Source organism: Myotis daubentonii, chromosome 5 (genome assembly GCF_963259705.1).
Source record: "Myotis daubentonii chromosome 5, mMyoDau2.1, whole genome shotgun sequence".
Taxonomy (NCBI): Eukaryota; Metazoa; Chordata; class Mammalia; order Chiroptera; family Vespertilionidae; genus Myotis; species Myotis daubentonii.
The window spans coordinates 24169757-24458114 of record NC_081844.1 but is presented as its reverse complement, the minus strand read 5'-3'; the positions used below and the strand labels follow the sequence as shown (position 1 = coordinate 24458114).

General features: G+C 42.2%; 4 protein-coding genes and 2 pseudogenes across 12 annotated transcripts in view; 3 read left to right on the top strand and 3 right to left on the bottom strand.

The window, feature by feature from the left end:
• LOC132234517 (adhesion G protein-coupled receptor E2-like) overlaps positions 1–127674 on the bottom strand; it is a 674172-nt pseudogene extending 546498 nt beyond the window's left edge.
• Positions 77955–78096, top strand: LOC132236381 (U2 spliceosomal RNA; annotated as a pseudogene).
• A 25435-nt stretch (positions 127675–153109) lies between the features above and the next one.
• On the top strand, positions 153110–192913 carry LOC132234516 (adhesion G protein-coupled receptor E2-like). The gene is made up of 19 exons (XM_059695469.1): positions 153110–153194; positions 158519–158572; positions 158883–159005; positions 161527–161676; positions 163663–163722; positions 164088–164360; positions 165339–165682; positions 165814–165888; positions 166281–166461; positions 177758–177865; positions 178864–179084; positions 179268–179447; positions 182198–182395; positions 182668–182903; positions 185274–185340; positions 185706–185797; positions 187498–187666; positions 187750–187860; positions 191690–192913. The coding sequence occupies exons 1-19, from the start codon at positions 153164–153166 to the stop codon at positions 191708–191710; spliced, it is 2694 nt and encodes an 897-aa protein (XP_059551452.1). The 5' UTR covers positions 153110–153163; the 3' UTR covers positions 191711–192913.
• A 6118-nt stretch (positions 192914–199031) lies between these two features.
• Positions 199032–216938, bottom strand: ZNF333 (zinc finger protein 333). 6 transcript variants are annotated; one of them, XM_059696636.1, is made up of 9 exons: positions 216806–216938; positions 211420–211502; positions 209013–209129; positions 207882–207966; positions 204271–204359; positions 203513–203639; positions 202790–202885; positions 202171–202247; positions 199032–201604 (listed from the first exon to the last, which is right to left on the bottom strand). In XM_059696636.1, the coding sequence occupies exons 2-9, from the start codon at positions 211462–211464 to the stop codon at positions 200603–200605; spliced, it is 1638 nt and encodes a 545-aa protein (XP_059552619.1). In that variant the 5' UTR covers positions 211465–211502; positions 216806–216938; the 3' UTR covers positions 199032–200602. The 6 variants fall into 6 exon arrangements, with proteins under 6 accessions (XP_059552619.1, XP_059552624.1, XP_059552618.1 ...); XM_059696641.1 differs by having other exon boundaries at positions 199032–199441; XM_059696635.1 differs by lacking the exons at positions 211420–211502; positions 216806–216938 and adding an exon at positions 210672–211346 and having other exon boundaries at positions 199032–201679.
• A 4164-nt stretch (positions 216939–221102) lies between these two features.
• Positions 221103–272932, top strand: ADGRE3 (adhesion G protein-coupled receptor E3). 3 transcript variants are annotated; one of them, XM_059696633.1, is made up of 17 exons: positions 221103–221422; positions 224499–224549; positions 224789–224936; positions 229507–229629; positions 236032–236187; positions 239233–239270; positions 247065–247248; positions 250171–250290; positions 256491–256675; positions 261423–261590; positions 263828–264025; positions 264287–264522; positions 265002–265068; positions 265287–265378; positions 267029–267197; positions 270494–270589; positions 271229–272932. In XM_059696633.1, exons 3-17 carry the CDS (start codon positions 224918–224920, stop codon positions 271235–271237), a joined length of 1860 nt encoding a protein of 619 aa, XP_059552616.1. In that variant the 5' UTR covers positions 221103–221422; positions 224499–224549; positions 224789–224917; the 3' UTR covers positions 271238–272932. The 3 variants fall into 3 exon arrangements, with proteins under 3 accessions (XP_059552616.1, XP_059552615.1, XP_059552617.1); XM_059696632.1 differs by lacking the exon at positions 224789–224936; XM_059696634.1 differs by lacking the exons at positions 224789–224936; positions 236032–236187.
• Positions 272933–278993: 6061 nt separating this feature from the next.
• Positions 278994–288358, bottom strand: part of CLEC17A (C-type lectin domain containing 17A) — a 14338-nt gene continuing 4973 nt past the window's right edge. Inside the window, exons 3-12 of one of the 2 annotated variants that reach the window (XM_059696658.1) lie at positions 288179–288211; positions 288046–288096; positions 287925–287963; positions 287715–287756; positions 286942–287082; positions 286794–286856; positions 284977–285072; positions 284720–284871; positions 281595–281704; positions 278994–279237 (exon numbers count right to left, since the gene is read on the bottom strand). In XM_059696658.1, coding sequence (XP_059552641.1) covers positions 279105–279237; positions 281595–281704; positions 284720–284871; positions 284977–285072; positions 286794–286856; positions 286942–287082; positions 287715–287756; positions 287925–287963; positions 288046–288096; positions 288179–288211 — 860 coding nt within the window. In that variant the 3' untranslated portion in view covers positions 278994–279104. Of the gene's footprint in view, positions 279238–281439; positions 281705–284719; positions 284872–284976; positions 285073–286793; positions 286857–286941; positions 287152–287714; positions 287757–287924; positions 287964–288045; positions 288097–288178; positions 288212–288358 lie in introns of those variants that run through there. The other variant, XM_059696657.1, reaches the window with a different exon arrangement.

Here is a 288358-nt window from a genome sequence, read left to right as displayed (position 1 = left end):
TTTACCAAACATTCAAAGAACTACCACCTATCCTTAAACTATTCCAAAAAATCCAAGAGGAGGAAAGACTTCCAAGCTCTTTTTTCGAGGCCAACATTATCCTAATACCAAAACCAGATAAAGACCCAACAAAGAAAAAAATTATAGGCCAATATCCCTGATGAACATAGATGCTAAAACTTTCAACAAAAATATTAACAAATCAGATCCAGCAATACATTAAAAAAAATAATATACCATGATAAACTGGGACTTATTCCAGGGATGTAAGATTAGTATAATATCCACAAATCAATAAATGTGATACATCCCATAAACAAAATGAAAGATAATAATCATATGACCATATCAATAGATGCAGAAAAATCATTCAATAAAATACAGCACCCATTTATGATGAATAGAGGGAACATACCTCAATGTAATAAATGCCATATATGACAGACCCACAGCTAGCATCATACTTCATTGGCAAAATTAAAAATATTTCCCTTCAGATTAGGAACAAGACAGGGATGTCTGCTATCACCACTCTTATTCAACACTAGAGGCCCGATGCATGAAATTCATGCAAGAGTAGGCCTACCTTCCCCCAGCTGCTGGCAGCAGCTTCCCTCTGGCAACTGGGACCTGGGCCTTGCTCCGGCCACTGGCAAGCACCCAGAACCTGGGCCTCCCTCTGGCCCCGGCTTCATCCAGAAGGACATCCAGAATGACATCTGCTCTAATTAACATATTATCCTTTTATTATTATAGATAGTACTGGAAGTCCTAACAATAGCAATCAGAGAAGAATAAAAAATAAAAGACATCCAAATTGGAAAGCAAGAAGTAAAATTGTCATTATTTGCACATGACATTATACTGTATATAGAGAACCCTAATGATTCCACCAAAAACTACTAGAACTGATAAATGAATTCAGTAAAGTAGCAGGATACAAAATAAATATTCAGAAACCAGTTGCATTTTTATATACCAATAATAAGGTATCAGAAAGTGAAACTAAGAAAACAATTCCATTTACAATTGCATAAACAATACCTATGAATAAAATTAACCAAGGATACAAAACACCTATACTAGGAAAATTTAAGACACTGAAGAAAGAAACTGAAGAAGATACAAATAAGTGGAAGCACATATTGTGTTCATGAACAGGAAGAATTAACATCATTACAATCTCCATATTACTCAAAGCAACCTATAGATTTAGCACAATTTCTACCAAGATACAAATGGCATATTTCATATAACTAAAACAAACGTTCCAAAAATTTATATGGAACCACAAAAGACCCTGAATAACCACAGCAATCTTGGAGGAATCATGCTACCTGATATCAAACTATACTACAAGGCCATAGTAATCAAAACAGCATGTAACTGGCATAAAAACAGATATAGAGAGTCCAGAAATAAACGCATGCCTTTATGGTCAATTAGTATTTGATGAAGGAGGTAAGAACATACAATGAGGTAAAGACAGTCAATTGCCAGTGTATACCATGAATTATCAGTGCCCTCTTTACTACTGCCAATAGAGTCATTTGCATCCTTATATCTAATCATGTTTGAGAAACTCCAGAACAAATTTATAAAACTTACACTGCTTGGGGTGGAATAGTTCAGTGGTTGAGTGTCAACCCATGTAACAAAAGTCACTGGTTTGATTCCTGGTCAGGCACATGCCCAGGTTACAGACTCTACCTTCAGTGGGGGCTGTGCAGTAGGCAACTGATTGATGTTTCTCTCTCATAGATGTTTCTATCTCTCTCCCTCTCTCTTCCTCTTGCTCTAAAAATCATTTTTAAGTATTAAAAATAAAAAAGAAATCTCACACTAGTGAAATAAATTATTGAATAATTAGATAGGTAGATAGATGATAGATAACTGAGAAGAGACAAATCTTCCTTGCCAAAGAATTCCAATCATGTATACAGATAGTCTGTGCTCAAGGAAGTGGAGAATAATTAACTACTAATGAAGTGTTGGCAACACTTAGTAGCTTTCTTACAAAATGTAAAGTATGAAAAGGAAAGAAAAAGAGTAACTTTAAAGTGGAGAAATCTGACAAACAATACCTCAGTCATATGGTCAAAGTCAACATGAAGATTGGTAAATCAAGATGATAGTATGCATCCTCGATATGAAGTGATGAAAAATGGCAACCTCTGTGATCTTCTCCCCCACCAAAAATGTATAGCCCCAGTCTAATTGTGAGATAATCATCAGGCAAATTTCAATTGAAGGAAATTTTTCAAAATACCTGAGCAGTGATCCTCAAAACTACCAAGTTACACAAAACAATGAAAGTCTGAGAAACTTTTATAACCAAGTGGAGCCTGAAGAGAAATGATGGCTAAATGCAATGCATTCTGAAGGACAGCTGTTAATAATAAAGGAAAGTAATACTTTTGCAATTTACTTCTAAATATAAAACTGTTCAAAAATAGTTTATTAAAAAATAAAATTATTACTGGCTTGCAGAAGTCTTGGAAATAGTGATCTCTGAGCCTGACTCCAGACTCCATTGCATGCTTCTTCTAAACCTCACATTCTTCATTGAAAAAGTCAGAATGATACCATTTACATAGAATTTCCGAAAGAATTAAACAAAATAAGCAATATAAAATGGCCACCTATGTCTATAATTAACAGTGCATTTTGGATAATTATTTAAATGCTCATAGATTTATCTTCCACCTCCCAGCTCCACTTCCATTTTCTGTTCCCACCCCTCTCTTTATGACCTTCACAGCAGCAATAATGTGTTCCTCCCATTGACCCAGGTGACCATCTCACAGGAAAAGCCTGATCATGGACATCACCTGATATAAACCCTTCTCTGATTCTGAAATTAATTTCAGAATTATATGTCAATTCTGTCACCAGAATGTAAGGCTCTCTGCTAATGGGCAGCTCTTTCCTCACCAGGCCCAAATTTCAGTTTTCACTAGCCTCACATCACCGGTCAGATAGTAAATACTATTTTTCATTTCCTAAACACAATACCCAGTTTATTTAATCACCCCATTTGCTGAAATTCTTCTGGAGTACTCTCACATTTTCCCCACCTGAAAAAACTCCACATCTACATCAAAGATCCGGACATTTATAAACTTGACTGTGATGCCTTCACTATTCTTTCCAGGAAAAGTCTACTATTTTAGGACTCACTTCCTCAGAATCAAAGTGCCATATTAGGATACTGCATTATTTATATTTATCTGTCTCTTCCTCAATTTAGACCACAAGCACTGTGGGAGAATGTACAACATTTTATTAACTTCCTTATTCCCAGAATATGTTAGTGCCTATCATGCAGTAATTTCTCAGTAAATATTTGTGAAATACTAAAAGAACAACTGAGTGAGTGACCTTAAAAAGAGATATCTAGCCCTGACCGGTTTGGCTCAGTGGATAGAGCATCAGCCTGTGGACTCAAGGGTCCCAGGTTCGATTCCTGTCAAGGGCATGTACCTTGGTTGCGGGCACATCCCCAGTGGGGAGTGTGTAGGAGGCAGCTGATCAATGTTTCTCTCTCATCGATGTTTCTAACTCTCTATCCCTCTCCCTTCCTCTCTGTAAAAAATCAATAAAACATATTTTTTTTAAAAAAATAAAATAGCCGAAACCGGTTTGGCTCAGTGGATAGAGCGTCAGCATGTGGACTGAAAGGTCCCAGGTTCGATTCCGGTCAAGGGCATGTACCTGGGTTGCGGGCATATCCCCAGTAGGAGATGTGCAGGAGGCAGCTGATCGATGTTTCTCTCTCATCGATGTTTCTAACTCTCTGTCTCTCTCCCTTCCTCTCTGTAAAAAATCAATAAAATATATTTTAAAAAATAAATTAATTAATTAAAAATTTAATAAAATAAAATAAATAATAAATTTTAAAAAAGAGAGAGAGATCTATAACAATAGGAAGAAAAGGGAAACAGTGAAACAACAGAACATGTAGTTAAGAGAGGAAGCCCATGCAATTGACAACTAAGATCAGAGAATACAAGTGGGAGCAAGCAGGTATTCTAGCACATTCAAATCAACCTCCAGAATTTGGGACTTAAATTTGCCAGGATTTTGTATCCTCAAACTTTACTTTTTTATCTTTATATATCACAGGAAGTTACTACCAATAAAGAGTCCTATGCACCATTATCACAACTTAACAAAATGAAGAAAATCCAATTAAAAATGGGCAAAGGATCTAAATAGACATTTCTCATAAGTGGATAGACAGAAGGCCAAGAGGCATATGAAAAAAATGCTCAAAGTCACTAATCATCTGAGAGATGCAAATCAAAACCACAATGAGGTACCACCTCACACCTGTCAGAATGGCTATCAACAAACAAGTGTTGACGAGGATGTGGGGAAAAAAGGAACCCTCGTGCACTGCTGATGGGAATGCAGACTGGTGCAGCCACTGTGGAAAACAGTATGGAGTTTCCTCAAAAAGTTAAAAATGGAACTCCTATTTGACCCAGTGATCCCATTTCTAGGAATATATCCTAAGAAAGAAGAAACACCAATCAGAAAGAATGTTCATAGCCAAACAATTTACAATAGCTAAGATTTGAAACACATGAGTGGATTATAAAACTGTGGTACATCTACACAATGAAATGCTACTCAGCTGTGAAAAAGAAGGACCTCTTACCATTTACGACAGCATGGACGGACCTGGAAAACATTATGCTAAGTGAAACAAGCCAGTCGGAGAAAGATAAATATCATAGGATCTCACTCAGATGTGGACTCTAATGAACAATAGAAACTGATGGACAAAAATGATCCAAAATCATAGAAGCTCTGAACGGACTGTCAAACCTCAGAGGGAAGGCAGGGGAGAGTGGATGGGTGGGAAGAGATCAACCAATGAACTTGTATGCATCATATGCATAACCCAGGAACACAGACAATAGGGGGGGTGAAGGCCTGAGGTGGGGGGCGGGGTGGCTGGGAGAGGTCAATGGGGGAATAAGGGGACATATGTAATACTTTCAACAATAAAGATTAAATAATAATAAGATAAAATGTTATTTAAGTGGGTTATCAATACCAGCTTTATTAACTTGGGATTATGATATGAAGACAATTAAACAATTTTGTGAAACTTAAGAAAATTAAAAGCAAAAAATTAATATAATGTTGGAGGAATAATAGAAATAACTAAATTTGCATGATTCGTTGCTATTCACAAAGGAGGATATGAAGGATATTGTTTTTTAGGTATTTCTAGTAGACTATATAATGTGTCTGTTCCTTTACCTGTTTTATCTCATTGAATTATCCCAACAACGTCATGAAAATAACTATTCCCATATTACAAAAACCTTTAGGGATGTGTGTGCCTGATATGATAAAACCACTAACTGCAACTTTTCTCACCTTCCTATCTCAACAAATTCTTGCTTGACTGGAATCCCTAGAGTGAAAGCAATAGGGAAAAGCAAGAATGAAAAGGAGTAGCTCATAGGACTCAAGACCCAGGATAAAAAGCTCTCAGTAAATATGAGCTAGGCCAGTGGTTGGCAAACTGCGGCTTGTGAGCCACATGCTGCTCTTTGGCCCCTTGAGTGTGGCCACGAAGTTTCAATCACACTGTACATGCACACCTGTACTGGTATTTTGTGGAAGAGCCACACTCAAGGGGCCGCAGTTTGCCGACCACTGAGCTAGACGGGAGTCTTACTCTTGCTCAAACAGCACTGGACTGTCTCATTGGCCAGGGACCAGCATACATATACCATTTAGAAAGACCCTCTACATAGAGTCAGCATCAGTCTTTAATCATCAGGAATTAAGAAACATCAGCAAGGAGGCTGGCAATCCAAAAAGCAGTAGTTAAGCAAAGAATAAAAGCAGAATAGAGAGATCTGGTAAGTTTAAATTGGGTGGGGGAAGGGGAAGAAGGTATCCCAGTCGGCCCTTTCCCAAGTCAATTCTACGGTACATGTCATTGGCTTCAACAGGAAATAGTATTGGTTCACAGCTCAAGATAAAGCTCCCCCACTGCTCAGGCTTCATGTTTCTACACAATGTGGAGATTTTTTGCATTTTATCCAGGTTAGTAAAATTGGGAGGATCTTTCAATAAAACCATTTGAGTGTTCTTTATCCCTTGGAGAAACATCTGTGTCTTCTGTTTGATTCCTAGCTTGTTCTTACATTAGTCCTAGGATAACGGCCCCAAAAAAAGGCAATGTTTTTTTCTATTAACCTCTCAAAGAAGGAAGTGGTTTGAACTTGCAGCCAAGGGAAAATGTGGGTTTATTGTGGGATTTCTTATCTATAATTTCTGTTGTTATTCCCTATAAAATAGGGAATATATCCTGAGAAGTAATAGGGTGCCTATAATTTACCTCAAATAATCCAGTGAGTGTATGGGAGTGAGTAGAAATATAGATGAAATAAAAGTGGCCATAAATTAATGATTGTTGCAGCAGGGTGATTGATACACAGGGGTTCTGTTGCCTGTTTTTCTACTTTTTAGTATGTTTGGAATTTTCTAATAAACAGTAAAAAAAAATTTAAAGATCCTGAACTGTAAAGAACTAAGATTAGTATCTGAGTAAAGACAGCCAGAACCAAGGATTTTCTTCATAAGTTGTATCTTGTAAAATGGGTGGGAATAGTTGACCTAATATGTGTGCCTATTATTTTCCATCTGTGTTGATTTTGATCTTCATACTAAAAGCCTATTGCTAGCGATACCTTGCGGGGGGGCTTCCGGAAGATAAAATGGAAAATCTTTGTCCCCCAGGGTCCTGTGGGGAAACCTGGGAGCCTGTCTACAGGGAAAGCTGGATGCTGCTAGAAGCCATGGAGCTGTAGGGAGAGGCCACTTAACCAGATGGGAGAAGCTATTTCTGTGGGTGCTCTGGATCTCACTTCTCAGCCATATTCACCTCCTCTCTCTCTCTCTGTCCTAGGGTTCTGGGTCCTGCTAATATCATTAGGAGCTATTGCCCAGAAGTCTGGAGGTATGTTCAAACAAACCTCACCCACCCATACAACACTCACAAGGACTTGTCTTTTGGGAATGATTTTAGGCTTTGAAAAATTGACCCTTCTTCTTTCCCAAACTTCCAGTCTATTTTCAAGGGCTCCTCCTTGTGTGAAGACAGGCATCTCTTCCCTCTTCTTTCTCCATCTCCTTGTTCCCAACTGGCAGCTGGTATCTTCTGAGGGATGTCCATTTCCCACAGCTCCCTGTGCTCAGCGCCCACGGCATGCCCACTGTACCAATGCCACTTTCTGTCACTGTGATGCTGGATTCACTTCTCAGTCTGGACAGGCTGTCTTTAGCAACCCCTTGGAGGTCTGTACAAGTAAGAGGCCGAAGGATAATAGAGTCATCAGAAATCTGGGGGAATCAAGAGACCTCAGCCCTTGAAGCAGCATTAACGTTTGTTGCCAAGAGTAGAAGAAAGGAACCAAGAATCAGGGCAATCGGTTCTCATGGTCAAGGGGTATATATTAACAGCTCCAGCTTTGGAGTTGGACTATCTGAATTCCAGCAGACCAGGTGTGAGTCCGAGCAAATTGTCAAACTTCCCAGTGTCTCCTTATCTATAAATCAGGGATAATAATGTAAACTCATCTAGTTCTTGTGAGCTTTAAATTGAGTAATATGTATAAATGGAATCCATCGAGACAGAAAGCAAATGGTAGGCGCCAGATGCTGGGGGAGGGGGACATGAGGAATGACTACTTAATGGTGTTCCTTTTGGAGAAATAAATATGTTTTGAAACTAAATAGAAGTGGTGGTTGCCCAACACTATGAATGTGTTAAATACAACTGAGTTGTTCAGTTGAAAATGGCTGATCTTATTATGTGAATTTTCACCTCAAAAAAAAAAAGATAAATTAATACCTGTAAAAACACTTAGGACGCTGCCTTGCACTTGATGGGAAGTGGATACGTTTGGTTGTTGATGGTGTTGTTGTTGTTCATTAGTCAAAGACAGGGGCAGCGTGGTGAAGGAGGAAGCTATGGAGAATACCACCCAAAAATCAGAGATTTGGAACGTTCTGCCAACTCTAGCACTAGTTTGCAGGGAACTCCCTTTATCTCAGAATCTCAGTTCCTCCATCCAAAAATAACCACTGCAATCTCTTGCCAGTATGGTCATTTTCCATTTGTAAAATGCAATTTCTGAAATTAAAATGAACTTCAACCACATAATATCTAGATAAGTGGTTACTATTATCATCCCCCACTTAGAGGTAAGGAAACAGACTTTGGGAGGTAGCATGCTCAGGCTCCCACAGCTGATCATACAGCTGGAATTCAGGTAGGGTTAATTTGAAGTTCAGAAAGCTCTCAAACACTGTCCCTTACGAGGCTCAAAGCATCCCCATGAGACCGTCAGTGCCGATGCCATATTAAAAATGAAAAAACGTGGGCCCTGAGAGGTGAAGTATCTTCTCCAAAGCCATACACCTAGAAAGTAGAACATCTCAAACTACAGCATTCGGAGTTGGTCATGAGTTGGGTGAAATATGAAATATTCTTACTATGGAATATTCCATAGGTATAAAAATTATTTATTATTTTGATATGGAAAAGTAGTCACAAAATATTTTTTTTAGTTACAAAATATTTTACAATCCTGGAAGAATTTACATAAATCAAGGCTGTGGTCTGATTCCATGGGAGGTGGGGAAAAGATAAAAAGATTTCATTTGTCTTTATAATTGGTGAAGCTGAGCAATAGGTACACATTCTTCCTGAAAAAAATTTTTTTCCATCTCAGTGGTTGCATATTTACCTATTTTCTGTTTAAAATGAAAACAGAAAGGGTAAAATCATCTCAATCTGGTTGCTGCCAGTCTTAACCAGAATTTCGGCCATTCCTAGCAATTCCCAGTTGTGTTCCAGGGATCAACAAATGTGGTCCACTGTAACACATGTCTTGTGGAAGCTCCGCAGTTTGTCACAATGTGGAGGGAAGTCATTATAGTGAGTGCACCACTTGGTGCAAGCTCCTTTCAGGAGACACCAAATTCAAAAGTGAGAATGCGAACACTTGTCAAGGTAAGTAACATGGTCCCTCCACCTGTCTCCCCATGACACTCTCACACTCAACCTCATGCCATCAACTTTAAGACTGTCTGTCTGAGAGCCTAGGAGAGAGCACCCGTGGGTCTTAGGGCCCCATTCCTCCCATTTCCTGTTCTTGTTATGGTACATTTAGGAAGTTCTTTCTTGCAACTAATATGCAATAATTAAAGATTGGAAACAAATGACATAACATTCATTAATGGAGACTAGTTTAACATATGACAACCATACAACATAAACTTTAGAACCTTTTCATGACTTCCTTTTTCCTCTTTCTGAACAGTTCTTTGAATTTTAACACAATTCAAATTTTAACACAATTGCTCTTACATTAGTCCTAGGATAATGACATACACACAAAAAAAAACAATGTTTTGTTCTATTAACCTCTCAAAGAAGGAAGTGGTTTGAACTTGCAGCCAGGGGAAAATGGGGGTTTATTGTGGGATTTCTTAATTTATTATCTATAATTTTTGTTGTTATTACCTATAAATACTTTTGCTGATAGAATATATCCTGAGAAGTAATAAGATGCCCATAATTTGCCTCAAATAATCCAGTGGGTGTATGGAAGTGAGTAGAAGTATAGATGAAATAAAAGTGGCCATAAATAAAAGGTCCAGACTTGAGATACCACCACTATCAGGGTCCAGAACAATTAGTTCCATTATCTCAAAATACTCCTTCATCTTGCTCCTTTATAGTCACCCCTACCTCTACCCCCTGACAACCCTTAACCTGTTTTCTTTTGCCTATAGTATTGTCTTTTGAAAAATCATATAACAACAGAATAATACAATATGTTTGAGTCAGGTTGCTCCCATTCAGTGTAATGGTTTTTAGGTTCATCCATGTTGTTTTATGTACCAATAGTTCATTTCTTCTTACTGCTAAGTAGTATTTCATTTATGGCCATATCACACTTTGTTTAGCCATTCACCCATGGAAGGGCATTTGGGTTGCTTCCAGTCTTGGGTGATTATGAATAGACCTAAATGAGAAAGCTCTTGATAAACTAAATTGGGATGCTTTCCAAGTTCTGTTTTAAACTTTTTAAAATGCTGCAGGATGGTTCCTACAGTAGGCCAATAGCCTTTCTTCTCGCTGATCTTCCTTTTTAGTCATCTCAAGAATTTCTTTGTAAATACAGTTTAATCTTAAAACTCTTCAAATCCCTTTTAGTAGTATTAAGACAATAATTTCATCAGAGGTATAATTTGATTTTCTACCATTGCTCTGAGCTGTATCCCAGGGACTGTAAAAAGAACTGTGATGGGGTAGCTCCTGTCTCCGGGGGCCTTTTCGCCAGGGGCAAGACAGACCTGTAGACAAGTGCCACATAAATCAAAGAATGAAAAGGAACAGTCACTGTGCATAAACCATCCACTTCATGCGTAGACAGTATCTTTCTCACCACTGTACTCCAGTGCTAGGTACTTGGAAGGCATTTTAGAAATATGCATACGTGGATAACTTGGAAGAGCTCTGTTGTTATAGTAATCAGAGCTGTGGTCATACCTTGGCCCTGACACTTGGCCTTGATTTTGGCCAAGTTTTTTTTAAATCTCTGGTCTTGGTTTCCTCATATGCAAGTCAGGAATGATTATATGTACTCTTAAAGAGATTGTTTTTTAAAACTTTTGGATATTAAGTTGTTTATCTTTTAGAATAGAATACATATACTTTTTATTAAAACATAATTGACATAGAATATTACATTAGTTTCAGGTGTACAACATAGTGATTCTACATTTATATACCTTACAATGTGATTACCACCAAAGTCTACTAACCATCTGTCACCATGCAAAGTTATTATGATACTAGAGGCCCAGTGCATGAAAATTGTGCACTCGGGGGGTTCCTCAGCTTGGCCTGTGCCCTCTTGCAGTCTGGACCCCTTGGGAGATGTCCACCTGTCGGCATAGGCCCACTCCCCAGGGGATCAGGCCTAAACTGGCAGTCAGACATCCCTCTGGCAGCCCAGGAGCCCTCAGAGGATGTCCTTAGCATTGCAGAAGAGGCAGGAGAGGCTCCCGCCACTGCCACTGTGCTCGCAGCTGTCAGCCCAGCTTGTGGCTGAGCAGAGTTCCCCCTGTGGGAGCACACTGACCACCACGGGCAGCTCCTGCATTGAGTGTCTGCCCCTTGGTGGTCAGTGTGCATCATGGCAACTGGTCATTCCTGGTCATTCCACTGTTAGGGTCAATTTGCATATTACCCTTTTATTATATAGGATTATTGACTATATTCCCTGTGCTGTATACTATATCCCCATGACTTATTTATTTTATAGCTGGAACTTTGTACCACCTATTCCTCCTGCTACCCTCCACCTGGGCAACCATCAGATTGTTCTCTATATCTATGAGTATGATTCTGTTATATTTTGTTTATTTGTTTTGTCTTTTTAAATTCCACACATAAGTGAGATCATACAGTATTTGTCTTTCTCTGTCTGACATTTCACTTAACATAATACGTTCCAGGCCCATCCACGTCATTGCAAATAGGAAGATTTCATTTGTGTATTGATGAATAAACACCATACATTTTTAAGAAAAGATTAATTGATTTAGATTATTTAATGACCTTTCAATGCATTAATCATTTCATACTATCCATTTTTATCATTTATATAGTTGTTTGAATAATGTTTTAAAGTATTTGAAATAACTTAGAGACTGGGTATTTAGTATTTACAAAGAGAAAAGTAAAATATTAAATATTTCAACACTAGGAAGTGTTAACAATATATTTGCTTTGAAATGCAGGACTCACTTCTTTAAGATTTATCTATTTATTTAAATTTATTGGGAAGACATTGGTTAATAAGATATAGGTTTTAAGTGTACAATTCTGTGCTGCTTCCTCTGTATATAAACATCAGTCTTATTGATAGCATTATGCTGTTGATAAGCTATTCACCATCCCTAGAGGAGAGAAACCTCTGATCTTCAGTTAAGAGGGACTCCTCTCACTTCACTGTCTAAGTTACAGACAGAAAAAGCTACAGTAAATATTGTCCAAGCTCCACTCTACTGGTCTCTAAGTTAGCAAAAGAGGATCACATTTCTCTCTTAATTGGAAAAGAGAGGAAGTTAAGTTTGTAGCCAAATAAATTTGAATACACCCACACTTACTCAACACTGTGACCACAATCACATAATTTCCTCATTTCTCTGAGAAGAATGAACTTCCCCTGAGTGGAGAGAGAGAAGAAATGCCCAAGATATCCTGAAGCCAAAATAAGTTCCCTATGGGTATAGCATTTAGAGCAGGCCTACAACCTACCCACTGCATTGTGGGCAATACTGGGGCTGCCCTGCAGGGTAGAGCTGTGGCTAGATCCATAGCAGGCTGAGGGAAACCATGATCCAGTGGAGTTGGGGGCTTTGTGAGCCAGATAATCATGTGCCAAGTTACCCATCAGACTCTTGCACAACACTAAGAGCTGATACCAACACCACTTGGTTGGAAGTCATTTCCAAATTCCTGGATGAGCCATTGTATTGGTTGTCTATTGCTGATGGAACAAATCACCACAAACTTAGTGGCTGAAAATAAAATAAATATGTTCTTTTACAGTTTGGGAGGTCGGAAGTTTTAAATGGCTTCTTCTAGAGGCCCAAGGGGAAAACCTATTTCCTTGTCTTTCTAGTTTCGAGGTTACCTGCATTCCATGGCTCTAGGCTTCTTTCTTCCTCTTCAAAGCCAACAGCGTATCTTTCTTGTCTCGTCTCATCTCTGACCTCTTCCCTCCCTCCCTCTTATAAGGACCCTTGTGATTATACCAGGTGCACCCAGGTCATCCAGCATAATCTCCCATTTCAATATCCTTAATCACAAAGTTCAAAAATTCTTTTGAATTAAAGGGGACATATTCATATGTTCCAGAAATTAGAACTTGGACACGAGAACACCTTTGAAGAGGTCATTATTTTGTCTACCATATTTACCATCCACCAAGCAGTTCTGGCCTAAGATGTAACACACACATGTGCACACACACATGTGTGCACACACAAATAGTTCTTGTGTTGCCCACCTTGCTGAATATAGAGGTCAGAAAACTCTTTCTGTGAAGGGTCAGACAGTAAATACCTTAGGCTTTGGGGACCAGAAGGTCCCTGTCACAACTACTCAACTCTACCATTTGAAAGCAGCCATAGACAACATATAAATGAATAGGCCCCCGACTGCATTCCAATAAAACTTTATCTATTGATACTAAAAGCTGAATTTTATATAATTTCATGTGTCACAAAAGATGGCTCTTTCTTTGACATTTTTGAGCATTTAAAAATATAAAAAATATTCTTAGCTCATGGACTGTACAGAAACAGGCAGCAGGTAGTTTGGCCTGGGGGCCATAGTTTGCCAACCCCTGCCCTGAGGTGGTTGGAGAATAGAAAGTGCCACCACAAGATGGTATCCATTTCAGCTGTGATGGACCCCTTGACGCCTGAGCTTGAGGAAGGTGGTGAAGGTAGTAAGGCTGGGGTTGGCGAGTAGAGGGAGGCATTAGCAGTACTAGGATAGAGGTCTGACCCTCTTTCTTATGTCGGCAGATGTGGAGGAGTGCAGCTTGGGACAACACCAATGCCACAATTCCACCTGCTGTACCAATGTGAGGGGCAGCTACAGATGCTACTGTCGCCATGACTGGGTGGCCAGGTCCAGCCCTCTGAATGGTCTAAACACCACTGTCTGTGAATGTATATGGTCCTGACACACACACATGCATGCATGCATATGCACACATGTATGCACACACGTATGTATTCAAACCGCATTGGCACAAGTGTATACACATGTGTAGATTCACAAAAGGCAAATACACACATGCATGCACACACACACACACACACACTCACAAGATGGCACAAACACATGCCAATGTTGCTCCTGCTTCTTTTCCTTGCAGAAGTCCCCTTCTCCTCATGGACACCACCTTCTGGAATCAAAAGTCAGGTGAGTGAAGACTCAGCAGAAGACCAGGAAGCAGAGAGGTCCTTGCCAACACCATCTTGTGTCTCCATCCTCTTCTCAAGCTTCCCCTTCAGTATCTCTGACCCATGCCCATGTCCCCTCTCCCTAGAGCCTCTCCCGGTCCTGTGACAAAGTCCAGCAGTTATCTCAAGACTTCAAACCAGCCTTGGCTGAGAACTCCATCCAGGTCAACTCAGAATGAAGAAAGTGGAAAGAAGCCAAAACCGGTTTGGCTCAGTGGATAGAGCGTCGGCTTGCGGACTGAAAGGTGCCAGGTTTGATTCCGGTCAAGGGCATGTACCTGGGTTGCGGGCACATCCCCAGTAGGAGATGTGCAGGAGGCAGCTGATCGATGTCTCTCTCACCGATGTTTCTAGCTATCTCTCTCCCTTCCTCTGTGTAAAAAATCAATAAAATATATTTAAAAAAAAAAAAAAGATAGTGGAAAGAAATGGAAATCCCATTGAGGCTGGGCCATTTGGTGGGAATGCAGCCAAACTCTCATGTAGTAGATATTGCAACTGGCCTCTCACTCATGGTGAAGAGAAGGTTGGGCACTCAGGTATCTCGAAGAATTTTCATTTTTTAATATATATATTTTATTGATTTTTTACAGAGAGGAAGGGAGAGAAATAGAGACTTAGAAACATCGATGAGAGAGAAACATCGATCAGCTGCCTCCTGCACATCTCCTACTGGGGATGTGCCCTCAACCCAGGTACATGCCCTTGACTGGAATCAAACCTGGGACCTTTCAGTCCACAGGCCGACACTCTATCCACTGAGCCAAACCGGTTTCGGCTCGAAGCATTTTCAAAAACACCCAGGTGCCCTGGCCAGGGTGGCTCAGTTGGTTGAAGCATCATCCAGTGCACCACCAGGTCCCAGGTTTCATTCCTGGTTAGGGTACATCACTAGGTTACTAGGTTACAGGTTCGATCTCTGGGTCAGGTGTATATCTCTCACACATCAATATTTCTCTCTCTCTCCTCTCTCTCTCTCTCTCTCTCTCTCTCTCTCTCTCTCTCTCTCTCTCTCTCTCTCCTCCCTCCCTTTTTCCTTCCCCTCTCTAAGATCAATTTTTTTAAAAACCACCAGGTGCACTAACTTATGATTCTTTCCCTGTTGCTGATTTCAGAATTTGGGTTTATGTCATCTTTAGAATTCCTAACCCAGGCTCACCTCTGTGTGGCTGAGATCTAAACATCTGAGGAATCTAATTCAGTGCCATTGTTATTCTTCAAATAGACAATTTCTATGGTCTGTTCTCTGGGGCTAAATAATCAGAGTCTTCAGACAGGCCCTTTGGTCTATTGCCCACTGGCTTTGTGTCGCCGTTCCCCCAGGATCTCATGAAGGAGGTGGAAGAGCTGCTTCACACCCCGGAGACCTGGAGACCCTGCCCGCTCAGAGCTGCACTTTGTAGTCTCCAACCTGCTCATTGGTCTGGAGGGTGTTCTGAGAGGGCTGAGCAGGGTCTTGCCCAATGGACCATTGACTCATCAAGCTCCTGCAGGCACAAGTAAATTCCTGGGTCTGCCCCAGGCTCCTGCTCCACATGTTCACCCTCTAATTCCTCCCTCTTCCTAGAGACTGCCACATTGAAGCCACGTGACCACACTCACAACTCAGGGTTTTATTTAAAATATTACTTATATAATAAAAGAAAGCTTAAATTTAAAAAAAAAGAAAATAAGAAACAAGCCCTGGCCAGTTTGGCTCAGTGATAGAGCGTCAGCCCATGGACTGAAGGGTCCCAGGTTCAATTCTGGTCAAGGGCATGTACCTTGTGAAGCAGGGACTCTGGGGGAACATAGGCAGGCTTAGGGATTTTTTAGAATTGGGATCCATGGAAAAACACAGGGCTGCAGACTGGGAGAAGGCACATTTCCATAACACAAGGAAGCCAGGTGCAGTTACATTTCCATAAGACAAGGAAGTAGCAACAGATATATTTCCATGAGACAAGGGAACTGGAAATAGCCAAGAAAGGTCTATATTTACAAAATAAAGAGAAGGAAGCCCTTCATTCAGATGGAAAAGAAGAAAGCCCAAAGGGAGGAGGGGGGAGAACCTCACAAGTCCTACGTGAGGTTCGACCTTTGAGCCCAGGAGTTACTATAGTAACCAATTCTAAGGGGAATTTGACCAATCAGAGGGGATATCAAGGCACCAGGATCTGCAGCCTTTATATACCATTGGAAAAGGAACTCAGCGGGACCCTTTTTCCCCTCCCTATTTGGGAGTCCATTTTGTGGGACTCTTCCCTCTCCCCACGTGGGAGTCTGTACTTGTTCTTCAATGAAGCTCCACCTTTGCTATTCCACTTTCTGCCCGTTGATTCATTCTTCAATTCCAGTGGACAAAGAATCCGGGTTCCAGTCCAAAAATTCGGTATCACTTGGTTGTGTGCTCTATCCCCAGTGGAGTGCATGCAAGGGTCAGCTAATCCATGTTTCTCTCTCATCGATGTTTCTAACTATCCCTCTCCCTTCCTCTCTGTAAAATCAATAAAATATTTTTTTAAATGAGAAACAAAACAAATATCAATAAGTACACTATAGTATTTATACAATTATAACATAAAATACCAGCAATTACATTCATAAAAAATAAGTATTTAAAAATAAACACTGCTTGCAAATGAAGAAAATGCAATTACTCTTGAAATATTGAAAATTACATAATATTTTATCTATTTTAAGTGCAATCTTAAATAACATTATATCAATGGTTTCATTGATGAAACGTGTTATTTTTGTGCAACTCTTTCACTCTTTCAACACCTATACTGGCCAGGGAGATGGTGAGATGAGATTAAGCACTGGTCGAAAATATTTCCCTCTGACTCCATCCTCAAGTAATCTGGTCATTACAATCATTCTATTAATGTGTTACAGAAGAGCAAAGAAATACTAAGCACGCGTTCTAGAGAAAGGGAGGGGCCCCGTTTATTAACACCAGTGGACTCCGGGAATAATTTCCAGATCAGAGTGAAGGAACATGCAGAGAGCCTGTCTATATATATCCCGCTGGGGTCTTTGTCTTGCAGATATTGCCCCCTGCCCCCTTCGTGGCCCTGCAGGAAGGCCCCAGGTGTCAGGCCACATCCTGATGGTCCTCCTGGTGGCCGCATAACAACCCTCCCCTTCCTCACCTCTCCCCCCCCCCCCCCCCCTCGCCAGGGCAGTGCATTGTTCACAGTTTCTATAGCCTGACACCCTTACAAGACCAGTTTCCTCCTCAAATGGTTCTATTTTTATTTCAAATAAAGCATTTCCTGACTTTTTTTTTAACTTCACCATATGTAAATGACAATTACCAGGCAGACTTTTTGATCAAGTGTTTTTTGACAGTGTTAATAGGATATAATTTACATACCATAAATACACCCTTTAAAGTGTATATAACTCAATGGTTGTTAGCATATTCACAAAGTTGTAAAACTATCACTGCTAAAAAGCTATGGAGCATTTTCATCACCTCAGAAAGAAACCCATACCCATCAGCAGTTACCCTCATTCCTGGAGCCCCTACTCCATGGCAACCACTAATCAGTTTCCTATCTCTACAGGTTTGCTTACTTTATATTTCATATGAATGGACTTATATAACACTAGAGGCCCAGTGCATGGTGGGGTCCCTCGGGCTGGCCTGCATCCTCTTGCAATTTGGGACTCCTCAGGGGATATTGGACTGCTGGTTTTGGCCTTATCCCCAGCAGGCCAGGCCGAGATACCTGACAGGTGCACAAATCCATGCACCGGGCCTCTAGTATGTATATAAGATCTTTAGTTAATCTCTTCCCGCCCTCCCCCCTCTCCCCTTCCCTTTGAGATTCATCAGTCTACTCCATGTTTCCATGCCTGTGCATTGAGCATCTGCCCCCTGGTGGTCAGTGTGCATCATAGTTAATGGTTAAACGATCACTTAGACTTTTATATATATATAGATGTGGTCTTATGTAATCAGCTTCTTTCACTCTGCATGATGTTTTTCAAGTTCATTCATGATGTAGCATGTATGAGTACTTCACTTCTTTTTATTGCTAAGTAGTGTGTCATTACAAGGTTATACACATTTTGTCTGTCTAGTCATTAGTTGATGAGTATTTGGGTTATTCTGTTTTTGAGATCTTATGAATTAACATTCATGAGCAAGTATGTGTGTGGATATCTTTTCTTTTGGTTAGATAATTAGGAATGGAATTGCTAGGACATATCATAACTCCATATTTAACATTTTAAGAATTGGCAAACTGTTTTCCAAAATGCCTTCACCATTTACATTCCCATCAGCAGTATATGAGAGTTCCCATTTCATCACATTGTTGCCAAAATTTGTTATTGTTTTTAGTTTTTTATTGTAGCCAACCTAGTAGGTGTGAGGTGATATCTCATTGTGGTTTTAATGTCCATTTATGTAATAACTACTGATGTTAAATATATTTTCATGTGCTTATTGGAACTTTCTATATCTTCTTTGGAGAAATGTTTATTCAAATGTTTTACCTAGTTTTAAACTGGGTTATTTCTCTTATTATTGAGTTTTAAGAACTCTATACAAGGGTGGGAAAGCTAGGTTTACAGTTGTGAGTATGTGAAATAAAGTATATTCTTGTTTTATTTATTTATTTATTTATTTATTTATTATTGTAATTATTATTATTATCCTACTTTCGCCCACCTCTGAATATTCTGCATACTAGACTCTTGTCAGACTTCGAATTGCAAATATCTACAATCAGATTTAAAAGTAGTGTTGTATTACTATGTTGTATACATTTAAATTTTTAAAATCTTTGAACTAGAATTAGAATTGTCATTGTGACAGAATCCTCACCTTGTTCATGAGCATTTTTTCCTTTTCTTGAGAATATGCAGTTTTAGTAGAATGTTTTCTAAGTAAGTGCAATTTTTAGAGACACTTTTAAGCTTTTAAAAATGCTAAAATTACACTCTTAAACCAGCTACATTCCTCTTCTTTTAGTACTTAAAATTCATGTCATTTACCAACATACTGAAAAATTTAATCCCAGTTGCAAGATTTAACCTGGCTTCTCCCATCCCTCATGCCATCACCACTACAGAACTGTATCTGAAGGTGCAGGAGCAAGGAGTGGGAGAGGTCACCTTGGGACAGAACCAGGCAATTGAAGTGGACGTGGTGCAGAAATCCAGTGACTTGGGTAATGTCTCAGATAGGGAGGGGAAAGCCCCTGTGATCTCACCATGGGGCAAGACAGAGAATTAAAGATTAAAAAATAAAGTGTAGGGGGGGTAGGGCCACAAGGGAGAATTCATATGAGGAGGAAGTAGCCCTGTTGGGGACCCTGAGATGTCAATCTTGACCTTGTTCTGTAGGCCTTTCTGTGGTGGGCCTGGCCTCCTCTTCACAGATGGGTAAGTTGCTGTCTGAGGCCCCCCTGGCCCTGGACCCTCAGAATCAGGCAGTTCTGCATGAGACACACAATGGCATCCTGCTCTCCGATGTCAACTCTGCGTTTCTGCACAACACAGACACCCAGAAGCTCAGCTCCCCAGTCACTTTCATCTTCTCCCACCATGTGAGTGCTGGTGGGATTGGGCTGTAGGTGTGGCAGGAGCTTGAGTCTGGAAACAGCTTTGCTGCTCAGCTCAGCCTTAGATTCAAGGGGCCTCCCCCATAGGAGCATCAGCTCCCCAGGAAAGTCAGCCTTTTCAGAGTCAGCTTTGATTCAGCATCTCTGAGCACCAGAATCATTAACCAGCTCACACCTGTGCCCTGTTCCTACAGCCGCTGTTCCCTTGGCCAAGGAAGGAGGTGCTCTGTGTCTTCTGGGAACGTGGTCAGGATGGATGTGGTCACTGGGCCACCAAAGGCTGAAGGAGGGTGAGCACCAGAAGCACCAGCACCATCTGCCAATGCACCCACCTCAGCAGCTTTGCTGTCCTTGTGGTCCAGTATGATGTGCAGGTGAGAGCCGTAAGAGGAACCATGAGATAGGGATGCTTGGAACTGCAGAGGCCAGAAAGAGATGTGATCAGAGGGCAGCTGGTGAGACCAGCTGTATCTAGGGCCAAACTAGTGTCTTCTGCCCAGGTGATTAGGTTACTTTCTGTGGTGGGCCTGGCCTCCTCTTCACGGATGGGTAAGTTGCTATCTGAGCCCCCCCTGGCCCTGGACCCTCAGAATCAGGCATTTCTGCATGAGAACTGGTCACCAGGAATTGAGATTCACCCACATGATATCAGGTAATGGGGATCCAAATGGAGATAAGGATGAGAACTCTTTTAGCTAAATGGCCAGGCTTCATGGGAATCCAGAAAAATTAAAACACTAATGTGTTTCTTTCTACCACTTTGCTATAGAATAGAATGCACTGTGCAAATTTTCTTATTTAAATTTTTGAAGAGATAAAGCAATTTAAAACTCAAAAGTAGCCCGGCTGGTGTTGCTCAGTGGTTAAGTGTTGAGTCTTTTCATTATTTTGTTTCTATGTTCTTACAATAATATGAACCAGGAGGTCAAGGTTTGATTCCCCATCAGAGCACATGCCCAGGTTACGGGCTCAATCCCCAGTAGGAGGTGTGTAAGAAGCAGCCGATCAATAATTCTCTCTCATCATTGATGTTTCTCTCTCTCTCTCTCTCTCCCCTCTCTCCTCCTCTCTGAAATCAATAAAAAAAAAATTTTTTTAATAAAATAAAATAAAACTCAAAAGTAACAGAAGGGATAACATTGAAGTCTTCTTTCCACCCATGTTTCTCAGTGATCAGGGTGCTTCTTAGAAGAAATCTCAGTTTCTTCTGAGTCCATTTAGAGATATTTTATGTATAAACAAGCACATACTATACAGTTTTGTTTTCATTCACGCTATTGCATACCATAGTGTTGAGTAAGACTCCCTCCACGTTCTGCATGGAGTAGGGTTCGGTATCTGAAAAAGGAGCCGCACAGCAAATGAGAGAAAAAGACACGAGATAATTTTGCAATATTGGGGGACCAGGCGGCAAGTCCCAAAGGACTTTTCTCCGTGCTCAGGCCTCACCAAGCTTTTATTGATCTGGGATGTACCCATAGCATAGCCCTTAGGCAGGTGACCCCCCAGTAACAAGCAGACTAGCCCATCAGCAAGGATTTACATAATAATAAATGGGGGAGTAGTTTCAGCTACCACTGTCTGGACAAACAGAGGTGGCGCCTAGCTCTGACCTTTGCTAGGGCTTCAAAGGTACCCAGCCTTCGGGGGGGTTTCGGGGAGTTCTCTGTCTATGCTTATCAGATAGTGAAGGCAATAAACAGTTTCCCACACCATAGTCACTCTCATGCTTTTTTTTGTATTTAAAATATTGAGAGATTCTAAACCAGTACATAAAGAACTTTCTCAACCATTTTTCATCTATGTAGCTTTCCATTCTATGGATATTTTAAACTTTAACAAGCCTCTAAAGATAAACATTTTCTTTTCATTATTTTGTTTCTATGTTCTTACAATAACATTGCTGAGTCAAATTTGTAGTTGTAATTTTGATAGATATTGCCACATTTAAACTTTGATGTAGCCCTAACTGGTTTGGCTCAGCGGATAGAGCGTCGGCCTGCGGACTGAAGGATCCCAGGTTAGATTCCAGTCAAGGGCATGTACCTGGGTTGTGGGCACATCCCCAGTAGGGGGCATGCAAGAGGCAGCTGATTGATGTTTCTGTCTCATCGATGTTTCTAACTCTGTATCCCTCTCCCTCTCCCTTCCTCTCTGTAAAAAATCAATAAAATATATTTAATTAAAAAAAAACATTTATGTAGCTGTTTTTAAATTCCTTTAAATTTTTAAGTTTGACAACTGTACTGTCAATCTTGGCTATCCTCCCTCCCACCCATGCAAGGTGTTTCTTTTAAGTGTATAAACTCAACCTTTCTTCAATTTTTTAAAATATGTCTTTAAATCTACATTAAAGAATTTTCTCTCTTCATTAAATTGGTTTTCTTCACTGAAGACTCCAATTATGCATATGGTGGCTCCCCTTTGTCTAATTCCCATATTTTTTTCTCTGATTCTTATTTTTATCTCTTTTTAATGTTAATTTTACTAATTTTTTCCATTCTCATCCTCTATGTTCCTTAAACTGTGTTTTCATCAGGGTCCATTCTTTTTTTTTAATACATTTTATTGATTTCAGAGAGGAAAGGAGAGGGAGAAAGAGATAGAAACATCAATGATGAGAGAGAATTATTGATTGGCTGCCTCCTACACATCTGCCACTGCAGATCAAGCTCGCAACCCAGGCATATGCCCTTGACCAAAATCAAACCCAGGATCCTTCAGTCCGCAGGCCAATGCTCTATCCACTGAGCCAAACTGGCTATGGCATCAGGGTCTATTCTTAATACATCCTTAAACTTTACCTTCATTACTTGTAGGGTTTTCCCCCTTCATTTATTTACTGAGCTTTTCTTATGCACAACTTCATAACACTTCTCTTCACGAGACCTTACATCTCTGCTTTTATTTCTTGCCTATAAAGGCAGTGCTTCTCTACATATTCTGATTCGCGGTAAATAAGGCAAACTTTCATTTGCTTCAGGTAACAGTTATTTGGTGAGCCTTCCTTATAATTTTTTCATTTTTCTTATGATATTTTGTATAGATATTGTGTTTGTTCTTTTGATTACTTATCTTAAAAGCAGATGGATTTTCCTGGAGGAGTTATTTCCAATATATTTCTGTAATACCCTGGTCAGGGCTATATTATAGGGTGTCAGCGGGATTTTATGTGAATTTTTAAGATTTATCCAAGCAAAGTGAAATGTCAGTGGTGAGGCTTTCGTGTCCAAAATACATGTTGACCTCCACAGCCCGAGTCAAATTTCTTCCTGCAAATATGGTCTATTTGTGAAATTACACACTTAGCTTCAACTTCTCTGAATCTTTAAGCCAACTAGTATATTAAAATAAAAACTTGCTTACATCATTCCCACTATTATAGCCATGAAACAAACTATTCAGGTTTCCTCCCATATGTACCTCTAGTCAGTCTTCTCTGATTTTAGCATCCCTTCCAATTATTCTCAAGTTTCACAGAAAACTGAAATGGTGGTATTGTTTTTCATTGTGCTTGTGGAATTTTGATTACTTCTAAGAAAGGGGGTGTGTGTGCATATGCACGCACTTGTGCATACATGTACGCATGCAAACTTTAGTCCGCCATCTTCAATACTAAAATAATTTATTTTTTCTTTCAGTAAATGGCGTTCTTTAGAACTTGAAAAATACTAGGATTTGGAATGGGGAGAGAAAGCAGGGGAGCAGGAGAGAGATACAGATAAATGCATGGGCTTTGTGGTCCATTTTATATTTCACAGCCTAGAAATATTATTCCTTTTTTAGCTGACCTGGTACAAATACTCATGAAGGTGACCTCAGGTAATTTGGGTGGATAAAAAATGGTGCTAAAATTGAATATCACTACCAGGAAAGCAACATGCAAATATATAAGCTTAGGGATGCACAAATTTCTGGATCAACTATTCTGGATTCAACTGCTTGGTATCTTGAAGGAGGACTACCCTAATACACCAGACCACTGAGTGGAATAAGCTGTTTATAGAAGCTCTATCTCCCCTTTAGATCTCAGAACCTCAAGGAGTTTATTTTTTTTTCCTTTTCATTGAATTTATTGGGGGTGACAGTGGTTAATATAATTATACAGGTTTTAGGTGCACAATTCCACAACACATATGTACACTGCATTGTGTGTTCACCACCCACAGCCATGTCTCCATCAGTTACCATTTATCCCCTCTGTACCCTCTTCCACCTACCCTCACTACCCCCACCCCCATCAATCACCACACTGTTGTCTGTGTCCATGAGTTCTTTCTCCTTTTTTTCTTTTTTGCTCATACTTCCAACTCTTCCCAACCCTCTAATTCTCCCCCTGGACAATTGTCAGCCTGCTCTCTATCTATGTATCCATCTCTGTTTTGCTTGTTAGTTCATTAGATTCCAATATGAGTATTTGTCTTTCTCTGACTGGCTTATTTTGCTAACATAATACTCTCCAGGTCCATTCATGCTGTCACAAAGGGTAAGATTTCCTTCTTTTTATGGCTGAGTAGTATTCCATTGTGTAAATATACCACAGCTTCGTTTATCCAGGCATCTACTAATGGGCACTTGGGCTGTTTCCAGATCTTGGCTATTGTAAATAATGCTGCAACGAACATAGGGTTGCATATGTCATTTTGAGTTAGTGTTTCAGGTTTCTTTGGATAAATTCCCAGAAGTGGAATTGCTGGGTCAAAAGGCAGTTCCACTTTTAATTTTTGACGTAACTCCACAGCTGCTTTCCACAGCCACTGCTCCAACCTGCAATCCTGTAACAATGCACAGGGGTTCTCTTTTCTCTGCATGCTTGCTAGCACTTGTTGTTTGTCGGTTTTTATTTGCATTTCTCTGATGATTAGTGACATTGAGCATTTTATTATATATCCATTGGCTTTCTGTATGTCTTCTTTGGAGAAATGTCTATTCAGGTCCTTTGCCCATTTTTTAATTAGATTGTTTGGGCTTTTAGGGTGTTGGGTTTTATAAGTTCTCTATAAATTTTGGATATTAACCCCTTATCATATGTATCAGAGAATATGTTCTCCCATTCAATGGATTGTCTTTTCATTTTGTTGATGGTTTCCTTTGCTGTGCAAAAACCTTTTAGTTTGATGTAATCACATTTATTTTTTTCTTTTGTTTCCTTTCCCTGCGGAGATATATCAGAAAAAAATATTGCTATGAGAAATGTTTGAGATTTTATTGCCTAGATTTTCTTCTAGTATTTTTATGGTTTTGAGTCTAACATTTAAGTCTTTAATCCATTTGAGTTTATTCTGGTGTATGGACTAGTTTCATTTTTTTGCATGCATCTGTCCAGTTTTCCCAACACCATTTATTGAATAAGACTATCTTTAGCCCATTGTATGTTTTTCCTCCTTTGTCAAGTATTAATTAACTTTAAAGGCATGGGTTTATTTCTGGCTCCCCATTCTCTTCCATTGATCTAAGTCTGTTTTTATGCCAGTACCATGCTGTTTGATTACTATGGCCTGGTAGTATAATTTGATATAAGATAGCATACCTCCAACTTTGTTCTTCTTTCTCAAGATGGCTGTGGCTTTTCGTGGTCTTTTGTGGTTCCATATTTATTCTAGTTCTCTGTAATACATCATTGGTATCTTGGCAGGAACTGTCTTGAATCTACTGATTGCTTTGGGTAGTATGGACACTTTAATGATGTTAATTCTTCCTATCCATGAACACAGTATATGCTTCCATTTATTTGTATCTTCTTCAATATCTTTCTACTGTGTCTTATAATATTCCCAATACAGGTCTTTTACATCCTTGGTTAAATTTATTTCTAGGTTTATTAATCTTTTTGAAGCAATTATGAGTGGGATTGTTTTCTTAGTTTCCCTTCTGATACTTCATTATTGGTGTATAAAAATACAACTGATTTCTGGATATTTATTTTGTATTCTCCTACTTTACTGAACTTATTTATCACTTCTAATAGTTTTTTGGTAGAATTCTTAGGGTTTTCTATGTACAATGTCATGTCATCTGCAAATAATGACAGTTTTACTTCCTCTTTTCCAATTTAGATGCCTTTCATTTCTTCTTATCTGATTTCTCTGGTTAGGATTTCCAGTACTTTGTTGACTAAGAGTGGTGACAGTAAACTTTCCTATTTTGTTCCCAATCTTAAGAAAAATGCTTGTCATTTTTCCCATTGAGTATGATGTTGGCTGTGGGTTTGTCATATATATTCCCACTTTGCTGAGAGTTTTTATTATAAACTAGGGTCCTGGTGCACGAAATTCATGCACTGGGTGTGTGTGGGGGCGGAGTGTCCCTCAGCCCAGCCTTCCCCCTCTCACATACTGGGAGCCCTCAGGCATTGACCCCCATCACCCTCCAATCGCAGGATCGGCCCCTTGCCCAGGCCTGACGCCTCTGGCCTAGGCGTCCGGCCCGGGCAGCGGGGACCTGCAGTGGCAGCAGGGGGAGCCGCGATCGCGCGGGCTCCACCCCTGCCCCTGCAGGACGCCTCTGGCTGAGGTGTCCGGCCTGGGCAGCGGGGACCCACAGCTGCAGCAGTCCCACGATCGTGGGCTTCGCTTTAGGCCCAGGCAAGGGACCCCTAGCTCCCGGGACTGCCAGCTTCAACCGTGCCTAGCTCCCATCGCTGACTCCACCCCTACTTCCTGCTATCACTGGCCAGGGTGGAAAAGGCACCTGATTCTCCGATTATGGCTGCCCCCCAGCTCTTAGCTCCCCCCTGGGTTTCTGATCACTGTCAGTGGCAGGGGGCTTCTTCCTGCTTTCCCTTTCGCCTCCCTGCATTGTGCCTACATATGCAAATTAGCCGCCATCTTGTTGGCAGTTAATTTGCATATAGCCCTGATTAGCCAATGAAAAGGGTATCATCGTACACCAATTACCATTTTTCTCTTTTATTAGTGTTGATAAGTACTAGATTTTATCAAAAGCTTTCTCTGCATCTGTTGATATGATCATGTGGTATTATCTTGATTTTATTTATGTAATGCTTCATACTTATTGATTTGTGTATATTGTAACAATCTTGCATCCCAGGAATAAATCCCACTTGGTCATGGTGTATGATCTTTTTTAATGTGTTTCCGGCTCTGGTTTGCTAATCTTTGTCAAGAAGTTTAGCATCCATGTTTATCAGGGATGTTGGTCTATAATTTTCTTTCTTTGTAGTGTCTTTATCTGGTTTTGGAATTAGGATAATACTGGCCTCATAAAATGAACTTGGGAGTCTTCCCTACTCTTAAATTTTTTTTGAATAGTTTGAGGAGGATAGGTGTTATTTCTTCTTTGAATGTTTGGTAAAATTTACCTGTGAAGCTATCCAGTCCTGGCCCACGCATAAAAGGGTCACGGGTTCAATTCTTGGTCAAGGTCACATACTTAGGTTGCAGGTACTAACCCCAACCCCAGTCAGAGCAAGTACAGGAGGTAGCCAATTGATGTGTCTCTCTCACATTGATATTTCTCTTTCTCTCACTGTCTCTCCCCCACCTTTCCCTTCCACTCTCTCTAAAAAATCAAAGAAAAAAATATCCTCAGGTGAAGAGTAACTGAAAACAAAACTTTCTTGTTTCTTGAGATAGACCTATAATACTATGAATTTCTCTCTTAGGACTGCTTTCGCTGAATCTCATAGATTTGGGGTTCTTGTGTTCTCATTTTTATTTGATTACAGGTAATTTTTTTATTTCTTCCTTGATCTCATTGCTAAACCATTCATTGTTTAGTAACATGTTATTTAGTCTCCATGCCTTTATGTGTTTTTCAGTTTTTTTATTGTGATTGATTTCTAATTTCATACCATGATGGTCAAGCAAGATGCTTGATACAATTTCAGGTTTCTTAAATTCATTGTGATTTGCTTTGTGTCCTAACATGTGATCAATCCTATAAAATTTGCTATGCGTACTTGAAAAAAAATGTATATTCTTCTGCTTTGGGATGAAATGTTTTGAAGATATCAATTAAATCTATCTGATCTAGTGTGTCATTTAAGGTCACCATTTTCTTGTTGATTTTCTGCCTGGAGGATCTATTCTTTGATGTCAATAGAGTGTTAAAATTCCCTACTGTGACTGTCAATTTCTCCATTCATGTCCAACAAGATTTGCTTTACATATGTAGGTGTTCCTATGTTGAGTGCATAAATGTTTACAAGGGTTATATCCTCTTGATTGCTCCCTTTATCATTATGTAGTACTAGAGGACCAATGCATGAAATTCATGCAGGGGTCCGGTCCCTAGGCCTGGCTGGCAATCGAAACGCAAGCATCTGGCATGGAAGGCAGGTCCTAGTTGACCTCTGGGCCCTGGGCAACACCTGGGCCCCAGGGCCCCCACGCGCTCCCCTCCACCTGAGTCATCTGGCCACCACCCAGCTCCCTCAGCACCTGAGAACCTGGCAGCAGCCCCGCCTCATGCCACTGCCTCTGGTCACCTCTGGATGATCAGCAGGGTGCTCAGGCCCTGCTCACACCTGCCTTGGCATGGCACTGCCCTCTCACCTGCTCCACCACCCTGCAGCAGTCCCACTCTCATTGGGGCCCATCAGGGCTGGCAGCACCTCCACTGCCACCTGCTGCCAGCACTGTGTCACTGACACCCTCCATGTTTCACGCCACCCCCTGGTGGTCAGAATACATCATAGCAAGAGGTTGAATTCCCAGTCGAACTCCCAGTCAAGGAGACAATTTACCTATTAGGCTTTTATTATATAGGATTCTTCTTTGTCTCTTATTCTAAAGTCTATTTTGTCAGATATAAGTATTACTACCCAGCTTTTTATTATTTTCCATTTGCACGAAATGTCTTTTTCTGTCCCTTTACTTTTATTCTGTGTGTATCTTTCATTCTGAGGTGGATCTCTTACAGAAAGTATATATATACGGGTCTTGTTTTCTTATCCATTCTGCTACCCTGTCTTTTGATTGGAGCATTTAAGTCACTTACATTTAAAGTGATTATTGATAGGTTTGTATTTATTGCCATTTTATTCTTTTAAATATGTATTCCTCCTTTTTCTCCTCCTCTCCTTCCTACTACTCCTTGTCCTCCTACTCCTTCATCTTCGTTCTTCTTCTTCTTCTGGCAGGCCCTTTAACATTTCTGGCAATACTTGTTTAGTGGTAACAAACTCCTTTAATTTTTCCTTGTCTGGGAAGCTCTTTATTTCACCTTCAATTTTAAATGATACCTTGTTTGGTAAAGAAGTCTTGGTTGTAGCCGAAACCGGTTTGGCTCAGTGGATAGAGCATCGGCCTGCGGACTGAGGGGTCCCAGGTTCGATTCCGGTCAAGGGCATGTACCTGGGTTGTGGGCACCTCTCCAGTAGGGGGTGTGCAGGAGGCAGCTGATCGATCTCACTCATCAATGTTTCTAACTCTCTATCCCTCTCCCTTCCTCTCTGTAAAAAAATCAATAAAATATATTTTTTTAAAAAAGAAGTCTTGGTTGTAAGTAAGGAATTCATTTTTTATTTACTTTATTGAAGTACAATATATTTGTAATAATAATATAGTACATGAGTTTGACAATAGCAAACACCCTGTGACCACAATCATAATTGAGGCTTAGTCCCTTTTCATAAGCTCAGAGAGCGTCATTACAATCTCAGTCAGTGCTCTCACACCCACCCCCAGTATCTCATTTTTTGTCATCATAGTTTACTTTTGACCATTCCAGAATCACTCATAGAGTAGAATTATTCCCTTTCGTGTCTGGCTTCTTTAATTTAACATAATGTCTATGAGATTCTTCCTCATTATTGTCTGTAACCATAGTTTATTCGTTTTTAATGCTGTAGAGCATGACAATCTATGACTACCCCAAAATTTGTTTATCTGTTCTCTAGTTAATGGGCCTCTAGTGTTGTTTGTATTGTTTCCAGTCTGGGCCCTTATGAATAAAACTGTTATGAACATTCATAAACATTCTTTTTGTGAACATTGTTTTCATTTCTCTTGGGTAAATACTCAGAAATAGGGTTTCTAAGTCATATAATAGTAGTATGTTTAACTTTATAAGAAACTATCAAACTCCATTCCAGATGTTACCATTTACATTCTCACGCAGCAGTGTATGAGCATTCCAATTGTTCTATTTTGCCCATACTTGGCACTATTTTTGTTTGTTTGCTTGTTTGTTTGTTTGTTTGTTTTTCCATTCTAATCTGTGTACTTTGAAAAGCATAATTATACCCCAGAGCAGGAAAGTGTGAGTGATATTTCCTCTTTTCTGGGTCCTAGATGAAGTATTCTGCCCTGGTTGTGATCACCTATGTGGGGCTTTGCCTCCTCCTGGCAGCCCTCACCTTCCTGCTGTGCGAAGCCATCAGAACACCAGCACCTCACTCCACCTGCAGCTCTCCCTCTGCCTCTTCCTGGTCCACCTGCTCTTCCTCACAGCCTTCAACAGAACTGAGAACAAGGTACTTACACTGTCCCAAAGGACATCTGTCCTCCCTGTGGGATGTGGAGTTCATGGCACCATGCTGCATTGGACACCTTAATAAAATGACCTTGGGTTCTTGGGAGGTTAGAGGAGTGAGTAGCCAATTTCACAATGACTGATATAACAGAAAAACATATGCTCTCTTGCCAATTCCTTCATAAATAAATAGAGTCCTCTCCAATGTATAGGAGAGGTCCTAGGATCATATTCCATCTGACAATTCCACCTGGTGACTCTCACTCCTCCCCCAGGAGCTGTGCGCCATCATCGCAGGTGCCTTACACTATCTCTACCTGGCCTCCTTCACCTGGATGCTGCTGGAGGGCCTAAATCTCTACCTCACAGCACACAACCTGATGGTGGTCAAATGTTGGAGTCAACATGAGCAGGTTCATGAAGAAGTTCATGCTCCTGTGGGCTATGGAGTCCCAGCTGTGATTGTGGCCATTTCTGCAGCTTCCAGGGCTCACTTTTATGGAACAGATTTATGGTAAATTAAAGTTTCCATTGTCCTTATCTTTTCCACATAACCATGGCCAGCAGAGAACCAACATAGCACTTTGATTTCATGAGAATATGGTAAACAGAGAAAAATTCAGTAATCATCCCAATATATCTTCCTGGTGGAAGATTGTGTTCATTAAAGTAGCCATTTTTATGTCCTAGATATTTAATTATTTTAAATGTTAATTATATAGTATGTAATAATTATATATTCATATAGTATTGATTGTGTATAATATTAACAATACACTAATATACTAGTAACTAGAGGCCTGTTGCATGAGGAGATTCGTGCAATAGGCCTTTCCTTCCCTTGGCTGCTGGCACTGGTTTGCCTCTGGCAACTGGGACCCAGGCCTTCGCTCTTGGCCAGGCCCTGGCCAGAGCCGGCCCTGGAGCCGTCAGGCTTCACTCCTCTGGTCCTGGGGCCTTCCAGCTTCACTCTGCCAGCCCCGGGGCCATCCAGCTTTGCTCCTATGTATGCAAATTAACAGCCATTTTTGTTGAGTTAATTTGCATACTCTCCTGATTGACTGGTTGGCGTAACGAAGGTACGGTCAATTTACATGTTTGTCTATTCTTAGGTAAGGTGACTATTAATGATTATAGATTAATATATAATTTAAATAGTTAAAGTGACTTTTTTGGTCTTTTAGATTTAAGTATTTTAAATATTAATTATATATTATATTAATGACTACTTATTGGCATATATTAATTGCATCTTACAATTAGTAAATGTATATGAATATCACACTCATTGCATTAATTGATGAGACTGTTTTTTTTTGTTGTTATTTATTTAAGTACTAGAGGCCCAATGCATAGTCATGTACATTGAAAGGAAATTAATTAGAAGGTGGCCGGTGGGGCACGACTGGGTGAGATGGGCCAGACACACCATGGAGCCAACCTCCCATGGTCCCTCCCCAGCTGGCAGCACCTGGGGTGGTGCTGGGGCTCTAAAGGCATCTGCGGAGTGATCAGGGTCCCTCTGGCAGGTGGGATCCCTCTGCCTGGCCTGTGAGGACCAGGCCGAAACCAGCAGTCCAACAAACCCCGAGGGGTCCCAGAGTGGGGGAGGGCACTCTGCAAAGTTGCTGTTGCTCGGAAGCTCCTGCGATAAGCGTCTGGGCCCTGGTGGTCACTGTGCATCATAGCTACCCGTAGGACAGTTGAATGGTTGGACGGTCACTCAGGCTATATATACTATATAGATAGTTGATATAAAATATTATAGTAGTTACAATAGTTTCAGGTATACAATATAGTGATTTGACATTTTTATACCTTACAATGTGATCACTCCACTAATTCTAGTCATCATCTGTCACCATGCAAACATTATAATACTATTGATTATATTTCTCTTCACCTTTTTTACTCATGGCCCTACTTTAAATCTTCTGGAAAATAAAATTGTAATGAAGGGCTGCATTGATTTGTGTAAACCTCTTCTGTTCTAAAATAAATGGGAGATTATTTCAATGATGAAATAATTACCACTCAAACGAATATGTATAAATAAAACTAATATTTATAAACTGATATTTATAAACTTTTGAAATGCAATTATTGTTTTAAGTATTTTTCATGTATGAACTCAAATCATCCCCCCAACAAATCTCTGAGGTAGAAACTATGAGATGTGAGTCTTGCAGATGAGGAAACTGAGGCACAGAGATGACTGGCCATAATCACACAGCTCAGCTAGTTGGTAGCAGAGCTGGGATCAAACCGAAGCAGTCTGTTACTCACAACATACTCTTACAGTGACAAAATGAATGTTCACCTCCATTGAACAAGGTCTGGCCAACTGGCCTTCCTACATAGTTTAGCCTAAAAGTCAGCAACTTTTTCTATAAAGGGCAAAACACTAAATCTTTTTAGCTTTGTGGCCATTTAATCTCTGTTGCAACCTCTCAACTCTACCCTGGTAACACAAAAGCAGCCATAGACAATATACAAAGAAATAAGTGTAACCATGTTCTAGTAAAACACATTTACAAAATCAGGCGGTGGCCCAACTTGGCCCACAGGCTGCAGTTTACCAACATTGCCTTAGTAGTGTTCATTTTTAGTCTTCTAGTAGATCCACCTAACTCCATGGTCCTCACACCTCCCAACTCATTAACAAGCATCTCACTTGGGATCAAATTCCATTCTTTCACATCTATCAAAGTGACTTTTAGTTACTGACTGTTTCCTTAAGCATCAGATACCTGACCTGTGATTATTTGAGTCCATATAATTTCATGAGGAGTAAATTATGTAATGCACATGAACCCTACCTTAGTACTGTTTTCAGGTTACTGTCATCATCTTTTTTTACTATCATCTTGCATGTCCCCAATTTTTTCACCTTCTATACACCTACCCATCCCTTTATATCTCAAAATAAACACAATCAGTTATCTCAGGAAACCCTTCCCAACTTCCTGAATCTCCTATACCACCAACTAGGCTGTGGATCCAGCTACATGTTCTCATAGCTCTTCACACTTGATCATAAAACTCATCATCTTGATTATTTCTGTTATCTAATTAGTGACCTCGCCACCCAGCTGGGACCTCCCTCAGGACTGAAAACCATACTATCCTAATTGCAATTGGATCTTCAGGCCAAGCAGAGGTCCTGATACAGAGGGGAAACAATATTTGCTCAATATATCATAAAATTTTAATTGAATTTATTGGGGTGACATCTGTTAATAAAACTATACATCATCTGCATACTGCATTGACACTTACAGCACAAAGTAAAGTCTCTTTCCATCACTATTTATCCCCCTTTGCCCACTTCCACCAGCATCCTTTCCCTCTGGCTCTCACCATACTGTTGTCCATGTCTATGTGTCATATCTTTTTTGCTTAATCCCTTTACCTTTTTTCATCCAGCCCCCTGACACCCTTTCTCTCTGGCAGCTATCACTCTGTTTTATGTATCTATGCTTCTGTTTCTATTAACCATAATTAATTTATTTGTCAATTCTTTTAAGAGCTTATATTTATTTCTGCAAGAATTTCTGAGGCCCAAGACTCAACAGAGGTTTTAAAAAGAAATTTAAATTTTTAAAACCACTTTAATAAGATGTGATTGGTGTGTAAAAATTTGTACATATTTAATGTGTGCAATTTGATGAGTTTGTGGATAAGTATACACCCATGAAACCATCACCACTAAGGAAATAAAGAAAGTTTCAGCCCAGCCAGTATGGCTCAGTGGTTGATGCTGGGCATCAACCTATGAACCAGGAGGTCACAGTTCAATTCCCGGTCAGGGCACATGCCTGGGTTGCTGGTTTGATTCCCAGAAAAGGGGGTTCAGGAGGCAACCGATCAATGATTCTCTCTCATCATTGACTAGTGGCCCGGTGCACAAAATTCATGCACATTAAAAAGGAATTAATTAGGGGAAATATTTTAATATTGCTATTTGCCCTTTCTCTATAATAGAAGTATCAGATATGAAAGAAAATTAGTAAATGTATATGAAAATCTCCCTCCTGTCAGAGTCTGAGGCATGCCATGGGACCTAGAGTCAAGTCCCCACCCACCTCCCGCATGCACTTCGAAAATGCAGGAGACGCAGACACAGCCGGCCCCACCCCCATTGGGTGAGACCCAGACCTGGCCAGCCCACCCCTGTCAAGCCCCTCCAGGTGGGGGGTGCAGCCTCAGATCCCCCAGCCTGGCGCCAGGTGGAGAGCACAGTCTCAGGTTCCCCGTCAATCCCTGCTAGGTGGGGGGCACAGTCTCAGGTCACCTGGCCTGGTGCCGGGGCAGGGGAATTCCCTGAGGTCTCCTATCAAGCCCCACTGGGCAAGGGGCATGGCCTGAGGTCCCCATCAAGCCCCGGGAAGAAGCCATGCAGCCTCAGGTCCCTGCTGTTCAGTCATGATGTTATGGCATCCTGACTAGTTTGCATATTCCTCTATTATTAGATAGAGATGTTTCTATCTCTATCTATCTCTCCCTCTCTCTTCCTCTCTGAAATCAATTTTAAAATTTTTTAAAGAAATTTTCAATTATAATAGATAAATAAGTTTGGGAGAACTATAGAACATATGTAAATTTATAATATATATAGTTTATAATATTGTATTGAATATTTATAATTTAGTAAGAGGATATTACAGGTTCTTACCAAAAGAGAAAGTAACAATATTAGCAATAAGGAGACAGAAGAAACTATGAGTGGTGAAGGATCTGTCTATCAAGTCTTTATCCACAAAGGCAAATAGATTCTTCAGTCTCTTTCCATCTCTCTTTTAGATGCTGGCTCAGCACACAAAAGGGATTTATATGGACCTTCCTTGGCCCCGTCTGCACCATCTTCTCAGTGAGTAAAGGATGACATGAGAGCATCCTTCCTGCCAAGCTGAGAGTCTATTAGAGAGCAGGTGTATAAGGAGGGTTACAGGAGGCAAAATTTCTGTTTTAAAACCAGGATATAGGGATTTCCTGAAACCTCTCACTTTCAGTGCTAAAATGTGGAGATTGCCATGAAAACTCGGACAAGTTGATCACCCCAGTTACAGGACAAGCATAAGCCTGAGTCACTGGATTGTTGGTCCCTTTTTCTATGACTGCCATGAAAGTTTTCTACCTGCTGAGTTAGGTGTTGGATGAACCAGGAGGAAAGTATACAGATGTGAAATATATTCAATATGCCTTATGGGGTTTCTACAGAGTAACTTGGCTTTCTTTCTGATGACCTTCTGAATTCTGAAAACCAAGCTCTCCTCACTCAACAGGGATGTACCCACCCTCCAGAACACGAGGTGAGAGGGATCAGAGGGGCACACCAGCCCATACAAAGCGTGGTCCAAAAAAAAAATGGCGGAGGTATAGACGGACATGTCCCGTGCCTTGTTCCAGAGCTGTTAGGGTGAACAGCTGAAGCGGGTAACATACAGCCCAAATAAGCAGAGGATATTCAGCTGAGAGACAGTTTGCAGCCGGGAAAGGCAGAGGAATCCTGGAGAAAGCGGATTGAAAGTCGGAGACTGCAGCTGAAATCTCTCCCGGAGCACTGGCTCAGCTGCAGAGACCATGCCATTTTGAGTGGCTGTTTTCTGGAAACATATACTGTACACCCAAAGACCCGGCATCCAGAGATCGGCTGCTAACCCAGAGACACTGGATCTGGGAAAGTGCGACTACGTGGAGTCCTGCTTCTCACAGAAAGGTCAGGTCTCACCTAAAGGTGCGGTTGGCAATACAGGTTGGGGAGAAGAGTGTGCGTGGGAAAGTCTGCGCCCCACAAAGACCACGAGTGTGGAAGAGCTCCCACAGGGCTGCTGGCAGAAGGGAACGCTTAAAATTAGCCCATAGCTTGACTGGATGCAAAAAGGAAACCTCAGATTTTGCCAGTGTGCAGGCTACTCAATGTAAGGAGAGAAAGGGCGCACAGAAGAGACTGCGTGGGCTGGAAGGTGCAGCGTTGCGAATTCGCGCAACTCCACAGGCTTATTTTTTTGTTTTATTCTTTCTCTTCTCCTTAAATCTTTGCGTTTGATTATTAAACCCAGTGCATGGGATTTCCCAGTTGAGGACACTCTCAGAGACTGCAGGGGAAAGTTGTTTTTGTGGAATCTGGGAAACAGAGCGGGGTAACGATTAAAGAACCAGCTCTGGGCAGTGGACTTCCTCAAACCAGATTTAAGTGCAATAAAGAAAATAAACCCCAACTATTGGATAGAGAGGCCGTATAGCCTCGGAGGTCAATCCAGAAACACTGCCACCCAGAGGCTGAGCCACAAACTGACTCTTATGTAAACACAAATTTAAGGCAGTCTGGGAAACAAATATGGCCTGCTTTAAAATCAGGACTGTGGTTTACAATGCAGAGGAATAGTGTATCACAGGGAAATTCAACACTCTCCTGAATACCTGGCAGGACTAAGGCGTGCCAGACTGAAGAGTGGAAGAACCGAAGGACCCTCACTACTGCAAATTTTTATTTATTTTTTTATTCTTTTTCACCTTTTAACTAAGAAACCAATTTTTTTCTTTTTCCATCACCTGATTTTACCCTTTTAATTACTACATTTTTATTTTTAACCAGTATTATTACTCCTACCATTTTACAATTTTTTAAAGTGTCATTTTATTTTCTCTTTATTTTATTTTGGGATTCGTGTTCTACATTCTATTTTCATTGTTCCTTTAACATCATTTTTCTCTACCTCAATTTTAATTCTTTGCTAAAACCCTATTCCTCACTTATCCCCTTTTGTTGTCCTGTTTCTCTTACCCTATTCCTGCTTTAGACTTTCCCTATTACTTCTTTTTACCCCCTGTCAAAATTTCACCCTACTTATATATCCTATTTCCAATCCTCTGCTCTAAATCCTTATACACCTCTCCCTTATCTTTCTTCACTATCCAAATTTTTTTTTCTTTTCTCTCTCTATTGTTTTGTTGTTGTTTGCTTGATTGTTGAATATATTGGGGGTTTTTTAAGATTGTTTGTGAGGTTGTTTTGCTTTTTCTTTTTATTTTTCTGTTGGTTCCCCCCTAGCCCCAGTTATTTTTGTGCTTCTGTTTTCCCTTGCTTCACTTGATATTATTGGCTGTTTGTAGTTTGCATCCATCTCCAGGGATCTGTTGCTGGAATTTGTTTGGATTAGCGGCGGTTCTATTGGAGTTTTCTCCTCCTATAAATAGTCTCTTCCCCTCTTCTACTTCATTCTCTCTTTTCGCTCTTACTTTTTTTTCCTTCCCTTTTCCCAATTTCATTTTTGCACTCCTTTTTTTTCTTTTTTCTCTTTTATCATTTTCTCTTCTTTCTTCCTTATCGCCTAATTCTATTAGCTCAAGTGTTCACCTTTATTTGGGGTTATTAATATCATGAATACATTTGTGTTCAGTGCCTGGTATGTTGTGCCTTGTTGTGTTGTATTTTGTGCCTTTAAGTCAATGCAGCAGATCCATGCAACAGCAGCCTCCTGATCACCACACCCCCTGTCTGAGGATCAGCAGCTGTGTGTGAAGCCTCCACTCACCACCCAGAAGAGCCACCACAGCTATGAACAGCACCCACCAGAGGAGCTGCTGACAACTGAGGAGTAGCTAATACCACGACAGCCCGAGGAGCAACCACAGCTTGAGGAACCACTGCCACCCAGGGAGCAGCCACTGAATGACGCAACATCTAGATATGTCGGTGAGATCAAACATGGGTAGACAAAGAAACCCCCAAAGGAAACAAAAGCAGGACTCGCCAGAAAAGCAGGTAAGTGATACAGACGCATGCAACATGACAGAAAAAGAATTCAGATTAAGGGTTCTAGAGTGCATAAACTGGTTGGAGGAAAAAATCAACAACTTATGCAAGAAGCAAGAAGAAACAGATGAAAAAATCAATAACTTATGTAAGAATCAAAAAGAAATGGATGAAAAAATCAATAACTTAGGTAAGAAGCAAGAAGAAATGAAGAGCAATATAGCTGCAATAAAAAACACCATTGAAAGTTTCAACAGTAGACTACAGGAAGCGGAGGACCGAATTAGTGAATTAGAAGACAAGGAAGCAAAACACCACACAAACTGAACTGCAATTGGAGAAAAAAATTAAAAGACAAAAGGAGAGCCTAAGAAAACAATGGTACAACATGAAACAACAACATACGGATAATAGGGGTGCCAGAACAACAGAAAGAGGAACAAGGATTAGAAAACCTATTTGAAGAAATAATATCAGAAAACTTCCCTGAGGTGGGGAAGAAAAATATCACACAAGCACAGAGAGTCCCAAACAAGGTGAACCTGAAAAGACCCACACCAAGACACATCATAATTACCATGGCAAATGTTCAGGACAAAGAGAGAATCTTACAGGCTGCAAGAGAGAGACAGAAAGTTACATACAAGGGATCTCCCATTAGATTATCAAATGATTTCTCAACAGAAACACATCAGGCCAGAAAAGAATGGACGGAAATTTACAAAGTGATGCAAAGCAAAGGACTGAATCCAAGAATACTCTATCCAGCAAAGCTATCATTCAAAATTGAAGGGGATATAAGAAGCTTCACAGACAAAAAAGAGCTAAGGAAGTTTATCACCACCAAGCCAGCATTGCAAAAAACCGCTAAAGGGACTGGTGTAAAAAGAAGAAATAAAAAGCTCAGAAAGAAAACAGCCACACAAAAAAAGAAATGGCTACAAACCAGTACCTTTCAATAATAACTTTAAAAAATGGACTAAATGCTCCAACCAAAAGACATCGAGTGGCTGAATGGATAAAAAAACATGACCCATACTTTTGCTGTCTACAAGAGACCCACCTCAGAATAAGGGACTCACACAGACTGAAAGTGGAGGGATGGAAAAATATCTTTCAGACAAATGGAAAGGAAAAGAAAGCTGGGGTAGCAATACTTATATTGGACAAAATAGACCTCAAAGTGAAGGCCATAACAAGAGATAAGGGAGGCCACTTCATAATACTAAAGGGATCAATACAACAAGAAGATATAACCCTGGTAAACATATATGCACCCAATGCAGGAGCCCCCAAATACATAAAAAAAAAACTCCTGGAAGATATCAAAGGAAAGATCAACAACAGTACAATCATAGTAGGGGACTTTAATACACCACTGACATCACTAGATAAATACTCTAGACAAACAATCAGCAAAGAACGACAATCCTAAATAAGTCACTAGATCAGATGGACTTAATTGACATCTTCAGAACACTTCACCCCAAAGCCACGGAATATACATTCTACTCAAGTGCTCATTGGACATATTCAAAAACAGACTACATATTGGGTCACAAACAAAGTCTCCCCAAATTCAAGAACATTGAAATCAGACCAAGCATCTTCTCAGACCATGTTGGCATAATATTAGAAATAAACTACAATAAAAACAACCGAAAATACTCAAACACTTGGAAGCTGAATAGCATGTTATTAAATATTGATTGGGTTACCGATGAGGTCAAAGAAGAAATTAAAAACATCCTGGAAACTAATGACAATGAAAACACAACAATCCAAAACCTATGGGGCACAAGGAAAGCAATCCTGAGAGGGAAGTTTATAGCTCTACAGGCCTATCTCAAAAAACAAGAAAAAATGGTAGTAAATCATCTAACTCTACATCTTAAAGAATTAGAAAGAGAGCAACAAGAAAAGCCCAGAGTGAGCAGAAGGAAGGAGATAATAAAGATCAGAGCAGAAATAAATGACATAGAGACCAAAAAAAAAATTACAGAAAATCAATGAAACCAAGAGCTGGTTCTTTGAAAGGATAAACAAGATTGATGAACCTCTAGCCAGGTTCACCAAGAAGCAAAGAGAGAGGACCAAATAAACAAAATCAGAAATGATAGAGGCAAAATAACAACAGACCCCACAGAAATAAAAGTGATTGTTAAAAAATACTATGACCCTAGCTGGTTTGGCTCACTGGATAGAGCATCGGCCTGGGGACTGAAGGGTCCTAGGTTCGATTCCAGTCAAGGGCATGTACCTTGGTTGCAGGCACATCTCCAGCAGGGGTTGTGCAGGAGGCAGCTGATCGATGCTTCTCTCTCATAGATGTTTCCAACTCTCTATCCCTCTCCCTTCCTCTCTGTAAAAAAATCAATAAAATTATTTTTTTAAAAATACTATGGACAACTCGACTTCAACAAACTAGACAAACTGGAGGAAATGGACAAATTCCTAGAAAAATACAACATTCCAAAACTCAATCAGGAAGAATCTAAAAATCTCAACAGGCCAATAACCATGGAAGAAATTGAAGCAGTCATCAAAAAGCTTCCATCAAACAAAAGCCCAGGACCAGACGGCTTCACAGGGGAGTTTTACCAAACATTCAAGGAAGAACTAAAACCTATCCTCCTCAGACTACTACAAACAATTCAAGAGGAAGGAACACTTCCAAGCTCATTCTATGAAGCCAGCATCACCCTAATACCAAAACCAGGTAAAGACAACACAATGAAAGAGAATTACAGGCCAATATCCCTCATGAACATAGATGCCAAAATCCTCAACAAAATCTTAGCAAATCAGATCCAGCAGTACATCAGAAAGATCATACACCATGACCAAGTAGGATTTATCCCAGGGATGCAAGGATGGTACAATATCCGCAAATCAATAAACGTGATACATCACATAAACAAATTGAAAGAAAAAAACCACATGGTCTTATCAATTGATGCAGGAAAAGCATTTGACAAAATTCAACACCCATTTTTGATAAAAACTCTCAGCAAGGAGGGAGTAGAAGGATCATACCTCAACATAATAAAAGCCATATATGACAGGCCCACAGCCAACATCATACTCAACGGACAAAAACTAACACCATTTCCCCTAAGGACAGGAACAAGACAGGGATGCCCACTCTCACCACTCCTGTTCAACATAGTACTGGAAATATTAGCCATTGCAATTAGAAAAGAAGGAGAAATAAAAGGCATCCAAATTGGAAAAGAGGAAGTAAAACTGTCCTTATTTGCAGACGACATGATATTATACATACAAAACCCTAGAGATTCCATCAAAAAGCTACTAGACTTAATACATGAATTTGGCAATGTAGCAGGATACAAAATTAACCCCAAGAAATCTGAGGCATTTCTATACACCAATAATGAACTTTCAGAAAGAGAGATTATAAAAACAATCCCAGTTACCATTGCACCAAAAAAATTAAGCTACCTAGGAATAAACTTAACTAAATAGGTAAAAGACCTCTACTCAGAAAACTACAGGACGTTGAAAAAAGATATAGAGGAAGACATAAACAGATGGAAGAACATACCGTGTTCATGGATTGGTAGAATCAACATCATTAAAATGTCCATACTACCCAAAGCAATCTATAAATTCAACGCAATTCCCATTAAAATACCAACAGCATACTTCAGAGATCTAGAACGAACTTTCCAAAAATTCATCTGGAATAAAAAAAGACCCCGAATAGCTGCAGCAATCCTGAAAAAGAACAAAGTAGGTGGGATCTCAATACCAGATATCAAGTTGTATTACAAAGCCACTGTTATCAAAACTGCCTGGTACTGGCACAAGAACAGACATATAGATCAATGGAATAGAATAGAGACCCCAGAAATCGGCCCGAACCAATATGCTCAATTAATATTTGACAAAGGAGGCAAGAACATACAATGGAGCCAAGATAGTCTCTTCAACAAATGGTGTTGGGAAAATTGGACAGATATATGCAAGAAAATGAAACTAGACTACCAACTTACACCATACACAAAAATAAACTCAAAATGGATAAAGTTCTTAAATGTACGACCGGAAACCATAAAAATTCTAGAAGAATCCAAAGGCAACAAAATCTCAGACATATCCCGAAGCAATTTCTTCACTGATACAGCTCCTAGGGCACTTGAAACTAAAGAAAAAATGAACAAATGGGACTACATCAAAATAAAAAGCTTCTGCACAGCAAAAGAAACCATCAACAAAACAACGAGAAAACCCACTGTGTGGGAAAACATATTTGCCAATGTCATATCTGATAAGGGCCTAATCTCCAAAATTTATAGGGAACTCATACAACTTAACAAAAGGAAGATAAACAATCCAATCCAAAAATGGGCAAAGGACCTAAATAGACACCTTTCAAAAGAGGACATTCAGAAAGCCAAGAGACATATGAAAACATGCTCAAAGTCACTAATCATCCGAGAGATGCAAATCAAAACAACAATGAGGTACCATCTCACACCTGTCAGACTGCCTATCATCAACAAATCCACAAACGACAAGTGCTGGAGAGGATGTGGAGAAAAAGGAACACTTGTGCACTGCTGGTGGGAATGCAGACTGATGCAGCCACTATGGAAAACAGTATGGAGTTTCCTCAAAAAACTAAAAATGGAACTCCCATTTGACCCTGTGATCCCACTTCTAGGAATATATCCCAAGAAACCGGAAACACCAATCAGTAAGGATATATGCACCCCTATGTTCATAGCAGCACAATTCACCATAGCTAAGATCTGGAAACAGCCTAAGTGCCCATCAGTAGATGAATGGATTAGAAAACAGTGGTACATCTACACAATGGAATACTATGCTGCTGTAAAAAGGAAGGAACTCTTACCATTTGCAACGTCATGGATGGAACTAGACAGCATTATGCTAAGTGAAATAAGCCAGTCAATAAAGGAAAAATACCACATGATCTCACTCATTCATGGACAATAGAGACCATTATAAACTTTTGAACATTAATAGATACAGAGGCAGAGCTGCCTCAAACAGATTGTCAAACTGTAGCGGGAAGGCCGGGGAGGGTTGGGGGGCAGGAGGTAGGGCGGTAAGAGATCAACTAAAGGACTTGTATGCATGCATATAAGCATAACCAATGGACATAAGACACTGGGGAGTAGGGGAGGCTAGGGGACTGTCTAGGGCGGGGGGATAAAATGGACACATATGTAATACCCTTTGTAATACTTTAAGAAATAAAAAATAAATAAATAAATAAATAAAGTAGGATGTTCAAGTTGAAGACTGACCTCAGTATGTTCACTGCAACATTGAAACAGGGATAAACACAAACCAATCAAATTAACGATAGTAGACATTGCAAAATAAATAGTTATTTCAAATTTAAGGAATGCTGGCTCACAGACACAAAGATTGAATGAATTCTATCTATGTTGACACAGAAAAATCGCCAGGTATAATATAAAGTGAGGTAAACTTTGGTGCTTTTAGTGCAATACTACTTAATTCTAAAAGAATAATTTTTTAACATTTAAATGTTTCCTAGGATATATTTTCATTTAACTTTATAATGAAAACATAGATTCTATGTCTATCAGAGCAAATGATAATGGTAGGAAATGATAATGGTAGGAAATGCCTATTTAAGGGAGGTTGTATTCACGTAAAGAACATTAAGGTATCTCTTTTGTTTGCAGTATTTTTTACAAGAATGTTTCCATGTTTTACATCTATATAAAAGAAATTTTTAAAAATTCTTTTAATAATGTGCCCTATTCAAATGAAAGCAAGAAGATAGTTGCTGAAAGAAACGTCTAAGTCAGAGTGTATTTCACCAGTAATTCTTAACTTGTGCTGTCATGCCCACAATGCTTCTTGAAATTTCTTCTGCATACAAAACATCTGGTGTTTTAGTTAAGTTTCAGATTCTCATTCCGTAACCATTGGGCCTTTACCTTTGGTTATGAAGCAGGACTTACTTTGGGGCAATCTTATGGTCCACATGTTCAATATTCATTTCAGCCCAGATGGTGTGGCTCAGGGGTTGAGTATCGACCAAGGAACCAAGAGGTCACAGTTTGATTCCCAGTAAGGGGACATGTCCCGGTTGCAGGCTCAGTCCCCAGTAGGGGGCATGTAGGAGGCAGCTGATCAATGATTCTCTCTCATCATTGATGTTTCTATCTCTTTCTCCCTCTCCTTTTGTCTCTGAAATCAAATTGTATTTTTTAAATATATATTTATTTCAAAAAAACTCTCAAATTGATACCTAAATTGGCTCACAATTCATTAATCCACCTCCCATATCAACCCAATGCAATGAAAAAGAAAGAAAAAGAGATACAAGTACTTGAAAGAAAGATACAAAGCAGTTATTATTTGTAAAAGGCACCATTGTCTACCAAGAAAACTTAAGAGTTCTCCAGAAATATTGAGAGGTCTGTAACATGCCTATATGAAGATCAACATCCAAAATGCAATAGTTTTCAAACAAAAACAAACTCATAGATACAGAAAACAGATTGGTGGTTACCAGAGATGAAGGGAGCGGGGAGGACAAAATGTGTAAGGGGAGTCAATTGCATGGTGATGAATGAAAAGTAGAACTTTGGTGGTAAGCATGCTATAATGTGTACAGATGTTAAATTTTAATGTTGTACACCAAAAATTATATAATGTATTAATCAGTGTAGTACTCAATAAAAAAAATCTTATATAAAAAAATATAAAACAATGCAATGGTTTTTTGTCAAAGGAAATCGTGTTAAAATACAAGGGGATAGCCAGAACCGGTTTGGCTCAGTGGATAGAGCGTCGGCCTGCGGACTCAGGGGTCCCGGGTTCGATTGCAGTCAAGGGCATGTACCTTGGTTGCGGGCACATCCCCGGGGGGCGAGTGCAGGAGACAGCTGATCGATGTTTCTCTCTCATCGATGTTTCTGGCTCTCTATCCCTCTTCCTTCCTCTCTGTAAAAAATCAATTAAAAAAAAAATACAAGGGGACAAACTGTAACTTATCTTCAGTTTGTCGCATATGGCTTTCCAATAATCCCAGCACCATTTTTTGAAGAAGAGTTCTTTTCTCCATTGTGTGTTTTTGACTCCTTTGTCAAAAATTATTTGCCCATATACCTGTGGTTTTATTTCTGGGCTCTCAATTCTGTTCCATTGGTCTGTGTGTCTGTTCTTGTGCCAATACTCATGCTGTTTTGATTATAGTAGCTCTGTAATATATTTTGAAGTCAGGTAGTGTGAAACCTCCTGATTCATTCTTTTTTCTCAGTGTTGCTTTAGCTGTTCGGGGTCTTCGTTGTTATATAAAAATCTGATGATTTTTTTTGTTCTATTTTATTATTATTATTATTACTAGAGGCCTGGTGCACAAAAATTTGTGCACTCGGGGGGGAGAGGAGGTCCCTCAGCCCAGCCTGTGCCCTCTCACAGTCTGAGACCCCTCAGGAGACAATGACCTGCTGGTTTAGGCCTGCTCCCGGGTGCCAGAGGGCAGGCCCAATCCCTAGGTGCAGCCCCTGGTTGGGCTCAGAGCAGGGCCGATTGGGGAGTTGGGGCGCCACCCCCTGTCATGCACAGAGTAGGGCAGATCTGGAGGTTGTGATGCCACCCCTAGTCACGCTCAGGGTAGGACCAATTGGGGGGTTGGGGCACTTCCCCCTGTCACACTCAAGGCAGGGTCGATAGAGAGATTGAAGTGCCACACCCTGTCATGCACAGAGCAGGGCCAATCAGGGGTTGAGGAGATCCCCTCTGTCACACACAGAGCAGGGTCCATCAGGGGGTTGAGGAGCTCCCCCCTGTCACTCACAGAGTAGGGCCGATAGGGGAGTTGGGGCACCGTCCCCTGTCATACACAGAGCAGGGCGGATCAGGGGGTTGGGGCACCGCCCTCTATCACCCACAGAGCAGGGCCGATCAGGGGGTTGGGGTGCCGCCACTGTCACACTCACGGCAGGGCCGATGGGGAGGTTATGGCTCTACCCCGTCACACACAGAGCAGGGCCCGTGGGGGGTGGAGGGGATTGAGGCACCACACCCTGTCACACACAGAGCTGCAGGGCGATCAGGGGGTTTGGTCTCTGCCCCCTTTCAAGCAGATCCCAGAGCCGGGAGGCCTTGCAGCTCCGCTGATCCCAGTGCTGGGAGGCATATTACCCTTTTACTATATAGGATAGAGGCCTGGTGCATGGGTGGGGGCCTGCTGGTTTGCCCTGAAGGGTTTCCTGGATCAGGGTGGGGGTGCCCACTGGGGTGCCTGGCCAGCCTGGATGAGGGGATGATGGCTGTTTGCAGCTGATCACACCCCGTTCAGGGTGGGGGTCCCCACTGGGGTGCCTGGCCAGTCTGGGTGAAGGCATGATGGCTGTTTTCAGGCTGGAAGGTGACTGAAGCTCCCCACCTGTCCTTTTTTTCTTTTTGTTTTTTCTGGGCAAGCTTTAGCTCTGAGGCTTGGCTCCAGCTCTGAGGCCTCAGCTGCTGAAAGCAGGTATCTGGTTTGTTTGGGTTCTATAATTGTAACACTGTTGCGGTCGTGCTCACTCCAGCTCTGAGAACCCAGCTGGCTGAAAGCAGGGATCTGCATTTGTTCTATAATTGAAACAATGTTGCGGTCCTGCTAGCTGAAGCCTGGCTGGCTGAAAGCAGGTCTCTGGGGTTTTGTTTAGCTTCTATATTTGTAACAATGTTTCTTAAACTGCAAGTTCAGAGGACGGCAAGGCAGGCGGGGAACGTTGGTTTCCTCCATCACTGAAGCAAGTAAGCCTGCTGTTCACTTCAAGCTACCTAGCTGCCGGCCGCCATCTTGGTTGGCAGTTATTTTGCATATCGCCCTGATTAGCCAATGGGAAGGGTAGCGGAGGTACAACTAATTACCATGTTTCTCTATTATTAGATAGGATTATTATTACATTGTGATTGTGATGGAGATTGCATTAACAATCCTCTTCCAGATGTCCACCTGCAAAACTCAAAAATGTTTATTCACAAAGATATCTGCACCCCTATGTCCATTGCAGCTTTATTCACAGTGGTCAAGACATGGAGACAACAAAGTGTCCTTCAATAGAGAATTAGATAAAGAGTATATGGTACATATATACTGTGGAATACTACTCAGCCATAAGAAAATATGAAATACTGCCTTTGTGATAACATGAGAACATTATAATAAGTGACATAATTCAGTCAGGAAGCTAAGAACCATATACTTTTACTCATATGTGGGATATGAAACCATGATTCATAGACACAGACACACAACAGTATGGTGGTTACCAGAGGGAAGGGTGTCAAGGGATAGTAAAAGTTATAAAGGGAACCAAATATATGGTGACGGAAGATGATTTAACTTTGGGTGATGGGCACACAATGCAATATACAGATCATGTATCATAGAAATAAACAATAGAAATTTGTTAACCAATGTCACCCCAATAAATTTAATTTTAAAAATACAATAAGAAACCCATTTAAATATTTAAAACAAAACTTCAACAATAACTGAAAACATATGAGAAATGCAAAAAAGTTCTCAGGGACAGTACTATAAAGTATAACTAAAAAATCATGACCTACATAAAGATAGAATTACTAGTATACTGACGAGGCGGGAAAACATTAATGTTATAAGAAAGCTATTTGAATTCTGGGCGAGTCTCTGGGGACCTTGACTCATACGGGAGAAGCGGGACTCTCTGGCATCAGTCGGAACTAGAGGGAAGCTTTCTCTCAGAGGTACTTGCAGCAATTGCTGGGACACTGAGAAGCGGGGCCTCTGAAGGCAGGACTGAGAGCAGCCATAACTGCTCGCTCTGCCCGCCCTGTTGATTCCTTGGGACCCATCCCGCCCAAGCCTTGCACGGAGGCATTTGCTGGATAGCTTCAGGCAGAGGCTAGATTAGCACCTCCCTAGAGCTCCAGGACAGAAGTTCTCCCACTGCAGACACAGCTGATTCTCACAGCCAATTGGCCTGGAAGCCAATCCCGCCCAGTGTTACTTACAACAATCAAGGCTTAACTACAACAAGACTGTGCACAAAGACCACAAGGGGGAGCACCAAGAGTGTCCTCCTCAGGTAATTGGGGAGGCTGAACCACTGGGCCCCAGAGGACACCTAGCACAGAAAACCACTTTATCAACACAGGGAAGCATAAAAAATGCGGAGACAAAGAAACAGGACACAAATGACATAAATGGAGGAAAGCAAACTGCTGGATATAGAGATCAAAACCACAGTTTTAAGGTTTTTCAAGAGTTTTCTAGAAACTGCCGATAAATGTAGTGAGATACTCAAGAAATCTAGTGAGACCCTCGATGTTGTGATAAAGGACCAACTAGAAATTAAGCATACACTGACTGAAATAAAGAATATTATACACACTCCCAACAGCAGACCAGAGGAGCGCAAGAATCAAGTCAAAGATTTGAAATGCGAAGAAGCAAAAAACACCCAACTGGAAAAGCAAAATGAAAAAAGAATCCGAAAATACGAAGATAGTGTAAGGAGCCTCTGGGACAGCTTCAAGCATACCAACATCCGAATTATAGGGGTGCCAGAAGATGAGAGAGAGCAATATATTGAAAACCTATTTGAAGAAATAATGACAGAAAACTTCCCCCACCTGGTGAAAGAAATAGACTTACAGGTCCAGGAAGCGCAGAGAACCCCAAACAAAAGGAATCCAAAGAGGACCACACCAAGACACATCATAATTAAAATGCCAAGAGCAAAAGACAAAGAGAGAATCTTAAAAGCAGCAAGAGAAACCCAGTTACCTACAAGGGAATACCCATACGACTGTCAGCTGATTTCTCAACAGGAACTTTGTAGGCCAGAAGGGAGTGGCAAGAAATATTCAAAGTGATGAATACCAAGAACCTACAACCTAGATTACTTTACCCAGCAAAGCTATGAATCAGAACTGAAGGTCAGATAAAGAGCTTCACAGATGAGGAAAAGCTAAAGGAGTTTATCACCACCAAACCATATTATATGAAATGCTGAAAGGTATCCTTTAAGAAGAGGAAGAAGAAGAAAAAGGTAAAGATACAAATTATGAACAACAAATACACATCTATCAACAAGTGAATCTAAAAATCAAGTGAATAAATAATCTGATGAACAGAATGAACTGGTGATTATAATAGAATCAGGGGCATAGAAAAGGAATGGACTGACTATTCTTGTGGGGGGGGAGGGATGTGGGGGATTCGGGAAAAGACTGGACAAAAATCGTTCACCTATGAAAGAGGATAGTGGGTTGGGAGTGAGGGCAGAGGGTGGGTGGGAACTGGGTGGAGGGGAATTATGGGGGGGAAAAAGAGGAACAAATGTAATAATCTGAACAATAAAGATTTAATAAAAATAAAAAAAAGAAAGAAAGAAAGCTATTTAATCCAAATTAATCTTCACAGTAAACGCAATCACAATGAAAGTCCCAAGTCATTTTTTACAGAACTTCATAAAACTATAAGTTTACACAGAAAAAAAATGTGAAAAAAGACACAGAACAGTTGTAAACAATAATAAGAAATCAAGTGTTCACATTGGCCATTTTTCACCCTCTGCTTTGTCTTGACCATACTTAAATCAGGTTTCACTTTTCATACAGGCCAGGTCCCTGAATTCTGCTTGCCCACCAGCGTGAATAACCACACGCAAACAAGTACAATATGCTACTCTCACCAGTTTCTGTTGGGAACTAGATGACCACAGAAAACCCATTTTCTGTCCAAATCTCTGATGATTTCCCCTTATTGTTCAAGCTTCCCCTCCAAAGGTTCTGCTAAATTTTTGCCTACTTTCTTCTTTACCATGTAAAAGACAAATCTTCTTCTACATAACTTTGAAACACAGATTTCTGAGGATCAGAGAATTCTCCCTTCTAGAATAGGCTTTCAAATTGAAGTCTCCCCTTCTCCAAGTTCACATTTGGATTTATTTTATATAAAACAAAGATTTAGCCCCAAGTGGTTTGGCTCAGTGGATAGAGCGTTGGCCTGCAAACTGAAAGGTCTCAGGTTCGATTCCGGTCAAGGGCATGTACATTGGTTGCAGGCACATCCCCGGTAGGGGGTATGCAGGAGGCAGCTGATCGATGCTTCTCTCTCATCGATGTTTCTAACTCTCTTTCCCTCTCCCTACCTCTCTGCAAAAAATCAATAAAACATATTTTAAAAAAACAAAAAAAACAAAGATTTGCCTCAAAATGCCAAAAAAAAAAAAAACCCACAAAACTATGGCATTTTTAAAAGTGTGGTATTATTCCAGGAATATAGAAATGAACCAATGAAACAAAATAAAGAATACATCCTATGTAGCAATATAATAATAGAAATAGCACTTCAAATCAATGTGTGAAAATGACATGTAAAGTCAGGGAAATAACAATGTTCTCTCCAATAAATGGGATCAGGACAACAGGCTCCTCTTTTAGGAAATATTATTTACTGAACAATTTCCTGCTATATGAAAATCTACCAAAATTATTTTTTTCCTTTTTGTAATTTATTATTGTTGCCAATGGGAATAGGATCCTTTCGCAAAGTCATGAGAAAAGGATGTTGTGGGACTCAAGCACTGGAGAGTGAGGTTTAGTGGTAAGATTCATTGGGGTTGAAATAAATGGGTGTGGCCAGGTTCCCAATGTCTCATTTCTGTCTGTCCCACTGTAGAAAAAGTCCTGCCTTGTCTTCATCAAGCCCAGAGAAAAGCCAGGGACCAAAACTTCTGCATGATTGGTTCATTCCAGTTCAGTCCCTGTCCCCACCTGGCGAGCTTAGTTTCTGTTCTCAGTTGCATTTTGGCTGACACTGTGTTGTTGTACCCGCACTTGGAGCCCATACAGACTCCACATGTTCCAGGCAGCTGCTAGGGCTTGGTGGCTGCTAGGGGAAGACAATGCCCACATTAACAGGGAGAGCTCGTGCTACCAAGGGAGAGGGAGAGCTTTGTTAAGTTTGGGTTATTATCTCAGGCTTGGGAAGGACTGGGCACCCTTTCAAAATAACTAATCAACTTCCCAATCTTTTGTGGGCTGGCTTTGGGTTCTCCCCCTAGTCAATCCATTTCCTAGATCCTCCAGGATTCTGTGTCCCTTATCCAATCCCATCCTTTTCCCAGGCTCTGCTCCTAATGCTTGCCATCTTAGTGCCTACTGTGCATGCCTCAAAGAGGAAGGACCTCCCCTTGTGCCATCTTCACTTTTACACGAGTACTTACCTACCCCTGTTGCATTTTGACTTCTATTGGGCGTGCACCCAGCAGAGAAATACTATGAACAACTCTACTCTAAAAAACTAGACAACCTGGAGGAAATGGACATATTCCTAGAAAAATGCAATCTTCCAAAACTCAATCCAGAGGATTCTAAAAATCTCAACAGGCCAATAACGAAGAAATTGAAGCAGTCATCAAAAAGCTCCCAGCAAACAAAAGCCCAGGACCAGATGGCTTCACAGGGGTGTTTTACCAAACATTCAAGGAAGAACTAAAACATATACTCCGCCGACTATTCCAAAAAATTCAAGAAGAAGGAACACTTCCTAGCTCATTCTATGATGCCAGCATCACCCTAATACCAAAACGAGATAGAGACAACACAATGAAAGAGAATTATACGCCAATATCCCTCATGAACATAGATGCCAAAATACTCAACAAAATTCTAGCAAATCGGATCCAGCAATACATCAGAAAGGTCATACACCATGACCAAGTAGGATTCATACCAGGGATGCAAGGATGGTACAATATCTTCAAATCAATACACATGATTCATCACATAAACAAATTGAGAGATAAAAAGCACATAGTCATATCAATTGATGCAGAAAAAGCTTTTGACAAAATTCCACACCCTTTCTTTTTTTCTTTTTTTTTATTGCTTAAAGTATCAACACCCTTTCTTGATAAAAACTCTCAGCAAGGTAAAAATAGAAGGATCATACATCAACATAATAAAAGCCACATATGACAAACCCACAGCCAATATCATAATCAATGGGCAAAAACTAAAACCATTTCCCCTGAGAAGAGGAACAAGACAGGGATGCCCACTCTCACCACTCCTGTTCAACATAGTACTGGAAGTACTAGCCATTGTGATCAGACAAGAAGAAGAAATAAAAGACATCTAAATTGGAAAAGAAGAAGTAAAACTGTCCTTATTTGCAGATGACATGATACTGTACATAGAAAACCCTAAAGACTCCATCAAAAAATTATTAGACTTAATAAATGAATTCGGCAATGTAGCAGGATACAAAATTAATGCCAAGAAATCTAAGGCATTTCTTTACACCAATAGTGAACTTACAGAAAGTGAGACTAAAAAAGCAATCCCATCTACCATCGCACCAAAAGAATTAAGCTACCTAGGAATAAACTTAACTAAGGAGGTAAAAGACTTATATGCAAAAAACTACAGGACACTGAAAAAAGAGATAGAGGAGGACATAAACAGTTGGAAGATCATACCATGTTCATGGATTGATATAATCAACATCATCAAAATGTCCATAGTACCCAAAGCTATCTATAGTTTCAATGCAATCCCCATTACATTACCAACGGCATATTTCACAGATCTAGAATGAACGTTCCAAAAATTCATCTGGAATAAAAAAAGACATTGAATAGCTGCAGCAATCCTGAGAAAGAAGAACAAAGTAGGTTGGATCTCAATACCAGATACCGAACTGTATTACAAAGGCACTGTTCTTAAAACAGCTTGGTATTGGCACAAGAACAGACATATAGATCAATGGAATAGAATAGAGAACCCAGAAACCTACCCAAACCACTATGCCCAATTAATATTCGACAAAGGAGGCAAGAGCATACAATGGAGTCAAGACAGTCTCTTCAATAAATGGTGTTGGGAAAATTGGACAGATGCATGCAAAAAGATGAAACTAGACCACCAACTTACACCATTCACAAAAATAAACTCAAAATGGATAAAAGACTTAAACGTAAGACGGGAAATCATAAAAATACTAGAGGAATCCATAGGCAACGAAATTGCAAACATATGTCAAAGGAATTACTTCTCTGATAATGCTCCTAGGAAATTGGAAACTAAAGAGAAAATAAACAAATGGGACTACAGTAAAATAAAAAGCTTTTGCACAGCAAAGGAAAGGAAACCAACAACAAAACAACAAGAAGACCCACTGCATGGGAGAACATATTTGCCAATGATATCACCAATAAGGGTTTAATCTCCAACATTTACAAGGAACTAGACCACCAACTCACACCATACCCAAAAATAAACTCAAAATGGATAAAAGACTTAAATGTAAGACGGGAAACCATAAAAATACTAGAGGATTCCACAGGCAGCGAAATCTCAAACATATGTTGAAGGAATTTCTTCTCTGATACTGCTCCTAGGGAATTGGAAACTAAAGAGAAAATAAACAAATGGGACTACATTAAAATAAAAAGCTTTTTTTTTTTCTTCAAATATACTCCATTGATTTTCCACAGAGAGGATGGGAGAGAGACAGAGAGTCAGAAACATCAATGAGAGAGAAACATCGATCAGCCGCCTCCTGCACATCCCCCACTGGTGATGTGCCCGCAACCCAGGCACATGCCCTTGACCAGAATCGAACCCGGGACCCCTCAGCCCGCAGGCCGACGCTCCATCCACCAAGCCAAACCGCCCTCGGCTAAAATAAAAAGCTTTTGCACAGCAAAGGAAACCATTAACAAAACAACAAGAAGGCCCACTGCATGGGAGAACATATTTACCAATGATATCACTGATAAGGGTTTAATCTCCAACATTTACAGGGATCTCTTGCAACTTAACAATAGGAAGATAAACAATCCAATCAACAAATGGGCAATGGACCTAGATAGACACTTTTCAAAAGAGGACAAACAGAGGGCCAAAAGACATATGAAAACACGCTCAAAGTCACTAATTCTACGAGAGATGCAAATCAAAACAACAATGCGATGTCAACTCACACCTGTCAGATGGCTATCATCAACAAATCAACAAACAACAAGTGTTGGAGAGGATGTGGAGAAAAGGGAACCCTTCTGCACTGCTGGTGGGAATGCAGACTGGTGCAGCCACTATGGAAGACAGTATGGAGTTTCCTCAAAAAACTAAAAATGGAACTCCCATTTGACCCTGTGATCCCGCTTCTAGGCATATATACCAAGAATCCAGAAACACCAATCAGAAAGGATATATGCATCCATATGTTCATAGCAGCACAATTAACCATGGCTAAGATTTGGATACAGCCTAAGTGCCCATCAGCCCATGAATGGATTAGAAAACAGTGGTACATCTACACAATGGAATACTACGCTGCGGTAAAAAAGAAGGAACTCTTGCCTTTTGCAACAGCTTGCATGAAACTGTAGAGCATTATGCTAAGTGAAATAAGCCAGTCAGTGAGAGAAAAATTCCACATGATCTCACTCATTCATGGATAATAAAGACCATTATAAACTGATGAACAAAAATAAATACAGAGGCAGAGCAGCATTAAACAACCTGTCAAACTACAGCAGAAAGGCCGGGAAGGGTTGGGGGGGTAGAAGATCAACCAAAGGACTTGTATGCATGCATATAAGCATAACCAATGGACATAAGACCCTGGAGGTAGGGGAGGCCAGGGGATTGTCAAGGGCGGGGAAAAAAAGGAGACATATGTAATACTCTTTGTAATACTTTAAGCAATAAATAATTTTAAAAATATATAAAATAATAATAATAATTGTTATAATAATAATAAGGTCTGATTCTCTTTGCTCCTTTCCTTTATTAATATCTAGCTTCCTATAATAACACTATTACTTTTTATTTTTTTTCTCTTTTTTCTTTTTTTATTTGTCAATTGAAGTATACATTCAATGATAGTTATATTTTTTAAAACTAGAAAAATGAAGGATAATATCCTAGGCAAGACTAAAGCAAAACTCATACAGTAAATAATTGAAAAACTGGACCAAAATAAAAGTTTATGGTGACAGCACTCTCAATTTTATTTTTATTACAGTTGTAATGGGAAGGATATTTGCTCAGTTTACTATTAATGTTAGCACAGACATGAGATATCATCAAGCGAGACCAGTGTTCAAAGATACTCCTGTCCGTGGTGATCTAAAACTGTGCCATGAATAGGGTGTACCAGTTATCCTGGACCTAGTGCACAGCGTTCAACTCTTTGACTGCTGGCATCTTCAGTGTCTGTCCTCCCTGGCAACATAGTTATGGGTTCTTTTCCATGGGACAGCTCTGAGCTAGGCCAGTCCATTAGTAATCAGATTTCAGTCTGAAAGGGGCAGCTAGATTGTATCTTCTTTCCCTCGCCAAAGAAGAAAGGGGAAGTTTAGCAAAATATAAAATAGTATTTCAATAGTAACTGCCCTGCCGAAACCGGTTTGGCTCAGTGGATAGAGCATCGGTCTGCGGACTGAAGGGTCCCAGGTTCGATTCTGGTCAAGGGCATGTACCTGGGTTGCGGGCACATCCCCACTGGGAGATGTGCAGGAGTCGGCTGATCGATGTTTCTCTCTCATCGATGTTTCTGACTCTCTATCTCGCTCCCTTCCTCTCTGTGAAAAATCAATAAAATATATTTTTAAAAAAATAGTAACTGCCCTACTCCAACCAAACACCACAGAGAAAAACTGGCCAAACCCTTATCTTCATCAGCAAAGGTCAAGTGGGAAGTCCAGAGGTCTACCCTAACCCACCCGTAATGAAACACTCCCCGCTCCCCAATGGGTTTGTAGCAGAGAAGCAGCTGGGACTTTCATCACACCCAATAGTAAGGAGCTCCTCTCAGTCATTTCAGTAGAGGCCACGTGGGGAGCATTTTTCAAGGCCTCCTTATAACCCCAAGAAAGGGTGGTGTCAGCAAGATTGTGAGGGAGAGCTTCTAACTCCACCCAGCACTAACAAGGTATCCCTCCCCCACTGGAGTGTCAGTGGACCCAGACGGGGAATCTGGATTTCACCCTCAGTTCCAGCAACAAGAAGACAGCCCTTTTCCCCCTTGCCATGATGTCAGAGTAGCCTTCCAAAACAAGATTTTATTAAAATCCATGGATTTAAAACATAATACCTTAAATATCCAGTATACAACTTTTAAAAAATCATTATACCAAGAACCAGGGACATATCAACTTTAGATAACACAAATTAGAATTATTTGACAAGTATTTTAAAGCTGCCATCATAAAAAAATGTTTCAATGAGAAATAGCAAACAAACTTTTTAAACAAATGAAAAAATAGACAATCACAGCAAAAAAAAATAAAAAATTATATATATATATTTTTTAACAGGTGATATAATGAAGACAAAAATGGAAATTTTTAGACCTGAAAAACACAATAACTTAAGTGAAAGCTCTACTGGGCTTCCAGTCAAAATGGCAGTGTAAGTAAATGTGGTACTTGAATCACTCTCACAACCACATCAAAAGTACAACTAAACTACAGAACAATCATGATTCAGAACTGCCTGATATCAGGCTGAATGGAAGTCCAGCATCTAGGGATTTAAAGAAGAAACCACATTGAGACTGGTAGGAGTGGCAGAGACATGGAATGGGCTGGTCCCACACCCACCAGTGATGGTTTAAAAATGGGAGGTATATCTTGACTGCAGAGGCCCCAGCTGAGGACCCTCCCAGACCAGGGTTCCAGAGCCATGAATAGAAGTCCTCATAACTTCTACCTATAAAACTAATAGGAATTTTGGCTGCGTGAGGCAGAAGTTCCAGAAGTTTCAGGCATTCCTTCTAAAGAGCCCATACACAGCCTTACTTGGATTCACTCCCTCTGAGCTACAGTTCTGGGGCAGCAGCTTGAAAGAAACCAGAGAGATACAGGGAGGAACTGAATTTCCTGGCATCAGGGCAAGAGCTGCAGGGACAGCTTTCTCCCAAACAGAAGTGCTGGCATTAGCCATTGTTCCATTTCTGAGACACCCACACACCCACACAGAGCAGGCAGACCAGCACCATATCTGAGTCTCAATCAACATGGTACACACTCTTCACCTGCCCTGGTGATTCCCTGAGACCCTGCCCCACCCAATTTGCCAACCAATCCAAGCCATTTCCAGTAGCTTTTCCATACAACTGGCCTTTCTTGCCTCATGCTTCAACTTTCCTAAAATCTCTCAAACCAAAATGAAAATTTACTCAAAGCTATAATTTAGAACTGGAGAGATAAAGAGCTTCCCAGACAAGAAAAAACTAAAGGAGTTTATCACCACCAAACCAGGTATTACATGAAATGTTAAAGGGTTTACTTTGAGAAGAAGGGGAGGATCTAAAATATGAAAAATAAAATGGTAATAAATAGATATCTATCAATAACTGAATCTAAAAATTAAAATAGGAGAGAAACCAAGATGGTGGCATAGGTAAACACTGGAAATTGCTGCCTCGCACAACCACTTCAAAAATACAACTAACAGACAAAACGGACATCATCCAGAACCACAGGAAGGCTGGCTGAGTGGAAATTCTACAACTAGAAGGAAAGAGAAAAGCACACTGAGACTCAGAGGAGGTGTGGTGTGGAAGTAAAGTGCAGAAGTACGGAAGCGCACGCGGAAAGGGCTGGCAACTGAGGACATGGTTGTCTTTTTCAATCGTGAGGGAGTCACAAGCTCCCGGCTGCTCTGAACTCCAGTTCCGGGCAAGACTCTGGGGACCCAGACTCATACAGGAGAAACTGGACTGTCTGGCATCGGTCGGAACTCTAGGGCGGCCTTCTCTCAGAGGTACTTGCAGCGATTACCGGGACACTGAGAAGCGGGGCTTCTTAGGGTAGGACTGAGGAGCAGCCATAGCTGTTTGCTCCACCCTGTTGGTCCCCTGAGACCCCGCCCCACCCAAGCTGTGCACAGAGCTTTTGCATATGAAAAGTCTGGCCCTTTGCAATCTGAAAATTACCTAACAAACTGCAGCTGGGTCAGAGAGACCCAGAACTTCAAAAAGAAGGCCCAAGGCCCCACAGAAGCTTGCATTGCTTCACAACTAGGCTTCATCTGGGCACCTCCAAACCCCAAACAAAGAAGAGGAATCTGCAGATCTCTCCATAGCTCCTGCTGAGTAGCCTCAGGCAGAGGCTAAATTAGCACCTCCTTAGAGATCCAAGAGCCAGTGTACCCAGTGGTCAGAGTGGGACCATCCAGATTACAACTCCTCAGATCCATAAGGGACACACTCAGGGAGCAGACTCAGTGAGCACCAAAGCCCCACTGAAGCAAGTCTTTTTTTTTTAATTTTTTTTCCATGGGCTGTCAGGGAACTGAAGTCTGCTACTCAAGGATGAGCAGGAACTGCACTGGTCACCTAGATAAGGAAGGTGATCTGTGGAAGGTGTGTTGGGAGGGGATTGTTTTTTAAAAAATATTTTTATTGATTTCAGAGAGGGAGAGGGAGAGAGAGATAGAAACATCAAAGGTAAGAGAGAATCATTGATCCACTGCCCCCTGAATGCCCCCTACTGAGGATTGAGCCCTTGACTGTAATCAAACCCGGGACCCTTCAGTCCACAGGCCAACACTCTATCCACTGAGCCAAACCAGCTGGGCGGGAGAGGATTTTTAGTTGGGACATGGGAGACTCCCCAGTTTTACCAGATGTCAAGTCATCACATAGTATTTGACCTTACCTTTAGGCCATATGTAGAGGACAGTTCTTTTTTCCTTTTGGATATTGACATGTTTGGACATGATGGTTATAGTTAGAAGTGTAACATTAATTTTGCAACCATGAAGGGAAGCATTGTAGATATTTCAGCAATGTGGAGAAAAAAGAGAACAAGGCTGGGTTCCTGATGGCTTCTTTGAAGCTGCTGAAGTTTCCCTGAAACCTCCTACTTAAGGGAACTTAAGGGAAGTTTTCTGACGAAATTCAGGGAAAGATTCAGACTTCTTTTATATGACAATGAACCCTTATTGTAGAACCACTTTTAGTCTGTTATTCTGCCCCTTGTTGCTGAAGCATCCTTATGGGGAAGGCTGGATGCTTACTATCTGCCAGGGGCAAGTCCTTGTGATTTTATATGTGTAATGTCTTTCCTGTGACTGTTATGGTTATTGTCTTGCATTAGTTATGGTTATACTACATATAAGCATGGTGCAGAGTTCAACTTGGGCCAGAATGAATGACTAGAAAAATCAGAGAGGAAATTCCAATGGGAAGCTATTTAGTTCCTTCATCCTCCGCCTACCTCAAAAGGGCATCTGACTTTTACTCTTAAATAGAATTGAGACTGAAGCTCCCAACTGCTCCATTCTTTCTTTTTTTTAATTCTGGGCCAGCTTTAGCTCTGGCTCCACCTCTTAGGCCTCCGCTGCTGAAAGCAGGTTTCTGGCCTTTGTTTACCTTCTGTATTTGAAACAGTGTTGCGATCCTGCTGGCTGAAGCCCAGCGACTAAAGCAGGTTTCTGGGGTTTTGTTTAGCTTCTATATTTGTAACATAGTTGCTTAGAGTTGCAGCTCAGAGGCAGGCAGCGGCAGGTGGGGAACGTTGGAGTCCTCCGTCACTGAAGCAAGCAAGCCTCATTTTCGCTTTAAGCTGCCTGGCTGCCGGCCGCCATCTTGGCTGGCAGTTAATTTGCATATTGCCCTGATTAGCCAATGGGAAGGGTAGCAGTCGTACACTAATCACCATGTTTCTCTTTTATTAGATAGGATAAATCCAAATGTGAACTTGGATAAGGGGAGACTTTAATTAGAAAGACTATTCCAGAAGGGAAAATTCTCTGATCCTCAGAAATCTGTGTTTCAAAGTAATGTAGAAGAAGATTTGTCTTTTACATGGTAAAGAAGAAAATAGGCAAAAAATTTAGCAGAATCTTCAGATGGGAAGCTTGAAGAATAAGGGGAAATCATCAGAGATTTGGATAGAAAATGGGTTTTCTGTGGTCATCTAGTTCCCAAGAGAAACTGGTGAGAGTAGCATATTGTACTTGTTTTGCGTGTGGTTGTTCAGGCTGGTGGGAAAGCAGAATTCAGGGGTCTGGCCTGTATGAAAAGTGAAACCTGATTTAAGTATGGTCAAGACAAAGCAGAGGGTGAAAAATGGGCAATGTGAACACTTGATTACTTATTATTGTTTACAACTGTTCTGTGTCTTCTTTCACATTTTTTTTCTGTGTAAACTTATAGTTTTATGAAGTTCCGTAAAAAATGTCTTGCGACTTTCATTATGATTGCATTTACTGTGAAGATTAATTTGGATTAAATAGCTTTCTTTCTTTCTTTCTTTTTTATTAAATCTTTATTATTCCGATTATTACATTTGTTCCTCTTTTTCCCCCCCATAATTCCCCTCCACCCAGTTCCCACCACACCCTCCGCCCTCACTCACTACTCACTGTCCTCTTTCATAGGTGAGCCATTTTTGTCCAGTCTTTTCCCGCATCCCCCACATCCCTTCCGCCCCCCCCCCCAAGAATAGTCAGTCCATTCCCTTTCTATGCCCCTGATTCTATTATAATCACCAGTTCATTCTGTTCATCAGATTATTTATTCACTTGATTTTTAGATTCACTTGTTGATAGATGTGTATTTGTTGTTCATATTTGTATCTTTATCTTTTTCTTATTCTTCCTCTTCTTAAAGGATACCTTTCAGCATTTCATATAATACTGGTTTGGTGGTGATGAACTCCTTTAGCTTTTCCTTATCTGTGAAGCTCTTTATCTGACCTTCAATTCTGAATGATAGCTTTGCTGGGTAAAGTAATCTTGGTTGTAGGTTCTTGGCATTCATCACTTTGAATATTTCTTGCCACTCCCTTCTGGCATGCAAAGTTTCTGTTGAGAAATCAGCTGACAGTCATATGGATACTCCCTTGTAGGTGACTGACTTTCTTTCTCTTGCTGCTTTTAAGAGTCTCTCTTTGTCTTTTGCTCTTGGTATTTTAATTATGATGTGTATTAGTGTGGTCCTCTTTGGATTCCTTTTGTTTGGGGTTCTCTGCGCTTCCTGGACCTGTAAGTCTATTTCTTTCACCAGGTGGGGGAAGTTTTCTGTCATTATTTCTTCAAATAGGTTTTCAATATATTGCTCTCTCTCATCTTCTGGCACCCCTATAATTCGGATGTTGGTATGCTTGAAGCTGTCCCAGAGGCTCCTTACACTATCTTCGTACTTTTGGATTCTTTTTTCATTTTGCTTTTCCGGTTGGGTGTTTTTTGCTTCTTCGCATTTCAAATCTTTGAGTTGATTCTTGCGCTCCTCTGGTCTGCTGTTGAGAGTCTGTATAATATCCTTTATTTCAGTCAGTGTATGCTTAATTTCTAGTTAGTCCTTTATCACAACATCGAGGGTCTCACTAGATTTCTTGAGTATCTCACTACATTTATTGGCAGTTTCTAGAAAACTCTTGAAAAACCTTAAAACTGTGCTTTTGATCTCTATATCCAGCAGTTTGCTTTCCTCCATTTATGTCATTTGTGTCCTGTTTCTTTGTCTCCACATTTTTTATGCTTCCCTGTGTTGATAAAAAGGTTTTCTATGCTAAGTGTCCTCTGGGGCCCAGTGGTTCAGCCTCCCCAATTACCTGAGGAGGACACTCTTGGTGCTCCCCTTTGTGGTCTTTGTGCACAGTCTTGTTGTAGTTAAGCCTTGATTGTTGTAAGTAACACTGGGAGGGATTGGCCTCCAGGCCAATTGGCTGTGAGAATCAGCTGTTTCTGCAGTGGGAGAATTTCTGTCCTGGAACTCTAGGGAGGTGCTAATCTAGCCTCTGCCTGAGGCTATCCAGCAAATGCCTCTGTGCAAGGCTTGGGCGGGGCAGGTCCCAAGGAATCAACAGGGCGGGCAGAGTGAGCAGTTATGGCTGCTCTCAGTCCTGCCTTCAGAGGCCCCGCTTCTCAGTGTCCCAGCAATTGCTGCAAGTACCTGTGAGAAAAAGCTGCCCTCCAGTTCCGACCGATGCCAGACAGTCCCGCTTCTCCCATATGAGTCAAGGTCCCCAAAGACTCGCCTGGAACTCAAAAAGCTTTCTTATAACATTAACATTTTCCCACCTCTTCAGTATACTAGTAATTCCGTCTTTATGTAGGTCATGATTTTTTAGTTACACTTTATAGTACTGTCCCTGAGAACTTTTTTACATTTCTCATATGTTTCCAGTTATTGTTGAAGTTTTGTTTTAAAAATTTAAATGGGTTTCTTATTGAATTTTTTAAATATATTTTATTGATTTTTTACAGAAAAGAAGGGAGAGGGATAGAAAGTCAGAAACATCGATGAGAGAGATCAATCAGCTGCCTCCTGCATGCCCCCCAGTGGGGACGTGCCTGCAACCAAGGTACATGCCCTTGACCGGAATCGAACCCAGGACCCTTGAGTCCGCAGGACGATGCTCTATCCACTGAGCCAAACCGGTTTGGCCTTATTGTATTTTTAATTTAAATTTATTAGGGTGACATTGGTTAATAAATTTCAAGTGTTTATTTCTATGACACATGATCTGTATATTATATTGTGTGCCCACCACCCAAAGTTAAATCATCTTCTGTCACCATATATTTGCTTCCCTTTATAACTTTTACTATCCCTTGACACCCTTCCCTTGGTAACCACCATACTGTTCTCTGTCTGTATCTATGAATCATGGTTTCATATCCCACATATGAGTAAAAGCATATGGTCCTAAGCTTCCTGACTGAATTATGTCACTTATTATAATGTTCTCATGTTGTCACAATGGCAGTATTTCATATTTTCTTATGGCTGAGTAGTATTCCATAGTATATATGTACCATATATTCTTTATCTAATCCTCTATTGAAGGACACTTTGTTGTCTCCATGTCTTGACCACTGTGAATAAAGTTGCAATGGACATAGGGTACGGATATCTTTGTGAATAAACATTTTTGAGTTTTGCAGGTGGACATCTGGAAGAGGATTGTTAATGCAATCTCCTTCAAAATCACAATGTAATAATAATAATAATAATAATAATAATAATAATAATAATATAGAACAAAAAATCATCAGATTTGTATATAGCAATAAAGACCCCGAACAGCCAAAGCAATCCTGAGAAAAAAGAATGAAGGAGGAGGTTTCACACTACCTGACTTCAAAATATATTACAGAGCTACTATAATCAAAACAGCATGGGTATTGGCACACGAACAGACACACAGACCAATGGAACAGAATTGAGAACCCAGAAATAAAACCACAGGTATATGGGCAAATAATTTTTGATAAAGGAGTCAAAACCACACAATATAGAAAAGAAAGCTCCTTCAATAAATGGTGCTGGGAGAATTGGAAAGCCATATGCGACAAACTGAAGATAAGTTACAGTTTGTCCCCTTGTATTTTAACACGATTTCCTTTGATAAAAAACCATTGCATTGTTTTATATTTTTTATATAAGATTTTTTTTATTGAGTACTACACTGATTAATAACATTATATAATTTTTGGTGTACAATATTAAAATTTAACATCTGTACACATTATAGCATGCTTACCACCAAAGTTCTACTTTTCATTCATCACCATACAATTGACTCCCCTTACACATTTTGTCCTCCCCCCTCCCTTCATCTCTGGTAACCACTAATCTGTTCTCTTTATCTATGAGCCTGTTTTTGTTTGAAAACTATTGCATTTTGGACGTTGATCTTCATATAGGCATGTTACAGACCTCTCTATATTTTCTGGAGAACTCTTAAGTTTTCTTGGTAGACAATGATGCCTTTTACAAAAAATAACTGCTTTGTATCTTTCTTTCAAGTACTTGTATCTCTTTTTATTTCTTTTTCATTGCATTGGGTTGATTTGGGAGGTTGAATAATGAGTTGTGAGCCAATTCATGTATCAATTTGAGTTTTTTGAAATAAATATATATTTAAAAAATACAGTTTGATTTCAGAGAGGAATGAAAGAGATAGAGACATCAATGATGAGAGAGAATCATTGATCAGCTGCCTCCTACATGCCCCCTACTGGGGACTGAGCCTGCAACCTGGGCATGTCCCCTTACTGGGAATCAAACTGTGACCTCTTGGTTCCTTGGTCGATACTCAACCCCTGAGCCACACCATCTGGGCTGAAATGAATATTGAACATGTGGACCATAAGATTGCCCCAAAGTAAGTCCTGCTTCATAACCAAAGGTAAATGCCCAATGGTTATGGAATGAGAATCTGAAACTTAACTAAAACACCAGATGTTTTGTATGCAGAAGAAATTTCAAGAAGCATTGTGGGCATGACAGCACAAGTTAAGAATTAGCGGTGGAATACACTATGCCTTAGACTTTTCTTTTCAGCAACTATCTTCTTGCTTTCATTTGAATAGGGCACATTATTAAAAGAATTTTTAAAAATTTGTTTTATATAGATGTAAAACATGAATAAATTCTTGTAAAAAATACTTCAAACACAAGAGATACCTGAATGTTCTTTACGTGAATACAACCTCCCTTAAATAGGCATTTCCTACCATTATCATTTGCTCTGATAGACATAGAACCTATGTTTTCATTATAGAAGTTAAATTAGAATATATCCTAGGAAACACTTAAATGTTAAAAAATTATTCTTTTAGAATTAAGTAGTATTGCACTAAAAGCACCAAAGTTTACCTCACTTTATATTATACCTGGTGATTTTTCTGTGTCAACATAGATAGAATTCATTCAATCTTTGTGTCTGTGAGCCAGCAGTCCTTAAATTTGAAATAACTATTTATTTTGCCATGTCTTACTATCGTTCATTTGATTGGTTTGTGTTTATCCCTGTTTCAATGTTGCAGTGAACATACTGAGCTCAGTCTTCAACTTGAGCATCCTACTTTAGAGGCCTTTAAGAGTAGAGGCAACTTTTTGTGGCCTGGTAGATAAAAAAGACCTGATATGGCATTCACTCCCTTGCTGCTGATTCTTGGATGTTGGTGCCCTCTGAATCTGGAACCAGAAGCTTATGACTGAGAAGCGTGGGAACCAGTCATAGGCTTCCTGTATCTTGAAATCCCAGATAGTGGATCTGTACTCAGAGAAATTGAAACTGTGGTATCTGGTGTCCAGGAATCAGGGAACAGGATTAGTAAGTTCAAGGCTTAGTCGTTTGGGATACTGAGAAATCGGAAAATGGAAGTTCCATGAGTGGTAGATGCACTAGTAAGAAGTTGGAAGAATGTAGAGCTTGGGAAGGAATTGGAGAGTTGGAGAATGGGGAAGACTATTCTAATTATTCTAATATTTTGTTAGCCTTATCATTGAATTTTAGGATTTCTTTGTGTGATGCAGATATGAATCTCTTATTAACAAGCAATGTTTTATCTTGTTTTCAGACAAAATTTTAAAAAATTAAATTTGTTCAGGTGACATTGGTGAATAAGATTATATAGGTTTTGAGCATACACTTTGATGATACTTGATCTCAATTTTGCATTGTGTGCCTACTACCCAAGGTCAAACAATCTTCCATCACTTCAGACTTTTAAAATGGTGTCTTATCATCTAGATACTTTTATTTAAGTAGTGAATCTTATAAGTTTTTTCCCCTGTGCCTTTGGATTTTGATGAACAGGATGTTGTTAATGAAATTTTAAATTGTGGCTTCTACTTTCTTTGAAATTTACCATATGTTCGTAGTATTGTCCACTTTTCCCAGTAAAACATGGTTTTCTTAACTTTGAGGGTAACAGAAGAGAACATGAATTTCCAGTTAAAATTTATTTTTTCTTTATGTCTTATATGTTGCTATAGAAACTTTCCTGTTTCGAATAGTAAAAAGGAAGATACCTATTTTTAGCACATGCATAATGTAAGGGAGTTTAGAACAGAGTTTCTCAAGCTCAGCATTATTAACAGTTGCAGGCTTTATAAATTCTTTGGGGGCTGTTCTCTGCACTGTGCAATATTGAGCAGAATTCCTTGCCTTCATTCACTACATGCCAGTTGGAACCCATCATCTGTATAACCAAAGATGTCTCCACAAATTGCCAAATTTTCCTAGGGACAAAATTGTCCCCTAGATGAGAACTGCTCTAGAACTTTTTACATATTAATTATAGTTATTTAAGATTCAGTGTCTGTTAGTTTATTTCTAAGTCTGGTTCTGTTGATTTCTTCAGATATTGCTTTTTCTTTATAATTTTTGGTTGAATGCTGGACAATGTGTGTAGCACAGTAGACACTGAGGTATATGATATCTAATAAAAGACAAAAAGGGTAATTAACCGTACCTCCGCTATGCTTCCCATTGGCTAATCAGGGCGATATGCAAATTAACAGCTAACAAAGATGGTGGTTAACCACCAACAAAGATGGCCGTTAATTTCCATACGTAGGCACAATGATGGGAGGCAAAAGGGGAAGGATGGTGATTGGAAACCCAGGCGGCAGGCAAGAGGCTGCTTCCTGGCCCTGGATCGGAGAACTGGGGCCGCCTTTGCCCGCCCTCGAGCTGATGATCGTAGAAGCCAGAGGGGGGCAGGCAAGAGGCAGGCGCTGGCGCCCACCTCTTCCCTGGCCCCCCCTGCCTGGGGAATGGCGGTGACTGCAGATGCCCCCTCGTGCGCCTGCTGCTGGGTCATGGTGATCCCAGAGCAGGAAAGGGCGGCCTGCAGCCAGAACCCGTGTGCGGCTGCCCCTGGGTTGCCGAGGCGATTCCAGAGCAGGAAAGAGCGGCCCCACTCTGACCACAGCTCAAGGGAGAGTACAACATGCAGTGGAGGCCAGGAGCCTGAGAGATCAACAGAGAGGAGCGCCTGCTCCAAGCCTCCACGGTGTGGCTGGGGGCAGGCCCCAAGCAGACACACACACACACACACACACACACACACACACACACACACACACTGGATGTCTGCTCCAAGCCTACATGGCGCAGCTGGGGGCAGGCCTCAACAGACACATACACACACACACACACACGCGCGCGCGCGCGCACACACACACACACACACACACACACACACTGGATGTCTGCTCCAAGCCTACATGGCACGGCAGAGGGTAGGCCTCAACAGACACACACACACACACACACACACACACACACACACACACACGGGACGCCTGCTCCGAGCCTCTGCTGCCAGACTGTGGCCACCAGGAGGACATCCACTGAGGACTCCCGGACTGAGGGGCAGGCTGGGCTGAGGGAACCCCCCTCCCCCAGTGCATGAATTTTGTGCACTGGGCCTCTAGTATTATTTATAACTGGCAGTAGGTACACCTGTTCTTCTGCTAGGCTGTTTTGGAGTGAGCTGGAACCTATCTAGTGGGAGTTATTTCACCTGGTTTTCATTTTATTGTAGTGTTACCTTGTTATCTTGTGCTTATGGTGGGGCTATTTTGACAGGTTTTTTTTTTCTTTTCTTGTTGCTCTACCTTCAGCTGTAGACCTGCCCTGTGTGGCTACATCTCAGAGCGGGCCTCTCCACATTTCTGATACTCCCTCAAAGATTTTATACTCTCATGATTTCTCACTTGGTCCTTAGCAATTCATTAAAAATCTAGGTGAATTCCTGAACTAGTCTGGCATCCAGATTACTTCCTTTATGCTCTGCTCTATATGTGAGTTAGTGCTCCTAATGGTCTTTCCTTAGATTTTTTCTTTAGATCTGATGGTCTTTCCTTAGCCTATCTCCCTAGATTTTTTTGCTACTCTTACCTCAAGTCTCTTATGGGTTCAAGAAAATTAATGACTGTTGTTAATATGGATTTTTCTTGTTGTTAGATTGAGAGAGATACTCGTTTCCATTTTTTATTTCCTGGGCAGAAGTAGAGATTTCCCTTTATTTTCTTCTAATAGTTTAATAATTTTATTTTTAATTGAAATCTATCCCCATATAGTCATGTAAATTCATAGTTTCAGAAAATATGCATTTATAAATTTTGTGGTGATTAAAAACATTTGCTATAGACATCTAGGAATTTATGAAGGTATAATCTTAATAAATTAATAACTACTTTATTTAATTTTTGTCACATCTATTTTTTTTTTTACAGAGAGGAAGGAAGACGGATAGAGAGTTAGAAACATTGATGAGAGAGAAACATCAATTAGCTGCCTCCTGCACACCCCCTACTGGGTATGTGCCCACAACCAACTTACATGCCCTTGACCGGAATTGAACCTGGGACGCTTGTCCGCAGGCTGACGCTCTACCCACTGAGCCAAACCAGTTAGGGCTACATCTATTTTTTAAACCATTTGTAAATATAGAGAGAATTTGGAACAATCTTATCTAATAAAGAGGGAATCTGCAAATTGACCCTTACTCTGTCACAAGATGGCTGCGCCCATAGCCACAAGATGGCGGTGCCTAGTTCTCTCAGCCCCCTGGAGTCCCCCCCCAGTCCCAGGGAGGCGGTCACTGAGAGCGGGCAGCATGAGTGGCCTGGCTGTGGAGGACCAAGGCAAGCGTTCCGGCCCGGATGCGGGGGGCCTCTGGGCAGGCTGGGCCCGAAGCGGCCAGGCGGAATGCCTGCTTCATCATCACCGCTGTGGAGACTCTGACACCAGGGAGAAGGAAGGCCCACCCCCAACAGAATCAGCCAGAATCAGCCATTGGTCAGACAGTCCTCAGTGGCCTGACAGCCAGGACTCTCATTCACCTGCATCTCAGACCATGACAGCAGGGAGGTGGGACTATGTCTAAAGAGTAACTGTTGATACAACGTAGCTCTTCAGCTGAAAGAAGCCAGAGTTATCAACAGAAATTGTCTGAAGACCAACGTGTATCAGGTGTTGAAAAAGGTGGCGCCTGCGACAGAATGTATTTGAAAAGCTACTATTGGCAAAGCATAGTTCTGAAGCTGAAAAAAGCCCGTGTCATTGACAGGAAATGTCTAAAGACCAACGTGCCTTTGAAGTTGAAAGAAGGCGGTGGCAACAACAGAATATGTCTAAAGAATAGTCATCAGCAACTACTAACAATACTGGTAGGAACTGCCTTTTCAGGGAAAATGGAGTACATGAGGATGCAATTATCAAACATAGTTGTGGTGGAATGACTGCTAGATGTCAATTTTGCCTATCACTAAATTTCTCTGATGAAAAACCATCCGATGTGAAATTTACTCAATATTGTAGCACAGGTAAAGTCTGTCCAAATGATATACATTTTCCAGAATACCCAGCATATTTAAAAAGATTAATGACAAACAAAGATTCTGACAGTAAAAATTTCATGGAAAATATTCATTACATAAATAGTTCTTTTGGTTTTTGCTTCCATGGGTTCAAATATTGCATCATCATCAGGATATCGCCATACTGTTTTAGAACACACGGACAAGTTTGTCACCATACTGGAACTTTACATCCTTCGAATGGTGCTTCTAGGAAGCAGGGTAGGGCAGTTGGGGGTGACCAGGCCTGCAGGGGAGGGCAGTTGGGGGCAATCTGGCCCACAAGGGAGAAGTTAGGCTGGCAGGGGTGTGGTTAGGGGGTGATCAGGCTGGCAGGCAGAAGCAATTAGGGGCCATCAGGCAGGCAGGCAAGTGAGTGGTTGGGAGTCAGCAGTCCCAGATTGTGAGAGGGATGTCCAACTGCCCTTTTAGGCCCACAGGGATCAGGCCTAAATAGGCAGTCGGACATCCCTTGAGGGGTCCCAGATTGGAGAGGGTGCAGGCTGGGCTGAGGGACACCCCCCCTCCCCAGTGCACGAATTTCGTGCAAGGGGCCTCTAGTGATACAATAAACACTCATATTTTCTCCATCTAGACCAGTGGGTCTCAACCCCTTCAGGGGTCGAATGATCCTTTCACAGGGGTCACTGAAGACCATCGGAAAACACATATATAATTACATATTGTCTTTGTGATTAATCACTATACTTTAATTATGTTCAATTTGTAACAATTAAATTGGGGGTCACCACAACATGAGGAACTGTATTAAAAGGTCGCAGCATTAAGAAGGTTGCGAACCACTGATCTAGATTAAACGATTATCAAAATATTGCCATATTAAAACTTTTCTCAATTTATATACATGTGTATTTTTTCTTGCCCACATTGGGTGACATCATGACACTTTTGATAATTCTTCAACAAATATTGGAACATCTACACTAATAAAAGAGAAACATGGTAATTGGCGTACGACCGCTACCCTTTTCATTGGCTAATCAGCGAGATATGCAAATTAACTGTCAGCCAAGATGGCGGCCGGCAGCCAGGCAGCTTGAAGCTAACATGAGGCTTGCTTTCTTCAGTGACGGAGGAAACCAACGTTCCCCGCCTGCGGCTACAGGCCTCTGAGCCTGCAGTTTAAGAAACATTGTAACAAATACTGCCGGACTTCAGCCAGCAGAATCGCAACATTGTAAGCAAAGGCCAGAAACCTACTTTCAGCTGCGGAGGCCTAAGAGCTGGAGCCAAGCCTCAAAGCTAAAGCTGGCCCAGAATAAAAAAATAAAAAAATAAAAAGGAGCGGTTGGGAGCTTCAGTCACCCCCAGCTTGAAAACAGCCCTCAGCCCCTCACCCAGACTGGCCAGGCACCCCAGTGGGCACCCCCACCCTGATCCAGGACACCCTTCAGGGCAAACCAGCTGGCCCCACCTATGCACCAGGCCTCTAAACTATATAGTAAAAGGGTAATATGCCTCCCAGCACCGGGATCAGTGGAGCCATGAGGCCTCCCGGCACCGGGATCAGCGTGACAGGGGGCAGCGCCCAAACCCCCTGATCGCCCTGTGGCTCTATGTGTGACAGGGGGTGGGGCCACAACCTCCCTATCCACCCTGTTCTGTTCATGACAGGGGAAGGCTCCCCAACCCCCTGATCAGCCCTGCTCTGTGCCTGATAGGGGGGAGCTCCCCAAACCCCTCCACGGGCCCTGCTCTGTGTGTGATGGGGTAGAGCCATAACCTCCCCATCGTTCCTGCCCTGAGTGTGAGTGGCGGTGCCCCAACCCCCTGATGGGCCCTGCTCTGTGGGTGATAGAGGGTGGTGCCCCAACCCCCTGATGGGCCCTGCTCTGTGCGTGACAGGGTACAGAGCCCCAACCCCCTGATTGGCCCTGCTCTGTGCATGACAGGGGGTGGCACCACAACCTCCCCATCAACCCTGCCTTGAGTGTGACAGGGGACGGTGCCCCAACCCCCCAATCGGCCCTACCCTGAGCGTGGCTGAGGGTGGCATCGCAACCTCCCAATCCGCCCTGCTCTGTGCATGACAGGGGGCGGCGCCCCAACTCCCCAGTCGGCCCTGCTCTGAGCCCGACCAGGGGCTGCACCTAGGGATTGGGCCTGCCCTCTGCCACCCGGGAGCAGGCCTAAGCCAGCAGGTCGTTATCTCCCGAGGGGTCCCAGACTGAGAGAGGGCACAGGCCGGGCTGAGGGACCCCCCCTCCCCCCCGAGTGCACAAATTTTTGTGCACTGGGCCTCTAGTTTAAATAATATTCTCATATAACCACAATACTATTATTATACGCAAGAAAATTAACAACAACTTAATAATGTCTAATGTCTAATACATATTAAAATTATTTCAATGGCCTCCAAAATATCATGTATAACTATACTAGAAGCCTGGTGTACAAAAATTTGTGCACTGGTGGCGGGAGGGGGCGGGTGTCTCTCAGCCCAACCTATGCCCTCTCACAGTCTGGGACCCTTTGGGAGATAACCACCTGCTGGCTTAGGCCCACTCCCCTGGTGGCAGATGGCATGCCCGATCCCGTGGTTCCTGCCCCGTCTCCCCCGGTCGCACACGGCATGCCCGGATCCCGCTGGGACGGGCAGCAGTAAGGATCACGCAGCCGCCCTCCCTGCCCCACACACGGCAGGCCTGGATCCCGTGCTGGGGTGGGCAGTGGTTTGGGATCTCGCTGCTGCCAGCCTCCACCCACCAACCCCGGGCTGCACACGGCAGGCCCATATCCAATGCTGGGGCAGGCGGTGGCTGGGGATCATGCTTCCGCTGTGCAGGGCGGTGCAGTGGGATCTGGCTGCAGTATGCAAATTTAATGGCCATCTTTGTTGTGTTAATTTGCATACTCTTCTGATTGGCTGATGATCATTGTAAAGGTACAGTCAATTAGCATCTTTGTCTTTTATTAGTGTAGATATCTGAACCAGAGTCTCACTGAAATTGACATTGAATTTGATTTTATATTGCTTTCATCTCTTTTAATCTAGATCAGCCTCTGGCTACTTTTAAAAATTAAATTTGTTGGGGTGACATTAATTAATACAATTATATAGGTTTCAAGTGTACATTTGTATGATACCTCATCTGTATATTGCATGTTTAAAATGATAATAACTTCAAAGAGTCTAGGCCAATTGGTTGGTTAAATGCTCTATGCTTTTAGTGGCCATATGGGATATTGAAAAAAAAATCATGATTTATTTATTTATCAGTTGATATTTTAGGTATCACTATAAACTCATGGATTTTTATTTAATATGTTGTAATCATTTACAGTCATTTCCTTGCTGTTCAATTGATACAGAGTTGGGCAGGAGTGTCCCACAAGGAATTTCTTTTAGGTGTAACTGCTCTAGATTTAGATCTTGCCTAGATCACATTCTGAGGATGAAATGATATGGTTTGCATAAATACACGTTAAGAAATGTGCTGTAGCAATATACACCATTTACCACTGACTACATTATAAAATGCAAAGGCGTAGATATTCTATTCATAGAGTTCTGATTTTAATCTGAGGAAACTTTTTTTTCATTTAAGCTCTGTGTAATTAGGAATCAGATCTGTTGTGATCTGAATGCAGCACATGGTGACTAATAAAAATATAATTTTTGAGTGAATAAATTGGTAAGTCTTTAGAAATGAAGAGTGAAGGAATTGAGACATGTAGGTAGGGAGACTAATTGCTCTAGTTGCCTGTAGCTGAAGTGCTTCTTGGGATGCAGGACTTTTAGCATTAAAAACAGGAAAGCCTTGGGAAACTGGAATTCATTGTTTACCCTATTTTCAGGTATTTGAACATTACTTTCCTCTCGTATGCTATTTTAAGAAAGCCATTTGAGTTTTCCTTACTAAATATCTTCAACTTGAGGAAAATCTTTGCAGAAAAGTGGTTGAAACAGAGGGCTTAATCCAAGGCAACTGAGGCATTGGGTCAGTTTTGTGAATATTCTGGGAGTGAGCTGAGCATGCTGTGGGACCAGAAAACCCCAAATCTCCAGCAGCTGAATGTCAAACATTTTCTGTATACTCTCTCCCACAATGGTCCATGAATAATTACTTGAAACAACACAAAAAAGTATTTTCTAGACATTTTTCCCAAAGAAGACAGTTCATAATTTTTCTCATTTTCCAGGAGTCAAGATCTTCTACTTTAGCTGTTCATTATAATTCTTCCTAAAAGGGAAAGTATACAAATGGTACTGTGTTAAAAAATGTAACACTTGTACACTGAAAATTATAAAACATTGTCAAAAGAAGTTTAAAAAAAACAACCTGAAAAAATGGAAAAACAACTCATGTTCATGAATCAGAAGGCTCAATATAGTTCGGATGGCAATCTGCCCCCTACCCCCCCCCCCCCCCGCCAATTGATCTATAAATTCAACATCATATTTAATATCTCAGTTAAATATTTTCCAGAAATTGACAAGCACATTTTAAAATTCATGTGTGACTTCAAGGGTCACAGACTAGCTGAAACAATCTTAAAAAAAAACAAGAACAAATTTGTAGAGTCAATTTGCCAATTTCAAACTTGCTCCAAAACTACGGTAATCAAGATAGATGATGGAAGAGAATCAAGGGTCCAGAAGCAAACCCTTATATTTTGGTGAATTAATTTTGAAAAGATGTTGTCTACAGCCATACCACCCTGAACGCGCCCAATCTCGTCTGAAAAGATGTCAAGGCAATTCATTGTAGGAAAAAATAATCTTTTCAATAAATGGTGATGGGAAAACTGAATGTCCACATGTAAAAGAATGTGCACCTAACATCATATTAAAAACCTCACACAATTTAAAAAATTCAAAATAAATCGTATGCCTAAATGTAATAACTAAACCTATAAAAGTCTTGAAAGAAAACATATGTGTAAATCTTTTTGACCTTGTGTTAAGCAATTTTCTTTTAGATATGACACTCAAAGTATAAGTGATTTAAAAAAATCGATAAATTTGACTTCATCAAAATGTACAATTTTTGTTTGTCCATGGACACTATCAAGAGACTAAAAGTCAAATGGGAGATAATAATTGAAAATCTTGTATTTGGCAAGGGGCTTGTATTCAGACATATATAGCATTCTTACAACTTACCAATGAAAGACAAATGACTCAATAAAATATTGACAAAGGATTTGACTAGATATTTCCACAAAGAAGATAAGCAAATAAATAATAACCGCACGTGTGGGGTATTAGAAGGCAGTTAAGTGCAAGGGTCCAGATGAGCATAGAAACACAGTGAGTAAAAGTAGCATTTCCTGCTATATACCTGAGTTGTCTAGTGATAGGCCTGAAAGCTCAATAGGATCATTTGGTGAAGTGCTCTGGGAGCAATACATGATCTTACCATGTGTTTAGGGACATCTGACATGGCTCTGCTGGAGAGTGTGTACTTCTCAGAGTCATCTTTGGTTTTCCTGACCCCTTTCCACCATTTCCTGTATTGCTCCCGGACCTGCAGAGGCAAAGCATGCTCTGAGTCAGCTCACTGAGTGGAGTGAGAGTGGAAAGAGTCCTGGGTGGGAGGTGGACAGTGGTACCTGCTGGTTGAGGAGACAGTACACCAGGAAGATGAAGACGCCCTGCAGGCTGTTGATGGTGGTGAAGAGATAGGACATGGTGAGAGCAGCTGGACCCACCTGCACGATTCCCAGAAACCATGTGCAGCCCAAGATGATGAAGTGAGCCATCACTTTAAATGTCAGCATCCTTGGTAGGAGGAGAAGAGAGGCCCATGGGGCACCCAGAACAACAGAGTTAAGGTCATTCTGATTCCCGCTCCATGGATGCATATGATTGAGTTGTGATCAACTTTGATCTTCACTCTTAATGATTCCCTAAAAAATGCTATTTGGGGTTCAGGAAGGCAATTTTACTTGGACTGAGGGTGGTAGTGACACTCCAAAATGTGGATTTTAAAAAGATCATGACGTATCATGAATGTCCCTAATTCAATCAACTGAGATTATTGAGGACTCTGTGCTGAATCCTGGGCAACAGAAATAACAAAGACAAAATTTCTGTTTTCACAGACTTGACAGCCTCATGGAAAGACTAAAACTAATGCTTACTTTTGTTACCTGTGCGGTACCTCTGCCCAGGTCCCATCCAGTAGTGTTCCTATCTTCTCACTTTCCATGAATTGACCCCAAGCATGGTTTGGCCAGAATAGAGACCATATATTCTGTGCAAAGTTTAGGAAAGCAAAGGGCATCCCTAGCCTTTTGTAAGGTACCATATGTGGATAAAGTACCTGATTTTATCAGGTGTAGGAGAGGAGAGGGCAGAGGGCAGAGCATTCACAAAGGTGTGGGCATGAATGTGCATGCTGGGTTGTGGGAACAGTTATGTGATTTCCTAAGTGTTCTATAAAGATGTAAACATTCTTTGGACAATGGAAGTAATTCATGTTAAAAGAACAAAGTCAATTTTCTCTGTAGCTGAGATAATTTCATGCTGGAGTTATGGAGAAACAAAATATTTTTGACTTGGGTTTCTGCAGCAAACCACATTACCTGAGCTGGTTTCCAGAGAGGGTGGCTGCACCTCTCTCCTGACCGCTCAGAATCCCCGTGAAAGGACACCAGGAGCTTGGAACCATAGGGTATTGCTCCTGGACCATACTCTGTATGAGGCGGTATGCACCGCTGATCCCTCTCACCTTCTGTTCTGCAGGGTAGACAGATCCCTGTTGAGTGAGGAGAGCTTGGTTTTCAGAATCCAGAAGGTCATCAGAACGAAAGCCAAGTTAATCTGCAGAAACCCCACAAGGCATATTCAATATATTCCACATCTGTACCCCTTCCTCCTGGCTCACCCAACACCTAACTCAGCAGGTAAGACACGTTTATATTTCATAGCAGTCATAGAAAAAGGGACCATCTAGTAACACAGGCTTATGCTTGTCATGTAACTGGGGTAATCAACTTGTCCCAGTTTTCACGGCAATCTCCACATTTTAGCACTGAAAGTGAGAGGAAATCCCTTTATCCTGGTTTTAAAAGAGAAATTTTGCCTCTTGAAAGCCTCCTCAGTCCTGGGCAAACTTTAAGGATTTCTCATCCTGCCTGTAACCCTCCTTATACACCTGCTCTTCGATAGACCCTCAGCTGGGCAGGAAGCATGCGCTCATGTCATCCTTTACTCACAGACAAAATTGTGTAGACAGGGCCAAGGAAGGCCCATCTAAATCCTGCTTGTGTGCTGAGCCAGCATCTAAAAGAGAGATGGAAAGAGACTGAAAAATCTATTTGCCTTTGTGGATAAAGACTTGGTAGACATATCCTTCACCACCCATAGTTTCTTCTTCCTCCTATTGCTAATATTGTTTCTTTTTGATAAGAACCTTTAAGCTTAGATCTATCCTCTTACTAAATTTTAAGTATACAATACAATATTGTTAATTATTCCCTATACTCTAATAGATCTTATCTTATTACTCTTTCATAACTGAAACTTTGTGTATGCCCTTGATGGTGGTGCTGGACCTGGTTCTATACTTAAGTTCAAACTCATCAGGTTACATACCTTAACTATGTAGAGCATTGTATAAATCAATCATGCCATAATAATGTGGTTTTTAAAAAGATAAATTAGTTTAAAAATGTCTGTCAGGTATGCTGGCAGAAGAACAATATACATTTTTAAATGAAAAGATAAATATCAATAAGTAAATTAAGTTAGGGTTTATTGGACAAATATTGTGTCTCCTCTGTGTCAGGACCTCTGCTTGACCTGAAGACCCAACTGTGATGGAGGTAGTCTGGTCTCAGTCCTCAGGGAAGGTCACTAATTAGACAATAGAAACAATCAAGATGATGAGTTTTATGGTCAAGTGTGAGGAGCTATGAGAACACATAGTAGACAGCTTGCCTAGTCGGTGGTGTAGGAGATTCAGGTAGTTGGGAAGGGTTCCCTGAGGGACCTGATTGTGTTTATTCCGAGATATGAATGGATGAGCAGGTGTATAGAAGGTGAAAAAATTGGGGACATGCAAGATGATAGTAAAAAAAGATGATGACAGTAACCTGATAACAGTACTAAGGTAGGGCTCATGTGCATTACATAATTTATTCCTCATGACAACACTGAGACTCCAGTGACCACAGGTTGGCATCTAATGCCTAAGGAAACATAGCACATCAAGGCCACACTGATAGAAATGATAGAACTGGAAATGACCCCATGTGAGATACTTGTGAATGAGTTGGGAGGTGTGAGTACCATGACATTAGCTGGACCCACCAGAAGGCTCAAAGCCAACACTACTAAGACAATGCTGGTAAACTGCACCCTGTGGGTCAAATGGGGTCGCCACTTGATTTTGTGAATGTGCTTTACGGGAACAAAATTGCACTCATTCTCTTGCATATTGTCTATGGCAGCTCTTGTGCTATAAGGACAGAGGTGAGTCGTTGCAACAGAGAGGGCATGGTCGGCAAAGTTGCAGCCCTTTACAGTTTGCTGACTTTTATGCAAGCTATATAGGAAGGCCATCTGACCAGGGCTACTCCGATGTTGGTGAACATTACTTATTTCAACATAGGAGTATGTTGTAAATGCCAGGTGGTCTCTATTTGATCCCAGTTCTGCCACCAACCATCTGTGTGATTTGGACCATGCCAGAAATCTCTGTACCTCAATTTCCTCACCTGCAAAACTCATATAATACCATTCTACCTCAGCGGGTTGTTGGGAGGATGACTTGAGCTGATACATGAAAAATATTGGGAATATAGATCTCATGTCCAAAGTGATTTCTAAATCTTAGCTCTGGTCATCACAATTTCATCATCTAAATAATTGTTCCTCCCCGTTTTTTCTCTCCCTCAATTTTTTTTTAAATTAAGAAGAGAAGTAGGTTACACCAACCAATGCCATCCCTTCATTTCCACTTTGCTGCCTTGAATATTTAAAATAGTCCCCTCAATCGCTTCTCGGCCTTTTGGCTAAGATCAAGTGTAGTATCTGTTCTTATCAGTTTAAAATAGTCCCCTCAATTAATGCAATGAGTATTATATTAATATACATTTACTGATATATAATATAGGATTAAAATTATGTACAATAGTTTTAAATGTAACATAGTCTTTAATATAATTATAATTAATATTTAAAATAATTAAATCTAAAAGATAAAAACCAGCTTATTTATTTTAACCATGTATTAATTTATGATTGTTAATGTTTCATTATTATAAAAGTATAGGTAATGAATATAATGCACAATTATTATTTTATAAACATATAATTATTAACATACTATATAATAAACTTTTGAAACAATGAATTTTAAGTTCTTAAAGTCACTTCAAGGAATACAATCATGGAACCAGGAAGATGTCTTTTACTACTGGTTTTCAATACCCATCATATTCTAGTGAAATTAAAGTGCTACATTGGTTTTCTGCTGACCATGTGGAGAAGATGAGGACAGTGGGAACTTTAATTTACCGGGTAGGTGTTCCATAAAGGTGAGGACTGAAAGCTGCGGAAATGACCACAATCACAGCTGGGACGCCGTAGCCCACACGGAGCATGAACTTCTTAATGAACCTGCTCACACTGGAGTAGTTGACCACCGTCAGGTTGCGTGCAGTGAGGAAGAGGTGCAGGCCCTCCAGCAGCATCCAGGTGAAGGAGGCCAGGTAGAGATAGTGTAAGGCACCCGCGATGATGGCACACAGCACCTGGGGAGGAGTGAGAGTCACCAGGTGGAATTGTCAAGGTGAAGTGTGGACCCAAGACCTCTCCTGTACTTTTTTGGGGGAACTCTGATATATATGAAGGAAATGTCAAAAAGGGGGTGTCTTCTAGTTGGGTCAGTCATTGTTAAATTGGTTACTCACCCCTCTAACATTCCTAAAACACAAGGACAGAGGTGAGTCATATTAAGATGTTCAATGCAGCATGGTGCCATGAACTCCACATCCCACAGGGAGGACAGATGTCCTTTGAGACAGTGTCAGTACCTTGTTCTCAGTTCTGTCGATGGCTGTGAGGAAGAGCAGGTGGGCCAGGAAGAGGCAGAGCGAGAGATGCAGGTGGAGTGAGGTGCTGGTGTTCTGGATGGCTTTGCACAGCCGGAAGGTGAGGGCCGCCAGGAGGAGGCACAGCAGAGAGGCTCAGCCCCAGGTAGGTGATCACAGCCAGGGCGGGATCATCATCCTGGAACCCAGCAAAGAGGAGATATCAGTTATACTTTCCTGGGCTGGGTTAATGACTCTTCCATCATATTTAGTTTATTTTTTGGTGTAACAAAATCAGGAATGGAGGAGCCACCTAAATTTGTGATGTTTGTGGGTAATCTTAGAGTTTTTGGGGGTTCTAAATAGATTAATTCAGACCCTGGGAGAATTGGGGGATAGAAGAGACCTTACTCAAGATCAAGTTCTGGAACTCAAGGGGTTTATTTATTTTAAAATATTTTTGCCATAGTCCATTTGGCTCAGTGGAAAGAGTGTTGGCCTGTGGACTGAAGGGTCCCAGATTCTATTTTGGTCAAGGGCACATACCTTGTTGCAGGCTTGATCCCTACCCTTGGTTGGTGTGCAAAGGCAGCCAGTCAAAGTGTCTCTCTCACATCGATGTTTCTTATTCTCTCTCTGTCTCACTCTCTCCCTTCCACTCTCTCTTAAAATGGAAAAATAGCTTCAGGTGAGGATTAAAAAAGAATGTCACTGAAGAAAAAATTTTCCCAGCTGGTGTGGCTCAGTGGTTGAGTGTTGACCCATGAACCAGGAGATATGGGTTCGATTCCTGGTCAGGGCACATGTCCAGGTTGTGGGCTCAATCCCCAGTAGGGAGGTGTGCAGGAGGCAGGTGATTGATGATTCCCCTCATCACTGAGGTTTCTATTTCCCTCTCCTTTCCTCTCTGAAATCAATATAAAAATAGAATATATTTATTGATTTTTAGAGAGAGAGGAAGGGAGTGGGTAATAAGGAGAGAAACATTGATATGAGAGGAAACATCAGTTGCCTCCTGCACAACCCCCATGGGAATAGAGCCTGCATCCCAGGTATGTTCCCTGATCAGGAATCGAATCCAGCAACCTTTTGGTGCACTGGACAACGCCCAAACAACTGACCCACACAGGCCAGGCATAGGGTTTATTTTTCTTTAGACTTTTGGGCATGACTAAGCTTATAGGCTATCATGTGAGAAGAAGGAAGTGTGTGTAACAATTGCAACATTATTTATTAGCAAATGATCAAAATAAAAACCCCAAGAGGGGGTCTTGATGTGTAATTTACAAAGCATTCACAAAATGAAATGCTTTGTGGCAATAAAAATAATGAAGTGTCTCTTTGTAGGATGGAATAGAAAATTCTCTTAGATGCAATAAATAAAACACAATTTTCACAACAGTGAAACACACACACACACTCCACCAAGTCTTTGAGAAGAGAAAAACCAAAGAATCAATACATGCATTATTTTTATACAGGGCGAGGCAAAATTAGGTTTACAGCTGTATGTGAAAAACAGTTTATTCTTGTACTATTATTTGTTAATTATTGTATTATTTTCCATACAAACAACTATAGACCTACTTTTGCCCGACCCTATATGTATAAAATATCCAAAGAAAAATGCAGGAGAAACTAACAACTTTGGTTGAGGGAAGAGGAACTAAGTGTCTGGTTTCTCATTCTGTTTGAATTTGAAATGTAAATATTTTAAGTCTTCAATAAATGTAGAACAGTATGTAAATAAAACTATGAATATCATGAGACCTAGCGACGTGGCCGGAGGAAACATGGTCTTGGAGTGTTGTTCACACTTCTGGAGGCTTCTATGAGATCTGGCCACTTGGCTATTATCCTTTTCATGTGGGTGCCACATTTATTTCAGTCAATGCCCCATTACCTGAAGTTACCTGAGCAAGTTTCTGGTTTTGGTGAACCAGAGAAGTAACCAGGTCAACTGGACAGGAGAGGAGGCACACATGGCTACTGACTCACCTGTACTCACTGGATCCCCCATTACCTCTGAACTTTGTCATCACCAAATCTTCCTTTCTGAAGCCCCTGATAGCCCTTGTCCTGAAAACCCCCCATGGTGGCAGAATTCTAGTTTGGCAATCATAACCCCACCAGCATGTGTACATATAAATGCCTCCAGGTTTTCAGTCAAATGCCATCTAGGTGCTCCTGTGAAGGCATTTTGCAGGCCCACAATCAAATAACTTGAAGAGAGGAATTTATCATGTGTGGGCCAGGCCTAATCAAATGAGCCCTTACCTGATTAAAGTTTGAGGGTGCTTTAATGTGAGGGCAATTCTCCTGCTGGCTTCCAGTGAGCAATACTGATACCCTGTGAGCAGACTTAGGAGGGGTACATGAGAAAGAATGCAGGGAGCCCCTAGAAGCTGAGTGTGTTCCTCTATTGCCAGTTGGTAAGAAAATGAGAAATCAGTCCTACAACTGCAAGGAACTGAATTCTGCCAGCAATCAGGGAGCTTGGAGAACTGCACAACTCAGATAAGATGATAGGCTTGGCTTACATGATCATTTTAGTCTTGTGAGACTCTGAGTAGACAACCCGGGTATGCTGTGCCAGATTGTTGACCTGAGGATTCTGCAGGATAATGAATCCATGTGTGTCTTTTTAAAGACACTACATTTGTGGGAATTTATTACATAGCAATAGACATTAAATTCATCCCCTCTTAGGGCTCTCACCTGCACATTATAGTGGGCCATGAGGATGGCAAAGCTGCTGAGGTGGCTGCATTGGCAGGTGGTGCTGGTGTCTATAGTACCCACCCTCCAGCAGCCTTTGGTGGACCAATGACCAATTCCATTCTGGCCAGGCTCCCAGAAGACACAGAACACCTCCTGCCTTGTCCTCGGGGTCACTGCCTGTAGGAACAGGGCAAGGTGTGAGCTGGTGTTTCTGGTGCTCAGAAATGCTGACCCAAATCCTTCTTGTGATGGGCTCTCCTGGGGAGATGATGCACCCATGGGAGAGCCTCCAGAACCTGAAGTCTATTCCCAGCAATCAGGCTCATTTTATACCTATAGCCCCACCCCACCAGGACTCACATGCTTGAAGATGAAGGTGACTGGGGAGCTTAGGTTCTGGGTGTTATTATTGCTCACAAAGACGGAGATGACATCTGAGAGCAGGACAGGGGAGACTTCCTGCAACGTGCCCTGGTGTGTCTCATTCAGAACTGACTGCTCCTCAGTTTCTAGAACTAGGGGGGCTTTAGCCATAAACTTGCCCATTCCTGGTGTGGAGAAAAGGCCCACCGTAGACGGACCTGTAGGAAAAGACCATGGTTGACATCTTGGGGTGCCCACAGGACCCCTTCTTCAGGTAGACCCTTTTCTTGTGGCTCCCACCATAGCCCACACTTTCCTTTAAACTTTAATTCTCCATTTGCCCCACCCTTGGGTATCTTGTCCCGCTGTGAAACCTCAGTGAACTTCTCCCCATTTCAGCCTTACCTGAGTCACCAGATTCCTGTACTGTATCCCAGTCCAGCACCATCTTCGCCTGATTAACACTCAAGGTGGCCTTCCTGTCTCCTTGCTTCTTTATCTTCAGAGACAGTTCTATGAATTGTGGGAGTTACATTGTGGGGTTGTTAGATTAGTAATTGATTCTGAAATGGTTGCTATAATACCCTGTTATATATAATTAATATGTTATATAAATGTATTATATATTTATATATTACATAATATATATTATCTCTCTATATATAAAAGCCTAAGTTACCAGACAACCAGATGACTGAATGACTGGTTGACTGGTCACTATGACTGCACTGACAACGAGGGGGCATATGCCCAATGCAGGTCAGTGTGCTCCCACAACGGGAGTGGCAGCTCAGCTGACTGACGGGCAACAGGCACAGGGCTCACCACTGTGGTGGCACAAGCCTCTGCTGATTGGGACTGCCTGATTGGAACTGACTGGGCGTGAGCCCTCGGCCAGTGAAGTAGGGCTGGGATAAGCAGGAGCCACAGGCAGGTGCAGCAGGAAGTATTGGACTGCTGGTTTTAGCCCAATCCCTGCAGACCTCCCTGAGGGACCCCACAGGTGCACAAATCTGTGCACCAGACCTCTAGTTTATATATAATGGTATTATTTAGTAAACATGATAATACTATAATACATAATATTTGGTGTACATAATAATGGCATATATATCATGTGGATTTACAAAGGATTATAAGAGAATATCATGAACAATTATTCAACAAGTTAGATAACCTGCATGAAATGAAGAAATTCCTAGAGACATACAGACTACACAAATGGAATTAATAAGATATAGAAAATTGGAACATACATATAACAGGTAAATATATTGAACCATTAATTAAAAACTTCCCCAAATAAAAAGCCCATAACTGATGGCTTCATTGGTAAAGTCTACCAGCCATTTATGGAAAAATTAACACTAATTCTTTGTAAAATTCTCCATAAAATAGAAGAAGGAAAATTATGTAAATAATTCTATAAGGCCACCATCATCCTGAAAACAAAATCAGATAAAGACATCACAAGAAAATAAAACTGCAGACCAATATCTAATATACATAAATGCAAAATTATTCATCAAACTATTAGAAATAATCCTATATAATAAAAGGCTAATATGCAAATCGACTGAACAGCAGAACAACTGGTCGCTATGATGTGCACTGACCACCAAGGGGCAGACACTCGATGCAGAATCTGGGCTCATGCTGGCGAGCACACTGGTGGTGGTGGGAGAGGCCACTGCAGCAGCGTTGAGGATGGACATCCCCCGAGGGCTCCTGGACTGCGGAGAAGGCATAGGCTGGACTGAGGGACCCACCTACCAAGTGCACAAATTTTGTGCACTGAGCCTCTAGTTTTATATAAGGAAGCTCAAAATATGTACACAGAAAAGTACAAATATTGTTGAAAAAAATTAAAAACCATAAACAAATGGAAAGACATCCCATATTAATGGATTGGAAGACTTAGTATTGTTAAGATGGCAATGGTCCCCAAAATGATCTACAGATTCAATGCAATCCATATCAATAGTGTAATATCATTTTACTTACTTATTTTTACAGAAATTCAAAAGCTCATTTAAAAATTCATAGGGCATTGCAAGGGCCCCAAATACCCAAAACTATCTTAAAATAAAAAACAAATCTGGAGAACTCACACTTCCTGCTTTCAAACTTACTGCTAATTTACAGTAATCAAAACAGTATGCCCTAGCCGGTTTGGCTTAGTAGATAGAGCATTGGCCTGCAGACAGAAGGGTCCCAGGCGCTGAAACCGATTTGGCTCAGTGGATAGAGCATCGGCCTGTGGACTGAGGGGTCCCAGGTTCGATTCCGGTCAAGGGCATGTACCTGGGTTGCGGGCACATCCCCACTGGGGGATGTGCAGGAGGCGGCTGATCGATGTTTCTCTCTCATCGATGTTTCTGACTCTCTATCTCTCTCCCTTCCTCTCTGTAAAAAATCAATGGAATATATTAAAAAAAAAAAAGAAGAAGAAGAAGGGTCCCAGGCTTGATTCTTGTCAAGAGCACATGCCCGGTTTGCAGGCTTGATCTCTAGTGGAGGGTGTGCAGGACGCAGCCGATCAATGATTCTCTCTCATCATTGATGTTTCTATCTCTCTTATCCCTCTCCCTTCCTCTATGAAATCAATACAAATATATTTTAACAACAAAAAAGCAACACCCCACAAAGAAACAAAACAACACACAACAGTATGGTACTGAGTTCTGGTCAAAATGACAAGGTCGGTAACACTGTGCTCATCTACTCCCATAACCACATCAAAATAATTTCTAACTTATAGAACAATCAACTTGGAGAACCATTGGAAGACTAGCTGTAGAGAGGTCCTATAACAGTGATGGTGAACCTTTTGAGCTCGGGGTGTCAGCGTTTTGAAAAACCCTAATTTAACTCTGGTGCCGTGTCACATATAGAAATTTTTTGATATTTGCAACCATAGTAAACAAAGATTTATATTTTTGATATTTATTTTATATATTTAAATGCCATTTAACAAAAAAAATCAACCAAAAAAATGAGTTCGCATGTCACCTCTGACATGTGTGTCATAGGTTCGCCATCACTGTATAACTAAGGATATAAAGAAGAAGCTACATAGAGACTGGTAGGGGGGCAGAGACGAGCTGGCTCAGTCGTCAAGTGCAGCAGTTGAGCATTGAGAGGGATATCTTAGCTGCAGAGGTCCCTTCTTGAAAGTGAGGAGTCCCAGCTCCACACTGAGCTCCCAAGCCCAGAGTACCAGTGCTGGGAAAGGAGCCCTCACAACTCGTAGATGTGAAAATCAGTAGGGATTCTGTCCATCCAGGTGAGATGAAAGGCTGTTGGAAACCCAGGTGTCCTCTTTAAAGGGTCTGCACACATGTTTGCAGGCACTCACGCTGGGCTCTGGGCAGAGGGAGAGCGGTGCAGGGGGCACACATCTAGGGAGAAACTGTGTTGTGTGGCTTCAGGGTGAGGGGTGGAGGGACAGCTGCCATTGTCCTTGTGTTGAATCCTTCCATGCAGCTGGCAAGCAGACACAACCTGTTCTGTGTTGAGCCCTTCCCCCACGTGGCTAAATCTGAATCTGCATTGGCCTGGTGAATATCCCCGGCCCCACCTGGATTAGTTCGACCCACCTGGATGAGTCCGACCCACCTGGATGAGTCCTGGAGACTCCACCCCACCCTGCTGGAGGCTCCTCTGAGTCAGGCAGCCAGCCTTGACCCATGCTGCAGTCCTTAAAAACTCTCTTATAATTTTTCTTGAAATGTTAATTGCATGTAAATGGATAATTACCTTGTATCTACAATCTGGTAATAGATTTATTTTGTATATTGTAAAATAAAAAAATAAATAATTAAATGCATTTAAAAGAATTTAAAAAAGGTATAGAGGCACACTATGCTCATGGATTGTAATAATATCATAAAGATGTCAATTCTCTCCTCTCCCTACCCCCCAAAAAAGACCCAAAACCAAAACCAAAGACAACAACAACAACTTAGGCCTCAGAAGGTGGGGTCATGGTGTTGGGATAGGGTGGCTGCAGTGTCCAAATAGTAACAACAACAATTAGAGCAATAAAGGTACAAAAAGGTTCATGAGGGACTTTAAATGATAAAACACCAGATAATAATAATAACAAAGGAATTTAGGAATGATCAAGGCTGTGATATTCAGAAGAAAGAGAATGAATGAGAGAAAATTCCCTCTGGTTTACTGTTTTACTGGATCTGGTTTACTGGTAACTCCCTGGTGCTGATATTATGTGTCTTGAGGTCCAATCAGCAATCACTTACCTTTCTATGTGTTCACTCCTATTTTCTCTCCCACGTTCACCTTTATCCATTATTAACTTACCTCCCTATTCACACACATACACACCCACACAATCAAAACCCAAAAAGCTCTCAAAGTTCCACAGGCCCCGTACAGCCAGTGGTTGGCCTCAGTGCACCCTGGGCCTTTTGCTGAGTGGCCTTAGGCTCGGCACTGATGCCAGATCTGAATCTGCACTAACTTGGTGAACACCACCGCCCCACCCTGGTACTCCCTGAAATCCTGCCTCACCGCACTTTCATATTGCCCAAGATTCACTCAGCAGCTGAGCCTTACAGGCAGCTGGAAAGTGGTGGCAGGCCTAGGGGTGCCCAGTGCCTTTGACTGAGAGGCCCCAGGCCTGGTATGATGGCAACCAGCCTCAGTTTGCATGATGGCCTTACCTACAGGACTTCAGGCCCAGTAAAAGCAGCTACCAGCCATGGATTAATTTGTAGCCCCTACTAGGTGGTCCTCAGCCAATTACTGGCAGCGCCTGAACTTGGCCTGTGCCAGAGCCCCTCCCAAGATGCCCCAGAACCAACACACCTGGTGGGTGGCTTCAGACCATAACAGAGCAGCACCTGATGGGCTCCACAAGTGATAAACCCAAAGGGTGATCTCTACAGACAACAGAGCCCCACTGGTGCAAATCCCTCACCTTGGAGTCAGTCTCTGCACAACAGCTCATACACTGTGGTCATGGCCAGTCCTTAGAGCCAGTTAGCCTGAGGGTCAACACCTACTCACTGACCTGACAACAGTAATCAAAGCTCAACTACAACAGAAAGGCACACAACTCACACAAAGGACACTCCTGGAGCGCTGGGCTCAAGAAATCACGGAGACTATGCCATGGGGCCTCCAGGTCACCTACTACATAAGACCACCTTGCCAAGAATGGGAGACATAGCAGATCTACCTACTTAGAAGCAAACTCAGAAAAATAGCTAAAATGAAAAGACAAAGAAACATGTCCCAAATGAAAGAGCAGGAGAAAACTCCAGAAAAGAACAAAATAAAATGGAGGCAAGCAATCAACCAGACAGAGTTAAAAACTGGTTATAAGGATGCTTATGGAACTTAGGTGAAAAATAGATGAATGCAGCTAAAACTGCAACAAAGAGATAGTAAGCATAAAAAGGGTATAGAGGAGCTAAAATGGCGGCGGTATTGATGGACGTGTCCCGTGCCTTGTCTTGGAGCAGATAGGGTGAGCAGCTGAAATGAGTAACATCCAGCCTGAATAAGCAGAGTAGATTCAGCTGGGAGACAAGTTGCAGCTGGGAAAGGCAGACGGCTCCCAGAGAAAGGGGACTATTGGAGACTGCCGGATCGGGAGAAGGGAACTCTAAAAATAAGCCTATAGCTGGATGGGTGCAAAAAGGCAGCCTTGGATTTGCCTTTGTGCCAGCTGCTTAGTGCCAGGGGAGAGAGGACATGTGGAAGAGACTGCGCACAGAGCTGGCTGGTGGAGGGTAGTGAATTCGCGCACCTTCTCAGGCTCTTTTTTTTTCTCTCCCCCTTAAATCTTTGCATTTGATTATTAAACCCAATAAATAGGATCGCCAAGTTGGGGTCACTCACAGAGACTGCAGGGGAAAGATGTTTTTGTGGAACCTGGGAAACAGAGCGGGAGTAACAATCAAAGAACCAGCTCTGGGCAGCTGACCTCCTACCAGTATTAAGTGCGATAGGGAAAACAAAAACCTAATTACTGGCTAGAGAGGACTTATAGCCTCGGAGGTCAATCCAGAAACACTGCCACCCAGGGATGAACCACAAACTGTTTCTTCTGTAAACACAAATAAAGGCAGTCTGGGAAACAAATATGGCCTGCTTTAAAATCAGGACTGTGGTTTACAACACGGAGGAACAGTGTATCACAGGGAACTTCAACATTCTCCTGAATACCTGACAGGAGTAAGGTGTGCCAGACAGTAGAGTAGAAGAAGAGAAGGACCTTCACTACTGAACATTTCAATTTTTTTTCACCTGTTAATTAAGAAACTATTTTTTTCTTTTTTCATCACCTGATTTTACCTTTTTAATTACTACATTTTTATTTTAACCATTATTATTACTACTACCATTTTACCTTTTCTTAAAGTGTCATTTTATTTTTCTCTTTATTTTATTTTGGGATTAGTGTTCTGAATTCTATGCTCATCTTTCCTTTAGCATCATTTTTCTCTACCTCAACTTTACCTTTATGCCAAAACTCTCTCCCTCACTTTTCCCCTTTTGTTGTCCTGTTTCTCTTACCCTATTACTGCTTTAGATTTTCCCTATTCCTTCTTTTTATCCCCTGTTAAAATTTCACCCTACTTATATATCTAATTTCCAATCCCCTGCTCTAAATCCATATACACCTCTCTCTTATCTTTCTTCACTATCCAAATTTTTTTCTCTCTGACGTTTTGTTGTTGTTTGCTTGATTGTTGAGTATATTGGGTTTTTTTTAATGCTTGTTTGTGAGATTGTTTTTCTTTTTCTTTTTCTTTTTCAGTTGTTTTTTTTCCTGGTTATTTTTTTGCTTCTGTTTTTCCTCGCCTCGCTTGATATTAGTTGTTGTTTGTAGATTGTATTCATCTCCAGGGATCTGTTGCTAGAATTTGTTGGTATTAGTGGCTGTGCTATTGGAGTTTTTCCCCATATAAATAGTTTCTTCCCCTCTTCTATTTCCTTCCCTTTCTTTTCTCTCTTAATTTTCCTTTTCCTTTCCCAATTTCATTTTTGCACACAGTTTTTTTCTTTTCTCTTTTTTCTTTTTCTCTTCTTTCTTCATTATCCCCTAATTCTCTTTGCTCTGGTGGTCACCTTTATTTGGGGTTATTAGTATTGTGAATATATTTGTGTTCAGTGCCTTGTGCGTTGTGCCTTGTTGTGTTGTATTTTGCGCCTTTAAATCAATGCAGCAGAGAGCAAACTACATAACCAAACACCTGGAGAAGAGAGATCGTGGGGAGACAAAGAAACAGCCCACATATGAAAGAAAAACAGGCATCACCAGAAAAGGAAGTAAACGAAATGGAGGCAATGGAGGCAAGCAACCTGTCAAAGAATTCAGAGAAATGGTCATAAGGTAGATGAAAAGAATGGAAGACAAATTCAACAGTATGTGTAAGAACCAAGAGGAAATGAAGAAGAACCAAGAAGAAATGAAAAATGACATCACTGCTATAAAGAACTCAGTAGAAAGTATCAACAGTAGACTAGAAGAAGCAGAGGACCACATCAGTGAGCTAGAAGACAAGGTAGGAAAAAATACACAAGCAGAGCAGCTTCTAGAAAAAAAAATTAAATAGCAGTAGGAGAGCCTAAGAGAACTCTAGGACAACACGAAATGAAACAACATCTGCATAATAGGGGTGCCAGAAGGAGAGGAAACTGAGCAAGGAATAGAAAATCTGTTTGAAAAAATAATGACAGAAAACTTCCCTGATATAGGGAAGAAAAAACTCACACAAATCCAAGAAGCTCACAGAGTCCCAAACAAAATGAACCCCAAAAGACCGACACCAAGGCACATTATAATTAAACTAGCAAACACCAACGACAAAGCAAGAATCTTAAAAGCAGCCAGAGAGAGACAGAAAGTTACCTACAAAGGATCCCCCATCAGACTAGAGACTGATTTCTCAACAGAAACACATCAGGCAAGAAGGAATGGAATGAAATGTACAAAGTCATCCAAAGGAAGGGTCTGAATCCAAGAATACTGTACCTAGCAAGGCTATCAATCAAAATTGAGGGTGAAATCAGGAGCTTCACAGACAAAAAAGGACTACGGGAGTTTATTGCCACCAAACCAGCAATGCAATAAATGCTAAAGGGTCTGCTATAAAAAGAAAAAATAGGAAACAAAGAAGGAACACAGGTGTAAAGAATAAAAATGGCGACAAACAAGTATCTATCAATAATAACTTTAAATGTAAATGGATTAAATGCCCCAATCAAAAGACATAGGGCAACTGAGTGGATAAGAAAACATGACCCATATATCTGCTGTCTACAGGAAACCCACCTCAAAAAAAAAAAAGACGCACACAGACTGATGGTGAAGGGAGGGACAAAGGTTATACAGGCTAATGGAAATGAAAAAAAAGCTGGGGTAGCAATACTTATATCTGACAAATTCAATCTCAAAGTGAAGGACATAAAAAGAGATAAGGAAGGCCACTTCATAATACTAAAGGGAGCAATCCAACAAGAAGAAATAACTCTGGTAAACATATACGCACCCGCCAAAACCGGTTTGGCTCAGTGGCTAGAGCGTCGGCCTGCGGACTGAAAGGTCCCAGGTTCGATTCCGGTCAAGGGCATGTACCTGGGTTGCGGGCATATCCCCAGTAGGAGATGTGCAGGAGGCAGCTGATTGATGTTTCTCTCTCATCGATGTTTCTAACTCTCTATCTCTCTCCCTTCCTCTCTGTAAAAAATCAATAAAATATATTTTAAAAAAAAAACATATACGCACCCAATATAGGACCACCCAAATACATAAGAAAACTTCTGGAGGAGATCAAGGGAGAGATTGACAGCAATACAATCATAGTAGGGGACTTTAACACCCCACTATCACCATTGGACAAATCCTCTAAACAAAAAATCAGCAAAGGAACATCAATCCGAAATGACTCACTAGATCAGATGGAATTAATTGACATCTTCAGAACATTTCACCACAAAGCCACAGAATATACATCCTTCTCAAGTGCACATGGGTTATTTTCAAAGATAGACCATATATTGGGTCACAGGCAAAGTCTTTTTAAATTCAAGAAGATAGAAATCATATCAAGCATCTTCTCAGATCACAATGGCATAAAACTGGAAATCAACTACAATAAAAACAATTAAAAAAATCAAAAACATGGAGACTAAATAGCATGCTATTAAACAATGACTGGGTTACCAGAGAGATCAAAGAAGAAATAAAAAACATCATGGCAACAAACGACAATGAAAACACAACAATCCTATGAGACACAGCATAAGCAGTCTTGAGAGGTAAGTTCATAGCTTTACAAGCGTACTGCAAAAAACAAGAAACAACAATAATAAATTACCTAACCCTACAACTCACAGAGCTAGAAAGAGAGCAACAAGTAAAGCCCAGTGTAAGCAGAAGGAAGGAAATAATAAAGATCAGAGCGGAGATAACTGACATAGAGACCAAAAAAAAACAATACAAAAGATCAACAAAACCAAGAGCTGGTTCTTTGAAAGGATAAACAAGATTGATGAACCTTTAGCCAGGCTCACCAAGAAACAAAGAGAGAGGACCCAAATAAACAAAATCAGAAATGAAAGAGGAGAAATAACAACAGACACCACAGAAATACAAAGGATTGTTAAAAAATACTATGAACAACTTTACTCCAACAAACTAGACAACCTGGAGGAAATGGACATATTCCTAGAAAAATACAACCTTCCAAAACCTAAACAGGAAGAACCTAAAAATCTCAATAGGCCTATAACTATTTTTTAAAAAATATATATTTTATTGCTTTTCTACAGAGAGGAAGGGAGAGAGATAGAGAGTCAGAAACATCGATCAGCTGCCTCCTGCACATTTCCTACTGGGGATGTGCCCACAACCCAGGTACATGCCCTTGACCGGAATCAAACCAGGGACCTTTCAGTCCGCAGGCCGATGCTCTATCCACTGAGCCAAACCGGTTTTGGCGGCTGATAACTATAGAAGAAATTGAAGCAGTAATCAAAAAAGCTTCCAGCACACAAAAGCCCCGGGCCAGATGGCTTCACAGGAGAGTTTTACCAAACATTCAAGGAAGAACTAAAACCTATCCTCCTCAGACTACTACAAACAATTCAAGAGGAAGGAACACAACCAAGCTTATTCTATGAAGCCAGCATCACCCTAATACCAAAACCATGTAAAGACAACACAATGAAAGAGAATTACAGGCCAATATCCCTCATGAACATAGATGCCAAAATCCTCAACAAAATCCTAGCAAATCAGATCCAGCAGTACATCAGAAAGATCATACACCATGACCAAGTAGGTTTTATCCCAGGGATGCAAGGATGGTACAATATCCGCAAATCAATAAACATGACACATCACATAAACAAATTGAGAGATAAAAACCACATGGTCATATCAATTGATGCAGAAAAAGCTTTTGACAAAATCCAACACCCTTTCTTGATAAAAACTCTCAGCAAGGTAGGAATAGAAGGATCATAAATCAACATAATAAAAGCCATATATGACAAACCCACAGCCAACATCATAATCAATGGGCAAAAACTAAAACCGTTTCCCCTGAGAAGAGGAACAAGACAGGGATGCCCCCTCTCACCACTCCTGTTCAACATAGTACTGGAAGTACTAGCCATTGCGATCAGACAAGAAGAAGAAATAAAAGGCATCCAAATTGGAAAAGAAGTAAAACTGCCCTTATTTGCAGATGACATGATACTGTACATAGAGAACCCTAAAGACTCCATCAAAAAATTATTAAACTCAATAAATGAATTTGGCAATGTAGCAGGATACAAGAAATGCCAAGAAATCTATGCCATTTCTTTACACCAATAGGGAACTTACAGAAAGTGAGACTAAAAAAGCAATCCCACTTACCATCGCACCAAAAAAATTAAGATACCTAGGAATAAACTTAACTAAGGAGGTACAAGACTTATATGCAAAAAACTACAAGACACTGAAAAAAGAGATAGAGGAAGACATAAACAGATGGAAGAACATACCGTGCTCTTGGATTGATAGTATCAACATCATCAAAATGTCCATACTACCTAAAGCCATTTATAGATTCAACACAATCCCCATCAAATTATCAATGGCATATTTCACAGATCTAGAACGAACGTTCCAAAAATTCATCTGAGAAAGAAGAACAAACTAGGTGGGATCTCAATACCAGATATTAAGCTGTATTACAAAGCCACTGTTCTTAAAACAGCTTGGTACTAGCACAAGAACAGACATATAGATCAATGGAATATAATAGAGAACCCAGAAATCGACCCAAACCACTATGCCCAATTAATATTTGACAAAGGAGGCAAGAGCATACAATGGAGTCAAGACAGTTTCTTCAATAAATGGTGTTGGGTAAATTGGACAGATAGATGCAAAAAGATGAAACTAGACCACCAACTCACACCATACCCAAAAATAAACTCAAAATGGATAAAAGACTTAAATGTAAGACGGGAAACCATAAAAATACTAGAGGATTCCACAGGCAGCGAAATCTCAAACATATGTTGAAGGAATTTCTTCTCTGATACTGCTCCTAGGGAATTGGAAACTAAAGAGAAAATAAACAAATGGGACTACATTAAAATAAAAAGCTTTTTTTTTTTCTTCAAATATACTCCATTGATTTTCCACAGAGAGGATGGGAGAGAGACAGAGAGTCAGAAACATCGATGAGAGAGAAACATCGATCAGCCGCCTCCTGCACATCCCCCACTGGTGATGTGCCCGCAACCCAGGCACATGCCCTTGACCAGAATCGAACCCGGGACCCCTCAGCCCGCAGGCCGACGCTCCATCCACCAAGCCAAACCGCCCTCGGCTAAAATAAAAAGCTTTTGCACAGCAAAGGAAACCATTAACAAAACAACAAGAAGGCCCACTGCATGGGAGAACATATTTACCAATGATATCACTGATAAGGGTTTAATCTCCAACATTTACAGGGATCTCTTGCAACTTAACAATAGGAAGATAAACAATCCAATCAACAAATGGGCAATGGACCTAGATAGACACTTTTCGAAAGAGGACATACAGAAGGCTGAAAGACATATGAAAACATGCTCAAAGTCACTAATTATACAAGAGATGCAAATTAAAACGACAATGAGGTATCACCTCACACCTGTCAGAATGGCTACCATCAACAAATCAATAAACAACAAGTGTTGGAGAGGATGTGGAGAAAAAGGAACCCTTCTGCACTGCTGGTGGGAATGCAGACTGGTGCAGCCACTATGGAAGACAGTATGGAGTTTCCTCAAAAAACTAAAAATGGAACTCCCATTTGACACAGTGATCCCTCTTCTAGGAATATATCCCAAGAAACCAGAAACACCAATCAGAAAGGATATATGCACCCCAGTGTTCATAGCAGCACAATTAACCATAGCTAAGATTTGGATACAGCCTAAGTGCCCATCAGCAGATGAGTGGATTAAAAAACTGTGGTACATCTACACAATGGAATACTACACTGCAGGTAAAAAAGAAGGAACTCTTGCCATTTGCAACAGCTTGGATGGAATTGGAGAGCATTATGCTAAGTGAAATAAGCCAGTCAGAGAAAGATAAATACCACATGATCTCACTCATTTGTGGAATATAGAGAACAACATAGACTGATGAACAGGGACAGATCCAAAGACAGAGAAACAGCGATCAGACTATCAATCCCCAGAGGGAAATTAGGGGAGGATGGGGGTAAGGGGAAGAGATCAACCAAAGACTTGTATGCGTGCATATAAGCCAAACCAATGGACATGGACAACAGGGGCATGAGAGCATGAGTGTGTGTGTGGGGGGGAGGTTGGGGGTTAATGGGGGGGGATGAGGACACACTTGTAATACCTTAATCAATAAAGAAATTAAAGATTAAAAAAAGAATAAAAAAAGGGCATAGAAACCATAAAAATGAGTCAGTCAGAAATGAAGAATACAATCACTGAAATAAAAAAGACATAAAATGGAATAAATGTGGACCAGATTAAGTGTGCATCAAATCAGCAATTTGGAAGAAAAGTAGCAGAAAACACCCAATCAGAGCATCAAAAAGAAAAGAAATTATAAAAATAAGGATCGTTTAACATCAAACATAACAACTTTTGTATCGTAGGGTTACCAGAAGGAGAAGGGAGAGAGCAAGGGATTGAAAACATAGTTGAAAAAATAATGACTGAAAACTTTCCTAACTTGGTGAAGGACAAAGAGTCAAAGTCCAGAAAGTGTCGAGAGTTCCAAACAAGATGAACACAATGACGCCTGTACCAAGACACATCATCATTAAAATGTCAAAGATTTAAGACAAAGAATATTAATAGCAGCAAGAGAAAATCAGTTACCAATGAGGGAGCTCCTATAAGACTGTTAGCTGATTTCTCAACAGAAGCTTTGCAGGCCCAGAAGGATTGGAGCAAAATGATGAAAAACAAGGACCTACACCCAAGACTACTCTACCAAGCAAGGCTATTACTTAAAATTGAAGAAGAGATAAAGAGCCTCCCCAACAAGAAAACCCTAAAGGAGTTCATCACTACCAAGCCAGTATTTCAAGAAATAATATAGGAACTTCTGTGTAAAGAAGATAGAGAAAAAACAAACACACACATTTGAATAATAAAAGGGCAATAACTGTGTCCCTATCAATGATGACTTTAAATGTAAGTAGATTAAATGCTCCAAGCTGAATGAAAAAAAAAATCAAGACACATAAATATGCTGCCTACAAGAAACCCAACTCAGACACATACATACACACACTGAAAGTAAAGGGATGAAAAAAGGTATTTCATGTAAATGCAAATTAGTAAAAGCTGGGGTAGTAATTCTTATATCAGACAAAATAGACTTCAATACAAAGGGTATAATAAGAAACAAAGAAGGACATTTTGTAATGATAAGGAGATCAGTTCAACAAGAGGATATAACTCCTGTAAACATTCATGCACCCAATATGGGAGCACCTAAATATATAAAGCAAACGTTGATGGGCATAAAAAGAGATATTGGCAGCAATACAGTGATAGTCGAGGACTTTAACACTCCGTTGACATCAATGAATAAATTTTCCAGAGAAAAATTCAATTAGAAAACAGCTGCTTTAAATGGCATATTAGACCAGATGAATTTAATTGATATTTTTAGAGCATTTCACCCCAAATCAGCAAAATATACATTTTTCAAGCATAAATGGAACATTTTCCAGGATAGACCACATGTTAAGCTTCAAAAAATGTTTCAATAAATTTAAGAAGATTGAAATAATATCAAGCATCTTTTTCAACCACAATGGTATAAAACTAGAAAGCAATTAAAAAGAAAAAAAAAAAACACTGAAAACCACACAAGCACATGGAAGCTAAATAATATGCTACTGAACAATAAATGGCTTAACAATGAGATCAAGGAATAAGTCAAAAGATACCTTGAGACATTAAAATTTTTTAAGCCCTAGCTGGTTTGGCTCAATGGATAGAGCATCAGCCTGTGGACTGAAGGGTCCAGGTTCGATTTTGGCCAAGGGCACATGCCTTGGTTGCAAGATTGATCCCCCATAGGGGGCATGCAGAAGGCAGCCAATCAATGATTCTCTCTCATCATTGATGTTTCTATCTCTCTCTCCCTCTGCCTTCCTCTATAAAGTGAATAAAATATATAAAAAAATCTTAGCATTCTTAAAAAAATTTTTTTAATAAAGTTCACACACAAAACACAATGATGCCCTGGTCGATTGCTCAGTGGTTAGTGTTGGCTTGAGCACTGAAGGGTGCGTGGGTTTGATTACTGGTTAAGGGCATGTACCTGGGTTGAAGGTTCAACCCCGCTCTGGTCAGAGCATGTTTGGGAGGCAACTAATTGATGTGTCTCTCTCACACCCATGTTTCTCTCTCTCTTTCCTTTCCTCCCTCCCCCCTTTCTCTCTCTCTAAAAAGCAATGGAAAAAAATGTCCTTGGGTGAGGATTAACACAAACAACAATAACAACCTCCCTACTCCCCACAAAAACACAATGACACAAAATCTATAAGAAAAATCTCAAATATACAATTTAACCTTATACCTAAAGGAAATAGTAAAAAAAAATTTAAACAAACCACAAAGTAAATAGAAGGAAGAAAATAATAAAAGTTAGAGTAGAAATAAGTGAAATAGAATCTAAAAAAATTACAAAGGGCAATGAAGCCAAGAGCTGTTGTCTTTTTTCCCAAAGAGAAACAAAATTGAAAAACTTTAACCAGACTCATCAAGAAAAAAGAGAAAGAACCCAAATAAATAAAATCAGAAATAAAAGAGGAAAAGTAACAACTAACACCACAGAAATATAAGACATTATAAGAAAACTAGGGGCCTGGTGCACGAAATTCATGCACTGGGGTTGTGGTCTATCAGCCCAGCCTGCCCCATCTCACATACTGGGAGTCCTCAGGGGATGTCCTACTGATGGCTTAGTCCCGCTCCCTGTTCGCCTTGGGGAGCAGGCCTAAGCCGCAGTCTGGCCTCCCTTTGTGGGAGGCCACCTGGCTGATCAGGGGAAGGCGCCAGCCCCATCACCCTGCTGCTGCAGCCACTGCCAGTCACCGCAGCCACCAAGGTGTTTTCATCAACATGGACTCCAGTCTCTTCACCATAAAAAAAAATGACAACTTTCTTTAGGCATTTTCAAGATGTGTCTTTCATAGGATATTACATTTCTTTATTATTTTTTTATCCTCACCTGAGGATATGTTTCCATTGATTTTTATAGAATGTGGAAGAGAAAGGGAAAGAGAGAAACATCAAAGTGAGAGGAACACTTTGATTGGTTGCCTCCTGCATGAGCCCTGACCTGGGCCCCAGCCAGCGAGGAGCCTGCAACCTAGGTATGCCCTTGGTCAGAATTGAACCCAGACCCTGCGGTGGGCAGGCCAAGGCATTATCTACTGAGCCAAACCGGCTAGGGCAGGATATGACATTTCTTAGCCTTCCAGCAGTGGATCTTCATTTTTTTCTCCAGGAGTGAGGTGGAAAAACCCTACATCACCTTCTTGGATTCTTATTACCCAAGTTACTAAGAATATTACCAGTGGCATACAGAGAGCTTAGCCAATGAGCGGTCAGAAAAGGTGTTTCCTCTGTAGTTCATACCGATCCCCAGCTTGGCCCCTGCCCAGGCCCAAGACCTCTGGCCAGGCAACAGGGGAACCCCAGCCCTGTGCGATCATTGGCTCCGCCCCTGCCCAGGCCTCAGGCCTCTGGCCAGGGTGTTAGGCCTGAGCAGGGGACTCTCAGCCCTGTGTGATCACCAGCTCCACCCCTTTCCGGGGCCTCTGGCTGCGTCTTAGGCCTGGGAAGGGACCCCCTCGGCTCTGATTGCAGGCTCAGGCCCTGCCCAGGAGCCCCCTGGCTCAGGCGCTTCCTAGGCTGCTCAGGGCCCACAAAGGACCTACCTCCAAGTGACCTGGGTGCCCTATGATGTTTCCCAAACCCAGGCCACTGGTGCCTCGTATGCAAATTAACCGCCATCTTAGTTGGGTTAATTTGTATAGTCACTCCTGATTGGCTGGTAGGCGTGACTGGTGGGTGTAGCAGAGGTACAGTCAATTTGCATGTTTCTCTTTTATTAGATTAGACTAGAGGCCCAGTGCACAAAAATTTGTGCGCTCAGGGGGGAAGAGGGGGTCCCTCAGCCTGGCCTGTGCCCTCTCGCAGTCTGGGACCCCTCGGGAGATAACGACCTGCTGGCTTAGGCCTGCTCCTGGGTGGCAGAGGGCACGTCTAATCCCTAGGTGCAGCCCCTGGTCGGGCTCAGAGCAGGGCCAATTGGGGAGTTGGGGCGCCACCCCCTGTCATGCACAGAGCAGGGCGGATTGGGAGGTTGCGATGCCACCCCTAGTCACGCTCAGGCTAGGGCCAATTGGGGGGTTAGGGCACCGTCCCCTGTCACACTCAAGGCAGGGTCGATGGGGAGGTTGCAGCGCCACCCCCTGTCATGCACAGAGCAGGGCCAATCAGGGGGTTGGGGCACTGCCCCCTGTCACTCACAGAGCAGGGCCAATCAGGGGGTTGGGGCACTGCCCCCTGTCACGCACAGAGCAGGGTCCATCAGGCAGGTTGGGGCTTTGTACCCTGTCACGCACAGAGCAGGGTCAATCAGGGGGTTGGGAAGCTCCCCCCTGTCACACACAGAGCAGGGCCCATTGGGGGGTTGGGGAGCTCCCCCCTGTCATGCACAGATCAGGGCCGATCAGGGGGTTGAGGAGCTCCACCCTGTCACTCACAGAGTAGGGCCAATAGGGGAGTTGGGACACCGCCCCCTGTCACACACAGAGCAGGGCGGATCAGGGGGTTGGGGCGCTGCCCTCTATCACCCACAGAGCAGGGCTGATCAGGGGGTTGGGGCACTGCCACTGTCACACTCAGGGCAGGGCCGATGGGGAGGTTATGGCTCTACCCCATCACACACAGAGCAGGGCCGGGGGGGGGGAGGGGTTGGGGTGCCACCCTCTATCACCCACAGAGCAGGGCCGATCAGGGGGTTGGGGCGCCACCACTGTCACACACAGAGCAGGGCTGATCAGGGGGTTGGGGCGCTGCACCATGTCACACACAGAGCCACAGGGTGATCAGGGGGTTGGGGAGCTCCCCCATATCAGGCACAGAGCAGGGCTGATCAGGGGGTTGGGGCGCCTTTTCCTGTCATGAACAGAGCAGGGCGGATAGGGAGGTAGTGGACCTGCCCCCTGTCACACAGAGCCACAGGGCGATCAGGGTGTTTGGGCGCTGCCTCCTGTCACGCTGATCCTGGTGCCGGGAGGCATATTACCCTTTTACTATATAGGATAGAGGCCTGGTGCATGGGTGGGGGCTGGCTGGTTTGCCCTGAAGGGTGTCCTGGATCAGGGTGGGGGTCCCCACTGGGGTGCCTGGCCAGCCTGGGTGAGGGGATGATGGCTGTTTGCAGCTGGTCACACACCCTTCAGGGTGGGGGTCCCCACTGGGTGCCTGGCCAGTCTGGGTGAGGGGCTGAGGGCTGTTTTCAGGCTGGCGGGTGACTGAAGCTCCCAACTGCTCCTTTTTTCTTTTTTTAATTCTGGGCTAGCTTTAGCTCTGGCTCCAGCTCTGAGGCCTCTGCTGCTGAAAGCAGGTATCTGGTTTGTTTTGGTTCTATAATCGAAACACTGTATCAACTCCAGTTCTGAGATACCGGCTGGATGAAAGCAGGTTTCTGGGGTTTTGTTTAGCTTCTATATTTGTAACAATGTTTCAAACTGCAAGCTCAGAGGCTGGCAAGGCAGGCGGGGAACATTGGTTTCCTCCATCACTGAAGCAAGGAAGCCTCATGTTCACTTCAAGCTGCCTGGCTGCTGGCCGCCATCTCGGCTGGCAGTTAATTTGCATATCGCCCTGATTAGCCAATGGGAAGGGTAGCGGATGTACACTAATTACCACGTTTTTCTTTCATTAGATAGGATAGTGACCATAACCAGTTTGGGTCAGTGGATAAAGCATCAGCCTGTGGTCTCATGGGTCCAAGGTTTGATTCCGGGCAAGGGCATGTACCTTGGTTGTGAGCACATCCCCAGTAGGGAGTGTGCAGGAGGCAGCTGATCAATGTTTCTCTCTCATCGATGTTTCTAACTCTCTATCCCTCTCCCTTCCTCTCTGTAAAAAAATCAATAAAATATATTTTAAAAAAAGAAAATAGTACAAAGAATTACATGCCAACAGATTGGACAATCTACAAGAATGGATAAATTCCTAGAAACATATAATTTTCCAAGACTAAATCAAGAATAAACAGAAAATCTGAACAAAATGATGACTACTAATGAAATTGAAGCAGTAATAAAAAAACTTCCAACAAACAAAAGTCCTAGACTGGATGACTTTACAGGTTAATTTTGCCACACTCAAATAAGAATTAACACCAATCATTGTCAAACTATTCTAGAAAATACAATAGAAGGGAAGTCTCTCAGGCTCATTTTATGAGGCCACCATTACCCTAATTAAAAAGATACTCTAAAAATAATTATAGGCTAATATTTCTCATGAACATAGATGCAAACAGCCTCAAAAAAACATGAACAAACTGAATTCAGCAATGCATTAAAAAGATTATACACCATGCTTAACTGGGGTTTATTCCTGGTATGCAAGGTTGGTTCAATATCTGCAAATCAATTAATGTGATACACCACAAACAAAATGAAGGCTAAAAATCATATGATCATACCCACAGATTAAAAAACAAGCATTTGACAAAATCCAGCATCCATATATGATTAAAATTCTCAGCAAAGTGAGAATAGAGGGAACGTACCTCTACTTAATAAAGGCCACATATGACAAGCTCACAGTTGTCATTATACTCAGTGGATAAAGGCTAAAAGTACTTTCCTGTGGAACAGAAACCAGACAAGGATGCACACTTTCACCACATTTTACCCAACATAGTATTGGAAGTCTTCGCCACAGCAATCAGGGAATAAAAAGAAATAATAAGCACCCAAACTGCAAAATAGCAGGATACAAAATTAATATTGAGAATTCAGTTGCATTTTTACACATCAATAATCAACTTCCAGAAAGGGAAACCAAGGAAATAATTCCATTTAAATTGCATAAAAATATGCCTAGGAATAAATTTAACTAAGGAGGTAAAACACCTGTACTCAGAAAATTAAAAAGGCTTCCCAGTTCAACGCGCAAACCTGTTTGAGAGATCTGCACATTGAAACATCTGAAGGTGGGCGAATGGGAGGAAACTGGGAAGATGGAAAGGAGAAGAGCTGAGATGGGCCAGAGAAGAAGCCCGGGACTTGCTGCCTGGAGCTCTCTGCCAGGCTCAGCTCAGGGAAGGGAGGAATCAGGTGGCTGCGGGCACTCCCTTCAGCTGGGAGGAGCAGGCAGTTTCAGTGAGAATCCTGCAGGAGTGGGCAGGATGTGCTGCCGCTGGTCTCAGTGACCTGGGCAAGGACGAAGCACAGAGGCACGGCCATGGTTGTCTTGCAAATGCATTCTAGACAGAGAAACAAGCCACAGGGCCTGCCTGCCTCCACTCACCCTTCCAGAGCTCTCCTTTCATTCTCCCAGAGCTAGCAGCAGGCCCCAGAAAAAGCTGTAGCAGTGAGTGCTGGGTTGCAAAGCACATTATTTGCAAACCCAAGAATCAGTACTATGGAAACACTTTCTACCCGAGTCACAGGCACCCTCTTCAACTAATCCCAGGTCGAGTGGAGACACAGAGTGGATGCCGCAGAGGTCTGCCAGTCACCATGACTGGGAGGGCAAAGCCACAGAGGAAGCGACCAACTTCCCCCAGCTCATCCCACCCCCACACATCACAGTGTACTGCTGGTAGTGTTTGGGTACAGGGGGCAGCACTGGGATTTCATCACATTGTTTACCACCTTCCCCCCTATACCTCCCCCCTCCGTGAGGTTGTTCTCCTAAGACCTAGGCATGTAAACTAGGAAGGCTACTCCCACCTTCCCAGGGAGCACAGGCCATTTCCTGCCACCCCTCAGAGATCTGAAAAACCAGAGCAATTCAGGAGAACGAAAAAACTTGTGATTCAGCACCACCTATTGGAAAACGATTGAGAGAATTAAGCAAACAGAACACCTAATTATCTCAATTCAAAAAGGCCTTTTCCAAAGCACATTGTATTAAAACTGTCAAAAATTAGTGACAGGAGATTAGATGCATTTAAAAAAAGAGAAAAGACTGCTGTATATATGAACATTTCTTTTATGTAAACTTAATGGCAACTACATATGAAAACCCAAAACCAAGACACATAACTTAGAAGAAAGAGGAAACAGAGGGAAAAATTATGAAATACCACCAAACAAAAACAACAGACAGAAACACAAGGAAAAAACAAACAGTGGAGGCACAGAGCTACCAGAAACCAAAAGATAAAATGGCTATAGGAAGTCCTCATACACCAAGAATCACCCTAAATGTACATGAAGTGAATTCACCAATAAAAAGGCACAGAGTGGCAGATTGGATCAAAACCAAAATCCGAGTTACCTCAAAAAATTAAAAGTGGAACTGCTTTATGACCCAGCAATTCCACTTCTGGAAATTTATCTGAAGAAACTGAAATGCTAATTTGAAAGAATATATGCACCCCCATATTCATTGCAGCATTATTTACAATAGCCAAGATTTGTAAGCAGTTCCATCAGTAGATGACTGAGGCAAAAGGTTGTGGTACATTTACAGAATGAAGTACTTACTCTGTCATAAAAAGGAAGACAATTTTACCCTTTGCAACAGCATGGATGGACCTGGAGGACATTATGCTAAGTGAAACAAACCAGTCAGAGAAAAAAAGAACCATATGATTTCACTCAGATGTAGAATTTAATAATCAGACTGAACTATTAAGCAAAACAGAGACTAATAGAGGGCAGGCAGATAGCTGTGGTGGAAGTGTTAGGAGGGTTGGAGGGATTGAGCAAAAAAGAAAAAAAAAAGAGAACTCATGAGCATGGCTGACAGTGTGAGGACTGTGGGGGGTGGGGTGGGTAGAAGTGGAAGAGGGCATAGGAGGAATAAATGATGACGGAAAAAATAAAATAATATTTAAAAAAACCAACCATAGCCCCAGCTGGTTTGGCTCAGTGGATAGAGTGCCAGCCTGAGGACTGAAAGGTCTCAGGTTCGATTTTGGTCAAGGGCACATGCCTGTGTTGCCATCTGGATCCCCAGTAGGGGGTGTGCAGGAGGCAGCCAATCAATGATTATCATCATTGATGTTTCTATCTCTCTCTCCCCCTCCCTTTTTCTCTGAAAGCAATAAAAATATATTAAAAAATCCAATCATATGCTGCCTTCAGGAGACACATCTAATTTGCAAAGACAAAAATAAACTCAAAGTGAAAGGATGGAAAATGATTCTCTAAGCAAATGGCATCCACAGAAAAGCAGAAGTAGCCAATGCTTATATCAGACAAAATAGATTCCAGGATAAAAAAGTAATAAGGGTCCAGCTGCAGTGGCTCAGTGGTTGAATGTTGACCTATGAACCAGGAGTTCACAGTTCGATTCCCAGTCAGGGCATATACCCGGGTTGGGGCAGTGTGGGGTGTGCAGGAGGCAGCTGAGCAATGATTCTCTCTCACCATTGATGTTTCTCTCTCTCTTCCTCTCCTTTCCTTCTGAAATCAATCAATATACTATATATATATATATATATATACATATATATGTATATATATATATATATATAATAGTAAAGTGATAGATACAAAATAATCATGGGAATGTAAAGTACAGCATAGAGAATATAGTCAATAATATTTTATAATTATATATATGGTTCCCGGTGTGTACTAGACTTCTTAGGGGATCACTTCATAAATTATATGTATCTAACCGCTATGCTGTACACCTAAACTAATAAAAATATTAAATGTCCACTGTAATTGAGAAGTTAAAAAAGTAATAAATAAATGAATAAAATTTATGTTTACACTAAAAAGAAAGAACCAGTATGGTTCTTATTATGACCGGCCAGATTATTATGACCACCCCATCAGTACTTCATTGACACTTCCAAAAATACTGAATATTGAAAACTTCCTAAGCAAATACTCTCAAGGTCTTATTATTATTATTTGCATAACTAATTCACTACTTTGTACTAATGGGATGGTCATAATTATCTGGCCGGTCATAATTATCTGGCCACTCAGTGTATGTCCCCATGACTTATCAACATTAATAAAAGAGAAAAATGGTAATTGGCGTACGAGCTACCCTTTTCATTGGCTAATCAGGGCTATATGCAAATTAACTACCAACTAAGATTGGCAGTTAACTGCCAACAAGATGGCGGTTAATTTGCATATGTAGGCACAATGCAGGGAGGTGAAAGGGAAAGCAGGAAGAAGCCCCCTGCCACTGACAGTGATCGGAAACCCAGGGGGGAGCTAAGAGCTGGGGGGCAGGGCAAAGGCGGCCCTGGGGCTGCCTTTGCCCTGCCCCCCAGCCATGATCGGAGAATCAGGTGCCTTTTCCGCCCTGGCCAGTGATAGCAGGAAGTAGGGGTGGAGCCAACGATGGGAGCTGGGCACGGTCGAAGCTGGCAGTCCCGGGAGCTAGGGGTCCCTTGCCTGGGCCTAAAGCGAAGCCCATGATCGTGGGGCCGCTGCAGCTGCGGGTCCCCGCAGCCCGGTCCGGACGCCTCAGCCAGAGGCATCCGGCCTGGGCAAGGGGCCAATCCTGCGATTGGAGGGTGATGGGGGTCAACGCCTGAGGGCTCCCAGTATGTGAGAGGGGGCAGGCTGGGCTAAGGGACACTCCCCCACACACACACCCAGTGCACGAATTTCGTGTACCAGGCCCCTAGTTTATATTATAAGTACAAGTTTGTACCTTTTGACTCCCTTCACCCATTTCAACCACCCTTCACCCCCTGCCTTTGGCAACTACCAATCTCTTCTCTGTATCTATGAGTTTGTTTTTTAGATTCTACATATAAGTGATAGCATTCAGTATTTGTTTGTCTGTCTGACTTATTAAAATTTATTCATTTCTTTTTAAGCTTTTACATTAATTTTTTATTTTTAAATTTCTTTATTGATTAAGATATTACATATGTGTCCTTATCCCCCCATTTAATTTGTTTGTGAGTGGTCACTCAGCTCTAGTGAGGTTGGGAGAGGAATGAGATGCAGAATGGACAGAGCTGAGCCTGGGGGCAGACCCAGGTACTTACCTGTGCCTCCACGTGCATTAAAGGTCAGTGACCCATTGGGTGGGGCCTTGCTCAGCTTTTTGAAGACGACATGTTCCATTTTGTGGAGCAGGGTAGTGGCCACATAGTTCTGCTCTGAGTGGGACAAGGTCTCCAGGTCCCCAGGGTTCTCCAACAGGTCATCCACCCCCTGTATGAGGCCCTGGGGGTGTGGACACAGAGCCATTGGCCCATGCACTAGAGGGGCTACAGGAAGACTTTGCCCACTCAGCTCCAGTAAACGGATTCTAGATGCTGTGTATTTGGGGATAAAGGTGGTACCGGATTGCCCCTGCAATCCAGCCATTTAGAAGTCAGTCCTTTTCCTGAATGCCAAGGGTGACGTAAACTGAATGGGCAGGAGCAGCAAGAAAGGTGTTAGTCGGTGTGTGAGGATCTAACAGTGAGTACAAGTACCTGCATGTCTGCTTTCCCCACCCGCCCTAGGAGAAGTGGGGGCTCAGAGCAGGGCAGCTCTGTGTCTCTTCCCAAACCAAGGCTTCCCCAGTCCTCTATGGGATGCCTCCACGTGCCTCCCCCAGGTCCTGTCCTTACCTGGATCTTGTCCGAATCTGAGGCTGACTTGAAGTCTCTGTCGAAATCATCAAATTTTTGTAACAAACTGGAGACCTTTGAGGAGAAGGGAGATGTGATGGTCAGAGAGCCTCACAGGTAGATGGGGAAACTTGGGGAAAATAGGTGGGTGCTGCAGGTGGCACGGAGGTATTTCCTGCCTCTTTGTACCTGTAGGAGTCACTCACCTTGCTGTTGTTGATTCCAGCGTGTTTAGTCCTGGTGCCGGTGCTGGAGGGGATCCCTGCTGCAGACAGAGGGCAGTTCATTAGGTGTGTGTGTATGTGTGTGTGTGTGTGTGTGTGTATGTGTGTGTCTGTATGTGTTGGGATTGGGGCTTGGGGCCCAGGCCAGGTACCTTCCCAGACTGTCATTTGGTAATTTATGGACCCTGTTTTGGGAATAGAAGCACTGGGAGGTTCCACTGTCGCCCCTTCCCTTAGTGGCCACTTTTTCCTCGTCACATGGAAGCCTCATCGCATAATAACGTGGTGGTTTAGATGCTCTTTTGTCCAGATGTGGATGGAATCAGCCTGAGTCCTGCCTGTCTGCTACCGCCAGTTCCCTAAATTTCCCAGGAAGTTCCCAACTACCGTGGGGGACATCACAGCTGCCTGTGTCCCAGCCTGAACATTTGGACAGAGGACAGAGGATGCCTTCTTGGGAATCCAGGGCATGGGAAATACTGCATTTCCTGGTCAGGACCTGACTTGCCTCCCAGTGATAGCCTTAGTTCTAATTTCCTCAGAGCAGCTCCTCACTAACTGAGTTCTCCTTGGAATCCCATTGAGGCTGTCAAAGCAGTGCTCTCCCTCCACACTAACACTAAGACATCTTGATAGAGATGGACCAAGAACCGCCCTTGTGATAGAAACCCCTCCCCAACCCTCCCTCCCCATCTACTCCCCACACCGGCTCCCAAGGATGAGGCTATAGGGCAGGGGACAGGGAGAATGAAGAAGGTGCTGGACAGGATGGGGCCATCCAGACAGTGACACCAAGTCCAGGTTGGACACTGGGAGCTGACCTCCAGTCACTCATACCTGGGTACTTTCCTTGACTCCCAGAAGGCATTCCCTGGACTGGCAGGAATTGTTGAGAATCCTTATCTGAGGAAGACCAGGGAAGGTGAGGGCTGGCTGGCTGGAGAGGGAGCAGGGTCTGATGGGCGAGGGGCAGCAGATGTTTCTATCCTCCTGCCCCTTAGTATCCCACCTGGGACACAGACCTGTGTTCTTCCCTGGGTGAATCTGCGGTTTCTGATGATGCTTTCCTTTGGAGCCTGGTTCAGATGGGAGCCTCTCCCTTTTAGTTGAATTTTCAAGAGTGTGTTTGTGTGGTGGAGTCCATGTTGTGCTGGTCAGACCTGACACAACATTCTTCTGGGTCCTGATATTCTGAGTTGTCCTGAGGTCATGAACTGAAATTTTTGGGGAGGATTAGGGAGGTCCCTTGTGTAGGAAAATTGATGGAGGCTGAGTAGCTGAGAATTGTGGTCAGGGTGCCAGGGTTGTTGGTCAGGGACAGGGCTGGCTACGGAAGGTGGACCCACCCTTGAACCTTCCCACCCTCATGTTTCTGGGCAGGATCCCTGAATCCATCATTGCCTGGGAGGTCCGAGTGTCTACCTGGAATGTTTGTGATCACAGGGGCTCTGGTGGGAGAAGTACTCGTTCTGGAAGTTACTGATGATGACAAAGAAGACAGATATTGCATTGGAACACAAAACACCGTGAGTTCCTGAAATAACTTAAATGTCATCATTTTCTCAAAAATAAGATATCAGGTTGGTGGGGGTGAGGGTTCCAAACATGCAGAAGTGACACTCTGAGGAGGGTTCTCAGCCTTGAGGTTTGGAGAAGGTGGGTGTCGAGGACAGCTTTTTAATGTTTTTGTTGTTGTTTTTTATGCCTGAGAAAGTGGGCCAAATGACCTCAAATCTCATGGACAAGAAGAGACATATATATATCTGTAGGCTATTACATTTTGAAAATGAAATGAAATGTATTTTAAGAAACACTGTCTTTATAATGATAAAACAATTAAAAGGCAACCTACCATTTGGGAGAAAATGTTTGCAAATCATATATCTTACAAATAGTTAACATCCAAAATACTATATAAAGAACTCTTTTAACTCAACTGACAAAATATACAAAACTAAACCATCGAATTTAAAAATGGGTAGTGGATCTGATAGACTAATCACGAGAACCTGATTGCCCTCCTCCCTCAAAGCACCCTTCCCTAGCTTCTCTCTCTAATCACTGAGAAAATGCTTCTGTGCTGCTCTCAGTGGTGAGGGCTCTGGATGCCCTATAACCTCCCCCAACAATCTCTGTATGCCCACTCCAAGCCCCAGTACCATCACATCTCTCAAAGTGGCTAGTGAGCCTTACTTGCAGAATAAGCGTCCTTCCCTCCCAACTGGTGAGAGGACCCAGACCGTAGCCTGCACCTCCAGCTTAATATCACTAATGGGCATCTGTGTGGGCAGACTTACCCCTATCCTTCTGGGCTGCAGAAACCAATGGCAACAACAGCACCACTGACAGTTCTGGGACAGAAAAACATGAAGAGAAGACAAAGAAAAGAGAGTCCATCTCCAATTTCAAAACCTGGCTGCATGGCCATTGCTTCCTTTGGAGGTGGTTCTTGCCCTGCAGCCCATGGCCTTCCAGCAGGTTCTTCGTGTATTTTACTGGGAATTGAGGACTCAATCTTTCCCCTCCCCCTCCGAGAACGACCTGAGAAATCAGTCACCAACAGATACAGTCCTCATGGATCCTCAGGTGCCACAGGTAAGGGCAGAACATACATGATGGATGCTGATAGGGACACAGCTTAGAAACCCCAACCTGTCCCAATGGAGGGGGTAGATCTTAAAGATCCCTTTGCCCAGATCCAGTTTCTTGTTCTCTGGCAATGGCAGAAATCTGAGGATTTCTCTTCCAGGATCATTTCCCCTGTTAAATGTACATTTTCTGGGTATACAAAAGGACCTGGGTATTAGAATTAGACTCCCAAAGTGTGAGCCCTAGCTCACAGTGTCAGCAGGGGTAAGAACCGTGGAATGGAGAGATGGGGGCTAATGAGAGGTGAGGAGTGAGGACGAAGGCAGCTGCAGGTAGAGTCACTATCTCCTGGTTAAGTGGCCTCTCCAGGTATAGCACCCATGGCTTCTTTGGCTCCTTCCACATGAGCTCCTGGCCCTCAGACAGAGCACTGAGGGCACAGCCTTTGCCCTTTTTCTTCCAGTTCGGCCCTATGGAATAAGTCACTAAACAGGCTTTGTGGTCTGAAAACCACTATAGGTGCACAGGGATGAAACCTACCCTCCAGGCGATAACTGGATCACATATGTAGAGTCCATCCTTTCATGCATATGAGCCAGTGAACCCTATGCAAATTCAGCTCTGTGTGCCTTTACAAGAAGTTTCTAAAATGTGTCCATTCTTAAAAAACATCATGTACCACAAATCAGATAATGATAAAATGTGGCTATGTTTCATAAAAACCAGGAAGCAAATTACAGCCAATGGGGAACAGTTGCTATCCTAAGCACTGAAGGTAATAATGACTAACCAGACTTTGGCTGACCTCGTTTTATTGATTTCTACTAATTCACTATCCTTTAAATCATGCCATGATACACACACAAAGATAATGTATTTCTTAGCATAATAGAGTTTTCAGATAGTTTGATTATTTAACCTTCTGGAAAAAAAATGATATGTGCTAGTTAATCTTATGTATCAATTTGGTTAGACTACAGTACCCAGACATCTAGTCAACATTAGTTTACTAGAGGCCCGGTGCACGGAATTTGTGCACAGGTGGGGTCCATAAGCCTAGCCAGCAAACAGGGCCAATTGGGGCCAGGCCAGAGAGGAGGCAATGGTTGCCAGGCTGGGCACGGAAGGAACGGACACCAGATGCTGATTTGGCCATCATCGGCGTCCCGCCACTGTGTGGTTCCCTGCCTTCCCCCTCCTCCTTCCTCACTGCTGCTACCTTGGCACTTGGGTGGCAGGTCAATTGGGGCCTGCCAGCTTGGGGGGGAGGGACAGGGCATGGGAGGTTGGCCACTGGCCCCGAGGAGGGAGCCAGCCCTCAACCCCCCTGGGGAAGGGGCAGTGTCTGCTGCCACCCACCCCTGGTTCCCAGTCCCAGCCTGGAGGCTGGCCCCAATCAGGTGATCAGGGCCTACCGGCCAGGAGGAGGGATTGGTGGAAGTTGGCCAGCCTTGGGAGGTTGGCTGTGGGAGCACACTGACCACCAGGGGGCAGCTCCTGCATTGAGTGTCTGCCCCCTGGTGGCCAGTGCGTGTCATAGTGACAAGTCATTCTGGTCGTTCTAGTAGCTTAAGCTTTTATATACAGTATATAAAGACTAGAGGCTCAGTGCACAAAATTTTTGCTGGGAAGGGGGGGAGTCCCCTCAGCTCAGCCTGCATCCTCTCCAATCCCGGACCCCTTGGGGGATGTCCGACTACTGGGAATCAGGCCTAAACCAGCAGTCGGACATCCCTCTCACAATCTAGGGCTGCTGGCTCCTAATCGCTCACCTGCCAGCCTCCTTGGTTGCCCCTAACTGCCGGCCTCCTTGGTCACCCCTCACGGCCCCACCACTGGCCTGGTCATCCCACGCAGACTGCTTGTTCAGTCGTTTGGTAGTCCCTCACTAACCACCCTGCCGACCTGGTTGTAGGCAGCCATCCTGTGAGGGTGTGAAGGTTAATTTGCATATTCCCTCTTTTTTACATAGGGTGTTACTGTGAATATGGGTTTTTAAAAAATCTTTATTGTTGAAAGTATTACATATGTCCCTCTTTTACCCCATTGACCTCTCCCAGCCTACCCCTACTCCCCACCCCAAGCCTTTACCACCCTATTGTCTGTGTTCCTGAGTCATGCATAGATGCATACAAGATCATAAGTTGATCTTTTCCCACTCACCCACACTCCCTTGCTTGCCCTCTTAGGGTTGACAGTCTGTTCTGTGCTTCTATGACTTTGAATCTATTTTAGATGAGATTAACATTTAAGTCAGTAGACTGTGAGTAAATCAGATTGCCCTCCATAGTCTGGGTGGGCCACATCCATTCAGTTAAAGACCTTAAGAGAAAAAAGACTGACTTCTTCTGTGGAAGAGGGAATTCTGCTTCCAAACTGCCTTTTTAAATTTTATTTTATTTTTAGCGAGAGCAGAAGAGAGAGGGAAAGACAGAGAGAAACACATTGATTGGTTGCCTCCTGTATGCTCCCTGACCAGGGCCCAGGACGGGGAGGAGCCTGCAACCAAGATATGTGCCCTTGACCGAAATCAAACCTGGACCCTTTGGTCCGAAGGCTGATGCTCTATCCACTGAGCCAAACTGGCTAGTGCCTAAACTGCCTTTAGACTTGGACTTCAGATGCACCATCAATTCTTCCCTGGGTTTTCAGCCCACTGGCCTGCTTGGTGGATTTCGAACTTTCCAGCCTCCACTAATCTCATGAGCTCATGCCTTATAATAATGTGTTTCTCTCCCCCCTTTATGCCTTTCTCTCTCTCTCCCTCCTGCCCTCTCTCCTCTCCTCCCTTCTCTCCTTCCCTCTCTCCCTCCTTTTCTCCCTCTCTGCTTTCCTCCCTCCCTCCTATTGATTCTGCTTCTCTGAAGAAACTGGACTAAAACTAGTGGTTAATGGGTAATGTCTGTTAAGGCCTTGAGTATGCCCTAGGAATAAGTTTCACTAACTTTCTCCTTTGAGATTTAATATAAATCAGTTAATGTCCTTAAATTTTCTTCCATTTGTACCTTATAGAGATACTGGGAAAACAAGTCAGGTATCAAGCAAAAACAGATAATATTTTCAAACTGGGTAGAGAGTTCCCAGATAGCTTTGATTGTCTATGGTCATTGTTATAATTTTACCTACCTGGCAGCACTCTCAGACATCTGTTTCTCATGGTGCAGATGCAAGTCCAGCCACTAAGGATTTCTGACCTCGGTCTGTGTGTGTTAAAAAAACCCTTTCTATTTGAAGTATATATTGTGTCCTAGAGGAAGTGACTTAAGAAATTGTTGATTTGCATTTTTTCTTTCCCATAATCTGCCCAATAATTAACTTCTCAGGAACTCCAGTTCTTCTTTTTAAAAATTTACACAGTACTTTAAGTCTGTACAGGAGGTCTCTTTGAGGGTGATTTTCAAGTGTTTTTACGGAGGAAAATGTGATACTGTGCATTCAAAGACCTCCCCAAATGAAGAATCACTCTACTGGTCTTTTTGCCCTTATAGGACCTTAGGTCAGAGTGAACAGAATTATCTCTTTATTATCTATTAATAGATATTTTATTGAGGTATAATTGACCTACATCATATACTTCCAGATGTAGAACATCACAATTCAATAACTGTATACACTGGGAAATGATCACCAGAATGTCTAGTTAGCATTCATCACCATGTATAATTATAATTTTTTTGTGATAAGAACTTTTAAGTTCTACTTTTTTAGCAACTTTTAAGTATGCAATACTTTATTATTGACTATAGTCACAATGCTGTACATTACATGCCCTGGCTTATTTATTTTGTTACTGGAAGTTTATATCTTTTTACTCCATTTAACCATTCCCCCCATTCCCCCCTCCCCCAACTCTGGCAGTAACTAGTCTGTGCTCTGTATCTATGAACTATTTTTTTTATTTTTATTTCACATATAAGTGAGATCACATGATATTTGACTTTCTCTGTCTGATTTATTTTTCTAGGCATAGTGACACCCCCCCCCCCCATCTCCATACATGTTGTCATTATTGCAACACTTCATTCTTTTTTTAAAAGGCGAAATCAGACAGTTAAACCTCTGACGGAAGGTAGGGGAGGGTGGAGGTAAGGGGGAGAGATCAACCAAAGGACTTATATGCAAGCATATAGGCCTAACCAATGGACACAGACAACAGGGGGGTGAGGGCATGAGTGGGGTGGATGGGGAGTAACATGGGGATAAGGACACATATGTAATTACTTAATCAATAAAAAAATTAAAAAAATATTCTCATTCATGAATAGGCAATTAGACTGTTTCCATATCTTGGCTGTTGAAAATAATGTTGCAATTAACATTATGATACATATTTCCTTTTGAGTTTGTATTTTCTTCAGAAAAATACCCAGAGATTAAATTGCTAGATCATATGGTAATTTTATTGTAATTTTTTAAGGGACCTTCAAAAGTTACTGTCTTGTTGCTATTTTAAAATGCATATAGGTTCACAGGAAGTTGGAGAAACAATGCTGAGGTTCTGTGTACCCTTCACCCAGGTTCTTGGAAAGATGACACTTTTATGTAATGATAGTCATATACTTAAGCCAAGAAATTGGGATTGGTACAATGTGTGTGTATAGTTCTGTGACTTTTTTTAATGTTTATTTTATTTTATTTTTATTCCTTAAAGTATTACAAAGGGTATTACATATGTGTCCTTTTTTTCCCCCCTGCCCTTGACAATCCCCTTGCCTCCCCTACTCCCCCCAGTGTCTTATGTCCATTGGTTATGCTTATATGCATGCATACAAGTCCTTCGGTTGATCTCTTACCCCCCTCCCTCCTGCCCCCCAACCCTCCATGGCCTTCCCGCTGCAGTTTGACAATCTGTTTGAGGCAGCTCAGCCTCTGTATCTATTATTGTTCAAAAGTTTATAACGGTCTTTATTATCCATGAATGAGTGAGATCATGTGGTATTTTTCCTTCATTGACTGGCTTATTTCACTTAGCATAATGCTCTCCAGTTCCATCCATGATGTTGAAAATGGTAAGAGTTCCTTCTTTTATACAGCAGCATAGTATTCCATCGTGTAGATGTACCACAGTTTTCTAATCCCTTCATCTATTGATGGGCACTTAGGCTGTTTCCAGATCTTAGCTATGGTGAATTGTGCTGCTATGAACATATGGGTGCATATATCCTTTCTGATTGGTGTTTCTGGTTTCTTGGGATATATTCCTAGAAGAGGGATCACAGGGTCAAATGGGAGTTCCATTTTTAGTTTTTTGAGGAAACTCCATACTGTTTTCCATAGTGGCTGCACCAGTCTGCATTCCCACCAGCAGTGCAGAAGGGTTCCTTTTTCTCCACATCCTCTCCAGCCCTTGTTGTATGTTGATTTGATGATGATACCCATTCTGACAGGTGTGTGATGGTACCTCATTGTTGTTTTGATTTGCAACTCTCAGATGATTAGTGACTCTGAGCATGTTTTCATATGTCTCTTGGCTTTCTGAATGTCCTCTTTTGAAAGGTGTCTATTTAAGTCCTTTGCCCATTTTTTGATTGGATTGTTTATCTTCCTCTTGTTGAGTTGTACAAGTTCCCTATAAATGTTGGAGATTAAACGCTTATCAGTGATAACATTGGCAAATATGTTCTCCCATGTAGTGGGCTTTCTAGTTGTTTTTTTTTTTTTTTTTTAATTAAATCTTTATTGTTCAGATTATTACATTTGTTCCTTTTTTTCCCCCCCATAACTCCCCTCCTCCCAGTTCCCGCCCCACCCTCCGCCCTCACTCCTCACCCACTGTCCTCATCCATAGGTGCACGATTTTTGTCCAGTCTCTTCCCACATCTCCCACACCCCTTTCCCCCCCAGGAATAGTCAGTCCATTCCCTTTCTATGTCCCTGATTCTATTATAATCAACAGTTCATTCTGATCATCAGATTATTTATTCACTTGATTCTTAGATTCACTTGTTGATAGATGCATATTTGTTGTTCATAATTTGTATCTTTACCTTTTTCTTCCTCTTCCTCTTCTTAAAGGATACCTTTCAGCATTTCATATAATCCTGGTTTGGTGGTGATGAACTCCTTTAGCTTTTCCTTATCTGTGAAGCTCTTTATCTGACCTTCCGTTCTGAATGATAGCTTTGCTGGATAAAGTAATCTTGGTTGTAGGTTCTTGGTATTCATCACTTTGAATATTTCTTGCCACTCCCTTCTGGCCTGCAAAGTTTCTGTTGAGAAATCAGCTGACAGTCGTATGGGTATTCCCTTGTAGGTAACTGAGTTTCTTTCTCTTGCTGTTTTTAAGATTCTCTCTTTATCTTTTGCTCTTGGCATTTTAATGATGATGTGTCTTGGTGTGGTCCTCTTTGGATTCCTTTTCTTTGGGGTTCTCCGCGCTTCTTGGACCTGTAAGTCCATTTCTTTCACCAGGTGGGGGAAGTTTTCTGTCATTATTTCTTCAAATAGGTTTTCAATATCTTGGTCTCTCTCATCTTCTGGCACCCCTATAATTCTGATGTTGGTACGCTTGAAGCTGTCCCAGAGGCTCCTTACACTATCCTCGCATTTTTGGATTCTTTTTTCATTTTGCTTTTCCCGTTGGATGTTTTTTGCTTCCTTGCATTTCAAATCATTGACTTGATTCTTGCGCTCCTCTGGTCTGCTGTCGGGCGTCTGTATAATATTCGTTATTTCAGTCCCTGTTTGCTTAATTTCTAGTTGGTTCCCCAATATAAGATCGAGGGTCTTATTAATTTTCGTGTAGATCTCATTAAGTTTATCGGCAGCTTCTAAACAGTTCTTGAGAGACCTTAAAAGTGTGGTTCTGAACTCTATTTCTTCCATTGACAATTTTGTCCTGTTTCTTTGTCTCCGCATTTTGTTATGCTTCCTTGGTGCACCCCCTAGTGGTCTTTGTTCGCAGTCTTATAGATAAATCTTGATTGTTGTAGCTAATTCCAGGGAGGGTTTGACCTCTAGGCCAAGTGGCTATGAGAATCAGCTGTGTCAGCAGTGAGAGAACTTCTGTCCTCTAGGGAGGTGCTAATCTAGCCTTTGCCTGAGGCTATCCGGCAAATGCCTCTGTGCAGGGCTTGGGCGGGGCGGGTCGCACAGGATCAACAGGGTGGGCCGGAGAGAGCAGTTATGGCGGCTCTCAGTCCTGTCCCCAGGGGCTCTGCCTCTCTGAGTCCCAGCACCCGCTGCAAAGCTCGGAGAGAAAGCTGCACTCGCTCTGACCGAAGCCAGACAGTCCCGCTTCTCCCGTTTGAGTCTGGGTCCCTAAAGACTCGCCCGGATCTGGTGCTCAGAGTCTGCGACTCCCTCCCGATTGAAAACAACAACCGCGCCCTCCGCTGCCAGCCCGCTCTGCGCACTCCGCACCTCAGAATTTGACTTCAGCACTGCGCCTCCTCTGAGTGTCCGTATGCGTTTCTCTTTCCTCCTAGTTGTAGGACTTCCACTCAGCCAGCTTTCCTGTGGTTCTGGGTGATGTCCCTTCCGTTTTTTGGTTTCACTTTTGAAGTAGTTGTTCAAAGCAGCAAACTCTGGCGTTAACCTATGCCGCCATCTTGGTTCTCAACCAAAACTCCCCCTTTCTAGTTGTTTTGTTGATGGTTTCTTTTGCTGTGCAGAAGCTTTTTATTTTGTTGTAGTCCCATTTGTTTATTTTCTCTTTAGTTTCCAATGCCCTAGGAGCTGTATCAGTGAAGAAATTGCTTCGGCATATGTCTGAGATTTTGTTGCCTTTGGATTCTTCTAGAATTTTTATGGTTTCCTGTCGTACATTTAAGAACTTTATCCATTTTGAGTTTATTTTTGTGTATGGTGTAAGTTGGTGGTCTAGTTTCATTTTTTTGCATGTATCTGTCCAATTTTCCGAACACCATTTATTGAAGAGACTATCTTGACTCCATTGTATGTTCTTGAATCCCAGTTACTCCCTCCCATACCTTGTGTTGTTGCTTTACAATTTATTTTTGCATAAGCTGTGACAACATAACACATAGCCACTATTTTTGCTTTACATAATCAGTTATCTTTTAGAGCAATTAAAAATTTAAAAAATACATTTCATATCTAAATGTATTTATTACATTTTTAGCACTCTTGATTCCTTTGTGTAAAATTGCTTCTGTCTGATATACAGGGTGGGGCAAAAGTAGGTTTACAGTTATAAGTATGTGAAACAGAGTTTATTCTTTTTTAAAAAATTAAATCATTATTTTTCAGATTATTACAGTTGTTCCTCTTTTTTCCCCCCATAGCTCCCCTCCACCCGGTTCCCCTCTCACTCTCCGCCTTCACCCCCCAACACTGTCCTCATCCATAGGTGTACGATTTTTGTCCAGTCTCTTCCCGCACCCCCCACGCCCCCTTCCCCCCCCCCCACAAGAATAGTCAGTCCATTCCCTTTCTATGCCCCAGATTCTATTATAATCACCAGTTTATTCTGTTCATCAGATTATTTATTCACTTGATTTTTAGGTTCACTTTTTGATAGATGTGTATTTGTTGTTCATAATTTGTACCTTTACCTTTTTCTTCTTCTTCCTCTTCTTAAAGGATACCTTTCAGCATTTCATATAATACTGGTTTGGTGGTGATGAACTCCTTTAGCATTTTCTTATCTGTGAAGCTCTTTATCTGACCTTCAATTCTGAATGATAGCTTTGCTGGATAAAGTAATCTTGGTTGTAGGTTCTTGGTATTCATCACTTTGAATATTTCTTGCCACTCCCTTCTGGCCTGCAAAGTTTCTGTTGAGAAATCAGCTGAGAGTCGTATGGGAATTCCCTTGTAGGTAACTGACTATCTTTCTCTTGCTGTTTTTAAGGTTCTCTCTTTGTCTTTTGCTCTTGGCATTATAATTATGATGTGTCTTAGTGTGGTCCTCTTTGGATTCCTTTTGTTTGGGGTTCTCTGCACTTCCTGAACTTATCAGTCTATTTCTTTTACCAGGTAGGGGAAGTTTTCTGTCATTATTTCTTCAAATAGGTTTTCAATATATTGCTCTCTCTCTTCTTCTGGTATCCCTATAATTCGGATGTTGGTACGCCTGAAGCTATCCCAGAGGCTCCTTACACTATCTTCGTACTTTTGGATTCTTCTTTCATTTTGCTTTTCCGGTTGGGTGTTTTTTGCTTCTTCGTATTTCAAATCTTTGAGTTGATTCTTGCGCTCCTCTGGTCTGCTGTTGGGAGTCTGTATAATATTCTTTATTTCAGTCAGTGTATGCTTAATTTCTAGTTGGTCCTTTATCATAACATCGAGGGTCTCACTAGATTTCTTGAGGGTCTCATTAAGTTTATCTGTGGCTTCTAGAAAATTCTTTAAAAATCTTAAAAGTGCGGTTTTGAACTCTATATCCAGTAGTTTGCTTTCCTCCATTTCTGTCATTTGTGTCCTGTTTCTTTGTCTCCACATTTTTTTATGCTTCACTTTGTCAATAGAGTGGCTTTCTGTGCTAAGTGTCCTTTAGGGCCCAGTGGCTCAGCCTCCCCAATTACCAAAGGTAGACATTCTTGGTGCACCCACTTGTGGGTTTTGTGCACAGTCTTGTTGTAGTTAAGCCTTGATTGTTGTAGCTATCACTGGGAGGAATTGACCTCCAGGCCAATTGGCAGTGAGAATCAGTTGTGTCTACGGTGGGAGAACTTCTGTGCTGAAGACACCCTTATGGGGCAAGACTTGCTTCAGTGGGGCTTTGATGCTCACTGAGTCTGCCCCCTGAGTATGTCCCTAATGGATCTGAGGAGTTGTAATTTGATGGTCCCACTCTGACCACTGGGTACACTGTCTCTTGGATCTAAGGAGGTGCTAATCTAGCCTCTGCCTGAGGCTGCCCAGCAGAAGCCAGCTGTAAAGCAATGCAAGTTGTCCTGGGGCTTTGGGGCAGCTGCAGTTTTTTAAGTAATTTTCAGATTACAAAGGGCCGGGCCTTTCATATGCAAAAGCCTCTGTGCAGGGCTTGGGCGAGGCGGGGTCCCAGGGGATCAACAGGGCGGGCAGAGCGAGCAGTATGGTTGCTCTCAGTCCTGCCCTCAGAGGCTCCGGCAATCACTGCAAGCGCCTCCCAGAGAAAGCTGCCCTCGAGTTCCGACTGATGCCAGACAATCCAGTTTCTACCGTATGAGTCTGGGTCCCCAGAGACTCGCCCGGAACTGGAGCTCAGAGCTTGAGACTCCCTCCTGATTGAAAAAGACAACCGTGTCCTCAGCCACCAGCCCGCTCTGCATTCACCTCCGCACCTTTGTATTTTACTTCTGCACAGCACCTCCTCTGAGTCTCTGTATGCTTTTCTCTTTCCTTCTAGTTGTAGAATTTCCACTCAGCCAGCCTTCCTGTGGTTCTGGATGATGTCCATTCCGTCTTTTAGTTGTGTTTTTGAAGTAGTTGTGGGAGGCAGCAATCTCCGGTGTTTACCTATGCCGCCATATTGGTTTCCTCCCTGTATTCAATGTTTAATGCTGAAGTAAAATTACCACCTGAGTGGTTTAAAACAGACACACTTATGCTCTTACAATTCCTGAGGTTCAGAAAGAGGAAATGGGTCTCAGTGGGACTGAAGCTCTCTGCCCAGACAAGACAGCAGGAAGAAGGAAAGCACAGTCACTGGGGGCTGGAGCCATCCAGGTTCAGCCACCTGGTGGGGGGATGGTCAAATAAATTCGTAATCCCTCACCACTCTGGCCTCATGTGTTCTTCCTTCAGCGACCTAACATCAACAACACATGGGTAATTGTTCTGGGGTTGTTGTTGTTGTGAGATGGTACCTCATTGTTTTGATTTGTATCTCTCGGATGATTAGTGACTTTGAGCATGTTTTCATATGTCTCTTGGCTTTCTGAATGTCCTCTTTTGAAAGGTGTCTATTTAGATCCTTTGCCCATTTTTTGATTGGATTGCTTATCTTCCTTTTGTTAAGTTGTATGAGTTCCCTATAAATGTTGGAGATTAGGCCCTTATCAGATATGACATTGGCAAATATGTTCTCCCACGCAGTGGGTTTTCTTGTTGTTTTGTTGATGGTTTCTTTTGCTGTGCAGAAGCTTTTTATTTTGATGTAGTCCCATTTGTTCATTTTCTCTTTAGTTTCAAGTGCCCTAGGAGCTGTATCAGTGAAGAAATTGCTTTGGCATATGTCTGAGATTTTGTTGCCTTTGGATTATTCTAGAATTTTTATGGTTTCCAGTCATACATTTAAGTCCTTTATCCATTTTGAGTTTATTTTTGTGTATGGTGTATGTTGGTGGTCTAGTTTCATTTTCTTGCATATATCTGTCCAATTTTCCCAACACCATTTATTGAGGAGACTATCTTGACTCCATTGTATGTTCTTGCCTCCTTGGTCAAATATTAATTGAGCATATTGGTTCGGGCCGATTTCTGGGCTCTCTATTCTATTCCATTGATCTATATGCCTGTTCTTGTGCCAGTACCAGGCAGTTTTGAGAACAGTGGCTTTGTAATACAGCTTGATATCTGGTATTGAGATCCCACCTACTTTGTTCTTTCTCAAGATCACTGCAGCTATTCGGGGTCTTTTTTTATTCCAGATGAATTTTTGGAGAGTTCGTTCTAGATCTGTGAAGTATGCCGTTGGTATTTTAATGGGAAGTGTGTTGAATTTATAGATTGCTTTGGGTAGTATGGAAATTTTAATGATGATTCTACCAATCTATGAACACGGTATGTTCTTCCATTTGTTTATGTCTTCCTCTATCTCTTTTTTCAACGTCCTGTAGTTTTCTGAGTAGAAGTCTTTTACCTCTGTAGTTAAGTTTATTCCTAGGTAGCTTAATTTTTTTGGTGCGATGGTAACTGGGAATGTTTTTTAAGTCTCTCTTTCTGAAAGTTCACTATTGGTGTATAGAAATGCCTTAGATTTCTTGGGGTTAATTTTGTAGCCTGCTACATTGCCAAATTTGTTTATTAATCTAGTAGTTTTTTGATGGAGTCTCTAGGGTTTTGTATGTATAATATCATGTCGTCTGCAAATAAGGACAGTTTTACTTCCTCTTTTCCAATTTGGATGCCTTTTATTTCTTTTTCTTTTCTAATTGCAATGGCTAATATTTCCAGTACTATGTTGAACAGGAGTGGTGAGAGGGGGCATCCCTGTCTTGTTCCTGTCCTTAGGGGAAATGCTGTTAGTTTTTGTCCATTGAGTATGATGTTGGCTATGGGCCTGTCATATATGGCTTTTATTATGTTGAGGTATGATCCTTCTACTCCCACCTTGCTGAGAGTTTTTATCAAAAATGGGTGTTGGATTTTGTCAAATGCTTTTTCTGCATCAATTGATAGGACCATGTAGTTTTTTTCTTTCTATTTGTTTATGTGATGTATCACATTTATTGATTTGCGGATATTGTACCATCCTTGCATCCATGGGAGAAATCCGACTTGGTCGTGGTGTATGATCTTTCTGATGTACTGCTGGATCCGATTTGCTAAGATTTTGTTGAGGATTTTGGCATCTATGTTCATGAGGGATATTGGCCTATAGTTCTCTTTCATTGTGTTGTCTTTACCTAGTTTTGTTATTAGGGTGATGGTGGCTTCATAGAATGAGCTTGGAAGTATTCCTTTCTCTTGAATTTTTTGTAGTAGTCTGAGGAGGATAGGTTTTAGTTCTTCCTTGAATGTTTGGTAAAACTCCCCTGTGAAGCCGTCTGGTCCTGGGCTTTTGTTTGATGGAAGCTTTTTGATGACTGCTTTAATTTCTTCTATAGTTATTGGCCTGTTGAGATTTTTAGATTCTTCCTGATTGAGTGTTGGAATGTTGTATTGTTCTAGGAATGTGTCCATTTCCTCCAGGTTGTCTGGTTCGTTGGAGAAGAGTTGTCCATCGTATTTTTTAACAATCATTTGTAGTTCTATGGGGTCTGTTGTTATTTCGCCTCTATCATTTCTGATTTTGTTTATTTGGGTCCTCTCTCTTTGCTTCTTGGTGAGCCTGGCTAGAGGTTTGTCAATCTTGTTTATCCTTTCAAAGAACTAGCTCTTGGTTTCATTGATTTTCTGTATTGTTTTTTGGTCTCTATGTCATTTATTTCTGCTCTAATCTTTATTATCTCCTTCCTTATGCTCACTCTGGGGTTTTCTTGTTGCTCTCTTTCTAATTCTTTGAAATGTAGATTTAGATGATTTACTACCGTTTTTTCTTTTTTTTTTTTTTCTTTTCTTTTTTTTTTTTTTTAGATAGTCCTGTAGAGCTATAAACTTCCCTCTCCAGACTGCTTTCATTGCGTCCCACTGGTTTTGGATTGTTGTGTTTTCATTGTCATTAGTTTCCAGGGTGTTTTTAATTTCTTCTTTGATCTCATTGGTACCCAATCAATATTTAATAACATGCTATTCAGCTTCCAAGTGTTTGAGTATTTTGGGTTGTTTTTATTGTAGTTTATTTCTAATGTTATGCTATCGTGGTCTGAGATGATGCTTGGTATGATTTCAATCTTCTTGAATTTGGGGAGACTTTGTTTGTGACCCAATATGTGGTCTATTTATGAATATGTCCTATGAGCACTTCAGTAGAATGTATAATCCATGGCTTTGGGGTGAAGTGTTCTGAAAATGTCAACTAAGTCAATCTGATCTAGTGAGTCATTTATAATTGCTGTTTCTTTGCTGATTGTTTGTCTAGAGGATTTATCCAGTGATGCCAGTGGTGTATTAAAGTCCCCTACTATGATTGTATTGTTGTTGATCTCTCCTTTGATATCTTCAGGAGTTTTTTTATGTATTTGGGTGCTCCTGCATTGGGTGCATGTATATTTACTAGGGTTATATCTTCTTGTTGTATTAATCCCTTTGGTATTATGAAGTGGCCTTCCTGATCTCTTGTGATGGCCTTCACTTTGAGGTCTATTTTGTCCGATATAAGTATTGCTACCCCAGCTTTCTTTTCATTTCCATTTGCCTGAAAGATATTTTTCCATCCCTTCACTTTCAGTCTGTGTGAGTCCCTTCTAATGTGGTGGGTCTCTTGTACATAGCAAATGTATGGGTCATGTTTTTTTATCCATTCAGTCACTCGATGTCTTTTGATTGGAGCATTTAGTCTGTTTACGTTTAAAGTTATTATTGAAAGGTACTTGTTTGTAGCCATTTCTATTTTTTGTGTGTGGCTGTTTTCTTTCTGAGCTTTTTATTTTTTCTTTTTACACCAGTCCCTTTAGCATTTCTTGCATTGCTGGCTTGGTGGTGATAAACTCCCTTAGCCTGTTTTTGTCTGTGAAGCTTCTTAATTCCCCGTCATTTTGAATGATAGCCTTGCTGGATAGAGTATTCTTGCATTCAGTCCTTTGCTTTGCATCACTTTAAAAATTTCCGTCCATTCTTTTTGGCTTGATGTGTTTCTGTTGAGAAATCATTTGATAATCTAATGGGAGATCCCTTGTATGTAACTTTCCGTCTCTCTCTTGCAGCCTGTAAGATTCTCTCTTTGTCCTGAATATTTGCCATGGTAATTATGATGTGTCTTGGTGTGGGTCTTTTCAGGTTCACCTTGTTTGGGACTCTCTGGGCTTGTGTGACTTTTTTCTTCCCCACCTCAGGGAAGTTTTTTGATATTATTTCTTCAAATAGGTTTTCTAATCCTTGTTCCTCTTTCTGTTGTTCTGGCACCCCTATTATTCGTATGTTGTTTCGTTTCATGTTGTCCCATAGCTCCCTTAGGCTCTCCTCCTGTCTTTTAATTTTTTTCTCCAATTGCAGTACAGTTTGGGTGTATTTTGCTTCCTGGCCTTCTAATTCACTAATTCGGTCCTCCGCTTCCTGTAGTCTACTTTTGAAACTTTCAACGGTGTTTTTTATTGAAGCTATATCGCTCTTCATTTCTTCTTGGGTCTTACTTAAGTTGTTGATTTTTTCATCTGTTTCTTCTTGCTTCTTGGATAAGTAGTTGATTTTTTCATCTGTTTCTTCTTGCTTCTTGCATATGTTGTTGATTTTTTTCCTCAATCCAGTTTATGCACTCTAGGACCCTTATTCTGAATTCTTTTTCTGTCATGTTGCATGCCTCTGTATCACTTAGCTGCTTTTCTGGCGAGTCCTCCTTTTCTTTCCTTTGGGGGTTTCTTTGTCTACCCATGTTTGATCTCACTGACATATCTAGTCGTTGAGTCATTCAGTGGCTGCTCCCTGGGTGGCAGTGGCTCCTTGTGCTGTGGTTGCTCCTCGGGCGGTTGCGGTAGCAGCTGTTCCTCAGTTGGCAGCAGCTCCTCTGGTGGGTGCTGTTCACAGCTTTGGTGGCTCTTCTGGCTGGTGAGTGAGGCTTCACGTACAGCTGCTGTTCCTCAGAGGGTGTGGTGATCAGGAGGCTGCTGTTTTTTGGATCTGCTGTGTTGATTTAAGGGCACATAATACAACATAACAAGGCACAACGTACCAGGCACTGAACACAAATATATTCACGATATTAATAACCCCAAATAAATGTGACCACCCGAATTAAGAGGATTAGGGGATAAGGGAGAAAGAAGAGAAAAAGATAAAAGAGTAAAAGGAAAAGAAAAGAAAAGTAAGAAAAAAAGGAGTGCAAAAATGAAATTGGGAAAAAGGAGGGGGAAAAAAGAAAGAAAAGAAAAGAGCGAAAAGAGAGAATGAAGTACAAGAGGGGAAGAGACTATTTATATGAGGAGAAAACTCCGATAAAACCGCCACTAATCCCAACAAATTCCAGCAACAGATCCCCGGAGATGAATGCAAACTACAAATAACCAATAATATCAAGAGAGGCAAGGGAAAACAGAAGCACAAAAATAACCAGGGGAGGGCGAGAGGGGAAAAGCCAGCAGAAAAAAATAAAAGCAAAACAACCTCACCACCAGTCCTAAACACACACACACACACACACACACACACACACACACACACACAACACTATAGTCAACAATCAAGCAAACAGCAACAAAACAATAGAAAGATAAAAGAAGAGAAAAAAACTTTTGGATAGTGAAGAAATATAAGGGATAGGTGTTTAAGGATTTAGAGATGTGGAGTGGAAATAGGACATATAATTAGGGTGAAATTTTGACAGGGGGAAAAAGGAAGGAATCGGCAAAATCTAAAGCAGGAATAGTGTAAGAGAAACAGGACAACAAAAGGGGTAAAGTGAGGAAGAGGGCTTTAGCATAGAGGTAAAATTGAGGTAGGGAAAATTGATGCTAAAGGAACGATGAAAATATAATGGAGAACACTAATCCCAAAATAAAATAAAGAGAAAATAAAATGGCACTTTACAAAATGGTAAAATGGTAGCAGTAATATTACTGGTTAAAAATAAAAATGTAGTAATTAAAAGGGTAAAATCAGGTGATGGAAAAAGAAGAAAAAAATTGGTTTCTTAGTTAAAAGGTGAAAAACGAAAAAATAATTTGCAGTAGTGAAGGTCCTTCGGTTCTTCTACTCTTCAGTCTGGCTCGCCTTGGTCTTGCCAGGTATTCAGGAAAGTGTTGAATTTCCCTGCGATACACTTGTTCCTCTGTGTTGTAAACCACAGTCCTGATTTTAAAGCAGGCTGTATTTGTGTCCCAGACTGCCTTAATTTGTGTTTAGCTAAGAGTCAGTTTGTGGCTCAGCCTCTGGGTGGCAGTGTTTTTGGGTTGGCCTCTGAGGCTATACGGCTTCTCTATCCAGTAGCAAGGGTTTATTTTCTCTATTGCACTTAAAACTGGTTTCGGGAGGTCACCTGCCCAGAGCTGGTTCTTTAATCGTTACCCTGCTCTGTGTTATTGCTGGGACTCAGTTCTGTGACATTTTATCACATGTGTAGATTCCTATAACTGCCACTGCAATCAAGATATATAAAGACTCGAAAGGAAACCAAGATGGCGGCATCGGTAAACACCGGAGATTGCTGCCTCACACAACCACTTCAAAAATACAACTAAAAGATGGAACAGACATCACCCAGAACCACAGGAAGGCTGGCTGAGGGGAAATTCCACAACTAGAAGGAAAGAGAAAAGCATAACGAGACTCAGAGGAGTTGCAGTGCGGAGAATACAAAGGTGCGGAGGTGCATGCGGAGCGGGCTGGCGGCTGAGGGCGCGGTTGTCTGTTTCAATTGGGAGGGAGTCTCAGGCTCTGAGCTCCAGTTCTGGGCGAGTCTCTGGGGACCCAGATTCAGATGGGAGAAGCAGGACTGTCTGGCATCAGTCAGAACTCGAGGGCAGCTTTCTCTCCGAGGTTTGCAGTGGTTGCTGAAACTCTGAGAGGCAGAGCCTCTGGGGACGGGACTGAGAGCAGCCATAACTGCTTGCTCCGCCAGCCCTGTTGATCCCCTGGGACCCGCCCTGCCCAAGCCTTGCACAGAGGCATTTGCGGGATAGCCTTAGGCAAAGGCTAGATTAGCACCTGTTTTGTTTTGAGTTTATGCTGTGTGAAGTTTCCTCAGCTTTTTTGAATGTATATGTTTTGTAAAGTTCCAGTACAGTGACAAACTTGTCTGTGTGTTCTAAAACAGTAATGGCCCATATCCTGATGACGATGCAATATTTGAACCCATGGAAGCAAAAACCAAAAGAACTATTTATGTAACAAATATTTTCCATGAAATTTTTACTGTCAGAATCTTCGTTTGTCATTAATCTTTCTAAATATGCTGGGTATTCTGGAAAATGTATATCATTTGGACAGACTTTACCTGTGCTACAACATTGAGTAAATTTCACATTGGATGGTTTTTCATCAGAGAAATTTAGTGATAGGCAAAATTGACATCTAGCAGTCATTCCACCACAACTATGTTTGATAATTGCATCCTCATGTACTCCATTTTCCCTGGAAAGGCAGTTCCTACCAGTATTGTTAGTAGTTGCTGATGACTGTTCTTTTGACATATTCTGTTGTTGTCACCGCCTTCTTTCAACTTCAAAGGCACGTTGGTCTTTAGACATTTTCTGTCAATGACACTGGCTTTTTTGAGCTTAAGAACTACGCTTTGCCAATAGTAGCTTTTCAAATACATTCTGTCGCAGGCGCCACCATTTTCAACATCGGATGCACGTTGGTCTTCAGACATTTTCTTTGATAACTCTGGCCTCTTTCGGCTGAAGAACTACATTGTATCAACAGTTACTCTTTTGACATAGTCCCACCTCCCTGCTGTCATGGTCTGAGATGCAGGTGAATGAGAGTCCTGGCTGTCAGGCCACTTAGGACTATCTGACCAATGGCTGATTCTGGCTGATTCTGTTGGGGGTGGGACTTCCTCCTCCCTGCTGTCAGACTCCACAGAGGTGAGGATGAAGCAGGCATTCCGCCCGGCTGCTCTGGGCCCAGCCTGCCCAGAGGCCCCCCACATCCGGGCAGGAACATTTGCCTTGGCCCTCTGCATCCAGGCCGGAATGCTTGCCTTGGCCCTCTGCAGCCAGATTAGAAGGCTCTGTGCCCGCTACCCAGAGGCCCTTCACAGCTGGGGTGGAATGCTTGCCTTGTTGCCGCAGCGACAAAGCAAGCATTCCGCCAGGCCACTAATGCTGCCCGCTCTCAGTGGCCGCCTCCCTGGGACTGGGGGACTCCAGGGGGCTGAGATAACTAGGCACCGCCATCTTGTGGCTATGGGCGCAGCCATCTTGTGCCAGAGTAAGGGTCAATTTGCAGATTCCCTCTTTATTAGATAAGATTGTTCCAAATTCTCTCCATGTTTACAAATGGTTTAAAAAATAGATGTAGCCCTAACTGGTTTGGCTCAGTGGGTAGAGCGTCGGCATGCAGACTCAAGCGTCCCAGGTTCAATTCCGGTCAAGGGCATGTAAGTTGGTTGTGGGCACATACCCAGTAGGGAGTGTGCAGGAGGCAGCTAATTGATGTTTCTCTCTCATCAATGTTTCTAACTCTCTATCCCTCTCCCTTCCTCTCTGTAAAAAAATAAATATAGATGTGACAAAAATTAAATAAACAAAGTAGTTATTAACTTATTAAGATAATACCTTCATAAATTCCTAGATGTCTGTAGCAAATGTTTTTAATCACCACAAAATTTATAAATACATATTTTTTAAAAATATATTTTATTGATTTTTTACAGAGAGGAAGGGAGAGAGACAGAGAGTTAGAAACTTCGATGAGAGAGAAACATCGATCAGCTGCCTCCTGCACACTCCCCACTGGGGATGTGCCCGCAACCCAGGTACATGCCCTTGACCGGAATCGAACCTGGGACCTTTCAGTCTGCAAGCCGACACTCTATCCACTGAGCCAAACCGGTTTCGGCTATAAATACATATATTATGAAACTATGAATTTACATGACTATATGGGAATAGATTTCAATTAAAAATAAAATTATTAAACTATTAGAAGAAAATAGAGGGGAATCTCTACTTCTGCCCAGGAAATAAAAAATGGAAACAAGTATCTCTCTCAATCTAACAACAAGAAAAATCCATATTAACAACAAAGTCATTAATTTTCTTGAACCCATAAGAGACTTGAGGTAATAGTAGCAAAAGAATCTAGGGAGATAGGCTAAGGAAAGACCATCAGATCTAAAGAAAAAATCTAAGGAAAGACCATTAGGAGCACTGACTCACGTATGGAGGAGAGCATAAAGGAAGTAATCTGGATGCCAGACTAGTTCAGGAATTCACCTAGATTTTTAATGAATTGCTAAGGACCAAGTGAGAAATCATGAGAGTATAGAATTTTTGAGGGAGTATCAGAAATGTGGAGAGGCCCTCTCTGAGATGTAGCCACACAGGGCAGGTCTACAGCTGAAGGTAGAGCAACAAGAAAAGAAAAAAAAACTGTCAAAATAGCCCCACCATAAGCACAAGATAACAAGGTAACACTACAATAAAATGAAAGCCAGGTGAAATAACTCCCACTAGATAGGTTCAAGCTCACTCCAAAACAGCCTAGCAGAAGAACAGGTGTACCTACTGCCAGTTATAAATAATACTAGAGGCCCAGTGCACAAAATTCATGCACTGGGGGAGGGGGGTTTCCTCAGCCCAGCCTGCCCCTCAGTCCGGGAGTCCTCAGTGGATACCCTCCTGATGGCCACAGTCTGGCAGCAGAGGCTCAGAGCAGGTGTCCCGTGTGTGTGTGTGTGTGTGTGTGTGTGTGTGTGTGTGTGTGTGTGTCTGCTGGGGCTCTGCCCCCAGCCACACCGTGGAGGCTTGGAGCAGGCGCTCCTCTCAGTTGATCTTTCAGGCTCCTAGCCTCCACTGCATGTTATACTCTCCCTTGAGCTGTGGCCAGGGTGGGGCTGCCCTTTCCTGCTCTGGGATCGCCTCGGCAACCCAGGGGCAGACACATACGGGGGCTGGCTGCATGCCGCCCTTTCCTGCTCTGAGATCGCCTCGACCCAGCAGCAGGCACACTCGGGAGCTTCTCTGGTCGCTGCTGATCCCCAGGCAGGGGGGGCCAGGGAAGAGGTGATCACTGGCGCCCGCCTCTTTCCTGCCCCCCTCTGGCTTCTCCGATCATCAGCTGGGAGGCGCGCAAAGGCAGCCCTGGTTCTCCTATCCGGGGCCGGGGAGCAGGCTCTTGCCTGCCGACTGGGTTTCCGATCACGGCCTTCCCCTTCGCCTCTCATCATTGTGCCAACATATGCAAATTAACGGTCATCTTTGTTGGTGGTTAACCGCCATCTTTGTTGGCAGTTAATTTGCATATCGCCCTGATTAGCCAATGGGAAGCATAGCGGAGGTAGGGTTAATTACCCTTTTTGTCTTTTATTAGATAGGATATACCTCAGTGTCTACTGTGCTACACACATTGTCCAGCATTCAACCAAAAATTATAAAAACAAAAGCAAGAAAAAGCAATACATGAAGAAATCAACAGAACCAGACTTAGAAATAAATTAACAGAAACTGAATCTTAAATAATTATAATTAATATGTAAAAAGTTCTAGAGCAGTTCTCATCTAGGGGACAATTTTGTCCCTAGGAAAATTTGGCAATTTGTGGAGACATCTTTGGGTATACAGATGATGGGTTCGAACTGGCATGTAGTGAATGAAGGCAAGGAATTCTGCTCAATATTGCACAGTGCAGAACAGCCCCCAAAGAATTTATAAAGCCTGCAACTGTTAATAATGCTGAGCTTGAGAAACTCTGTTCTAAACTCCCTTACATTACACATGTGCTAAAAATAGGTATCTTCCTTTTTACTATTCGAAACAGGAAAGTTTCTATAGCAACATATAAGACATAAAGAAAAAGTAAATTTTAACTGGAAATTCATGTTCTCTTCTGTTACCCTCAAAGGTAAGAAAACCCTGTTTTGCTGGGAAAAGTGGACAATACTATGAACATATGGTAAATTTCAAAAAAAATAGAAGCCACAATTTAAAATTTCATTAACAACATACTGTTAATCAAAATCCAAAGCCTCAGGGCAAAAAACTTATAAGATTCACTACTTAAAAAAAGGATCTAGATGATAAGACACCATTTTTAAAAGTCTGAAGTGATGGAAGATGATTTGACTTTGGGTAGTAGGCACACAATGTGAAATTCAGATCAAGTATCATCAAAGTATATGCTCAAAACCTATATAATCTTATACACCAATGTCACCTCAACAAATTTAATTTTTTAAAATCTTGTCTGAAAACAAGATAAAACATGTGCTTGTTAATAAGAGATTCATATCTGCATCACACAAAGAAATCCTGAAATTCAATAAGAATAACAAAATACTAGAATAATTAGAATAGTCTTCCCCATTCTCCGACTCTCCAATTCCTTCCCAAGCTCTACATTCTTCCAACTTCTTACTAGTGCATCTACCACTCATGGAACTTCCATTTTCTGATTTCTCAGTATCCCAAACGACTAAGCCTTGAACTTACTAATCCTGTTCCCTGATTCCTGGACAGCAGATACGACAATTTCAATTTCTCTGAGTGCAGATCCACTATCTGGGATTTCAAGATACAGGAAGCCTATGACTGGTTCCCACGCTTCTCAGTCATAAGCTTCTGGTTCCAGATTCAGAGGGCACCAACATACAAGAATCAGCAGCAAGGGGGTGAAAGCCATATCGGGTCTTTTTTATCTACCAGGCCACAAAAAGTTGCCCCTACTCTTAAAGGCCTCTAAAGTAGGATGCTCAAGTTTAAGACTGAGCTCAGTATGTTCACTGCAACATTGAAACAGGGATAAACACAAACCACTCAAATGAACTATAGTAAGACATGGCAAAATAAATAGTTATTTCAAATTTAAGTACTGCTGGCTCACAGGCACAAAGATTGAATGAATTCCATCTATGTTGACACAGAAAAATCGCCAGGTATAATATAAAGTGAGGTAAACTTTGGTGCTTTTAGTGCAATACTACTTAATTCTAAAAGAATAATTTTTTAACATTTAAATGTTTCCTAGGATATATTCTTATTTAACTTCTATAATGAAAACATAGGTTCTATGTCTATCAGAGCAAATGATAATGGTAGGAAATGCCTATTTAAGGGAGGTTGTATTCACGTAAAGAACATTCAGGTATCTCTTGTGTTTGAAGTATTTTTTACAAGAATTTATTCATGTTTTACATCTATATAAAACAAATTTTTAAAAATTCTTTTAATAATGTGCCCTATTCAAATGAAAGCAAGAAGATAGTTGCTGAAAAGAAAAGTCTAAGGCATAGTGTATTCCACCGCTAATTCTTAACTTGTGCTGTCATGCCCACAATGCTTCTTGAAATTTCTTCTGCATACAAAACATCTGGTGTTTTAGTTAAGTTTCAGATTCTCATTCCATAACCATTGGGCCTTTACCTTTGATTATGAGGCAGGACTTACTTTGGGGCAATCTTATGGTCCACATGTTCAATATTCATTTCAGCCCAGACGGTGTGGCTCAGGGGTTGAGTATCGACCAAGGAACCAAGAGGTCACAGTTTGATTCCCTGTAAGGGGACATGCCCAGGTTGCAGGCTCAGTCCCCAGTAGGGGGCATAGTAGGAGGCAGCTGATCAATGATTCTCTCTCATCATTGATGTCTCTATCTCTTTCTCCCTCTCCTTTCCTCTCTGAAATCAAACTGTATTTTTTAAATATATATTTATTTCAAAAAACTCAAATTGATACCTGAATTGGCTCACAATTCATTATTCCACCTCCCATATCAACGCAATGCAATAAAAAAGAAATAAAAAGAGATACAAGTACTTGAAAGAAAGATACAAAGCAGTTATTATTTGTAAAAGGCATCATTGTCTACCAAGAAAACTTAAGAGTTCTCCAGAAAATATTGAGAGGTCTGTAACATGCCTATATGAAGATCAACGTCCAAAATGCAATAGTTTTCAAACAAAAACAAGCTCATAGATACAGAAAACAGATTGGTGGTTACCAGAGATGAAGGGAGGGGGGAGGACAAAATGTGTAAGGGGAGTCAATTGCATGGTGATGAATGAAAAGTAGAACTTTGGTGGTAAGCATGCTATAATGTGTACAGATGTTAAATTTTAATATTGTACACCAAAAATTATATAATGTTATTAATCAGTGTTGTACTCAATAAAAAAAATTCTTATTTAAAAAAATATAAAACAATGCAATGGTTTTTTATCAAAGGAAATCATGTTAAAATACAAGGGGACAAACTGTAACTTATTTTCATTTTGGTGCATATGGCTTTCCAATACTCCCAGCACCATTTATTGAAGAAGCTTTCTTTTCTCCATTGTGTGTTTTTGACTCCTTTGTCAAAAATTATTTTCCCATATACCTGTGGTTTTATTTCTGGGCTCTCAATTCTGTTCCATTCGTCTGTGTGTCTGTTCTGGTGCCAATACCCATGCTGTTTTGATTATAGTAGCTCTGTAATATATTTTGAAGTCAGGTAGTGTGAAACCTCCTCCTTCATTCTTTTTTCTCAGGATTGCTTTGGCTGTTTGGGGTCTTTGTTGCTATATACAAATCTGATGATTTTTTATTCTATTTTATTATTATTATTATTATTATTATTATTATTATTACTACTACATTGTGATTTTGATGGAGATTGCATTAACAATCCTCTTCCAGATGTCCACCTGCAAAACTCAAAAATGTTTATTCACAAAGATATCTGCACCCTATGTCCATTGCAACTTTATTCACAGTGGTCAAGACATGGAGACAACAAAGTGTCCTTCAATAGAGGATCAGATAAAGAATATATGGTACATATATACTATGGAATACTACTCAACCATAAGAAAATATGAAATACTGCCATTGTGACAACATGAGAACATTATAATAAGTGACATAATTCAGTCAGGAAGCTAAGGACCATATGCTTTTACTCATATGTGGGATATGAAACCATGATTCATAGACACAGACAGAGAACAGTATGGTGGTTACCAGAGGGAAGGGTGTCAAGGGATAGTAAAAGTTATAAAGGGAACCAAATATATGGTGACAGAAGATGATTTAACTTTGGGTGGTGGGCACACAATGCAATATACAAATCATGTATCATAGAAATAAACACTTTAAATTTATTAACCAATGTCACCCTAATAAATTTAACTTAAAAAATACAATAGGAAACCCATTTAAATTTTTAAAACAAAACTTCAACAATAACTGGAAACATATGAGAAATGCAAAAAAGTTCTCAGGGACAGTACTATAAAGTATAACTAAAAAATCATGACCTACATAAAGATAGAATTACTAGTATACTGACCAGGTGGGAAAATGTTAATGTTATAAGAAAGCTATTTGAGTTCCGGGCAAGTCTCTGGGGACCTTGACTCATATGGGAGAAGTGGGACTGTCTTGCATCAGTCGGAACTGGAGGGCAGCTTTCTCTCTGAGGTACTTGCAGCAATTGCTGGGACACTGAGAAGCGGGGCCTCTGAAGGCAGGACTGAGAGCAGCCATAACTGCTCACTCTGCCCGCCCTGTTGATTCCTTGGGACCTGCCCTGCCCAAGCCTTGCACAGAGGCATTTGCTGGATAGCCTCAGGCAGAGGCTAGATTAGCACCTCCCTAGAGCTCCAGGACAGAAGTTCTCCCACTGCAGACACAGCTGATTCTCACAGCCAATTGGCCTGGAGGCCAATCCCTCCCAGTGTTACTTACAACAATCAAGGCTTAACTACAACAAGACTGTACACAAAGACCACAAGGGGGAGCCCCAAGAATGTCCTCCTCAGGTATTTGGGGAGGCTGAACCACTGGGCCCCAGAGGAAACTTAGCACAGAAAACCACTTTATCAACACAGGGAAGCATAAAAAATGCGGAGACAAAGAAACAGGACACAAATGACAGAAATGGAGGAAAGCAAACTGCTGGATATAGAATTCAAAACCACACTTTTAAGGTTTTTCAAAAATTTTCTAGAAACAGCCGATAAATGTAGTGAGATCCTCAAGAAATCTAGTGAGACCCTCGATGTTGTGATAAAGGACCAACTAGAAATTAAGCATACACTGACTGAAATAAAGAATATTATACAGGTTCCCAACAGCAGACCAGAGGAGCGCAAGAATCAACTCAAAGATTTGAAATACAAAGAAGCAAAAAACACCCAACTGGAAAAGCAAAATGAAAAAAGAATCCAAAAATACGAAGATAGTGTAAGGAGCCTCTGGGACAGCTTCAAGCATACCAACATCAGAATTATAGGGGTGCCAGAAGAAGAGAGAGAGCAAGATAATGAAAACCTATTTGAAGAAATAATGACAGAAAACTTCCCCCACCTGGTGAAAGAAATAGACTTACAAGTCCAGGAAGTGCAGAGAACCCCAAACAAAATAATCCAAAGAGAACCACACCAATACACATCATAATTAAAATGCCAAGAGCAAAAGATAAAGAGAGAATCTTAAAAGCAGCAAGAGAAAAAACTCAGTTACCTACAAGGGAGTACCCATACGACTCTCAGCTGATTTCTCAACAGAAACTTTGCAGGCCAGAAGGGAGTGGCAAGAAATATTCAAAGTGATAAATGCCAAGAACCTACAACCAAGATTACTTTATCCAGCAAAGCTATCATTCAGAATTGAAGGTCAGATAAAGAGCTTCACAGATAAGAAAATGCTAAAGGAGTTCATTACCACCAAACCATATTATATGAAATGCTGAAAGGTATCCTTTAAGAAGAGGAAGAAGAAGAAAAAGGTACAGATACAAATTATGAACAGCAAATACACATCTATCAACAAGTGAATCTAGAAATAAAGTGAATAAATAATCTGATGAACAGAATAAACTGGTGATTATAATAGAATCAGGGGCATAGAAAGGGAATGGACTGTCTATTCTTGGGGGGGGGGGGAATGGGGTGTGGAGGATGGGGGAAGAGACTGGACAAAAATCATGTACCTATGGATGAGGACAGTGGGTGGGGAATCAGGGCGAAGGGTGGGTGGGAACTGGGTGGAGGGGAATTATGGGGGGGGGAAAGAGGAACAAATGTAATAATCTGAATAAAGATTTAATAAAAAAAAAGAAAGGAAGAAAGCTATTTAATCCAAATTAATCTTCACAGTAAATGCAATCACAATGAAAGTCCCAAGACAGTTTTTACGGAACTTCATAAAACTATAAGTTTACACAGAAAAAAAAGTGAAAGAAGACACAGAACAGTTGTAAACAATAATAAGTAATAAAGTGTTCACATTGCCCATTTTTCACCCTCTGCTTTGTCTTGCCCATACTTAAATCAGGTTTCACTTTTCATACAGGCCAGGCCCCTGAATTCTGCTTGCCCACCAGCCTGAACAACCACATGCAAAACAAGTACAATATGCTACTCTCACCAGTTTCTATTGGGAACTAGATGACCACAGAAAACCCATTTTCTATCCAAATCTATGATGATTTCCCCTTATTGTTCAAGCTTCCCCTCCAAAGATTCTGCTAAATTTTTTGCCAACTTTCTTCTTTACCATGTAAAAGACAAATCTTCTACATAACTTTGAAACACAGATTTCTGAGGATCAGAGAATTCTCCCTTCTAGAATAGTCTTTCTAATTAAAGTCTCCCCTTATCCACGTTCACATTTGGATTTATTTTATATAAAACAAAGATTTAGCCCCAACCTGTTTGGCTCAGTGGGTAGAGCGTTGGCCTGCAAACTGAAAGGTCCCAGGTTCGATTCCGGTCAAGGGCATGTACCTTGGTTGCAGGCACATCCCCGGTAGGGGGTGTGCAGGAGGAAGCTGATCGATGCTTCTCTCTCATCGATGTTTCTAACTCTCTTTCCCTCTCCCTACCTCTCTGCAAAAAATCAATAAAGTATATTTTTTAAAAAACAAAAACCAAAGATTTGCCTCAAAACGCCAAAAAAAAAACAACAACAACACACAAAACTATGGCATTTTTAAAAGTGTGGTATTATTTCAGGAATATAGAAATGAACCAATGAAACAAATAAAGAATACATCCTACGTAGCAATATAATAATAGAAAGGGCACTTCAAATCAATGTGTGAAAATGACATGTAAAGTCAGGGGAATAACAATATTCTCTCCAATAAATGGGATCAGGACAATAGTCTCCTCTTTTAGGAAATATTATTTACTGAACAATTTCCTGTTATATTAAAATCTACCAAAATTATTTTTTTCCTTTTTGTAATTTATTATTGCTGCCAATGGGAATGGGATCCTTTCATGAAGTCATGAGAAAAGGATGTTGTGGGACTCAAGCACTGGAGAGTGAGGTTTAGTGGGAAGATTCATTGGGGTTGAAATAAATGGGTGTGGCCAGGTTCCCAATTTCTCATTTCTGTCTGTCCCACTGTAGAAAAAGTCCTGCCTTGTCTTCATCAAGTGCAGAGAAAGGCCAGGGACCAAAAATTCTGCATGATTGCTTCAGTCCAGTTCAGTCCCTGTCCCCACCTGGCTAGCTTAGTTTCTGTTCCCAGTTGCATTTTGGCTGACACTGTGTTGTTGTACCCAGGCCCCCACTTGGAGCCCACACAGACTGCCACATGTCCAAGGCGGCTGCTAGGGCTTGGTGGCTGCTAGGGGAAGACAATGCCCACATTAACAGGGAGAGCTCATGTTACCAAGGGAGAGGGAGAGCTTTGTTAAGTTTGGGTTATTATCTCAGGCTTGGGAAGGACTGGGCACCCTTTCAAAATAACTAATCAACTTCCCAATCTTTTGTGGGCTGGTTTTGGGTTCTCCCCCTAGTCAATCCATTTCCTAGATCCTCAAGGATTCTGTGTCCCTTATCCAATCCCATCGTTTTCCCAGGCTCTGCCCCTAATGCTTGCCATCTTAGTTCCTACTGTGTATGCCTCAAAGAGGAAGGACCTCCCCTTGTACCATATTCACTTTTACACAAGTACTTACCTACCCCTGTTGCATTTTGACTTCTATTGGGTATGCACCCAGCAGAGAAATTTTCCCTTTTGTGTTTATCCCCCTCCCCTTTCCCCCCAATCATCTGGGCAAATAGACTATTGTATCCTGGGGAGATTGGAAAGCCTCTCTTTACTCTGTACTTGGAGGAGAGAGGGGTGTTAATTCCCTTGGTGAGAAAATGCTGCAAATCCCCCTGGTATACCTTTGAATGCTGCAACTTCCTGGCGAAGCAGGCTTATTATTTGTTCAGCTCCCTAATTTATTGTGTTTGGTAATGTCTGATACCCACCCAGCTGAAGTGGTTCAATTGTTTGAGTATTGTCCTGTGCACCAAAAGGTTGCCAGTTCAATTCCTGGTCAGAGGACATACCTGAGTAGTGGGTCTGGTCCCCAGTTGTGCCACACATAGAAGGCAACTGATCTCTCTCTCTCTCTCTCTCTCTCTCTCTCTCTCTCAGCATGTCTTCAGGTGAGGATTAAAAACATTAATAATAACAATAATAAGGGAGTCCCAGCAACAACAACAACAACAGAATCACAGACATTCCAGAAAACTGGGATCTTAAGCCAGCCAAAGGAATGACATTTCAATTTGTCAATTTTATTTTATTATTTTTTGTTAGCTTTTTTTTGCTTCTGTCTTTGTTTTCTCTATTTTTTGTTTGTTGCTTCTTTTCTTTCTTTCTTTTTTTGCTTCATTCTTTGTTCTCCTTTTTTTGTTTGTTCCTTTATTTCCTACTTCTCTTCACATTATTTTTTTCAACCACGTGAGCAGCAGACAGTGAGCAGCCTGCCTCGAGCCTAAGACCAGCAGCCTCATGTGGACTGCCCCTGTCCAAGGAGCAGTAGCTGTGTGAGCAGCCAGCTTCCACGTCAGAAGAGCAGCAACCATACGAGCAGTCCAACCTGTCTGAGGAGCAGCAGCTGCAGGAGCACACTTCCTACGTCTGGGGAGCAACAGCCCTGTGCAGCCTGCCCCCGTCTGAGGAGCAGCAGCTGCGCACAGCCCATACCCTGCACAAGTCCGAGAAGCAGCAGCTGCACAAGCATCTTGCCCTCGCCCAGGCAGCAGCAGCTGCATGAGCAGCCTGCCCAATTGGAGGACCAGCAGCTGTGTGAACAGCCCGCCCCCTTCTGAGGAGCAGCAGTTCTGCAAGGGGCCCGGCCCCATTTGAGGAATAGCGGCAGCCCACCCCGGTCCAAGGAGTAGCAGACATACAAGCAGACAGCCCACTTCTGAGGAGCTGCAGCCCTACGCAGTACAAACTGGTCTGAGGAGCAGAGCCACAACAGCCTGCATCTGTCTGACAAGCAGCAGCAGGTCCTAGGAGCAGTAACCCCACAAACAGCCCACCACATCAGAGGAACAACAGCAGGATGCAACCAGCCCCCATTCAAGGATCAGCAGACACGTGAGCAGTCCGCCCCAGTTCAAGGAGTAGCAGCTGCATATGTAGCTCGCCCCCATCCAAGGAACAGCAGCCTCATGATCAGCACATCCTCTGTCTGAGGAACAGCAGCTGTGTGTGAAGCCTCCCTCCACCAGCCAAGAGGACCCACCACAGCTGTGAACAGCACCGACCAGAGGAACTGATGCCAACTGAGGAGCAACTGCTACCATAACCGCCCGAGAAGCAAGCACAGCACGAGGAGCCACTGCCACATCAAGGAGCAGCCCCTGAACAATTCAACATCTAGATATGTTGGTGAGATCAAACATGGGTAGACAAAGAAACCCCCAAAGGAAAGAAAAGACGGACTCGCCAGAAAGCACATAAGTGAAACAAAGACATGCACCAGGACAGAAAAGAATTCAGATTAAGGGTCCTAGAATGCATAAACCGGATGGAGGAAAAAATCAACAACTTATGCAAGAAGCAAGAAGAAACAGATGAAAAAATCAATAAAATATGTAAGAACCAAGAAGAAATGACGAGTGATATAGCTGCAATAAAAAACACCATTGAAAGTTTCAACAGTAGACTAGGAGAAGCGAAGGACCAAATTAGTGAATCAGAAGACATGGAAACAAAAGACAAACAAACTGAACTGAAATTGGAGAAAAAAATTAAAAGACAGGAGGAGAGCCTAAAGGAGCTATGGGACAACATGAAACGAAACAACATACGAATAATAGGGGTGCCAGAGCAACAGAAAGAGGAACAAGGATTAGAAAACCTATTTGAAGAAATAATATCAAAAAACTTCCCTGAGGTGGGGAAGAAAAAAGTCACACAAGCACAGAGAGTCCCAAACAAGGTGAACCTGAAAAGACCCACACCAAGACACATCATAATTACCATGGCAAATATTCAGGACAAAGAGAGAATCTTAAAGGCTACAAGAGAGAGATGGAAAGTTACATACAAGGGATGTCCCATTAGATTATCATATGATTTCTCAACAGAAACACATCAAGCCAAAAAGAATGGACGGAAATTTACAAAGTGATGCAAAGCAAAGGACTGAATCCAAGAATACTCTATCCAGCAAGGCTATCATTAAAAATTGAAGGGGAAATAAGAAGCTTCACAGACAAAAAAAGGCTGAGGGAGTTTATCACCACCAAGCCAACAATGCAAGAAATGCTAAAGGGACTGGTATAAAAAAGAAGAAATAAAAATCTCAGAAAGAAAACAGCCACAAAAAATAGAAATGGCTACAAACAAGTACCTTTCAATAATAACTTTAAACGTAAATGGACTAAATGCTCCAATCAAAAGACATTGAGTGGCTGAATGGATAAAAAAACATGACCCATACATTTGCTGTCTACAAGAGACCCACCTCAGAAGAAGGGACTCACACAGACTGAAAGTGAAGGGATGGAAAAATATCTTTCAGGCAAATGGAAATGAAAAAAAAAGCTGGGGTAGCAATACTTATATTGGACAAAATAGATCTCAAAGTGAAGGCCATAACAAGAGATAAGGGAGGCCACTTCATAATACTAAAGGGATCAATACAACAAGAGGATATAACCCATATATACATATACACACCCAATGCAGGAGCACCCAAATACATAAAAAAACTCCTGGAAGATATGAAAGGAGAGATCGACAACAATACAATCATAGTAGGGGACTTTAATACACCACTAACATCACTGGATAGATCCATTAGAAAAAAAAATCGGCAAAGAAACAGCAATCCTAAATGACTCACTAGATCAGATGGACCTAACTGACATCTTCAGAACATTTCACCCCAAAGCTACGAAATATACGTTCTTCTCAAGTGCTCATGAACATATTCAAAAATAGACCACATATTGGGTCGCAAATAAAATCTCCCCAAATTCAAGAAGATTGAAATAATACCAAGCATCTTCTCAGACCACAAGGGCATCATATTAGAAATAAACTACAATAAAAACAACTCGAAATACTCAGAAAACTTGGAAGCTGAATAGCATGTTATTAAATATTGATTGGGTTACCAATGAGATCAAAGAAGAAATTTAAAACATCCTGGAAACTAATGACAATGAAAACACAGCAATCCAAAACCTATGGAACACAATGAAAGCAGTCCTGAGAGGGTAGTTTATAGCTCTACAGGCCTATCTCAACAAACAAGAAAAAATGGTAATAAATCATGTAAATCTACATTTCAAAGAATTAGAAAGAGAGCAACAAGAAAACCCCAGAGTGAGCAGAAGGAAGGAGATAATAAAGATTAGAGCAGAAATAAATGACATAGAGACCAAAAAAAAACAATACCTGAAATCAGTGAAACCAAAAGCTGGTTCTTTGAAAGGATAAACAAGATTGATGAACCTCTAGCCAGGCTCACCAAGAAGCAAAGAGAGAGGACCCAAATAAACAAAATCAGAAATGATAAAGGCGAAATAACAACACACCCCACAAAAATACAAATGATTGTTAAAAAAAACTATGGACAGCTCTACTCCAACAAACTAGACAACCTGGAGGAAATGGACATATTCCTAGAAAAATACAACATTCCAAAACTCAATCAGGAAGAATCTAAAAATCTCAACAGGCCAATAACTATGGAAGACATTGAAGCAGTCATCAAAAAGCTTCCAGCAAACAAAAGCCCAGGACCAGACAGCTTCACAGGGGAGTTTTACCAAACATTCAAGGAAGAACTAAAACCTATCCTCCTCAGACTACTACAAAAAATTCAAGAGGAAGGACCACTTCCAAGCTCATTCTATGAAGCCAGCATCACTCTAATACCAAAACCAGGGAAAGACAACACAATGAAAGAGAATAACAGGCCAATATCCCTCATGAACATAGATGCCCAAATCCTCAACAAAATCTTAGCAAATCAGATCCTGCAGTACATCAAAAAGATCATACACCACGACCAAGTCGGATTTATCCCAGGGATGCAAGGATGGTACAATATCCGCAAATCAACAAACGTGATACATCACATAAACAAACTGAAAGAAAAAAACCACATAGTCATATCAATTGATGCAGAAAAAGCATTTGACAAAATACAACACCCATTTTTGTTAAAAAGTCTCAGCAAGGTGGAAATAGAAGGATCATACCTCACCATAATCAAAGCCACATATGACAAGCCCACAGCCAACATCATACTCAATGGACAAAAACTAACACCATTTCCCCTAAGAACAGGAACAAGACAGGAATGCCCACTCTCACCACTCCTGTTCGACATAGGCCCGGAACTATTAGTCTTTGCAATTAGACAAGAAGAAGAAATAAAAGGCATCCAAATTGGAAAAGAGGAAGTAAAACTGTCCTTATTTGCAGATGACATGATATTATACATAAAAAACCCTAAACATTCCATCAAAAAACTACTAGACTTAATAAATGAATTCGGCAATGTAGCAGGATACAAAATTAACCCCAAGAAATCTGTGGCATTTCTATACACCAATAGTGAACTTACAGAAAGAGAGACTAAGAAAACAATTCCATTTACCATTGCACCAAAAAAATTAAGCTACCTAGGAATAAACTTAACTACAGAGGTAAAAGACTTCTACTCAGAGAGTACAGGACGTTCAAAAAAGAGATACAGGAAGACATAAACAGATGGAAGAACATACCATGTTCTTGGATTGGTAGAATCAACATCATTAAAATGTCCATACTACCCAAAGCAATCTATAAATTCAACGCACTTCCCATTAAAATACCAATGGCATACTTCACAGATCCAGAACGAACTCTTCAAAAATTCATCTGGAATAAAAAAAGACCCCGAATAGCTGCAGCGATCCTGAGAAAGAACAAAGTGGGTGGGATCTCAATACCAGATATCAAGCTGTATTACAAAGCCACTGTTCTCAAAACTGCCTGGTACTGGCACAAGAACAGACATATAGATCAATGGAATAGAATAGAGAGCCCAGAAATGGGCCCGAACCAATATGCTCAATTAATATTTGACCAAGGAGGCAAGAACATACAATGGAGTCAAGATAGTCTCTTTAATAAATGGTGTTGGGAAAATTGGACATATACATGCAAGAAAATGAAACTAGACCACCAACTTACACCATACACAAAAATAAACTCAAAATGGACAAAGGACTTAAATGTACGATGGGAAACCATAAAAATTCTAGAAGAATCCAAAGGCAACAAAATCTCAGACATATGCCAAAGCAATTTCTTCACTGATACAGCTCCTAGGGCATTGGAAACTAAAGAGAAAATAAACAAATGGGACTACATCAAAATAAAAAGCTTCTGCACAGCATAAAAAAAACTATCAACAAAACAACAAGAAAGCCCACTGCATGGGAGAACATATTTGCCAATGTTATCACCAATAAGGGTTTAATCTCCCACATTTATAGGGAACTCATACAACTTAACAAAAGGAAGATAAACAATCCAATCAAAAAATGGGCAAATAGACACCTTTGAAAAGAGGACATTCAGAAAGCCAAGAGACATATGAAAACATGCTCAAAGTCACTAATCATCCGAGAGATGCAAATCAAAACAACAATGAGGTACCATCTCACACCTGTCAGAATGGCTATCATCAACAAATCCACAAACGACAAGTGCTGGAGAGGATGTGGAGAAAAAGGAACACTTGTGCACTGCTGGTGGGAATGCAGACTGGTGCAGCCACTATGGAAGACAGTATGGAGTTTCCTCAAAAAACTAAAAGTGGAACTCCCATTTGACCCAGTGATCCTACTTCTAGGAATATATCCCAAGAAAACAGAAACACCAATCAGAAAGGATATATGCACCCCTATGTTCATAGCAGCACAATTCACCATAGCTAAGATCTGGAAACAGCCTAAGTGCCCATCAATAGATGAAGGGATTAGAAAACTGTGGTACATCTACACGATGGAATACTATGCTGCTGTATAAAAGAAGGAACTCTTACCATTTTCAACATCATGGATGGAACTGGAGAGCATTATGCTAAGTGAAATAAGCCAGTCAATGAAGGAAAAATACCACATGATCTCACTCATTTATGGATAATAAAGACCAGTATATATTTATGAACAAAAATAGATACAGAGACAGTGCTGCCTCGAACAGACTGTCAAACTACAGCGGGAAGGCCGGGAGGGTTGGGGGGCGGGAGGGGGCCGGGGTAAGAGATCAACCGAAGGACTTGTATGCATGCATATAAGCATAACCAATGGACATAGGACACTGGAGGGTAGGGGAGGCCGGCGGATTGTCATGGGTGGGGAAAAAAAGGAGACATATGTAATACTCTTCGTAATACTTTAAGCAATAAATAATTTTAAAATATATAAAATAATAATAATTATAATAAGAAGAAGAAGGTCTGATTCTCTTTGCTCCTTTCCTTTATTAATATCTAGCTTCCTATAATAACACTATTACTTTTTATTTTTTTTCTCTTTTTATTTGTCAATTAGAGTTTACTTTAATGATAGTCTATATTTGTTAAAACTAGAAAAATGAAGGATAATATCCTAGGCAAGACTAAAGCAAAACTCATACAGTAAATAATTGAAAAACTGGACAAAAATAAAAGTTTATGGTGACAGTACTCTCAATTTTATTTTTATTACAGTTATAATGGGAAGGATATTTGCTCAGTTTACTATTAATGTTAGCACAGACATGAGACATCATCAAGAGAGACTGGTGTTCAAAGATACTCCTGTCCATGGTGATCTAAAACTCTGCCATGAACAGGGTGTACCAGTTATCCTGGACCTAGTGCACAGCGTTCAACTCTTTGACTGCTGGCATCTTCAGTGTCTGTCCTCCCTGGCACCATAGTTATGGGTTCTTTTCCATGGGACAGCTCTGAGCTAGGCCAGTCCATTAGTAATCAGATTTCAGTCTGGAAGGGGCAGCTAGATTGTATCTTCTATCCCTCGCCAAAGAAGAAAGGGGAAGTTTAGCAAAATATAAAATAGTATTTCAATAGTAACTGCCCTACTCCAACCAAACACCACAGAGAAAAACTGGCCAAACCCTTATCTTCATCAGCAAAGGTCAAGTGGGAAGTCCAGAGGTCTACCCTAACCCACCTGTAATGAAACACTCCCCGCTCCCCAATGGGTTTGTAGCAGAGAAGCAGCTGGGACTTTCATCACACCCAATAGTAAGGAGCTCCTCTCAGTCATGTCAGTAGAGGCCACGTGGGGAGCATTTTTCAAGGCCTCCTTATAACCCCAAGAAAGGGTGGTGTCAGCAAGATTGTGAGGGAGAGCTTCTAACTCCACCCAGCACTAACAAGGTATCCCTCCCCCACTGGAGTGTCAGTGGACCCAGGCGGGGAATCTGGATTTCACCCTCAGTTCCAGCAACAAGAAGACAGCCCTTTTCCCCCTTGCCATGATGTCAGAGTAGCCTTCCAAAACAAGATTTTATTAAAATCCATGGATTTAAAACATAATACCTTAAGTATCCAGTATACAAATTTTAAAAAATCATTATATCAAGAACCAGGGACATATCAACTTTAGATAACACAAATTAGAATTATTTGACAAGTATTTTAAAGCTGCCATCATAAAAAAATGTTTCAATGAGAAATAGCAAACAAACTTTTTAAACAAATGAAAAAATAGAAAATCTCAGCAAAAAAATAAAAAAATTATATATATACATTTTAAACAGGTGATATAATGAAGACAAAAATGGAAATTTTTAGACCTGAAAAACACAATAACTTAAGTGAAAGCTCTACTGGGCTTCCAGTCAAAATGACAGTGTAAGTAAATGTGGTACTCGAATCCCTCTCACAACCACATCAAAAGTACAACTAAACTACAGAACAATCATGATTCAGAACTGCCTGAAATCAGGCTGAATGGAAGTCCAGCATCTATGGATTTAAAGAAGAAACCACATTGAGACTGGTAGGAGTGGCAGAGACATGGAATGGGCTGGTCCCACACCCACCAGTGATGGTTTAAAAATGGGAGGTATATCTTGACTGCAGAGGCCCCAGCTGAGGACCCTCCCAGACCAGGGTTCCAGAGCCATGAATAGAAGTCCTCATAACTTCTGGCTATAAAACTAATAGGAATTTTGGCTGTGTGAGGCAGAAGTTCCAGAAGTTTCAAGCATTCCTTCTAAAGAGCATATGCACAGCCTTACTTGGATTCACTCCCTCTGAGCTACAGTTCTGGGGCAGCAGCTTGAAAGAAACCAGAGAGATACAGGGAGGAACTGAATTTCCTGGCATCAGGGCAAGAGCTGCAGGGACAGCTTTCTCCCAAACAGAAGTGCTGGCATTAGCCATTGTTCCGTTTCTGAGACACCCACACACCCACACAGAGCAGGCAGACCAGCACCATATCTAAGTCTCAATCAACATGGTTCACACTCTTCACCTGCCCTGGTGATTCCCTGAGACCCTGCCCCACCCAATTTGCCAACCAATCCAAGCCATTTCCAGTAGCTTTTCCATACAACTGGCCGTTCTTGCCTCATGCTTCAACTTTCCTAAAATCTCTCAAACCAAAATGAAAAATTACTCAAAGCTATAATTTAGAACTGGAGAGATAAAGAGCTTCCCAGACAAGAAAAAACTAAAGGAGTTTATCACCACCAAACCAGGTATTACATGAAATGTTAAAGGGTTTACTTTTGAGAAGGGGAGGATCTAAAATATGAAAAATAAAATGGTAATAAATAGATATCTATCAACAACTGAATCTAAAAATTAAAATTGGAGAGAAACCAAGATGGCGGCATAGGTAAACACCGGAAATTGCTGCCTCGCACAACCACTTCAAAAATACAACTAACAGACAAAACGGACATCATCCAGAACCACAGGAAGGCTGGCTGAGTGGAAATTCTACAACTAGAAGGAAAGAGAAAAGCACACTGAGACTCAGAGGAGGTGCGGTGTGGAAGTAAAGTGCAGAGGTACGGAGGCGCACATGGAAAGGGCTGGCAACTGAGGACACGGTTGTCTTTTTCAATCCGGAGGGAGTCACAAGCTCCCGGCTGCTCTGAACTCCAGTTCCGGGCAAGTCTCTGGGGACCCAGACTCATACAGGAGAAACTGGACTGTCTGGCATCGGTCGGAACTCTAGGGCGGCTTTCTCTCAAAGGTACTTGCAGTGATTACCGGGACACTGAGAAGTGGGGCTTCTTAGGGTAGGACTGAGGACCAGCCATAGCTGTTTGCTCCACCCTGTTGATCCCCTGAGACCCCGCCCCACCCAAGCTGTGCGCAGAGGCTTTTGCATATGAAAAGTCTGGCCCTTTGCGATCTGAAAATTACCTAACAAACTACAGCTGGGTCAGAGAGACCCAGAACTTCAAAAAGAAGGCCCAAGGCCCCACAGAAGCTTGCATTGCTTTACAGCTAGGCTTCATCTGGGCACCTCCAAACCCCAAACAAAGAAGAGGAATCTGCAGATCTCTCCATAGCTCCTGCTGAGTAGCCTCAGGCAGAGGCTAAATTAGCACCTCCTTAGAGATCCAAGAGCCAGTGTACCCAGTGGTCAGAGTGGGACCATCCAGATTACAACTCCTCAGATCCATAAGGGACACACTCAGGGAGCAGACTCAGTGAGCACCAAAGCCCCACTGAAGCAAGTCTTTTTTTTTTAATTTTTTTTCCATGGGCTGTCAGGGAACTGAAGTCTGCTACTCAAGGATGAGCAGGAACTGCACTGGTCACCTAGATAAGGAAGGTGATCTGTGGAAGGTGTGTTGGGAGGGGATTGTTTTTTAAAAAGATATTTTTATTGATTTCAGAGAGGGAGAGAGAGAGAGAAACGTCAATGATAAGAGAGAATCATTGATCCGCTGCCTCCTGAATGCCCCCTACTGAGGATTGAGCCCTTGACTGTAATCAAACCCGGGACCCTTCAGTCCACAGGCCAACACTCTATCCACTGAGCCAAACCAGCTGGGCGGGAGAGGATTTTTAGTTGGGACATGGGAGACTCCCCAGTTTCACCAGATGTCAAGTCATCACATAGTATTTGACCTTACCTTTAGGCCATATGTAGAGGACAGTTCTTTTTTCCCTTTGGATATTGACATGTGTGGACATGATGGTTATAGTTAGAAGTGTAACATTAATTTTGCAACCATGAAGGGAAGCATTGTAGATATTTCAGCAATGTGGAGAAAAAAGAGAACAAGGCTGGGTTCCTGATGGCTTCTTTGAAGCTGCTGAAGTTTCCCTGAAACCTCTTACTTAAGGGAACTTAAGGGAAGTTTTCTGACGAAATTCAGGGAAAGATTCAGACTTCGTTTATATGACAATGAACCCTTATTGTAGAACCACTTTTAGTCTGTTATTCTGCCCCTTGTTGCTGAAGCATCCTGATGGGGAAGGCTGGATGCTTACTATCTGCCAGGGGCAAGTCCTTGTGATTTTATATGTGTAATGTCTTTCCTGTGACTATTATGGTTATTGTCTTGCATTAGTTATGGTTATACTACATATAAGCATGGTGCAGAGTTCAACTTGGGCCAGAATGAATGACTAGAAAAATCAGAGAGGAAATTCCAAAACTAGGTAAAGACAACACAATGAAAGAGAACTACAGGCCAATATCCCTCATGACCATAGATGCCAAAATCCTCAACAAAATCTTAGCAAATCGGATCCAGCAGTACATCAGAAAGATCATACACCACGACCAAGTCGGATTTCTCCCATGGATGCAAGGATGGTACAATATCCGCAAATCAATAAATGTGATACATCACATAAACAAATAGAAAGAAAAACACTACATGGTCCTATCAATTGATGCAGAAAAAGCATTTGACAAAATCCAACACCCATTTTTGATAAAAACTCTCAGCAAGGTGGGAGTAGAAGGATCATACCTCATCATAATCAAAGCCATATATGACAGGCCCACAGCCAACATCATACTAATGGACAAAAACTAACAGCATTTCCCCTAGGACAGGAACAAGACAGGGATGCCCCCTCTCACCACTCCTGTTCGACATAGTACTGGAAATATTAGCCATTGCAATTATAAAAGAAGGAGAAATAAAAGGCATCCAAATTGGAAAAGAGGAAGTAAAACTGTCCTTATTTGCAGACGACATGATATTATACATACAAAACCCTAGAGACTCCATCAAAAAACTACTAGACTCAATAAACAAATTTGGCAATGTAGCAGGATACAAAATTAACCCCAAGAAATCTGTGGCATTTCTATACACCAATAGTGAACTTTCAGAAAGGAGACTATAAAAAAACAATCCCAGTTACCATTGCACCAAAAAAATTAAGCTACCTAGGAATAAACTTAACTACAGAGGTAAAAGACTTCTACTCAGAAAACTACAGGATGTTGAAAAAAGAGATACAGGAAGACATAAACAGATGGAAGAACATACCGTGTTCATGGATTGGTAGAATCAACATCATTAAAATGTCCATACTACCCAAAGCAATCTATAAATTCAACGCACTTCCCATTTAAATACCAATGGCATACTTCACAGATCTAGAACGAACTCTCCAAAAATTCATCTAGAATAAAAAAAGACCCCGAATAGCTGCAGCGATCATGAGAAAGAACAAAGTAGGTGGGATCTCAATACCAGATATCAAGCTGTATTACAAAACCACTGTTCTCAAAACTGCCTGGTACTGGCACAAGAACAGGCATATAGATCAATGGAATAGAATAGAGAGCCCAGAAATGGGCCCGAAACAATATGCTCAATTAATATTTGACCAAGGAGGCAAGAACATACAATGGAGTCAAGACAGTTTCTTCAATAAATGGTGTTGAGAAAATTGGACAGATACATGCAAGAAAATGAAACTAGACCACCAACTTACACTGTACACAAAAATAAACTCAAAATGGACAAAGGACTTAAATGTACGACGGGAAACCATAAAAATTCTAGAAAAATCCAAAGGCAACAAAATCTCAGACATATCCCAAAGCAATTTCTTCACTGATACAGCTCCTAGGGCACTTGAAACTAAAGAGAAAATGAACAAATGGGACTACATCAAAATAAAAAGCTTCTGCACAGCAAAAGAAACCATCAACAAAACAATAAGAAAACCCACTGCGTGGGAAAACATATTTGCCAATGTCATATCTGATAAGGGCCTAATCTCCAACATTTATAGGGAACTCATACAACTTAACAAAAGGAAGATAAACAATCCAATCAAAAAATGGGCAAAGGATCTAAATAGACACCTTTCAAAAGAGGACATTAAGAAAGCCAAGAGACATATGAAAACATGCTCAAAGTCACTAATCATCTGAGAGATGCAAACCAAAACAACAATGAGGTACCATCTCACACTTGTCAGAATGGCTATCATCAACAAATCCACAAACGACAAGTGCTGGAGAGGATGTGGAGAAAAAGGAACACTCGTGCACTGCTGGTGGGAATGCAGACTGGTGCAGCCACTATGGAAGACAGTATGCAGTTTCCTCAATATAACTAAAAATGGAACTCCCATTTGACCCTGTGATCCCTCTTCTAGGAATATATCCCAAGAAACCAGAAACACCAATCAGAAAGGATATATGCACCCATATGTTCATAGCAGCACAATTCACCATAGCTAAGATCTGGAAACAGCCTAAGTGCCCATCAGTAGATGAAGGGATTAGAAAACAGTGGTACATCTACACGATGGAATACTATGCTGCTGTATAAAAGAAGGAACTCTTACCATTTTCAACATCATGGATGGAACTGGAGAGCATTATGCTAAGTGAAATAAGCCAGTCAATGAAGGAAAAATACCACATGATCTCACTCATTCATGGATAATAAAGACCGTTATAAACTTTTGAACAATAATAGATACAGAGGCAGAGCTGCCTCAAACAGATTGTCAAACTGCAGCGGGAAGGCCATGGAGGGTTGGGGGGCAGGAGGGAGGGGGGTAAGAGATCAACCGAAGGACTTGTATGCATGCATATAAGCATAACCAATGGACATAAGACACTGGGGGGAGTAGGGGAGGCAAGGGGATTGTCAAGGGCAGGGGGGAAAAAAAGGACACATATGTAATACCCTTTGTAATACTTTAAGGAATAAAAATAAATAAAATAAACTTTAAAAAAAAGTCACAGAACTATACACACACATTGTACCAATCCCAATTTCTTGGCTTAAGTATATGACTATCATTACATAAAAGTGTCATCTTTCCAAGAACCTGGGTGAAGGGTACACAGAACCTCAGCATTGTTTCTCCAACTTCCTGTGAACCTATATGTATTTTAAAATAGCAACAAGACAGTAACTTTTGAAGGTCCCTTAAAAAATTACAATAAAATTACCATATGATCTAGCAATTTAATCTCTGGGTATTTTTCTTTTTTTTTTTTTTTTTTTTTTTTTTTTTTTTTTTTAATAAGTGGTACCAATCTACCATTTGTTTTTTTTTTTTATTGCTTAAAGTATTACAAAGGGTATTACATATGTATCCATTTTATCCCCCCGCCCTAGACAGTCCCCTAGCCTCCCCTATCACCCAGTGTCTTATGTCCATTGGTTATGCTTATATGCATGCATACAAGTCCTTTAGTTGATCTCTTACCCCCCTACCTCCTGCCCCCCAACCCTCCCAGGCCTTCCCACTGCAGTTTGACAATCTGTTTGAGGCAGCTCTGCCTCTGTATCTATTATTGTTCAAAAGTTTATAATGGTCTCTATTGTCCATGAATGAGTGAGATCATGTGGTATTTTTCCTTTATTGACTGGCTTATTTCACTTAGCATAATGCTCTCCAGTTCCATCCATGACGTTGCAAATGGTAAGAGTTCCTTCCTTTTTACAGCAGCATAGTATTCCATCGTATAGATGTACCACAGTTTTCTAATCCATTCATCTACTGATGTGCACTTAGGCTGTTTCCAGATCTTAGCTATGGTGAATTGTGCTGCTATGAACATAGGGGTGCATATATCCTTTCTGATTGGTGTTTCTGGTTTCTTGGGATATATTCCTAGAAGTGGGATCACAGGGTCAAATGGGAGTTCCATTTTCAGTTTTTTAAGGAAACTTCTGGGTATTTTTCTGAAGAAAGTACGAACTCAAAAAGAAATATATATCCTAATGTTAATTGCAACATTATTTACAACAGCCAAGATATGGAAACAGTCTAATTGCCTATTTATGAATAACAATATTTTTTAATTTTTTTGATTAAGTAATTACATATGTGTCTTTATCCCCATGTTACCCCCCATCCACCCCACTCATGCCCTCACCCTTCTGTTGTCTGTGTCCATTGGTTAGGCCTATATGCTTGCATATAAGTCCTTTGGTTGATCTCTCCCCCTTACCTCCACCCTCCCCTACCTTCCCTCTGAGGTTTGACTGTCTGATTTCGCCATTTAAAAAAAGAATGAAGTGTTGCTATTGATGACAACATGGATGGAGATGGGGGGGTCACTATGCCTAGAAAAATAAATCAGACAGGGAAAGTCAAATATCATGTGATCTCACTTATATGTGAAATAAAAATTAAAAAATAATTCATAGATACAGAGCCCAGATTAGTTACTGCCAGAGTTGGGGGGTGGTTGAGGGGAATGGTTAAATGGAGTAAAAAGATATAAACTTCCAGTTACAAAATAAATAAGCCAGGGCATGTAATGTACAGCATTGTGACTATAGTCAATAATAAAGTATTGCATATTTAAAAGTTGCTAAGAGAAAGTAGAACTTAAAAGTTCTTATCACAAAAAAATTATAATTATACATGGTGATGAATGCTAACTAGACATTCTGGTGATCATTTCCCAGTGTATACAGATATTGCATTATGATGTTGTACATCTGGAAGTATATAATGTAGGTCAATTACACCTCAATAAAATATCTATTAATAGATAATAAAGAGATAATTCTGTTCACTCTGACCTAAGGTCCTATAGGGGCAAAAAGACCAGTAGAGTGATTCTTCATTTGGGGAGGTCTTTGAATGCACAGTATCACATTTTCCTCCGTAAAAACACTTGAAAATCACCCTCAAAGAGACCTCCTGTACAGACTTAAAGTACTGTGTAAATTTTTAAAAAGAAGAACTGGAGTTCCTGAGAAGTTAATTATTGGGCAGATTATGGGAAAGAGAAAATGCAAATCAACAGTTTCTTAAGTCACTTCCTCTAGGACACAATATATACTTCAAATAGAAAGGGTTTTTTTAACACACACAGACCGAGGTCAGAAATCCTTAGTGGCTGGACTTGCATCTGCACCATGAGAAACAGATGTCTAAGAGCGCTGCCAGGTAGGTGAAATTATAACAATGACCATAGACAATCAAAGCTATCTGGGAACTCTCTACCCAGTTTGAAAATATTATCTGTTTTTGCTTGATACCTGACTTGTTTTCCCAGTATCTCTATAAGGTACAAATGGAAGAAAATTTAAGGACATTAACTGATTTATATTAAATCTCAAAGGAGAAAGTTAGTGAAACTTATTCCTAGGGCATACTCAAGGACTTAACAGACATTACCCATTAACCACTAGTTTTAGTCCAGTTTCTTCAGAGAAGCAGAATCAATAGGAGGGAGGGAGGAAAGTAGAGAGGGAGAAAAGGAGAGGGGGAGGGAAGGAGAGAGGGGAGGAGAGGAGAGAGGGCAGGAGGGAGAGAGAGAGAAAGGCAGAAAGGGGGGAGAGAAACGCATTATTATAAGGCATGACTCATGAGATTAGTGGAGGCTGGAAAGTTCGAAATCCACCAAGCAGGCCAATGGGCTGAAAACCCAGGGAAGAATTGATGGTGCATCTGAAGTCCAAGTCTAAAGGCAGTTTAGGCACTAGCCAGTTTGGCTCAGTGGATAGAGCATCAGCCTTCGGACCAAAGGGTCCAGGTTTGATTTCGGTCAAGGGCACGTATCTTGGTTACAGGCTCCTCCCCGGCCTGGGCCCTGGTCAGGGAGCATACAGGAGGCAACCAATCAATGTGTTTCTCTCTGTCTTTCCCTCTCTCTTCTGCTCTCGCTAAAAATAAAATAAAATTTAAAAAGGCAGTTTGGAAGCAGAATTCCCTCTTCCACAGAAGAAGTCAGACTTTTTTCTCTTAAGGTCTTTAACTGAATGGATGTGGCCCACCCAGATTATGGAGGGCAATCTGATTTACTCACAGTCTACTGACTTAAATGTTAATCTCATCTAAAATAGATTCAAAGTCATAGAAGCACAGAACAGACTGTCAACCCTAAGAGGGAAAGCAAGGGAGTGTGGGTGAGTGGGAAAAGATCAACTTATGATCTTGTATGCATCTATGCATGACTCAGGAACAGACAATAGGGTGGTAAAGGCTTGGGGTGGGGAGTAGGGGTAGGCTGGGAGAGGTCAATGGGGTAAAAGAGGGACATATGTAATACTTTCAACAATAAAGATTTTTTAAAAACCCATATTCACAGCAACACCCTATGTAAAAAAGAGGAAATATGCAAATTAACCTTCACACCCTCACAGGATGGCTGCCTACAACCAGGTCGGCAGGGTGGTTAGTAAGGGACTACCAAGCTACTGAACAAGCAGTCTGCGTGGGATGACCAGGCCAGTGGTGGGGCCGTGAGGGGTGACCAAGAAGGCCGGCAGTTAGGGGCAACCAAGGAGGATGGCAGGTGAGCGATTAGGAGCCAGCAGCCCTAGATTGTGAGAGGGATGTCCCAGCAGTTGGACATCCCCCAAGGGGTCCCGGATTGGAGAGGATGCAGGCTGAGCTGAGGGGACTCCCCCCCCCCCCTGCAGCACAAATTTTGTGCACCGAGCCTCTAGTCTTTATATACTGTATATAAAAGCTTAAGCTACCAGAACGACCAGAATGACTGGTCACTATGACACGCACTGGCCACCAGGGGGCAGACACTCAATGCAGGAGCTGCCCCCTGGTAGTCAGTGTGCTCCCACAGCCAACCTCCGAAGGCTGACCAACTTCCACCAATCCCTCCTCCTGGCCGGTAGGCCCTGATCACCTGATTGGGGCCAGCCTCCAGGCTGGGACTGGGAACCAGGGGTGGGTGGCAGTAGACACTGCCCCTTTCCCAGGGGGGCTGAGGGCCAGCTCCCTCCTCAGGGCCAGTGGCCAACCTCCCATGCCCTGTCCCTCCCCCCAAGCCGGCAGGCCCCAATCGACCTGCCACCCAACTGCCACGGTAGCAGCAGTGAGGAAGGAGGGAGGGAGGGAGGCGGGGAACCACACAGTGGCGGGACGCCGATGATGGCTGAATTGGCATCTGGTGTCCGTTCTTTCCGTGCCCAGCCTGGCAACCATTGCCTCCTCTCTGGCTTGGCCCCGATTGGCCCTGTTCGCTGGCCAGGCCTATGGACCCCACCTGTGCACAAATTCCGTGCACCGGGCCTCTAGTAAACTAATGTTGACTAGATGTCTGGGTACTGTAGTCTAACCAAATTGATACATAAGATTAACTAGCACATATCATTTTTCTTCAGAAGGTTAAATAATCAAGCTATCTGAAAACTCTATTATGCTAAGAAATACATTATCTTTGTGTGTGTATCATGGCATGATTTAAAGGATAGTGAATTAGTAGAAATCAATAAAACGAGGTCAGCCAAAGTCTGGTTAGTTTTTATTTCCTTCAATGCTTAGGATAGCAACTGTTACCTAGTATGTTCGGTGTTTCCATTAGGTTTTCCCCATTGGTTGTAATTTGCGTCCTGGATTTTATGAAACATAGCCACATTTTATCATTATCGATTGTGGTACATGACGTTTTTTAAGAATGGACACATTTTAGAAACTTCTTGTAAAGGCACACAGAGCTGAATTTGCATAGGGTTCACTGGCTCATATGCATGAAAGGATGGACTCTACATATGTGATCCAGTTATCGCCTGGAGGGTAGGTTTCATCCGTTTGCACCTATAGTGGTTTTCAGACCACAAAGCCTGTTCAGTGACTTATTCCGTAGGGCTGAACTGGAAGAAAAAGGGCAAAGGCTGTGCTCTCAGTGCTCTGTCTGAGGGCCAGGAGCTCATGTGGAAGGAGCCAAAGAAGCCATGGGTGCTATACCTGGAGAGGCCACTTAACCAGGAGATAGTGACTCTACCTGCAGCTGCCTTCATTCTCACTCCTCACTTCTCATTAGCCCCCATCTCTCCATTCCAGGGTTCTTACCCCTGCTGACACTGTGAGCTAGGGCTCACACTTTCAGAGTCTAATTCTAATACCCAGGTCCTTTTGTATACCCAGAAAATGTACATTTTTTAAATTAAATCTTTATTGTTCAGATTATTACATTTGTTCCTCTTTCCCCCCCCCCATAACTCCCCTCCTCCCAGTTCCCGCCCCACCCTCCGCCCTCACTCCCCACCCACTGTCCTCATCCATAGGTGCATGATTTTTGTCCAGTCTCTTCCCGCATCTCCCACATCCCTTTCCCCGCCAAGAATGGTCAGTCCATTCCCTTTCTATGTCCCTGATTCTATTATAATCACCAGTTCATTCTGTTCATCAGATTATTTATTCACTTGATTCTTAGATTCACTTGTTGAGATTATTTATTCACTTGATTCTTAGATTCACTTGTTGATAGATGCATATTTGTTGTTCATAATTTGTATCTTTACCTTTTTCTTCCTCTTCCTCTTCTTAAAGGATACCTTTCAGCATTTCATATAATCCTGGTTTGGTGGTGATGAACTCCTTTAGCTTTTCCTTATCTGTGAAGCTCTTTATCTGACCTTCAGTTCTGAATCATAGCTTTGCTGGGTAAAGTAATCTAGGTTGTAGGTTCTGGCATTCATCTCTTTGAATATTTCTTGCCACTCCCTTCTGGCCTGCAAAGTTTCTGTTGAGAAATCAGCTGACAGTCGTATGGGTATTCCCTTGTAGGTAACTGAGTTTCTTTCTCTTGCTGTTTTTAAGATTCTCTCTTTATCTTTTGCTCTTGGCATTTTAATTATGATGTGTCTTGGTGTGGTCCTCTTTGGATTCCTTTTCTTTGGGGTTCTCCGCGCTTCTTGGACCTGTAAGTCCATTTCTTTCACCAGGTGGGGGGAAGTTTTCTGTCATTATTTCTTCAAATAGGTTTTCAATATCTTGCTCTCTCTCATCTTCTGGCACCCCTATAATTCTGATGTTGGTACGCTTGAAGCTGTCCCAGAGGCTCCTTACACTATCCTCGCATTTTTGGATTCATTTTTCATTTTGCTTTTCCGGTTGGGTGTTTTTTGCTTCCTTGCATTTCAAATCATTGACTTGATTCTTGCGCTCCTCTGGTCTGCTGTCGGGAGTCTGTATAATATTCGTCATTTCAGTCCGTGTATGCTTAATTTCTAGTTGGTTCCCCAATATAACATCGAGGGTCTCATTAGTTTTCTTGTAGATCTCATTAAGTTTATCAACAGCTTCTAAACAGTTCTTGAGAGACCTTAAAAGTGTGGTTCTGAACTCTATATCTTCCATTGACAATTTTGTCCTGTTTCTTTGTCTCCGCATTTTGTTATGCTTCCTTGGTGCACCCCCTAGTGGTCTTTGTGCGCAGTCTTATAGTTAAACCTTGATTGTTGTAGCTAATACCAGGGAGGGTTTGACCTCCAGGCCAAGTGGCTATGAGAATCAGCTGTGTCTGCAGTGAGAGAACTTCTGTCCTCTAGGGAGGTGCTAATCTAGCCTTTGCCTGAGGCTATCCAGCAAATGCCTCTGTGCAGGGCTTGGGCGGGGCGGGTCACACAGGATCAACAGGGTGGGCCGGAGAGAGCAGTTATGGCGGCTCTCAGTCCTGTCCCCAAGGGCTCTGCCTCTCTGAGTCCCAGCACCCGCTGCAAAGCTCGGAGAGAAAGCTGCACTTGCTCTGACCGAAGCCAGACAGTCCCGCTTCTCCCATTTGAGTCTGGGTCCCTAAAGACTCGCCCGTATCTGGAGCTCAGAGTCTGCGACTCCCACCGGATTGAAAACGCCAACCGCGCCCTCCGCCGCCAGCCCGCTCCGCGCACTCCGCACCTCAGAATTTGACTTCAGCACTGCGCCTCTTCTGAGTGTCTGTATGCGTTTCTCTTTCCTCCTAGTTGTAGGACTTCCACTCAGCCAGCGTTCCTGTGGTTCTGGGTGATGTCTGTTCCGTTTTTTAGTTTCACTTTTGAAGTAGTTGTTCAAGGCAGCAAACTCCGGCATTAACCTATGCCGACATCTTGGTTCCATCCCAGAAAATGTACATTTAACAGGGGAAATGATCCTGGAAGAGAAATCCTCAGATTTCTACCATTGCCAGAGAACAAGAAACTGGATCTGGGCAAAGGGATCTTTAAGATCTACCCCCTCCATTGGGACAGGTTGGGGTTTCTAAGCTGTGTCCCTATCAGCATCCATCATGTATGTTCTGCCCTTACCTGTGGCACCTGAGGATCCATGAGGACTGTATCTGTTGGTGACTGATTTCTCAGGTTTTTCTGGGAGGTGGAGGGGAAAGATTGAGTCCTCAATTCCCAGTCAAGTACACAAAGAACCTGCTGAAGGCCATGGGCTGCAGGGCAAGAACCACCTCCAAAGGAAGCAATGGCCATGCAGCCAGGTTTTGAAATTGGAGATTGACTCTCTTTTCTTTGTCTTCTCTTCATATTTTTCTGTCCCAGAACTGTCAGTGCTGCTGTTGTTGCCATTGGTTTCTGCAGCCCAGAAGGATAGGGGTAAGTCTGCCCACACAGATGCCCATTAGTGATATTAAGCTGGGGGTGCCGGCTACCGTCTGGGTCCTCTCACCAGTTGGGAGGGAAGGACGCTTATTCTGCAAGTGAGGCTCAGAGATGATCTTCTGGAGATAAGAAAAGCTGTTTTACCTCCCTAAATGCCCATATTTTTTTGTCTATTCCTCTTCCAATAGCAGCCATCCCTCCCTTATCTCCCCTCCTCTAGTCTTGAACCCACAGTTGTCCATGGCTTTATCCATTCCTTGAGCCTTCTGACCATGGTCTCCATCCTCATTTTTCCACCCCACAGCCTGTATTCGATGGTGCCCTCCGAACCCTCCATGTGTAAATGCCCGCTCCTGTCACTGTGCACCGGGATTCAGTGCTGCATCAAGTAGTGTCTTCACCAGTGGCCACTTGAAGAGTTGCGATGGTACAGAGGTTTGGGGGAGAGGGGTGGAGGGACATAAAGAGATTATTGGAGTAGATTGTGGTGCATCCAGAGCAGCACAAGCATTTTGTCAAGGATTAGAGAGAGGAGACAGGGCAGGGTAGTACGAGGGAAGTGGGCAGTTAGGTTTTTGTAATTATTAGGAAGGGTGTTTAGAGCTTACACAATGGATCTGGGCTGTATGGGTTCTAACTCTAGCTTTGCCACTAAGTGGCTCTCTGACCTTCAGGAAATTATTTCTCCTCTCCCTCAGTTTCCTGGTCTGTATATTGGGGATAATTATTGTACCTACCCTACATGGATGGTGTAAGACTTCATAGTTACCTGCATGAAAAAAAAATTTTAAGATGAGTGCAGAGAAATTGTCAACGAATGTGAGCTATTACCATTGTTACTGCTGTTACTGTAATTATTGTTTTCATTAGAGGCCTGGTACACTAAATTCGTGCACTGGGGGTGGGGGGGATGTCCCTCCGCCCATCCTGCACCCTCTCCAATCTGGGACCCCTCGGGGGATGTCCAACTGCCAGTTTAGGCCCGATCCCTGTGGACATCCCTCTCACAATCCGGGACTGCTGGCTCCCAACTGCTCGCCTGCCTGCCTGCCTGTTGCCCCCTAACCACCCCCCTGCCAGCCTGATCAATGCCTAACTGTTCCCCTGATTGCCCCCAACTCCCTCCCCTGCAGGTCTGGTCACCCCCAACTGCCCTCCCCTGCAGGCCTGGGGACTTACGGGTGATTATTTTTGTCATTATTTGATTTTCTTTGTTTTCTCAGTACCCAAATGTTATTTAATATTTGTGGAAAAGTAAATTTTATCAGGAAAAGAAAAAGATGTTGTTGTCACTAGTACCCAGCCCATCCATGACACTAGTGGTATCCCTAACAGTTTCTTTGTGCATTTACATGTGTGTGTCTCATGGGAAATTGTAGACTGGATAGACATGGAGAGAAGATGCTACTAAGGTACCTGGATCCCAGCTCCCTTCTTGAGGGCACTTTTCAGGTTGAGGAATTTCCCACTGTCATGTATTTCCATTCCACACCTTATTCCCACTTTTCCTCAACTCTACTCCACCCCATGTCATCACACTTGATGGCAGGTCTCCAGCCATCACTATCATCTGAAAAGAAAAGACCCATTGCCCAGGTGGGGGCTAAACATGAATCCCACAGATGTGGGTCCCTCCCAGTTCCTCTCCTGTCCTGGTCTGACTTCACAGCCTAGGCCTCCAAAGGGAAATTCATGAATTTAGAAAAGAAACTCTGACCTGGGAGGAGACTAATTGACTCATCATGATCCCAATGAGTCCTTTCAGGCCCTAAAGTCTTTGGTCCCTTGATTGGAATGTACAGGGTCAAACTTTCTGACCCTACATTTTTATTCATTTGGTTATTTATTTTTTTTTTAAATTATAGTTTCTTTCTTTTTTTAAATATATTTTATTGATTTTTTACAGAGAGGAAGGGAGAGAGATAGAGAGTTAGAAACATCGATGAGAGAGGAACATCGATCAGCTGCCTCCTGCACATCTCCTACTGGGGATGTGCCCGCAACCCAGGTACATGCCCTTGACCGGAATCGAACCTGGGACCTTTCAGTCCGCAGGCCGACGCTCTATCCACTGAGCCAAATCGGTTTCGGCCATTTGGTTATTTATTAAGTTGCTGTTCTTACCCAGTGGTGTCTAGCCACTGCTCGATAGATCCCTGAGCTACTCAAACGAGACCTGGCTCATGGGCATCTTTCTCTCAGGTTTAGAGAACATGGAGGGATAAGATGCCAGAGAACACCCACATGACAGCTGTGAGCACCTTCATGCTGCTTCTTCCCCTACTGCCTCTGATGACAGGGGATCTTACCCAGGATGGAGATAGGAAGACTCTCCCAGAGATATCCTGGGCATCTGTAAAAGGCCTGCAATTGGGAGCTAGGCAACTGCCAGATGGGGAACTGACGAGGAGGGTGGGGTGTACTTGGCCCACTGTGATTAAGGAGAAGTGGAAGCTGTCAATGGGTAGGGGCTGACACCTGGTTCTATCTCCAGGTATATGATGAGTGTCATGTCACCCTGTACAGTCCCCATCCATGACTCCCTCCACAACCTCAGCATTGAGGATGGCCATCAAATCCACTGTCACCCTAACTGGAGGCCACCCCCAAGTCGCCAATGATGCAAATAGAATCACAAAGGAGGGTTTGGAGCCTGAATCAGTGTCTCTATCTACCCGTCAAGGTCTGAAGAGAGGGATGCAGACCTCCTTTCAACCCCATGATGACACAGCAGAGTGTCTGAATGTAGGTGCCTCAGAAAGTAAAGATGGGCAGAGGAGTCAGTAGGCTCTGGAGCAGCCAATTCTGCCCAGCTCCATCCTGGAGTGCAACCCTGGACCTGTGTTCTGTCCAGCCCCCATGACAGGGTCAGACTGGAGGGCAGGGTCTCTGCCCAATGAGAACTTTTGTGCCTTTGAGAGGTGACATTTTGTCCTATTGTGTTCCAGACATCAAGGACTGTGGACCAAACTCAAGAGTGTCCTGTGGAGTATATTTAGACTGCCAAAACTTCATGAAGTCCTACTGCAGTTGCCACCAAGGCTACAGGCCTGCTTCTGAGGCAATGTTCGGCATTGATCCTGACGACCCGTGTGATGGTAAGAAAAATCCCATGTCTTCCACCTTCTCATTCTTTAGGTTTGGAATTCTCAATCCTTTCTCTAGCTCATCAGATGATAGCTTGGGCACTTACCAGGTCTCCCACCCTCTCAGAACCCCAAGGCTCTGAATGCCCCCACCAAGTGCCACTTATGCAATTTTGGAACATCCTCTTACTAGTTCGCATCTTAATTTCATAAAACAAAGAAAGGGGTGCCATTCAAGATACTTCAAGAGCTCACAGAGTACTGCATTCCAGTGCAATATCCATCCTTTTCTTCTTCATCAGTAATTGCCAGGATGAGATCTTCCCTCACTAGAGTCCACATAGGTTTGACCACCCCAGAGCAATTTCATATCCCTCAGGCCTTGAAGAACCCTGTTCAGACATTTGAGAAGAGTCAAGGGTCAGCCCATGTGGCCCAGCTGGCCCTTCCCTGGCCAACAACCACACCTGGTGAAACCCCTACTTGCACCCTGACCCCACTTCTCAGGCACTCAGCCACATCTATTTTCCCAAGCAAGGCTTCACCCTGATCCAATCCAATAAGTTCAGTTCATGGGCCTGTGGGAAACTCAGATGAATAGGACCCAGGAGGATGTTGTGTTGGATGTGGGCAGGGTGACATAGACCACCCCACACATACTCAGAAAGTTGGGTAAATGGAAGAGGCTCCTATCTGGATAAGGTTGAAAGAGAGGATGTAATTGGACACCATTGCCTCAGGCCTGACCCTCTCTGATAGAGGTCAACGCAAGCCACATGGGGGCCCAGACCACTGGGGCACAGATGATGGAGGGTGAGTCCCCCCTCAATAGGACCTATAGATCTGTGTCCCCGGTGGAAACCAAGGAGCCAGATAACAGAAACAGCTGCCACCCCTCGCCTGTCAGCATCTGCTCCCTTCTTCAGCCACCCAGCCCTTACCTACTGCTGGCCTTACTCAGAAGTGAATTCTCACCATTTCCTGTCAGTTCAGGGGATGCCTTTGTGGGGATCATAAGAGGCACCTTCACCACCCCAAGCCTGCATGGCTGGACATCAACCCCCATTGTCTGCCATAGCTTGGCATCCACTGTCTGGGTGGCTCTTGCTTGTCTGGCATCATCTTCATTCTCTTCACCCCCTTCCTCCAAGCCCCTTGAGAATTCAGGTTCATGGGTGGGTCTTGGGACAGCTTGAGTCTCAGAGTTAGCATGGAAGGGAGAACTCTGTCCTGCCAGCATCACTCGTTTCCAAGGAGAATTAAGGCAGAGAGCAGCTGTCCTGGAGGAGGCAGGACAAAGGCCATCACCGGGAGCCAAGCTGGGTACTGCCCAGGGAACACATTTCTCCTGCATTTGGCTCCCAGGAAGGCCCAACCTGGCCTTTGTCCAAATCCTCAGGCTGGGACACAGGTAATCATGATGTCTCCACCCGACCTGGGAGCTGCCAGGGAAGCCAGTGCACAGGGGCTAAAAGACAGGGAGAACTCATGACACTTCCATCCACATCTGGACAACAGAGCATTGAAGCCACAACATTCACCCATAAGATGCCTCCATGTGAATAAGAACTGGCACCTACTCACTAGGAGGAGAGAGTGGGGCCTTTTCAAAGCAGATTTCTGCCATTGCCAAAGAACAAAGAATGAGGACATGGGAAAAGGCAAGCCAGCCTGAGTACTTTCTCCTTTAAGATATATTCTCTCCATTGGAAAAGGTTGGAGTTTCTAAGATGTGTCCCTGTCATCCGCTGTTGTATGTTCTGTCCCCTTACCTGTAGCACCTGAGGTTCCCTGACTATCAGTGACTGACTCCTTGGGGAGTCCCAGGAAATGGAGGGGAAAGACAGAGTCCTTGATTTCAAGTATAGAAACCTCAAAAAGTTGCCAGAAAGCTGTGGGCTGCAGGGCCAGAGCCACCTCCCAGGTGGAGTGGCCATGTGGACAGGGGTTAAAATTGGAGCTCCACTTTCCTATCTTGATCATCTCTCTGTCTTTCAGATGAAGGACTTGTTTTGCATTTCTTTATGACAATGGTTGCTGCAAAAGAAACCCTTGAAGGTGAGTCTGCCTGGGGCACCTGTCAATTAGTGACATAAGCTGGGTAGTGCTTGCTGGGGTCTGGGTCCTCTCATTAACAAGGGGAGAAGGAGGCTTACTCTGAAGAGGCCCAGAGAGGGTCTTCTGAAAATAAGAGAAGCTATTTCTTCCTCCCTAAACGTCCAGAATTTTCTGAGCTCTGCTAAGTCCAGTGGCAGCCATAACTCCCTCTCTCCCCCACTCTGGCACCCACTATCTGGGTGGCTCTTGCTTGTCTGGCATCATCTTCATTCTCCTCACCCCCTTCTACAAGCCCTTGTATCCCCAGCTGGTAGCTGACTTCTTCCATTTCATGGGCCTTCTGACCATGCTCTCGATACCCACAGCCTCTACCCCGGAAGACTGTGCTTGGTGGTGTCCTCTGAACTCCAAATGTGTCAATGCCACTGCCTGTCGCTGTGTTCAGGGATTCAATTCTTCATCTGGAGAGATCCTTACTAACGGCTTCGAGAAATGTGAAGGTACTGGGGCTTGGAGTGGGCATACAGAGATTGTTGGGGGAGCTTATAGGGCATCCAGAACCCTCACCGCTAAGAGCAGCACAGAAGCATTTTGTCAAGGATTAGAGAGAGGAGCTAGGGCAGGGCACTATGGGGGAGGTGGGCAATCAGGTTTCCGTGATTAGTCTATCAGATCCACTACCCATTCTTAAATTTGACGGTGTAGTTTTGTGTGTTTTGTCTATTGAGTTAAAAGAGTTCTTTATATAGTATTTTGGATGTTAACTGTAAGATATATGATTTGCAAACATTTTCTCCCAAATTGTAGGTTGCCTTTTAATTTTTTTATAATTATAAAGGCAGTGTTTATTAAAATACATTTCATTTTCAAAATGTAATAGTCTATAGACATTATATATATATATATATATATATATATATATATATATATATATATATATGTATATGTGTGTGTGTGTGTGTGTGTGTGTGTGTGTATGAAATCTGTTCTTGCCCATGAGATTTGAGGTCATTTGTCCCACTTTCTCAGGCATAAAAAGCAACAACAAAAACATTAAAAAGCTGTCCTGGACACCCACCCTCTCCAAACCTCAAGGCTGAGAACCCTCCTCAGAGTGTCACTTCTGGACGTTTGGAACCCTCACCCCCACCCACCTGATATCTTATTTTTGAGAAAGTGATGACATTTAAGTTGCTTCAGGAACTCACAGTGTTTTGTGTTCCAGTGCAATATATGTCTTCTTTGTCATCACCGGTGACTTCCAGAACGAGAGCCCCTGTGATCACAAACATTCCAGATAGACTCTCGGACCTCCCAGACAATGATGGATTCAGGGGTCCTGTCCAGAAACATGGGGGTAAGGAGATTCAAGGGTGGGTCCATCTTCCCTAGCCAGCCCTGTCTCTGACCAACAACCCTGGCACTCTGACCCCAATTCTCAGCTACTCAGCCTCCATCAATTTTCCTACACGAGGGACCTCCCTAATCCTCCCAAAAATTTCAGTTCAGTCAACTCAGAATATCCCAACACATACAGACACACACACACACACACACACACACACACACACACACACTCGCATACACCTAATGAATTGCCCTTCTGTCTGCAGCAGGGATCCCATCTGGCACCGGCACCGGCTCCGGCTCCAGCACCGGCACCGGCACAAGCACTGGCACTGGCTCCAGCACTGGCACTGGCTCCGGCACTGGCACCGGCACAAGCACTGGCACTGGCACTGGCTCCAGCACTGGCACTGGCACTGGCACAAGCACTGGCACTGGCACTGGCTCCGGCACAAGCACTGGCACTGGCACAAGCACTGGCACAAGCACTGGCACTGGCACTGGCGCCGGCATGGGCACCGGCACTGGCATGGGCACCGGCACAAGCACTGGCACCGGCACCGGCACTGGCACTGGCACCGGGACTGCACACCCTGGAATCAACAACAGCAAGGTGAGTGACTCCCACAGGGACAAAGAGGCAGGAAATACCTCCGTGCCACCTGCAGCACCCACCTATTTTCCCCAAGTTTCCCCATCTACCTGTGAGGCTCTCTGACCATCAAATCTCCCTTCTCCTCAAAGGTCTCCAGTTTGTTACAAAAATTTGATGATTTCGACAGAGACTTCAAGTCAGCCTCAGATTCGGACAAGATCCAGGTAAGGACAGGACCTGGGGGAGGCACGTGGAGGCATCCCATAGAGGACTGGGGAAGCCTTGGTTTGGGAAGAGACACAGAGCTGCCCTGCTCTGAGCCCCCACTTCTCCTAGGGCGGGTGGGGAAAGCAGACATGCAGGTACTTGTACTCACTGTTAGATCCTCACAGACCGACTAACACCTTTCTTGCTGTCCCTGCCCAGTCAGTTTACGTCACCCTTGGCATTCAGGAACAGGACTGACCTCTAAATGGCTGGATTGCAGGGGCAATCCGGTACCACCTTTGTCCCCAAATACACAGCATCTAGAATCCGTTTACTGGAGTTGAGAGGGCAAAGTCTTCCTGTAGCCCCTCTAGTGCATGGGCCAATGGCTCTGTGTCCACACCCCCAGGGCCTCATACAGGGGGTGGATGACCTGTTGGAGAACCCTGGGGACCTGGAGACCTTGTCCCACTCAGAGCAGAACTATGTGGCCACTACCCTGCTCCACAAAATGGAACATGTCGTCTTCAAAAAGCTGAGCAAGGCCCCACCCAATGGGTCACTGACCTTTAATGCACCTGGAGGCACAGGTAAGTACCTGGGTCTGCCCCCAGGCTCAGCTCTGTCCATTCTGCACCTCATTCCTCTCCCAACCTCACTGGAGCTGAGTGACCACTCACAAACAAATTAAATTGGGGGATAAGGACACATATGTAATATCTTAATCAATAAAGAAATTTAAAAATAGAAAATTAATGTAAAAGCTTAAAAAGAAATGAATAAATTTTAATAAGTCAGACAGACAAACAAATACTGAATGCTATCACTTATATGTAGAATCTAAAAAACAAACTCATGGATACAGAGAAGAGATTGGTAGTTGCCAAAGGCAGGGGGTGAAGGGTAGTTGAAATGGGTGAAGGGAGTCAAAAGGTACAAACTTCTACTTATAATATAAATAAGTCATGGGGACATACACTGAGTGGTCAGATTATTATGACCATCCCATTAGTACAAAGTAGTGAATTAGTTATGCAAATAATAATAATAATAAGACCTTGAGAGTATTTGCTTAGGAAATTTTCAATATTCAGTATTTTTGGAAGTGTCAATGAAGTACTGATGGGGTGGTCATAATAATCTGGCCGGTCATAATAAGAACCATACTGGTTCTTTCTTTTTAGTGTAAACATAAATTTTATTCATTTATTTATTACTTTTTTAACTTCTCAATTACAGTGGACATTTAATATTTTTATTAGTTTAGGTGTACAGCATAGCGGTTAGATACATATAATTTATGAAGTGATCCCCTAAGAAGTCTAGTACACACCAGGAACCATATATATAATTATAAAATATTATTGACTATATTCTCTATGCTGTACTTTACATTCCCATGATTATTTTGTATCTATCACTTTACTATTATACATACATATATATAGTATATTGATTGATTTCAGAAGGAAAGGAGAGGAAGAGAGAGAGAAACATCAATGGTGAGAGAGAATCATTGCTCAGCTGCCTCCTGCACACCCCACACTGCCCCAACCCGGGTATATGCCCTGACCAGGAATCGAACCGTGAACTCCTGGTTCATAGGTCAACATTCAACCACTGAGCCACCACAGCTGGACCCTTATTACTTTTTTATCCTGGAATCTATTTTGTCTGATATAAGCATTGGCTATGTCTGCTTTTCTGTGGATGCCATTTGCTTAGAGAATCATTTTCCATCCTTTCACTTTGAGTTTATTTTTGTCTTTGCAAATTAGATGTGTCTCCTGAAGGCAGCATATGATTGGATTTTTTAATATATTTTTATTGATTTCACAGAAAAAGGGAAGGGGAGAGAGAGATAGAAACATCAGTGATGAAAATCATTGACTGGCTGCCTCCTGCACGCCCCTTACTGGGGATTCAGCTGGCAACACAGGCATGTGCCCTTGACAAGAATTGAACCTGAGACCTTTCAGTCCTCAGGCTGACACTCTATCCACTGAGCCAAACCAGCTGGGGCTATGGTTGGTTTTTTAAAATATTATTTTATTTTTTCCATCATCATTTATCCATCCTACGCCCTCTTCCACTTCTACCCACCCCACCCCCCACAGTCCTCACACTGTCAGCCATGCTCATGAGTTCTCTCTTTTCTTTTTCTTTTTTGCTCAATCCCTCCAACCCTCCTAACACCTCCACCACCAGAGCTATCTGCCTGCCCTCTATTAGTCTCTGTTTTGCTTAATAGTTCAGTCTGATTATTAAATTCTACATCTGAGTGAAATCATATGGTTCTTTTTTTCTCTGACTGGTTTGTTTCACTTAGCATAATGTTCTCCAGGTCCATCCATGCTGTTGCAAAGGGTAAAATTTTCTTCCTTTTTATGACAGAGTAAGTATTTCATTCTGTAAATGTACCACAACTTTTTTCCTCAGTCATCTACTGATGGAACTGCTTACAAATCTTGGCTATTGTAAATAATGCTGCAATGAATATGGGGGTGCATATATTCTTTCAAATTAGCATTTCAGTTTCTTCAGATAAATTTCTAGAAGTGGAATTGCTGGGTCATAAAGCAGTTCCACTTTTAATTTTTTGAGGTAACTTGGATTTTGTTTTTGATCCAATCTGCCACTCTGTGCCTTTTTATTGGTGAATTCACTTCATGTACATTTAGGGTGATTCTTGGTCTGAGGACTTTCTATAGCCATTTTATCTTTTGGTTTCTGGTAGCTCTGTGCCTCCACTGTTTGTTTTTTCCTTGTGTTTCTGTCTGTTGTTTTTGTTTGGTGGTATTTCATAATTTTTCCCTCTGTTTCCTCTTTCTTCTAAGTTATGTGTCTCGGTTTTGGGTTTTTATATGTAGTTGCCATTAAGTTTACATAAAAGAAATGTTCATATATACAGCAGTCTTTTCTCTTTTTTTAAATGCATCTAATCTCCTGTCACTAATTTTTGACAGTTTTAATACAATGTGCTTTGGAAAAGGCCTTTTTGAATTGAGATAATTAGGTGTTCTGTTTGCTTAATTCTCTCAATCGTTTTCCAATAGGTGGTGCTGAATCACAAGTTTTTTCGTTCTCCTGAATTGCTCTGGTTTTTCAGATCTCTGAGGGGAAGCCTTTCTAATTTTCTAAGTACAGATGTTTTACCTCCTTAGTTAAATTTATTCCTACGCATATTTTTATGCAATTTAAATGGGATTGATTTCTTGGTTTCCCTTTCTAGCAGTTCATTACTGGTATGTAAAAATGCAACTGAATTCTCAATATTAATTTTGCATCCTGCTATTTTACTGAGTTTATTTATTAGTTCTAGTAGGGTTTTGATGGAATTTTTAGGGTTCTTTCTACGTAGTATAATGCCATCTCCAAATAATAACAGTTTTACTTTTTTGCAGTTTGGGTGCTTTTTATTTCTTTTTATTCCCTGATTGCTGTGGCTAAGACTTCCAATACTATGTTGGGTAAAATGTGGTGAAAGTGTGCATCCTTGTCTGGTTTCTGTTCCACAGGAAAGTACTTTTAGCCTTTATCCACTGAGTATAATGATAACTGTGAGCTTGTCATATGTGGCCTTTATTAAGTAGAGGTACGTTCCCTCTATTCTCACTTTGCTGAGAATTTTAATCATATATGGATGCTGGATTTTGTCAAATGCTTGTTTTTTAATCTGTGGGTATGATCATATGATTTTTAGCCTTCATTTTGTTTGTGGTGTATCACATTAATTGATTTGCAGATATTGAACCAACCTTGCATACCAGGAATAAACCCCAGTTAAGCATGGTGTATAATCTTTTTAATGCATTGCTGAATTCAGATTGTTCATGTTTTTTTTGAGGATTTTTGCATCTATGTTCATGAGAAATATTAGCCTATAATTATTTTTAGAGTATCTTTTTTTTCTTTTTTTTTTATTGCTTAAAGTATTACAAAGGGTATTACATATGTGTCCATTTTTTCCCCCTGCCCTAGACAGTCCCCTACCCTCCCCTATCCCCCGGTGTCTTATGTCCATTGGTTATGCTTATATGCATGCATACAAGTCCTTTGGTTGATCTCTTACCCCCCTACCTCCTGCACCCCAACCCTCCCCGGCCTTCCCGCTGCAGTTTGACAATCTGTTTGAGGCAGCTCTGCCTCTGTATCTATTATTGTTCAAAAGTTTATAATGGTCTCTATTGTCCATGAATGAGTGAGATCATGTGGTATTTTTCCTTTATTGACTGGCTTATTTCACTTAGCATAATGCTCTCCAGTTCCATCCATGCCGTTGGAAATGGTAAGAGTTCCTTCCTTTTTAGAGCAGCATAGTATTCCATCGTGTAGATGTACCACTGTTTTCTAATCCATTCATCTACTGATGGGCACTTAGGCTGTTTCCAGATCTTAGCTATGGTGAATTGTGCTGCTATGAACATAGGGGTGCATATATCCTTTCTGATTGGTGTTTCTGGTTTCTTGGGATATATTCCTAGAAGTGGGATCACAGGGTCAAATGGGAGTTCCATTGTCAGTTTTTTGAGGAAACTGCATACTGTCTTCCATAGTGGCTACACCAGTCTGCATTCCCACCAGCAGTGCACAAGTGTTCCTTTTTCTCCACATCCTCTCCAGCACTTGTCGTTTGTTGATTTGTTGATGATAGGCAGTCTGACAAGTGTGAGATGGTACCTCGTTGTTTTGATTTGCATCTCTCGGATGATTAGTGACTTTGAGCATGTTTTCATATATCTCTTGGCTTTCTGAATGTCCTCTTTTGAAAGGCGTCTATTTAGATCCTTTGCCCATTTTTTGATTGGATTGTTTATCTTCCTTTTGTTAAGTTGTATGAGTTCCCTATAAATTTTGGAGATTAGGCCCTTATCAGTTTAGAGTATCTTTTTAATTAGGGTAATGGTGGCCTCATGAAATGAGCCTGAGAGACTTCCCTTTTATTAAATTTCTAGAATAGTTTGAGAATGATAGGTGTTAATTCTTATTTGAGTGTGGAAAAATTAACCTGTAAAGTCATCCAGTCTAGGACTTTTGTTTGTTGGAAGTTTTTTTTTTATTACTGCTTCAATTTCATTAGTAGTCATCAGTTTGTTCAGATTTTCTGTTTATTCTTGAGTTAGTCTTGGAAAATGATATGTTTCTAGGAATTTATCCATTCTTGTAGATTGTCCAATTTGTTGGCATGTAATTCTTTGTACTATTTTCTTATAATGTCTTATATTTCTGTGGTGTTAGTTGTTACTACTTCTCTTTCATTTCTGATTTTATTTATTTGGGTTCTCTCTCTTTTTTTCTTAATGAGTCTGGTTAAAGTTTTTCAATTTTTTTTCTCTTTGAAAAAAAAAAAAAAAACCAGCCCTTGACTTCATTGACCTTTGTATTAATTTTTGTTTTTTGTTTGTTTGTTTTTTAGATTCTATTTCACTTATTTCTACTCTAACTTTTATTATTTTCTTCCTTCTATTTACTTTGGGCTTTGTTTAATTTTTTTACTATTTCCTTTAGGTGTAAGGTTAAATTGTATATTTGAGATTTTTCTTATAGATTTTGTGTCATTGTGTTTTTGTGGGAGGGGTAGGAGAGTTGTTGTTCTTTTGTTAATCCTCACCAAAGGATATTTTTCCCATTGCTTTTTTTTTAATTTCTTTATTGGCTAAAGTATTACAAATGTGTCTTCATTTCCCATTAATCCCCACCCATTGCTTTTTAAAGAGAGTGAAAGGAGGGAGGGAGGAAGGGGAAGTGAGAGAGAAACATCAATGTGAGACACACGCATCGATTGGTTGCCTCCCAAATATGCCCTGACCAGAGCAGGGAGGAACTTGCAACCCAGGTACATGCCCTTAACCAGGAATCAAACCCACCTACCCTTCAGTGCTCAGGCCAATGCTAACCACTGAGCAACCGGCCAGGGTGTCATTGTGTTTTGTGTGTGTGCTTTATTAAAAATTTTTAATGTCTCAAGGTATCTTTTGACTTATTCCTTGATCTCATTGTTAAGCCATTTATTGTTCAGTAGCATATTATTTAGCTTCCATGTGCTTGTGTGGTTTTCAAGTTTTTTCTTTTAGTTGCTTTCTAGTTTTATACCAGTGTGGTTGAAGAAGAAGCTTTATATTATTTCAATCTTCTTAAATTTACTGAAACATTTTTTGAAGCCTAACATATGGTCTATCCTGGAAAATGTTCCATTTATGCTTGAAAAATGTATATTTTTCTGCTTTGGGGTGAAATGCTCTAAAAATATCAATTAAATTCATCTGGTCTAATGTACCATTTAAAGAAGCTGTTCTCTTATTGAATTTTTCTCTGTAAAATTTATTCATTGATGTCAATGGAGTGTTAAAGTCCCCTACTATACTGTATTGCTGCCAATATCTCTTTTTATGTCCATCAACGTTTGCTTTATATATTTAGGTGCTCCCATATTGGGTGCATAAATGTTTACAGGAGTTATATCCTCTTGTTGAACTGATCTCCTTATCATTACAAAATGTCCTTCTTTGTTTCTTATTACACCCTTTGTATTAAAGTCTATTTTGCCTGATATAAGAATTGCTACCCCAGCTTTTACTAATTTGCATTTACATGAAATACCTTTTTTCATCCCTTTACTTTCAGTGTGTGTATGTATGTGTCTGCGTTGGGTTTCTTGTAGGCAGCATATTTATGTGTTTTGATTTTTTATTCATTCAGCTTGGAGCATTTAATCTACTTACATTTAAAGTCATCATTGATAGGGACACAGTTATTGCCCTTTTATTATTCAAATGTATGTTGTTTTTTCCTCTATCTTCTTTACACAGAAGTTCCTATATTATTTCTTGAAATACTGGCTTGGTAATGATGAACTCCTTTAGCTTTTTCTTGTTGGGGAGGCTCTTTATCTCTTCTTCAATTTTAAGTAATAGCCTTGCTTGGTAGAGTGGTCTTGGCGGTAGGTCCTTGTTTTTCATCATTTTGCTCCAATTCCTCTGGGCCTGCAAAGCTTCTGTTGAGAAATCAGCTAACAGTCTTATAGGAGCTCCCTCATTGGTAACTGATTTTCTCTTGCTGCTATTAATATTCTTTGTCTTAAATCTTTGACATTTTAATGATGATGTGTCTTGGTACAGGCGTCATTGTGTTCATCTTGTTTGGAACTCTCGACACTTTCTGGACTTTGGCTCTTTGTCCTTCACCAAGTTAGGAAAGTTTTCAATCATAATTTTTTCAACTATGTTTTCAATCCCTTGCTCCCTCCCTTCTTCTTCTGGTAACCCTATGATACAAAAGTTGTTATGCTTGATGTTGTTCCAGAGGTTCCTTAAACTATCATTTTTTTTTAATTTCTTTTTTTTTTTTTTTTGCTGCTCTGATTGGGTGTTTTCTGCTTCTTGTCTTCCAAATTGATGATTTGATGCACAATTAATCTAGTCCGCTTTGATTCCATTTTATGTCTTTTTTATTTCAGCGATTGTATTCTTCATTTCTGACTGACTCATTTTTATGGTTTCTATGCCCTTTTTTATGCTTACTATCTCTTTGTTGCAGTTTTAGCTGCATTCATCTATTTTTCTCCTAAGTTCCATAAGCATCCTTATAACCAGTTTTTAACTCTGTCTGGTTGATTGCTTGCCTCCATTTTATTTTGTTCTTTTCTGGAGTTTTCTCCTGCTCTTTCATTTGGGACATGTTTCTTTGTCTTTTCATTTTAGCTATTTTTCTGAGTTTGTTTCTAGGTAGGTAGATTTGCTATGTCTCCCAGTCTTGGCAAGGTGGCCTTATGTAGTAGGTGACCTGGAGGCCCCGTGGCATAGTCTCCGTGATTTCTTGAGCCCAGCGCTCCAGGAGTGTCCTTTGTGTGAGTTGTGTGCCTTTCTGTTGTAGTTGAGCTTTGATTACTATTGGCAGGTCAATGAGTAGGTGTTGACCCTCAGGCTAACTGGCTCTGAGGAATGGCCAAGACCACAGTGTATGAGCTGTTGTGCAAAGACTGACCCCAGGGTGAGGGATTTGCACCAGTGGGGCTCTGGTGTCTGTAGAGATCACCCTTTGGGTGTGTCACTTGTGGAGCCCATCAGGTGCTGCTCTGTTATGGTCTGAAGCCAGCTACCAGGTGTGTTGGTTCTGGGGCAACTTGGGAGGGGCTCTGGCACAGGCCAAGGTCAGGTGCTGCCAGTAATTGGCTCAGGACCACCTAGTAGGGACTACAAAATTAATCCATGGCTGGTAGCTGCTTTTACTGGGCCTGAAGTCCTGGGGGGAAGGCCATCATGCAAACTGAGGCTGGTTGCCATCACTACCAGGCCTGGGGCCTCTCAGCAAAAGGCACTAGGCACCCCTAGGCCTGCCACCACTTTCCAGCTGCCTGTAAGGCTCAGCTGCTGAGTGAATCTCGGGCAATATGAAAGTGCGGTGAGGCAGGATTTCAGGGAGTACCAGGGTGGGGCGAGTGGTATTCACCAGGTTAGTGCAGATTCAGATCTGGCATCAGTGCCGAGCCTATGGCCACTCAACAAAAGGCCCAGGGTGCACTGAGGCCAACCACTGGTTGCACGGGGCCTGTGGAACTCTGAGAGCTTTTTGGTTTTTGAGTGTGTGTGTGTGTGTGTGTGTGTGTGTGTGTGTGTGTGAATAAGGAGGTAAGTTAATAATGGATGAAGGTGAAGGTGGGAGAGAAAATAGGAGTGAACACATAGAAAGGTAAGTGATTGCTGATTGGACATCAAGACACATAATATCAGCACCAGGGAGTTACCAATAAACCAGATCCCAGCACATAAGTGGCTGGGAGAGGGAATTCTCTCTCATTCATTCTCTTCCTTCTGAATATCACAGCTTTGATCATTCCTAAATTCCTTTGTTAGTATTATTTCTCTGGTGTTTTATCATTTAAAGTCCCTCATGAACCTTTTCGTAGCTTTATTGCTCTAATTGTTGTTGTTACTATTTGGACACTGCAGCCACACTATCCCAACACCCTGCCCCCACCTTCTGAGGCCGTTGTTGTTGTTGTTGTTGTTGTTTTTGGGGGGGAGGAGAGAATTGACATCTTTATTATGTTTAGTATTACAATCCATGAGCATAGTGTGCCTACCTTTTTTTAATTCTTTTAAATACATTTAATTATTTATTTATTTTTATTTTACAATATACAAAATAAATCTATTGCCAGATAGTAGATACAAGGTAATGATCCATTACATGCAATTAACATTTTCAAGAAAAACGATAAGAGAGTTTTTAAGGACTGCAGCATGGGTCAAGCCTGGCTGCCTGACTCAGAGGAGCCTCCAGCAGGGTGGGGTGGAGTCTCCAGGACTCATCCAGGTGGGTCGGACTCATCCAGGTGGGGCCGGGGATATTCACCAGGCCAATGCAGATTCAGATTTAGCCACGTGGGGGAAGGGCTCAACACAGAAAAGAATGTGCCTGCTTGCCAGCTGTATGGAAGGATTCAGCACAAGGACAATGGCAGCTGTCCCCACCCCTCACCCTGAAGCCACACAACTCAGTTTCTCCCTAGATGTGTGCCCCCTGCACCGCTCTCCCTCTGCCCAGAGCCCAGCGTGAGTGCCTGAAAACGTGTGTGCAGACCCTTTAAAGAGGACACGTGGGTTTCCAACAGCCTTTCATCTCACCTGGATGGACAGAATCCCTACTGATTTTCATATCTACGAGTTGTGGGGGCTCCTTTCCCAGCACTGGTACTCTGGGCTTGGGAGCCCAGTGTGGGGCTGGGACTCCCCACTTTTAAGAAGGGACCTCTGCAGCTAAGATATCTCTCTCAATGCTCAACTGCTGCACTTGATGACTGAGCCAGCTCGCCTCTGCCCCTCTACCAGTCTCTATGTAGCTTCTTCTTTATATCCTTAGTTATAGGACCTCTCTATAGCTAGTCTTCCAATGGTTCTCCAAGTTGATTGTTCTATAATTTAGAAATTATTTTGATGTGGTCATGGGAGTAGATGAGCACAGTGTTACCAACCTTGTCATTTTGACCAGAACTCAGTACCATACTGTTGTGTGTGTTTTTGTCTGTTTGTGCGGTGTTGGTTTTTTTGTTGTTGTTAAAATATATTTGTATTGATTTCAGAGAGGAAGGGAGAGGGACAGAGAGATAGAAACATCAATGATGAGAGAGAATCATTGATAGGCTGCCTCCTGCACACCCTCCACTAGAGATCAAGTCTGCAAACCAGGCATGTGCTCTTGAACGGAATCAAGCCTGGGACCCTTCTGTCTGCAGGCCAATGCTCTATCCACTAATCCAAACTGGCTAGGGCATACTGTTTTGATTACTGTAGGTTAGCAGTAATTTGAAAGCAGGAAGTGTGAGTTCTCCAGATTTGTTTTTTATTTTTAAGATAGTTTTGGGTATTTGAGGCAATGTCCTATGAATTTTTAAATGAGCTTTTGAATTTCTGTGAAAATAAGTAAAATGATATTACACTATTAATATGGATTGCACTGAATCTGTAGATCATTTTGGGGACCATTGCCATCTTAACAATATTAAGTCATACAATCTATTAATATGGGGTGTCTTTCCATTTGTTTAGGGTTTTTAATTTTTTTCAAAAATATTAATACTTTTCTGTGTACATATTTTGAACTTCCTTATATAAAACTAGAGGCCTAGTGCATGAAATTTGTGCACTTGGTGGGGGGTGTCCCTCAGCCCAGCCTGTGCCTTCTCACAGTCCAGGAGCCCTCTGGGGATGTCCGACTGATGGCTTAGGCTTAGCACTGCTGCATTGGCCTCTCCCGCCACCGCCACTGCACTCGGCAGTGTGAGCCCAGCTTCTGCATTGAGCGTCTGCCCCATGGTGGTCAGTGCACATCATAGCAACCAGTTATTCTGCTGTTCAGTCAATTTGCATATTAGCCTTTTATTATAAAGGATTATTCCTAATACTTGGTTGAATAATTTTGCATTTATGTATATTAGATATTGGTCTGCAGTTCTATTTTCTTGTGATGTCTTTATCTGATTTTGTTTTCAGGATGATGGTGACCTCATAGAATTATTTACATAATCTTCCTTCCTCTTCTATTTTATGGAGAATTTTACAAAGAATTAGAGTGAATTTTTCTATAAATGGCTGGTAGACTTTACCAATGAAGCCATAAGTTATAGGCTTTTTATTTGGGGAAGTTTTTAATTAATGGTTCAATCTATTTACCTGTTATAGGTGTGTCCCAATTTTCTATATCTTATTAATTCCATTTGGGTAGTTTGTATGTCTCTAGGAATTTCTTCATTTCGTCCAGGTTATCTAACTTGTTGAATAATTGTTCATGATATTCTCTTATAATCCTTTGTAAATCCACATGATATATATGCCATTATTATGTACATCAAATATTATGTGTTACAGTATTATCATGTTTGCGAAATAATAACATTATATATAAACTAGAGGTCTGGTGCACAGATTTGTGCACCTGTGGGGTCCCTCAGTGTGGCCTGCAGCTCCTGCCTGTGACTCCTGCTCATCCCAGCCCCACTGCACCAGCTGCGGGCTTGGGCCCAGTCAGTTCCAATCAGGCAGTCCCAATCAGGAGAGGCTTGTGCCACCACAGCGGTGAGCCCTGTGTCTGGTGCCCATCAGTCAGCTGAGCTGCCACTCCCGTTGTGGGAGCACACTGACCTGCATTGAGTGTCTGCCCCCTGGTTGTCAGTGCACGTCATAGTGACCAGTCAACCAGTCATTCGGTCACCTGGTTGTCTGGTAGCTTAGACACTCATATATATGTAGATAAAATATATTATGTAATATATAAATATATAATACATTTATATAATATATTAATTATGTATAACAGGGTATTATAGCAATCATTGCAGGTTCAATTACTAATCTAACAACCCTACAATGTAACTCCCACAATTCATAGAACTGTCTCTGAAGATAAAGAAGCAAGGAGACAGGAAGGCCACCTTGAGTGTTAATCAGGCAAAGATGGTGCTGGACTGGGATACAGTACAGGAATCTGGTGACTCAGGTAAGGCTGAGATGGGGAGAAGTTCACTGAGGTTTCACAGCGGGACAAGATACCCAAGGGTGGGACAAATGGAGAATTAAAGTTTAAAGGAAAGTGTGGGCTATTGTGGGATGCCGGGGTCCAACCCCAGCAGGTCCAGGGGTTCCCAAAGGCATAGACGGAGTCGGCGAAGAAGGAATGACATGGAGACAGCGTTCAGTTGATCAGCAGCCTAGCCAGGATCTCCAGCCAGGATCTCCAGCCAAGTTCTGGTCTCGATCTCCAGAGACGTTCTGCTTCGGATCTCCAGCGAGGTTCTGTAGCCATGTTCCCTCGCTAGGTTCTCCAGCCAGGTTCTGTCCAGGTTCTCCAGCCAGGTTCAGTCACCAGGTTCTAGTCAGGTTCTCTTGCCAATTTCTGTAGTCAGGTTTAGTCCAGGATCTTTTGCCATGTTCTCTCGCTAGGTTCTGTCTCTAGGTTCTGAGGCCAGTTTCTGTCCAGGATCTTTTGCCATGTTCTCTCCAGCGAAGTTCTTCTGTCTCTAAGAACGTTCTTTGTAGGTTCTGTCTCTCTTGGTTCTGTCTTCTGAATTCTGTCTGTTGTTGTCTTGTTGCATCTGTATTTATACCAGTTGATTCCAATCCTATCAATCTCTATTCCAAAGGTTAGGGCGTTTCTTATCTCCATTCCAGGGAGTAAAGATTATGTAGCTTAAGCATGATTGTTCGTAGTTAAAGTGATTAATTACCCGCCTGGCACAGTTAAGAGGTTTTATTCCCTCCCTAACTTCAGGGGAAAATCCCTACCTGGGGAAACAACCTTTCTCAGAGACCTTCGTTAAAACACATAGTGCCAACAAGGTGAGCAAACATATTAAGAACAGTATGCCATATATGCCAGGTCCCTTGAAACAGCAAGCATGGACCGGCTCCTGGCAGTGGGGGCCACAAGAAAACAGTCTACCTGAAGAAGGGGTCCTGTGGGCACCACAAGATGTCAACCATGGTCTTTTCCTACAGGTCCGTCTACGGTGGGCCTTTTATCCACACCAGGAATGGGCAAGTTTATGGCTAAAGCCCCCCTAGTTCTAGAAACTGAGGAGCAGTCAGTTCTGAATGAGACACACAAGGGCATGTTGCAGGAAGTCTCCCATGTCCTGCTCTCAGATGTCATCTCCGTCTTTGTGAGCAATAATAACACCCAGAACCTAAGCTCCCCAGTCACCTTCATCTTCAAGCATGTGAGTCCTGGTGGGGTGGGGCTATAGGTATAAAATGAGCCTGATTGCTGGGAATAGACTTCAGGTTCTGGGGGCTCTCCCATGGGTGCATCATCTCCCCAGGAGAGTCCATCACAAGCAGTATTTGGGTCAGCATTTCTGAGCACCAGAAACACCAGCTCACACCTTGCCCTGTTCCTACAGTCAGTGACCCCGAGGCCAAAGCAGAAGGTGTTCTGTGTCTTCTGGGAGCCTGGCCAGAATGGAAGTGGTCATTGGTCCACCAAAGGCTGCTGGAGGGTGGGTACTATAGACACCAGCACCACCTGCCAATGCAGCCACCTCAGCAGCTTTGCCGTCCTCATGGCCCATGATGATGTGCAGGTAAGAGCCCTAAAAGGGGATGAATTTAATATCCATTGCTATGTAATAAATTCCCACAAATGTAGTGTCTTTAAAAAGACACACATGGATTCATTATCCTGCAGAATCCTCAGGTCAACAATCTGGTACAGCATACCTGGGTTGTCTACTCAGGGCCTCACAAGACTAAAATGATCATGTCAGCCAAGCCTGTAATCTCATCTGAGTTGTGCAGTTCTCTAAGCTCCCTGGTTGCTGGCAGAATTCAGTTCCTTGCAGTTGTAGGACTGATTTCTCACTTTCTTACCTGCTGGCAGTAGAGGAGCACACTCAGCTCCTAGGCAGTGATGGCGAATCTTTTGAGCTCGGTGTGTCAGCATTTCGGAAAACCCTAACTTAACTCTGGTGCCATGTCACATATAGAAATTTTTTGTTATTTGCAACCATAGTAAAACAAAGATTTATATTTTTGATATTTATTTTATATATTTAAATGCCATTTAACAAAGAAATACCAACCAAAAAAAATGAGTTCGCGTGTCACCTCTGACACGCGTGTCATAGGTTCGCCATCACTGTCCTAGGGGCTCCCTGCATTCTTTCTTGTGTACCCCTCCCAAGACCACTCACAGGGTATCAGTATTGCTCACTGAAAGCCAGCAGGAGAATTGCCCTTCCATTAAAGCACCCTCAAACTTTGAATCAGGTAAGGGCTCATTTGATTAGATCTGGCCCACACATGATAAATCCCTCTCTTTTAAGTTAGTTGTTGTGGACCTGCAAAATGCCTTCACAGGAGCACATAGATGGCATTTGACTGAAAATCTGGAGGCATTCATATGTACACATGCTGGTGGGGTTATGATTGCCAAATTAAAATTCTGCCACCATGGGGGGTTTTCAGGACAGGGGTTATCAGGGGCTTCAGCAAGGAAGATTTGGTGATGACAAAGTTCAGAGGTACCAGAGGATCTAGTGAGTACAGGTGAGTCAGTAGCCATGTGTGCCTCCTCTCCTGTCCCGTTGACCTGGTTACTTCTCTGGTTCCCCAAAACCAGAAACTTGCTCAGGTAACTTCAGGTAATGGGGCATTGACTGAAATAAATGTGGCACCCACATGAAAAGGATAATAGCCAAGTGGCCAGGTCTCATAGAAGCCTCCAGAAGTGTGAACAACACTCCAAGACCATGTTTCCTCTGGCCACGTCGCTAGGTATCACGATATTCATACTTTTATTTACATACTGTTTTACATTTATTGAAGACTTAAAATATTTACATTTCAAATTCAAACAGAATGAGAGAGAACCCAGACACTTAGTTCCTCTTGCCGCAACCAGTTAAAGTTGTTAGTTTCTCCTGCATTTTTCTTTGAATGTTTTATACATATAGGGTCAGGCAAAAGTGGGTCTACAGTTGTTTGTATGGAAAATAATACAATAGTTAGCAAATAATAGTATAAGAATAAACTCTGTTTTTCACATACTCACAACTGTAAACCTAATTTTGCCTCACCCTGTATAAAAATAATGCATGTATTGATTCTTTGGTTTTTCTCTTCTCAAAGACTTGGTGGAGTGTGTGTGTGTTTTTCACTGTTGTGCAAATTGTGTTTTATTTATTGCATCTAAGAGAATTTTCTATTCCAGCCTACAAAGAGACACTTCATTATTTTTATTGCCACAAAGCATTTCATTTTGTGAATGCTTTGTAAATTACACATCAAGACCCCCTCTTGGGGGTTTTCTTTTGATCATTTGCTAATAAATAATGTTGCAATTGTTTACACACACTTCCTTCTTCTCATATGATCATCTATAAGCTTAAACCCTATGCCTGGCCCGTGTGGCTCAGTTGTTTGGGCGTTGTCCAGTGCACCAAAAGGTTGCTGGTTGAATTCCCAATCAGGGCACATGCCTGGGATGCCGGCTCTATTCCCATGGGGGTTGTGCAAGAGGCAACTGATGTTTCCTCTCATGTCAATGTTTCTCTCTTTATCACCCACTCCCTTCCTCTCTCTCTAAAAATCAATAAATATACTTTATTTTTATGTTTTTATTGATTTCAGAGAGGAAAGGAGAGGGAGATAGAAACATCAATGATGAGAGAGAATCATTAATCACCTGCCTCCTGCACACCTCCCTACTGGGGATTGAGCCCACAACCCGGACATGTGCCCTGACCAGGAATCAAACTGTGACCTCCTGGTTCATGGGTCAACACTCAACGACTGAGCCACACCAGCTAGGAAATTTTTCTTCAGTGACATTCTTTTTTTGTTGTTGTTAATCCTCACCTGAAGCTAATTTTCCATTTTAAGAGAGAGTGGAAGGGAGAGAGAGACAGAGAGAGAGAAAGAAACATCTATGTGAGAGAGACACATTGACTGACTGCCTTTGCACACCCGACCAGGGGTAGGAATCAAGCCTGCAACTGAGGTACGTGCCCTTGACCAGAATCAAACCTGGGACCCTTCAGTCCACAGGCCAACGCTCTTTCCACTGAGCCAAACTGACTAGGGCAAAAATATTTTAAAATAAATCAACTCTTTGAATTCCAGGACTTGATCTTGAGTAAGGTCTCTTCTATCCCTCAATTCTTCCAGGGTCTGAATTAATCCATTTAGAACCCATTAACTCTAGATTACCCACCAACATCACAAATTTAGGTGGCTCCTCCATTCCTGATTTTGTTACACCGAAAAATAAAACTAAATATGGTGGAAGAGTCATTAACCCAGCCCAGGACATCTCCTCTTTGCTGGGTTCCAGGATGATGATCCCGCCCTGGCTGTGATCACCTACCTGGGGCTGAGCCTCTCTCTGCTGTGCCTCCTCCTGGCGGCCCTCACCTTCTGGCTGTGCAAAGCCATCCAGAACACCAGCACCTCACTCCACCTGCATCTCTCGCTCTGCCTCTTCCTGGCCCACCTGCTCTTCCTCACGGCCATCGACAGAACTGAGAACAAGGTACTGACACTGTCTCAAAGGACATCTGTCCTCCCTGTGGGATGTGGAGTTCATGGCGCCATGCTGCATTGAACATCTTAATATAATGGCCTTGTGTTTTAGGAATGTCACAGGGGTGAGTAGCCAATTTCACAATGACTGACCCAACTAGAAGACACTCCCTTTTTTGACATTTCCTTCATATACATCAGAGTTCCCCCAAAAAGTATAGGAGAGGTCCCAGGTCCATGCTCTACCCTGACAATCCCACCTGGTAACTCACTCCTCCCCAGGTGCTGTGCTCCATCATCGCGGGTGCCTTACACTATCTCTACCTGGCCTCCTTCACCTGGATGCTGCTGGAGGGCCTGCACCTCTTCCTCACCGCGCGCAACCTGACGGTGGTCAACTACTCCAGTGTGAGCAGGTTCATTAAGAACTTCATGCTCCCTGTGGGCTACGGAGTCCCAGCTGTGATTGTGGTCATTTCTGCAGCATCCAGGCCTCACCTTTATGGAACACCTACCCGGTAAATTAAAGTTCCCACTGTCCTCATCTTCTCCACATGGTCAGCAGAGAGTCAATGTAGCACTTTAATTTCACTAGAATATGATAGGTATAGGAAAACAGTAATAATGACCCAAAGACATATTCCTGGTTCCATGATTATATTCCTTGAAGCAACTGTTATTAGGAACTTAAAATTTCATTGTTTCAAATGTTAATTATATAGTATGTTAATAATTATATGTTTATATAATATTAATTGTGCATTACATTCATTACCTATACTTTTATAATAAAGAAACATTAACAATCATAAATTAATACATGGTTAAAATAAATAAGCTGATTTTTATGTTTTCAATTTAATTATTTTAAATATTAATTATAATTATATTAAAGGCTATGTTACATTTAAAACTATTGTACATAAATTTAATCAGTAAATGTATATTAATATAATATTCATTGCATTAATTGAAGGGACTGTTTTAAATATTCTAGGAAGCAAAATGAAAATGAAGGGATGGCATTGGTTGGTGTAACCTACTTCTCTCCTTAATTAAAAAAAAGAGGGAGAGAAAAAAATGGGGAGGAACGATTATTTAGATGATGAAATTGTGATGACCAGAGCTAAGATTTAGAAATATTTTGGACATGAAATCTATATTCCCAATATTTTTCATGTATCAGCTCAAGTCATCCTCCCAACAACCCGCTGAGGTAGAATGGTATTATATGAGTTTTTCAGGTGAGGAAATTGAGGTACAGAGATTTCTGGCATGGTCCAAATCACACAGATGGTTGGTGGCAGAACTGGGATCAAATAGAGACCACCTGGCATTTACAACATACTCCTATGTTGAAATAAGTAATGTTCACCAACATCGGAGTAGCCCTGGTCAGATGGCCTTCCTATATAGCTTGCATAAAAGTCAGCAAACTGTAAAGGGCTGCAACTTTGCCGACCATGCCCTCTCTGTTGCAATGACTCACCTCTGTCCTTATAGCACAAGAGCTGCCATAGACAATATGCAAGAGAATGAGTGCAATTTTGTTCCCGTAAAGCACATTCACAAAATCAAGTGGCGACCCCATTTGACCCACAGGGTGCAGTTTACCAGCATTGTCTTAGTAGTGTTGGCTTTGAGCCTTCTGGTGGGTCCAGCTAATGTCATGGTACTCACACCTCCCAACTCATTCACAAGTATCTCACATGGGGTCATTTCCAGTTCTATCATTTCTATCAGTGTGGCCTTGATGTGCTATGTTTCCTTAGGCATTAGATGCCAACCTGTGGTCACTGGAGTCTCAGTGTTGTCATGAGGAATAAATTATGTAATGCACATGAGCCCTACCTTAGTATTATTATCAGGTTACTGTCATCATCTTTTTTTACTATCATCTTGCATGTCCCCAATTTTTTCACCTTCTATACACCTGCTCATCCATTCATATCTCGGAATAAACACAATCAGGTCCCTCAGGGAACCCTTCCCAACTACCTGAATCTCCTACACCACCGACTAGGCAAGCTGTCTACTATGTGTTCTCATAGCTCCTCACACTTGACCATAAAACTCATCATCTTGATTGTTCCTATTGTCTAACTCAGGGGTCCTCAAACTACGGCCCGCGGGCCACATGCAAATACAAATATTGTATTTGTTCCCGTTTTGTTTTTTTACTTCAAAATAAGATATGTGCAGTGTGCATAGGAATTTGTTCACAGGTTTTTTTTTAAACTATAGTCCAGCCCTCCAACGGTCTGAGGGACAGTGAACTGGCCCCCTGTTTAAAAAGTTTGAGGACCCCTGGTCTAATTAGTGGCCTTCCCTGAGGACTGAGACCAGACTACCTCCATTGCAGTCGGGTCTCAGGTCAAGCAGAGGTCCTGATACAGAGGCAACACAATATTTGTCCAATAAACCATAACTTCATTTACTTATTGATATTTATCTTTTGATTTAAAAATGTATATTTTCTTCTGCCAGCATACCTGACAGACATTTTAAAATAAATTTATCTTTTCAAAAACATCATTATGGCATGATTGATTTACACAATGCTCTACATAGTGAAGGTATGTAACCTAATGAGTTTGAATTTAAGTATAGAACCAGGTCCAGCACCACCATCAAGGGCATACACAAAGTTTCAGTTATGAAAGAGTAATAAGATAAGATCTATTAGAGTATAGGGAATAATTAACAATATTGTATTGTATACTTAAAACTTAGTAAGAGGATAGATCTAAGCTTAAAGGTTCTTATCAAAAAGAAACAATATTAGCAATAGGAGGAAGAAGAAACTATGGGTGGTGAAGGATCTGTCTACCAAGTCTTTATCCACAAAGGCAAATAGATTCTTCAGTCTCTTTCCATCTCTCTTTTAGATGCTGGCTCAGCACACAAAAGGGATTTATATGGACCTTCCTTGGCCCCGTCTGCATCATCTTCTCTGTGAGTAAAGGATGACATGAGAGCATGCTTCCTGCCCAGCTGAGGGTCTATCGAAGAGCAGGTGTATAAGGAGGGTTACAGGCAGGATGAGGAGGCTTACAAGAGGCAAAATTTCTCTTTTAAAACCAGGATAAAGGGATTTCCTCTCACTTTCAGTGCTAAAATGTGGAGATTGCCGTGAAAACTGGGACAAGTTGATCACCCCAGTTACAGGACAAGCATAAGCCTGTGTTACTAGATGGTCCCTTTTTCTATGACTGCTATGAAATATAAACGTGTCTTACCTGCTGAGTTAGGTGTTGGATGAGCCAGGAAGAAGGTGTACAGATGGAATATATTGAATATGCCTTGTGGGGTTTCCGCAGATTAACTTGGCATTCTTTCTGATGACCTTCTGGATTCTGAAAACCAAGCTCTCCTCACTCAACAGGGATGTGTCCACCCTCCAGAACACGAGGTGAGAGGGGTAGAGGTGCACACCGCCCCATACAAAGCATGGTCCAGGAGCAATACCTTATGGTTCCAAGCTCCTGGTGTCCTTTCACGGGGATTCTGAGGGGTCAGGAGAGAGGTGCAGCCACCCTCTCTGAAAACCAGCTCAGGTAGTGTGGTTTGCTGCTGAAACCCAAGTCAAAAATATTTTGTTTCTCCATAACTCGAGCATGAAATTATCTCAGCTACAGACAAAATTCCATGGTCCTATGAAAAAGGTCTCAGAACATTTTTATCTTTATAGAACACTTAGGAAATCACATAACTGTTCCCAGAACCCAGCATGCCCATTCATGCCCACACCGTCATGGATACTCTTCCCTCTGTCCTCTCCACTCCTACACCTGGAGAAAATCAGGTTCTTTCTCACATATCACATCTTGTGAAAGGCTAGAGGTATCCTTTGCTTTCCTAAACTTAGCACAGAATGAATGGCCTCTATTCTAGGCAAATCATGCTCACACTCAGTTCATGGAGAGTGAAAAAACAGGAATAGTGTTGGATGGGACCTGGGCAGAGGTACCTCACACATAATAAATATTATGTTACTGTGTGTTTTCATCTTTCCATGAGACTATAAGGTTTGTGAAAACAGAAATTATCTTTGTTATTTTTAATACCCAAGACCCAGCATAGAGAATCAGGTACACAGAATGTCCCCAGTAATGCCAGTTGAAGGAAATTAGGGACATTCATGAAATATCATGATCTTTTTGAAACCCACATTATGAATTATCACTACAGCGGAACCTCGGTTCTTGAACTTAATTCATTCTGAAAGGCTGTTCAAGAAGCGGTGTTGGAAAACAAAAACGTTTTTTCCCATTAGAAATAATGTAAGCTGAATTAATTTGTTCCAGACCCCCTAAATGGTTCCATTTAAACCTTTCCTGTATACAGTATATGTCTAATGTACTGCTTAATCTACGAACAAACACTTCTTTTCTTAAATTCATTGAACCACTCCCTGCTAGCCTTAAACTAATCACTTTCAGCACTCGTTCAAGGGTATCTTTCTAGAGGTCAGTATGCAGCATCTTCACTTTTTCACGTATCACTGCCTCTGAAATGCTGTCACTGGCTAACTGCTTTTCATTTATCCAACTCAATAACAATTTTTCTGCCTCTTCAATTGCCTTTATTGTTTCATGAGCACTTTCACACCCTTACCAACATCAGCACTCTTGATGGCCTCTTCATGTTTTAAAAGTGTGTTAGTCGTCCATTTCACCAGCAACAAACGTAAATAAATAAATAATAAAATATTCACAGCACAATTTCCTGAGATGTTAACAAGGCACGGTTTAGAGTTGGCATGTTTTCTCCTTTGTTTGTGGCCTGAGAGACACTTTTTGTCATAATCATGTATCAGCATGAAAATGGTTATTAGGTCGAGAACTGAAGTTAACCAAGACATTTTTTCCATTAACAACTTGGTTAGGACCAAATTGTTCGAGATGGGAGATGTTCAAGAACTGAAGTTTGTACTTCAGTCAAAGTCAAAATGACATGATAAACTCTGATAGCATTTCTGTTCAGAGGATCATTGAGAGTAGTTATCAAAGTTGATCACAACTCAGTCATGCATCCCTGGGGTACAGATAAGGGTGACCTTGATTCTGTTGTTCTGGATGCACCACGGACCTCTCTTTTCCTTCTACCCAGGATGTTGACATTTAAAGCGACAGCTCAGCTCTTCATCTTGGGCTGCACGTGGTGTCTGGGAATCTTGCAGGTGGGTCCAGCTGCTCACGCCATGGCCTATCTCTTCACCATCATCAACAGCCTGCAGGGCGTCTTCATCTTCCTGGTGTACTGTCTCCTCAGCCAGCAGGTACCACTGTCCACCTCCCACCCAGGATTTTCCACTCTCACCCCTCTCAGTGAGCTGACTCAGAGCATGCTTTCCTTCTGTAGGTCCAGGAGCAATACCGGAAATGGTTGAAAGGGATCAAGGAAACCAAAGCCATCTCTGAGAAGTACACACTCTCCAGCAGGGCTACGTCTGAAGTCTCCAAACACAATGTGGTAAGATCACATATTGCTCCCAGAGCACTTCACTCGCTGATCCACTTTAGTAGCTCATGCCCATCACACTGGACAACCTGACATATAGCCAGTGATGCCCTAGGATGGCTCCCACTGAGTTTACTTGTGGACCCACCCCAAGGCATTTCCATGTCAACAATGGAGGTCTTCCTGCACTTCCACTTGCTGTGTTGATGTACTCACCTTGACCCTTGCCCATGATTACCTTCTCACATGTGTAGAGCACTCACTTTGTGAGACATGGTGCATGTGGTTTTTAATTTTACTTAGTGAAAAGATAGAAAACATTTCCTCATAAGCAGAGAGAGAAGCTACGGTTGGTCAGCTCAACAAGCAGAAACTAATGATCTGAAGCTGTGATGCTCAAACTGCAGTCACAGCACCATCCTTTATCCCAACTCATTCCATGCTACCCTCTATATAAAGAACAATAAATACATGGCATATATAGTCATAAAAGTTAGTAAAATAAGTGTTAGGTTGGGTTTGAGACTTTACTTAAGAATCTACAATTGTTCCTGGAATTTTCAACACATACAAATAATGCAAAGCCAGGAAGGAGATTCACAAAGGGCTGAGGAGGGATCCCAACAATAGCAATGAACATATATATATTCTGGTTTATAAAATCTTGTCTCATGAGTTTTGTTCACATGTTCTTCACATCAGCTCTTGAAGATAAGTATTATTATGTTCCCATTTGGTAGGTAAAGAAAATGAGACTCATAGGTTCTATATGAATTGTGCAAGGTTTTTAGACAATTCACTTTTTCTCCCAACTTCCATGGACCCACCATGCTGCTTGCTAAGCCTTATGCATATTTATCATCCACTTGTTTGTCCAACCCTCTACAACTAAGCCTTCCAAATTCTCCATTCATCAAGAATATCATTCTTCTAATTCTTTCCTTTCCAGCAGGTGTTTCTACCAGTTTCTTTCATAGCAAATCAAGTAAGCAGGATGAAATAAGGTCAACGTTGTGCTCTCAAAAACACAAGGCATTGGACATCTGGTTCATTTTCTCCTCATCCCATCAAATGTGCTTCTGACTTTTTTAAGGCTAGTCCTTCTATTGCATTTTGGTTCCCAACACTCTTGACGGCTCCATAACTTTACGTTACTGTTCATGCGTTCTCTCTCTGAACCCTGCACTGTCTCACCTACTCAACAGCATCATTGCAGCCACCTTCATTGCAACATGCTAAATCTCTGTCTTACTAAAAATTATTAAAGTTATACATTTAACCCCTCCCTCTTCTTCCTCAAACACTCAAAAACAGGTATGTGCCTCCATCATTCCACCAAACAGCTCTCTCTTAAGCCTCCAATGACCTTCATATCACTGGATGAAATAAATATTTGTTGGTCCTCTTAGTACTATCGGGTGTTGTGGTTACTGCCTCCATCATGAAACTTCTCTTTTGTTCCTGGTTCCTAGATCTCAACATCCCTGGCATTCTTCCTAATTTTCTGGCTGAACTGTCTTCATCTTCTTTAGATTTCATTTACTCTACCCAGCTTTGTCCTAGAAACACTCCCATTATATATATTGTGCAAGGTTTTTAGACAATTCACTTTTTCTCCCAACTTCCATGGACCCACCATGCTGCTTGCTAAGCCTTATGCATATTTATCATCCACTTGTTTGTCCAACCCTCTACAACTAAGCCTTCCAAATTCTCCATTCATCAAGAATATCATTCTTCTAATTCTTCAGTGTCCCCTCACAAGTTCAACAGGAAGACTGGGAGTTCGATCGCTCGTTATGACATGTGCTGACGATTAGGCATTAGGGGGCAGCACAGAACAAAGGAAGGGCCCGGCCAGAAGGCCCCAATCTGCCCTGATTGCTGGCCAGGCCTAGGGACCCTACCCATGCATGAATTTCATGCACCGGGCCTCTAGTTATACTATACTCTCCTGATAGACAATCCTGTCTACAGGGACTCAATGAGTTATGCAGAAGGAAATAATAGCCAAATAGTTTCTCTAGTCCTGAATTACCTTTGAGCCCCAGACCACAATTTCCAATTGCTTACTTAACACCTTTACTTAAATATCTCAGAAGCAATCCAACATGGCCATAAAAGAATTTATCATTTTTTCACCAATTTAATCCTCTTCAGGGTTTCTCATCTCTTTCAGTGGCATTTCCATTCATCTCATTGCACTAGTTAGGACCTGGAAAAATCATTAATTTTATCCTCTTTCCTACCCTGTTCCACCCCAAACCAGTCCATTGCTAAATCATGTTAATATTTCCTCCTCAGTACTCATAGATCTGTCTTGTTAATACTGGCTCCATCACCTCCTCCCTAAATGCAGCTGTCATCTTTCCTTGGCTGTATTGCAAAATCCTCCTAACTGGTTTTTCACATCTATTCTCTCCTGCAACAGTTGTTCACATAAAACTCGGTGTTACCTTCTCAAAACAAAAATTTGATATTCTACCACGTTGCATAAAAATCCCCAAAATGGTTCCCCAATTTCACGAGGATCAAGACCAAATATATAAGGGTTTCAATTTCCTCCCCATCCTCACAACAACTTGTGGTGGTTTAGTTTTTTGCTTTTGCTTTTTTTAATCCTCATCCTAAAATAGATTTTAGAGAGAGAGGGAAAAAGAGAAAAACATCAATGTGAGAGAGAAACATTAAGCTGTTGTCTACCGTATGTGCCCCGACCAGGGATGGAACCTGCAACCTGGGAATGAGCCATGACTGGGAATCAAACTCAAGACCCTCCAGTGCACAGGGCGATGAGCCAAGCAACTGAACCACACTGTCTAGGGCTAGTTTTTTATACCTTAGTTGGTGTACAGTGCATTAGGCTTTTGGTTTGTGTTTCCCTAATGTCTAATGATATTGAACATCTTTTCAGGTGGTTGTTAGCCTTTTGCATAGCTTCTTTGAAGAAATAGCTATTCAAATCCTCTTGCCATTTTCAATTCAGTCATTTATCTTTTATTGATAAGTTGTAAAAATTCCACATAGGTTCTGGACACAGTCCCTTGGCAGACATGATTTTCAATTTTTTTCTCCCATTCTTTTGATTGGTTTTTCACACTCTTGATCCAATTGGTGCATAATTTTTTTTTTACTTTGTAAGAGTGAAAATTATCTATTTTTTTGTTTACTTGTGCTTTAGATATCATATTTTAAAAAGAATTGACTAACGCCCATAAGATTTATACATGTTTTCTTTCAAAATATTTATAGCTTTAGTTATTACATTTAGGTATATGATTTATTTAGAATTTTTAATGGTTTGAGGTTTTTACAGTGTGACATACATGTTCTTTTACATGTGGCTATCCAGTTTTCCCAACATCATTTATTGAAAAGATTGTTCTTTCCATCAGTGAATTATCCTGACATCCTTGTCAAAAGCAATTCATGATAAATATAAGGTTTTATTTTCGGACACTTAACTCTCTTCCATCATCTATCTTGATTACTATAGTTTGTAGCAAGTTTGAAATTGGGGAATTGACTCCACAAATTTTTTCTTTTTTATCAAGATTGTTTCAGCTGTTCTGGACCTTTTTAAGTCCCATATAAATTTTAAGATGTGCTTGTCAATTTCTGAGAAAAAAAATTAATTGAGATATTGGTAAGCATTGTGTTGAATCTATAGATCAATGTGGAGGTCCTGCAATCTTAACTAGTAAGTCTTCTGATCCATGAACATGCAATACTTTTCCATTTCTTTAGGTTGTTTGACTTCTTTTGACAATCTTTCATAGTTTTCAGAGTACACGTCTTACACTTTTTAATACAGTATCATTCTTTATCCCTTCCATCTCAGGAGAATGAAATTAACAACTAAACCAGATGATCCTGTCTACTGGAAAATGAGGAAAACACTGAACTGTCATCCTTTGGGCAAAGAATATAGAAAATGCTTTTTGTATCTGTTATAAGTAACTCTTCATGGCACCATTGTGGGAGAAAAGTATATAGGAAATGTTTGACATTCAGTTGCTAGAGAATTGGGGCCTTCTGGTCCACATAGCATGCTCACTCAGCTCAATCCCAGCACAGTCAAAGAACTATGACCCAATTCCTCAGTTGTCTTGGGTTAAGCTCTCCACTCCAACCTGTTTTTCTTCAAAAGTGTTCCTCAAGTTAAATATATATAACAAGGAAAACCATCATCAAAGGTCTACCTTATAACAACATAAAAGAGTAAAGAAATCTTCAGTTAAATACCTGTATTTGGCCTCCCTACCTACATGCCTTGACTTCTTCACTCTTCATTTCTAAAGACTTACTAATTTTTAATTTAAAAATATTTCTCTTACTCACCATGTGCTGTACACAGATCAAGACAGATCCAGTTCCTGATTTCACAAAGCTTATATGTAAAAAAAATGTTAGAGTAAAAGCAATAGAGTTTCTACATCCTTACATTTTATAAATTTGAGTTGTGTGCAATATATATGTATTATTTCATCTAGGCAAAACCCAATCCAAAGCAATTTCACCTGGAAGAATTTCCCTATGGGTTTCCATGGACCACATTTGTATAATTTGAACATATGGGAAATGCCTGTAAATGGGTATAACATTAAAAACATCCATGAGTCCATAGTGATACCTAAAAATATCAGCTAATAATTGTAAAAGATGAGATAAAATTAGAAAATCATGATTTTTCAATATCAAGTAAATGGCCACTAAAACAAAATGTAAAAGGCTGTTGGGGGACAGGCTACTCCGACACTGACAAAAAAAAAAAAAACCCTCACAGATTACTGATTAATTACAAGGGCCAAATTTACAATAGGGAAATCTGACAGTCACCATATGACCTTAATGATCAGCTTAACATTGTCAATAGTGGGTAACCTAACATTAACTCCTGATAAGACATGACTTTACAACATCCTATGTGTGTAAATAAAGAATTATTAACAAATCAGTCTAACCAAAATCTAATCCAGTGTATCAATCAAGGGTTGGGAAACTATAACATGCAGGCTAAATCCAGGCATCTGCCTGCTTTTATAAATAAACTTTTATTGGAACACATCCACAGTCATGTGTTGATGGATTTTCTATGCCTCCTTTCATACTACAATGTCAGAGTTAAGTTGTTGTGAAAGATACTGCAAAATCCCAAAGCCAAAATATTTACTCACTGGCCAATGACAGAAAGAGCTTGCTGGGACCTGTTCTTTCAGACCTGAGTATTAGTATACATAAAATACATGGAACAGAATAACAAATTAAATAACATCATGAGGAAACAATCAGGCAAATCAAGAACATAGTGCATTCAACAAGCCAGGTGATCTGGACTCTTCTAAAGTCAGTATCATTTTAAAAAGTGACTAAGTCTATTCTAGAAAACAAATAAAAGCAACATAACAATCAAATTCAATATCAATCTACCAGTAAGTGGTATTCTGATTCAAATATACAGCTATAAAAATATTTTGGAAGCAACTGAAATAATTTAAATATGTATCAATTATTAAAATTAAAGTTATTAAATTGCTAATATTCTTTGGTGTTTGTAATAATAGTATTCTAATTATGAAAATATTCTTTAGATTCTTCAATATTTACCAATATCTGGTAAATATTGAAGAATGAAGTGTCATGATATCTGCCACTATCAAAGGTTTTAGCAAGAAAATGTCTATGTATGTATATACATTAAGACTTCTAATGTGACACTATATAATTGTTGACTCTAAAGGGTATATTAGTGTTTCTTGTACCATTCCAAATTCAATTTAAAAATTGTAAATAAAGGTATCATAAAAGTAAACATATTAGTTATTATTAATATAAATTCCTAGGTGTGCAGAAAATGTCTTTTCCTCTGCACAAAAGTAATTTTGTAAATAGATATCTTATAAAACTATAAATTTGCATGGCTATATGGTAATGGATTTAAAATCCAAAAATGATAAAACAATATTATTAAAATATTAGGAGAAAATTGAGAGAATCTGAACTTCTCTGCCTAGCAAACAAAAAATGGAAGTGAGTATTGTTCCCAACCTAACAATAAAAAAAATCCATGTAAACTACAAAGTCATTAATTTTCTTGAACCCATAAGACAATTGAGGTAAAGGGCAACAAATTAACCTAAAATCTAAGGAAAGACAGGATCATCCAAGGAGAGACCATCAGGAGAACTGGTTCATTTATGGCCGAGCACAAAGGAAGTGATTTGGATGCAAAACGAATAGTTAAAAATAATTCACCTAAATATTTAATGAATTGCTAAGGGCCAAGTATGAGTAATCATGATAGTAACAGGGTCCTCAAACTTTTTAAACATGGGGCCAGTTCACTGTCCCTCAGACCGTTGGAGGGCCGGACTATAGTTTAAAAAAAAACTATGAACAAATTCCTATGCACACTGCACATATCTTATTTTGAAGTAAAAAAAACAAAACGGGAACAAATAAAATATTTGTATTTGCATGTGGCCCGCGGGCCGTAGTTTGAGGACCCCTGGAATCTCTGAGGGAGTGGCAGGAATGTGGAGAGACCCTCTCTGAGATGCAGCTTCACAGGAAAGGTCTACAGCTGACAGTGAAGCAAATGATGAAAACCCTCTGTCAAAACAGCCCCACCATAAGCACAAGATAACAAGGTAGCACTAGAATATAATGAAGCCCAGATGCAATGACTACCACTAGATAGTTCTCTCAAAAATATTCTAGTAAAAATATAGGTGTGCCTATTGCCAATAATTAATAATATAAACCTCAGTGTCCACTGTTCTACACACATTGACCAGCATTCAACCAAAAATTATGAAATACATCAGCAAAAACAGTCCATGAAGAGTTCAACACAATCAGACTGAGGGCTAAACTAACAGACACAGGATTTTAATAATTATGAATAAAATGTTAAAGGCTCTAAAGTAGTAGTTATCACCTGAGGGGCATTTTGTCCTAGGGAACATTTGGCAATTTCTGGAGACATCTTGAGTTTCACAGCTGGAGGGTACCTACTGTAGTAAGTGCAGGCAAGAGATTCTGCTCAGCATTGTACAATGTACAGGACAGCCCCAGCCACAAATGTCAATAATGCTGAGGTCGAGAAGTTCTGTTCTAAACTCCCTATATTGCCCTAACTGGTTTGGCTCAGTGGATAGAGCATCGGCCTGCGGACTGAAGGGTCCCAGGTTCGATTCTGGCCAAGGGCATGTACCTTGGTTGCGGGCACATCCCCAGTGGGAGGTGTCCAGGAGGCAGCTGATCAATGTTTCTCTGGCATCGATGTTTCTCTCTATCCCTCTCCCTTCCTCTCTGTGAAAAATTTAAAAACTTCAGTAAAAAACAAAACAAAACAAAAAAAAAACTCCCTTATACAGATGCTAAAAACAGATGTCTACCTTTTCACTATTAAAAACTAGAAAATGCCGTAACCGGTTTGGCTCAGTGGATAGAGCGTCGGCCTGCGGACTGAAAGGTCCCAGGTTCGATTCCGGTCAAGGGCATGTACCTTGGTTGCGGGCACATCTCCAGTAGGGAGTGTGCAGGAGGCAGCTGATTGATGTTTCTCTCTCATCGATGTTTCTAACTCTCTATCTCTCTCCCTTCCTCTCTGTAAAAAATCAATAAAATATATTTTTTAAAAAAACACTAGAAAATGTCTACAAAAACATATAAGGTGTAAAGAGAATAACTTTTAACAGGAAATGTCATGTTCTCTTCTGTTACCCCAAAGTTGAGAAACCCCATTCTCATGGAAAAGGGGCAATATGTATGAACATATGGGAAATTTCAAAAGAAAATAGAGGCCACAATTTAATATTTCATTAACAACATACCTTTAATCAAAATCCAAAGGCATAGAAAAAACTAACAAGCTTTACTACTTAAAGTTTCTGGATGATAAAGATCACCATAATAAAGCCTGAAGACTATATAAAATATTTTAATGTTAATAAGAGATTAATCTATAATTTAATTTTTAAATTGCAATGATAAAATGCTATAAATATATTAGAAAATTATAGGTCATTAACAGAAAAAGAAAAATGCATAGACATAGTAATCAAGAATACTGAAATTAATACAAGAAGCTAATATTGCAGAAATTAGAAAAATATAGAGTTGGATAACATTCAACATTGGTTAGACCAGAGTGAAATGGATATTCTCATTAAGAACCAGGATAAATTAATATACACACTCACTTTATTCATCAATTTGTTACTAGCTATAAAAGTCTAAGATGCACATATCCTAGGGCCCACAAATCCCACTTCTTTTCGTCTACCTTAGAGAAATGCTCTCGTATTCATTAGGTGTTTTAAGTAAATTTTACAAGAATGATCAATTGAAAAGTATGCAAGCAATAGAATGTACAACACCAAGAGTGAACCCTAATGCAAACTATGGACTTTTGGTGAGCATCAATGTAGGTTCATCAATTGTAACAAATGCACCATACCAGTGAGTGATGTTGATAATGAGGGAGGCTATACATGTGTGGGGGCAAGGGTAAACAGGAAAATTGGTAAACCTTCCTCTTAACATTGCTGTAAATCTAAAACTTCTCTAAAAAAATTAGTTGTTTTTTTTAAATAGAGGGGTTAATTTCCAAAATTTATAAAGTACTCATGCAACTCAACAAAAGGAAAATAATTAATCTAATTAAAAAAATGGGCAGAGGGCCTGAATAGAAACTTCTCCAAAGAGGACATACAAATGGCCAAGTGACATATGAAAAAATGCTCAATGTCACTAATCTTCAGAGAGATGCAGATTAAAATAACAATAAGATACCATCTCACACCTTCCAGAATGGCTACCATCAATAAATCAACAAGGAGAGGATGTGGAGAAAAAGGAACCCTAGTACACTGCTGGTGGCTATGCAGACTGATACAACCACTATGCAAAACAGTGTGAAGTTCCTCAAAAGGGAACTGCCATATGACCTAGTGATCCCACTTCTAGGAACACAGTTAAACCTGTTTCTTGAAAGTCTCCCATCTCAAACAATTCAGTTCTTGACCAAGTTGTTCACAGAAAAAAATGTCTCAGTCATCGACCAAAACTTCAGTTTTCCACCTCAGCATAACAAAAGTATCTCTCAAGCAACAAACAAAAAAGAGAATGCATTTGCTGCTGGAGAAATGAAAGCTTAGCACAACTTTAAAAACCTAAAGAGGCCATCAAGAGTGCTGTTAAAAAAAAAAAAAAAAAAAAAAAAACACAAGAGTGCTTGTGGGGCTCCTGACTGACCGACCATACTGAGGATGGCCCTGGCGCCAGGGTTGAGCAAGGGTGCGGGGTGCTTCCTGCCTGCTCCCCTTGAATAGGGTTGAGCAAGGGTAGGGGCACCCCCGCCTGTTCCCCTGGCACAGGTGAGTGGTCCTCAGGAAAGGTCAGGAAAGGAGTTGACGTAGAAGAAAGATGTCAAGGAACTTTGAGAATAAAACAATGTGTATTAAGATTGCTTAGTCGGCGTGACTCCCGGATTGGCTTGCAGCCACATGAAGTTGGAGGAACGCCCAGAAAGAATTGTATAAAGGTAGCAGCAAGCGAAAATAAAATTGCCATTAGCCATTAGCAGAAAGCAGCTATGGTCCTCCCAAACCCCACTGTTCTTATTTTTCTCTGTAATCTGTCTTATTTTTTCTTAAACCTCTCAGCCCTACTCTCAGGTAACAACCCGGCCAGGCTGGACCCGGCAAGTGCTAATGTTGGTAAGGGTGTGAAAGTACTCACAAAACAACAATCACAGACAATTGAATAGGTAGAAAAACTGTTGTTTACTGGATAAAGGAAAAGTAACTAGCCAGTGATAGATTTCAGAAGCAGTGATATATGAAAAATTTGTTTGAGGCTAGTAGGGTGTGGTTTGATAAATTTAAGAAAAGAAGAGTTTATAGATTAAGTAGTACATTAAACATGTACTATATGTAAGAAAGTTTAAACCAGGAAATCATTTGGGGGTCTGGAACATATTAATTCAATTTACATTTCTAATGGGGAAAAATGATTCGGTTTTCGAACAAATCACTTCTCAAACAGCCTTGGGTTTGAGAACCAAGTTTCCACTGGATATCCTAAGAAACATGAAACACCAATCAGAAAGAATGTATGCACCCCTATGTTCATAGCAGCACAATTTACAATAGCTAAGATCTGGAAACAGTCCAAGTGCCCATCAGTAGACAAGTGGACTAAAAAGCTGTAGTACATTTACAACATGGAATACTATGCAGCATGGAGTAACCTGGAGAGTATTATGCTAAGTGAAATAAGCCAGTCAGAGAAAGACAAGTAACACATGATCTCACTCATATGTGGAATCTAATTAACAAAATAAACTGACAAACAAAATAGATCCAGAGACATAGAAGCATGGAACAGACTGTTGAATCTCAGAGGGAAGGCAGGGGTGGGTAGGTGGGAAGAGATCAACCAAAGAACTTGTATGCATATATGCATAACCCGTGGACGCAGACAATAGGGTGGTGAAGGCCTGGGGTGGGTGGGGGGGGAGGGCTAGAAGGGGTCGATGGGGGGAAACAGGGGGCATACCATATTTTATTTTCCCGTGTATAAGGCACTATTTTTTTCTAAAATCGTTAGACTAAAAACAAGGGTCTTATACATGGAAGTCAGCCGAAGAGGGAGCCTCGAGGTGTATAGTTGCCCACTTGTTCAACAGGCTTCCTCCAATCACAAGCATTATTGTTACTGATTTCAGCTGATGCTGTGATTAGAGGAGGAGGTGGAGAGTGCGAAGTGCAATGGGGACCAGAGTGTTCTGAGCCCATAAAGATGTCAAAAAATAAAAAGATAAATACCAGTAAGCGATTGTCTTATTCTACAAAATTCAAACTGAATGTAATCAGTTATGCAAAAGAGCCTGGAAACAGAGCTGCAGAGAGACAATTTGGACCTCCTCCCACTGAGTGTATGGTCAGACAATGGAGAAAACAGGAAGAACAACTCCTTTAGATGCCAAAAAAGAAGGCCTTGAGAGGAAAACCAGCAAAATGTTTAAAATATTGATTTCTTAATTTGGGGTTGGAAAAGTGGGGGGCATCTTATATATGGGTGTGTCTTCTACACGGAAAAATACAGTATGTAATATGTCCAACAATAACAATTTTTTTAATTAAAAAAATGAAACACTTTGCAGACACCAGAAAAAAAATATCAAAAAAGTTTATTTAATTGCTTCAAAATATATAAATTAAAAATTGATAGAATTACAAGATTTATTCAGCAATCCAAAACCATGGTGGAAGAGTTAAATGTAGCTCTTTTAGTACATTATAGATCAGAAACTGCTATGGACCAAATGTTTGTGTACACCAACATTCATATGTTAATGCCTTCCCCAGTGCGATGGTAGCTGGAGATGGGGCCATTGGGAGGTGATTAGATTATAGGAGTAGGCCCCTCTTGGATGGGATTAGTGCCCTTATAAAAGGGACACCAGAAAGCTCCCTCAATCCTTCTGTCATGTGAGTACAAAGGGAGAAGCTGGCCATCTGTGAACCAGGAAGCAGACGTCAAATTTGCTAGTGCCTCGATCTTAGATTTCCAGGCTCCAGAACTGTGAGAAATAAATTTCTGTTGTTTATAAGCCACCCAGCCTATAGTATTTTTGTTATAGCAGCCTGAACTGATTATGACAGAGACCAATATTTATTATAAACATGCAGATTTTGAAACACAAATAATAGGCTGGATCTAGTAGACAAATGTAGAATATATTGATTTCAACCACCCATGAAGCACTTACAAAAACTGACCATATACGAAGTGCATCTGTTAGAAATTGTATTCGACTGTAACAAGCCCATCTCTGCCTTCCCTTCCCCAATTCCCTCCTCAAAAAAGCCAATGTCATGTACTAGTAAGAAGTGCATCTAACAAGATATTCAGAAATAAATAGTTCGGGACTGGTGCAGACACATAAAGATACCAATTGGGGAATCAGAATGTTTGTAACTTCTGGCCACACTCTCTTGAGCCCGTGCCTTTAATCCTCATGGTCACAGATGGCTCCTCTAGCACTGGACACCATGTCTGCTTGTGCAAAAGGCAACTAGAGGGACCCGGCTAAATGAAACCACTCCTTTCCAATCTCTTTCCCAGGAGTCACACCCAGCGACTTCTCATACTGACCAGAACTGGGCGCTGTGGCCTCTAACTACAAGAAGGACTGGGAGATGGAGGTTTTTTAATAGTGCACATTACCAATGTGAACAAAAAAACGTAGGTTCTGTTGTAAAGAAGAAAGGGCAGTTTTGGTAGGCAACTAGTAGGATGTGCCATACTAGACCAAAAAGAAATCTCAACAAAAATCCAAAGACCACACACTCTGCTCAATGTAATTAAATTAGAAACCAACAATAGAAAGGCAACTAAGAAACACCCAGATATATGCAGCAACTTTCCAGAATGATAGAAATGTTCTATATCTTGAATGGATTGTTGGTTACATGTATATATACATCTGTCCAACTCATCTAACTCATAATATTTATGCATTCCACTATAAATAATTATACCTCTACAAAAATATAACCATGCAGTTATTTAAAAATCTAATTACAAATAAGTAATGTGTCAAAGATTTAATAATGGAAACTAAAACAATATTTAAAATCAACCAAAAATTAAATTAGACATCAAAACATGTCATGAAGCTAACCAAGTACTATAAGAGATTATTATAGGCCCAAATGTTTATATTTTCACAAATTGGAAGTTAATTAGCAAGGGGCCTACCAAATGAATGAGACACTGATAAAGGCAGGCTGGTATGAATCCTTTTATGCACAGTAAGTGAAGAGCTGTGCCTGAACGCTTTCTCACACTGATTACATTCATAGGGTTTTCCTGTAGTGTGTGTTCTCACGTGCACAATAAGGTGTGAGGACTGACCAAAGGCTCGCCCACATTCCTGACAGGCATAGGGCTTCTTGCCGGTGTGGGTCCTTGCATGTTTCCTGAGGGATGAGGGCTCACTAAAGGCTCGCCCACATTCCTGGCACGCATAGGGCTTCTCTCCAGTGTGGGTTCGCATGTGACTCTTGAGGGTTGAGAGACGACTCAACACCTGACCACAAGTAGTACACTCATAAAGTTTCTCCCCCGTGTGGATCCTCTTGTGAACGTTCAGATGGGTGCTCGTTCGGAAGGGCTTTCCACACTGGTTACACTCATACGGTTTCTCTCTGGTGTGAGTTCGCAGATGAGTCTTCAGTGACGAATGTTCCCTGAAAGCTTTCCCACACTGACTGCATTCAAAGGGCTTCTCTCCAGTGTGAGTTCTCATGTGGCTCCTCAGAGAAGATGGCTGATTAAAAGCTTTCCCACAGTCCTTACATTTATAGGGCTTCTCACCCATGTGGTTTCTCTGGTGCAAAATCAGGTTGAAGTTCCTTGTGAAGGTTTTCCCACACTGACTACATTCAAAAGGTTTCTCTCCCGTGTGTGTCCTCATGTGGCGTCGCAGATTCGAGGAGTACTTGAAGGCGTGCCTACATTCCTGACATTCAAAGTACTTCTCTGAGGTATGGGTCTTCTCGTGCCTGATAAGGTCAGAGCTGTATCTGAAGGACTTTTCACATTTGTTACATGCATAGGTTTTATCTCCACTATGCCCACTCTGGGTCTTCTCGTGCACTATTTGGTGAGTGGTCTGGAAGAAGGATTTCCCACTCTCTGGGCATTCATAGGGGTTGCCTCCAGCATAAATTCTCTCACACTGAAAAAGTTGTTTGATACTGTTAAAGGGTTCCCCAAATTCATTATAGAGTTTTTCTCCAGGCAGGGGTTGCTCCTGTCAATTGAGGAAAATGTGAAGACCAAATATTTCATTATAATCATCGACCTTCTTCCCCAAGTAAATTGTGTGTAGAATCAAGACATTTCTATAGCTGAAGCTTTTACCATTTTCATGTGTCCGTACTATTTCTTACTCTAAGTTCTATCAAGTGGATGCAATTCCACAAAGAGCTATCATTTTCATTACTTGCATGGGGCTTCTTAGATGTAGACTTTTTCTGAATTGTTTAAGACTATAATATGTCTGTGTCCCATTTAGGAACATGGTGAGTTGTGGGAATTCTATGAAGATGCGTCTTAATCTACATTTCAAGTTTTCTCCCACTTCATCATGACATTCACAGACTCTCTACCAAGAAAATGCTTTCTCTTGCATGAGCATCCCTTGCCTTAAATCTTTCTCTAGCCACATATGCTGTTTTCTAACCAGCAGCAACTCCAGACTTCCTATTATAGAGGACCAAGAATAACTGTTGTGTACCTTACCCTTTCTATGCCAATGGATGCAATCTTCGCAAAAGTATCTTGGTTAAGAATTGACTCTTGGGGTTGAGGTTGAGGTTCTGAAATGAATTAAAGGTGAGGGGGAGAAATTAAATGTTCAGAGAAGGAAACTAGGATCAAGATGACCAAAACAGTAAGCTAGGACAAGTAGATTATTTTTTAAATACTGATCTTAAATATGGGACGAAAGGGTGAAAAGGAGAATGTACCAGAGAGCAAAGGAAAATTTTAAGGCATTTGGCTATGTGAGGAGTCAAGAAATCACAGAGACAAAGGATAGAAATAGTAGATAATTTACTAAGGAAGTATTCTATGATATTGAGAGAAAGTATTAACAATCTACAGGAGGGAGGAACTGGATGAAATACACACCTGAAAATGCTAAATGTGAAGGGAAGGAGGGATAAATTGTTCTATGAAACCAGAGTAAGGTATTTGAGATAAAAAGAGAAAGGAAAAAAGGTGAAACTCACTAAGGGAGCTCAACCAATAGCCTTCTCTGTCAAAGGCATTGAAAGTATGCCCCTTACTGACACTTTCCAAACTGAGCATTCATCTTACCAATCAGAGCTAGTGCTCCCCTAATATGCCTGGCACTCACCTGTTCGGACTCCTGGGAACATCCCTCTATCAGTGATCCACAGCTCTTCTCTTTGCTCCAAATAGGAAAAGGTGCTGAGTTTGCATAGTTGATCTCCTGCTCGTGGGGAAAGACACATGGTATGGGCAGACTACACCTGCCATGAAACCGGAGCTGATGTTCTGAAGTCAGTAGGAGTGCTGAAGATGGGAGCAGTGAAATGCGCATGCCTAAATGTGGATGGGCACAGCACAGCTCTGTCACTAAGGAACAAGCTCCTTCGCTGGGTCCCCAAGGACACGGGACATTCCAGTCCCCAAAACCTAGGGCCTAGCTCAGGGATGTACGTATTTGAGAAGCCCAGAAACAGCAGATAGATATTCATTTCCATGGGGAGGCCACTAGACTATCTATATATGTAAAACCCTAAGCAAACGTCCGACCGTCCAGTAGCTATGATGCGTACTGACCACCAGGGGGCAGACACTCAACACAGGAACAGAAACCACAGGCATGAAAACATGGGACTGATAAATCTCAGAGGGCAGGGGGGCAGGGGGGAAGAGATGAACCAAAGATCTTATATGCATATTAGAGGCCCAAAGCACGGATTCGTGCACCGGTGGGGTCCCTCAGCCTGGCCTTGTCTGCCTTTTCATCTCTCAGTTTCCAAACCAGCACAGTTCCAGGAACCCCCATACTTGCTGCATGAGCATATGGATGAAGTGATGAGAGCAGTCTTACCCACAGAGGCCAGGTTCCTGTAGTTCTCTAGCATCACGTCTCTATACAGGCTTCTCTGGACAGAGTCTAGAAACATCCATTCTTCTGGGGTGAAGAGCACAGTCACATCTGCAAAGGTGACTGGTTCCTAAAATGCACACCCATTCAGGCTCAGTCAGGGGCCACTTCTGCCAACACTTAAGAGGATGGTGGGGAGTTGGCAAGCCTGGGAACAGAGACACTGTGTGGAGGATTTTCAGATGGGGCTCTGAGGTACCTCAGAATCTGCCCTTAGGCATAGGCCTCAAAACTAAAATTCTCTCTCTATTCTTCCCTTCCTGAGGGATAGCACCCAGAGGCGTAGTGCCAAAGGACCTCAACTTCATGACAGGACTTAGCTATTGACAATTAGCTAGGAAGCCCTTTCAGTTTTATTTTTCTTCAGTCCCAGGGTCCAGCAGACCTAAGCATGTGGCAAGAAAGAAAAAGGCAAGAGAGAAATATTTGCTCCAGGGGACCATGACGGTTAGGAGACAAGGACAGCTCACATCCTGGCTTTATTTTCCCTCCTGATGCTCAGCAGAACATGGCACTTAACAACCTGGGGAAGGTCTGACTGAGGGGGGCGTGTTCGTTGCCAGAGCTGTCCTCCCCCCACTGAGAGAAGCCCCATTCCTAGATGCCTGGAGGCCAGCACTGTGGGGTCTAAACGCTCCAGGTAATGAGAAGGGGACAGGGGGAAAAGCAAGAAAGAAGAGCAAGGAGCACTTCTTACTTACCTGTACACAGGTAGACAGCACGCCAGGAACCACAGCTTCTTTCTCTACACTTTCCTCCTGTAGCCACACAGGCTCTTGAGCAAGCAGAGCTAGAGGAGAAGGGGAGAGCTGTGAAGCCCAGTGACCATGCTCCCAGGAACAAGGGCTGCCCACCCCGATTGTTAGTGATCACATGTGTACACACACTCATGCACACACTCATAGGGCCATGCACAGTGCCCACACTCCCAGACGCCTCAGCTTTTTGTATAAGCACCTCCGCCATCTCCCATGATGCAGACCTTCCTCTCCTCATCTCCCTCAGTACTCTCTGCCTCAGCTGGCAACCTGCCCCTCTACTTGGCCAACTCTACTTGACAATGCTGACTCAGATCTGAATTCCAGACCAGACACCCAACCATCGGCTCCAATCTCTCCACTTACCTATCTGGGGGAACAAGAATGGAATATCCAGAATGAGCTAGAAAGCAAGGCTGTCGCCCCAGCAGGCAGCTCTAAGGAACAAGGATTATTTTCAGGCCTTGATTTTGCCCTGCTGGGCTGTGAACTTGCTTGGGACCAGTGACCCCTTTTTTCTCTCCTGTTGGGAATGGAAATGCCTGTCCTAAGCATTCCCCACCATTGTATTCTGGAAGCAGAGATCTCCTTTCTGATTTCACAGGTTCACAGATGAAGAGAAGTTTGCCCCAGGCTGGATCACACCCTAAGCCTCACCCATTATCTGATTTGGATGATTTACATGATAAAATTTGGGCCTTTTTCCAGTTGATGAGATTTAGATGAAATTTTAAGACTGCTGGAATGGGTAAAAATTGGAGGAACGTTGGGACCACAGTTGCATGTGGGGACGGCACCAATTTGTAGGAGCCAGAGGGCAGACTGTTATGGGTTGGATTGTGTTCCCAAATAAAAGTTCTAACTCAGTGATGACGAACCTTTTGAGCTCGGCGTGTCAGCATTTTGAAAAACCCTAACTTAACTCTGGTGCCATGTCACATATAGAAATTTTTTGATATTTGCAACCATAGTAAAACAAAGATTTATATTTTTTATATTTATTTTATATATTTAAATGCCATTTAACAAAGAAAAATCAACCAAAAAAATGAGTTCGCATGTCATCTCTGACACGTGTGTCACCTCTGACACACATGTCATAGGTTTGCCATCACTATTCTAACTCATGGTACCTCAGAATGTGACCTTATTTGAAAATAGGGTGTTTGCAGATGTAATTAGTTAAATGAAGTTACAGTGGAGCAGAGTGGGCCCTTAATCCAATGACTGGTGTCCTTATAAGAGGAAAAGAGACACAGAAACAGCGACAGATGAGGGGAGAAGACCATGTGACAATGCAGGCAGAGATTGGATTGATGCATCTACAAGCCAAGGAACACCAAGGATGCCAACAACCACCAGAAGCCAGGAGAGAGGCAAAGAAAAACCCTCCCCTCCAAATTTCATAGGAAGTATCACCCTGCAGACATCTTGATTTCACACTTCTGTGCCTTTAGAACTATGAGATATAAATTTGTTTCATTCCCACCCCTCCCCACCCCCCCCCACACACACACACACACACACACAAAATGCGCTCACCACCTTCTTCTCAAAGGCTATTCCTCTTCCAGTGTTCCCAATCTCAGGAAGTGACATCCCTGCCTCAGATGTGAAATCTCTCCCCTCTCTGACACCCGACAGACCCCAAAATTTAATCCCCCAAAAAGTAAATCAGTAGTGACATCTCTACTTGAAGCACCCACCTCTCCCCAACTCCACCCACCCATTTCCTTTCCTCCTAACCCTGTCCTCACCATGGCTAATGCCACATCATACTTTCTCCCTTCTGGATCCACTTAAATGTCACTCCCTCATGACTTAGATGTCACAACCCTGCTCCCCGCACGGCATTTGGCACATAAATGCTCTGGATCATCTGGTAAATGAAATGTACATACTACTCATCAAACTGTCTCAATTTGACCTCCTACGTGTCTTAGAATGAATGTTCCATGCTTACCTACCGTGCAGATAAAAGTTAACACAGAAGGCTTGACGGTGCTCCTTAGCAAGGCCTGATGGCAAAGTTGGACCTTGGCTAGGGTCTGGAAACTTGAATTTCAAGAGGGATCCTACCACCCTACCTGATAAGAGGAGTTCACTCTGCTTAAACAGTTTCTACAGTGTAGTTTGTGCTGAATGCCTGCTTCCCTTCTAGGAGTCTGGAACGTAGGTATGTTCTGGGCAGAGGGTGCCTACATGCCCAGCCACTAGTGAAAACCCTGGGTGCTGAGTCTCTAATGAGCCTCCCTGGCAGACAACACTTTGCATGTGTTGTCCCAGCCCACTGAGGGGAATTAAGTGCTTCCCATGTAATTCTGCTGGGAGAGGAGTCTGGAAGCTGTGCCTCGTTCCCTCCAGACTTCACCCCCATGCACCTTTTCCCTTGGCTGATTTTGCTTGGTATCCTTTCACTGCGATAAACCATAGCCACGCATACAACTATATGCTGTGCCCTATGAGACCTTCTAGTAAGTCACCAAACTTGGGAGTGGTCTTTGGGACACTCGCCCCAACTCTAGGTTGCCATCATTCCATTCCTAACTGCCTTCATCCACCACTCACATATTCCCTGAAGCCCATCATCCTCCCAGGTGCTGTGAGTTCTGTTAGGTGTACGGTACCACTCACTTAAATGCGCCCCTACTCTCAGTAGCCTTAGGACATAAGCCAGGGTTCTGTTCCCACGCTTCCAGGCCCTAAATGATCTGGAGCCCATTCACTCTCGTCAGCTCGTACCACTCTCCACTTCCCTCTGCCCCTTCCACAGCCTCCCATGGGCCCGCCCCTGGGCATATCAGGCCCTGAGAGGTTTTACAGAAGCTGTTCCTAGGCCTGAAATCCTCTCTCCAAACTCTCTCCAAACAGCACAGTATCTGGCCAAACTACTTGATACAGTAATTATGATGTAATCCAGTGCCTGCAATTAAAGTTAAGATGCTGTCTGTCCTCCAGAATTTTTCCCCTACTTTTCAGGAAATGTGCCTTTTACATAATTGTGTAGTAAACAATGTAATCTCTCCTAAAGAGAGGTCTGGCCTTTTGCCACAGCTGAGTGGGACCTGCTTTTTTTTTTATATATATGTCAATTTTAATATCAATTATCTTAATCCTCACCTGAGGATATATTTGAGAGAGAGAGAGAGAAAAAGAAAGAGAGAGGGGGAAAGAGAGAGACAGAAACATCAATTGGTTGCCTCCCATAGATGGCCAGACTGGGGATCGAACCTGCAACCTTTTGACATACAGGACAATGCTCCAATCAACTGAGCCACTTGGCCAGGGCTATAGCAATTGTTTTATGACAATAGCTCCTTTGGTTAAAGAGCATGTTTGTTGTTGACACTAGGACCTACTTTTTCAAAACAGAAAGATCTGAAACCCAAAAAAACAGAAACCTGAGAACTGTGAAATGTCTTTCCCCTTGAACACACAGATAATGAGAGAGGCCTCTAAGTATTCTTACTGCCATCAGAGGAAATGAAGGCTGGAGATGCAAGTTCCCACAGGACAGCCAGGCCCTCTGACTGACTCCACCAGGACTCACTCACCAGAACCCTTGGCCCAGGGGTCGGGAAGGCCCAGTGCAGGCTCCGGCGTGGCAACCCCCCGAATCTGCACAGCCGCCTTCAGTCCCTGGAGGAGTGACAGGGACAGATTAGAGCCACATGGTGACGGAAGGGATCCATTCACACCTGCTCACTGACTGAACTCATGACTGGTCCTGATTTGGAGAACATGTGATACGAGGACATGCCCTGATTACCTGCCCAGAGTGACCCAATCCTTCAGGACAAGGCTAACCACTGTGTTAGAACTGCAACTCCAAGGATAGAGAAAAGGGGCCCCTGTGGAGGAGGCCTCCTCTGAGCAGCCTCCAGCTGTGGGGGAAACGCTGGAGCAAAGCTAGCAGTGGGTGCCAGCAGGTTGAGGGGTAGGAGTAGAAGGCATGAACCCATGGAAATGAGGGGAGTTAGGAAGGAAGCCCTGTGGTGGAAGAAAGGATTTGAATGGTTCTCTACTGGTAGCTGCTCTCTCTGGAAAGGTATCTAACCTGACCTGCACTTCTAAGGGATGCTGCTGGCCTCTATGCCGAGTGGGACCAGTGGAAGCGGGAGTCTGTTAAAAGCAGTTCCTGGTGACTCCAGGAAGGGTGGTCGCAGGGGGGACAAGAGAGAAGTCAAAAGTAGGGTATGGCTTGGCAGAAAAGCTCGCAGGACTTGGTGGTGGATGGGAAGTAAATGCACAGGTCTCTGAGGGCAGGTGATGGGCAGGGGCTGGTGGGAGGCCCCTTCTCCTCGGGGAAGTGTCCCTTTCTGACACTCTCAGTCATCAGCCTGGACACTCCTAACCCAGCCCTTGGATCACCGGACCTGCTCATTCCTATAGGTTTCCTGATGTTTGTGAGGGTGGAAAGACTGGAAGGAAGAAAGGCTGGACCAAAAAAGGCAAGGTCAGAGTGCTAATCCCTGCCATCTGCCACCTTCAAGGTTTGCCTTCTATGAAGAAATGCTAGGGCCTGTTCAGTTCTTACTAGGAATTAAGCCAAGGCCTCCAGCATGTTCAAGTTTCCAACAGTGGGCCCTAGATGCTTCTTCCCCTCTGGCCTCCTCATTTACAGATAGCCTAAACCCTGGCCTTACGGGCTGAGGCCCCTGCAGCAAACCCCCTCCCAAACTTACTGTGTATCCAGAAGGCCAAGGTGACTCCCAGAGAGGTGGCTGGTCCTCTGGAGGTGAAAGTATCTCCCTCTCTCCCATCCTGGGCCGGATCTGCATCCTCAAATTAAGCCCTGGCCCCTAAGAAAAGATGTGGAAAATGCTGATCAGGACAAAGGTAGCTGAAGTTTTTCTTGGCCTCAGAGACCCTTGGTTTAGGAATAGTGAAGTCAGAAATTGGGGCACATGGGTCTGGCAGTTTCAGACCTGATGACTCTTTTACTCCACTGAAGGCACCACCCACCACCAAGGGTCTCCAAGGGCAGATCACGACAGACCTGACCCCTTCTGGTTTCGGGGGGCCCTGGCTGGAGGTGAGGCCACAAGCCCTCAGAGGCACTACAGGATGTTTGATCACAGAAAGGTTGGAAGCCCTCGGTTCTGAGTATGAACCATGGTCTGTGTTTTCTTAGATTCTGTGTTTGTATATTTGGCATCCACCAATCATAGGGCCAAATTACCGGCCAGTTGTTTACGTCTCCCATGCTACCGAGAACCACCTCCCTGGCCACTTCTCATACAACCAATACTCCCCCATCCTAAAGCACCCAGACCAGGTGCCAGACAACCAGGTCCCCCAGAATTATTCAAACTCGCCAGCCCTGTGGAAACCCCAATAAAGGCTCTGACCTACACTCTTCCCTCTCTCCCTTCTGCCTCTTGAGATGGTGGCCTAAGGAGTTAGGCCTGCATTCAACTCCCAGCTCCAAATCCAACTCGACCACCTGTGGCTGATGTGTCTTAGAGATGAACTGCTCAACTTCTCCACATGTGTCTGGAAGTGGATCTCCTCTGCCCACTCAGGACATTCTGTGACTGCCTATTTCCTGGGGCTCAGATGCAGCAGGAGACCCCTCCTCTCCCACACTCAGTGCTCCCTACTGAGCGGGACTGGAGTTCTGCGGAAGGTGCTGGAGCCCCATGCTGAGAGGAAAGAGCCACAGAAACCAGAGAGGACCTGCCCGTCGTGGCATCCTTCCTCCTCCCACAGTCCACCTCAGTCAAAACATGGAGACGGTGAGGGCCTGGAGATGCCTTCAGCAGCACCTCTCTGTTCATTCCTACATTCAGCAAACACCGAGAGCTCCAGGGATGCTCGGTAAGGGGTTACTGCACCGATCCTGGCAGATGAGGCCCCTGCAATCCAGCAGCTCCAATAACACATTTGCAGATCTCACGTTCTCAAAAAGCACATGCCCTTTTCCAAGCAGCTACTGGAAGATATCCTCTACCTAAACAAGAATGTAAGACAAGGACATCGAGGACCTGGGGAGGAGGGGGTCTCAGCTGCCCTGGGGTCTGTTGCAAGCTGTGCAGGGTAAGGGTTTTGGCTGCCCCGCAGCCCATACGAGGCTATGCAGGGTGAGGCTCCCCATGCCTAGGGCACAGGAACAGGACAGAGGTCTCTACAACCCAGGCCACGCCACCCCTTCCCCTGGGCCAGCATCTATGATGCACAGAGGTCAACACCATCCATAACAGCGGGAAAGGTGTGCAGACTGAGGGAACCCAGAGGTCTCACTGACTCTGGGACAAGGAGGCCCAGTCCAGGGTTGAAGCTGGGCTTTGTGTGTCCCTCTACCTAAACCCTAACCCTCAAAATTCCCAACAATGGGAACCCACGTTTCGGAAGCTCCTGCAGTTTGAGAAAGCAGGAACTCAGAGCCAAAGCGGGGATGGAGGGGCTCCATGTGTATCTTCTCATACACTGTAATGTACAAGCTGGTTCTGAAGGTTCTTCTCCACTTTGAAAAGGGCTTCTTTGCAGTCTGGGGTCTGAACTTGTCTCCGAAGCAGGGAGGGATCCCTGACAACTTTCCCACACTCTTTATAATCAGTGTGGCCCTCTCTGCTGTGGGTTCTCTTGTTCATGTCCGGGTAAGATTCCTCCAGAAGCCTTTCGCGCCACAGTTAAATCCTGGAGATGTCTTCTCTCCAGGCAAAGTTTGCTCCTGACAAGGGATGGATGATGATGAAAAGCTCTCCGGCATCTGTGCCGCACCCAGGGATGCTCCCAACAGAGGTACATTTTCAGCATTTTGAAGAGGCGCACCTTGTTTACACAGGTTGAGTTCTTCGAAGACACTGCAGGCTCCACCACCAGGCTCTCTCACATTCATAACTGTCCTGGGGCTGCCCTAACAGACATCATGTCTCTCATCATTGCTGCAGATAAATCACATTTCACACAATCGATGTCTGACTCACACCAATGGGAATGTTTACTTGGAAGAACTGTATATGAAGAAAGAGTCTTGAGCAACAAACAGGTAGAGTTCATGGACTGTGTGAACAGTCATAGTCACAGTGTCCTCGTATCATCAACTTCTCCAATAAGAGGAAATAAAGGATCACCTGCCGTGAATCTTACCATTTGCAAATCATGAGATGAATTTTCCTCCAAAATATCCTGCATAGGAGTAGACTCTTTGGCTTTAGGTTGAGATTCCCAATCTAAAATGAAATGTAACCAAAAAAAAAAAAAAAAGACACTTTGTTCAGAAAGAAATGGTGATATGAAATTGACACATAAAAAAATGTGGGGTTTTTTTAATATTGATCCTAAACTTGGGGAGATACTGAAAGGAAAGCAAAGCAAGTAGAGCTGTGTATGGAATTTGGAAGCGACAGGAACAAGGAGGAAATGAGAGGCTATTTTTCCGAGCAAAAGATTCCATGGAGAATGAGAATGACGTTGCCAGAAAGAATGTTATCAGACAAACAAGTAAGAAGCAATTAGACAACACACTTAGAAATGTTTAACTTAAAGAGGAATTGGGCAATCAATGTGGGTAGAGATGTAGAGAAATCAAAACCTTCAGCCACCACTGTGGGAACATAGAATGGTGCACCTGTTTTTAGACAACAGTTTGGTAGTTCCTCAAAAAGTTAAACACAGGGTTACCATATGCCCAGCAACTTCATTCCTAAGGATATACTCAAGAAAACTAAAAATATGTCCACATGAAATCTTGTACATGAATGTTCACAACAACATATTCACATTGCCAAAAAGTATAATGTCCATCAATAACTGATTTGGTAAACAAAATGTGGTCCATCCATACAATGGAAAGAATGATGCATGCTACAACATGGATGAATCTCAAAAATGTTATACTGAGTGAAAGATGACATAACAAAGGTCACATGTCATATGATTATTTATATGAAATGTCCAGAACAGGAAAATCAATATAAATAGAAAGCAGATCAATGGATGTCAAGGGCTGGAGGGAGGTGAGTGGGGAGTGACTGATAACAGGCATAGGTTTCATTTCGAGATGATGGAAATATTCTGGAGTTCAGTAGTGGTGATAACACAATTTTGTAAATATGCTAAAACAAAACACTGAATTACGCAGTTTAAAAGGTTGTATCTTGTGGTTTGTGAATATGGCAAATTTTCTTAAAAAAAAAAAAAGGGGAACATATCTTTTTCTGAAACCAAAGAGCTATAATGTCAAAACAGAAAAAAGCTCACGCAACTTACTTGAGAAACCTCATACCAAATAGCCTATTTCCCCTAAAAATAGAGGGCCTTTAAAATGCTCTAAGACTGATACTTTCCAGGTACCAACCCATAATAGGGTTGGTCACAAGATCTCTGCGTCCCCTGGTACTGACCCACACACCCACCCACAACACACAGAACGCCTCGGTCTGCTGCCCTCAGCTCTTCTCTTGGCCCCACCTGGAAGGCAAGCCTGGGTTTGCACGGTGGTGCCCCTGCTCATGGAGAAAGGCGCACATGCTGACGGAGGGCTTGCAGAGGAAAACAAATGCTTCCCTACCAGCCTCCCAGCTTCAGCTCAAGACAATGAATGAGTACAAAGGTAGCAAAATGATCACCGAACCCAGGGCCCAAACCACAAACACACTCCTCTCTGGGGCTGAGGTTCTCTAAGCCCTGAAGCTCAAGCCCAAAGTCACTGAGACTAGCACAAGTCCTGACCATGGAAAAAATTAAGCCAATGCTGTTATCCTGTGGAAACTAGTGAACGGTAATCACCACGAAGTCCGTACCACATATTTGTGGTCATGTGGCAGGCACTTATGCGATTTGATGCCAGCCTTACCCCTAGGAGCCAGTGTCCTAGAGTTGTCCAGTATTCCAAATCTGCATAGGTTCCTCCGAGCACCGCCCAGCAACGCCCACTCCCAGATGAGACCCACTGCCACATCCTGGAAAATGACTGATTCGTAAGACAGCACAGATATTCTGGCTCAGCAAGGACCACCCTCTCCATTCTGCAGGACAACTGATTATCACTGGGGAAGGGAAACCCAGCGCAAGAACATTCAGACAGGGAGCTCTCTCCATTCCAGTGTTCAGCAAAGCCCACCTGCCATTTGTTTTTGTAAATAAAGTTTTATTGGCAAACAGCCATGCCATTTATTTACCTATCTCCATGGCTATTTTTTGCTACAAAGGTAGAATTGAGCACTTGCTGCAACAGAGATCACATGACTCACCAAGCTAAAAATATTTACTTTCTTTTAACATTTTGACAAACCCAAAAGTATACGTTTTGGCTCTCTTTGTCACTTCACTGACCAGTGATGGCAAGGCCTGTACTTCTGAGCTTAGAGAGTTTTTCCTAAACTCCTTATTTAAGGCATCAGAAGTTTGGGTTTGATTGCTTCAGTCTCTAGGTCCCCTCCCAAGACTTATATACACACAGTTAGTAATATTTTATGCCCGTTAAAATAGGACTTTTGTTGCAACTGAAAAGTTTTATAGCCTGTAAGTTCAGAATTCTCTGGGGCAGCACTGTCTAGTAGAGCTCTCTGGGATGATGGGAATGTTCAATGTCTGCACTTGCCAAAAAGGGCAGCCACCAGCCCAAGTGGCTACCGAGTGCTTGAGAAATGTGGCTCGGGCGACTAAGAAACAGACTTTTTAAATTTTATTGGCTTTTCATTCATTTAAACTTAAATTACTACAGCCATGTGTTTATGGTAGGTCTCACAAGGGAGAGCAAGGATGGCCAGCTCTAAATGAGCCCCACTCTGCACTCAGACTCCAGAATTAGGCAGAGCCCCTCCTCCAAAGCCACTTCCCACCAGAGGTCATGCACTGAAGGAGGTCGCCAGGTCCCCTGGAGCAGGGCAGAAGACGCTCCACACTTCCCCTCCCTTTTCTTCCTTAGCTGATGGTGAGGAGAGAGGGGACAGAGCTCAGGACTCCTAATTATCTACTCCCACCAACCCGAATCCCCAACCCCTCACCGTGACACCAGCCCCAGGGTTTAAGGTCTCAGTAGGCATCCTCCCTGCAATTCAAGGAGACCGAGCATAAGAAGAGGTGAGGCTGGAAGAAGAACACCAAACAGGGGTTTAACTCAGATAATTGCATTTTTGTGGGCCACCATCGGGGTGACCAAGTGAAAAACCCAATAAGCAACATATTGAGCCCCACGCCACCTTTCAGACCATGGCAGATGACCATTTCTACTATTGCCTCTCCCCTAATAAAAGGATCATTTTTTCTCTTATATCCCCTCAAAATACCCCTAACAACCTCCACTTTTCCTCCACTGCCCTTATCCAGTTGTGATTTTTATATTTATTTATTTAGGTGATATTGACTCCCTCTCTCCAACCACGACATAAACTAAGTATAGGACTATGTCCACTTTTTTTCAGGACCCCAAATCCCACCACCAGCACAGCACTTGATGCATACTAAGCACTTTATATACTAGGGGTTGGCAAACTTCTTCTTTACTGTAAAAGACCAGACAGTAAATATCTTAGGACTTATGGGCAATATGGTCTCTATAGCAACTATTTAACTGCAGTTGCAGCACAAAAACAGCCATTAAAAAAAAAAAAAAAACATTTGCCCTAACTGGTTTGGCTCAGTAGATTGAGCGTCAGCCTGCGAACTGAAGGGTCCCAGGTTCGATTCCAGTCAAGGGCATGTACCTTGGTTGTGGGCACATCCCCAGTAGGGGGTGTGCAGGAGGCAGCTGATCGATGTTTCTCTTTCATTGATGTTTCTAACTCTCTATCCCTCTCCCTTCCTCTCTGTAAAAAAATCAATAAAATATACATTTTTTAAAAAACACATTTTATAAAATGCATTCCAATAAAACTATTTATAGGAACCAGCATTGGGTCCGATTTAGCCCACAGGCCAAAGTTTGCCAACACCTGCTTTATATCACCAAACTCAATTCTACCTCTCACATGTGTTTCAACCATGGCATCTTCCCCAATTCCACAGGCATCCTCACAACCCAACTACCATCATCTAAGTCCTGAAATTATCCAAGTTCCTATATACTGACTCCACCTATCCCCAACGCCATGCTCCATCCAGCAACTGCTGTTCTGTCTATATGGCAAATAAAATCATGTCACTCCCCTGCTTCAAATTCTGATTCAGGGGCTTCCCAATCAATGGCCTTAGAACAAGATCCAAAGTTTATAATGACCTTCAGGGCCATGCCTTCCTCCCCAACCTGGCTCATCCATTCCACATTTTGTTTTCTCTACTTTGGCTTTTCTTTTCTGGATCCTGGAACCCACTAGGCTGGGGTGGGGTGGAAACCAGGTGGAGGGGAGCTATGGGGGAAGATAGGGAGACATCTGTAATATTCTCAACAATAAAGTTTTTTTCAAATGCTTGTTCACATAATACAATCCACAAGAGACTTCAGATGTCTTTAAGTAATGTTGATTCTTTCTAAAAAGGCAAGGTGAAACATGTATTCTTTCTGAAAACAAACATCTCACTCATAAAATTGAAATCTGATGTTTAGTTTTCCTCCAGAATTATTTTTTTCCTCATTTCTGAGTAGAGTGAACTTTAACCCTATTATTTAAAATAAAAATTTAAAAGAAGACGTCCCATTTATGGCCAACTCAATTTCAATTCCCATTACTAACAAAACTATGTCATCTTTTTCCTGGAGTCCCATGTTTTGAAGCTTGTGGTACTTACAGGCTTCAGGTAACTGTGCCAAAGTAAAGAGAACTGAATTGTTTACTTTTCCTTGATAAGATTTGTGACATAACTGAGAAATAGCTTTTCTGAAGACACCCTCACCTCGCAGTGAAAAAAAAAAAAAAAACTGATATTCACAAAGTCACAAATTAAAAGCCCAGTTGACATGGCTAGCGGTTGAGCATGGACTCATGAACTAGGAGGTCAGGGTTCATTCCCCGTCAGGGCATGTGCCCGGGTTGCGGGCTCCATCCCCAGTGTGGGGTGTGCAGGAGGCAGCCGATCCATGATTCTCTCTCATCATTGATGTTTCTATCTCTCTCCCCCCCCCTCCCTTCCTCTCTGAAATCAATAAAAATACATTTTAAAAATAAAAGAAAGAAGGAAGAGATATGAAAGGAAAAGGCAACAAAAGCTACGTTAACAGGTCCTAAATTTAGGAACTGCAAATCGTCAGTCACAAAAAAAAAAATCGTCATCTAGCTCATTCCTTGATAGAAGATGCATTCCATTTTTAAAAATTTACTTGACAAGTCATTCGAACCAATTTGTACATGTAGTCTTAGACCGAACTTTCCCATTGCCGAGCTGGATAGTAATATGAAATGTCACATTAAATGAAATGGGAATTGCTTATGCACAGTTATCTTGCATAAGGGCGACAGTAGGGCCCTATAAACCCGGGGAGCCCGGTGAACTGGGGCTGGCCGGTGTCACCATTCCTGAGCTGCAGGGCCTGCACTGTACTTCGCGATTTCCCTTTTGGGAGATGGATGAGTCCCGTCTGCCGGAAGGGGGTTACCTGGGGACGAGGTACCCGGCCGGAGAAGGTGGGGACGCGGCTGCAAGTCCGAACTGTACTCAATCCATCCCGGCCCCGAGGCAACCACGGGAGGAAGCACCTCAGCCAAGGCAGCTGTCCCAGGCCGCCCGGCCCCTCGGGGCCCTCCCCGCCCTTCCGAGCCGCCGGACAGCACCAGCAAAAAGGAGGACACACGCCCCACCGCAGCACGCCGCGGGGTCCCTGCAGAGCAGCTAGACGCCGCCACCGCCGTTGCCGCCGTTGCCCCAGCGCACTTCCGCTTCCGGTCTTGGGGCCCCGGGAACGGAAGTAGCCGGGGCTTTGGTTCTCAGGTCCAGAGAAGGTTCAGACAGTGCTGGGAGGTTGACTTAAATGTCCAACCTCGGAGGAGAGGAGAAATTCTAGTTTAATTGCCTGAGGGGGTGAGGTTAGGCTATGGGGTTGGGTCAGAAGGACCGGCGAGTGGAGTTGGGGGAATGGACAGGGCTGGGGACGGGTTTACGTCCAATGGGCAGGGGTTGGGGCGGGACCTGGGCTTGGTGGGCGGGGCCTCGCTGGCGGGGTGAATGCTCAATGTTTAACTTTTCCTCTCCCCTTCTCTGGCCTCTACCTTACTCCTTTGGCTTAATCCAACCCCCTACAAAAAATATATCCTAGGTAAAATTTACTTTTCAGCCTCAAAGATTTTTCTTAAAAATAGCATCAAATATAGTCATGAGCTGCATAAAGATATTTCAGCCAACTAATAACTTCATATACCATGGTGGTTCCTTAAGATTTTAATGGAGCTGAAAAATTCCTATCTCTTGTGACTTACAAGCTGGCTTCATGTTTTATCACAATGCAATCCTCAAATGCTATTTTATGTTACAACTAGAGGGCTGATGCACAAAAATTTGTGCAAGAGTAGGCCTTCTTCCCCCCTCCCCACCCCCACCCCCCCTCCGGCACCCAGGACCCAGGCTGCTTACCTCCAACCACCGGCAGGTACCCCAGACCCAGGCCCCATTTTCATCCAGAAGGACATCCAGAATGATGCCTGGAAGAACAACCGGTCTAATTAGCATATTACCCTTTTATTATTATAGATTGCCTACAATATTCAGTAAAGTAATATGCTGTGCAGGTTTGTAGCTTAGGGGAACAGAATTTGTAATACAAAAATAATGTCTTTGAAAACCAAGTAGAAGTTACTCATTGTAAGAGACATTTACACTAGTAAGGGAAACTTCCGTTTGTAAGGGTGTCTCCCTCCTTATCTCAAGAAACTCTTATCAATGCAGAAGACAAAGATATAAAATCTACATAACAACCTTACTTTTCTGTTTATTACGCTTTTCCTGGTAACCTCCCATAACTGACTCCTTCCACCCCCAATATCTTATTTTGTCTTTAGCTAACGGTGGTATTTAAGGTGGTGGCTTCAGCCATTTTGGTGAGTTATTCCGTTTTACAGTCTCTCCCATGTATATAGGAGGTATACATGTTATTAAACTTTTGTTTCTTTTTCTCCTGTTAATCTTCTAATACAGAGATGTCTTGTCAAGAACCCAGCAGGGTAGAGAGGAAATTATGTTTTTCTCCTCTACAGAGCAATAGGCTACATCATATAGCCTAGGTGTGTAGTAGGCTATACCATGTAGGTCAGTGATGGCGAACCTTTTGAGCTTGGCGTGTCAGCATTTTGAAAAACCCTAACTTAACTCTGGTGCCGTGTCACATGTAGAAATTTTTTGATATTTTCAACCATAATAAAACAAAGACTTATATTTTTGATATTTATTTTATATATTTAAATGCCATTTAACAAAGAAAAATCAACCAAAAGTATGAGTTCACGTGTCACCTGTGACACGTGTGTCATAGGTTCGCCATCACTGACGTAGGTTGTTAAAGTGCACTCTATGATGTCACTTATGATGTATTTCTCAGAATGCATTCCCATCATTAAGAGGCCCATAACTGTATCTTATTTCTTCTACAACTTGCCTTTCTCTCTAAAATATGAAAATCTGTTCAAGACAATAGATAGGAAATCTGTCTCTTCTTTCTTAAAATTATGTATTTGTTAAGGAGAAAGAATTATAAGAAGTGCAAATGGGTAATTACAAAATAGTCATGGGGATGTGAAGTATGGCAATATTGTCAATAATATTGTAATAACTATATATGTTGTCATATGGGTACATTTTTGGGGGTGATCACTTCATAAATTATATAAATGTCTAATCACTATGTTGTACATCTGAAACTAATATAATATATGTCAACTAATTGAAAAAAATTATTTTTAAAAAAATATGTATTTTAAAAAAAATGTTATTCTCCAGAACATTTGAGATCTTGCTCCCTGGCATATTTTGTTAGTTTGGCTCAAATAAACTCTTATTAAATTTCAGAAAAAAATGAATAAATAAATATGCATTTGTTATGTAGTTTAGATAATGATACAGTAGGCAGCTAGGAAAATTCCAGGAGAAGTGGAATAGGGACACTAAGACAGATAGTTAAACAGCAGTTTTCAGCCACCTAGTAAATTCTATCTTCCCTAAACCAAGGACACTTAAGAGTAAATGGTTTGCACTTCTCCCCAACCAGAGGGTTGATAGATTAAATCACCCTATTCAGGGAGACAAATAATAGAAATCCAATTAAGTGCCATTTGCCAACCACACCCAAGTACAGACAAATTAAGAAAATAAAGCTCATTTTTGGTATATCAGCATAAAACTGATGACTATTCTATTGATCCACCCCTAAGAACTCCCTTAAACACCCATACTTTGAAACCCCTGAAAATGAAAGTCCCAGTGCCCATGCCATTCCCTTCCCCCTGCTCCTCTCCTTCCCCCACAGGTACATGTCCCCTAACCTCTAAGGGACCTCATGAGACTTGCAACCGAGGAAGCAATGGGCAGCGGCATCTCATCCCAGGCTAACCTCCTGAACTTGTCTTCAAGGCCCCTTTTCTTTGATTTCCCAATGAGCCAAAGTAGCCCAGCCTCAGTTCTCCTGTTACCCTTGTATGACCTTCCTTATTTCACGGTACTAGAATGTTTTTGCTGCAGTCAATAAATCCCTCCTTGCTTTTCTACACTTTGTCTCTTGATTGAAATATTTCCCTCCAGAACACAAGAACCAAAGTCCATTTGACCCAGCAATCCCACTTCTAGGAATATATCCTAAGAAACTCAAAACACTAATTCAAAAGAATATATGCACTCATATTCATCGCAACATTATTTACAATAGCCAAGATCTAGAAACACCCCAGGTACCCATCAGTAGATGAGTGAATAAAAAAGCAGTGGTATGCCAAAGCCGGTTTGGCTCAGCAGATAGAGCGTCGGCCTGCGGACTGAAAGGTCCCAGGTTCGATTCCGGTCAAGGGCATGTACCTGGGTTGCAGGCACTTCCCCAGTGGGGGATGTGCAGGAGGCAGCTGATCGATGTTTCTCTCTCATCGATGTTTCTAACTCTCTATCTCTCTCCCTTCCTCTCTGTAAAAAATCAATAAAATATATTTAAAAAAAAAAAGCAGTGGTACATTTACACAATGGAATACTACTTGGCCATAAAAAAGATGGAAATCTTACTTTTTGCCACAGCATGGATGGGTCTGGAGAACATTAAGTGAAGTAAAGTAAGTAAGCCAGAAAAAGACAGATACCATAATCTCACTTATATGTGGAATCTAATAAATAAATTAATGAAAAAAATAGAAACAGAAGCATGGAACAGACAGCTGTTAGAGGGCAGAGTGGGGAGGGGGGGTGGTACTGGATGAAAGAATGTGAAGGGATTAAGCAAAAAAACATATATACATAACACAAAGACACAAACAACAATATGGTGGTAGCCAGAAGAAAAGGAGGGTGAGAGGTAGTTTGAGGTGGGCAAAGGGAGAAAATGTGTATAGAGAGAAGCTTTGCTTGGGGCAATGGGTGCAAGAGACACTATGCAGATGATGTTTTATTGAATTGTACACTTGAAACCTTATGGTTTTGTGAACCAATGTCACTCAATAAATTCAATTTTAAAAAAAGAAAACAAGTGTAGAAAGACATAGAAAATAAACAAATAAAAAGCAGATCCACATGCCCTGGCTGGGTGGCTCAGTTGGTTGGAGCATTGTCCCATACACCAAAAGGCTACGGGTTAGATTCCCAGACAGGGCACATACCTAGGGTGTGTGTTTGATCCCTGGTCGGGGCGCATATGGGAAGCAACCTATCGATGTTTCTCACATCAATGTTTCTCTCTCCCTTTGTCCCTCTCCCTTTGTCTCTCTCTAGAATCAATAAAAACATATCCTTGGGTGGAAATTTTAAAAATAAAAAGCAGAACTGTGGGTCTGATGGTGAAAGAAGAGAAGTTCACTTTTCTGAGAATAATTTCCCAAGTCAGTGCATAGGAAATAAACATAAAAAACAGAACCGTGGTCTGATGGTGGAAAATGAGAAGTTCACTTTTCTGACAACAATTTCCTTAGTCATTTCTCATGAGTTCACCTTGACACAGGGAAAGGGGTTGGCTTAAAGCACAGTACAGAGCTTTCAGAGTTGGCTGGCGAGGATTACCTGCATGCAGGAATGAGAGGGCCATCACTTCTTCAAGGTATGTGTAACCTTGACCATGACTGTATCTTAACCTACCCCCTTTCAGGAGCTACTCAGTTTAACAATTAACTGTCTTTTCCTTCTTCTCTTTTCTCTGTTTTGCTTTGAACACTCTCCTTTTCTCTTAAATTATGGTTTCTTACTTCACCACCCTATTTAAACTATGCTCCCAAATATCCCTAAAATTTTTCTTATGGTCTAATCCAGTGAGTTGTTCACCTTCTTCTATACAGGTTTTGGTTTTTAATTGATATCCTCTTGTTTCTGACAACTTCTTTGACCTAGCACTGCCCTAACTCGTTATTTGCCTCTCTTGCTATTCTTTCTCCCCCAACCCTTTTCCTGTTCCTGTACCAAGACTGTTATTAATAACAACCAATATTTTTGAACACTCACTCTGCACCTTATATGTATTAATCCATTTAATCCTCTCAACAGGCCCATGAGGCAGATACTATTATTATCCCCATCATACAGATGAGAAAACAGGGGTACAAAGAGGTTATGTTGCTTGTCAAAAGTCACACACTTTATAAATGGCAGAGCCAGGGTTCTACCCAAGCCACCTGGCTCCAGATCTTTGCTATAACACTCTTTCCACAGGATTCTGCTTGGGGTCTTCATCTCTTTGTCTATTCCCTCTTCCTGAAGGAATTCCACAATCCTGTGGCTTCAACCACAACTTCTTGGTAGATAGTTCCACAACTCTGAAATCCAGTCCAGCTGGTGTCAGGATGGCCGAGTGGTCTAAGGCGCCAGACTCAAGCTCCGCTTCCCTGAAATCCAGTCCATCCTTCGGGCTCCAGGTCAAAGAACTGTCAACAGCCACAAAATCAATCATAGTTTACATTTATCAAGCACCTGCTTTAGCCTGGCATCAAGCTAAAATGTTTTCCACTCATTATGACACAGCATCTTCACATTACAGATGTGAAGTGGCATTGTGGAAAGGTTATAGAGTTGCTTAAAACCTCATAGTTATTTATTTGCAGAGGGAGAGACACATCATAAATTCTATCAAAATAATATAGACTACTTGAAAGCAAATGCCATGTTCCCTCCCATGACATCTATTATAATAATAAAAGCATAATATGCTAATTAGGCCAGCCGTCCTTCCAGATGACCTTCTGTACAAAGCTGAGTGCCGGAGGGAAGCCGGTGCCAGCAGCAGGGGGAGGGAAGGCCTACTCTTGCATGAATTTCATGCATTGGGCCTCCAGTCTCACATAGAAGAGATGTCCATTATATATCTGTGGAATTAAGTTTAAGTGAGACAGTATGCTATTTAAATGCGAGAAGCCCAAGCAAGATATTTCCTGCTTTGGGGGCAACTGGAGGCAGAGTCCTAGACACTTCGGAGATGGATTATTTGTGACTTTTGGTTATCCATGAACTCTCTGCCCTCATCACAGGATGTAACAGGTAGTGGAATAAAATGAGCATCAGGTCAAGAATTAGAAAAGGATGCAAATAAAATGATAATAGAGGCAGCCAGCATTTTTCCCCTTTTTTTCTTCCCCCCCCCCCCTTAAGGCAGCTAGCATTTATGGAGGATTTCTGCCAGACTTTATGTATTTCCTCCTTTATGTTATTGTCCCAATGCCAGGAAATGGCAATACCCAAGTTTGCCCAGCTGGTGTCTGAGCAAACTGAAACTGAGGACTAAAGAGTCCGTGGATGATTTTGAAAGTCTCTTAGAGCTCTGGCATTCCGGCATGCTGATGACTTTCCAGAAACTCTGATTTAAGATGCATGCACATATTACTGAGAGCGGTGGTGCTGGTGGGGCAGAAAGAAAACCCTAACGACTAGCCTCGAGGAAATGTGACAGGGCCCAGACTGCCTGAGTTTTAGGAAACTGGGAGACACTTTGCAGCCATATGTTTTACTAGTTGGCTCTGGCCATGATTATTGACAAATGGGGTGGAAATGTTTCAATATGAACCACCAGCGTAGCTCTTTTAGTGTGTACTGGCTGAAATTTAGCTCTGGTGACTAGTAACCTTACTTGCAACTTTGATTACCCCCTAAGAAAGTGGGTCCTGCTGATGAGTAGATAAAGAAAACTTAGTATATTCATACAATTAAATAACACTCAGCCTTTAAAAAGAAGGAAGTCCTGCCATTTGTGACAATATGAATGAACCTTGCGGACATTATGCCAAGTGAAATAAGCCAGACACTGAAGAAAAAATACTGCATGATTCTACTTATAGGAAGTATCTAATGTAGTCAAACTCATAGAAGCAGAAAATAAAATGGTTGTTTCCAGACACTAGAGGGATGGGTTAAATGAGGAGTTGTTTTTCCATGGTTAAAAGTTTTTGTTATACAAGATGAATAAGGTATAGAAATCCACTGTAAAACATAGTACCTAGAGTTAACAATGCAGTGTTGTGCACTTCAAAATGTGTTAAAAGAGTAAATTTCATGGTGAGTGTTCTTACCAAAGAAAAAAGAAAAATACAAAAGAACACAAGGAAATTTTTGGAGATGATGGATATGTTTTAGTACCTTGATTGTAGTGATGGTATCATGGGTATATGGTGTATGCATATGTCCATACTCATGAAGATGAAGACATTAAATGTGTGTGGGTTTTTTTATATCAATTATACTTTGATAAAGGTTTTAAAAAGTGGTTCCCAGTAATGGAAGGGTTTGCGGGTGATGGATGTAGATGAGGGTGGACTAGCTTGGTCGACATGACAAAACTTTGATTCCTGTGCAGCCTGACCAAGGTTGACATGTTGAGAGGAAGCCCAAACTACCCCAGGCCCTGAGACCACATGAAGGGACAGTAATGCCCAAATAGCTTCCAGCCACTCCAGCCCCAGCCACTATGTAACTGCAACAATTTAAGAAACCCTGAGTCAGAATCACCCAGTTAGGCTCTTCCCGAATCTCTGGCCCACGGGTGTCATAATAAAATGAAAGTGGTTATTTTAAGCTGCTACATTTTGTGTTGGGTTGTTTTTTTTACAGTAATAGATAACTGATACACAGTCCTTAAAGAATTTCCTGAGATCTTTTCTCAATAGTTTCACGTCTCTCCCTTTTCCCTGTTCCAGGACTCTGCATTCTGCTGAGTTTGTCAGGAGTCATGATTCAGAAGGCCAACTGTGAGTGCAAAAAGCCTGCCCCTTCCATCATCAGAGACCAGAGAGGGGGTAGACTAAAGATGAACTGGGGACACCCACATCCTCTGACAATCTAGAAAAAAGAGGCTTGTAAGGAGAACAGAGCTTGAGCAGGCTTGCTCCTGTGTTGTTTCTTTTTTAATTGATCATTTTATCAAATTTGGATATATTTTAATTTATCTTTTTATGTTACTTTTATTAGTCTATTTGTTTGCTTTTAGTACCCACAATGTATCTAATGTGGAGACAGAACAATGAATAAAAAGAAGTCTCTTGAAGTAAACACTCAAGTGGGGAGAAACAGCATGATGGTCACCATTTCATTCTGATTATAAGCACATCAACACAAAATGAACAAGATCATTTCAGGTTAGCTTTAAATCCTTGGAGATCTCACTAGATTATGGTTCAGAAGGTCTAGGGTGGGGTCTGAGATTCTGCATTTTTATCCAGGGGATGCATTCTGAGTAGCCAAGCTCTACATAGTGGGACCCCATCATATTCCCAGCACGATGTATTAATTCATTCCTCACAATAACCCATTTTACAAATGAGGAAATTGAGGCACAGAGAGTTTAAGATACTTGTGCAAAAACACACAGCTATTAAGTAGTGAAGCCAGAATTGAACCCAGGGTCCCAAGTCTTGACTCTTTCTCCTTTTATAAATTCTGCAATGATCTTGAGAATGACACAGTTATGATTAATTGAAATTTTTCTGTTAACATTAATTTGTTTAATGCCAACCCCAGTCCTACATCATGCACAGTCTCTACAACTTGGGTTCGGTGTTTCTAATATTTTTTAGATTTTTTTAAAATTTATTTTTGAGGTATAGTTGACATACAATATATTAGTTACAGGTGTACAACTTAATCATTAGACATTTATGAAATCTTGCCATTTGCGATAACCTGGATAGATCTAGAGGGTATTATGCTAAGTGAAATAATTCAGATGGAGAAAGGCAAATGTCATATGATCTCACTTATATGTGGAATCTATAAAACAAAATAGTGAACAAACAAAAGAGAAACAAATTCTTAGATATAGAGAACAAGCTGATGGTTGCCATATAGAAGAGGGCTTGGGAGTGGGGGGAATAGGTGAAAAAGAAAAAGGGTTAAGAAGTACAAATTGCCAGTTATAAAAAGTCACAGGGAGTGCGACTCTGGAGCCAGGGTATCTACTTGATATTCCGCTGCCTCTGCTCATACTGAAAACATGGAAACATGGAGGCCTCAACCTCAGCCATGGCTCCAAAGACAAAGGTCAGCACCGATGGCAGTCAGCACCCAATGATGTGACTGACCCAAGGACATTTCTCTTGGATTTGGCCACAAACTTATAGATCTTCTACACTGTATACAGGAACAGACCCCAAACTCCATGAAGACAAACATTCCTCTGTTCAGGATGTTGCCCTATGTCTCTTCATCTGGCAGTCACACTGTACAACAGCTCATGACATGTTCAGGGTTGAGCTTCACAGTCAGCCAGCCTGAGAAAAAATCCCATCCATGAACAGAACAGCAGCAATCAAGACCCGATTACAACAGGAGAGCCCAAATAACCCACAAAAGGGACACTCCTAGAGCATCCAGCCCAGGAGTTCAAGGTGACTACACCACTGGGTCCCACAGGACATTTACTACAAAAGGCCACCCCATGAAAACTGAGAGTTAAACAGTTCTATCTAGTACATAGAAACAAACACAAAGAGACACCTAAAATGGGGAGACAAAGAAAAAAAGGGACAAATCTTCAGAAAAAGAGATAAATGAAATGGAGGTAAGCAAATTATCAGACATAGAGTTCAGAGTAATGCTTATAAGGATGCTCAAGGAACTACAAAGAACTTAATGGGAACTACAAGGAACTTAGAGGAAACTACATCAGCATGAAAAGGGCATGGAAACCATGAATAAGGACTAGTCTGAAATGAAGAATACTATACTGACATCCAGAATACACTGGAAAGAATTAAAAGTAGGCTGGATGAAGCAGAGAATCGAATCAGTGATTTGTGAGACAACATAGGAAAAAACACTCAATTAGAGCAACTAAAAGGAAAAACACTTGAAAAGCATGAGGATAGTTTAAGGGGACTTTGAGACAACATGAATCAGAACAACATCTGAATTATAGGGATACCAAAGGGAGAAGGAAGTGAGCAAGGGATAGAGAACCCGTTTGAAGAAATAATGACAGAAAACTTCCCTAACCTGGTGAAGAAAAAGTTCAGGAAGTACAGAGAGTCCCAATCAAGATGAACTCAAAGAGCCCTGGCCAGTTTAGTTAAGCAATTAGAAAGTCAGCCCTAGGACTGAAAAGTCCCAGGTTCGATTCCCATCAAGAGCAACATACTTTGGTTGCAGGTTCGAATCTAGGCCCAAATATTCCTCCTGGGTGTGTGCAGGAGGAAACCAATCAATGTGTCTCTCACATTAATGTTTCTCTCTCCATCTCTCCCCCTCCCTTCCACTCTTTCTAAAAAGTAGTGGAAAAAATATTCTTGTTTGAAGATTAACAACAACAACAAAAGAGACCCAAGACACATTATAATTAAAAAGGCAAATGTTCCTAGAAGAAATCATAGGCAACAAAATCTCAGACATCTCTTGTAGTAATATGTTTGCAGATACATCTCCTAGGGCAGTGGTCGGCAAACTCATTAGTCAACAGAGCCAAATATCAACAGTACAATGATTGAAATTCCTTTTGAGAGCCAATTTTTTAAAGTTAAATTATATAGGTAGGTACATTGTTATTAACTTAATTAGGGTACTCCTAAGGCTTAGGGAAAGCCACAGTGAAGGGGCCAAAGAGCCGCATGTGGCTCGCGAGCCACAGTTTGCTGACCATGGTCCTAGGGCAAAGGAAACTAAGGAGAAAATAAACAAATGGGACTACATCAAAATAAAAAGCTTCTTCACAGCAAAAGAAACCATCAACAAAATGAAAAGGTAGCCCAGTGTATGGGAGAACATATTTGGTAATGATACATCTAATAAAGGGTTAATATCCAAAATATATAAGGAACTCATACAACTTAACAAAAGAAAAAGAAACAATCCAATTTAAAAAATGGGCACAGGATCTAAATAGACACTTCTCCAAAGTGGACATACAGATGGCCAAAAGACATATGAAAAAAATGCTCAAAGTCACTGATCATCAGAGAGATGCAAATTAAAACAGCAATGCGGTATCACCTCACACCTATCAGAATGACTACCACCAACAAATCAACAAATGACAAGTGTTGGTGAGAATGTGGAGAAAAAAGAACCCTAGAACACTGCTGGTAGGAATGCTGACTGATGCAGCTACTATGGAAAACAGTGTGGAGTTTCCTCAAAAAATTAAAAATGGAACTGCCATTTGACCCAGTAATCCCACTTCTAAGAACACTAGAGGCCCGGTGCACAAAATTTGTGCATTGGTGGGGGGTTGTCCGTCAGCCTGGCCTGCGTCCTCTCTCAATCCAGGACCCCTCAGATAGGGTCCCTAGGCCTGACCAGCAATCAGGGCCTATTGGGGCTTTCCTTCCCCCGGCTGCCGGCAGCTGACCCCTCCTCCACCACTGCTACTGCTTGCCATCTGTGTGGCAGTGCCCCCCCTCTCCCCTACCACACCACCAGTTGCCTCCCTCTGCAGGCAACAGGCAACAGGCATGGGGTATGATCGCTTAGCTGGCCTGGCTATTGTAAATAACACTGCTATGAACATGGTTGGTGTTTCTGGATTCTTAGGATATCTATAATAATAAAAGCATAATATGCAAATCAACCGAACAGCAGAACAACTGCCTGGATGACCATGCTATGACATGCACTGGCGCCAGATCAGCCAAGGTGGGTGCAATGCGATTGGTTGGGGAGGGCCCCACCATCGCCCCACGATAGCCCCACAGAAGGAGGCCCAGGCCATCCTCTGTGCAGTGGTCGATTGCAGAGCCCCATGATTGATTGCCCCAAAGAGGGAGGCCCAGGCTACCTGACCAGGGGTGCTGCGATGATCGCCTCTGCAGGGCAATTGCTGGCCGGCCCTGCACACCCACCACAGTGTCACTGGCCAGTGGCCTGGGCCTCCCTCTGTGGCTGCTGGCTGGGTGTCTGGGGCCTGCCTCTGCTGGGCAATCGATCATGGAACCCTGCGATCAATTGCCCAGCAGCGGGAGGCCCCACCTACTTAGCTGGGGCTCCACAATCAATCACTGCACAAGAGAGGCTCTGCCTACCTGCCGCAGCACCTCTGGTCAGGTAGCCTGGGTCTCCCTCTTTGGGGCAATCAATCATGGGGCCCCTAAGTGCCCCCCCACCAGCCTGGTCGCCCCCAACTGCCCCTCATGCAGGCCTGTTCACCCCATGCAGCCTGCTGTTCAGTTGTTTGGTCATCCCTCACTAACCATCCTACCGGCCTTGTTGCCCCACCCAGCCCGCTGTTTGGTCGTCTGTCCAGTTGTTTCAGTCGTGATGGCCCCTGGCTTTTTATATATTAGGATATGCATAGACAATAGTTCAGTGAAGGCCTGGCATGGGGTGGGGGCTGAGTGGAAGCCAGCAAAGGGTGGGGGTTGGAAATGAGGGACATCTGTAATACTATCAACTATACAAAATAAATTTTAAAATAATAATAATTTTTTAAACAAAAAAATAGTCTCAGGGATGTAAAGTACAGCATAAGGAATATAGTCAACAATATTTTAGGAACTATGTATGGTGTCAGGCAGGTACTGGACTTATCAGATTGATCACTTTGTAAGGTATATAAATAGTATCTCTAATTTTTTTTTTTTTTACTGCACTGAGACCTCACAAAAGGGAAAATGTACAAGTCCCCTTAGTCTTGAGAGGCCTTGTTCAGAAGCAAAGCCAAATAATAACTCAAGAGTTTTTAACCCAGGTGAATCTGACCTGCCTCTCTTCTCCCTGAAGGTACCTGTCCTCCGTGCCCCCAAAATGCTGTTTGTGTCGATGGCACAAACTGTACCTGCAACTCTGGATACACCTCCCAATCTGGGAAGAAATTCTTCACATACCCCTTGGAGATATGTCAAGGTAAAGGGGTAATTTTCAAATTTCCCAGAGTTGGAACTGGAAGGTAGGCAGCGTAAGGGCTATGGGGAGGTAACCGTAATGCACAAGGCTGAAAACTACCACTCAACCTTCACCAAGAAACACTTTCATGAAATTGCAAAGGGGAGCTCTTCCAGAACCTAGCTAGGTCTCAGTATTCTCCTCTATAACATGGGAGTGATAATGCTGACTTTATGAGGGTGGTAGGGGATGGAATAAGGTAATGAATCTGACAGTACTTCGTGGATTATAAAACATCATATAAATGGTGCTCTTTAAGTTCAAAAAATAGAATATGCATGAAGTCATAGCAAAGAGAGAATAAAAGCTTGGGCAGAAAATTTTCTAATATAAGTTCCTATGGTCCCCTAAGATGCAAAATGCAGTCTCAGCTCAATAATTAAAAGGACCAATCCTACGGGATAATGAACACTCCAGACTTGAGTTAATAGTGGCTTGTTTCCCTCCCTAGTTGAAGCACCCTCCTGGTTGGAAGCCTGCAGTCAGTCCTCTTTCCCACTTAACACTTCTACTCTTCTTTGCCTCATCTTGCTATAGTTGGAACCCAGAAGAAAGAGGAAAGGGAAGTAGGAAAGTCTCTACTTGGCTGATGCTATTGTTGCCATTTAGACTCTATGTTCCCCAGTTAGAGCCTTTCTCTATGATAGCCTTTGTGGATTGTATGAAAATAATGCCCCTCTTACCCAGTCATTGCCCTGAAATTCCCCTGATAACAATAAGTTTCTTTCTACACCTTCCTCATCCTGGAGGAATCTTGTGCTTCCTCCAGCTTCTTCCTGCCGAAGTCCATTTGCCACTCCAGGTGACCCTCTTGAACAGAACCTAAGCAACCCCACACCAGAAATCACTTACATCTGACCCAGCTCTAGTTCTTGGGAAATAGTCACCCACCTTTGCCCAAGAAACTTGGGATGTGCAGGTGAAGTAGATATCTCTTCTTTGCCCAATGCAAGGCAATGGCTCACCCTTTCGATTAGGAAAAAATCAGCTGGGTCCCCACAAAATACAGACAATGTACGTAATTAACTGAGTGAACTTAAAATCTCTCTCTCTCTCTCTCTCTCTCTCTCTCTCTCTCTCTCTCTCTCTCAGTGAGATGAAGAGGAAAGAACCCACACATATTTCTCTTCTTGGGTAGGAGTGGAGGGGTTCACAGCACAGCATCAGCTCTCTCCAAATAAATCCTCCCTCTCTTACTCATCAACTCCTGATTCTTCAAACACTTAATAGAATCTGGCCATATGATTCTTAAAAATCATATGGCCAGATTCTAGACACCTTCTCCTTTGTACATGTTGCATTTGGGCCATTTCCTCACTTAGCAATATGGCGTCTACTCCAGTTGGTGACAATGCTGAAACTTCTGCTTTAATAACTGTGATTATAATAAGTTAACATCAAAGTATTATCTCACTATGTGAATTGTAGGAAATGGAAATGATATTAAAGAAAACTTAGCACGCCGAAACCGGTTTGGCTCAGTAGATAGAGCGTCAGCCTGCGGACTGAAAGGTCCCAGGTTCGATTCCGGTCAAGGGCATGTACCTGGGTTGCGGGCACATCCCCGGTGGGAGATGTGCAGGAGGCGGCTGATCGATGTTTCTCTCTCATCGATGTTTCTGACTCTCTATCTCTCTCCCTTCCTCTCTGTAAAAAATCAATAAAATATATTTTAAAAAAAAAACTTTAAAAAAAAAAAAGAAAACTTAGCAAAGGCAATCACAAGTACAAAGATCTTTGGATTGAAATATGTCTAACTGGTTCCATAAAAAGAAAATGAAGTCAGTGTATCCATAGCCTGGTAAGCGATAGGGACATTGAGTTGGAGACATAGTTAGGGGCCACTCTTATAAAGCCATGATCATCTTTTAATTGGGATTTAATTCATATGCCATAAAATCCATACTTTTAAAATATATAATTTATTTGGTTTTAATATATTCCAAAATCGTGTACCATTACTACTAATTCCAGAACATTTCACCACCTAAAAAAAAACACACCAAACTCATTAGCAGTGACTCTTCATTTACCCCTCCCCCCAGCCCTTGGAAAAACACTAATCTGCTTTTGTCTCCATGGATTTGCCTATTCTGGACATTTTATATAAATGGAACCACATAATATGTGGTCATTTGTGTCTGGCTTCTTCCATTCAGCGTAAAGTTTTCCAAATTCATCCTTGTTGCAGTATGGATCAGTAATTCATTCCTTTTTATGGCTGAACAATAGCCATTATATAAATAGATCACATTTTATTTATCTATTCATCAATTGATAGACATTTGCGTTTTTTCCAGTTTGGGACTCCTATGAATAATGCTGCTGTGAACATCATGTACAAGTATTTGTTTGAACATCTGTTTTCAATCCTTTGGGGGGTATATACTTAGGAGTGGAATCAATGAGTCATATGATAACTGTGCTTGACTTTTTGAGAACTTGTGAACTGTTTTCCAAAGTGGTTGTGCCATTTTACATTTCCACCAGCAATGTCTGAGAGTTCCAAGTTCCCCCCATCCTTCCCAACACTTATGGTCTGTCTTTTTTATTGTAGTCTATATCGTGGGTATGAAGTGATATTACATTGTAGTTTTGATTTGCATTTCCCTAGTGACTAATGATGTTCAGCATCTTTTCATATGCTTTCTATCTTCTTTGAAGAAATGTCTATCAGACCTGGCCAATGTGACTCAGTTGGTTGAGTGTCTTCCCATACACCAAATGGTTGCTCATTCAATCCCCAGTGGGGGACATGCAGGAGGCAGCCAATCAAATCAATGTTTTGCTGTCACATTGATGTTTCTCTCTCTCCCTCTCACTTTCTCTCTCTCTCTGAAAATCAATTAAAAAACAAACAAATAACCTTCCATGTTTAAAAAAAGAAATGTCTATCAAATTATTCACCCATTTACCCATTTTTAATTGGGTTATTTGTATTTTTTTTCTTGTTGCTGAGCTGTGGTTCTTTATATATTCCAAATGCTAGTCCCTTACCAGATATCTGATTGGCAAATTTCCTCCCATCTATGGGTTTTCTTCTCACTTTCTTGATAGTGCCCTTTGAAGCACAAAAGTTTTTTTATGAAGCCCAATGTATCTATTTTCTCTTTTGTAGCTTGCACTTTTGATGTCATATCTAAGAAACAATTGGTTCTCACAATCATTTATTTTGTAGAATATGTTCTTTGTTGTATTATAAAATGAAGAAATCACTTTTAATTTTTAAAAATTTATTAAGGATTTTAAACTAATGGCTAAGATTTTCTACTTTTTAATTTTTTATTAGAAGTTTCTTTGCTTGAGCATATGATTGAGTTTATTAAAATGTATATTTTCTGTTCAAGGAATGTGAGATTCTCCCAGTGCATAGGTATCTGTCTCTTTCAGTCTTTCTCTATTTCTCTATTTCTGTTTCTTTCTACCTTTGTGTGTGTGTCTGTCTGTCTGTCCGTCTGTCTTTGTCTCTCTGACTGTGTGTGTTTATTAATTTTATTTATTCATCAGTTTCTCCATATCCTTATTTATTTTTATCCACTAGATCTTTCCTCTGTTTGTGTATGCTTATTGATTGTGATATTCATTTTCACTCTATCTGTATTTATTTTTTATCTACTAGTTTTGAGAGAACTAAATTGAATACACCAGTGCAATTATATTTTGATTTGTTCTTGCTTCTTGCATTTCCACTTATTTCTGCTTTATGTATTGATCTGCTATGTTGTTTGGTGGATACATAATTATGACTGAAATAAAATTTTCTGTTAAACATCAGTACATAGTGTCCCACTTACCTGATTTGGAGCTTTGAACCTTAAATTCCACTGAATCTGGTATTAATATTACATGTTCTGTTTTATTTCTGTTTTAATTTTCCTAGCATCTCTTTGTATACCCCTTTATTACTAACATTCTTTTTTAAGTATATTTTTATTGATTTTAGAGAGAAAGGAAAAGAGAGAGAGAGAGATAGAAACATCAATGATGAGAGAGAATCATTGACCGGCTGCCACCTGCATGCCTCCTACTGGGGATCAAGCCCACAACTTGGCATGTGCCTTTGACTGGAATCGAACCCAGGACCTTTCAGTCCATAGGCCAACGCTCTATCCACTGAGCCAAACCAGCAGGGCTTAACATTCTTTATCAGTCTTCTGAAAACAGCAAGGTTCATTGCTCACCCTTGCTTCCTCTTCCCTTCATCTTCCCCCAAGTTAAGGTTTCTGAATTTACTAATTTCACACTTGTTAATTTGTTATTTGCTTAGAGCATTTTCTTGAATGTTTTCTTCAAATTGGGTACATGGGTAATATCTCTCTCAAGTATTGCATAATCTCATTTTCTTTCACTCTAAAAGTAGATTCTATCTGTTCTTGGTGGAGAATCAGTCCTCTTATCCCAGTTACTCATTGGCGCAGTAATCACAGAAACTGTCTTCAAGCTTGTAGGGTTGCGGATAGGAATTCTAATATCACCTTGAGTCTCATTCCTTTGTGGTAACTTGTAACTTGTCTCCCACTTTTTAAGGTTTTTCCCAGAAGCCCCCAGAAGCCCATTCTTACTTTTCATTGGATAGAAGTGTGTCACATGACCACCCTAGGTGAAAGGGAGGCTGAGAAAGAGAGTACCTGAGAAATGGGAAGAAGACTGCCATTTCTGGCCTGAGAAATGATGTTTGTGCTGGTCTCGGTCTATGGATAGTAATGCACTGAAAATGCCTGGGGGGTGGGGGAGGGGGATCCTCATCTGGACCCAGGTGAGACATGTCCCCTTTCTAAATTAATGTTACAACTGGACTGACCTTGTGGTTCTTATTATGATTGCAAGATGTCCTTCAGCAATAGCCATTAGAAAATTGTGAAAAGATACAGGTTTATACATCCTGTGACTGGCGGTATGCTTATTGAAAATCCGCTTTGAAGTGGATGCCTCAGCAATCAAAGCTGAAGTTAGGTTTTTGCATTTTAAAAAAAAAAAAGGGCAGGGTTTACACCAAAATAGAAACAATATTGCCATGTCTGGGCTCCCAAGCAAAGAATTATTATTGAGTGGGCACTATGTCACACTCTGAAACCCCAAATTTCAAGTTTTCTGAACCACACAGGGAAATCACACATTTTCACTGCCCACTTGACAATTTTAAAAAGCTGCAATAACAAAATACCACAGGCGGGGCGGCTTAAACAACAGAAATTTATTTTCTCACAAGTCTGGAGGTTGGGAAGTCTATGGTCAAGGTGCTGGCAGATTCAGTTCCTGGTTAGGCTTATCTTCCTGACTTGTAATCTTCTGCCTTCTTGTTATAGCTTCATATGGAATTTCCGTGATTATTGCAAGTGGTAGAATGGGGTGTGGAGGGGGGCTTTTGTCTCTTATTATAAGGACACTAATTCTATCACATCAGGACCCCATTTTTTGTCACCTTTTATCCCTTCTATGCCTTCTTCCACCTCCACCCATCCCCTTTCACCCCTACAATCATCACACTCTGCCCATGTCCATGAGTTCTCTCTCTTTTTTTGTTGTTGTTGTTCAATCCCTTCACCTTCCCACCCTGACTCCACATGTCTGCCTGCTCTTTATCTGAGTCTGTCTGTATTTTGCTTCATAGTTGTTTGTTCATTAAATTCCACATATGAGTGAAATCAGGACCCCAGTCTTATGACCGCATTTAATTTCAGTTACCTCCTTGGAGGCCCCATCTACAGCCACAATGGGGGCTAGAGCTTCAACATATGAACAGAGGGGCATACAAACACTCAGTCCATAACAGTAGACATGGTCAATGGCCCACTTAAATGCCCTGGGCATTTGCCATTCCTTTACACACCAATTCTGAGACTTTTTCTGGCTACTGAAGACTACTCAGCCCACATTGGGAACAGGTGGAAAGGGGGCTTAACACTCCCTGGGAGCATTCCCCCATGGGTAAATGATGAGATTTCGTGGATAAATAGCCTGGCGCCCTCACTCTTTGCCTGTGATCACTCTGAAGTGTGTGCTCCACACTGCCTCCCAGAGGTCCCTAGAGGAATTGGGACTCCGTTATCCCCAGTGGAAACTTGCTTGATACTCTTTATTTTCTGCCATCCCTGTCTCATTTCACCACTTCCCCTCCAGTGTTTTCTGGGATCACCTCCCAGATAAAGTACTTGCACTTGGATCCGTGTCTCAATGTCTGCTTCTTGGAGAACTCAACCAAAGTCAATGAGGAAAGGCAAGAGCAAGGACAACCATTACCTTAACTGATTGTCTTGGAAAGTCAGGACAGACTCTGGTGGAAAGAGCATAGCCTCTGGCACATGTTAGATGCACAATAAATCTTTGTCAAATGAATGACCAAATTTCTCCTTTGTGTTCCAGATACTGATGAATGTAAGCCTCCCATTAGTGTATATTGTGGACTAAATGCTGAATGCCAGAATGTTCCAGGAAGTTTCTACTGTCAGTGTGAACCTGGATATAAACTCCTCTCTGGGAATACACAGTTCAAGAATTCCAATGAGAACACTTGTCAGAGTAAGAAAATTTTTATCTTCTTGTCATCCTTCCACATTTTTCACTGAGTCTAACACCAGAAAAGATATTAAAAGATATTTTTTGTGGTGAGGACAGGACATGTTTCTATTTCCTGGAAGAAAATGGATAATGAAAAGAGGAGAGGAAAAAAGGAAAGAATGAAGTTAGAGGAATAATGGGGTTCAGAAGGCAAGTAGACTTTGGAGATGGGGATGAAAAGGTGGTAAATGAGGCAAGATTCCTTGAATTGCAACGAAGAGAAACTCAGTTGGGTTAACTTAAGCAGAAAAGATGAGTTTATGATAAGGATGCATGGATATATCTTGGAACTCAAGGACAGGAAAAGAGCTGGACTTCTGGAATGAAAAGAAACTGGAGGTTCAACACTCTCAGGGTACCTCAGTCTCTGATTCTCTTTGGGACAGAACCTGTCCTCTCTTTCCTTGCAAATTGGATTTCTCTGCCTCCTCGTCCACAGGACAGGAACAATGGCCAACAGCTGCAAATCTTACCAGTGTATTGCTCCAACCACCCAAAGAGAGGTCAATTAACTCTCTCTTGGACCCAATTGCAAAGTCTTTGGAGATATACAAATTGGCCCAGTTTGAGTGATATTCCCACCCTCAGATCTGTTGTCTACATCCACATCTTCAAGAGACAACAGAGCAGAGTGGTTAAGAACCCTTTGTAAGGTGTCTAGAGCCAATTTCCCACAGAATGCCCTTGGGTACATACTAACTTTTCTCCACTCTATGTGTAAAATGGAGCCAACCATCTGCATCCTCACAGGGGCTATGCTTCACTAAATGAGATAGTACCATAGAAAGCACTTAGAAGTGTTTGCTAATATTGCTAGCATTTCATCTGGTTCTTTAAAAAAAAAAAAAAGGTTTAAACACTTGCTCTGGCTAGAAAGGTCATAGAAAATTTCAAGTAGCTCTTTAATAACAAGGGTATCTTTTCTACCAATGAGAAGCACTCCTACAAGATTCAAGCCCAAATTCCCATATTTCCCCAGGTCCCAAGCTGGAGTCCACACCAAGATCTTGGAGCTGCATGAGCTCCAAATGTGAGACTAGGGTCCAAGTAGGGAAGGTGAGAGGAAAGAACACGGGATGGATAGGAAAGAGTTGCTATGCCCTAAGTCCACTGCTAGTTCAGATGATCAATAAATATTTGTTGAATGAATGAATGAATGAGTAGGATTGCACCAAAAGTGAATGAGTCCAAGCAGGCTGAGATTCTCCCTGGGTTCTGACGTTAATCTGTTAAACTTGCCCTATTTTACAAGGACGAGAAATGCCTTTGGTTATTTTCCTAATTCTAAGGGCTCTTCACAGTCCTTTTATATTTATTTATTTATTTATTTATTTATTTATTTATTTATTTAGCCTGTTGAGGAAGAAGAGGGGGAGAGAAAGATGAGGGCATGCTCCTGGGAGGGACAGTGCCTTCACAGTCCTTTTATATGGACTGAGTCCACCTGGGGTTAGTTATCATGAAGGTTGGTAGGTCCAAGAAGGCACCCATGAAAAAGTATGCAAACTTTCAGACAAAAACACTTTTTTACAATGAATGTAGTTTCCAATAATAGAGACATTCTGAACTCAGGGTTGTAAGTCAGAGTTCTTGCACTTTTTTAAATTTATTTTTTAATTACAGTTGACATGCAATATTATATTAGTCTCAGGTGTACAACATAGTGGTTAGACGTCTACGTAACTTATGAAGTGATCTCCCCAATAAGCTTCGTATCCATCTGATACCATACATAGTTATTACATTATTGACTATATTCCCTATGCTGTACATCCCTGTGACTATTTTGTAACTGCCAATTTGTATTTCTTAATGCCTTCACCTTCTTCACCCTACCCTCCAACCCCCCTCCCATTTGGCAAGCATCAGTTTGTTCTCCATATCTATGAATTTGTTTGTTTTGTCTGTTCATTTATTTTGTTGTTGTTGTTTTTCAGATTCCACATATGGTATTTGTCTTTTTATCTGACTTATTTCATCAGCATAATATCTTCTAGGTCCATCCATGTTATTGCAAATGGCAAGATTTTATTCTTTTATATAACTGAGTGATTCCAAGTTCTTGCACTCCTAAGTCAAAACCTTCAATGTTACAAGAAAGCTCTTTGCCCTTTTTAGCAAATAGACTCAGCTGAAAACCAAGATATGGACTAAGTATAGATTTAACCTCAATTTGATGGTAACAGATATTAAACATTTTATAGCCTTTCCTCATCTTTCTAAAGCAGATACGGGTGTCCTCACAATGCGCAATTAACCACACACAAGGTCCCATTAACAGCTGATAATCAAAAATGGACACTCCTGTGTCCGTTCTAATTCCCAGACAGGCTGAATTTTAAAACCATGCATGTAAGCAGAACCCATGGATACAGACAGTAGGGGGATGAGGGCATGTGCTGGTTGGGGCGGTGGGGGGGGGGGGGGGCGGTGAATAGCCAGGGAGAGGTCAATGGGGAGAAAAGGAGACATATGTAATACTTTAAATACTTCAGAATTTTTTAAAAACCTGAGGTATTTAATTTTCTGTTTCCTCAGCCATTTCAGTTATAATGTCCAGCCAAGACTGACTTAAAGAGTTTGGAGTTTACATTTTCCTGCTTCCTCTGTGCCAGTGTAGCTCTATTAACAGCAACGTTGGCATTTAAGATCCAATACTTTTTGTGATCAGGAGCTGTCCTGTGCACTGTAGGGTGCTGAGCAGCATCCCAGGCCTCCAAATCATCAGATTCCAGGAGCATCCCCTGTTCCAAACTGTACCCACCAAAAATGTCGCCAGCCATTATCAGTGTCCCCTGAGGGCAAAATCACCCCCAGTGGAAAAACACTGCTCTACGCTGTAACAAGGAACTTGGACTCTGATCCCCCAAACAGCAAAGAAGCTTGTCAGTGAACATCATTAGTTTGACTTCAGACATTCTCCATGCAAGTTATTCACCTTACCTGCCCACCTCTCCATCCTTTCACTCTCATCCCCACAGTAACTTCCCATGATGTCTTTTGCAGATATCACCTCCTCAAGCACAACCAAAGGCAATAAAGAGGTGAGTGGAAGCTGAGTCCTGGAACCTAGCCTGGTAACAAATACTTACAAAGCCAAAAATTAGCAAATGGCGATGGGTACTAGATATTACATGTGTACTACATATTATAGATCATATATTGATGCATCATATGCAATATATATTTTAATATGTAATGTATGTTAATTTTAATGTAAGCTAATTATAATGTAAGTTCATTATAATATAATATGGCTAGACAATTTATATTATGTATAATTATGAGATATACATATATTATAGTTGACCTTCGAATATGGATACTGACCTCCCCCATGCAATTGAAAACCCCCAGAAACTTAGCTACTAATAGCCTACTGTTGACCAGAAGTCTTACTGATAACATAGTTGGTTAACACATATTTTATATATTACATGTATCATACACTGTATTCTTACAATAAAATAAGCTAGAAAATGTTATTAAGAAAATCATAAGGAAGAGAAAATACATTTATGGTATTTATTGAAAAAATTCACATATAAATTGACCCATTCAATTCAAACCATGTTGTTTGAGAGTCAACTATATACCACCATGTTTATCACTATACATATGTCACTATATATCTCACTATAGCAATAGATAGAGTGTGGGGGGGGGGGTGTGGGTGTGTGTGTGTGCACTGCCCCGTAAAGATAGGATTTATCCCAGACCAAGAAAAACAAACTAAATAAGACTGTATTAGGGTATGCTGAGCTGTGGCAACAGAGGCCCAATTATTCAATGGCTTTTAAAAGATAGATTTTTATTACTTTCTGAGTTAACAGTCCAGAGGTGAACAGTCTAGGCTAGCGATGGGATTCTGCTCTGTGAGGCCATAAAGAGTGCCCACATTCTTTCCAACCCCTGGCATCTTGTCCTCAACTGCATGGTCAAACATGGGTTGCTGCAATGTTGCATTTATAGGGAGAGGGGAGGGGAAGTCTAGGGCACATTGTCTGGAGGGCAGAGTGAAGGGAGAGAGTGGAGGGAGGGATGCATCTATTAGATCACTCTATGATATGCTAATAAGGATGTGATTATATCTTAGAGACATGTCTTTCTCTAATTTTTCAATAACTGTTGACATACAGTATTATATTAGTTTCAGGTGTACAACATAGTGATTAGACATTTATGTAACTTATGAAGTACTCCTCCTGATAAGCCTAGTACCCATCTGACACCATACACAGTTAGTACAACACTAGAGACCCAATGCACAAAATTCATGCACAGGAGTGTAGGGGGTACCTCACCCCGGCCTGCACCCTCTCCAATTTGGGACCCCTTGGGGGATGTCTGACTACTAGTTTAGGCCTGATCTCGATGGTATCCATAGGTGGTATTTCTTTCTGAATGCTCTGGATACCTTCTATGGATGGCAGTCAGACATCCCTCTTGCAATCCGCAACTGCTGGCTCCTAACCACTCCGCCTGCCTGCCTGATCGTCCCTAACTGCTCTCCTCTGCTGGCCTGATCGCCCCTAACCACCTCTGCCTTGGCTCCCGCCACCGTGGCTTTGTCCGGAAGGACCTCTGGAAGGCTGTCTGGAAGATGTCTGGTCAAATTAGCATATTACCCTTTTATTAGTATAGATTATTGACTATATTCCCTCTGCTGTACACTACATCCCTGTGACTATTTCTATAACTGGCAATTTGCACATCTTAATTCCTTCCCCTTTTTCACCCATTCCCCAACCTCCCTCCCATCTGTCAACCATCAAAATGTTCTCTGTATCTATGAGTTTGTTTCTGTTTTGTTTGTTTGTTTATTTTATTTTTTATTAAACTTTTAAATGATTTGAGAGAGAGAGAGATTTGTTGTTCCACTTATTTATGCATTCATTGGTTGATCTTGTATGTGCCCTGACCAAGGATCAAACCTGTAACCTTGACGTACTGGGATGATGCTCTAACCAACTGAGCTACCTGGCCAGGGCTATTTTATTCGTTAAATTCCACATATAAGTGAAATCATATGATGTTCGTTTTTCTCTGCCTAGCTTATTCACTTATAATAATACATTGTGGGTTCATCCATGCTGTCGCAAATGGGAAGATTCCATTCTTTATATGGCTGTTATGTTCCATTGTATATATGTACTACATCTTCTTTACCTAATCATCTATTGATGGGTATTTGTGTTGCTTTCACATCTTGGCTATTGAAAATAATGCTGTAATGAACAGAGGGGTACATATGTCTTTTCAAATTAGTGTTTGGGATTTTATCAGATAAATGCCCAGAAGTGGAATTGCTGGGTCATATGGTAGTTTATTTTTAATTTTTTGATAAATCTCCATACTGTAGTCCATAGTGGCTGCACCAATTTACAATCCTACCAACAGTGCATTAGGGTTCCCTTTTTTTAGAGACATGTCTTTTTTTTTTTCTTCATTGATTTTAGGGAGAGAGAGAGAGAGAGAGAGAGAGAGAGAGAGAGAGAGAGAAACATCAATGTGCAAGAGAAACACCCATTGGCTGCCTCCCATATGCACCCCGATCAGGAATCAAACCCACAAATTGGGCATATACCCTGACCGGGAATCAAACCTACCACCTTTTGGTGTACGAGATGACACTCCAACCAACTGAGTCACACCGGCCAGGGCTTAGAGACATGTCTTAAAGTGACAACCCAAAAATTGCACATATGTCCAAACCTAACTGCAAGGGAGGTTGGAACAATATGGCCTGTAGCCGGGCAGCATGACCCAGGTGAAATTTGTGGGATTCATTCAGTTACTAAAAGGAAGACGGGAAAATGGATACTTTAAGATAGCTAAAAAAGAGAGATACCAAGAAAGTACCAATTAGGTAGTAATCATTTAGTGTCTGTAAATCAACTCTGAATTTTAATATTTTTGTTAAATAATTCATGTCTCTGAGAATGTCCAGTTGAGTAGAATAGGCTCATTCCTTCTTCTGCCCTCACCCTGCCCTACTGCAGAGGGAGTGTTCATGCCTTGCCCTCCCAATCTCCAGGCCTCCAGGTACATGCTATCCTCTCTACCTGAAATTTCTTTTCCCAGTTCATAACCTGGCTGGCTTTTTGTCACTCTTCTTTGCCCGAGACTCCATTCAGGTATCACATACTTCTGGAGGGCCTCCCTAAACAACCTCCATCTGAGTTAATATCCCCTTCCCCATGTGTTTATAGTGGGAGACTGTGGCAGGAGAGGCTCCCACCACCACCGCTGTACTGGCAGCCATCAGCCTGGCTTATGGCTGACAGAGCTCCTCCCATGTGAGAGTGCCCTGACCACCAGAGGGCAGCTCCAGCATTGAGCGTCTGCCCCCTGGTGGTCAGTGTGTGTCATAGTGACCAGTCATTCCCAGTCTTTCTGCTGTTAGGGTCAGTTTGCATATTACCCTTTTATTATCCTATCTAATAAAAGAGAAACATGGTAATTGGCATACGACCGCTACCCTTCCCATTGGCTAATCAGGGCAATATGCAAATTAACTGCCAGCCAAGATGGCAGCTTAAAGTGAACATGAGGCTTGCTTGCTTCAGTGACGGAGGACTACAACGTTCTCCGCCTGCCGCTGCAGGCCTCTGAGCTGCAACTCTAAGCAACTATGTAACAAATATAGAAGCTAAACAAAACCCCAGAAACCTGCTTTAGTCCGCCGGGCGTCAGCCAGCAGGATCGCAACATTGTAAGCAAAGGCCAGAAACCTACTTTCAGCAGCGGAGGCCTAAGAGCTGGAGCCAAGCCTCAAAGCTAAAGCTGGCCCAGAATAAAAAAGAAAAAAAGAAAAAAAGGAGCGGTTGGGAGCTTCAGTCACCCCCAGCCTGAAAACAGCCCGCAGCCCAGACTGGCCAGGCACCCCAGTGGAGACCCCCACCCTGAAGGATGTGTGACCAGCTGCAAACAGCCATCAGCCCCTCACCCAGGCTGGCCAGGCACCCCAGTGGGGACCCCCACCCTGATCCAGGACACCCTTCAGGGCAAACCACCTGGCACCCACCTGTGCACCGGGCCTCTACCCTATATAGTAAAAGGGTAATATGCCTCCCAGCACCGGGATCAGCGGAGCCCAGAGGCCTCCCAGCACCGGGATCAGTGTGACAGGGGGTAGCGCCCAAACCCCCTGATCGCCCTGCGGCTCTGTGTGTGACAGGGGGCGGGGCCACAACCTCCCTATCCACCCTGCTCTGTTCGTGACAGGGGAAGGCGCCCCAACACCCTGATCAGCCCTGCTCTGTGCCTGATAGGGGGGACCTCCCCAACCCCCTGATCGCCCTGAGGCTCTGTGTGTGACAGAGTGTGGCGCCCCAACCCCCCCCCCCCCCCGCCACGGGCCCTGCTCTGTGTGTGAGGAGGTAGAGCCATAACCTCCCCATCGGCCCTGCCCTGAGTGTGAGAGTGGCGGCGCCCCAACCCCCTGATCGGCCCTGCTCTGTGGGTGATAGAGGGCGGCGCCCCAACCCCCTCATGGGCCCTGCTCTGTGCGTGACAGGGGGCAGCGCCCCAACACCCTGATTGGCCCTGCTCTGTGCGTGACAAGGTACAGAGCCCCAACCCCCCTGATGGGCCCTGCTCTGTGAGTGACAGGGGGCAGTGCCCCAACCCCCTGATTGGCCCTGCTCTGTGCGTGACAGGGGGTGGCGCCGCAACCTCCCCATCGACCCTGCCTTGAGTGTGACAGGGGACGGTGCCCCAACCCCCCAATCGGCCCTACCCTGAGCGTGACTGAGGGTGGCATCACAACCTCCCGATCGCCCTGCTCTGTGCATGACAGGGGGTGGTGTCCCAACTCCCCAATCGGCCCTGCTCTGAGCCCGACCAGGGGCTGCACCTAGGGATTGGGCCTGCCCTCTGCCACCCGGGAGCAGGCCTAAGCCAGCAGGTCGTTATCTCCCAAGGGGTCCCAGACTGCGAGAGGGCACAGGCAGGGCTGAGGGACCCCCCTCCCCCTGAGTGCACAAATTTTTGTGAACCGGGCCTCTAGTATAGGATAAAGGCCTAGTGCATGGGTGGGGGCCGGCTGGTTTGCCCTGAAGGGTGTCCCGGATCAGGGTGGGGGTCCCGCTGGGGTGCCTGGACAGCCTGGGTGAGGGGCTGATGGCTGTTTGCAGCTGGTCACACCCCCTTCAGAGTGGGTTTCCCCACTGGGGTGCCTGGCCAGCCTGAGTGAGGGGCTGATGGCTGTTTGCAGGCTGGTTATACCCCCTTCAAGGTGGGGGTCCCCACTGGGGTGCCTGGCCAGCCTGAGTGAGGGGCTGATGGCTGTTTGCAGGTTGGTCAAGCCCCCCCTAGTGGGGACCCTCACCCCATGGAGGGTTGGCCAGCCTGGGTAAGGGGCTGATGGCTGTTTTCAGGCTGGCCACACCCCCTTTAGGGTGGAGGGTCCACACTGTGGTGCCTGGCCAGTCTGGGTGAGGGGCTGAGGGCCGTTTTCAGGCTGGCTAAGCCCCCGGGTGACAGAAGCTCCCAGCTTCTCCTTTTTTTCTTTTATTTTTATTCTGGGATTTATTTACATTCTATGATTGAAACTTTGTAGCCTTGAGAGGAGCTCAGAGCCAGCCAGGATGGGCAGGAGGGAAGCCTCCTGCTTGCTCCAGCTCCATGGCCATGGCCAGCTGAAAGCAGGTATCTGGGGTTTATTTATCTTCTATAATTGAAACTTTGTTGATTTGAGTGGAGCTCAGAGCCCGCCGCGGCAAGTGGGAAGCTTGGCTTCCTCCATCATTGGGGCAACCAAGCCTCCTGCTTGCTCCAGCTCTGTGGCTGCTGGCCGCCATCTTGGTTGGTTTAATTTGCATATAGTCGCTCTGATTGGCTGGTGGGTGTGGCTTAAGGCATAGCAAAGGTATGGTCAATTTGCATGTTTGTCTTTTTTTTTTAATATATTTTATTGATTTTTTACAGAGAGGAAGGGAGAGAGATAGAGAGTTAGAATCATCGATGAGAGAGAAACATCGATCAGCTGCCTCCTGCAAATCTCCTACTGGGGATATGCCCGCAACCCAGGTACATGCCCTTGACCGGAATCGAACCTGGGACCTTTCAGTCCGCAGGCCGACGCTCTATCCACTGAGCCAAACCGGTTTCGGCTGCATGTTTGTTTTTTATTAGTGTAGATAATATTCGAGACTGGGACATTCTTTGTTGTGGGGGTTTTCCCATACATTAGAGGATGTGGAGCAGTATTTCTGGCCTCCACCCGCTGGATATCAGGAGCATCCCTCAGTGGTGACATCCATAAATATCTCCAGATTTTACCAAATGGCCCCAGGGCAAGCATGTGAAACTCAAAGGCTAACACGGGCCAAATAAACAAGGTTTAAGTTTATGTGGGCCGCATAAAAGCAAAAGCTTCAATTTTCATAGAAACGTGGGTTTCTTTCAATAGAAACATGCTGAATACAAAGGGCTGAAATAAATGAGTAATCTTTAACATAAAATAATAAAACATTTAATAAAAATTAATATTTTTTCTTGAACATTAACTTACCAGACACTGAATAACTGCACAAATTAATAAGCATAATGCAAATAAACCTATTTTTCTTGCTCTCCAAAAGCGAAATATTTCCTGCTGTATAAAGTATTTCTCTCTTTACCGTGTCCAGCATGGCTAGAGAGCGGACAGGAGTCCTGAGTAGGGGCGACGGGGGATTGAGTAAATGAAAGAGACAGACACAGAGACAGTAGAGAAAGCTGGGACCGGGTGGGACAGCTGGCCCTCTGATGGAGAGACAGTGACCCAGAGCCGGTGCAGCACATTTATTATATACAGTATAATTCCAAGAAGTTTTACTAGATTTTAAAACAAAGGAAATTATGTGAAATCATGATTAAAGATCAAGCTATAGTCATGGTTAAAGATCAAGCTGTAATTTTTCATTCTTGTGGCTTCTTTGTAATAGTCACTCCTGGCTAAGCCCGGATAATTGAGTTCGTTCCTTGGGCCTGGCTGAGCTTAGATAATGAAACCCACCCTCTGGAACCTGAGCTAAGGGTCAGGCTGACAACGTACCTGCCTCTGGCATGGTGCGTTTCCAGGATGTGGCTCTGCAAACACCACTGGACTCAGCTGACAATAATTAAAGAAATGTTCCATGTGCCTTCCCAAGCACTCTCTACACTGTTGCGCACACCAAACAAGTCAGTATCAGACTAATGACATGGCAATCAGATGCTAAAATATTAGCCGCTAGTATTAGTGTAGAGAAATGGTGTGCCTGTGCATAAGGCGCATAAGGGTAATGAATGCAACACAATTATAGTACTTGGTCATTAGTGTTGTAGTTTGTTATTACTAATTATGTATAACAGAATATTGTAAAAATTAAGTAACAAAATTTTTATTAAAACGTTTCTAACAAACCATTATATTGGCTGGGCCGCAAAAATATTCATTGTGGGTCGCAAGTTTGACATGCTTGCCCCAGGGGCTCAAAATTGCCCAGGTTGAGAACCTGGTCTATTTCGAGGAAACACACCACTTCCCTATTGGTAAAAGAGGTTCGTGATAATTAACCCTTGTCCTGTATTTACCAGGCACAGACATGTAGCATCTTCTAACTCATTTAATTTTGCCAAAAACTCCATAGGGTCCTATTACTGTCCCCATCCTAAAGTGGGGAAACTGAGGCACAGAGCAATTGAGTGACTTTCCAAGGTCACACAGCCAGTGAATGGTGGAGTCAGGATTTTAACTGGGTCCTCTGGTTCCAGAACTTGCTTTCTCATGTTTTCTACTGTCCCTTGGGGTTGTGGGGACCTATCAGAGTGGATTATTATTGTTATTGTTGTTGTTTATATATTTAAAGCTACAACGAGTTGTTGAAAATTTTGAGTCACTTCTCACCAACACAACTCTGTGGGAATCAGGAGAGGAGAGAGAAGTTGCATCCAAGGCCACATCTATTCTCCAGACTATGGAATCCAATGTTCTAGAAACTGCCTTGAATGCCCCAGACCAAGAAATCCAGAAACTTCAAAACAATACTGTGGGTAAGGAGACAATAAGACCTGATGCTCATGGAGTGGGGTAGTGGGGTTTCTGGTTACTAGCTGGGGTCTGTATTAAGGAGTTAGAAAATAAATAAATACATTGCATGAGCCAATTTATATAAAATGCTGTAAATTTGCAAACTAATCTATTGTGACAGGGAGGGGAGTTTGGAGGGATAAAAAGGAGGCAAGAGAAAATTTGGGGAAACTTGGGGCTCATGGAAATGCTCACTACCTTGATTGTGGTGGTGGTTTTACAGGTATACACCAATAAAACTAATCAAATTGTACACTCTAACATACAACCAATTACACCTCCATAGAACTGCTTAAAAAAAAAAAAAAAGATTCTCAGTGGTTTCCAATCCTGGGTCTGTGATTTAGGCTTAAAAAGTATTTTTTAAATCTAGTGCCTACATAACCTAATAACACATGTAGAAGGAACATCTTATGAGATATTTTTTAAATGAAAATCCTTGTATTGCACTTGTCATACATATTACACAACCATGTGACATGACATGTTAATTAGCTTGACTATGGTTGTCATTTCACTAGGTATATATTGTGTAAAATCATCATACTGTAAACCTTAAATATATACAATTTTTCTTTTTAAAAATAAAATACCACAGCCAAACCAAGTATTAAATTTCTAATTAGGAAAATACATAAACAAAACTAATTTAGACCAACCAAATCTGCCCATATCCCAGTCTTCCAATCCTATACCTAGTTAGGTACATGTGTGATGAGGACACATATCTGTTGTGTATGCTATCTTTTACATACAGTTCCACAAAACCTGTTTTTTTCACTCATTATCTCACTAACATCTTTCCATGAAAACTGCAGACAGCATCATTACCTACATTATTGTCTTCCGTGACTTATAGAGTTGCATTGTATGAGTGTGCCATAATTTATTTTCCTATCCTGGGAAATGTGGGGTTTTGCCAAACAATCCTGTGATAAAGACCACTAAAAATTTATCTGTTTGTATTTTTTGATATTTTCTTAGGATGAATTCATAAAGGAGGAGTTGTTAGGTCAAGGGGAGAAAACACTTTAGACTTTTGATATATATCACTATATGGGCCTCCAGAAATATTTGTTGTGTTTTATTCAGCTCAGGGATATCAAAGGATTGGTGTATGCCTAACCATTTTTGTTTTACCAACTTAGCTGATAAAATACTTTATGCTCTATAAAAATAATAATAATGAAAATACTTTTTTTAAATATATTTTTTATTGATTTTTTACAGAGAGGAAGGGAGAGAGATAGAGAGTTAGAAACATTGATGAGAGAGAAACATCAATCAGCTGCCTCCTGCACATCTCCCACTGGGGATGTGCCCGCAACCCAGGTACATGCCCTTGACCGGAATCGAACCTGGGACCTTTCGGTCCGCAGGCCGACGCTCTATCCACTGAGCCAAACTGGTTTCAACATAATGAAAATACATTTAAAAGGTAAAAGAAAATCTAGTACCTAACCATCTTGGGAAACTGAAATTTGGACACTTTCATTATCAATTGAACCATTTTCCAAATTACAAATAATTCTCATCTGTCCTGATTTGGCCAGATTCTAATTGTTTAATCAGCTAACCAGTGCCCTCACCTCAGTGAGCTTCAGTCTCTTCATCTGTAAAATGGGATTATAATAATGCATATAATGCTGAGACCAGATGCTGCTTATTTGGGAGATTTCAGAAAAGTCTAAAGCATGAGCCAAGACAGGCCATTTGTACGGAAAAGCCACTGGAAACAGCTTGGGTGGGCCCACAAGTGGTGAGGCAGGGTCTCAGGGAATCACCAGGGCAGGGTGAACAGTGATAGCCAGGTTGATGAAGACTCAGATATGGTGCCTGCCTGCTGGCTCTGTGAGGAGAGGGCTCAGAAAAGGAGCCATGGCCTCTGCCAACACTTCTGTCTGGGAGAACGCTGCCCCTCTAGCTCACCCGGATGCCAGACACTTCAGTTCCTCTTTGTATGTCCCTGGTGCCTTTCAAGCTGCTGCCCCAGTTCTGGAGCTCAGAATGAATGAGTCTGAGTAAGTCCATGCACAGGTCCTTTAAGAGGAACTGCCTGGGACTCCAGAAGCCCTTGGTCTCACTCAGTCACAATCCCTGCCGATTTTTACAACCAGAAGTTATGGAAACTTCTCTTCACAGCACTGGATCCCTGAAATGAGGAGCCTGTTTTGGGGTTCTCAGGGGTGACCTCTGCAACCGAGATACCCCTCCTGATTTTTATCCACCACACATGGGTGTGGGACCAGCCCATTCCACATCTCTACCCCTCCTACCAGTCTCAATGTGGCTTATTCCTTAAATCCTTAGTTGTAAGAGTTCTGTTTAGCTACATTTAGGTGGTTCTGAATGATAATTGTCAGTAGTTTAGTAGTGCTTTTGATTTGATTGTGGGAGGATTCGAGTACCGCATTTACCTACACCCCCATTATAACCTTAAGCCTTGGAGAGGACCCCTAATTCTGAACCTCAGTTTCCTCATCTAAATAATGGTCCTTCATGGGGTTATATGATGCTGTCATAAGATGACAATGTATCAGGCTCTTAGCCCAGTGCCTGGCATCCCCTACACCAGTGATGGCAAACCTATGACACGCGAACTCATATTTTTGGTTGATTTTTCTTTGTTAAATGTCATTTAAATATATAAAATAAATATCAAAAATATAAGTCTTTGTTTTACTATGGTTGCAAATATCAAAAAATTTCTATATGTGACACGGCACCAGAGTTAAGTTAGGGTTTTTCAAAATGCTGACACGCTGCGCTCAAAAGGTTCGCCATCACTGCCCTACACATTCAGTAAATGTGGCCTGTTTTTGTTGCTGTGCACATTTTTTAAAACTTATAATAACAGTAAGCTTGCCTGGCACTTTTCTTACCAGCTGTTGAAACTCGAGTTGTTACAGACAATTGCTCCAAGGAAAGAAACATCATCAACTTGAACGCCCAAATGAACTCACTGGACATCCATTGCAATGACATCATCCAGGGAAACCTACAAGGTACATGTGGTGGCTGCATTCAGAATCCCTAAGACACACACAGCAATATCTCTGTGTGAGTCATAAGGAAACAGTCCCCAATAAGTTCCTACTTAATGGGTTTGTTACCCTAAGATTGTGTCAGTTGAGTCTTATCCTAAAAAAAAGACATCTTCCCAAAGTGGAAGCTTTTTATTCTTCTGCATGGAATAGACTTCTTTGTAATTTGGGGGCTGCTCCATCCATATCTCCGTTTGGGTTTACCCAGAATCAGTTTCTAGAAGAAATTGTAAGGGGTTCCAGCGTAAGAAGTTTATTTAGGAGGTGATCCAAGGAAGCAGCAGTAAGTGTATTAGTCAGAGTTCTCCAGAGAAACCAATAGAATGTGTGTGAAGAGAGACAGAGACAGATTTCAAGGAATTGCCTCATGTTATTGTGGAGGCTGGCAAGTCTAAAATATAGCCAGGGAAGAGCTGATATTGTAGCTCAAGTCCAGAGACAGTCTGAAGACAATTCCCTCTTCCTCCGGGGAGGTCAGTCTTTTCCTTAAGACCTTCAACTGATTGGATGAGGCCCACCCATGAGATGGAGGATAATCTGCTTTACTCAAGCCTAACTATTTAAGCTTTAATCTCAAGATCCATTCATGCTGTGACAAATAGCAGTATTTCAACTCTTCTTATGGCTGAGTAGTATTCCATTGTACTCATGTATCACATCTTTATCCATGGATGGACCTTAAGAATATTATGCTAAGCAAAACAAGTCAATCAGAAAAAGATAAGAGCCATATAATTTCACTCATATGTGGGATATAAAACTGAAACTCACAGATACAGAGAACAGTACCGTGGCTACCAGAGGGAAAGGGGGTGGGGGACAGTAAAAGGTAAAGGGGGCTAAATATATGGTGACAGAAGATGATTTGACTTTGGGTGGTGGGCACACAATGCAATATACAGATCATGTATCATAGAAATGTACACTTGAAACCTATATAATCTTATTAACCAATGTCACCCCAATAAATATAATTTAAAAAATAAAATAACTATAAGAATACTATAAGAATTCAAGCAAAAACAAAAATTTTTAAAGGATGCAGATAGATAGATAGATAGATAGATATTAATCTCATCTAAAAAATACCTTCACAGCAACATCCAGACTGATGTTTGACCAAATATCTGTGTACCATGAACTTGCCACGTTAACATAAAATTAACTACCCAAGTTGTGGAGAGAGAAAGTGAGGGGAGAAAAGGCAGCCAATACAGGGATTGTTATGTTAGTGAACAGGTTACTGCTGGTGGTAACTGGAGCTCAATCCCACTGAGTTATTCCACTAAAGGAGAAGGCGTTGGGCCATTTATCTAACCGCGCTGATTCATCACTGGTTGAGGACCCACCTGGGGAGTTCATTTCCAAACCCTTCCATTCTGCCCTGAGTGCAGACCAAACACATTCTCTCATGGAAAGCTCCCAGGCAGAGTTCAGCTGCCTGAGTAAAACCCATCAGCATATAAAGAAACCAAGAGTGCCAAGAAATAAAGTCAGGGTGCCTACAGAATCTGCATACAAAGGAGTAGATTGTTACTATTAATTGTCCCAGTGTTATCAGACTCTGACTTTTGTTTTGGGGGAGGGGGGGTGACGGGCAGTTAGAAATGAATTCAGCTTTATTTGAGTCACATTATCTAGTCACTTTTTTTACTTTTTTTTTCAACTACAGTTAACATTCAGGATTATATTAGTTTTAGGTGTACAGCATAGTGGTTAGACTTTTACATAACTTACAAAGTGATCCCCCTGATAAGTCTAGTATTCACCTGACCATACCTAGTTATTATAACATTATTGACTACATTCCCTATGCTGGACTTTATATTCCCGTGACTATTTTGTAACTGCCAACACACTCTGATTTTTTTCCCCAAGAGAAACCAAAAATTGAGTTGTTGGCATGAAAACCTTTAATTTTTCAATTTTGCAAGAATACTTAGCTAAAACTGCTATAGCAAGATAAATGGGGTCTTGAAATCCAATCATGTAAATATGGATACAGTTGTCTGTACTGTCCATCAAAACTCCCAAAGTAAAACATAGACAACAAACCGCATTCTGATCTGAGACAATCTCATGAGACAATCAGTTCCTATCACTTTCCTCCCTCAAGAAGATAAGTACTTGAATCTGCCTCCATTTGTGAATGGACCAGGCAAAGGAGGGGAGCCAACCTCCAAACACATAATTTCACACTTGCATTATCATGGGATTCCTCTGCAATTCACAATTTGTAGAGAGTGCAAGACTTCACACAGTACAGGCTACCAAATCACATCTTCAGCCCAGTTTGCTCCTTGGTCACACCCTGGGGTACTGGGGTTTAGGATTTCAACATGTAGATTCATGAGGACACAGCTCAGCCCAGAACAGCTGTCTATGCTGATGGTTTAAATAAATTATATGCATCACAGTGGGATTCCATGTGCTTTGAGGAGTACCTGGCACAGATGTGCTCAGCAGGAGACTATTTATCATCCCCTAATGGGCTCTGTGGTCTCATCTCCAAGCATTTGCATTGGTTGTTTCCCTGCCAGGAATGACAACCATCACTTTGTTGGGTGAACTTTGTCTCTTCTTTTAATATAGCTCAACTTTCACCTCCCAGGACTGCCCACTTCCATCACAGCACCAGAGTCAGGCCATCCCTCCCCAGCATGAACCTACCTTATCTTGGCATCTACCATGTTGTGTTGTATCTGTTGATTGACACAGCCCTGTCTCCTTCACTGTACTGGGGTCCCTTTCAGGGCGGGAACCATTAATTCTTTCTCTATAGGCACTGTATCTGGCAAACAATAACAAAAGCTCGTCAAATTAAATCCACTGTTAGGCTGAAGCCTTAACATTACTAATGAGAGAAAAGAACCCATTGATGGATGTGTGACAAACTCATAAGGGACATTTCTCTGTCCTTCAGGTTCTGCTTGGATTCCCAGCCTCAGAACTATTGACATATGGGGCCAGGTTATTCTCTGGGGTGGGGCCCATAGTGTTTTGAGCACTATATCCTTGGCCTTGGCCCACTGGATGCCAATAGCAACCCCCGAGTTGTGACAACCAAATATGCCTCCAGACAGTGCCCTGTGTTCCCTGAAGGGGGCAGAATCACCCTCAATTGAGAACCGCTGGTCTACAGTAATCTTGTAACTTATCTTCAAACAGTGACAATTTTAAAATTGGAAGAGGGTACTATTAAATTACACCAGGACACCAGGTGTGAACTGGGACTTTATAGGTAATTATAGATGTAACACACCCTTCCTCCCATAAAACATATCATTGAATAAACCCACAAGGCCATGGAGACCAACCTTGGAAACCTCTACAGCCACTCTTCTTTTTCCTGCTTGTGATTTGCTCTTATGCCAGAATATTCCAGATTAAAAATAAGCAATTTCTAAGCATAAAAACAGGTGAGTATATCACCTGCCTCTGTTTTCTAACCACCTACTCGTGTTTCATTCTGACAACAGAAGTTGACTTTAACTTAAAGAAACAAGTGGCTCTCCTACTTCTGATCTCTTGAGTGAGGCCAGAGAAATCTGATTAGAAAAACTGCACAGCTAGTCACGGGAAAAACTAGGATTTGAATGCAGAAACCCAGTTCTTTCCCCTAAAATCTTAAATAATCGCTATATGCAGCCTCTTTGCCACATGGACTTCTCAGCAGCACAAAGAATAATGAGTACTTATTGACATGGAAATATTTATATAAAAACCCTGGGTGTAACGTCATGACTGAGGCTCAACCAATCAGAAGGAAGTCAGTCCTGCAGGGGTCATCTTGGAAATGGCTGCACCCTCCCCAAGCTGTTTCCTGCTAGGGCAGTGAGGTTTGAGGCAGGAACCCGCCCTCAGAGCATGGCTGCACTGAGTCCTGGGTCCTCTTAACAACAGCTGCGCCCTCCCCGAGCTGTTTCCGGTAAGGGCAAGGTTTGAGGCAGGAACCGGCCCTCAGAGCGTGGTGGCATATCTTTATAAAGTTTTCATACATTATATTAGAGGTCGTGGTAGTACTGTTTTACCCACAGCGTCTACAGGAATTGCTGCAAATTTACTTCTCGGTGGAAGCACCTTTCATTCCCAATATAAATTACCCATTCCACTCAATGAAACATCAATTTCTAGACTCAATATAAACAGTGAACTTGCTAAAACTATTAAAAAGGCCCAACTTCTCATTATTGATGAATGCACCATGGCATCCAGTCATGCTATAAATGCCATAGACAGATTACTAAGAGAAATTTGAATGTTGTATTTGGTAGGAAAGTTCTCCTTCTTGGAGGGGATTTTCGACAATGTCTCAGTATTGTACCGCATACTATGCGATCGGCCATAGTACAAATGAGTTTAAAGTACTGCAATGTTTGGGGCTGTTTCAGAAAGTTGTCTCTTATAACAAATATGAGATCAGAAGATTTTGCTTATAGTGAATGGTTAGTAAAATTTGGAGATGGCAAACTTGATAGCAGTTTTCATTTAGGAATGGATATTATTAAATCCCCTGTGAAACGATTTGTAATGGATCTATTATTGAAGCAACCTTTGGAAATACTGTATCTATAGATAATATTAAAAATATATCTAAACGTGCAATTCTTTGTCCAAAAAATGAGCATGTTCAAAAATCAAATGAAGAAATTTTGGATATACTCGATGGAGATTTTCACACATATTTGAGTGATGATTCCATTGATTCCACAGATGATGCTAAAAAGGAAAATTTTCCGATTGAATTTCTTAATAATATTACTCCTTCGGGAATGCTGTGTCATAAATTAAAATTGAAAGTAGGTTAAATCATCATGCAATTGAGAAATCTTAATAGTAAATGGGGTCTTTGTAATGGTACCAGAGTTATTATCAAAAGATTACGACCTAACATTATCAAAGCTGAAGTATTAACAGGATCTTCAGAGGCAGAGGTTGTTCTGATTCCAAGAATTGATTTGTTCTCACCTGACACTGGCCTCCCATTTAAATTGATTCAATGACAGTTTCCCGTGATGCCAGCATTTGTGATGACTATTAGTAAATCACAAGGACAAACTCTAGACAGAGTAGACATATTCCTATCTGAACCCGTTTTCGCACATGGTCAGTTATATGTTGCTTTCTCTCGAGTTCGAAGAGCATGTGACGTTCAAGCTAAAGTTCTAAATACTTCAGCACAAGGAAAATTGGTCAAGCACTCTGAAAGTGTCTTCACTCTTAATGTGGTGTACAGGGAGATATCAGAATAAGTTTAATCACTTTATCAGTCATTGTTTGCATCACTGTTGTTTTTATATCATGTTTATGTTGTTTTTATATCATGTTTTTGTTGTTTTCATATCATGTTTTTGTCATTTTTATATCATGCCTCTGTTGTTTTATATCCTTTTGTTACTGTTCATTTATTAATAAATTTATATATTATTTTCATATACATTTTACTAATTTCCTTTCATCTATCACACTTCTATTATACAGAAAGGGCAAATAGAAATATTAAAAGGAAATTAATTAGCGGAAATATTTTAATAAATGAACAGTAACAAAAGGATATAAAACAACAGAGCCATGATATAAAAATGACAAAAACATGATATGAAAACAACATAAACATGATATAAAAACAACAGTGATGCAAACAATGACTGATAAAGTGATTAAACTTATTCTGATATCTCCCTGTACACCACATTAAGAGTGAAGACACTTTCAGAGTGCTTGACTAATTTTCCTTGTGCTGAAGTATTTAGAACTTTAGCTTGAACGTCACATGCTCTTCTAACTCGAGAGAAAGCAACATATAACTGACCATGTGCGAAAACGAGTTCGGATAGGAACATGTCTACTCTGTCTAGAGTTTGTCCTTGTGATTTACTAATAGTCATCACAAATGCTGGCATCACGGGAAACTGTCATTGAATCAATTTAAATGGGAGGCCAGTGTCAGGTGAGGACAAATCAATTCTTGGAATCAGAACAACCTCTCCCTCTGCAGATCCTGTTAATACTTGCATTTGGGGAGGAGGAGCATGGGAGGAAGAGTGAACTTACTAGGCACACCCAAGCACAGGTGTGACCATTGTGGAAGCATGATACATGTGGGGCAGGAAAGGGGGCAGAAGGAATGGTGGTGGCACTTTATTTTTCTGTTTCCTCAGGTCCCAGTGCAGTTGTCTTTATTTCATACTCTTCTCTTGGAAATATCATAAATGCAACTTTTTTTGTCGGGATAAATAAGGAAGATCAAGTTTACCTGAACTCCCAGGTAGTCAGCGCTGCTATTGGACCCAAAAGGAACACATCTCTCTCCAGGCCTGTGATTCTGAGTTTTCAGCACGTGAAGGTGGGTCAAGCCTGCTATTTGGACTTGCTTGGGTTTCACAGATGTAGATGGAACAAATGCATAGCCTCCCAGTCAGTGATTCTGGACCTGTGCTGCCCCATTTCGTAGCTAGGAGCTACCTGTAGCTATTAAGCATTTAAAATGCGGTGGGTCTCACTATACTGGGTGATCCTTGAAGACAGGGACTTTGTTGTTGGCATTCTAGCCCATGGTCGGCAAACCGCGGATCATGAACCACATGCAGCTCTTTGGCCCCTTGAGTGTGGCTCTTCCACAAAATACCACGTGCAGGCACGCACGTACAGTGCGATTGAAACTTCATGGCCCATGCGCAGAAGTCGGTATTTTGTGGAAGAGCCATACTCAAGGGGCCAAAGAGCCTCATGTGGCTTGCGAGCTGCAGTTTGCCGAGCCACAGTTTGCTGACCACTGATCTAGACTATCCTAAACCTTGCTTCCCCAATCTCTCACCACACCTCATTAATGAATAATTAGTTTATAGCAGAAACTGCTTCTATTTATCAGAGTCTAGATGGAGGAAAGTGGGATAAAGGAATAGTAGGTGAAAGGGGAAGGAATGATGAGAATTCTGTCACCTTCTTTCACTTTCCCTTCATTTGCCACTACCACTGGTCAATGATCAACTCGATGATACCTCTAGTCCAAGTGGTACAGATTATCCTATGAGAGGGAGATAAAAGAAATGGATCATGATGATTGAATACAGAAACAAAAAGTAAGGAGAAAGGATGGGAAAGATAAGTGAGGGATGGTGAGTGCCACGTGGTCATAAAGTACCATAGCTTGCTAACTCCTGATCAGTATACACAGTAGAGGTGCCAAGAGCAAGAAAAATTGCTCTATAAAAAAAGAGAAGTAGAGTTGAGAGAGCATAGTAGAAAAGAGATTAGGATAGAGTGAAAAATTAAGAGGAATTTTAGGGAAATAATAGAGACCTTAGAAGAGATTTTTTAAAAACCAAAGGAAGCACAGCCAGCATGGCTCAGTGGTTGAGCATTGACCTATGAACCAGGAGGTTACAGTTCGATTCCCAGTCAGGCCATATAGGTTGTTGGCTCAATCCTCGGGGGGCGGGGGGGAGTGCAGGAGGCAGCTGATCGGTGATTCTCTCTCATCATTGATGTTTCTATCACTCTCTCCCTCACCCTTCCTCTATGAAATCAATAAAAATATATTTTAAAAAATAAAATAAATAAAAACCAAGGAAGATAACAGTTTGCAATTTGCTTTGCAATGTTAACCATTTGCCCCACATTCCACAAATATATTTAATTAATTAATTAGTTAATTAAATATTTATTTAATTATTTAGTTAATTAATTAATTAAAATCAAATGTGGTGGGTCTGGATTGAGATTTCAAAGACTTAGTATTCTGAACACTTAGTATCTCTAGATTTCAAAAACTTAGAAATAAACATGCAAACTATCTTCTTAATATTTTCGCTATTGATTACACATGTTGACTTATATTGACATATTAAAACAAAGGGAACTGGAACAGCATCCTACAGAATTATGTCATAACCAGATGCTCTGTAGGGATGCAACACATTAGATAGGCACACCAATAAAATATTTACAATATTTTACCCTATATTTGAATTAAAATGTAAATCTATTATGTAATCAATTAAATCCTATCTAATAAAAGAGAAAAATGGTAATTGGCGTACGACGATACCCTTTTCATTGGCTAATCAGGGCTATATGCAAATTAACTGCCAACTATGATTGGCAGTTAACTTCCAACTAAGATTGGCAGTTAACTGCCAACAAGATGGCGGTTAATTTGCATATGTAGGCACAATGCAGGGAGGCCAAAGGGAAAGCAGGAAGAAGCCCCCTGCCACTGACAGTGATCAGAAACCCAGGGGGGAGCTAAGAGCTGGGGGGCAGGGCAAAGGCGGCCCTGGGGCCACCTTTGCCCTGCCCCCCAGCCATGATCGGAGAATCAGGCGCCTTTGCCGCCCTGGCCAGTGATAGCAGGAAGTAGGGGTGGAGCCAGCGATGGGAGCTGGACACGGTCGAAGCTGGCAGTCCCGGGAGCTAGGGGTCCCTTGCCTGGGCCTAAAGCGGAGCCCACGATCGCGGGGCCACTGCAGCTGCGGGTCCCCACTGCCCGGGCCGGACGCCTAGGCCAGAGGTGTTAGGCCTGGGCAGGGGCGGAGCCTGCAACCACGGGGAGCTGGGGGTCCCCTGCCCAGGCCTGACACCTCTGCCGGAGGCCTCAGGCCTGGTCAAGGGACCGATCCGGTGATTGGTGATCAGAGGGTGATGAGGGTCAACTCCTCTGGCCGAGGCATCAGGCCTGGGTGGGGGGCGGAGCCGGGGATTGGGGGGATATAATGGTCCCCTTGCCCAGGCCTGAAGCCTGGGTCAGAGGCGTCAGGCTTGGGCGGGGGTGGAGCAAGCGATCAGAGGGAGATGGGGGTCCCCTGCCCAGGCATGATTCCTGGGCCAGAGGCCTCAGGCCTGGGCAGGGGCCAGAGCCAGTGATCAGGGGGAGATGGGGGTCTCCTGTCCAAGCCTGACACCTCTGGCAGAGGCGTCAGGCCTGGGCAAGGGGCCGATCCTGCGATTGGAGGGTGATGGGGGTCAACGCCTGAGGGCTCCCAGTATGTGAGAGGGGGCAGGCTGGGCTGAGGGACACTCCCCTCCCCACACACACCCAGTGCACGAATTTCGTGCACCGGGCCCCTAGTCTATAAATAAAAAACTATTTTGAATATAGTGAGTTAAATGAAAGATATCATTAAAATTAATCTGACTTGTTTTTTTCACCTTTTTTAATAGGGCTAGTAGAAAATTTCAGATTACATCCGTGCTGTTTTTCTTGGGCAGCATGATACTAGTGCATGAAATTATTTTAAATGCAGGTACCTCCTATATCTGTGAAATTTGAACTGAGATATAATATTCATTTCTGCATAGAAGGCTGGTATTAATGGTTAAGACTACAGAACTCAGTCAGAAAAAAAAATTTTTAATACATTTTTATTTATTTCAGAGAGGAAGGAAGAGAGAGAGAGAGAATGAGAAACATCAATGATGAGAGAAAACCCAAGCATGTGCTCTGAACTGGGAATTGAATGGTGACCTCCTGGTTCATAGGTTGACGCTCAACCACTTAGTCATGCCGGCTGGGCCAAAAAAAAAAAACACTTTTAAATTAATCCATTGCCTTTTCCCATTCTCTGTCCAAACTCATAAAGATAGGCAGGGTAGTAGTAGCCAGACATAGACGTAGTAAAATTTGTTTGCTCCTTTCCCTTTCAGTTCAGAAAATAAGAATTGAAGAAAACCTAATGATTTGTGTTGTTAACATGGATGGACCTTGAGGCCATTATGCCAAGTGACCTAAGTCACACAGAGAGAGACAAATACCAAATTATTTCACTCATATGTGGAATCTAAAAGAGCCAAAGTCATAGAGACAGAGAACAGATTGCTGGTTGCTAAGGGCTGGGGGTGAGAGAAATAGGTGAAAGTGATCAAAGGGTACAAACTTCCAGTTATGAGAAGAATAAGTTCTGGGGGGTCTAATGAGTACAGCATGGTGACTCTAGTTAATAATACCATATTGTATATTTGAAAGTTGCTAAGAGAGTAGGGTTTTAAAGCTCTCACCACAAAATAAAAATTGTAACTATGAGAGGTGATGGGTGTTAACTAAACTTGCTGTGGTAATCATTACATTTTACACCTTAAACTTACACAATGTTACATGTCAATTGTCCCTCCGTAAAGCTGGAAACTTAATCTACTTTTAAAATAATAATTTAAGAAAATAAGAGTTAAAGGAGAAAGGCGGGGAAATGTAGGTTTTCTCTATCTGATGCATAAAATCTAGGCATGAAATTTTTGATGAACGACATGGGGCAGAGGGAGTGGAGCAGGAAATCTGGGAATGAGCTAGTAGAAAATTTCAGATTACATCGTGCTGTTTTTCTTGGTCAGCATGATACTAGTGCATGAAATTATTTTAAATGCAGGTATCTCCTATATCTGTGAAATTTGAAGTGAGATATAATATTCAATTGACATGTAACATTTGCATAGAAGACTGGTATTAACGGTTAAGACTACAGAACTCAGTCAGAAAAAAAAAATTAATTTTTTTTGTATCTCAAAGGAGATACAGGCCCCAAAGAGAAGAGTATCTGACTGGTCTCCTTGCCCCATGAACAGTTGATCTAGAAGCCCTTGGGACAAAGAGAAAAGGCTGAGGGCTAATTTTATCCTCTATCTCCTGGTGATGTTCTTTTCCTATACTACCCCTCTCATTGCATAAGCAATCATTGTGTTCTCAGGAAAGGAACTGGTGTCAAGGGACCAGAGAAATTTTTTTGTTATTGTTTTGGGGGAGTTGGAGGGGTTGGGGAGACCAGGGAAATTGGGCTTGGAAAGTATTGGGGAGAAAACTTTGTGTGAGCCTTACACTCTCTTTTTGTCTGATTCCCCTGGTAGGGGACAAAGTCATAAATCCAATGACATCTTGTAAAATTCAAACTCCCACAGAGAGAGATGACCTTGTTTTACGTTTTGTGAAATCCTGATGGAGGTGGGACCATGGGGGCTGTTGTCCTGGTGGCCATTCTCTCCACTTAAAATAGAAATCACCTGAGTCACTCTCAGCCACGTTCTCATTCTCCACCCCAGCGCAGACGGCACTCTAAGAGCTGCTCCTTCTGAGCAAGAACACAGTGAGCCCATTCTATTTTCAGATGAAACCCCTGAGCAAGAAGGTCTTCTGTGTCTTCTGGAACAGCACTGGGGAGGACAGCCACTGGTCCAGGGACGGCTGCTTCCTGGTGCAGGTGAACGAGAGTCATACCACATGCAGATGCACTCACTTGTCCAGTTTCGCTGTCCTCATGGCCTTCACCAGCCAGGTATGATGCAAGCATTTAATTCCTCTACCTAATCCTTGTTGAGCTCCTACTAGGTGGAGATGAGTGCTATAAAGAAAATGAAAACAAGCGAGAGACCGGAGTGACTGGAGAGGCGTGCCACTTTAGATAGAATGGTCCGAGGATTAAATATGAGAGCCGAAATCTGATTATTAAGAAATTAGTGGAACTGTGATGTGGATAAACCTTGAAAACATGATGCTGAGTGAGAGAAGCCAGACACAAAGGATCATATATTGTAGAATTCCACATATATGAAATGTCCAGAATAGGCAAACCCATAGTGACAGAAAACAGATTTGTAGTTGCCAGGGGCTGGGAAGAGGACTGAATGAGAATAACTGTTTATGGGCATGGGGTTTTATTTGGGAGGTGATGAAAATATTTTGCAATTACATAGAGGTAGTGGTTGCACAACACTGAACGTGCTAAATGCTACTGAACTGTACTCTGTAAAATGGTGACTTTTATATTATTTGGATTTTACCTCCATTTTTAAAAAGCCAGTAGGAAAGGGTCTCAGGAAGAGCATCTGAAGAAGAGATACAAGTATGGTCAAGACTCTGAAGAGAGAACAAATTTGGTGTGTTCCAGAGAGAAGTGTGGCTGGAGCAGAATGAATGAGAGGGGTTGGAAAGGGGCAAGGTTGGAGAGATGGAAGCTGGAGAAATGTGCCAGATCTTGAATGCCAAATTCAGTTTCCTTCCAAATTGCAATGGGAAGGCAATGGAGGTTTTCCATCATGGATGTTACATATTTATGTCATTAGAAGATCCCTCTGACTCTCAGGTCAAGAATGAGCAGTGATCAAGAGTAGACTCGAAAAGAGATGATGGTGGCTGGGGTTCAGGTGGTAGAGATGGTAGGAGAAGGTCAGACTGGACACATATCCTCGAGGTGGGGTTGGAGAACTTACTGATGACATAGGCTGGGTGACAGCATACAGGAGGTCCTGCATCCCTCTCTTTTCAGGGTTGGAGGTGGTGCCCCAGACAACACTCAGTGGAAATCTCTGACCTCCCCTATTGCACAGGGCAGTGGGAAAGCTAACATCCTCCTATATAATAAAAGGGTAATATGCAAATTGACCGCATGGTGGAATGACCAGTCGCTATGGCGCACACATGTTATATGTCAATTGTCTCTCAGTAAAGCTGGAAAATTAATATAATTTTGACTCTCAACCACTGAGCTCAACCACAGGAGGAGCGCTGCTCAGTCACAAGCTGGGCTGACGGCTGGCAAGCACAGCAGCCTGCCTCTGTGGCAGCACTAAGGATGTCCGACATCCATTAGTCGGACATCCCCTGAAGGAGGGCTCCCGGACTGCGACGAAAGGGCACAGGCCTGGCTGAGGGACCACCCCCCTTCCTACCCCCGGGCCTCTAGTATGTTTATAAACATGAAAATACTTCTTTCATTCATTGTTACATTCATGAAGTTTATCTATGGGTTGAGCATAGCCTTAGTTTATTCATTTTCATTGCTGTATAATATTCCCTTGCATAACTATACTACAATGTACTTATTCACTCTACAGTTACTGAGTATCAAGGTTGTTTCCTGTCAGGAGCTATTAAAATACTGACTTCTACGCATGGGCCACGAAGTTTCAATCGCGCCCGCACGTGGTATTTTGTGGAAGAGCCACACTCAAGGGGCCAAAGAGCCGCATGTGGCTCGCGAGCTGCAGTTTGCCAACCACTGGTCTGATCGGTGCTTCTCTGTCTCTGGATCTGTTTTTGTTCATCAGTTTATGTTGTTCATTATATTCCACCAATGAATGAGATCATGTGATATTTATCTTTCTCTGACTGGCTTATCTCACTTAGCATAATGCTCTCCAGTTCCATCCAAGCTGTTGCAAAAGGCAAGAGTTCCTTCTTTTTTACCGCAGCATAGTATTCCATTGTGTAGATGTACCACAGTTTTTTAATCCACTCATCTGCTGATGGACACTTAGGCTGTTTCCAAATCTTAGCTATGGTAAATTGTGCTGCTATGAACATAGGGGTGCATATATTCTTTCTTATTGGTGTTTCTCGTTTCTTAGGATATATTCCTAGAAGTCATATTACTGGGTCAAATGAGAGTTCCATTTTTAGTTTTTTGAGGAAACTCATAATGTGCCTGTGTTTAGACTGCCCTGTTCCAAGGGGGGAAACCACAATCCCAGAGCAGGATAGTGCGGCTGATGTCTCCTCTTTGCTGGGTCCCAGGAAAAGGATCCCGCCCTGGCTGTGATCACCTACGTGGGGCTGAGCCTCTCTCTGCTGTGCCTCCTCCTGGCGGCCCTCACCTTCCTGCTGTGCAAAGCCATCCAGAACACCAGCACCTCACTCCACCTGCAGCTCTCTATTTGCCTCTTCCTGGCCCACCTGCTCTTCCTCACGGCCATCGACAGAACTGAGAACGAGGTACTGACACTGTCCCAAAGGACCCCTCTCTTCCCCAGGGGATGCTGCTTGGGCACCTTAATAAAATCGCTTTGGTTTCTGGGAGAGGTTGGAGCGGTGATGCCCAGGTGTCCAGTGTTGACATTGATCGCCAAGCACCTTTATTATTGATGGACTTGGTCTAATGTCAGTTGCTCTGAACTAATGCCAGTATAAAGGAGAGGCCCTCAGTTCACACACCAACCTAAGTATCCCACCTGGTGACTCTTACTCCTCCCCCAGGTGCTGTGCGCCATCATCGCGGGTGCCTTACACTATCTCTACCTGGCCTCCTTCACCTGGATGCTGCTGGAGGGCCTGCACCTCTTCCTCACCGCGCGCAACCTGACGGTGGTCAACTACTCCAGTGTGAGCAGGTTCATGAAGTGGCTCATGTTCCCGGTCGGCTATGGAGTCCCAGCTGTAATCGTGGCCATTTCCGCAGCATCCAGACCTCGCCTTTATGGAACACATGAACAGTGAGCTTGACTCACGCCCTGGGCCATGGACAGTTTGGGGGGCAGCATTAATGACGGTGATTGAGATGTCCATAGCAAATGGATATGTTTTCCCTTGAGTGTAAGAGCTCTGGCCTTGCTCCAGTGAAGGAGGGAAAGATGGCAATAGGAGCTTGGAAGGTTCTGAAGGAGGCAGTCTCGTGGATAGGTACCAGCTTTATCCCTCCCATAATTTGGAGCTTTCAAGTCTCAGATTCCTCTTTAGTATTATCCCCATTTTCCCACCGTCATGACCTTGGTATGAACATTCAACACAGCTGTGCTTATAAAATGTGTAATGTAGCATTAACACTCAGTCGTGAGCAATCAAAACCTTCATTGCCATCAACTGGCATTGTCAGAAGACATTGGAAACGTTCTCTGTTAGGAAAAGTGTCACTTCATGTTCATTTCATGAACTTTCTCTGATCTCTCTGTGTCCCTTTCCCCATTATTCCCAGCTGCTGGCTCGAGCTGAAACAAGGATTCATCTGGGGTTTCCTTGGCCCCGTCTGTGTCATTATCTGCGTGAGTATGTGGCTCCAGGGGTCCTGACCAAAGGAAGCACCAGAAGTACTGGGTGCAAGACAGTACATGGGGCGTGCATTTTCTCTATCGAATGGTTTCACTTCTCCACCTGCTACCAATTCAGTCCTGTGTGCAAGGAAAGTAGGAGTTGTGTGCAATTTATTAAGGACGCCGTGCATTATTTTAACTTGCATTCCTGGTCTGCGTCATTCCTGCAGGTGAATTTAGTATTTTTTCTCTTGGTCCTTTGGCTTTTGAAAAAGAAATTCTCCTCCCTCAACAGTGAAGTGTCAACCATCCAGAATACAAGGTAAGATGGAGCACATGGTACTTCTGATGCTCTCTTCCTCTCCTTACCCCCTTCTTCTCCCTCCTACATATCTACACACACATACACCCCACAACCAGGCTCCAGGGACTAGCAAGGCTGCTGTCATCTCCCAATATCCGTATTAGATAGAGCACAGGCTAAGCTACTGAGACAAAAAGACACCCCATCAAAAAGAGTGAAATAGAAGTTTATGTTACTCTCATGTCACAGTGCAGAGGCGAGCAGTCCAGGGTTGGTGGGGAAGCTCTGCTCCACAAAGTGATGCAGAGACTCAGGTCTTCCTATTTTGTTTCTCCACCATTCCCTAAGATGTTGTCTTTGTCAGTTTCCCATCCATGGGAAGTTGCATGGCCTACATTTGCTCATATTTTATTAGCTAGACCTTAGTCACATGGTGACAACTAGCTTCAGGGGAGGCAGGGAATATATAGTCTCGAACTTGGTAGCCATGTGTCCTTGAAAAAACTCAAAGAGGAGAGGGATCTGACCCTAAAAGGAAGAGGAGGAGAATGGACAAAAACAGCAGTTTCTGCCACACAACACAAGATGCACACAGGAGTACTCTTTTTATCAAAAACAACCAACTTAAGTTTGTGAATCCATCAGTTACTGAAGGCTTGGATTCTATAGAAACTCTGAAAGTTGTGCTTCTGCAGGATGCCCCAGCAAAACTGGGTTCACCCCACTGGTGGAGACCGATTTGGCTAATTATAACAAACTTAAATATATATCTAAAGAGTTTTGTGTAGTGGGTTTAGAAAGGATTTAGATTAAAATATTTTTTGTATAATACTATTTCAAAAAATTGGGGGCTATGAGCTTTTTTTAATTGGCAGCATCCATTTTACTTGGAACACGTCATTTGTTGTTTTCATTTTAATCACAAAAATAACACAACATATACCTTTTTTTTCAAAAATATATAAAGTGAAATGGTTAACTCCCTCTTTTCTTACTACTTCCACTTCGCAAGAAAGCTGGAATTAACAAACTTTATGACAGGTATGATATAATATGCGTGTTATTTTCCCCAGACCTTTTTCTGTGGGTTTCTATAGAACAGACAGGCACACATACAATAGCCAACACACTCCACAAATCGTTCCTCAACCAGCTTTTTTCGCATAAAACATTATGGTTTAAATTAGGGATAAATATGTATACTGCGTATGTAGGTATATAGTGACCTTACATCTCAGTTTGCCTGGGACAGTCCTAGTTTATGCCTGTTGATCCTATGTAATTATTAATAACACCCTTTTTAATCTCAAAAGTCTCCCTGTTTGAATAACAGATTATATGGCCCTCCATCTATAGAAGAGAAAGAAATAAAGAGCCCCTAGTTTTAGAATGCTTTATGCATATGTGGTACTGATTTTGTTCTATATATTATCCTAAATACATATGTTAAAGTCTCATTTAATCTTTTCAGCAGCCCTGTGAAACAGGACTATTAGAAAGATGGGGAACCCGAGTTATAGAAAGGTAATTTGCCCAACGTCACACAGTGCTGCCTTGGGTTTAAACCCAAGCAGTCTAGCTCCAGAGTCCTCACCATTAACAACCACTCTACAAGGGTGTCCATGTCCATTTCCAGCTTGTGTACATGTTCGTTTATACTCCCCTCAGGATGCTGACACTGAAAGCAGCGGCCCTGGTCCTCATCCTTGGCTGCACGTGGTGTCTGGGCATCTTGCAGGTGGGCCCAGCTCAGAGGGTCATGGGCTACCTCTTCACCATCATCAATAGCCTTCAGGGTGTCTTCATTTTCCTGGTCTACTGCCTCCTCAGCCAGCAGGTAAACATTTACCCTTTCTTTATTGTTTTAAAGTGAAGAAAAATTTGCGGGTATGTAGTTTAATGAACATTTAGATACACGTTCTCTAAATTTTCATATGAATTTGTGAGCAGTGTGTAAATGCTACCTATATTTTCTCTACTTTGAGATGCTATTGATTGTGAGATATGTCCATTTATTAATGGCTTTACAAGGTAAATAATTACTCTATCAAGGAAATATCATATTTGTTTTCAGCTTTCCCTTTTGTAATTGTCATCTATTTCTGTGTTAACAACCTCAAAAATCTCAGTGGCTTAAACGTGAATATGTACTATTCTCATTCTCAGTCTGCAGGTTGATGAGAGCTCAGATGATCTTGGCTGGCCTCAGCTTGGCTTGGCTATAAAATTCATATATATATTTTATATTCAGTATGACTACTAAATACAAGCCAATTCATGTGTCTGCAGTTGAGCAAAAGAAACAGGGGTGTGTATACAACACTCAGGAAATACTGGCTGCCTTGGGCTTGTTGAAATAAGCCTCTAAGATGTTATCTAACTAAGAGGCACTCAGGGATAATTTGGACTGTGTGTTTTCTCTAGAATTGAACCCCAGACATAATGAAACCCTACTGAATACTATCAAACAATGCTGAGACACTTCTACCTAGATTTAGTTAAATTATACTACATCTATAGAACAGGATACTACACAACCATGAAATATAATGTAGAAGACTGAAACCCCAATGAAGCTGGGTTCCACATAGTTCAGATCAGGAGGTACAATGGCCAAATAAACATAGTCCAGCAACCAGAAGAAATACAAAATCACGCAAGGTCTTTATTTGTACTTCTCAAATGCCTTGAAGAAGACACATGGTCCAAGTATCCCTCAGATTTTGAGATTGTTTGTTACTGCAGCAAAATATGTCCTGACTGACACAATTCCTTTCCTGTTACTAGTACTATCTTCCTCCTGCACTTTGTCCTCCTCATTCCTCCACCTTCCTCCTCCTCCTCCTCCCCTTCTTCTTCTTCTCCTCCTCCTCTTCCTCCTCCTCCTCCTCCTCCTCCTCCTCCTCCTCCTCCTCTTCCTTCTTCTTCTTCTTCTTCTTCTTCTTCTTCTTCTTCTTCTTCTTCTTCTTCTTCTTCTTCTTCTTCTTCTTCTTCTTCTTCTCCGCCTCCTTCTTCTCTCTCTCTCCCTCTACCTTTCTTTCATCCATTCATCTTTCTTTCTCTCCCTCCTTCCCTCCTTCTTTCCCTTCCTCCTTTTTACCTCACTCTGCATTCAGGTGCCCAAAAAACCAAACTTGGAAAGTAAGAACATCTCCTCAGTGGATGAAGGAGAGGAAGAAACTGAGATGACCAAGCTAACACTTCCTGGAGAGCAAAGGGCCACCATAGGCTTGAAACATTCAAATGTTAATCTTTGTCCATACACAAAAATATTTTAGGACTGGAAGGATATTCAAAATATATTAGCAAAAAAAAGAAAATTTCAAAACATTGCTCCAGAAATGTTACATTTTGTTTATATATAAGCCCTTATTGTTTACTAGAGGCCTGATGCACGAAGATTCGTGCAAGAATAGGCCTTCCTTCCCCTGGCTGCCAGCACCACCTTCGCTCTGGCCCAGAGCCACCTTTCTGCCTTCACTCCAGCCCAGAGCTGCCTTCTGCCTCTTGCCTTGTCACGTCAATTTGCATATTCCCTCCTTATTGGCTGTGGGCGCTGCCATCTTTATCGTGAAGTGATGGTTAATTTGCATATTACTCTTTTATTAGATAGGATGTTGTTATGCATTTATTTATGTGTGGATATAGGTGTACATGGCAAAGTACAATGGTTCTCAAACAACTCCCCGGGGGGAATATTTAGCAATATCTAGGGACATCTTTGATTGTCACACCCAGGGAAGGTGTTACTGGCATCTATTGGGTAGAGGCCAAAGATGTTGTTAAACATCCTACAGTGCATAGGATGACCTCCACCACAAAGGATGATCCAACCCAAGATGTCAATAGTGCCAAGGCTGGAATCCTTGGTGTAGCACATACTGTTCATGGCCCCCTCATATCCCTTCACCTTCATCTCTATGTGCCTTGGGTTGCTTATTGAAAACACCTGTGACTCTATGCCTATGAGCTTCTTACTGCCCACAGGACATGCCTGGCCCATGCACAGGACAAGCTGGTGGATAAATGTCCCAGATCCCTTGTCCCTGAGGTGGGATGACACTGAAGTGTTTCCTATGCTAACTCCCAGAGCTCCCAATGGGACTGAACCCCAGTTGTCCACAGTGGAAAGGATTGGGTACCTTTTATTTAATATATTTTTATTAATTTCAGAGAGGAAGAGAGAGATAGAAACATCAATGATGAGAAACATCAAAGCTGAGGACAAACATCATTGATTGGCTGCCTCCTGCAAGATGGACTGAACCCGTAACCCAGGCATGTGCCCTTGACCGGAATCGAACCTGGGACCCTTCAGTCCACAAGCCGACACTCTGTCCACCGAGCCAAACCAACTAGGGCAGGATTGTGTACTTTTTACTGACTGCCTTCCCAGCCCTATCTCACTTCCTCACTGATATACTAGTGTTTTCCTGAGAACATCTCTCAAATGAACTCTTTACACTTGAACCCTGCCTTGGGGTCTGCTTCAAGAGACCCCAAACAAGACACATGGAAGAATATCACCAAAACATTAGTTGTCTTTCACTAGATTAAGGAGTTATGTATGGCTTATATTTTCTTCCTCTGCATAGCATATTTTGTATGTTTCCACACAAAGATGTATTCCATAATGAAAAGTATTATTATGGTAAAATATATATAACATAAAATGTATCATTTTAACCATGTCTAAGTGTACATACAGGGCAGTGGCATTAAGTACATTCACATTGTGTGCAACCATTAGCACCCATCCCTCTCTAGAACTTCTTTATCATCCCAAAATGAAACCCCATACCCATTAACAATAACAACTCATTCTCCCCTGCCTAAGCCCTGGCAACCACCATTCTACTTTCTGTCTCAACTAGTTTGAATGTTATAAGAATCTTATATATGTGGAATCATAGTGTATTGGTCCTTTTGTGATTGGCTTATAGTGTCTTCAGGGTTCATCCACGTTGTAGCATGTGTTCAAATTTTATTCGTTTTTAAGGCTAAGTAACATTTTATTGTGTGGATAAACCACATTTTGTAGGAAAATATTTTTTTTCATAATGTCACTTTCCTCTTCCCGACTCTGCCTTTTCTCAATATTAACAAAAACCATCCTGGTATTTCTTGTTCCAGGTTCGAAAGTGGTTTGGAAACATCATGAAACCTAAATCTGAATCTGAGACTTATACACTTTCCAGCAGGTTTGGCCCTGACTCAAAACACAGTGCGGTAAGAAGACTTGTGACTTATTCTAATGTTTCACCCCTTGACACTCCAAACTTCCTCTCCTTGTTTTAATATGAGCTCCCCTTCCTGGAAGGTATGGGGAAGAGGTACTTTTACTGATGACCTGGTTAGCATTCCTTATTCTCACTATATTGTTTCTAGTGACCCTGCTCACTAACAGTGCTTGAGATGGCTTTAGTATCTATTATTTTTTTAATATATTTTTATTGATTTCAGAGAGAAAAGGAGAGAGAGAGAAACATCAATGATGAGAGAGAATCATAGATTGTCTGCCTCCTGCACGCCCCACACTAGGGCACCTGAAACCTGAGCATGTGCCCTGATCTGGAATCAAACCAGTGGCCTCCTTGTTCATATGTTGATGCTCAACCACTGAGACACACTCGCTGGGCTCATCTGAGATTTTTTAGAAGTCCTCCAACTATAAACTAAGGCCGCACCTGTCCGAGGGTTCTAAAATACTAGGAGATCATGCCATCCTTGCCTACTGGATGGAGCTCTCTGGCTTTAACCCACTCGTACTCTTCCTCTCTGCTTTCTTGTTGTTTGTCTTTTTGTTTTGTCTTATCCTTATCTCTACCTTTAATCTAAACATCTTTTGTGGTGGGAATATCTTTTCAGGACAAGTGAAGAGAAAATATTAAAACTAGAACTTTCAACTTCACATGGAAAGTCATATCCATGGATCTGGCTGGCAGTATGAAGAATGAAGCTGGGGACAAAAGGAATCATTATACACAACATCCCTAGAGAAGAAATGTTTAACCTGTACTTCCCGAAGTGTTTGTTCTGCATAATGGGCTCTCGATAAATGAGTGTTGAATTGGATTTCTCCTATTCAACCAATGCTTGTCCCTGGTTACCCAAATCATGACTGTTGCAAATACGTTTTGTAAATGAGGAGGTCCCTTTCATGGCCTTGTCTCAAGTTAAACTTGTTCTTTAAACTCATCCACTCCATCAGCTTTGCCTTCTTTCTTATCCAGGCTAGATTTCATGACCAACCAGATCAAATGGTTCTCTCTCATACTTTCAGCACCTTTGCCTTCTCATTCCACACCTATCAGGGAAGACCCCAATCCAGGAGTGATCCAAAGATGGCAGGCACTGTGTGTTGTCTATTCAGTAGGGATCACCACATCATATGTTCCTTATTAACAGAAACTTGACTGTTTTAAGATTTGAGACAGCAATGTGCCTGAACACAGGGGATCGGTTGGGATTGGTTTGAGCTGAATGATAATCAGTTAAATGGAGATTACTTCCCTCCGTAATGAACATTTGACAATGTCTGAAAAAGATTTTTTTTGTTTTTATGACTGGGGCAAAGTGGGGTGCTACTGGCATCTAAGTGGTGGAGCCAGAAGTACTGCAAAACACCCTACAGACAGACCACACACACAGAGCAAAGAATTATTCCTCTCCAGGGCTGAGGTGGAGGAGCCCTGGTCCTAACTAACCATAGTGACGGTATTCCTATTTGCTAAAGATTGTTTCAGGATGTGCATTTATACCAATTGTGACCAATGAGATATAAAAAACACCCACTGGAACCCTTTCTGGGTTGGCTCAGTGGATAGAGCATTGGCCTGCGAACTGAAGGATCCTGAGTTCGATTCCAGTCAAGGGCACATGCCTGGGTTGCAGTCTCCATCCCCAATAGGGGGCGCGCAGGAGGCAGCCAATCAATGATTCTCTCTCATTATTGATGTTTCTATCTCTCTCTCCCTCTCCTTTACTCTCTGAAGTCAACAAAAATACATTTTTTTTAAAAAGCAAAACAAAAAACACATACTGGAAAATACTTTTACTCCTTGAAAAAATAAAATTTTTAAAAGACAAATTTAAGGAGAGCCTGACCATCACCTCCTATTTTTTGGCTACTTTAATAATAGGATGCTTGCAGAAAACAGTGGAAAGATAGGAATAATCTGGGCTATGACATTGTTGAGTTGCTGAGCCAACCCTTTTTCCTATATAAGACAAAATCCTTTTGTTAAGCCACTTTGGGCCAGAGAATCTGTGACTTGCAGCCCAAATCAGCCTTCTTTATGAACCAACCGTGTTTCTTCTCCACTCTCCAACGAAGCAGTGAGATCCCAGGACCACTCAGCTTGGAGCCATTACAAATGTGCACTTTCTGATCTAAACAAGACCCTCCATGCTACCTGACACTTGCTTTTCCTATCCCTAGTCAACTTTCCCACATGGGGAGTTTCTGTTTTCACTTCCTTTCTCAATTCACATCACTTTTTCCCTTTACATAAGGTGTAAAACCTTGTCTTCTACTTAACAGAGATAATAAACATCGGCTGATGGAAAGTCTCTCAATGTTCTGGCATCTCTTGCAAATATGCCCACATCCATACCCGTCCTTGCCTCATTGATGCCCATTGTTTTCCCCTCCATTCTTCCACGACAGCAAAGGGATCCCTCATCTTATTTAAAGCTAACCCGTCCCTCTGTGCTTTAGAGCTCAGCCCCTCCTGTCTCTTGAGCAGACCTTTCTCCATTGATTCTCTCCTGAGTTTTCCACCTCTCTCACATTTTTTTCTTAGTTCTCCAGTGGCATTTAAATATGCTAAAGCTTACACAGCAAACTTTCTTCGTAAAGAGCCAGATAATAAATATTTTAGAATTTCGGGGCCATATATAGTGATAGAGATGATGATGACAGACAGATAGATATATATGGATATAAATCAATAGATGCACACATAATATATAGGGTGTTCCAAAAATGTATACACACACTTTAAAATTATCAAGGCAGTGTTTATTAAAATACATTTCATTTTCAAAATTGAGCTATCAGCTGTTAAAGTGTGTATACATTTTTTGAAACATCCTGTATGTGCTATATGTGTAAAGGGATATATGTGTATATCCCTTTAGAAATACAGAAACTCAAAAAAAAATACAAAAACCTACTTGCCATACAAAAAAAAAAAGACTGCAGGCAGAATTTGCCATCCCACCCCACCACCACCACCAAGCTATAGTTTGCTGTCCCTGTCCTAAAGAAAGAGAAATAGAAGACTCTAGGAAAATGGCCACCTATATATGTTTCAATTTCCTCCAATCTATTCCCTAATGTATCTGCTTATTTGAACCAAAAGTCTGCTGGGGCTCTACCATGTGCCAAACCAGGTAGAAATCCCCAAAGAAAAATCTGGAGTTGAGAGGTCTCCCCATGCACCAGGTGCAGAGTCCCAAAGAAGCTGAAGAGTGCTCTAAGGTAAAGATTGGACACAGCTCATCCTAGGAAGAGTCTGGCCCAGGGGGTCATAGGCCTCCTGGAATAAGGTCAGCATCACTCCCATGAGTGTGTGTCTGATCCCTCTGGCCCCCAAGAACTCCAAGTAGGAAGCAAGGAGAGCAGGGAACAGAAAGGCACCTGCCTGGTGCACACATGGCCCCCCTGGGGTAGAGAATCAGTCTCCTTCCATCACTTGGGAAGCTGCCACTGCTTAAAGTTCTCAACCCCCAGATCTGAGCACCAAAGGCAAATGAGAACCATGAGAGGCCCCAGAGGTCCCTGAAAAGAGATAGTCCAACATAATGGACACCCTGCAAAATAGAGCTTCTGGAATAGACAGATCACTTCAAACAAGCATAATAAAAATACGAATGTAAAAAGATTAAAGTACAGCACCAAAAAGATGTAAAAAAATGGGTATAAATAAAAAGAGGAGTTTTTTCTGGATGAATTAAAGAAGAGGATGATCACTGTCAAGGGCCAAAGTAGTGGCTTGGAAGACCATGTGGAAGAAATATCTCAGAGCACAGAGCAAAATGCCAAAAGATGAAAATCATGAAGGGAAAAAATCAGTCTGGGAGACCCAAGAGATCTAATGTGGAATAACAGGGGGTTTTGTAAAAGTAGGGAAAGCATGCTCAGATCCCTTCTACCCCACACCCCAAAATTCTCCCTGTTGCAATACACTATCCTTCTCTTTCTCTTCACAGCCAAAATTCTAGAAAAGTTTGCATTCTGCTGCCCCAACTCCCTCCCATCCCCTCACTGCTCAACTTGCTGCAGTCTGACTTCTGCCCAACATGCCCAAGAGTCAGTCAATGTCCCAAATGCTTCCTCAGTGCTAAGTGCACTCAGTCTCTTCTAACTTGACTGAACTTGATGTTGTCGGTCCCCTTTTATTCTTTTTGGGGGTTTTTTTTAGCTTTATCTAGTGTTTTTGGTTTTGTCTAGCTTTATTGAGGTATAATTAACTAACAATTGTGTCTATTTAAAATGTACGACATGCCCTAACCGGTTTGGCTCAGTGGATAGAGCATCGGCCTGTGGACTGAAAGGTCTCAGCTTCGATTCCAGTCAAGGGCATGTACCTCGGTTGCAGGCACATCCCCAATAGGGGGTGTGTAGGACGCAGCTGATTGATGTTTTTATCTCATTGATGTTTCTAACTCTCTATCCCTCTCCCTTCCTCTCTGTAAGAAATCAATAAAAAGTATTTTAAAAAAATAAAATAAAAAATAAAATGTACAACATGATGATTTATCTAAGTCTACTTTTCTCCTTGAGGTTTTCACTTTTTTTTTTTTTTTTTTTTTTTACTTCCCTGATACCACACTCTTTTCCTATAAGTATGGCAACTCATCCTAGTTTTTCCAGGACTTTCCCAGCTTTGATACTGAGAGTCCTGCACTCTAGGAACCCCTCCATCCCAGGCAAACCAGAACCATGTCACAAGCTCATCTTTCCCTGTCCTGTGGTGTCTCAACTTGGGTGTCCCCAAAAAGCAAACTCTGAGACAAGGATTTCAGTGCAAGTAGTTTATTTCAGAGGTGATCCCAGGAAACACCAGCAGGGGTGTAAAGAAGTGAGTCAGGAAGGAAAAGGCAGCCAGTACAAGATGAGTTCAAGGATGTGTTACTGAGTGGACTATTGCTGTAGGAGATGGGAGCTTAATACCAGCAGGGACCGCTGGGCAGTCCATGGGATGCTTATCTCAGAGACATCTCACCTGAGGGGTGAGGGAGCTGGGTATATGCCCACTAAGGCTTTGGTAAGGTGTGTTCTGGTAAGTATTTTCCACCTGGCACTTCTCACCTGCCATGTGCCAAACCAGGTAGACTCTGGTGGCAGCTGCTGCCATTAGAAGTCACTGAAAGCATAAGAATCAAGGCCCTAACCGGTTTGGCTCAGTGGATAGAGTGTTGGCCTGTGGACTGAACGGTCCCAGGTTTAATTCTGGTCAAGGGCATGTACCTTGGTTTTGGGCACATCCCTAGTAGGGGGTGTGCAGGAGGCAACTGGTTGATGTTTCTCTCTTATCGATGTTTCTAACTCTCTATCCCTCTCCCTTCCTCTCTGTAAAAAATCAATAAAAAATATATATAAAGAATCAAGGCTATAAGCGGGATATGACAGCATCTACTCCACACAAGATTTCATTCTTTTTTTCTTTTTAAAAATATTTTTTATTAACTTCAGAGAGGAAGGGAGAGGGAAAGAGAGATAGAAACATCAATGATAAGAGAGAATCATTGATCACCTGCCTCCTGCACACCCCCTACTGGGGATCAAGCCCACAACCCTGGCCTATGCCCTGACCCAGACTCAAACCATGACTTCCTGGTTCATGGGACGATGCTCAACCACTGAGCCACACCCATTGGGCAAGATTTCTTTCTTGACCAAAGAGAAGCTCTAAGAATTTCAGCAAGAATTCATGAATCATCTAAATTTCAATGTGTTATCTTCATAAGCTTTTTTTCCTTCCCTATCTCTAAGTAATGGTAACTCCATCTTTTCTATTGCATAAACTGAAAACCTGAGGGTCATCCTTTACTCTTCTCTTTCTCTCACACCCCATATTCAATCCATCAAACAACTTAGCTATAGCTTCAAAATAGAACTAGAATCCTTCCTACCTTCAAAATTAGCTCTTTGGTCCCCATCATCTATCACCTGCATTATGGTAATAGCCCCAGGAGAGCCACAGGTTATTGTCATCAGACCCAGAAGTCAACTCTTGGTCTCTTATCTTAGCCCAGGATGTCTGTTCCTCCAAACCATGCTGTTCCTTTCCCATAACTGCCAGCTGAAATGAGAGCTACAAGGTCAGGGTCCTCAGGAATAACTCAAGTTTACAGACAGTCCCTCAGAAAGCAGCAGAGGTGCTACGGAAAAAGATCAACCACTGGAGGCACAGACTGAGTCCAAATACCAGTCTGCCACTTACCACTAAACGTCAATGGACAAGCCATGACACCCCTCTGTGCTCAGTATTTCTAGCTATAAAATGGGGTTGGTCATTATTGCAACCTCACAGAGTCATCATAAAGATTAAATAAAAGCTCTGCATCTATCTAGCAAACAATACATGCTTGATAACCCATGTAATAAAGGGAACTTCTTTCAGATTCATCTCTGTGTCTGAAATTAGACAATCATGAGAGATGGGGAAGTGAAATAGGTTTTGGCCAACTCCATCTTGAACCCCCTAGCATGACTTGGAGACATGACCACAGAGCCCTGCTTCTCCATTTCTCAACCCACATATTGGGGGAAACTGAAGTTTCCTCTTCTGAGGTTCGAGAACTTCCTCTGACCCCAGATGAACAGTCAATTAGACCAATGGTCCCTTCGGTGAAGGGCTTGGACCAAGATGTTCCACTCCGCAATCTCTGGGCTATATGGGGGCTGGTTTCAGTACTGGTGAGGTGGGGACAGGTGTAAAGGTGGGGAAGGGAAACAAGTATAGAAGGAACAGAAAATGAAGTGAATGCCAACCTCCCCCACTGCTCACCCACCCTGCTCAGAGCCTCCTTTCCAAAATCACAGGATCTCAGTCAAAATAGGAACAATTCTATTAGTCATGGGCATTTGTAAATCAATAAATTAATTGATTTGGAGAATATCTACTCACCCCTGGATACAATTCAGGGGTTGTCCAAATGAATTGCCATGTTGAGTTGTGCTCAGTTGGGGATAGTACCAGATTTCTAGGGGATGTTTTTGATTGTCACAATGACTGGGGGAGTTAACTCTGGAATTTAGTGTTAAAGGCTTAATTCTGCACCCAAAAAAGTTCATATGTTGAAGTCCTAACCCCCAGTACCTCAGAATGAAGTCCTAACCCCCAGTACCTCAGAATGTCACTGAGATATTTGGAGATATGGTCTTTAAAGAGGTGATTAAGGGAAAATGAAGTCATTAAGGTGAGCCCTAATCCGATATGACTGGTATCCTTATTAAAAGAGATTAGGACACAGACATACACAAAGGGAAGACTATGTGAACACACAGAGAGAAGACAGCCATCTATAAGCCAAGGAAACAAGTCTTACCAAAAACCAACCACGCCAACATCTTGATTTTGCACTTCCATTCTCCAGAACTATGAGACAATATATTTTTGTTGTTTAAACCTGTGGTACTTTATTGTGGCAGCCCCAGAAAATTAACACAGTAGACAAGGACCACACAATGAACTGGCATTTTGAGAAGCTCTAACATTGCAAGAGCTAATAGCCCCAGAATGTCCACTTGGCAGTAAAGTGAAATATTTCATCAAAGACCTTTACTAACTACAAATAGTTCAAAGGCACATGTGGGTAGGTATCTCCATTGCTGTCCTGAGGATCTGACCAAGTCATGGCCTGGCTTGGCCACACTGAGTGGGGAGTCTTGCCTTTCAGCTAGTCAGCAGTTCCATGGGCCAAATCTTAGCAGAGGTCTGAGTCCACTACCTAACTTGGTCAAACCTCACCTGGGACATTGAGAAAGTTGCTTGTCAAGAATAATCTTGCCCCATCTGCTTGCCAGTAGCTTATCCACATTTTGTAGGCAGTAAGGGAGCCCAGTGCATCATGGTTCAGAGGACCGGAGGTATTTTCAGCTCTAGTCAATCAATGTCAGGCCCAGAACCCCAAGGGCAAGCATCACTTCCTAAGTGCCATGATCAAGGACTTGGTGAGTTTCCTCCAGACCCCAGAACTGGGAGACTCCAGCTCACCATCAGCTGTGAACTGAATGTGTGTAACCCAAAAGAAAATCATTTGTTGAAACCCAATCCCAATTTGATGGCATTCAGAGTTGGGCCTTTGGGAGGGGATTAGGCCATGAGGGTAGAGCCCTCTGAATGTGATTAAAGCTCTTATAAAGGAAACCCCAGAGAATTCCCGTGTCCATTCTAGAGCAAGAAGGCGGCATCTGTGAACCAGGAAACAGGCCTTCCTTCACCAAACACTGAATCTCCCAGCACCTTGATCTTGGGCTTCCAAGCTCCCAGCATTTTGAAAAATAAATTTCTGTTGTTGGTAAGCCATCCAGTCTATGGTATTCTGTTACAGTTGCCTGAACACACTCAGACTCCATCCAATTGATCAAGCCCCCAAGTCCTCACCCTAGTCCTCCGTCTTGGGCGCATCCAAATCAGTTCCTAGAGAGGCAGGAAGGGCAGGAACTTCTCATCTCCAAGAGTCAAGGGGCGCTCGGATATGGACCCCCACCCAGTCTCATCTCTGGGGCTCAACAGGAGCATTTCCGCTCACAAATCCAATATGTAGCTATGTTGCAAGCGAGGTCATTCCAGGTGCCTTGTTTGGTCATGCTGACACAGTCCTCATCATTCAGGTTGTTAGGTTCCTCTGGATCCCAGAAGCTGGAGAGAAGAAAAAGTGGGTGTGGGAGGGATGAATAGGTGGAGCACAGGGTATTTTCCAGGACAGTGGCACTACTAGTCTACATGATATTGACATTATGCATTTGTCAAAACCCATACAACACTTGAAGTGAACCCAAATGTAAAGTATGGATTTTAGTTAATAATAATGTGTCCATATTGGTTCATCAATTTTAACAAATGTACAACACTAATGAAGATGTTAATAATAGTAGAAACTGTGTGTGGAAGAGTATATGTTACAGCAAATTTCTGTACCTTCAGCCCAATTTCTCTGTAAATTAAATAATTAAGCCCTGGCCAGTTTGCTCAATGGTTAGAGTGTCAGCCCTCAGACCAAAGGGTCCCGGGTTCAATTCACAGGCAAGGGCACATACCTCGGTTGCAGGTTCCCCAGCCCTGGTGGGGGCACGTGTGGGAGACAACCAAATGGTGTGTCTCTCTCACTTCAATGTTTCTCTCTCCCCCTCCTCCCTCCTTTCCACTCTCTCTATATATAAATAAATGGAAAAAAATATCTTTGGTGAGCATATTTTTTAAAGAAAAGAAAAAATAATTAAATCTATTGATTTTTAAAAATATATTGGGGAGAAAGACCTTCATGGTATAAGGTTCTTTATTCTATCTGAATCACTTCTTCAGCCTCTCAGAATTACCTAAAGATGCTGCATCATCCCCTTCACCCCAACTTGCTTGTTCTAGCTCAGCCCCACCTCCCTGTTCACCAGGCCAATCTCTTCCTTCTTGAATCTGCTTCCTGCATCTGGTCAGTATCTGCCTCCTTTTCCAAAGAACACTTCCTTTCCACCCTAATTCTCCCAACCTTCCAGGTATTGTAATGTCTTAGGTCACAGCGGATCTTTATTTGGTGATTCAGGTGCACATGACTTGTTAAAGGACACTCAGGAGAGAGGGAGTGAGAGAAGCAGGATGGGGTAGGGGAGAGAGGTGAGCAAGGATGTGAGTTCAGGGGAATCTAGCCTCAGTCTGGTCCCACAGGGAGCTCTGGAAAGTGAATAGCATCACAGAGTTAACCCAACTTGAGACAAGGTGTCCAGCCTTCTCTTAGCCAGTCATTAGCTGTGGACTGACCCCAGTGGGAATAGGTGAGCAGGCTTCCATTCAGCTGAGGACAACTATCTGGAGGAAGCATAACTGTGACCCTTTAGCTACCAATGCCCCCTGATGGCATACAGGAATCTAAGCTGGGCACCCACATTGCCATCTCATGCCATGCCATCTCTATTTACAGAGCTGTGCCTCCTTCCAAGAATCTTTAATAAAAAATAAGACTCCCAGCCCAGCCAGCATAGCTCAGTGATTGAACATCGACCCATGCATCAATAGGTCAGGGTACAAGCCCAAGTTTCAGATTCAGTCCCCAGTAGGGGGCATGCAGGAGGCAACCAGTCGATGTTTCTATCTCCCTCTCCCTTCCTCTCTCTCTAAAAATCAATAAAAACTTATTTTAAAAAATGAAATCCCCAGACAAAACACTAATATATATAATATATAAAGAGTTCCTAGAAATCAATAGGAAAATGAAAAAATCCCAACATTAAAAAACCACACAAAAGATATGAATAGATTGTTCACAGAAATGTTAATACATGTGGCTATTGAACATATGTGTTCTGTCATTATAAGAGAAATGCAAACTAATACTACATTAGGATTCCATATTTCACCTGTAATAAAACCAACAAAATTTCGAAAGTTTGATGAACATGTGGGTCAAAAAACTATAGTCAAACTGCTGAGAGAATAAATTGGTATAATCAGTATGGGGGACAATTTATTAATATTTATTTAAAACACAAATACATACGCTCTTTAGAAAGTAAAGTCTAGTGGCTAAGAGTATAGGCTTTGGAGCCAGGTTGGTTGGCACTGCCACCTGCCCGCTGTCTAACCTTGGGCATGTTGCTTAAACTTTCTGTGCCTCAGTTTCCTCATCTTTAAAATGAAGATGGTAATACGACTTTCCTTACAAAGATTAAATAAATGGGTTAGTATCTGCAGGGTGTAAAAAGAATGAGATCCTGCTAATCCTTTTCCTCTTGTCCTATAGCCACTCCATCTTTCTTCCCCTCCCCCACCACCCACCCACCCACCCATCAGCCCAGGGACTGGATATATTTGAGCAGTTGTGTTAAAAGGTGGAGATTATTGCAATGGAGGAATATTAAAGAGGTACAAGGACCAGAGCCCCTATCAGAATAAAAGCACCCTGTGCCTCCCCTGTCTAGTCCAGCCTGGGATTCTAGAGAATCTGCTGGCTTGGACTGCACAAGGGCCCACAATGAGCAGAGAGCCCAAGAACCCTAGATACTTGCCTCAAAGTGACAGGCGACCCATCCAGCCACTTCCAGTCCCCTTCATGTTCCCTGTCACTCAGTCCCAGCCAGTGCACCCGTGGAGAGCCGTGAGCCTTGACCACAAAGTTCTGCGAGTACAAACTCCATTCAGCCACCAATTCTTCTGCATGACCCTCAGGATAAGGGTCTTCCCTCCCTCCTTTAGGGCTTTGAAATGCCACCCCAAGCCCCTCCCAGACCCCGTGGATCCAGAGCAGGATCAACACCTTCCTCCTGCTTGAGCATGAGGGGTGGGAATAATTATGCTACTTTCTCACATGCCCAGTGAACCGCTCTGAGTCTGTTTCCTCATCTGTAAAATGGAATAATAGTAGCTACTGCTTCATAGCGTTGTGGGAATTAAATGCGTTAATAGCATAAAGTGCTCAAAACTGTGTCTGACACACAGTCAGTACTGTGACATCTTCACATTTAGTATTATAACATACTAGAGGCCCGATGCACGAAATTCGTGCAAGAGTAGGCCTTCCTTCTCCCAGCTGCCAGGACGGGCTTCCCTCTGGCACCCGGGACCCGGACTGCCCTTGCAGCCCCGGCTTTCGTCTAGAAAGTCATCCGGAAGGACGTCCGGTCTAATTAGCACATTATGCCTTTATTATTATCTACACTAATAAAAGAGAAAAATGGTAATTGGTGTACGAGCTACCCTTTTCATTGGCTAATCAGGGCTATATGCAAATTAACTGCCAACTATGATTGGCAGTTAACTGCCAACTAAGATTGGCAGTTAACTGCCAACAAGATGGCGGTTAATTTGCATATGTAGGCACAATGCAGGGAGGCGAAAGGGAAAGCAGGAAGAAGCCCCCTGCCACTGACAGTGATCGGAAACCCAGGGGGGAGCTAAGAGCTGGGGGGCAGAGCAAAGGCGGCCCTGGGGCCGCCTTTGCCCTGCCCCCCAGCCATGATCGGAGAATCAGGTGCCTTTTCCGCCCTGGCCAGTGATAGCAGGAAGTAGGGGTGGAGCCAGCGATGGGAGCTGGACATGGTCGAAGCTGGCAGTCCCAGGAGCTAGGGGTCCTTTGCCTGGGCCTAAAGCGGAGCCCACGATCGCGGCGCCCCCCGCTGCCACTGCAGGTCCCCGCTGCCCGGGCCGGATGCCTCAGCCAGAGGCGTTAGGCCTGGGCAGGGGTGGAGCCTGCAACCGCGGGGAGCTGGGGGTCCCCTGCCCAGGCCTGACACCTCTGCCGGAGGCCTCAGGCCTGGTCAAGGGGCCGATCCGGTGATTGGTGATCAGAGGGTGATGAGGGTCAACTCCTCTGGCCGAGGCATCAGGCCTGGGCAAGGGGCTGATCCTGCGATTGGAGGGTGATGGGGGTCAACGCCTGAGGGCTTCCAGTATGTGAGAGGGGGCAGGCTGGGCTGAGGGACACTCCCCCCCACACACACACCCAGTGCACGAATTTCGTGCACCGGGCCCCTAGTAGATAATAATAATAATAAAAAGAACTCGAAGGGGGAAAGAAAGGAGAGGAATGGGGCTTCCTGCCTTCTTGTACAGTGGGGCCTTGACTTACAAGTGTCCCGACTAACGAGTTTTTTGAGATACCAGCTGTCTCTACGCAGATTTTTTGCATTGAGTTGACAGAGTAATTTGAGTTAATGAATTAAACTCGTAAGTCAAGGCCCCACTGTATTTCAAAAGCCCAAGCCTTTGGGAGAAAAAAAAGGATTTGGGCCAAAGACAAAAGATTAGGAAGAAAATATCATGATCAAAAACAACTTCTCTCAGCCTAGCCAGTTTGACTTAGTGGATAGAGCATTGGCCCGAGGACTGAAGGGTCCTGGGTTCGATTCCGGTCTAAGGCATGTACCTTGGTTGCAGGTTCAATTGGGGTGCATACTTGAGGCAACCAATCATTGTTCACATCAATGTTTCTCTCTCTCTCTCTCTCTCTCTCTCTCTCTCTCTCTCTCTGTCACTCCCCCTCCCTTCCGCTCTCTCTAAAAATCAATGGGAAAATATCCTCTTGTGAGGACTTAAAAAAAAAAAAAAAACCTCCTCTCATGGCAAACTGATCTATAGTGAGAGAAACCAGATCAGTAGTTGTCTGGGTGGGAGTGGGGAAATGAGTGCTAACCCACTGAGGGAACTCACTGAGGCGGTGAAAATGTTCTAAATCCTGACTGGGTGGACAGTTACATGGGTATATGCATATGTCAAAACAGAATGTACATTTAGGATCTGTGTGTTTTACTATATGCAACCCATACTCACTCACCCAATCTTATTACAGTGCTAAGGTTCCCTAAAAGTTGGAGAGGAGAGAATGCAAAGGGGAAATAGTTGTAAATATATAGATATGGTGGGTGCCAGAGAGAGGGACTCTGCATCCATCCCCAGGGAGTCTGCAGTAATGGCCAAAACTTGGGTTTGGAGACTCTAAAAAGTGGAGGGCCCCTGGACCCCTTTCCCTAGGTAAAGCCCCAGAGAGGTGTCAGGAAACCAGAAGGACAAAAGGGTTGCTTGGCCTATCAGACTAGAACAGTGCCGCCCTGGCCAGTCTGGCTCAGTTGGTTGAGCATCGCCCCAAGCACAGAGAGGTCATTTGTTCAATTGCTGGTCAGGGCACAAGCCCAGGTTGTGGGCTTGATTCCCAGGAGGGGCCGTGCAGGACGAAGCGATCAGTGTTCCTCTCTCCCTCTCCCTTCCTCTTTCTCTAAAAATCAATTTAAAAATCTTTTAAAAAATAAAATAAAAGACCTTCACCATAGATTTTTCTTTTGGCATCAGTTTTGTTTGGGATACAGTCTGGAGAATAGGACGTGTTGTTGCCTAAGAGCTAGGAAACTGAGACTTTCGAGAATAAGTAAACACAGCCAGGATATGAACTCAGGCAGAGCATACCCTCTTAACCGCTGCATGGTATCATGTCAGTAAAAGCTTGCTATTAAAAGTTTCAAAAGGGGGACATATGTGATACTTTCAACAATAAAGATTTTTTTAAAATACATAAATAAAAGTTTCAGTGGCTCAAAAGCAACTCCAATTTCTTTCCATCCAGACCAGGGAAGGATGTGTAAGTCTGGGAGAGGAGCAGGCTGGCCCTGCTGGTTCCCGGGGTCTTGGAGGGGTAGCTCACCTGCTCATCCATGCTACTGATGATGACCAAGTGAGAGTAATTCTCTTGGCAGAACGTTCGGGCTTCATCCCATGACTTGGTGTTGGGGGAGAAGTAGTAACACTTGCCTTTAAAAGGGAGCCAGCCCTCAGGGCAGGAGACCCTGGCACAGTCTGGAAACAGGATAGATTGCAATGAGAATCGTTCCCCATGGATTGGTGCAATACACCGGCTCTGCCATGCCCCCATCTCAGGACAGTTCCCCAAGTCCCACTCACCTAATAAGCCCCGAAGTTCCATCACCGACTGGTTGGTGTCAGCTCTTACTCGGTCAATGTCCTTCTTCAGGCCAGCAAGCCCCGCCATGCCAGTCACTGTCAGCAGGGAAGGACTGGAATGTTAGAGACCCAAACCCCCATCTACCCACTCACCCACCCCTGACTGCAGACACGGCAGAGAGCACACAAGCTGTGCTCCCCACTGCACCCACATTCTTGTGGGTGGTTGTACAATTCAAAACCAACATGCTCAGTGCCTAGGAGGAGTCCTAGAGTGGCTCAGAGGAGGGGTTAATTTCTGGAGCTCGGGGAAGATGGGGATGGTGGGTTTCCTGGAAGAGGTGAGTTTTGAAGGAAGACACTAATTCACTGAGGGGGTGGGCACAGCAGGCACCTTGGAAGCAAAGATAGAGAGGCAAGTAGGTCGGGGAAGGCGGGTGCAGTAGGACTCAAGGGAAACTCATAGGAGCTTGAGCTCACAGTAGGATGAAGGCCAATGTCCTGTCCATTGAATGTCAAGTCAAGGGTTTCATATTGGATTCTGGGCAGTAAGAAGCCATTGATGGTTCTTGAGTGGCAGAGTGGCTTGCTCTGAGGTGTGGGATGAGGGAGTGTGGAATACAGCAATTTGCAGACTTCAGCAATCATAGTGAAGACCATGCCAGCCCAGAAAATTCTTCTACAACTAGTGTGTGTATTTCCACTGCTCCCACACAAACTTGCCCTCTTCCAACACTCCCCAGGTTCATCAGTAGATGGTCCTTCAGTTAGACAAGCCAGAAATATAAGATATATATAGCTATAGAAAGAAAAAGAGATAGAGATAGGGATAGAGATATATGACACATATTATCCTTGACACCCTTTCCTCTCTCTCATTATCATTCCAAATCAATCCGTCCCCAGATTTGGTGAATTTTATCTCCAAAACCTTTCTACTTCACACAGTTCTCTCCATCCCCACAGCCATAACCTTCATCCAAGCCATTATCAACTCTCACCTTCCAAATATACCATCCTCCTCCCTTGTACTTAAACAGTGTTACCTTCTACCACAGAGCTTTTGCACATGCCTGAGACTCTCAACCCCTCGCCTGGTTAATTCCCCCTCTTCTTTCACTCAGCTGCAATACCAATCCCTAGGGAAGCCTTGTATGATCCTCCCAAAGATAAGGTCAAGACTCCTTGTTAGATTTTTTCATAGAATCAACTTCCTCTTCCTTTAGGCTATTCATCAAAATTTGAAATTTTATGCTCATGTAGATGATAATTTGGTAAATGGCTCTTTATGCCTGTACTATACAACAGAAACAAAATGGGAGCCACATGGGTAATTTTAAATTTTCTAAGAGCCACGTTTTTAAACTCAAAAGAAACAGATAAAATTATTTTCAATGCTATTCTTATTTATCCCAATCTATCCAAAATATTATCATTTCAATGTGTAATCAATATTAAAGGCTATTATTATTAAGATATGTTACATTTTTGTAGCAAGGCTTTGAAATCGGTGTGTGTTTTAGACTTACAGCACATCGTAGTTCAGGATGAGCACATTTCAAGTGCTCAGCAGTCACAGCGACACAGGACCACCATGTTGGGCAGTAGAGGTCTAGACACACACACACACACACTCCACCGGGACAGGGATGGGGACTATGTCTAATGAGTTCACCATCCTACCCACCCAACCCCTACCCTGGTACCTGGGGAAGTCCCTGGCAAAGATGGGGCTGGGGATTGGTTGTGGAGCTGGAGTTGAGGATCATGTTGATGTTCAATATGCATAGCATGAAGGGATGATTGAAAACACTCACCATTTGCTTGCCACGCCATCTGCTGAATGGTTAACATCTTCAGTTCTTCCACCACCGCCTGGTCTATGAGAAGAAGTCCAGCTTGAGCCCAAGTCCACCTGTACCCCATCCCCAATCTCTCCACATGCCCCTTTCTCGCCCTACTCACACTTAATCAGGGTTACAGCCAGACCAGTGCAGCCCAAGAAGAGTGACACCACCACGAGAAGACACAGGAAAACCAGCCATCTCTCCTCCTGGAAGCACCCAGGACCCCCAGATTTCTGACTGATCCAAGGCACTGGGGTTGCTGGGGGTGAAAATGAGGACTGAGAGACCAATACTGGTGCTTGAGAGTGTGAGGAAAGGATCCTTGAACCTTTCTCCAAAAGCAAGGGGACAGAGATCTATGGCTATGACTATATCACCAAATGGGGCCAGCAAGAGAGTGTTAGAGAGAGCAACCCCTGAGGAAACGCAGAGCATTTATGGAACACTTATTGTATGCCAAGCATCCTGTTACGGCCTTATTACCTTACTGGATCCTCACCCGTATGCCATAGATATATTATTCCCATTTTGTACATGGTAGACTGAGAGGTCATGCATGACTTGGACCCCGCCCTTAACCCCTATAATGCATTATCTTCTGCTCTCCAGCAGCTCCTTCCCAAGCTGCTCTCCATTCAGGGAAGCCTGTGGACCTTGCATCTGGGGCAGAGAATGTTTCCTGTACCTTATATGCAAGCAGGAGGTGGACCCCAAAGAGTACCCAGCAGACACCCTGAGCACCTGGGGGGTCTAGTATAGACTCAAGGAGAAGTATCCTCTGAGAGAAAACATTTCTGTGCCCTACAGTCTCACTCCAGAACTATAGGTCTGACTCAAATACTTTGGCCATGTGAGAGGAAAAATAGGAGAGCATATGGAGAACTGACTTACTGGCTCGGGATGGCTGGAATGGAGGAACCTCGAGAGCAATTCCTGGGAAAAGGGGGAAGAGAGTTTTATTCAGAAGTTGCTGACTCTGTCTTCCAAGATCAACAAACCTTTTCTCCCTCTGATTTGCTTTCCTGTCAGAATTGGGGGGCTGGAGGAAGGATTTCCACATGTCCCCTCTCAGACTTCTTGAAGGGTCTTCCCATGGCTCACCCAGTTGAGATATGCGGGTGACAGGGGTGAGGTCCAGGCCTGGAGGGAATCAGAAAGATAATGATCACGTAGAGTAGAACGTCAGCCAGGTGAACACAAAGGTGCAGCCCTAGATTCTCACCTGTGGTTTTCAGGGGCTTTCTGGAAAGTGGAGGAGTTTCTGCTTGTATTCCTGAGGAGGAAGGAAACGTTGCTCAAGGCCAGAACAGTGTAAAGCCAGCACTGGGTCTCCTGTACCCCAAGCCCCAGCTCACCTGCCCTTGGAGGCCTTGGTGGAGCCGCTGAAGCTGAAAAAGAGAAGCTCGGGGTTAGAGTTGACCTGTGGATGAAAATGAAATCACGGGCAGTGGTGAAAACAAGATTGAGATTGTAATGGATGGGGTTGGGCTTGGGAATAAAATTGGAGTTAGAGCCCTGGCCGGTTTGGCTCAGTG

What these genes read in the sequence shown, in the direction of transcription:
- LOC132234516 (XM_059695469.1), top strand. Translation starts at nt 153,164, where the DNA reads ATGAGAAACAGATGTCTAAGAGCGCTGCCAG. An exon ending in CTGGAATCAACAACAGCAAG is followed by an intron (nt 165,683 to 165,813) that starts GTGAGTGACTCC and finishes TTCTCCTCAAAG; the next exon opens with GTCTCCAGTTTGTTACAAAA. An exon ending in CTTTATGGAACACCTACCCG is followed by an intron (nt 182,904 to 185,273) that starts GTAAATTAAAGT and finishes TCTCTCTTTTAG; the next exon opens with ATGCTGGCTCAGCACACAAA.
- ZNF333 (XM_059696635.1), bottom strand. Translation starts at nt 209,108, where the DNA reads ATGCAGATCCGGCCCAGGATGGGAGAGAGGGAGATACTTTCACCTCCA. An exon ending in CCCCTGGGCCAAGGGTTCTG is followed by an intron (nt 204,360 to 207,881) that starts GTGAGTGAGTCC and finishes CTTCTCCTCTAG; the next exon opens with CTCTGCTTGCTCAAGAGCCT. An exon ending in GTTCCCAGGAGTCCGAACAG is followed by an intron (nt 202,248 to 202,789) that starts GTGAGTGCCAGG and finishes AATTCATTTCAG; the next exon opens with AACCTCAACCTCAACCCCAA.
- ADGRE3 (XM_059696632.1), top strand. Translation starts at nt 221,398, where the DNA reads ATGAGAGGGCCATCACTTCTTCAAG. An exon ending in CAATGAGAACACTTGTCAGA is followed by an intron (nt 236,188 to 239,232) that starts GTAAGAAAATTT and finishes TGTCTTTTGCAG; the next exon opens with ATATCACCTCCTCAAGCACA. An exon ending in ACTGCCTCCTCAGCCAGCAG is followed by an intron (nt 267,198 to 270,493) that starts GTAAACATTTAC and finishes TTCTTGTTCCAG; the next exon opens with GTTCGAAAGTGGTTTGGAAA.